Below are 288,358 nucleotides of genomic sequence, written 5' to 3' on the forward strand. Positions count from 1 at the left end.
GATGTACATCTTGGCTAGGTATAGCTGTGTGTATGCCTCAAGCTATCAGAATCATGCAGGAAAACAAAAAACAAAAAACCCCAGCAACACTAAAATTCATCCATCCTTGGTAGAATAAGACAAGACCTCAAAATAGTCTGAATCAACGGAGAGTCAGGGTCAGCTATGGGGATAGATAAGATCATGGAACGGGTAGGGAAGGCTGGGAAGACTGCAAACCAAGCCCCAGGACAAGTTTGAATGCTTTATTTTTAGTGCTTTTTGAGCAAGTACTCTGCCTGGAATTTGGTCAGGCTTTAGCAGACTATATCAGTTTTAAACACTCTTGCAGAATAATTTCAAAGCATAGATATGTTTATATCAGTGTGTGTGTGTGTGTGTGTGTGTGTGTGTGTGTGTGTGTGTGCACGTGCATACGGGCCATGTACAGAGAAAAAGAGAAAACACAGAAAGACAAATTCTTTCACCTCTCTCCAAAATCAAAGAGAACTTTGTTGTTGATTGTATTCATTTTTATTGCTACTGTAGAATTGCCACAAACAGTGGCATAAACAATATAAATTTGTCATCTTGTAATTCAGTAGATGAGAAGTCCAACATGGGTCTCACTGAGCTAAAATCAAAGTGCCAGGAAGGCTGTGTTCTTTGTGGGGGCTCTGGAGAAGATTTCATTTCCCTCTGTTTTTCAGCTTCTCAAGACCATCTACACTCCACTTCTCCCTTCATCTTTAAAGCCAGATACATTGTATCACTCTGATCATTCTTTTGTAGTCATCTCTCTGACTGATTTCAACAAGAAACTTATAAATGAATTGAACTCATCAAGTTCACCCATTAGATGATGTAGTTAGGTAGTCTCAACAAAATCATGGCTAGTCTTAACAAACTGTGGCCCATGGCCAAAATCCCGCCTGCCACCTGTTTTTGTAAGTGAAGTTTTATTGGAACAGAGCCACATCCATTCATTTATGTTACATCCTGTCAATGGCTGTTTTCACTACAATGACAGAGTTGAGGAGTTGCAACCAAAACTATATGCCCCCACCAAAGCCTATGATATTCACTACCTGGCCCATTACTGAAAATGTTTACTGACTTCTGGCCTAAATCAAATCAAGAAATTTGGAGGTAGAAAGAGAAATAAATTTAGGTATAATATCATGAAAGAGAATTCCATCTTAACATTTGTAACAATAGTTCCTTTTCTTGCTATTTTACTGTTTTGCCAGTTTATTAAGATATAAAGTTTTTCAGTACAGAAATATAGATGTATAGATACAGTTATGGTGTGTATGTGTGTGTGTGTGTGTGTGTGTGTAGATTAGGGATGATTCACAAGGTTGCAATATTGAATTTTGTGTCTAAGGTCTATGAAATTGCCAGATAGGATATCCTTTATTTTTCCGCCAGCAAATCAATGAACTTCCTACATTTTTGTTTTATTCATCTTATTTTTATTTTCTGCTGTTCCCATTTAAGCATCCTTCCTGCTGTCAAGGCCCCATCTCTGTAAGCTTGATATCCCAACCCTTCTGAACTCCTGGGGGCAGGGGGGGGCTTTCCTTTACTGCTTTTCCTCCTTTCTTGCGTCTTCAACTCTTCCCACTCTACAGGACCCTTGACACTTTAGCATTTACACATGCTCACTTTTTTTTTTAGATTTTTTATTATTATTATTATTAGAGAGAGTACAAGCAGGGGGAGCAGCAGGCAGAAGAAGAAGGAGAAGCAGGCTCCCTGCTGAGCAGGGACCTTGATGCAGGACTCAATCCTAGGACCCTGGGATCATGACCTGAGCCTAAGGCAGATGCTTAACCATCTGAGCCACCCAGGCACCCTACACATGCTCACCTTAAAAACAAAATCGCTCTCCTCTGACATCACATTTCCCCCCAGCTTTTGCCCTATTTATTGTCTCCAGTCAAGCTTTTTAACAGAACTCTTTAAAAATATGTGATGAGTACTGGGTCTTATACACAACTGATGAATCATTGAACACTACATCTGAAACAAATGATGTATTATGTTGGCTAACTGAATTAAAAAAAAGAAATATAAATAATATTAAAAATAAAAATAAAAATAAAAATGTATGGTCTCTATGTCTTTGCCTCCTACTTACCATTCACCCCAGTCCAATCTATCTTCCGTTCCCACCTCTCCACTGAAACCCTTCTGACTGAGATCACCAATGGTCTGTAAATTGTCAAATCTGATGACATTATGGTACTCATTCTACTTGATCATTCATTGATCTCTTTTTAAACTTTTCCCTTGTGGTTTCTGGAATAGAACTCACTGTGGTTTTCCTTCTTCCTCTCTGGCTTTTCCTTCTCAGCATCTCTTATTGCTCAGTTCTTCTATCTGTACATACTGGAAGTTTCTTGGGCTTCTCTGACAAACAGATCAAGGCAGTAGCTTACATGCAGGAGATGTGTTAGGAAGTACTTGCAGGACTCACACTGCTGAGAGAGTAACAGAAGCAGGGTATAGAAGTAAGAGAAAATGGAATCCAATGGAAGCCTCACCAGCCCTACAAGTTCTGCTGCTAGAATGGATATGAATAGTATATATATAGAAATTTATATTATTATATAAAAATAATATGTATTAGAATGGATGTATGATGTATATAAATTTATTATAAGGAATTCACTTATACAATAATGGATACTTATGAAATAAATTCTGAAATAAATTTGAAGTCCTTAGGGCAAGCAACTCAGAAGAGAGGATAACAAGCAAACTAGAATCCCAAGAACATGAGCTGTAATGTCTTCACAGGTAGCGGTCTCTTTACTGAGGAAAGGCCAAACCCTGTTGAAAGGGCTTCCAACTGACTGAGTCAGGCCCACTCAGAATAATCTCCCTTTTGATTAACTTAAAATCAACTGAGTGGGGCCTTTGATGATACCTACAAATTCGCAGGTGCTGCCTGGATTAGTGCTTGACCAAATAACTGAAGATGTGTGTATGGGACAAAATGCTTCTTCCAACTCTATGAGAGAATGTTCCTTGTGGTTCTATTTAGAAACATAGTAGAAATCCTGGTACAGGAGTTCAGTATAGCCAAGCTGACACAGCAAAACCTCTCACACATGGTGAGGAGACCAGATGCTCCTGAATCTGAGCCATTCTCTCACCGCAGCTTCAAATGGACAAGCTGGCTGCTTTTGGGTGGTGAGATAGGTGATGGACTCTTTGGATCTGATGGTTATGTGCTCCCTGCCACATCTGCTTTGCTGTACAGTGTTAGTATCCTAGGATCCCCACTGGAATCAGTGCTAAAGCTACATCTCCTACTCTTAGTTCTGACTTAACACAGACACCAGTGAGCTTCTCAAAAATACCAGTGCCCTTCTTAGGAATTCTTAATTACTTTGGTAAATGGAGGTCTTTGAAGACTTACCATGAGACAGTCAGCAGGTGGTTTTCCCAGTCTTATCCACTCTATCCATCCTGGTCTGCCCTTTGTTCCTTCCTCCACCATCAGCCATGGAGTTCTGACATTTCACTTTCATTAATGGGGGCCATCTTTTTCTCAAATATCCAAAAGTGATCCTCGCATCATGTTAGCACTGTCTTCTGGGATTTTTTCAAGGATATTAAATTCTGTATCATGGGAGATGCTCCCCTTTTGGTAAATTTTTCCTATCTTGACCAGTTTCCTCAGTGTTCAGACTCATATATATTCTCCCAGACCTTCCTAGGTATGTATCAGCTAAATCTGTAACTTCTTGTTGTGTATACTTTTTCTTCTTTTAACTGACCTAGTATGTCCTCAAGCAGTTTCATATCGTCACTTGACCCTTAATTATTCATCTGATGTCCATGAGGAGAGTTAGATGTAGGTACTGGAAGAGGTGTGTGTTGTTTGCAAAACAAAGTTGGTATCATTTTCAAGCAAGAGAAGAGGACTAGCCTTTAAGACAGATGAGTAGGCCACTTTTGCAACCTAGAGGGTTAAGGGGAAGCTGAGGGTTCAAGATTTCTAAGTTCATTGGAGTGCCTAGGTGGCACAGTTGGTTGAACATCTGACTCTTGGTTTCAGCTCAGGTCATGATCTCAGGGTCATGAGATGGAGCCCCATATCTGGCTCCTCCCTCATGGCAGAGCCTGCTTGAGATTCTCCCCATCTCCCTCTACCCCTCCTGCTCATGCTCTCTCTAAAAATAAATTAATTAATTAAAAAAAAGATTTCTAAGTGCATTAACACAAATGTCTCCATCTTGACTCAGGATTCCTCTCAGTTCCAACCAGAGTCCTGATCTTTATGTATCAGAATTGATAAGGTTAAAAATTCAAACTCAGTAGAAACACAGTTCCCCCTATTATTAAGTCCTAGACTGATCATCTGGTGTTTCTGTCCTCTGGTGACAGGGGCTGAAATCCTCTTTAGATTCTGCCGAGGAGGCTCTCTGGCTTTCACCTATCAGCTTAAATTGTAGGTTCACCGGCTTTCACAATCCACCTTAAAATAATTACTCCCAGTCTTTCATTGTCTCTTTTTCAACGTATCAATAGCACTTAACAAGAGCCATTTGCCTTGAACTTCTCAAACCGCTAAATTATGCTTGAGTTACAGGTGTATTCCATTCTACTATTAGCCTATTCTGGGTGAAGTTTGAAACAACTGATCACTACAACAAGCTAGGAGTTATCCACTCTCCAAAGATGACTAGTGATAGAATCTTGATTGCCAATTAACTGGTAGGTTTTCCCACAGCAAGATCCTATTTCAGAGCCTGCTTCTTAAGACGACTTCTGACACCAGATGTCTTCATGTGCTTTCCCTGATGTCTCAGCTGATCCTAGAGCTATTTGAAGCTGACATAAGTCCTTTAGAACTGTTCCACATCAAAGCAACGATCTTTAACTTTTGTTTTTCCACCTTGTCTACTCGTTGTATATGAGCTGTCCCGGGGAGGAGGTGGAAATTTGAGCAAGAGATTCCCTTCCAGTTCTTGGCGAGGGACTCAGCTCTGCACAATCTGTAGCCAACACTGCCAGTAGCTGGGGAAATGAGTGTCTCAGTCCTGAAGGAGCAATCGGTTCAGTACAACACAGCATCCCTAAGATCCTCTTATTTTCCCATTCTACTTTCTTTGTGAATTTTCCCAAATTTCCACAACTATTGATAATTCTTAAACTTATATCTCTAGTCCAAGTTTCTTTTCAGATTTCTGGATGGATACATCCAACCGCTTATTTTTTTTTAAAGATTTTATTTATTTATTTGAGAGAGAGAGAGAGAATGAGAGCCAGAGAGCACGAGAGGGAAGAGCGTCAGAGGGAGAAGCAGACTCCCTGCTGAGCAGGGAGCCCGATGCGGGACTCGATTCCGGGACTCCAGGATCATGACCTGAGCCGAAAGCAGTTGCTTAACCAACTGAGCCACCCAGGCGCCCCCAACCGCTTATTTTTTAAATTTACTTAAATATCCTTCAGGAATTAAAACTTACATTTAAAAATGAACTCTTGGGGCCCTTCAGCTCAGGTCATGATCTCAGGGTCTTGGGATCGAGCCCCACATTGGGCTTCCTGCTCAGTGGGGAGTCTGCTTCTCCCCCTACCCCCTGCTCATGCTCTCTCTCCCTCCTTCTCTATCAAATAAATAAAATCTTTAAAAAATAAATAAAATAAATAAAAATGAACTCTTAATACCTTTCTAAAAATTAGTTCCTCCCCCAAACTGCCACACATGAATAAATGGCACCTATACCCTAGCCACTGAAGTCCTTTCTAATATCTCATCCCCCTTTACCCTTCATCTTGGTTCTACTTTCAACATACTGTGCATGTAGAAGGTATCCCTTTGTCCTCACCTGCCCTCTGTGGAAGAGTAGACTCTCTACCTCAGGTCTGGCCAAAGCCATCATCATCTGTTGCTCAAACTATTCTGATAACCTCTTGGCTGGATTCTACCTTCTTCACTTGCCCTTTTCTAATCCCCATAACAGTTGAAGTGACTGTTTTTAACCGTGCTTCTAACACTTTGGAAGGTAAATATTCCTCTCTGGTTAAATCTCAGGTCTTCTCAACAAAGGTTTCCTTGTGGGGGGACTGCCTGTCTCTCCAGGCCTATCTCATTCCATTCTGCTTCTTAGAGGCACAGTGCTCCCACCACAGGGTGCTTTGTTTGCTTTTGCTTGGTTTTTACCTCATTAAATGTGTGATTCTTTCTGCCATCATAGCACCCCAGATATCACTCCCCTCTTGCCCCCAATTTCTACTCATACTTTAGATCTCAAATGCCACTTTCACAAAACAGATCTTCCTCTCATAACTGCTCATCACGTATTTTATTTTTCTTTCATAGTATTTACCACAGCTTTTCACTGCATAACTATTTGTGTACATACAGTTTAGTTTATTTTCTTCCCCTAAAGCAATAGCTCAACGAAGACAAGGCTGGCATTATTTCCATATTCTCAATGCCTGACCTCTTGTAAGCAGGTGATGAATATTACACGGAAGAACAAAAATGAAATCAACAAAAGCTAGATCTCAGCAAACAGAGAAAACTAAAAACAGAATAAACACAATGTGTACATAGAAAATCATGGCAGTCCCCACTTGAGCATATTAAGGACTTGCAAACACTTAGGGCTGTTGATAGTTCTGTAAAAGGTCAAACTTTCATGAAACTAGGTAATACTCCTAATAAAGGAATATGGAGAAGCTGGTGAAAAGAGTGAACCTGAAAAGAGAAAAGTGCTCATGGAAAGATCCTCAGCAGGAATTGAAAGCACAATGGCATGATAAATCTGCTAATGGCTCTAGAAGACAGTGTTCTTAGATGCAGATGGTAAGCATCCCCATTAGAGCTTCCATAGCATGATAAATCACAATGAAAAGGCCGTTAATGATAGACAATACTGGAATAATTTATAAAAATAGTTCAGTTCAGAACGATTCTTTGTAGGAAACAATCGATAAAATCATGGGCTAGAATTAAGCATACTCGGGCTTGGATCTGTGGACACACAGAAGAGAATAGACAGAATTGCTGCCCTTACAATGTTTGCAGTCCAGGAAGATATGTAAGAGATACTGACATGAACAAACAATAAAGATAGAGCAGATGTGGCTTGGGGTCATTGGAGAAGAATTATAGAAGTTGAAAGACTTGGTGGACTTAATATTTACAGAGGACTTTATCATAGTCATGTAAAGATCTGGGCATATTATGTATTTGATCTCATTCCATTGTCACTAAAATTCTGTGAGTTTAGTATTATCCTCATTGACAGAAAAGGAAGCTAGACTATCAAAAGACTAAGTGGCATGCCCAAGGTCATACTACTAATGTGGAGCTGGGATTCAAAACTACATCTGATTCCAAAGTTCATGGATTTTCAAATATATATTGGTATAGCTTATTGGCACATGTATGGGATTGTGTGTCATGTGTGCGTTTGTGTGTGCATCTGTTGGGAGCATCAAGAAAAGTTCAAGGAAGTAATGACACTTAAGCTAATCTTTCTGGTTATTCAGATGACTGGTATGTCTTGAATTAAGGTTTGAATGCAAGACAGAAAAGAGTATGTAAGAGTTTTCAGTTTGTTTCCTTTGATAATAATGGAGCTTTTCTAGCAAAGCAAAAGAAAACCCTGTTCTCCTGCTCCCTGGATGACTAGAGGTCACTGGGGTGAGCATTCTCTGAAACTTTTCACTGAGATGCATCCTTAGCTGATGCCTCAAAGAATTTTGACTGTAGATATTGATATTAAATATAAAAGAAGGCCAAGAGCTATGGATATTGGATATCATTTCATGAAAAATGTTCCCAAATATACATGGAAAAATCATTTCTATTATGTAATGTGAATAGTCTCTAATGCTCCTCTACATTTTGGTCAATGAATTAATGAACTGGTATTGAAGTTGTATCAACAGGTGGGATGGTAGCCATGGGAAAAGAGAAAGACAGATGCAAGAAACTTCAAAAATAAAAGAATTAAGAGGATTTGGTTTCATAAGTAACAGAGAGGAAAAATAAAAATTAATATTCAAGTTTTGAAGTCTGATTCTACCTTTTCCCGAATTAGTCAAATAATTAATGTGTAAGTGCTAAAAAAGTCTTTGATCATATAAATGATTAACTGATTCTTGTTGGTTTTTCTTTATAATATTTTTTCTTTCTTGAGGACTATTTTAAGATTATTTCTATGCATAGAAGTACCTCTGGCAATATCCAATATTTCCTATTTGTATGCTCCTCATTTATAACAACACAATGAGAACTAGATTGAACTTAGCAAGAAGCTACTGAGAACCTACTGAGAATCAGATATTTTGCTAGGAACCAGAATATAAAGATGATTAAGGTCCTAAAACTATGAACTTCATTAAAGGAATGAACAATTACTGGAGGTGTCAGGCAAGCAGACAAATAACTATGAAATTGTAATGGAAATATTATCACCTCAGAGCAGTATCTTAAAACACATTTTCATAAATAAGATCATTATACAGAAAAAGTAACTAATTAACCATAGTCTACTCCCAATTTCTTCAGGCTGGCCTAAATTTCTTCCGTAACACTTATAATAGTTACTTATTTGTCTATTATATGCTAGACATAATTCTAAGCACTATTATTATATAATTGCTACTTTTCATATAAACCCTGAAAGTGGATATATTATCTTAATTTTAATAAGGTAGAAAGCCAAGGAACAGAGACCTGCCCAAAAGTCGCAGAACTAGACTTTTGATTCATACCTGTCTGCTCCACCATCCTGCTTCCAGACTTCCATATTCATCTTTCTCTATGTAATAAAATTATCATTGTTATTAACAGCATTGTGCACTTACTCTGTGTCCCTAAATACTTCGCATCTATTCATTCATGGAACTCTCATTCTATAGATAAGAAAACTAAAGCTGAGAAAAGTTAATGAAAAGAAAATTGCCCAAGATAACAGAGCTAACCTAAGGCAGGATTTTAACTTAAGCAGTATGACTCTAAAATTTAGGGAATTGTCTCAAAAGGAATTACAATCATTGCGATGTATGGTCAATTCTGGAATTCTATACGTCCAGAAAGACACCAATCTGTAAAGTCAATTGAAACAAGCTATCAGCCTCCATCCTGACAAAGTATAACTCTAAAAATGTGACACCTGATAAGCAATCAAATTGGCCTCACTGTGTCATGTGTTGACCTGACAAATGCTATCTTGGGTGCGGTGATTCTTCTGTATGAAATAAACAAAAGCATGGTGGGAAAACTGGTCTTTGGTACTTTTTCAAAAGTGTAATAAAAATGGCTGATGGAATCAAGGCCGATTTTCTGGGGAATACAGGCTGTTCTGTAAGTTATGGGTGTTATTATGAGATTTGATAAAAAGAGGTTGGAGAATGTAGGTAAGAGAACAAAGAGAAAAAGACATGTCTTAGACAACTAATCCTCACAGCACAACCCACTAAGGACAAGATGGGAACAGACAGGTTGGAGAAGAGGATGGATAGAAAATAGAAAGAGATGAGGACTGTCCCCAGCATTGTGGGTGGTATCTTCATGATTTTTAACAAAAGTGATCAAAGAATGTTTGACTACTGCTCTGCCAACTACTTCTGTTTTGTGTCATGCACTCTTACTTTGTGTGTATCAGGGATTGTATATGAGGTCAACAAGATGCAAAGAAGAGAAAACGTGGCATTAGTAACTGAGCCAGTGTCTAGCCCCAATATGGGGCTCTTTGATAAAGTGAGGCTGATACGGAGGATGTAAGCAATAGCTTCAAATGGAGCCCTCAGCTGTTAGTAAATGATGACTCCAGATCCAGGGCATTTACGGCCATTAGTCTGTCGGATGGAGAAAAGAAAGTGAAGGGAGAAAAGACACCCAACAAAGAAGACAGCAACTTTCAGATAGGCTGCTTTCAGAGTCAGCCACATGCATGGAATAAAGGAGATGAAGGAGAAAGCTGAGAGTGTGGGATAAGGTCCTGCATCCACTGGCCTCCCCGGCACACAGAAGAATAGTGAGAGACAAGGTACTGAGAGGCACGCAGGTTATGTCAGGATGCCAAAATGACACGGGTTTGGGGACTCTCTAGGAAGACTCCTAGGACTCGGCCTACAGTTGTACTCACAGCTAAGATTTATTACAGCAAAAGGACCCAAGGCAAGATCAGTAAATGCAAAAGGTGTGTGGGGTTATGTCCAGAAGGAACAAGGCACAAGCTTCCAGGAGTCCCTCCTAGTGGAGTCAACACAACATACACAGGATCCTTCCAGCAACAAGCGGCGACGACTTTGTGAAGTGTTGTCTACAAGGAAACTCGTTGGAGACTCAAAAAAAATTTTTTTAAAAAGATTTTATTTATTTATTTGACAGAGAGTGACACAGCGAGAGAGGGAACACAAGCAGAGGGAGTGGGAGAGGGAGAAGCAGGCTTCCCGCTGAGCAGGGAGCCTGATGTGGGGCTCAAACCCAGGACACTGGGATCATGACCTGAGCCAAAGGCAGTCGCTTCACGACTGAGCCACCCAGGTGCCCCAAGACTCAAAATTTTTGTTGGGGGTTGATTGCATGGACACCCTGTGCCTAGCACTTATCAAAATTCCTGACTCCCAGCAGAAAAGCAGGTTTTCAGTGTAAACCGTGCTGTTTACACAAAAGTTTAGTCAGATTGAGCCCCTCTTATCAATTAGGGTGGTAAGAACACTACTAAAATCCAAGTTCCCAGATACCGGGAAATGGCCAACCTTGAGAGCAGGCCTTTCTTTCTTTCTTTTTATTTAACTTTTAATTGTTATGTTAATCACCATATATTACATCATTAGTTTTTGATGTAGTGTTCCATGATTCATTGTTTGTGCATAACACCCAGTGCTCCACGCAGAATGTGCCCTCTTTAATACCCAGCACCAGGCTAACCCATCCCCCACCCCCCTCCCCTCTAGAACCCTCAGTTTGTTTTTCAGAGTCCATCATCTCTCCTGGTTCGTCTCCCCCTCTGATTTACTCCCCTTCATTCTTCCCCTCCTGCTATCTTCTTCCTTTTCTTTTTTCTTAACATATGTTGCATTATTTGTTTCAGAGGTACAGATCTGTGATTCAACAGTCTTGCACAATTCACAGCGCTCACCATAGCACATACCCTACCCAATGTCCATCACCCAGCCACCCCATCCCTCCCACCCCCACCACTCCAGCAACCCTCAGTTTGTTTCCTGAGATTAAGAATTCCTCGTATCAGTGAGGTCATATGATACATGTCTTTCTCTGATTGACTTATTTCACTCAGCATAACACCCTCCAGTTCCATCCACGTCGTTGCAAATGGCAAGATCTCATTCCTTTTGATGGCTGCATGATATTCCATTGTGTATATATACCACATCTTCTTTATCCATTCATCTGTCGATGGACATCTTGGGAGAGCAGGCCTTTCTTTCTTTTTTTTTTTTAATTACTTTGTTGCCTTTTTATTAACAAATTACATAGCTTTTTTTAAATTTTTTTATTGTTATGTTAATCACCATATATTACATAATTTGTTTTGGTGTAGTGTTCCATGATTCATTGTTTGTTCATAACACCCAGTGCTCCATGCAGAATGTGCCCTCCTCAATACCCATCACCAGGCTAACCCATCCCCCTACCCTCCTCGCCTCTAGAACCCTCAGTTTGTTTTTCAGAGTCCCTCATCTCTCCTGGTTCGTCTCCCCCTCTGACTTACTCCCCTTCATTCTTCCTCTCCTGCTATCTTCTTCTTTTTCTTTTTTCTTAAAATATGTTGCGTTATTTGTTTCAGAAGTACAAATCTGTGATTCAACAGTCTTACACAATTCACAGCGCTCACCGTAGCACATATCTTCCCCAATGTCCATCACCCAGCCACCCCATCCCTCCCACCCCCGACCACTCCAGCAACCCTCAGTTTGTTCCTGAGATTAAGAATTCCTCAAATCAGTGAGGTCATATGATACATGTCTTTCTCTGATTGACTTATTTCACTCAGCATAACACCCTCCAGTTCCATCCACGTCGTTGCAAATGGCAAGATCTCATTCCTTTTGATGGCTGCATAATATTCCATTGTGTATATATACCACCTCTTCTTTATCCATTCATCTGTCGATGGACATCTTGGCTCTTTCCACACTTTGGCTATTGTGGACATTGCTCCTATAAACATTGGGGTGCACGTACCCCTTCGGGTCCCTACATTTGTATCTTTGGGGTAAATACCCAATAGTGCAATTGCTGGATCGAATGGTAGCTCTAATTTCAACTGTTTGAGGAACCTCCATACTGTTTTCCAGAGGGGTTGCACCAGCTTGCATTCCCACCAACAGTGTAGGAGGGTTCCCCTTTCTCCACATCCCCGCCAACATCTGTCGTTCCCTGACTTGTTAATTTTAGCCATTCTGACGGGTGTGAGGTGGTATCTCATTGAGGTTTTGATTTGGATTTCCCTGATGCCGAGCGATGTTGAGCACTTTTTCATGTGCCTGTTGGCCATTTGGATGTCTTCTTTGGAAAAATGTCTGTTCATGTCTTCTGCCCATTTCTTGATTGGATTATTTGTTCTTTGGGTGTTGAGTTGGATAAGTTCTTTATAGATTTTGGATACTAGCCCTTTATCTGATATGTCATTTGCAAATATTTTCTCCCATTCTGTCGGTTGTCTTTTGGTTTTGTGGACTGTTTCTTATGCTGTGCAAAAGCTTTTTATCTTGATGAAATCCCAATAGTTCATTTTTGCCCTGGCTTCCTGTGCCTTTGGTGATGCTTCTAGGAAGAAGTTGCTGCGGCTGAGGTTGACGAGGTGAGAGCAGGCCTTTCTAAGAAGGGTAGCAGTCACAGGTCTGGATGTTAACTTTTTTCTGAACACAAGTATATGCACAATCTTTTACACACAATAACCATGCCTACTGATGAATGTGAGCCAATAAAAATTCCACACTGTGTCCAATCAAATTAGTATTCTCTATTTTTGAGGCGGAAGAAGGAAAAGAATTAGAAGAGAAGCAGGTCAAGATGGAGAAGTAGTTTTCTCACCTATAGAAAATACACTCCAAGTTAGTTCAAAATCAGTAATAAGTGGGAAGCATAAAGATGAAACGACAAAAAAGGCACAGAATCTTCCTTCTCAGTTGCCATATCTAGGAAAAGTAGACATGGATCATTAATAGCCTTGTTATTCATGGATTCTTTATGTGCCAGTCACCTACTTGCTAAGTTTTTTTGGAACCCCCAAATCGAGACTTGCTGTATTTTCCTGGTCATTTGCAGACCTGCACAGGACAATGAAAAATTGGAATCACTTGAGGCCCATGTTCTCAGCTGATGTAAAACATGGCATCTCTCTGCCTTCTTGATTCAGTTCCCATACTGTTGTCCTTTCCTTGGTTCATTTAGTGCCACATTTTTTGCATATTTATGCTTTTCCTTGGTGATTTTGCTGTTTAAAATGGCCCCAAAACATAATGAAGTCCTGTCTAATGTTCCTAAGTGCAACGCAGCTGCAATGTGCCTTATAGAAAACATACTGTGTTAGACATGCTTCATTCAGGCATGAGTTACAAGTGCTGTTGGCCAAGAGTTCAATGTTAATGAATCAACAACATGTATTAAATAAGAAACACACATAAGGTTATGTATTGATTGGTTGATAAAAGTATTGTGATCAGAGGCTCACAAGAACCTAAATGAGAGCAATGGTTTAGGATTCACTAATTTGGTGTGTGTGTGGCATCTATACAGAACAAAACTACCAGAAAAAACAAGACTTAGCTGTTACTAGAGCATCACTTCACATAGGAATAAACTCTACCTCTCAGTTTACCATAATGTTACCTGGTTCTATAATATACTGTGTGTGAATGGCAGCGGCAGTGACCATGGGCACAGTGACCGTGACCATGAATCATGCCTGCGTGATACACCTAAGCCCTGAGACAAAGGAAACTCAGAACCAAGGACAGTAGGTTAATTCAGGGGTTGAATGGAAAAGAGACAGAAGCAGAGCCTAGGTTAATCCAAAGACCTAAACAAATAGGCGATAGGACCCAGGAGGTTCTGAGACCTATAGCTGGGCTAGGATAAATAATTAAAAATACATGCTTGAGAGTCCCGATAAAGGTTCCAGGTCAAAGCTGGTTTCAAGGAAACAGGTAAAGAATGGAGTCTATATTAAACGACGGAAAATAGAAGCTGTGGACATAGGACAGTTTCTGTTCCCAGCTGTGCCTCCCAGGGCTGTCTGTCCGCTGATGGACTTTGGAGCACCCTTCTGGTTACGGACAGAAGGAGGTTAAAGAGTAGGGCCAACAGCTCCAAAAGGCAAGCTTCACAACTCTCACACAGTTGTAACACATTACTAGACATATTGTTTCCATCTGCTTTGAAAGACCAAATGATTTTTCCCCATGCAAGTATCCCATCAGGGATTTAAAAATAAATAATTAACTACTTCTCACCACCACCATAAAGGAAACCTAAGGCAAACAGACAGCTATTTTAAAAACATGAAGCCTGCGTTTGTTTAGTAATCAAAACCTCCCACCAAAGTCTTTTGTCAGAACAAACTGGAAATTTAATTTCAGAACTCACCTTGTCAAAATGCGAGCAAGGTGATTTTGAAATCTGTCACAATTAACAGTCACTCTAATTCAAAGAAATATTTTTTACACAATACCTTGGGTCTATATCTGAAATGCAAAACCACATTTTAGAAGTTTGCTTACATCTCCCAGTTGATGACACATTTCTCAGCAAGCTGCAAACAGGGCCTCTGTAACAGAAGCCACTTAAACAGATTTCTTATAGATTTAATTGCCTAATCAAAAGTCTGATGAGGAACTTTTACTGTCACACATTTTCATATTTCTGAGCTCTGGCAAACACATTCCTGACAGCAAGGTAATCAATATGAATAAAGGAAGGCATTTTAGAGGAACTTTTAATCTTTAGGATCGAGATTTACATCAAAGTCTCCTTGATTTGTGGATCCCCAAAACATTTTTTCCCAATTATCTTTTGTGGTTTTCCCTCACTGGCTGCTGCTGATGAGTAATTTTACAACACTAATGCTATTAAAGCATGCACTCATGACCCCATTGTGACACAAAGCAAATAATGCACATAGGGAATGCAAGCACATAACTGCTAATCTTGCCTTTAAAGGCATTTGAACTTGACCTATTGAAATGCCCATTACAGAATGCATGACAGCCTGGCAAAATACAGGAGGCAAGACACCATCTGAGGACAGCAGATTCTTTGAAAATAAATCACTTGAAGGATTGAAATGTGGTAGGAATTGAGAACAATGCAGTACCACATAGTGAAGTAACCTGCTTTTAACCTGTCCCTACAAACAAGGCACCACTCTAGCATCTGATTTGACCCACGAATGACTTTGAGATTAGAGAAAACAATGAATAATCATTTAATGTAAAGAACATACATTTATAAACATGGATGGTGTAACAGCTTTTACTCTAAAGCAAATATCTTTTCACTCTGCTGGTGCAAAAAGGCTTTCCAACTTTGTGTACCTGGCAAGGCATACCTTAGAACCTAAAAGTGACCACAATTATATATACTGAAGCGTTTTCATTCATCCTGTCTACTATCAAATTATAGGTTCACAGCCAATGCAGAAATACAACATGGAATTAATCTTAGAGAAGATTCTAGTCTGCATTATTCTGATGGGGGAAAATCACACAACTAGTTTTCAGATGGTCCTGGAACACAGGTGTGTCTCTGAGAGCTTATAACAAGCTGCTCATATCCCACCTATGTAAATAAATGTCAGGCAAACCTGTGAGTGATTCTATTAATATTCTTTATTTTGTGTAATTCACAGATTTCTAGAAAGGGAGATGGTGATATGTTGGGAAAAATATCCTTTGTCCATGGGGGAGACATTTCAAGACCCTCGGTGGATGCCTGAAACCACAGATAGTACTGAACACTAGATATACTATATTTTTTCCTATATGTATACCTAGCTATGATAAAATTTCATTTATAAGTTAGGCACAGTATAAAAACAATAACTGATAATGAAATAGAACAATTATAACAATATTCTATAATAAAAGTTATGTGAGTGGTGCCTGGGTGGCTCAGCTGGTTAAGCGTCCGCCTTTGGCTCAGGTCGTGATCCCAGGGTCCCGGGATCGAGCCCTGCATTGGGCTCCCTGCTCGGCAGGAGGCCTGCTTCTCCCTCTCCCACTCCCCCTGCTTGTGTTCCCTCTCTCACTGTGTCTCTCTCTATCAAATAAATACATAAAATCTTTAAAAAAAGTTATGTGAATGTGGTCTTTCTCTCTCGCTCTCAAAATATCTTATTGTACTGTACTCACCCCTCTTCTCATGATGATGTGAGATGGTAAAATGCTGAGGTTAGGAGACAAAGTAAGGTGAATAACCCAGGCATCTTAAGGTAGCGTTCTGCTGCTACTATGTATTGACCTTCTGACCACACGTCAGAAGGAGGGTCATCTGCTTCCGGAGCAGAGTTGACTGCGTGTAACTGAAGCCAAAAGCACAGAAAGCAAAACCACAGATAAAGGGGAATACTGCAAAGAAAATCCTCTCAGTCAGAGTGACTGTATGGGTGTAAATATTTACGGCAAACTCAGGTTTAGATAAAGCTGAAATCCTCAGTGATAAAGTATAAAAACTCAACATTTAGACTTCATAATGAACATATTATATTTTATTAATTTTCTATGCAGAAAAATATATATAATTTTGACATCTTAAAATCATAAATATTTCAAAGGGCACGATTATGAGATGTAGGAATAATACCCCCCAGCCCCCCAAAACACAAAAATAAAACCAAAATCCCAAACCCAGCATATTAAATTTAGCAATTATACATTGGATGAAATGAATGTTAAGAGAGTTGAGAAGTTTGGAATTAGACCATTTTCAATGCTTCAAAGGAACATTTCTTAAATATTGCTTGTTTAATATCTTCACAGGTAAGACTAGTGTGATCATCAGTTCTTTCATTAGGATGAAAATAACACTAGCCTGTTCTAAAAATCCAGGAGACAATTCTTGATTATTACAGCCAAAGGTGCACGAGTAGTCTATGATGAGAGATATTTTAAGTATATTTGTCCAACCTTTATTTGTTTAGATTTTAAACACTATGCCATGTTCTAAAACAATAAAGGTTTTCTACAAACATACCATGTCTTTACAATAATAAAGTTACATTAAAAAATAACTATATATATATATTTTTCCAAGTCTCTGCAAGTACTGACTCTGGGTTAGTGCTTCCTCTCTAACAAGGTATAAACTCAGACCTCCATTTAGTCGGACAAGAATCAAATGCCACACTTGGATTGCTGAGCATCTCATATTTTGATAGAACTCCAGCTGCAAACCTGCCACCACTGAATGCTTATTATGAAAGCTGGAAAGTGTCATTACACATTATTGCAGAATGTCATTTTCATTCAGGCAATTTACTTTATCTCTCTCTCTCAAACACACACACACATACGCACACAATTTAAATACAAATATCTACAAAAGAACACAAGCTTCAAAGAAGATACATAGTGTGAAGTATCTTTGGTAAGAGTTATAAAAAAGATAAATTAATTTTATTTCATCTAGGAAAAAATAACTACAGCAAAGTGCTTTTCTTTTTCCTTCTGTAGAATTATTTCTAGTTTTAAGATATAGGCCTTGGTTTTAATTCAGTGGGATGTCTCATAAACACTTGCTTTTTCCTCCATCAAACCTTAAGTAGGATAACATATCACCCTCCAGCAATTCCTAGCTTGACTGTCATAGATCAATACAGTTATCTCTAGCCACTTTGGGCCTGATCAAAATTACTTAAGAGGAATCAGAAGGCAGCTATATTGGACATAACAGGCAACTTTGTTTATGGGAATCTCAGAAAAACAAAGATAGATAATGGTGCTTATTTGCTTTCAGGTATTTCTCTACTTGCCTAGAAAACATAATTAAATACTAAGCCTTTCAGGTACAATGGACAGGTGACTCATAAAAGCCTGTGTTTTTACTTTCTCAGAGCACTGTTTTGTTTTTACTGTGTTAGCAAAGAACTTACTAAGGAAGATTTACCCAGGAATTTCTCTTACCTCAGCATTTTTTTTCCTCTTCTTCCCCACATGTTGCTCCACTACATCCCAGTAAAAGGGATGTAGGCAGAGGTAGAAATTACACACGTTTTTATATACAGAGTCTAATACTCTTCAGGAATAAAGGCTACGAGTCTTTGGATTTCTAACCTAGGGCCTGTTTAACATTGGAGGTGGCTGGATAAAATGATGACACTGGCACTCTCAGGGTAAACAGAACTTCAGTCAATCATTCCTACTTTTGAAAGCAATTTCTACTTTTCCCCACTCTGAATCTGAATCAAATTTTAATGAGGAGAGAAAAAATGAAAGAAAGGTCCCTGTCAATGCCATTTGGTCAGCAGATGGTAGCCATCTTTAAAGGATATAATTGTACCTGGTGGGCACCTAGCTAGGTGGTTAAAGAAGCTACACTTAACTGAAGAGCTAGAATTTTCCTAAACTAGACAGTCCCTGGGAATCAAGAATAAACTGTGCAGTGCACTGAATCACAGAACACGGAGTACAACTCAGGTCACATTCCAACATATGTGTGGTAAGGTAGTTTACATTCTTTTAAGACTCAGTTGGAGAGGAAAACCTAGAAGATTGAACTGCTTTCTCCCTGGCCAATGGGTTGGCTGCCATATATATTTTTAGCAGACAAGCAAGGCCCCATTTTGTACACTGTGGAGATCTCTCACCACCAAAATGAACTACATAGTCATCCTAATTGAGAACCAGTTTCAAATGAATAGGCAGATATAGGTGAACAGATACACTGTTACAATGCAGGAGAGAACTTCTGTTTCTCAGTGTCTGCATTTGTGAAGAAGGTTTCATTCTCTGGGTGGAAGGATGAGAGCTGAGAAATATGACCTTGCAGTGACAGAATTTTAATGTGCAGTGTATGCAGCTGAAGAAAGGCATGGCAGACTCCCCTTCTTTATTGCTACATATATTAGAGCATTTACATAGTGCTGGTTCCCATCTAAATGGTGGGGTTGTCTCCAGGTCAACCAGCAGCTCATGAAAACTAATTCTCCTAGAAGCCAGATGTAATTCTGATCAAAGGTAAAGCTTCTGCTAAAATTCTAGTTCTGCTAAAGCTTCTGCTAAAATTCTAGTTTCATTAAAATGTGAAAGGACCCCTAGAAACAAACCAAATATTGCATTCTTTTACATTTTCCCAAACCACAGTAATAGCCAGTTCTGCCAAACACTTGAACATCTATCGAGTTCTGAAAAGAAAAGCATAATCACGTCCTGATGTGTTCAGTAATTTTTCTTTCTTTGACTCCTTTTTTTTCTTCCTAGTTTTGCTCTTCTAAGGCATTTCTTGCCCTTACCAATTCTTAAATTGTAGCCTAACACTGCAGGAAGATTACTGGTAATTTTGCTACAATGTTTAAAATAAGAAATCCACTTTTAGATTTTCAACAAGAATATAACAATTTTGTATAAGAGAAACTAAACATTCTGCATATTCACTTCAAAGAAAATTTATGGTCTCTGTTCTAAAGCAACATTGCTTAACTCTTTGCTAATTTTAAGTGACTGGCATGGCCATTTTTCTCTTTCTCTCTTTCTCTCTTAATGGACCTTCCTTCACTAAGTATTAGAAGTCTTCTGCTACTTCCCTTTGGAAAACTTCATCTAGCTAGCTTTTGCAACTTTGTCCTTTGAGAATACCACAGTATGGGATAAAAAAGCTGGGGTAATGGAGTGGAGATTTAGACAGAAGGAGAGAGTTCTCATTGTTCTGTGCTGGTTGAAGTAAATGCTCATTATGCTTGATTTCATTTATTTCCTGTCTCACTAGTTAACAAAAAGCTGATTGTTTTCTCCTGAACATAATGGTCATGTGAGTAGAGAACAATAATCATCTGTTTTAATATCAACATTTTCCTGGATGATTAGAAAGCTGGGAAGTTATGACTTCTGTTTATGAATCTAAATTTTAAAATTAAATATTAGTTTTTCCTAGAAACCATACTATTCCATATTTCTTCAAAGTTCTGGAGAACATAATCCCTTCAGCACAATCGCCATATTTTATCTTATTTTATTTTATTTTTTGACTTTGTAATTATTTTTATTGTTATGTTAATCACCATACATTACATCATTAGTTTTATTTATTTATTTTTTTAATTTTAATTTTTTATTGTTATGTTAATCACCATATATTACATCATTTGTTTTGGTGTAGTGTTCCGTGATTCATTGTTTGCAGAATTGCCATATTTTAAAACTGATTTCTGGAAATAGGTTCTAATTGGCAAAACATAAAAGACTAACATATTTAGAATCAGAAGATACATAGGGAAGAAGAGTGTGATTTTCTACATTTGAATCTGGAATTAACACATAGTACCTTATTTTCCACCTTGCACTAAATAGAGTTTACAGTGAACTAATGGGACCAGATGTGTCTTATTAGATGTGGATGTCATGGGGAGGTGGAAAGGGCCCTTGAGCAGCAGAGAGGAGGAAGGCTGAACTCCAGTTTCAGTTCCACGACAAACTCAGTGGATGACTTTTCTCCCCACCACAATAAGTGCAGTCACCACCTGTTACCATAACATTACTGCGATATGACTACATATACACTGTGCCGTACATCTCAGCCAGTGGATGACTGAGCAAGCTACCACTTCCCTTTATAACTCGGTGTTCTCGACCACAAAATAAGAGTACTCCTAACTTCAGCCTTTTATGTTTCTGTAACATTACTGGATATGAAAATGTCCTGGACTGCACACAAAATGGAAATGTTTATCATAAGTAGCATTTAAAAATGTGTCTCATCAGTTTGTTTAAAAACAACAACACCGTTCAAGCTGGGTTAACCTTAAGGAAAAAATTTTTTTTCTTAAATTTTTTTTTCTCTTTAATATCATAAACATTCTTAGGCACTAGCATTATCTGTTGATGACAATGGCCATTTGCCTCTGACCAGCCTCTTTAGCAATGCCTTAGGATTTCAGTGTTACCTGCTGTGAATGCTCCAAGTAAACAATGATTTGGGGAGTTGTAAGTTACTCGGATATAGAGATTAAATCAATTCAGCCTATGCTTTGTCTATATTGCTTTTATTTTTTGTTTTAAGTGCTTCTGTTATAACAATCACCCAGCTGGCATTTTCAGTTGCTAAATGAAAAAAACCCCAAAAACAAAAAAAACATCATTTCATTTTTAACCTGATTTAAAAAAAGAAAAGAAAAAAAAGTAAGCCATGAATACATGTGTGATATGTATGCATGCATGCATGCATGTATGTATATGAATCTGTCTTTTATTATTATGGATATGTAAAATCACAGCCTTCCCTTGCATAAAGCAGGAGATCTAAAATTAAAAACTGAGGGAATGTTCTGTTGGATTCTCTGTTTGAGGGCATATAAAGAGAATTTCCTTTCCTTTGTCCACAGAGTTAATTTCCTACTATAATCTTACAAAAATGGATAGTTTCTTGCAAAAAAAATCACAAAAAATGTATACATAGTGGGCACCTGGGTGGCTCAGTTGGTTAAGCGACTGCCTTCAGCTCAGGTCATGATCCAGGAGTCCCAGGATCAAGTCCCGCATCGGGCTCCCTGCTCAGCAGGGAGTCTGCTTCTCCCTCTGACCCTCCCCCCTCTCATGGGCTCTCTCTCTCTTAAATAAATAAATAAAATCTTTAAAAAAATGTATATGTAGAAAGGTCTAGAGTGATGGATTATTTTGTTCAGAGGTTCTTAAATTGGGGTCCTTGCTTTGGGTTCTTGAATTGGGGAGATTGTGGGCTCCCCAAAATTGTATGTAATATTTTGCATTACTGTCATTATATTCACTTTTAATCAGGTTCTCAAAAAGATACATTACCCAGAAAAGATTAATAACTACTAATCTAGTCCAAACAAAAAATCTTAATCCCAAAGTGGGAGCAATTTGCCACAGTTACACCATGGGCCAGTGACATCCACAGCTGTAGAACTCAAACCCCTAAGGCTCTCATGCTAGTGTAGATGCAAATAGATGATGTTTCTTCAACTTGCCTCATCTTGTGAAAAAACACTGCCTGCTTTATTTGTTGCAAAGGTAAAGCATGCTTATAGAGATCTCATGATACCCTTTCGATTTTAACATTTATTGCCACTGACATGACTGTTTTAAGACCTGTAGGGCAAGACATAGCCCCAGAGGAAAAAAAAATCCCTCAAAACAAAACAAACCTCTATTCTACATGCATGATGAAAACCTAATTTTATTACTACCCATAGAAGCAAAGATGACCTGTATTTAACATTTCATGTTTGAACATCAACTAGAATTTCAGAGACAGGGCTGTTCATCTAGAATAGCAGACCTACCAAGAAAGATGTTTCCTTTTCTGAAAAAGTCTTCCACCTCTTCTACTGAAATTAGGGGTATTAGTATAATCACATCAATAAACTATGATCAGCAAAGAGTCAGTATTGCACATCAAGCCTGTACTAACTCAAATTTCTTTTTACTTGTTCTTTCTGTTATGTGTTTTTATGAAAATTCTTTTTAGTTTAGAAAATGTTGCCAAGATGTACTGGTTATCAAATATGCCTTCAGAGCTAAATCTGTAGGAACATTGCACATTTCCCATATCTTTTTCTGACTCGCCTTCCTTCCACAGAAGGAAGAAGAAAGAATTCCAAGGGAAGGAAGAAATATCTATAAGTAATATGTTCATGGGCATTCAATGCTAGATGGTTTATCATGCTTGATTGCTATTGGTGAATCAGAGCAAAAAATGACAGTAGCATCTATCATGTTCTGTGAAACCACGCAAAATTTCAACAAAGACAAGATAAGTCATTCTGCTTATTTCAGCAATGTGCTCTCTTTGATAGCAATTGATAGATGTCTACAAAACAAAATCACTAAACTGCAAAAAATGACTTAATTCTTAAAGTAGGGAAGTGGAGTTTTCCTCTGAACCAAGAATATAATGGCCAGTGAGCATAGGGTTATGCAGTATCGTCCCAATGAGTTACTTTAAACTCGATAATTTCCCATCAAGACCCAGAATACCAGATGGTGCAACAAATAATATGCCTGATTCTGAACTTAAATTCAAATAATTAATGAAGTATTTCCTCTTGTAGTTCAGGAATGTGACTGCACTTTCAATGTCTCCAGTATAAACCAATATGTGGCAAAAGAGAGATATCTTATATCTCAGTGATCACTGAGAAACACAGTGCTCTTCGGTCTAAAAGTGCAAATTATACAAAGTATCTTCAGAGGTGAAAAATAAGACAATCTATGCTGGGGAAAAAAGTAAATAAAAATAACAGAGGCCAAAATGCTGAGCAATGGTAAAAGTTATTAGTCTATATATTCCTTTATGATTTACAGTAATGATATTTTCCTCATTACTATGCAACAGTAATAGATTAAATAAATTGCAGATGAAAAGAACCTATTAAATCATTGTGTCTAATGCATGCAAAGGAGGGCAGATTTCCATAGACAAAGGAAAAAAGAAGAAAGAAAAATATAAAAATAGATACTCTATCAACATCTACCAAAGTTCATTCAGCATTAAGGCCACAGACATCAAATAGAGGTATTAGTGTCAGTAGTGAGGAAGAGGAGACACAAAGTACCCGTATTAATACACAGTTCTGTGCTGTATTTTCAAACATCTACTACATTTGTCTGGAGCTTTCCTAAATCAAAACTACTCTGTTTATACTCACGTAGAAAATGTAATCTGAGTTTCAATGCATTTTTAATTTCATTCAATCTTGCATTTGTTCAACCAAAAACAATTCAAAGAGGACCAAGGCTATCAGCCTCACAGTGAGCAAGTGAGGCACCTCACTAGGGAGTTCTTGAATCTGCCATAAAAATCAACAGTGTGCATCTAATAGTTTTGTTTTCATTTGAGCACTGAAAAGTGAATCATCACAGCAACTATTCTTCAGGGCCTCTTTGGTTTCCAGATTAAACATGTAATGTGACCTGTCATCTTGCCACATCCTCTGCATTTCCATTTTAAATAATCATAAATAAGAAAACCTTGCTACTCTTTGGCATGACACAGCTACTTGATTCAGCTGAACTTCAAAGTCTTAGAAATTGCACTCATTCCTTGTTCAGAATCCTGGTTCCTCTCAAAGGCTTTCAGCTGAAAGATTCTTTATTGTATTCAAATCTTGTCCCATATGGGTTGTTTTGGTTACTCAGTTTATGAAGAGTCTTAGAAATTGAATTGGGTCCACAGCAGAAAACACCAACAGTTTTCCTAGTGAGAGAGAGGAAGAAAATGGAAAATCAGGTGGAAAATTAAGCAGAACATAACAAGAAGGATGTATCGGAAGCATGTTTAAAGTATTAACAAAGTTCATTTCTTGCTGCTTTGCATACTGAATTAATTTCCCAATTATTTCAAAATGTAAATGATCACCATGACGATATTTTATGTATTGCATGCTTTCCCTGCTAGAATTCAGAATAATTCAAAGAATGTAAGTATGAGCACAGATTTGCTTATTATCAGACAGAAAGTGAGCAGTCTGCCCTTAGCCTTTCCATTATATGCAGAAACGAAATCAAGAGCAGCTGTGGATAGATGTCCATCCACACTGGGTCATGTCAATCTTCTCTTATTAGATGTTTTATATGCATTTTTCTAAAGATCCCATGAATTGTCATGGGCAGTGATGAGTAAAAGAAGAAAAGCTATTACCAATTTGAAAGGATAATTCTAAGTAACTAATTTATATCCCCATTGAAACAAAAGCATATTAATCTGTATACATTTTCTTTTTTATTTATGCACTGTAATAACTGCACCAAATGCCAAGCAGTTTTTATTGTTTGCTAACATAAAATTTTAGTAGATAAATTATACATATCCCTAACAAATTGACTAAATAAATCCCAGGAAATGACTGGTATTTCACATCGATCTTCCTCCGAAGTTTTTTATTTGCATTGAATTCTTCCTATGATACCAAAGTGATTAACAATTCATATCATATCTTGGATAAATATAGTATGTCCTCATTATCTTATCTGAGAATAAATGGTGCTGAAAAAACCCAGTAAATCCATTTAAATGGGTACCAAGATTTTATAATACTTAAAAAAATGGCTTTACTGAAATTTTGCACCTTGAAAAGTGAAACAAAGAACTACAAAAATAGAACTTTTACTTGCAGCCATGAAGGAGTAGCAGGGACTAGATTTACCCTCATGCATCGAAAAACTAGGGGAAAAACCCAATACATGGAATAAATATATTCAGGTACTGGACAGTAGGTAAAAGAGAAAAAAACAAGGTGAGAAAACCAGTTGCTGGCAACTGTCTCTGCTTATGGCCTGGAAGCAATTTACAGGCTGCAGCACTGAGAAACTCAAGCCAAGACTGAGGGTCTCACTGAGTTGACGAGACAAAGAATGGAATTCATGGAGGACAAAGTTGCTAGAATTTGTGGAAGGGAAGAGAGATTCACAGCAGGAAGCTCTATCCTCAAGTCTTTGGCTGAGTACTGATGTGCTCGTGTGTGAGGGAAACTACATGAATCTGGATAAAGAACGAGCAGGGAGCAGTAAGGCAAACAATTCCGAGTTGACACAAGGTTGTGAATAATTCATATTCCCACAAGCCAGAACGGAAAGATCTACATATCATATGTGGGCAATGGGTAGTGTTCTAGAAAGTTATCACCTTACTTGCAAGAGGCAGGGTGGATGTTGGTAAAATTAGCCTTAGACTGAAGGTGCTCTGGATCTATACCCAGAAGGATCAAACCAAACCCAAGTCACAAAACTGCATGCCAGAAACAAGTTCAACAGTATTGAAAAGATCAAAATATGGCTTTTAACATCTAAACTTCACACTGTACAGTACTCAATAAGAAATCACCAATAATTTTACAAACCAAAACTAGGAGTGTTATGGGCTGAATTACGTCCCCTCAAAATTCGTTATGTGGAAAAAATCAAACCCCCGGTACTTCAGAATATAGCTGTATTTGGAGATAAAAGCTTTAAAGATGTGATTAAGTTAAAATAAGGCTTTAGAGTGGATCCTACTCCAATCTCACTAATGTCTTCGTAAGAGAAAATTGGATACACAAAGAGACATGAGGGAATGCACATGCTCAGAGAAAAAGACCCTATGAAAAGGCAATAAGAAGGTGGTAATCTGCAAGGCAAGGAGCGAGGTCTCAGAGGAAATAAACCCTGCTGGCATCTTGATATTAGTCTTCCAGTCTCTAGGGCTTTGAAAAAATAATCCACTCAGTCTGTGGGATTTTGTTATGGAAGCAAGTCCTAGCCAACTAATAAAGATCAGTCAACAGAAACAGGCCCAGAATGGCAAAAATGATGGACTTATCAGACATTTCATTGAAACAGAGATGAGAACCATGTTTCATTATATTCAAAGGTAAGCATCACCATGACGAGAAGAGAAATAGAAGATTTCTTAAAGGCCTAAGTGGAAATTCTAGTGTTTAATGGAATATTTAAAATCATAAATATTCTGATGGGTTAACAGAAAAATAGGCACTGCAAAAGAAAAAATAATTAACCTTAAAGACCTGGCACTACAATCTACCCAAATGGACGACACAGAAAATAAAAATTAGGAAAAAAGATGAACACAGCTCAGTGACCTGTGGCACAATATCAACTAGTCTAATAGAAATGTAATTGTAGTCCCAACATGAGAGAAGACAAAGGGAAAAAGAAAAAAAAATTAAGAAATAGTTGCCAATTCTTTTTTCCAAATCTGATGAAAACAAATACATAGATCCAAGGATCTAATGAACCCCAAGGAGAATACACACAAAGAAAACCACGTAAGTCAACTTATAATAAAACTGAAAACCAGTGACAAAGAGAAAAACATAAAAACAGCCAGAGGGGGCAAAAAGACACATTATAAATAATAAACAGAAGATGAAAGATGGAGTTCTTGTCAAAAACTATGCATGTCAGGAGGCAATGAAGTGACATCTTCAAAGTGCTGAAAGACAAGAGAAAATCCAACTATTCCATACCAAGCAAATTCTACACTAAACACAAATAACTTTCAAAACTAGGATGGACTATAAGCTTTTCAAATGAAAGAGGAGAGAATTCATCACTAGCAAACCGGCACTATCAAGTATATTAAAGGAAAGTCTTCAGGAAGGAGGATGAAATCAGATGGAAAGTTGAATCTACCCAGAGGAATGAAAAGCACAAAAATGGTAAATGTGTGAATAAATGTAGTGTGTATTTTGCCTAATTTTTAATCTCTTTGGAATATAATTGATGCTAAAAGAAATTTAAAAACACTGCATCATGGACTTTATAGTATATGGAAGAGAAAGATGAGTAAGAACAACAGCCAAAGAGATGCACAGGGAATGGAAGTACAGAAGGTGGTATAATATTATTTGGAGTACACTGTGATAAGCTAATGATGTACACTCTAAACCGAGAACAATGTTCCTCTGATTTTAGCTTCATCAGAATTACTTGAGGGACTTCACAGACCATACACCAGTTGGCCCACAGACCTAGAGCTTCTGATAACAGAGATCTTGGATAGGGCTCAAGAATTTGCTTTTCTAACAAGTTCCAGGTGATGCTGGTCCAAGGAATGCAGTTTGGGAACCAATGCCTTAAAGAAATCACCAAAAGCAAACAGACAAACAGAGAATTATGGCTAATATGACAATATAGGAGGAAAAAATGGAATCATAAATGTACTCAAACCAAAAGAAGGTAGATGAAGAAAGAAAAAGAACAAATGAGATAAATAGAAAGCAAAAGTAAACTGCTAGATTTAAACCCAATCAAAGGGAGCCAAGAATACACAATGAGAAAAAGACCATCTCTTCAATAAATGGTGCTGGGAAAACTGGATATTTACATGCATAAGAATGAAAATGGACCCCTATTTTACACCACTCACAAAAATTAACTTGGAAAGAATTAAAGACTTAAATGTAAGTTCTTAAACCATCAAACTCCTAAAAGAAATCAGAGGGGAAAAAACCTCCTTGACATGTCTTGGGGTTAATTTCATGGATATGACACCAGAAGTACAAGCAATAAAGCAGAGATAAATGTGGAACTGTATCAAATTAAAAAGCTTCTGTACAGCACAAGAAATCAACATCAACAAAATGAAAAGACAGCCTATGGAATGGGAAAAAATATTTGCAAACTACATATCTGATAAGAGGCTAGTATCCAAAATATATAAGAAATACATACAACAAAATTGCAAAAGAAGACAAGAAAAAAGAAGAAAAGAAATAATAAAATAATAATAATTGAATTAAAAAATAGGCAAACCCTGAATAGAAGTTCAGGCTACTTTCAAAATAGCCAAAAGGCACATGACAAGGTGCTCAGCATCACTAATCTTCAGGGAAATGCAAACCAAAACCACAATGGGATATCATCTCACACCTGCTAGGAAGGCTATTATTAAAAAGACAATGTCCACAATAGCCAAACTATGGAAAGAGTCAAGATGTCCATCGACAGATGAATGGATAAAGAAGATGTGGTATATATACACAATGGAATATTATGCAGCCATCAAAAGGAATGAGATCTTGCCATTTGCAACGACGTGGATGGAACTGGAGGGTGTTATGCTGAGTGAAATAAGTCAATCAGAGAAAGAGTTGTATCATATGACCTCACTGATATGAGGAATTCTTAATCTCAGGAGACAAACTGAGTGTTGCTGGAGTGGTGGGGGTGGGAGGGATGGGGTGTCTGGGTGATAGACATTGGGTAGGGTATGTGCTATGGTGAGTGCTGTGAATTGTACAAGACTGTTGAATCACAGATCTGTACTTCTGAAACAAATAATGCAATATATGTTCAGAAAAAAAAAGAAGAAGATCGCAGGAGTGGAAGAATGAAGGGGAGTAAGTCGGAGGAGGAGACAAACCATGAGAGACTATGGACTTGAAAAACAACCTGAGGGTTCTAGAGGGGATGGCGGTGGTGGGATGTGTTAGCCTGGTGATGGGTATTAAGGAGGGCACGTTCTGCGTGGAGCACTGGGTGTTACGCACAAACAATGAAGCATGGAACACTACATCAAGAACTAATGATGTAATGTATGGTGATTAACATAACAATAAAAAATTAAAAAAAAGACAAAGAGGCAAATGTTGGCAAGGATGTGGAGAAAGGGGAACCCTTGTGCACTACCGTGGAAATGTAAACTGGTGCAGCCACTATGGATAACAGTACGGAGGTTTCTCAAAAAATTATAAATAGAAGTACCATATGATCCAGCAGTCCTTGTTCTAGGTATATATCCAAAGGAAATGAAATCATTATCTCAAAAAATATCTGTATCTCCATGTTAATTGCAGCTTTATTTCCAATAGCCAAGACATAGAAACAACTTCAGTGTCCATCAATGGATAAATGGTTAAAGAAATCATGATGTGATATACAGATCTATTTATATGTTAATTATTTATATCACACACAAACAGCAGTATTATTCAGCCATAAAAAAGAAGGAACTCCTGCCATTTAGAACAACATGATTGGAACTCGAGGGCACCGTGCTGATACAAATCAAAGAAAGACAAATAGTCTATGATCTTGCCTATATATAGACTCTAAAAAAAACCCCAAAACCCAAACTCATTGAAACAGAGAGCAGACTGGTGGTTACCAGGGCCAGATGGGAGAGGTAGGGAATGGGTGAAGGTTGACAAAGAATTATAAATTCTATAAGAAGAATAAGTTCTGGGATGCAATGTACAGCATGGTGACTATTGTTAACAATACTGTGTTGTATATTTGAAAGGTGCTAAGAGAGTAGATCTTAAAAGTTTTCTTCATGTACACACACACACACAAATTGTAATTATGTGATGTGATGGCTGTGTTGATTAATCTTCTTGTGGTAGTCATTCTGCGATATATATATATATATATATATCAAATCATTACATTGTACATATTAGATTTACACAGTATTATGTGTTAATTATATCTTAGTAAAGCTGGAAAAAATCCAACAATATTTTTGCTCCATAAAATAATAAAATGTAATATATTTTATAATGAATAAATATAATAAAATGCAATAATAATATGTAATGGAATAGTTTAAACACTACAACTAAATCCTCCAAACTACAAAACTCCACTATACATGAAAGAAAAACTAATAGGACTGTAAAGATATATAAATCTAGAATTACAGTTGATTATTTCAACACTCTTCTCTCTGTAATTGACAGAACAAAGAGAAAATCAGTAAGCGTATTGAAGACCTGAATACCACTCTCAAGCAATTGGAACAAATTGGTATTTATAGTGTGCTCTATCCCCAAACAATGGAATACAAATTCTTTTCAAGTGCGTGTGGAACATTCATCAAGACAGACCACATTCTGGGCAGTAAAATGATCTCAAATAAATTTTAAAGGATTGAAATCACAAAGAGTATATTTTCTCAACAGAACCCAAGTGAACTAGAAATCAAAACCAAAAATATATATGTAGAATCCCCACGTTTGAAAATTAAACAAAAGAGAAGAAATCACATGGAAAATTTAAAAATATCTTGAAGTGCATAAAAATAAAAACGTACCAACATTTGTGTGATGTAGCTAAAGTGTTGAGAGAGGAATTTATAGATTGAACACTTTTATTAGAAAAGAACAAGGGTCTGAATCAATGATATAAGGTTCTACCTTAAGAGACTAGGAAAAGAAAACTTAATTAGAAGAAAATAAAAAAGAAGTGTGAAAATAAATTATACTTAATAAAATTTAGATTACTATTAAAACCAGATCTAGACACGCTAGGTTACTTAAATTGAATAAAACTGAACCATTCAGTTTATATCACCAAAACCCAAAGACAAACAAAAAACATAATGTGGTTTTCATGAAAATGAGAAAGCAGTGAGTCATGTTGTCTGTATTCATTCTCTGTCAACACTACATTACAATAAGATACCATTACTTTCTTCACAGGGCAATTATAAAGTTAGCTTTTCAATTTTTACAGACTTCCCAAAGGCTTCTCTTAAATATGCCACAACAAAATTATTATTTTTAAAGCACCCATATATCATATATATATATTTACATTTTGTATTACATTTGTTAACTAATTTAACAAATTAGATTTCTGTGTAATTTGAGGAGTTCCCCAATGTTACTTTCACTAACAATGAGATCCTCTAACTTTTTCAAGATCTATACTTAGTCTCTGCAATCCATTTGTACTAAATTTGCATTAGGTTGCTGCAGTCCAACAATCATCCAGAGATTTTCTACAAAAACTTTGCTGATATGGGTAGAGATAGATGCTAAAGCAGAGAATGTTGTTTGGAGTCAGATGTTGGGAACTAGTTCCATAAATGTTCAATATATTTGTGTATATTTTCCTATTATACCAATCTTTGTTTTTCCATGCAGATTTTTAAGTGTGGGATCTCATAATAATAACAGCTTATTCATTCCTTGTAATACAGACCCAGAAGGTTTGAGTGACTTGACCCAGGGACACAGATCAAATGTTAGACAGCAAATCTAGGTATTCTTAATCTGTATTGTTTTTAAAACACCATGAGGCAGGAGAATGTAGATATGGTCTCAGACATTTCACTCCAATCCCAGAGTAATAGTTCTCTACTCCAAAGGCGACATAAAATTATTCCTTTATTTCTCTCTTGAATAATGCATAAATTCGACTAATTTATGATATGATATATATTTTTATTACAAATATAGGAAAATGGACTGTGGTTCTGATAATAAAAAAAGATTTCCTATCATCTTATTAAATACTGAATGGCTTATTTAGCTATTCAGTATTTAGCAAATACTGAATTAGCTATTCAGTATTTAGCAAATACTGAATGGCTAATATCTAAATATTAATATTTAGAATATCTTTTATGTTTTTGAAAAATTAGTTGTTGACACTTTTAGTATATTAGAGTTAACATTCTGTTGCAATATGTATAGTGAACATGATGGTTTCTTGCAACATCTCACTGTCCCCAAGAGGGGCATGGTAACATCAAATTGCTACTCTTTCTACTTGTGACCATGCTTTGTAGTAAATAAAGTACATTGAACTTTACAGTCAGAAGATAGGATTCATGTCTGAATTCTGACTCATTAACCATAGCTTGAGATAAATCATTATCTTTTCAGGTCCTAGCTTCTTCACTTGTAAAATAATGACGAAAGCAGGTGACTTCAAAAGCTCCTTCACCTTCCTTGATCATGCCATTACATAATTCATTTTCTGAATTTAAAAAAGGCACATAAGGAAGGAACCACCTCATACATATGTGTAAAGTAAATTGAGGATAAATTGATTCACCCTTTTGGTTTTGATAGGACAGTATCTAAATGTGCATACTCTCTGAGCCAGCAATTCCATTTCAAGGATCCTAACCTACTGCAATATTCCCACAAGAGCATGAGAAAGTATGTGCAAAGAGAATTACCATAGCATTATTTGTAACAGTAAAGGACTGGAGGTAACCTAAATATCCATAAGTAGGGTAGCAATGATCATGTTATCCATATTCTAGAATACTGTGAGGTAGAATTACATGGAAATTATCCATGAACAATATATGAGTGTATCTGAAAAAGATTACATTGAAGAATTCTATATTATAAATTCGTTTAACTTCATTTAAAAATTAAGGTTCATAATTTTAGTGTATAGATTTTAAATGTATATATGCATACATATACATGCACATATATATGAATATATACTTTTATAAGTATGTATGTGTGTCTCTATATATTCTTTCAGTAATTTATGTACTTGAGGTTAACCAGAATCTTATATCTAAAATAAGGACTTCTGTCTAAATAGCACCTTTTTTTCTAGTTAGTGAACCCTTAAGATGTTGATCCATTCTTTTCCTAAATATGCCACGTGAAAATTTTTTAAAAATAATGCATTTTAAGTGCCTGTCCAGAGCAAATACACAAAGTGAAAGTGTTGTACAAAATGTCAACAGTAGATGGTGCACACTTGTTCTTTTTAAACCAGCTTTGCTGTTTGAAGAAAATGAACGACCAACCAAATTAACGTACAGTCTATCTAAGTCATGAACAGTTTAACAAATGAGAATTCTTAAGAAGTAACCAAAGAAATCAATAATCCCAATCTAATTTCTTATAAGTGATCCTCTACTGATGTAGAGATTGGTTTCAGAATTGAGCAAAGACAATAGCAACAACAACAGAATTCCAAAGTTTTCATTAGTACACTATAAAAATTAATGGAAGAATGCTTGTCAGAAGTCAGCTGAATGTCATTAAAGAGAAAGGAGTCTATGGTACATTGAGAGACCCAGGTGAGTATGACAAGATTATCATGTCTAAGGTAGAGGATACTGGAGAAAGATGGGAGAATATAACCAAAATTGGGGTGACTTTAATTCTATAGTTCACCTTTAACTATGGCCCTAGTTATTACAAAGGACCTCTGCTTCCAAAATAATGCTTTCCTTTTCAACCCAAAACTACTTCATTGAGAGAAGGGAAATGCAGAAGTGGTTTCAAACATAACTACAACCTGACTTTCATGGGTAGCTATATTCCTTTTTAAAATTTGCTCCTGGGGCTCCATGCAATAATTCCTAAAACAAAATTTCTGAAGATGGAGTCAAGGACCATGATGAATCAGTGGGTCTTTCAATAAATCATAGTCATCCATGAATTCATGAATTGAAGCTTTTTTAAAACTCTTCAATGAGCTGCCTCATTCATTTATAAATATCCTTCTTATAATTATAAAAATGTAGTTTTTAAATTATGAATTGACCAACCATATACTAATAATTATCATGATAAATCAACCTAGAAGAGCCACAGGGCCAAAGGAAATTTTAAAAACTTAAATATTCAATTTATCTACATTCTTACTGCAGAAGTATGTTTACTTAAGCAACAAAAATATGATTAGTTCAAATGTGAAAAAACACATTGAATTTTGATAAATTCTACAGGTTGAAAAGGACAGAAATACAGTTCAAGTAGAAAAATAATGTAAAATTTCCAACTGCTAATGAAAGCTTGTTTGTATATCTTTCCAATATATGAGATTGGTATCAAAAACTGGTATTTCAATTCCAGTAGACATGTTTAAAGAGTTACACTAATTTTAAAATGTCAACATATGCAATATGTTAGAAATTAGAGCTTTGCAACTATTTAAACTTTTGATGAAACTATTTCAATGCCAAATTTAAAATGCCTGAGTGGGTATATGGTTTTCAAATTGCTTTTAGAATTCTTGTAGACCATTGCCCTGAACTACAAGTTTACAGGAGACAAAGGGGTTGGCTAGTCTGTGCCCTAAGGCAAATGCTCTCCTTCCACAGTCATCTCTTCAGAGCACAGACACATATTCCCTAATGCTAAGATTCTTCAGAGAATTATAGCTCCAAGAAAAAATAAATTATGTTTGGAAATAATCCTGTTTTAGAGACAGCATATAATAACTAAGGGTTTTTAAAAATTTATTCATTTTCATGAGAAGTTCAAAAATCTGATTTTTAAGTGCATTCATTGTTAGAACTGCTGGTAGAGCTCCCTTATTTGCCAATGAATTTTGAAGTTTTTCCAATGATCACCTGATACATGATATCAGAATGAATACCCATTTTTACATGGGTCTACACAAATTTGAAAGTAGGTAGGAGGGTTTCATTCATAAATACTTTAATAGACTATTTCTAAGCCAAATTCTATTTATTTGGCATTTCAGATATGTGAGGTGGTCCCTGCCTTGACTCCTCCTATGCTAGTGATAATTGAGTGTTCAAGCAACTTTGTAATTTGTAAACCCATTACCTAATTCACCTTTAAAAACTACATGTAATGACTTGAGAATATTTTAATTTGATCATTAGCCACATGGCAAATTTCCTGAGCAATAATACTTACCCTCTGTTACATTTTGCTATTTCATCAAACAGAAGTTTCCACCGAGGCCGTCCAATAAAAAGTCTTGAATTCAGTGCTTGATATTTTTCTCCAATTATCTTCTGCCAAAAAGAAAGCACTATATTTCATATGACACAGAGTTGGATGAACAACCTATTTTTCTAACATCATTTCTACTGGTGCTGTGGCTTCCTACCAAATTGCTGTGGTATCAAGAATACAAGTATCAAATGGCAAGCTATTAAGTACAGTCATTTCGAAGCATCATTTCCTTCCTCTTTTCCTTTAAAATCCATTATTTTCTTGAATGCCATTGTTATAAATGGCTGATTTTCCTTCAGTTGGTTGCTTTGTTTTTAACAACTGCAATATTAAAGCATGCATTTTAATTGCCTACTCTCAAAACGGCGGCAGCACATAAATTTATTGAAGTGTTTTGGCACTGCAAATACTGTCTTCATATTTGGCTCATTATATGAGTAAAATACTACAAATTGTCATCATAAATTTGGGGAAGTGATCCTAGACAAGACAGCCCGAGCCAGAAGAGCTCCAGATCTTGGGTCTGTCAACAAATAACTTCTAATGGGCTGGTGTTTGCAATGAACAGAAGATGAGATCTGGATCGTCAATGAAGGGCCCGAGTGAGGTGAGAGGAGAGGGGAAAGTGTCTGAGTCACAGGCGGAAAAACTGAGAACCAATGCCACATATGCTCCACACCTTCATCACATCCATACCATGAGGAATAATGATACTGACTTGCTTCGTGCGAATAGTAAAATGAAATATTTTTTTTTACATATCAAGTGGAGCAGAAATCTGATAGAAAAAGTAGGGTTAGGTTAGTTTTGAAGTAACTGACAAGCATTCGTATTTTGTATCCAAAGTGTTATAAAAAATGTATAATGGAAAATACTAAAATAAAACTCATGAAAGCATCCATGCCTGGATTTACACACCCACGTAGCCTTCAGTGTCATCGGTAAACATCAGTTTCTTCATCTATAACATGGGAATAGCACTATCATCTACCTGTTGGATCTGTTAGAATTACACAATATAATATGAAGTGCTTAACACAGTGTCTAGCGCAGCAAATAAATAATGTGTGATGGCTATTACTACATTTTTAGTTTCCTGTGGAGAGAAGAAATAAGCTTAACTACGTATGATCTTATCTTGTCTCTCCACATAAGAACTCCCCTCGACGAACACAATCATGAGACTGTTCGCTTCTGGTCCGATCTCTAGAGGTAAAGAATTTGAGACAACAGTGAAAAGGAGAGAGATGAACTCAAAGGTCTGTACCAGCTTCCTGTGAGGAGGACAAATGAAAGGCATAACACAGTTGGCTTCCAGGACAAGCCATGGGTTTTCTGGACACACTCTAAAAGAGGCCTTCCTCTGGGAAACTTCTCTTCAAACCACCTGCAGAAATTTTCCTCCAGCACAGCCCCGATAGAAAATCTTCTATTATCAAGAGGCTTGTTTAATTTATAAAAACATCCAACCACATACCTGTATCCCATCTGTTTGACTGAGGTACAGCTGGATGTTGACATAGTCAGGTCTGTTTTCTTGCCAAAACTGAGAGGACATAAAAGTAAACAGACGTGAGCATTCTCTCTGTAGACTGAGACTTTCTCCTCTTCTAACATATGTGATTCCACAATTTAAGATGTATCTGGTCTAATCACAGTCAACATTTACAAGCAATACACATGCCAGATTCTAGCATTAAGAATCCGTCCTCCTTGTACAATTAGTGTAAGCAGCAGCAGTAGTAGTAATAAGGAAATAGTAGATGTGTGGTAGTAGTAAGAGAATAATTCTGTTATTTTTACAGATACAGAATCAAGCATGCTAAATACTACACTGATATTCCCCTAAATCCTTCCATTTATCTCTTATTTTATTCCCTGAGTCCCTAAATTATAGCCAAGAGTTCACTCATAAAGAACATGATTTTCTTAAAAAACAGTAACACACAAATAGTGATATATAATATGCATGCTAGGAATCAACGAAATGAAAACAAACAAGACAAAAACAAAAGGCTCTGTTCCTGTTCCTTGCCTTCCTCCTACTCAGCACTGGTTTTCCTTGTACAAAACTGTGTGAGGCAGGAAGTATACCTGCCAAAGAAAAAATAGTCTGGAAAAGATCTCAAACATTTCAATACCTTGAAAAGAAAAATATCATCTGAAGGAAAATAAACCCAACAAAGAGGGTAAAAGTGTTGTTGTCCTTGTATGCTTCCTTTTGCCTTCTTCATTTTCATTCAAAAATGAACCTACTAATAATTGACCTGACTCTGACTGAGTCCAGAAATCTATTCTTTTAAAAATATTTTTGCACCTGAAACTAATGTTACACTGTAAGTTAACTAACTGGAATTTAAATAAAAACTTAAATGAAAAAAATATTTAAAAAATTAAAAAATATTTTAAAAACATAGAAATACGATTTGAAATATTTAAAAATTTTTAAATAATTATTAAAATAATTTTTTATTCTTAAAAGTATTCTTCTTAGGGCCGACTTTCACCACCCTGAAATAAGAAGCTGAAAGATAAGGACCAGGCACCAAAAGCGGAAGAAGAAAAGGAGAGTAATACAAGAGCATGGTGGGCTCCTTGGAGGACAGGTGTGGATATGAGTGTCTGAGGTGACAGAACTGGCACTTCTTCAAAAGCCACACCATTTCTTTTTTTTTTTTTAAAGATTTTATTTATTTATTTGACAGAGAGACAGAGAGAGAGAGAGAGCACAAGCAGGGAGAGCAGCAGGCAGAGGAAGAAGCAGGCTCCCTGCTGAACAAGGAGCCCAATGCAGGGCTCAATCCCAGGACCCTGGGATCATGACCTGAGCCAAAGGCAGATGCTTCACTGACTGAGCCACCCAGGTGTCCCAGTCAAACCATTTCTTGAGCGTAAATCGGCATAGTGGGTTTGCTTGAGATGGTAAGGTTTTGCTGGACTTTATTGCAGCAAGAGGATCAACTGATTTAAAGTACTGTTTCTATATAGTATAATGATGTTTACAGCAGCATTATCTAAAATAGCCAAATTACATAAACAGCCCAAGTGTCCATTGACTGATGAATAAAGATGTGAGATACACACACACACACACACACACACACAATGAATATCACTCAGCCATCAGAAAGAATGAAAGCTTGCCATTTGCAGTGACATGGATGGAGCTAGAGAGTATAATGCCAAGTGAAATAAGTCAGAGAAAGACAAATACCATATGATTTCACTCATATGTGGAATTTAAGAAACAAAACAAATGAGCAAAGGGGAAAAAAGAGAGAGAGAAAGACCAACTAAGACTCTTAGCTTCAGGGAATATGCTAATGGATACCAGAGGGGAGGTGGGCACTGGGATGGGTGAAATAGGGGATGGGGATGAAGGAATGCACTTGTGATGAGCACTGGGTGATGTATGGAAGTATTGAGTCACTAAATTGTACACCAGAAACTAATATTACATTGTATGTTAACTAACTGGAATTTAAATAAAAACTGAAAAATAAAGTAAAATAAAATAAAAACTTAAAAATGACATATTGGGACTCAAAGTAGAAGTTTCAGGAATGCAAATAAAGTCACATTGCAAATGGGGGGCCGTGATTAAGGAGGGTTTCATCAGCCCTCTGAGATGCCTTACAATGAACGGTAAGAGCACCTGGCAGGTAACTGACTTGTTTCTATTGCCAACACTATCTGGCCCTGAGACTTCTAAGGAATTACTGACTCATCTAGGCCTGTTTTTTCATCAGGACAGTGACAGATAGAGTTGAATGTCATCATCCCTCAGGTCTCTTTTCAGATCTAAAATGATACATTTTCTGACAGGTGGAAACTCTGAATATAAAATCCCAATAAAAACATATTTTACTTTAAGAGTGATGTGATGATTCTCAGCTCCATAATATTCTTAAAATATAATCATTAATTATATCCCATTAAATAGCTGCCTCAAGTTATATCCAAATGCTAAATTCATTTTTAGGCCCTTTCTGAATTGAATCAGGGTTTATAAATTTTAATTGTGAAGAAATAGAAACTTCTGGATGCCACTAAAGCACCTCACAAAACACAAGGCTTGTGTTGAGTCTTGTCTTAAATGTCTACCAGGATGCTGTTCTGAGATCAGTCCTATGACTCCTGCATCGATAACTGTGTTTGGTGCCCACGGCCCCAAGTAAGAACTATGCAAATTTGGATAATGTTTTTAATGATTTTGATGTCTCCACTTTAACTTACCCGTCACTGAAGACAATAATATCTAATAAAGGCACAGTATTCTCCAAATAAAGGAACAGTGAAAAAATAGACATGTGGATCAACACAATCTTGCAAATAGATTACGATTGTAGGATCATGCACAAATATCATGTTTTTCACTTTTATGTCTCCTGCCTGTATTCGTCCTTATTTTTCTCACAAATAAAAAATAACAGGATGTGAGTCTTGGAAGGAATTTTACAGATCACTAATAGGAATCATAGCAATCATTTATTAAATGCCTTCAAAATGATAGATACTTTAGGTATGTTAAAGCTAAGTCTCACATCAGGTTTCAAGTGCTGTTAGCCTCCTTTACAAATTGAAAGCATAAATTGGGTTTATGGAGGTTAAGTGATTTACCCAAGGACTTGCGGTTCATATGAGGTAGAATCACTGTTCCACCGTAAATGACAGACCCCAAATGCCTGATGGAGCCCTGATCCTCCATTTTGATTTTACTAATATGACTTATAGAGGTGAAGTGACTTGAGGCAAGTCATGTCATTAGATATTGGCAGAGCTGGTACCAGATCACCTGACACCTGGCCCTGCACTCTTCCATCACCAGATTGGGCAATCTGGCCAAGAAAATCCACCTAAGATCCATTTTTATCATCACTGAAGATAGTCTGACACCAAGACAAGTGACTAGGGCAACTAAGATAGGTTTGTCCTAGGCATTCTAGAATGATGTGAAAGAACTCACAGTTGGAACAAGATTGAAAGACTGCATTTTCATCTGGTTTTCAAAAACACTTTCAGCTACTCTTACACAGACTCTATGTAAATACCCTATGCTCTATTGCTATTGATTTCTCTCTCTCTCTCTCTTTCTTGCTCTCTCTCTCTCTCACACACACACACACACACACACACACACACACACACCAAACTTGGTAACACAGTTGCGAACACATCATCCTCAGAGACACAACTGAAGGACCTGTGTTCATCCCTCTGTTGCGAAAAATCAAAACATAGATGCAGAGGTGTGTGTAGAAGATAATCATCACTGTATTGTTTACACTAGTTTTAAGCTTTTATGTTATTTACTCCATGGAATCCTAAGGGTAAAGCAGATCCATCAAAAAAACTTGAAATGGAAAGAAAACATAAAACTTAAGATTCAACTCCTTTGAGGGTCCAGTAATTTAACATTCTTTTCTTTCCTTTATTCCTTTCCTTCCCCCACTCCTTGCCTTATAAAGCATCTGTTATTCAAATGTGCCTGTCCATATCTTGGATCATTTTACTTAAAAAAAATGTACAGGTTCTATATATCAGTTCAAGAAAGATTAAAAATTAGAAAAATAAAGGTAGAATTAGGAAATCCCAAAAGCAATACAACTGGTCACCAATCACAAAAGAGAGATTCAATCTCACTAGCATTTAGGAGAAAAGAGAATGAGATCTCACTGTTTAAGACATTGGTAGAAATTTAAAAGATTGATAATATAACATTTTAGAATAAATGTCTCTCATACTTTTTGGTGGAAATGTAAATTGTTTTTTTAAAAGATTTTATTTATTTATTGAGAGACAGAGAGAGAGAGCACAAACAGGGGGAGCAGCAGGCAGAGAGAGAGGGAGAAGCAGGCTCCCCACTGAACAAAGAGCCCGATGCAGGGCTCAATCCCAGTACCCTGGAATCATAACCTGAGCTGAAGGCAGACGCTTAACCAACTGAGCCACGCAGGCACCCCTATCTTCCCCACTTAGGATGTAAATCACATGAGATCAAGAAATTGCTTTTAATTTTGTTCTCCAATGTAGCTCCAGGTCCTAGAATAGTTTGTGATTCATAGTAGGCAATGAGTGATTATTTGATGAGTGACAGAATGACAGACTGAATAAATGGATCTGAATAAAAAGACATGTATGATATTCATTGCAGTGTTCTTTTAAGATTTTATTTATTTATTTATTTAGAGTGCATGAGCAGGGGGAGGGGCAGAGGGAGACGGGGAGAGAGAATCTCCAGGAGACTCCACACTCAGCATGGAGTCTCATGTGGGGCTCGATCCCAGGGCCCTGAGATCATGACCTGAGCTGAAATCAAGAGTTGGGTGCTTAACTGACTGAGCCACCCAGGGGCCCCATCATTATAGTGTTCTTTGTAATAAAAAGTAAATATCCATTATTAAGGGATGGCTAAATAGAGTACTAAGTACATCCATATGACAAAATATCTATAGCACTAAAAAGAATGAGGCAACTCTATATATACTATTATTAAAAATGTTCAAGACATAGTGTTAAGTTTAAAATAAGTAATTCCTGAGGCGGAGCAAGATTGCAGAGGAGTAGGAGACCTGGATTTCGTCTGGTCTCAGGAATTCAGCTGAATGGGGATCAAACCATTCTGAACACCTACGAACTCAACAGGAGATCGAAGAAGAGAGTAGCAACAACTCTCTGAACAGAGAAGCGACCACTTACTGGAAGGTAGGACATGCGGAGAAGTGAATCCAAGGCGATATTCAAGAGGATAGATGGTGGGGGAGGGGGCCTCCACCGCTTCTGGCAAGTGATAGAGCCACGGAGCACAAAATCGGAACTTTTAGAAGTTGGCTCCGCTGAGGGACTTCGCTCCAGTGGCTAAGCGGGAGGTGGAACCCTTGCAGGACAGTGTGGTCTCAGGACCCTCGGGGTCACAGAAAGACCGGGGGTGCCTGAGGACGGCAGAGCTCCCGGGTATTGGAGCAGGGAAGCCGGCTGCAGAGACGGAGCTGAGGCACGGGCTCTCAGCTCGGCGTGGCCATAAACTGTGATCCGTGGGCCACTCGGACCACCGCTCCTCCAGCAGGGACCCAACAAGCAGCAGAGCTGGGGAGACTCCCCTTCCTCCCCTGGGAGGAGCGGTGCAGGAGTGCACCGCAGGGATCTGCTGGGTTTGGAGACTCCACACAGGGTCGGGTGCCAGAGATAGAAACGCTCGGTCACAGGCCAAGTGAGCACGGAGTGCGGATGGAGACCCGAGAGACGGGAGGGATTGATTGCTTTTCTCTGGGGGCGCACTGAGGAGCGGGGCCCTGAGTTCTCGGCTCCTCCGGGCACAGATTGGGAGGCCACCATTTTCACTCTCATCCTCCAAAGCTGTACCAAGAGCTTGCAGGGAACAAAAGCTCCCAAGCGCAAACCCGAGCAGATTGCTTAGCCCAGACTCACAAGGACAGGGCAATTCCGCCTCCAGCAAAGATATTTGGGAACCAAATCAACAGGCCCCTCCCCTAGAAGATCAGCACGAACAGCCAGCAAGCCAAGACCAAGTTTACCGATCAAGGAGAACGGGAGAACTCAGGCGGTAGGGGAATACTGCACATAGAATTCATGGCTTTTTTACCATGATTCATTAGTTTTTTAAAGTTAATTTTTTAACTGTTTTTTTTTAATTTTTCTTTTTCCCTTTTCAACCAACATCTTATCATTCCCTTTTTTTAAAAAAAAAATTATTTTCCATTTTTAGAGTCATATTCTATTCCTTCATAATAGTTACCCTTATTTTTGGCATATATATATATAAGTTGTTCTCTCTTTAAAATTTTGAGATACAGTTTCCTCTAACAGATCAAAATATACCCTAAATCTCTAGTGGATGGCTTTGTTCTAGTCTCCTGCCTGATCACAATCTCTCCCCCCCATTTTTTTAAATCTTCTTCTTTCTTTTTTTTAAACAACTTCTTATCAATTCCTTTTATAAAATCTTTTATAATTTTCATCTTTACAGTCATCTTCCATCCCTTCATTGTATCAACCCTTATTTTGTACATATATAAGTCTTCCTTTCTTTACAATTTTAGGAGGCATTATCTTCTAACAGACCAAATACACCAAGAATCTAGTGTGTGGCACTGATCTATGCACTAGCCTGATCATATTTGATCATATTCTGTTTTTTTTGTTTTGTTTTGTTCTGTTTTTGTTTGTTTTTATCTTTATCTTTTTCTTTTTCTTTTTTTTTCCTCTTTCTTTTTTCTTTCTTTCCCTTTCTTTTCCCCTGGCTTCAGGCCTTTTCTGATTTGTTTAGAGTATATTTTCTAGGGACGTTGTTAACCTGCTAGCATTTTGTTCTCTCATTCATGTATTCACCTCTGGACAAAATGACAAGAGGAAAAAAATCACCTCAGCAAAAAGAAAAAGAGGCAGTAGCGTCTGACAGAGACCTACTCAATACGGACATTAGTATGATGTCGGACCTAGAGTTCAGAATAATGATTTTAAAGATACTAGCTGGGCTTGATAAAAGCATGTAAGTTATTAGAGACACCCTTCCTGGAGAAATAAAAGAACTAAAATCTAACCAAATCGAAATCAAAAAGGCTATTAATGAGGTGCAATCAAAAATGGGGGCACTAACTACTAGGATAAATGAGGCAGAAGAGAGAATTAGCAATATAGAAGACTGAATGATGGAAAATAAAGAAGCTGAGAAAGAGATAAACAACTACTGGATCAAGAGGGCAGAATTCGAGAGATAAGCGATATCATAAGAAGAAACAACATTAGAATAAATGGGATCCAAGAAGAAGAAAGAGAGAGGGGCAGAAGGTATACTGGAGCAAATAATAGCAGAGAACTTCCCTAATGTGGGGAAGGAAAGAGGCATCAAAATCCAGGAGGCACAGAGAACCCCTCTCAAAATCAATAAAAATAGGTCAACACCCTGACATCTAATAGTAAAATTTACGAGTCTCAGAGACAAAGAGAAAATCTTGAAAGCTGCTCGGGAGAAGAGATATGTAACCTATAAAGGTAGAAATATTAGATTGGCAACAGACCTATCCACAGAGACCTGGCAGGACAGAAAGGACTGGCATGATATTTTCAGAGCACTAAACGAGAAAAATATGCAGCCAAGAATACTATACCCAGCTAGGCTCTCAGTGAAAATTGAAGGAGAGATAAAAAGGTTCCAGGACAAACAAAAACTAAAGGAATTTGCAAACATGAAACCAGCCCTACAAGAAATATTGAAAGGGGTCCTCTAAGCAAAGAGAGAACTTAAAGCAGCATAGCCCAGAAAGAAACACAGACAATATACAGTAACAGTCACCTTCCAGGCAATACAATGGCACTAAATTCATATCTTTCAATACTTACCCTGAATGTAAATGGGCTAAATGCCCCAATCAAAAGACACAGGCTATCAGATTGGATTAAAAAACAAGACCCATCGATATGCTGTCTGCAAGAAACTCATTTTAGACCCAAAGACACCCCCAGACTGAAAGTGAGGGTGTGGAAAACAATTTACCATGCTAATGGACACCAAAAGAAAGCTGGGGTGGCAATCCTTATATCAGACAAATTAGATTTTAAACAAAGACGGTAAGAAGAGATGAGAAAGGACACTATATCGTACTTAAAGGGTCTATCCACCAAGAAGATCTAACAATTGTAAATATCTATGCCCCTAACATGGGAGCAGCCCATTATATAAGGCAATTAACAAAAGCAAAGAAACACATTGACAACAATACAATAATATGGGGGACGTTAACACCCCCCTGAGTGAAATGGAAAGATGATCTAAGCAAATGATCAACAAGGAAATAAAGACTTTAAATGACAGCCTGGACCAAATGGACTTCACAGACATATTCAAAACATTCCATCCCAAAGCAACGGAATACACATTCTTCTCGAGCGCCCATGGAACATTCTCCAGAATTGATCACATCCTAGGTCACAAATCAGGTCTCAACCTGTATCAAAAGACTAGGATTATTCCCTGCATGTTTTCACACCACAATGCTTTGAAACTAGAACTCAATCACAAGAGGAAAGTTGGAAAGAACTCAAATATATGGAGGCCAAAGAGCATCTTACTAAAGAATGAATGGATCAACAGGGAAATTAAAGAAGAACTAAAAACATTCACGGGAACCAATGAAAATGAAAACACAACAGTTCAAAATCTTTGGGAAACAGCAAAGGCAGTCCTAAGAGGAAAGTATATAGCAATACAAGCCTTTCTCAAGAAACAAGAAAGGTCTCAAATACACAACCTAACCCTACACCTAAAGGAGCTAGAGAAAAAACAGCAAATAGAGCATAAACCCAGCCGGAGAAGAGAAATAATAAAGATCAGAGCAGAAATCAATGAAATAGAAGCCGAAAGAACAGTAGAACAGATCAACAAAACTAGGAACCGGTTCTTTGAAAGAATTAACAAGATTGATAAAGCCCTGGCCAGACTTATCAAAAAGAGAAAAAGAAATGACCCAAATCAAAAACATCATGAAAGAAAGAGGAGAGATCACAACCAACACCAAAGAAATACAAAAATTATAAGAACATATTATAAGCAACTGTACGCCAGCAAATTAGATAACCTGGAAGAAATGGATGCATTCCTAGAGATGTATCAATTACCAAAATTGAACAAGGAAGAAATAGAAAACCTGAATAGACCTATAACCACTAAGGAAATGGAAGCAGTCATCAAAAATCTCCCAAGAAACAAAAGCCCAGGGCCAGATGGTTTCCCAGGGGAATTCTACCAAACATTGAAAGAAGAATTAATACCTATTCTCCTGAAACTGTTCCAAAAAATAAAAATGGAAGGAAAACTTCTAAACTCATTTTATGAGGCCAGCATTACCTTGATCCCCAAACCAGACAAAGACCCCATCAAAAGAGAATTACAGACCAATATCCTTGATGAATATGGATGCAAAAATTCTCACCAAAATACTAGCCAATATGGTCCAACAGTACCTTAAAAGGATTATTCACCATGACCAAATGGGATTTATCCCTGGGCTGCAAGGTTGGTTCAACATCCACAAATCAATCAACGTGATACAATACATTAACAAAAGAAAGAACAAGAATCACATGATCCTCTCAATAGATGCAGAAAAAGCATTTGCCAGGTACAGCATCCTTTCTTGATCAAAACTCCTCAGAGAATAGGGATAGAGGGTACATACCTCAATATCATAAAAGCCATCTATGAAAAACCTACAGCGAATATCATTCTCAATGGGGAAAAGCTGAGAGCTTTTCCCCTAAGGTCAGGAATGCGGCAGGGATGTCCACTCTCACCACTGCTATTCAACATAGTATTAGAAGTCCTAGCCACAGCAATCAGACAACAAAAAGAAATCAAAGGCATCCAAATCGGCAAAGAGGAAGTCAAACTCTCACTCTTTGCAGATGATATGATACTTTATGTGGAAAACCCAAAAGACTCCACCCCAAAACTGCTAGAACTCATACAGGAATTCAGTCAAGTAGCAGGCTATAAAATCAATGCACAGAAATCAGTGGCATTCCTATACACCAACAACAAGACAGAAGAGAGACCAATTAAGGAGTCGATCCCATTCACAATTGCACCCAAAAGCATAAGATACCTAGGAATAAATTTAACCAAAGAGGCAAAGGATCTGTACTCAGAAAACTATAAAATACTCACGAAATAAATTGAAGAAGACACAAAGAAATGGAAAAAGGTTCCATGCTCATGGATTGGAAGAACAAAGATTGTGAAGATGTCAATGCTACCTAGAGCCATCTACACATTCAATGCCATCCCCATCAAAATACCAACCACTTTTTTTAAAGAAATGAAACAAATAATCCTAAAATTTGTATGGAACCAGAAGAGACCCCTAATAGCCAGAGGAATGTTGAAAAAGAAAAGCAAAGCTGGAGGCATCACAATTCCGGACTTCCATGTCTATTACAAAGCTGTCATCATTAAGACAGTATGGTACTGGCACAAAAACAGACACAAAGATCAATGGAACAGTATAGAGAGCCCAGAAATGGACCCTCAACTCTATGGTCAACTCATCTTTGACAAAGCAGGAAAGAATGTCCAATGGAAAAAAGACAGCCTCTTCAACAAATGGTGTTGGGAAAATTGGACACCCACATGCGGAAGAATGAAACTGGACCATTTCCTTACACCACACACAAAAATAGACTCCAAATCGTTGAAAGACCTAAACGGGAGACAGGAGTCCATCAAAATCCTAAAGGAGAACACAGGCAGCAACCTCTTCGACCTCAGCTGCAGCAACTTCTTCCTAGGAACATCGCCAAAGGCAAGGGAAGCGAGAGCAAAAATGAACTCCTGGGACCTCATCAATATAAAAAGCTTTTGCATAGCAAAAGAAACAGTCCACAAAACCAAAAGACAACCGACAGAATGGGAGAAAATATTTGCAAATGACATATCAGATAAAGGGCTAGTATCCAAAATCTATAAAGAACTTATCAAACTCAACACCCAAAGAACAAATAATCCAATCAGGAAATGGACAGAAGACATGAACAGACATTTTTCCAAAGAAGATATCTAAATGGCCATCAGACACACGAAAAAGTGCTCAACATCGCTCGGCATCAGGGAAATCCAAATCATAACCTCAATGAGATACCACCTCACACCAGTCAGAATGGCTAAAATTAACAAGTCAGGAAACGACAGATGTTGGCGGGGACGCAGAGAAAGGGGAACCCACGTACACTGCTGGTGGGAATGCCAGCTCGTGCAAGCACTCTGGAAAACAGCATGGAGGTTCCTCAAACAGTTGAAAATAGAGCTACCATATGATCCAGCAATTGCACTACTGGGTACTTACCACAAAGATACAAAGGTAGGGATCTGAAGGTGTACATGCACCCCGATGTTTATAGCAACAATGTCCACAATAACCAAACTGTGGAAAGAACCAAGATGTCCATTGACAGATGAATGGATAAAGAAGATGTGGTGTATATACACAATGGAATATTATGCAGCCATCAAAAGAATGAGATCTTGCCATTTGCGATGACGTGGATAGAACTGGAGGGTGTTATGCTGAGTGAAATAAGTCAATCAGAGAAAGACATGTATCATATGACCTCACTGATATGAGGAATTCTTAATCTCAGGAAACAAACTGAGGGTTCCTGGAGTGGTGGGGGTGTGGGAGGGATGGGGTGGCTGGGAGATAGAAATTGGGTAGGGTATGTGCTATGGTGAGTGCTGTGAATTGTGCAAGACTGCTGAATCACAGATCTGTACCTCTGAAACAAATAATGCATATATGTTAAGAAAAAAAAATTACAAGAAGATAGCAGGAAGGGAAGAATGAAGGGGAGTAAATCAGAGGGGGAGATGAACCATGAGAGACGATGGACTCTGAAAAACAAACTGAGGGTTCTAGAGGGGATAGGGGTGGGGGGATGTGTTAGCCTGGTGATGGGTATTAAAGAGGGTACGTTCTGCGTGGAGCCTTGGGTGTTATGCACAAACAATGAATCATGGAACACTACATCAAAAACTAATGATGTAATGTATGGTGATTAACATAACAATAATAAATTAAAAATAAATAAATAAAATAAGTAATTGCTAGAACAATACAAATAGTATGGTAGAATTTATTGAATGCTCATGAGTTGCCTCTGGTTACACAGATTAGGTGAGGAAAGTGGTAAGGGAGTATTTGGTTTATTTAAGTTATTTGACAGTTTGCCAAAGAAGGCATACAGATGGCCAAGGGACACATGAAAACCTGTTTAATTTCACTAATCATTGTGGAAATGCAAATCAAAATCACAATGAGATATCACTTCACATCTGTCAAAATGGCTAGTAGCAAAAAGAAATAGTAAAGTGTTGGTGAGGATGTGGAGAAAAGAGAATCCTCATGTACTGCTTGTGGAAATGCAAGCACTGTGGAAAATAGTATAGAGGTGCCTCAAAAAATTAAAAATGGAAATACCATATGATTCAGTAATTACACTACTGGATATTGACTCAAAGAAAATGAAAACACTAATTTGAAAAGACATGTGCACCCCTATGTTTATTGCAGCATCATCTACAATAGTCAAGATAAAGAAGCAACTTAAGAGTTTACTGACATGGGGCGCCTGGGTGGCTCAGTTGGTTAAGCAGCTGCCTTCGGCTCAGGTCATGATCTCAGGGTCCTGGGATCGAGTCCCGCATCGGTTTCCCTGCTCGGCAGAGAGCCTGTTTCTCCCTCTCCTTCTGTTTGCCAGTCTGATTACTTATGCTCTCTCTCTATCTCTGTTAAATAAATAAATAAAAATCTTAAAAAAAAGAGTTTACTGACATATGAATGGATAAGGAATATATATATATATGTGTATATATATATATATATATATATATACACACATACACACACACACACAAAAGAAATAGATCTTGTCATTTGCAACAATATGGATTGACCTAGAGGGTATTATGCTAAGTGAAATAAACCAGAGAAAGACAAATACCATATGATTTCACTTATATGTGGAGTCCAAAAAACAAAACAAATATACAGAAACAGGCTCATAAATACAGAGAACAAATTATGGTAGCCAAAAGGAAGAGGGGGTGGAGGAATAGGTCAAAAAGGTGAAAGGGACTGAGAGGTACAAACTTCCAGTTATAAAATAAATAAGTCACAAGGATGAAAATTACAGCATAGGGGATATACTCAATAATATTATAAAAAATTTATAGGTGACAGATTATCACTACACATATTGTATTGTGGTGAGCAGTTTGCAATGTGTAATTGTTGATTCACTATGTTGTACACTTGAAACTAACATACTACTGTATATTAACTATACTACAATTAAAAAGAAAAGGGAGGGGCGCCTGGGTGGCTCAGTCAGTTAAGCGTTTGCCTTCAGCTCTGGTCGTGATCCCAGTGTCCTGGGATCAAGTCCTGGTTGGGCTCCCTGCTCAGCGGGGATCTACTTCTCCCTCACACCGCACCCCCATCTCTCATAAATAAATAAATAAAATCTTTAAAAAAAGGAAAAGGAAAAAATTGCTGCAAATTCATGTGTATCACTTATATAATTTGAAAAAATAAAGATACACATATTAATATATAGATAAAAGGTTATGTGTAGGATAGATGAAGAAGGTCTGTTTTTTTTTTTAATCTCTATAGGAAATAAAACTTAGAATTTTGGATTTTGAAATTCTGCCTAGTGTGCCAAAAGTCTGGTGATTGTCCATTTGGAATATTAAAGGTGGAAATAAGAGGTCAGATCTAACAGAACAAAGGATGGAAAGTGTAGTAGCTATCATCAGCTGATGTTACCCTGTCTTCCCTCACCACCCCATATGCATACACCATCGGCCATATGCCTACATCCCTATGTTAAAACACAAATAGTAGCATTTTTATGTTAAGACATATCATAGATATAAACACATACTATCAGTTATCAACACCTGAAAATATGTGTACTAAATTATTAATATGCTACTTCTGTTATTTGAAGTTTAAGAATTTTTTTCCTTCTTTCAAGTTATCTGCATTATTTTCTGGTTTATTCTACAGTGAGCATTTACTGCTTTTGTAATTTGAAAAAAAATAAGTTTTTTTATTTAAAAACCTTGCACAAGTAAAAACAAACCTAATTTTACCTTGTTATGTAACACACAGAGTAAGTCTGCAAACCAACGGAAGGATTGGATGTTTCTGCACACCCAAATAAAATATAATCTTCTAAGCTTGTATGGTTTCCAGTCATCCCTTTAAAATTAAAGAACACAATAGTGACTAGGATGGCAAAAAATAAAATAAAATAAAATAAGAATTCCTGTATCTTTGAAAATTTGCTTTACATTTACTAATGAAAAACCAGTCACTTACATGTATCAATTTATCATTTTTTATCATTTGTCATTGCACTTACCATAACTCCCAAATAAATTTAAAATGTAATATACGGGCTCAGAGGCATAATATATTCCACGAGTTTAAGTGTTTATGCCTGTGAATATTATATGTCTATCACCCATTTTCAGTTGAAGGCAATAAACTAAACTCCTGAATGAGAATATGAGCCCTGTGTCTCAGAAAAAAAGTTCTCTATTTTCAGTGAATTTTATTACTCAGCAGGGCTCCAGTGGTCATTAGCCATGCCCTGACCTCCAGGCAGAATGAGCCAAAGCCATTCCAGAAAGCTGGTTGTTTATCCGCTTTTAAAAATCATTAAAGAAGATGTAACAGTCACCTACTATGTAATGCATTCCAGGGCCTCGTAATTCCAAGTCTGGATTCCTATTTATAATTAAGAAGTCGGCTTGAGGCTAAGAAAATATTTTCTCCTTTTCTTAACTTTAAGTTTCCAAATAACTTGCAGTATGTTTTCAGAAACAAATGATTTCTGGCTTGGAATATGGTTATTTTTCTAAGAACCTCCAAAAAGTCCCAAATTTGTAACAAGTATTTAAAATTGAAATAAAATATCATTTAAACACATCATTTAAACTTTATTATTTCCTTCTCTAGTACTCTATAAAAGATTCTTAAAGCAAATTGTGTCTACTTGAAAAATGAACGGAGTAGATTGGAGAATAATTTCCTATTGTTATTTTGTTTGTGTTTTCATAATATTAATCCATTAATTTTTGCTTATCATCCTAGAAAAAAAAACTGAAAAAGTCTTTCCTACGTGAGCAATCTTTTGAAATTTCTATTCTTCAGTCTGTTATAGATTTGCTGAGTAAGAGACCAAGGAATCATGGGCTCATTTGTCATCTCACTAGTAAAGCTTTTCCTGACCATACGTCTACAATGACCCCAGCCCTTTATTTCCATATCCCATTAATCTCTCTTCTTTTTATCAGAGTTCTAATATTTTATGAAATAATGTTAATTATGAATTTCTCACTGGTTTCTATTTTACCTGTTCCATTTGAATATAAGCTTTTAAAGGGCAGAGACTCTGTTTCATTCATTGCTGTATTTACTAGTTCCTATAGGACAGATTGGCACACAGGTACTCAAAGATACTTGCTGATAGAATGGATGAGGGTTGTCACTTACCATTTAGGAGGAAGTACAGAAATGAAGGCTGGTGGAATGGCTTTAAAAGGACAGAGGATAACACCCAGTGCTCCATGCAGTACGTTATATGCAAACAATGAATCATGGAACACTACATCAAAAACTAATGATGTAATGTATGGTGATTAACATAACATAATAAAAATAAATTTTAAAAAATTTAAAAAAAAAGGACAGAGGAATGCCTGATGGTAATACTTTACAGGACAGCGTGCTGAAAGCCATGGACCACATACTGAGAATCACTGAATTATTACCTTCATCAATCAGTAAATGGAGTTCTATGAACAAGTACAGTAGTCCCTCCTTATCTGTGGTTTCACTTTCTGTGGTTTTTAGTTATCCGTGGTCATCCATGGAGGCAGATGATTCTCCATCTGACATATTGTTGGGAGGTCAATAGCAGCATCCCCCTCACTTCATCTCATCACATAGGCATTTTACCATCTTACCTCATCACAAGAAGGGTGAGTATAATACAGTAAGATATTTTGAGGGAGAGAAAGAGACACCACACTCACATAACTTTCATCACAGTATACTGTGGTAATTGTTCGATTTTAATATTAGTTATTATTGTTAATCTCTTCCTGTGCCTAACTTATTAGTTAAACTTTATAACAGGCACGTATTTATTGGAAAAAACATAATGTATGTAGGGTTCAGTACTATCTGCAATTTCAGGCATTCACTGGGCATCTTGGAACGTATTCCCTCTACATAAGAGGGGGTGTTACTGTAGACAAATTCTATGAGGGATTACCTCATACTAAGAGAGAAATGTTTGAAACACTGATAGTTCTCTATTTGAACTAATAAAATGGATCAAAATAACATACAGCAGGGTGTTGAGTATTGATGCAAATGGAGTTACTCCAATGCCTCCAGCCACACAGAGGCTAACCTCGTAGTTCAGCGATTCCTCAAATGGACTTCCAAATGGACCATCAATGTATAGCCTGTGGAGAAGGCAGACAAAGTTGGGGAAAATTAAAGTAAGTTAAATTAATTCTCTGTAATAGGTAGCAAACATGCTGAATCCAGTTTCCAGGCTTTGTATGGCTCAGGCCTTCTTTCATTATTCTCATACTAATAAACCTAAAGGAACAAGAAATGCTGTATATGAAGTCTCAATATTAAAACAGGTACATCTGTTTCTAAGCCTTCCCTTTATGAGGCAAACGTTAATTAAAAGTATAGAGGGGTATATAGGACTATGATGGCTAAGGACAAGTTAAAGCTCTGATCATATATTACTATATTTGACTAAATTAAAATATCAATTGCTTTACTGCATCTAAATTCAATAAATAAGGTTCTATTTAATGGCAAAGTCAGTAGCAGAAATATTTACTGAAACATTTACTCTGTGAACAGAAAAGTAATAGAAAAAGGAAAAGAAACTGTTTCCCTCTTGCTCTAGTGAGGTTAATTAGTACAGAAACAACAGGAGAACAATCTCAAAGGAATCTCTACTTACTTGGGATTGTATATGCTAGTGTGTGTGTGTGTGTGTGTGTGTGTGTGTGTGTGTGTGTGTGTGTGTGTGTGTGTGTGAGAGAGAGAGAGAGAGAGAGAGAGAGAGAGAGAGAGAGAGAGAGATCCTTCTTAACTACAACAGAACTTGCTAATTGTTCACTCGATATTTTCCCTCCATTCTTTCTTAATAACAAAACATTAATTTATTCAGGGAAGCAAAGTGCCCAGCCAAAACACCACATCACCCAAACTCCACTGTATTTATTTTGACTGTGTGATTCTGTTCTGGTTAATGTCATGTAAGTGACAGTGCAGTTGGAAAAACTGGAAGGCTTCCTGTAGAAAGCTGCCTCAGCTGAAAATTGTACCTCTATCCCTCCTTTTGTTTCCTTCTTCCAGGTACCTAAAATGTTGACCTGATGGACTTCATACTTACCTTTGATGGCTGTAGAATTAAGATAGCCTCTCTAGATGACCTAGTTCCAGGTTTCTTAATGTGAAAGATATCTTAAAGGCATTGCCATCTTAATGCTCTTTTTTCTATTATTAAAAAAAATAACTTTGCTAAAATATAGCAACTGTCCCCAAAAGTACATTTATGTTGTCAGCCTTACAATATACATGTCTTTCACTGTGAGGAGCAATTGCAACTAGATCACTTACTATTAGGCATCTGTGATCTTACTGGTTAAACGTTAAATGAATGAATGGACAGTCTTTTGACCTCTGAGCTCCATGGCATGGGGTCTAAGTTGTAATCCCATTAGTCATTGCCAATATTTGGTTTCCTTTCCTTCTGGCACTTAGACAACACTTCTTGGCATTTTTGTGATTATATTGAGCCATATGTCTAATTCTGACCACTGGGCTGTGAGTAGAGGCAATACTTGCTACTTCTGGAATAAGGCAGGGAAAAGCTTTGTCCCTTCCATGAAAACTAAAAGCCATGAATTGAACCAGAAGACAAAAGCCAACCAAATCCCTGACTTAATCACTTGAAGGGAGCTGTTCTGGATCCACTGGACCCTCAGAAGTCACTTCATGAGTAAGAAAGAAATCTGTTTTGAGCCTTATCACATTTTCAGGATATTTCAAGGTTCACTAGTTAACTGCAGCAGACCTCAGACCAGCACAACTACCACATGTACAATTTATATTTAAATTCCTCAAAGAAATTTGCAAGAGTACTGATTTTAAAAAATACTACAGCTTATAGAAAAGCTACTTACTGTACCTCAAGGAACAATAACCAAAGTTTGAATGCTTAAGGTAGCATTCTAAGCACAGCAGAAATTCAGAAAACACTGATAGATCATATACACACAATATGCCTAATTCTTATTACATCCATCTCCTTCACATTTTACAAATTATTCACTCAACAAACATGCACTGGGTACCAATGATTTCTGTGATACTATTTTGGACTCAAAGATAAAATTGACACCAGGACATCAAAAATGACCTTCCTGGAGTTTTTGCATCTTCACATGAAAATCACATTACTTGGGTTGGAGGATGAAAGAAGGACTACAATACTTTGATCTTTTGAAAGATCAGATAAATCTTCTTTAAAAAATCAGCGATAAAATTGGCAGATGATTTTAACATGTATTTAAAGAGCAGATTTAGGATACAATTCTTTATACTTGTCTGACGTCCAATGCTTTCATAAAGATATTTTCACAGAACAGAAAAACAACAACCTGAAAACAAAGCCACCAGAAGATATTTGAAAATTAATGATCAGTACATTAGATTGTTGATAGAAATCTCAAAATAGCAGTGGCTCAAAAACAACATGTGCGAATTGATTCTACGACTTCTCGCCATGTAAGCAAATCTAGAATATAAACATTAAATAAGAAAGTTGGGCTTAAAAATAAATACTGCCAACTTCAAAAACAGATCATTGCAAATCTCTACAACTATTTTAGAACCCACTACACCCAGTGCAATCTTCTCTTAGTCATTCACTCATTGAACAAATGCTTTTGTGCACCTGCAATGTGCTAGACAGTGTGCAAAGCGTCAGGGAAACAGAAATGAACCAGATAGAAAAAGTCCCTGGCCTCTTGGTTCTTTGATTCTAGTGGAAGAGGAGCTAGCCCATAAAGAAAGATATAAAAAGATATATAATGATATATAGTGATGAGTGCTTTTAAAAACAGGTAAAACATAGTCATTGTTGGAGCTAGGTGACTGGGTAAATAAAAATTCATTTTACTATTCTGTTTACTTTTATATATGCTTGTAAATTTGCATCAGCAGTTTAAATGGAGAGTCAGAGAAGGACTCTCTGTGCATATGGCAATGGAACAGAGACCTAAATGAAGTGAAGAGGCAAGATAGAAAAACATCTGGAAGAAGAATTTTTCCAGCAGGAATAGCGGGAAGTATAAATAAGCAAAGCATTTTGGCTTAAGGATATATTCACACCAGCTAAGCCCTTCCTGGGAATTTTCAGCACAGTTTCTTCATTCAATCTCCTGCTAATTGTATTCATGAATTTTTCTTTGTCAGGACTGATGCTTTGTTTGGACCAATCGCTGTCATTTGTTCATTAACAAAATCTTTAGCACCTGTCCTATAAAAGGCACTTTTCAGGTGCTCTGGAGATGATGGAAGTGAACAGGAGACAAGCCTCCCTGTCCTCGGAGAGGGCTTCTCTCTCTCGTGTGCAAAGTCCTAGAGATTGAAAAGTACATCTCCTGTCCACAGTAATTATGGTACTGCCCCCTTCTTTATTCGTGTCTGCTTCCTATAGGAAAAAACAGACACAAGGACATTTTATTCGATCAGCAAAGGAGAAGAGCAGTTAAGAAACACACCTCTTTCCTACTTGTCTGCTTTACAACCAACAGGCCCTAATGCACACCCTCCCTACAGGTTTGGTGTTCCAGAATAACGTCTGGCAAAAAAACAAGAATTGAGGGTTCTAGACATTTACTGGGGTTGAGAGCACAGTGTGAGATGAGAAGTAGATGGGAATGTGGTGCGAAGGACCTTAGAGAAGCAGCTGTTTTTTGTGGGTTTTTTTCATTTATTTTTTTTTAAGTTTTTAAATTTTAATTCCAGTATAGCTGATACACAGTTATATCAGGTTCAAGTGTAAAATATAATGATTCAACAATTCTATATATTATTCAGTGCTCATCATGATAAGTGTACTCTTAAGTAGTCTTAATCCCCATCACCTATTTCACCCATCCCACCACTCACCTCCCGCCTGGTGACCATCAGTTTATTCTCTATTAGAGTCTGGGTTTGGTTTGTCTCTCTCGTTTTCTCTTTGTTCATTTGTTTTGTTTCTTAAATTCCACATATAAGTGAAATCATATGGTATCTGTCTTTCTCTGAATGACTTATTTTGCTTAACATTCTATTCCCTAGCTCCATCCATGTCTTTGCAAATGGCAGGATTTCATTCTTTTTTATGGCTGAATATTCCATTGTATATGCATATCACTTATTTTCCATTCATCTATTGATAGACACTTGGGCTGCTACTATAGTTTGGCTATTGTAAATAATGCTGCAATAAACATAGGGGTGCATGTACCCCTTTGAATTAATGTTCTGTTTTCTTGGATAAATACCAGTAATGCAATTACTGGATTACAGGGTATTTCTATTTTTAACTTTTTGAGGAACTTCCATACTGTTTTCCAGAAGGGCTGCACCATTCCCACCAACAGTGCATGAGGGTTCCTTTTTCTTCACATCATAGCCAACATTTGTTTCTTGTGTTTTTGATTATAGCCATTCTGACAGTTATGAGTTGATATCTCATTGTACTTTTAATTTACATTTCCCCGATGATGAGTGATGTTGAGCATCTTTTCAGGTGTCTGTTGGCTTTCTGTATGTCATCTTTGGAAAAATGTCTATTTAGGTGCTCTGCCCATTTTTTAATTGGATTATTTGATTTGGGGTGCTGAGTTGTATCAGTTCTTTGTGTATTTTGGATACTAACCCTTTATTGGATATGTCATATACAAATATCTTCTCCCATTCCGTAGGTTGTCTTTTAGTGTTGTTAGTTGTTTCCTTCACTGTCCAAAAGCTTTTAATTTTGATGTAGTCCCCATACTTTATTTTGCTTTAGTTTCCTTTGCCTCAGGAGACAAACCTAGAAAAATGTGTTATAGCTGATGTCAGAGAAATTACTGCCTGTGCTCTCTTTTAGGATATTTATGGTCTCATATTTAGGTCTTTAATCCATTTTGAGTTTATTTTTGTGTTTGGTGTAAGAAAGTGGTCCAGTTTCATTCCTCCACATGTTGCTTCCAGTTTTCCCAACACCATTTGTTGAAGAGACTGTCTTTTCTCATTGCATCTTCTTTCCTGCTATGTCAAAGGTTAATTGACCATATAATCATGGGTTTATTTCTTGGTTTTCTATTCTGTTCTATTGATCGATGTGTCTATCTTATGCCAGTACCATACTGTTTTGATTACTACAGTTTGTAATATAACTTAAAATCTGGAATTGTGATATCTCCAATTTTGTTTTTCTTTTTCAAGATTGGGGTCTTTGTGGTTCCATACAAATTTTAGGATTGCTTGTTCTAGTTCTGTGGAAAAATGCTGTTGGTTTGCATTTATTAGAGTGCATTGCATTAGTATCAGGGATTGCATTAAATGTGTAGGTCACTTTGGGTAATATAGACATTTTAAAAATATTTGCTCTTCCAACCCTTGAGCATGGAATCTCTTCCCATTTCTTTGTGTTGTCTTGAATTTCTTTCATCAATATTTTACAGTTTTCAGATTTTATTCCTATATATTTTTTGGTGCGACTGTAAATGGGATTGTTTTCTTAATGTCACTTTGTGCTACTTCATTATTAGTGTATGACAATGCAAAAGATTTCTGTACATTGATTTTGTATCTTGTGACTTTACTGAATCTATTTATCAGTTTTGGTATTTTTTTGGTGGAGTCTTTAGGGTTTTTCTATTTATAGGATCATGTCATCTGCAAATAGTGAAAGTTTTACTTCTTTTTTACCACTCTGAATGCCTTTATTTCTTTTTTGTTGTCTGATTGCTATGGCTAAGATTTCCAGTACTATGTTGAACAAAAGTGATGAGAGTGGACATTCTTGTCTTGTTCTTGACCTTAGGGGAAAAGCTCTCCATTCCCCCATTGAGTATGATGTTTGCTGTGGGTTTTTCATATAAGGCCTTTATTATGTTGAGGTATGTTTCCTCTAGATCTACTTTGTTGAGGGTTTTTATCATGAATGGATGTTGTACTTTGTCAAAAATGCTTTTTCTGCATCTATTCAAATGATCATATGGTTTTTATCCTTTCTCTTATTGATGTGATGTATCACGTTGATTGATTTACAAATATTGAACCACCCCTGCATCCCAGAAATAAATCCCGCCTGATCATGGTGAATGGTGCTGGTGAGGTTTGTGCACGTTTTCTTAGAGGAGGGGGCCCACAGTTCCAGGAGTAAGGCAAGTGTGACCGGGAAGGGCACATCTGCTGAGGCACGGGGGCGCAGAGCTTGGTACAATCAAGTTAGGTAGCAGGGCTGTGTGGTTCATACAGGTGGCTGCTGTTTATGTCGGAGGGCAGAAGAGTGGCACCTGCCAGCTCCTTTGTTCCTGGAGGCATCTTCCTGTGATCCCTGATCTTCGGGCCACACCCTGAGATGAGTAAATCACTCTCCTTCCTTCAGCACTTCAAACTGCTTCTTCTACGCTGTATCTCTGCCGACTGTGGTGCTTTCTCTTTAAGGGTAGGGACTCAGCTTCCTAAAGTTTTCCAGGCTCTCCCAGAGCTGAGCCCACTGATTTTTAAAATCCCAGGCTTTAAGTCCCACTGGTTATAAGAATGCATGAGATTCAGCCCCTCTCACTTCTAAAGCCAAATGTTATGGGGATTCATCCTCTCTGTTCATGAGCTCCCCGGTGTGAAAGTTTGTTTTTCACCCTTCTCCACATCACCGGCTTCCTCCCCACTGTGGACAGTCCCAGGGCCTATATCTAGACTTCTTGGATGTCCATGGGAAGTTGCAGTCCCTCCTGCTGGGAGGGAAAAAGCCACCTGTGCTTTGGGAAGTTGAGTTTGGAAGAAATAAGGAAAGGAGACTGTTGGTCACAGCTGGTTCATTGTTCAGGAAACCTAGAGTGATCTCCGGGGCTCATCTGCAGATTATTCTGTTTCACCACTGGCACTGGTCAGTAGTATCAGGGCCATTTTGCTCCCAAACCACACCTTCACTATTCCTACCTTCTGTGATGTGTCCTCTTCTTTACCTTGAGTTGTGGAGTTTACTCTGCCCATCTTCGGATTGTTTTCTGGGTTATTTATGCTGAAGTGAATGAGTGTTATCTAGTTGTACCCACGGGACAAGGCAAGTTTAGGGTCCTCTTACTCTGCCATCTTCCCAGCCTGTATCTTCTCTGTTCTTTTGTTTGAAATACTTTTTGCACACGGAGAAACAAAATTTTGCTGCTTTGGGAGGAAAGATGAAGAATGAAATTGTTGGTAATTTGGTGACACCTGGGCTATTGAGGGAGGCAGAAAGAGGAACGATGTAAGTCATTTTTCATGTTTTTAATGTGATTAATGTGTAAAATCCATTGCCTTTAATTTATGAGCAGTGATTTTCTCCCATCTTAGTACCTGCTCTTTAAAGGAATACAATATTCCTACTATCATTATATATGTGAGAAGATTACAGAAACTAAAGGCAACTCTCCAAAGTCTTGCAATAACATAATGGAGGTGAGAGCCACCTGATACATTTTTAAACTTTGGTTGATGACTAATAAAAAGTTTCATTATGAAGGAGTGTGAATATAAGAGAATTCTAAGAAAAGGAGGGATGCTCTTTCCTGGACCTTTCAAAAATATATTAACTTTTTTTTTTTAATTTAGTAAGTTTTTCCCTTGAAAGTAAAATACATTAACATGTTTAAAATTGATTAAAGGGTGCCTGGGTGGCTCAGTCGGTTAAGCGTCTGACTTTGGCTCATGTCATGATCCCAGGGTTCTGGGATGGAGCCCCACATCGGGCTCCCTGCTTAGCAGGAAGCCTGCTTCTTCTTCTCTCTCTACCCCTCCCCCTGCTCATTCTCTCACTCTCTCTCAAATAAATAAAATATTTCTTAAAAAATCTTAAAAAAATAAAGTTGATTTAATTTTTCAATATGTAATATCAATCAGCTGATAGACCAGTTATATCAGATCTCTTCCTCTCAACAGAAAAATCCATGGACTGCAAATTAATTCAACTATATTAAAAAATAAAAAGTATAACCAACAGTTCTCAAAATCTTGTTCCCCAAAACTTCCTATCACTTTCCCCAAAACACACTGACATCATAATAAATTAAAATAGAGTTTATTTAAATAATCTGATAATTTGTAAAATTATTTTAAGAAATATTAGTTTATTAATTTAAGAAAATATATACTAATTATACCAGTATTTCAAAGAACAATAATTTAAGAAGGAAAAAAGTATTTTGTAGTCAAATTAATTTGGGAAATGTGTTAAGAAAGTTTTTTACCTGTTTATTTAAAAATTTCTTTTTAGGGGAGGCGGGCAGAAGGAGAGAATCTTAATCAGGTTCCACACCCAGTGTAGAGCCCAGCATGGAGCTGGATCTCATAACCCTGAGATCATGACCTGAGCCCAAATCAGAAGTTAGATGCTTAACTAACTGAGCCACCCAGATGCCCCTAAAATTTTCTTTAAAAAATAAAAAAAGAAATTTAAAAAATTTCTTTAATTCAAAACTTCTCTAGGCCTTTTTACATGCCAAAAGTACCTTATGAATCTCCAAGCAGGGGATTCACAATACTTTGTAAACACATTTCACCATAAATTCTTTCTCCATAAATATCTGCCAAGATTTTAGAGAGTCGGGAACAAGTTAGGAAATAGAGAATCAAAAAAAAGAAACAGTGGGCACCTGGGTGGCTCAGTTGGTTAAGCAACTGCCTTTGGCTCAGGTCATGATACTGGAGATCCAGGATTGAGTCCCTCATTTGGCTCCCTGTTCAGCAGGGAGTCTGCTTCTCCCTCTGACCCTGCCCCCTCTCATGTGCACTCTCTCTCTCCCTCATTCTCTCTCTCTCTCTCTAATAAATAAATAAAATCCTAAAAAGAAAAAAGAAAAAGTATTCCTCTTTATCAGACCACTTCCCTTACTAGGTTTCACAAAGGATAACTAGCTACAATAGACACTGCAACAATTATTTTAAAGATTAAGTGGGTGGGGAATTAATGTGCTTTTATTTAACATATAAGAATGAAAGGCTTAATATAAATAAAGCCCACTACTATCTGCTGCAGAAAAAAAAAAAAAAGCAGAGAGATAATTATTTGCAATGTCTGCCCACAAGGAGGTTACAAAGCAGGAAGTGGCTGGGACAACGCATATGGTACAATTTGAGAAGTTACTTACATGTGCTGTATATCCATGTTACATATACACAATGCTTTGTACTTTTCACGTATTATCTGTCATAATCTTAACACTGTATGAGGTGGTTACAGTATAACTCTCCCCATTTAACAAATGAAGACCCTGAGGCCACAAGAGGTGCCACAACAGGTCTGAAGTTCCACATGTCCAAACGGAGGAGGGAGAGGATGAGGGAGAAGAAAAGGTGAGGAGAGAAAGACCAGGGTTCGGTCTATAAAGAGAACTTCCTAGGTTGTGCATCTCAGGCACAGATCTAAAAATATCTTTCCACTCAGAAAGAAGTAAGTCATGCTTTCATGATAGCCCTTGGTTGAATGTGAGAATAATCTGGAACTAATGCTATCTGAAAGAAAGCAAGCACACGATTGTTCCACAGCTCTCTGAGCAACCATGTGATCCATCCTACAGATGATAAAAGTGGAAAGAACGGATATAGACACTTTGCCAATGGTAGTCTTTGCAGTGAGAAGAAGAGGAAGCCATTGCCCTCAGCAAAAGTGAGATGGGCTGAAATGTTGGAACTGTTCAGTGGTACTTACGCTGTATAGCCATGCATGCACAACTTTTTAAAAAACTTTCATTATGGAGATTCCAGCAAGGGTCGAGGGTGAAGGTAGGGAGAATGAACAGCTTTGAGGTTACAATTTTGTAATTCTCCATCCCTGACTTCTCTGTCACCATTAAACTACCGTTTAATTACATTTTGATACATGTAAGTTTCTTAGGAATTAAAAATGCCACATTATAAAAGAATAGACTTTACTCAATAAATATATTTTTAAAGAATAAACAAAGGACGTGATGTGCTAGCCTAAGACATAAAAGATCTTGGGATTATTAGCTCTAGCCACTGAAAGAGGAGGCCAGTATACAAAGATAAAATGAAGTAAATATATTTTTCTTAATAGTCATTAGGTGGATAACAACCCTGAACAATTTTATGGTGTTTTAAAGATGAAAAAACACATCTATATAAAATTCTGATTTCATCTCAGAGCAATCCTATGTCAGCAAAATATGGCAAAAATGGACATTCCTCCACATCTTCTATCTGGGTTGATATCAAAGATGTTACTTTTAATGAAGTTTCAGAGGATAACAAGCCTTGGGGGCAGTGAGGTTTCTACAAGGAATAGCTATCTTTGAATTAAACTAGAAAGCCCAAGGATTATTTTTCTGGCCAAAATAAATTCATAGGCCTAATCTTTTCGTTTGTGGAAAGACACTACAGTGTACAAGTATTAGCCTTTTCCTTGCCTATCTGGATAACAATAGAGCTATGTGGTTTGCACAGTGGTAAATGCTTTAGACGAATTATTTATCATTATTAAATCAGAGTTAGATGATATTATTTGACTTCATTGATTAGGAAAGTGAGGTTCTGGAAGTTTAAATATTTCTTGAAGCCAAACATCTAATAAGTGGCTTATGTCTACCACCAGAAAGAATTCCATTTGTTTAGAAAACAATCTAAAACCTCCCAAACAGTAGTTTGTTTTAATTTTTCCAATCAGAGAAACAATCAAATGAACCTTTTATAAATGATTAGTAACTCCCTTTATGCCTAGAAATATTTTTACCTTAAAGTCTATTTTATCTGAAATAATTTTGCTTTGGTTAGAATTTCTTTTATCTTTTTGTTTTTGAGTCAATCTCTTGAAAACTGCCTATTGCTCTGTTTTATTTTCTTATTCCAGGCCAACAGCCTTTTCCTTTGAACTGGAGAACTGAGTTCAGTTATGGTGAATGACTTACCACAACGTCATCTTGTCCTGTTTCTTTCTCTTTGTTTCTTCCCCTCCCTTTTCTTTCCTTGACTGCTTTTTTATTGTTAGTCTCTGCTTCTAGTTTTCTGTAAGTAAATTATGATGTCTCGCACCATGAATTTATTTTTGTTACATTGCTTGGGATTTATTGGTATCTCTGAATTTGAGGTATTTTTCTTCAAATATGATTTAGCTTATACTCTTTCTCTCTTTCCCTTCCTTATGGAAGGCTAATGTAAAGAAATGCAGGAACTTCTCCTTCTATCCACTGTATTTCTTCAAACTTTCTTATTTTCCATTTCTTTGTCTCTCTATGCCACATACTGGATAATTATTTCCGTTCAATTTGACAGTTCATTATGCTCTTTATGGGCTGTGCTAACCTGAGAAGTTTAATGTTTCTTTTATTTGGAGAAGATCTATGGGCCCCTTTTCCAAAGTGCCTTGAGAAATTTGGTTGTCTTTTGTCTCTTTTTTTAAAAAATATTTTTATTTATTTATTTGACAGAGACACAGGGAGAGAGGGAACACAAGCAGGAGGAGTGGGAGAGGGAGAAGCGGACTTCCCGTCGAGCAGGGAGCCCGATGCGGGGCTCGATCCCAGGATCCCGAGATCGTGACCTGAGCCGAAGGCAGACGCTCAACGCCTGAGCCACCCAGGTGCCCCTCTTTTGTCTCTTAATCATTATTCTAATGCTCTGTTTTATTCCTTTAGATATACAAAACACTTGTTTTATACTTTTTGGATGTATGATTTCTACTAACACGTACTCAAGGTGTTTTGTTTCCTCATTTGTTTAAATATGAGCTCATATTCTTTGATGCCTTATAGAGAGGAATCCTTTGGGGATTAAAATGTGTCCCCCAAGAGAGGATTTTCATTTTCCTCTTCCAAACAACAGGATGCCATGAATCTGGAATCGCTCTAAACTAAATTTTTGTCTCTGGGTTTACTGGGCTACATACATATTAGGATTTCACTGTTTCAATCCAAGTGGTCACTAGATATCAGGGGAGAATTTTTGTTTTAATTCTTCTCAAAGCCGAGGACAAAATAAGGCAATTGTCCCTACTATCTCCTCCTGCATAGCAGGGTACTTAATCTCTACCTGATCCACTGAGGATGGAGCACATGAGTAGTTTAGGCTATTTGCAGGGGTCTCTGATCCACTTTCCTACCCTCCTTGGGTTCCAGGCCTTATCTCTAGTCCACCATACATACAGCCTATTGAAATAAGTCTAAACTTTGGGGAGAGATAGATACATTGGTAAGAGCAAGTATGAGCTCGAGTACTCCCTTCACTTGCTAGTTTGTATAGAAACTTCTTATGGTTTATGACCCAAAGCAATGTCATCCATTCATTTTCTACCATCTCAAACATGCATTAAAAACTGTCAGTGTGTGTGTGTGTGTGTGTGTGTGTGTGTGTGTGTGTGTGTGTGTTAGGGAACATTTTTAGAATTTTTTGTATCATAGTAACACTATTATCTAGTAGGTTGTATTATCCAGTATGTTTAGTATTTACATATATTTTTCACTCTTAGGTACGCAGACACACACAAACATAAATGAATCCTCACCATTAAACTTGGTTCCTATAAAAAATTAAGGAGAAATTTTTTCTTGCCTTTTTATTTTGTTTTATATATTGACTAATGTCGGCTTGACCTGCCAATATGCAACTTGAAACTTTTATTCAGATGCAAAAAACAGTTAAAATAATATCAAAGGAAACCTACCAAACTGTTCAACTGTTCAAACACCAGTACTTAAGTGGAAGCATGAATTATAAGCTGACCAACCCCTACTGGATTTTCAAGTGCAACATCTAGCCAAATTTCACACCCCACTCCAGCATATATTTAAACACAGCTGTAGCCCCTACTAAAATAAAATTACCTCTGAAAGCTTTTAGAGGGAATAGAGTCAGTTAAAATAAACACCCTTTAAGATTGAGTTTAGATCTTTAGTTGAGATTTTTTACTGCAATCAGCCTTTTTTTTTTAAGATTTTATTGATTTGACAGAGAGAGAGAGAGAGAGAGAGAACACAAGCAGGAGAGCGACAGAGGGAGAGAGAGAGAGAGAGAAGCAGACTCCCCACTGAGCAGGGAGCCCGATGTGGGGCTCGATCCCAGGAATCTAAGATCATGACCTGAGCCGAAGGCAGACACTTAACCAACTGAGCCACCCAGGCACCCCTACAATCAGACTTTCCAACAAAGAGTGCTATTTTATAAGTTGTATTTAATCTAAACTGTTGTTTATTTGGACGGTAATGAATCTCTTTATTTCCTGTCCACTTATGCCTTCAGGCTCAAATATTTAATTTTTTTTCCTCAAACAAGTCATTCCATCCTTTTCCTATCTCTCCTTTTTCTACATGGCTACTGACCTTCCTGCTGAAAGCTAAGTGGAGAGCAGGCTTTTATCTTAATTGCTGGCTAATTTTAGCTTCTTTAAACTTTCATACCTCCAATTCTTTTGCACTATATTTTGGTTTTGCTACTTCTTTTCCATTAGTTTAGAGAGCTCAATTCAATTAAGAAATAGACTGTGGCTTCTACCATATTATGTATCTTCCTGTCTTCACAGCAATAAAAAAAAAAGGTGGTGGTAGGAGAACAAAACAGAAAAAGTGGGACAAATAAACAAAATAATGTTGTAGAATGTAATTCAGTGTAAATGGACCAAAATCTTTGGTTTCAAAGGAAAAGATTGTTTGGCTGGAATCAGAAAATAGAGTAATAGGTCTTTTCAAGAGATTCAAGATTCTGTCTTATAGCAGGGTACAAAGAAGTCAAGGAGCAAAGATATAGGAGGGAAATTCTAGCAAAAGCAAAATAGCTGCAGTTACACTGATTTTGCATAAAACAGACTTTAAGGAAAAACATTACTATAGATATACTGTTGCTAATTACTTATAACCCAGCTGGCTGCACTTTCAGATTTTCCTTTGTAATCAAAGACAGACGTCTATGAGGAGGGAGACTCTATTCTACTCTCTTCTCTCCTGCTTAGCATGCTGAGCACGTCTCTCTTCTCTGAACACATGTGGCAAAATGTGACTCTGAAGGGAATGAAAAGCCCTTCATTAGGCTGTGACTAAGATGATGTGGTTCGTTTCTATTTAAAGTGTGGTTCTCAGACCAATCACATTAATTTCACCTGAGAACTTGTCAGACAGAGTCTTAGGCCCAACTCCAGATTTATTGAATCAGAATCTGTGTTTTACTAAGATTTCCAGGTGATTCCTATGCCTGTTAAAGTCTGAAAAGCACTGCTCTAGTGCATCTTTCCAGAGAACTCCACAATGTCAATAGTGGAGTGGGATTTTCCTTTGTTTTCCTCTTGTACTCTGTGACATTATCTTCTTTGGGACTTTTTGAAAGTGATGGCTTAGTGCTTTCAAGATCTGGAGGATAATGTCTATTATTTGAATATGAATATTCCCCAAAATTGTATGATCAACAAAGAATACAAATAAAAGCACACATAATCCATGCCTTCAGCATTTCTAGGAGGCAGGGAGTATCTGTTGCTGGAAAAAAAATCACTAAATACCAACTGATAAAAGAATGGTTGAAATGGAAGACAGGCAACTAATGTCCAAATTATATGCAACTGTAGTCTCTAAAAACAAAACAAAACCACTACAATGGCACAGAACTAAAAAACAGAATCCAAGAAAGTAAGAATTCAGGAATACCATCACCAAAATCACAACCTATTATGTTACATAGGCTTTGGGAATCAAATGTCATATTAGTATATTTTGTGAGTATATGGATTTCAATATTCTGCCTCACCTTCCCCTGTCATCCTCTTTTCCTTCCCTAGGTGAACCCCAAAATGTTTATTTCAGTTGTGACAACATTAACCAACTGTTAATTAAAATTTTTCAGATAGAATGAAATAATCACTCTGTTTCTGTCATTCTACCTTCTGTGATTACTAATCAATTGATTAGAGGTTCTCAATAAACAAGAAGAAAATTATATAATTAATAAGTAAAACTGACAGAAGAAATGGATATAACGGACCAAATACCACACATGGAAGTGCTTTGGAAACAATAAAACCCTAGAAGAATAAAAATAATTTTATAAGTACAGCTGGCCCCACTGATTAGGCATTGCCAGATTTCCTCCTTGGGCTTTATTACTAACTCAAAAACCTAAAAAAACCAGGACGCTGTGTTAAAATCGTTTAGCCCCTTATTGTCTCCAGTTACTGGCACTGAATAGGCACAAACCAAATATTTGTTGAAAGAAGTACTGAAAAAATAAAATATGCTCAACATGTTCACTTGCCTTTAACTTTAAGACTACTATGGTGGAGGGCGCCTGGGTGGCTCAGATGGTTAAGCGTCTGCCTTCGGCTCAGGTCATGATCCCAGGGTCCTGGGATCGAGTCCCGCATCGGGCTCCCTGCTCCTTGGGAGCCTGCTTCTCCCTCTGCCTCTCTCTCTCTCTCTCTCTCTCTCTCTCTCTCTCTGTCTCTCATGAATAAATAAATAAAATCTTAAAAAAAAAAAAAAAGACTACTATGGTGGAGCCCTTCATTCCCTATGGGGGAGAATGCTCCTAGTAGGGTAAAATTTTGTTCTCAAATCTTCCACAGCAATTCCTTTCAGTACAGAAATTTTAACAGCAAATATCTGCCTTTTAAACTCCCAGTAGGAGAAAAAATACAACTTCAAAGAGATAAGGAAAATTTAAGGAAGATAGGTAGGTTTTTACTGTATAATAATATAGTAAATTAGAATGTAGGCTCTCAGAACTAGTTTAAATCATGGCTTTGCCAGAGGGTACTACATGACCTGGAGCAAGTTACTGACTACCCTGTGCCTCAACTGCATCCTTTGTAAATAGAAGGTGATCTAAATAATACATATCTCACTGGTTATTGTAAAGATTAAATGAGGTAATTTGGGCAAGGCAAAGACCCCTGGTTGCCTACTCTTTATCTCGTTTCCCTTTTTCATTCCAATTTTGGGGTGGTGTGATAGTAATGTTTAGGAAAACTAGGCATAGGATGTGTTGGGTTGAGATTCTGAGAAGTTCCTTGAAAGGGAGGCTGACTTGGCTGGCATGTAACTTTCATGGGTGGATGAGGATGGGATGGCTAGGGTTGGCTGGGGATGGCTGGGGATGGGATGAGGATGTGGTGGCTACAGCTGAAGTAGTCATCTTGCAACCCTGAGAGGGAAAGGGAGGAGACCCCTCAGATGTGATACGCTGGCAACAAATTCCCGCCATCAAGTATCTTGGTATTTCTGGTTACGTGAGAAAAATAAGCGTCCATCATTTTTAGCTATGTTTCTATTTTATGTAGCTGAATGTTAATATACATGATAAGCTTTTCACATTGTACCTGGACACACTAAGCATTTGATAAATCTTAGGTATTAAGTTTTAAGATATTAAGTTGTAAGATAGTTGTAATTCACATCCATTTAATGCTAATGTAAAGTTGCTATTTTTGGAAAATTATTTGCCTTTCTTATCTTTATTTGATTAGCTTTTACTTTAAAAATTCTTCTAATTAAAAAAAAAAAAAATCAAAAACTATCTCAGACCCTTACCTCCAAATCTTAAAATGAGATGTAGTAACAGATACTCTTCACTGAACATTTAGTTTAATACAGGGTCTATACTTGTTCTGTGTACCCCTTCCCTCCTAATCCACACAACAGCTTTCACAGGAGGTAAAATCTCCCCCTTACTGCATTGGGAGCTAGATCCCAAAAATGCTATGTAAGTTTTCTCAAGGCCACACTTCTATTAAAGGGAAAGACTCATCCAATTCCTTATAAAGTCTGACTCCAAAGTTCATTTTCTTAGTGATCACATACTAACCCTACAGTCAGTTGTAAATTATTTTGGTTAGGGGTAATACAGAAAGGCAAATTAATTTTGAAAAGGGCACATTGTGCCAAGGAACTCCTGGAAAATCCTCCTTTGCAGGCTAGAATGTTTTGGGGCCATCCTTCATATAACAATTCTTCCTTTATCTGGGAAAAAGATGGATGTCATGAATTGTTTCTCTGGAGATGATGGTGTTGAAGTTTTAAACCATTCCACTCCCAGGAGATAATCACATCAGTAAAAACAGCAAGAAGTGGGAGGGAGTTAAAAAGCCTGAGATGGTCTTCAAAATCTTTCTATCTTGCTCTAATGGTCCTCAAATGTTAGTGTGCATCAGAATTTTCTGGAAGGTTTGTTAAACACAGAGTGCTCGGCCCCACCCCCAGATTTTCTGTCAGTAAGTATGGTCTGAAGTCCTAGAATCTGTATTTCTAACAATATTCCATGTTGCATTTATGTTGCTGGTAAAGCAGATAAGAAGGATGGGAGGTGAGCCAGTACAGGTGGTGAGTTTGAATATGTTGATCAGGGTAAGCCCTTAACATTTGAGTTAAGACTTGGTGAGAGTAGTAAGTAGGTGGTGGTCCACAATGTTTGGACTTCTTTTTTTTAAGAATATTTAAAAGATTTATTTATTTATTTGAGAGAGAAAGAGAGAGCAAGCACGAGCACGAGCACAGGGGAGGGGCAGAGGGAGAGGGAGAAGCAGACTCCCCCACTACGCAGGGAGCCCAATGACATGGGGTTAGATTCCAGGACCCCAAGATCATGACCTGAGCCAAAGGCAGACGCTTAACCCACTGAACCACCCAGGTGCCCCTTGTCTGGATTTTAGGAGCAACTTAAGGAAAGAAACTTTACCAGCAAAGGGCTAAGAAATCTCTGTAATTAATGTGTGATTATTACTTAATGCAATCTCATGCATAAATAAAAGCAACACTGTTTAAAAAACCACTTTGATGTTTGTTTCTTGAAATTCTGAATTATTCAATCAGTCTTAATTAATTAATTAATTTAGGGTCTGCAAAGAAAAAAACTCTTTGACAAGGAATTCCAATAAACAGACATATTGTTAAAATTTATGACTTGATAAATTTAATATAAGACTGTTTTAAAATTCACCTCAGTTATAGAGGGCATAAACTGTTTCTGAAATCATGGTTTCACTCTGATGACACCTCACTCTTGTAGAGCTGGGAACATTGTTGACGAGCTAGAAATCACCTATGCAAAAAGGAGGTAGTTCTAGTCCAAGGAAGTTAAGGTGGGATTTTAAGATTTGTAACAAAGGAAGAACTTCAGGTCACTTTCTCTCTCACCTGACAGACAATCTCTGTGTCAAACCAAACAAATAAACAACAACCCCAAAACTTAAAACAAATGCTATTGGAGAAGATATGTGATGGTGGGGAATGGAGGATGGGTCAGAACAAAGAAAGTAGACAGCTCTCAAAGGCACTAGATAGAGAATCACATGTGCTTACCTTACCCCCTAGAAAGTGTTTACTTTCTCAGCTTGTTTTGAGATTTCAGCTGCCTGGCCCCCAGCGACAAGCTCCTCTTGGCCCTACCCTTGAACCAGTTCTTACTTGAGTCCAAGATCAGCTATCCTCTCACTCAGTACCGAGGCATCCTTATTGCTTGCCCACTAGCCTTGCACTAACAGAGTTTCTGGACTTATTACATGTCTGAGCCAGTCTTTACGAGTTCAGGACTACCTCAGTTTTTGTAGGACTGTTTACGGGTTTTGGTGGTCCCCTTGGCTTTTGCAGTCCTGATGGCAGGGTTTCTACATGTGAATGTCAGCCCAGAGGTTGGGACCTACTACCTATTGAGAGACCAGCTTAATTCTGAGATCTTGCTTGCCTACGTTCACAAATATCAAAAGAATTGGGAATCCTCATTACTGCATTCCATACTCTCGTCAGAACATCAGTTTGTTAGCTCTCTTGCCAGACAGGTACTGGTATATCACCTACTATATGAAAGAAAACCTAAGTTTAGGGATGAGAAGAGGAGAAACAGTAATCCTTTAATGAACGGCAATACTAAAACATTAGGTATATTGGGAAGAACATGATGCACTGCTGTAATTGTAGAAACTGTACAGAGCTACCTTTGTCAGGCAGAACAGTGTGTCCCTTCTGGCAGGATCTAGACTAGACTGAAGACAGTAAGGCAGACCATGTGGTAGAAACTTTCCCCTGCCCTGATGTAAGGCATAGCTTTGAGAAAAGGCAGAAGAGAGCCAAGAATGAGGATGATGGTGAGAATTCACATTTGCAAGATGTGAATTTACATTTACATCATTTTATTTATTGAATGATCACAAAGTTTTACAAGGGCGAATTATGCTAGGCACTGTGCATTCCTCAAAGCAACATTAGAAGGAAGCTACTTGTGAAGTAGTAAAAAATATTTATATTGGTCTCTGCCCCTGGTTCCTGACACAGAGCTCCTAAGATCTTTGTAATTTTCTGAGTAGTAGACTCATCTGACACAAAGTTCCTAAATCTCTTAGAATTTCCTGGGTGATGGGAACCCATTTTGTTCTAATGAGGTGACTCTTGGTAGGCTCATCAATGGGGATTGCTCACCAGAAACACCAAGACAGGGGCACCTGGGTGGCTCAATTAGTTAAGCACCTGACTCTTGATTTCAGCTCAGGTCATGATCTCAGGGTAGTGGGATTGAGTCCCATCATGTTCTGCGGGGTGCCTGCTTAAGATTCTCTGCCCCTCCCCCCCTGTGTGTGCACTCTCTCTCTCTCTCCAAAATAAATAAATAAATCTTTAAAAAGAAAGGAGGAAAGAAAGAAAGAAAAGAAAGAAAGAAGAAAAAGAAAGAAAGAAAGAAAAGAAAGAAAGAAGAAAGAAAAAGAAAGAAAGAAAGAGAAAGAAAGGAAGGAAGGAAGGAAGAAGAAAGAAAGAAAGAAAGAAAGAAGAAAGAAAGAAAGAAAGAAAGAAAGAAAGAAAGAAAGAAAGAAAGAAAGAAAGAAAGAAAGAAAGAAAAAGAAAAAAAGAAAGAAAGAGATACACACCAGGCCATGACTAAAAGTTTGGAATGTTTAGCCCTACCCTCTGGTTTCTGGAGAGGGAAGAGGAGCTGGAAATGAATTTAATAATCAATCATGCCTCTGTGATGAAACTTCCATAAAAACCCCAATGGTTGACTTACTTCACTCAGCATAACGCCCTCCTTTACATGGACATTATTTACATGCCCAGAGTTTTTGTTCCTATGCTCTTCCTTGGACCAATTTAACACTCCTTAGGCACAGCATAAAAGGAATTCTATTATCCTTTCTCTGTTCTATCAGCACATCTAAAACTCTACTCCCAAACTAGACATTACATGGGCAATGGGAGGATGCAAATGCTTAATATTCTATAACCTAAATAAGCCAATTGTATTTAATCCAGAATTTTTATATAAATATTATTCAGACCCAGAAAACTTTAATTGGCATATTTTCATTGGATGGTTCAGAAAACTGAAACTCATAATATTAAGTGATCACCAAAGCAGTGACTCACATCAGCGTCTAGTGATAATCTAGAAATATTAAATAAATAGTTCTTCCCCAAATATTATTAAGGGCAGAGTGATAAAGGTATCCTGATATAAGAATTATCCTCCTCCAAGATTAATGAACAATCTATTTCCCTAATGAGTTTGGAAACATGCAAATCTAGTTAATGCTATATGCAATTTTAAATGAATAATAACATTTGCAGCTAGATATGAAGTATTGCTATGTGTCAAGCTCAGTTCTAAATATTTTTTGTTTATTAATTTATTTAATCTTCATAACACCCCTGAGTGGTAGGTCTTATTATCTCTCCCCTTTTACAGAGGTGGAAACTGAGGCACAGAGGGTTAGATGACCTAAGTCACAAGGCACAGCTGGTGAGGCAGTCTGCACTCTTACTCACCCCAACACAGTGTATGTGGCATCAATGGATGACTTTTATTCTTTTAGTCCACAGATGTCCCCCAAAAAACAAAACAAAGAAACAAAAATCTACCCTAAGGATTAGACACTGACAAAGGATTGTCACATGGTATCTCTGTTAAATATCAGAATGATATCATAACATCACTATGGGAAAAGTAACCTAAGAGCAAGAAGGATATGTGTAAGAACATACAGCTGAGGAAACCTAGAGAAATAGCGGGAAACAGATTACCAATAAGTAATCTGAGAAGCAACTGTGATTCCCCTCTTCAAGCAAAGGTATCAGGTGGATAGAAAGCCTAAGAGGTAGAACAGGCATCACTGGCCTCTGCAAACAGCAGCTGGGAGCAAAAGTACTGACAGACATGTGTCAATCCCTTCAGGCTCCTCCATGCTCCCGGTCATGAAAAGTAATGTATGCATGGAATGATGTCCAGGCCTTGTATGTCCCTCAGGAGGGTCCCCATGAGTGGACTAGAAGATTATTGCCAGAGAGTAAATCTGGATTAATATCAAAGACAATAAACAGATAATTCGGATTCTGTATTATTGTTATCAGAGGTAAGTCAATATTATCAAAGCTAAGTATTAGGGAAAAATTATTCTAGAAAGTGAAGTTCAGTGGATACTTGAATAAATTGCCAAGTCAATCAAAGAATGAGTCAATTAGCATAGTGATTGGTTTTGATGAAATGTGTATAAGCCAAGCTCTAATTCTTTAAGTTGGTGACCTTCCTTTTCTCTATCAGATACCAGTTTGTTCCTTCTTCAGCTTGTTGTAGACTTAGAGTAAGACATTCATGAAGTAGAGGGTACTCCAAGCTTCTACAGGAGGGATTGAGATATAGGCATTCATCAGCTTTTCGGGAAAAGGATGCCTAATATAAAACATCCTACTTCCTTATTCTCTGGGAAGATGAAGGCATATTCCTTCAACCAATAAGTACACTTGTGGCATCTAAAAGAAGAGAAGGTCTGCCCTGTATAAGAAAGGGTCAGATTTCACTTCCCATAATTATCAAGATAGTAAAGAATACACAGAAATTACTAAAATTATATCTAACAGGTGGTTATCTGAAAACCACTTATTACAATATGAATGAATCCTTGCATTCAAAGGATAGAAACCAGGAAACCAGATGAGGGATCACCCACAAAATACCGCTGTTGATAAAGAATCAAGCAAAAAGAGGCCAACCAGACACCGATGCAGGTAATTTACCGTTTGCACTCTACAAATATTCCTACTCAGAGCTGGGCTCTACTGCAGGCAAGGCTTTTTTCTCTGACCCAGCTGTGAGGACACTGAGACATTATAGTGCAGGAGATGCCCTCATTAAGTAGGTTAGGGTATTCTAGCTTTTTCAGAAATCCTTAGAAAGGAAACATTTTGTTTTTGTCCCCGCCAACCTCCCCCATCACTACACCCATCCCCTTCCCAATATCCAGTGAACTCCTAGTGCTTACTTGGGATACTTTCTAGATTGAATGAAGGGCAGAATCTCGGAGTCTTGATTAGATGATGGAAGTAGTAAATCTCGAAACCGTTCTGTCAAAAAAAAACATCAAGTTGTAAAAAGATAAAAGTCATGAAAATAATTTCAAAATGCAATTATTACCTATTGTTTTAATTTGTCCATTATTTTGGCTGCACATCCTTTATTAGAAATGTGCCCACCATTTTGTATAGTACTGACATATGTCAATTTCACTTTAATGACTATATCTTTTTATGATTAAGATATTCCCACAACTGCCAATACAAAAATAAATAGTATTCATTAATATAGACTAGTAAAATCTTATAATTGAAAGATTAGAGGAAACACTCATGACCAATAAATATACCTAAGAAATATGCAATCTCATTAGTAACCTGGAAAGTGCTAATCAAAGCCACATCCCATTAGATAGCATTCATATATTATGTGGCATTTGATTGACAGAAATAAATCTCACAAGACCAAGTGTTAGAGAAGATGTGGATCAACATAAGCTCTCATATAGTTCTGGTGAGAATGCAAGTTGGTACAATAGCTTTGGAAAACAATTTGCGATTATCTTCTAAGTTTAACCTCTGTGTACCCTATGAGCCAATATTTCCATTCCCAGGTATATACTCCACAGAAACTTTCACATAATGTCTTAGGCAGCAAGTAAAAGAAAATTCATAGCAGCACTGTTCATTACAACATAAAGAGAAACCACTCAATTGTCCAAAAACAGGAGAATGGACAATTTGCAGCACATATACACATGGAATATTAATTGAAGTGAAACTGAATGAAATCAGTTACAAATAAAAACATAGTAAAATGGTGAGTGAGTGGAAAAAAATACTAGTAGGTTACATACAGAAAAATATCATTTGTTGAGTTAAAAAACAACTAAGCAAAGTATTGTTTAGAAATGTTATGTATAAAACAAAGCAATCCAGTGAAAAAAAGAATAATATCCATAATCCAGGATAATGGTTATCTTTTAGAAGGGGTAAGAAGATGAAATAGGAGAAAAGCAAAAGGTAGGTCATCATTGTTAATACTTTACATCTTTATGAAATATATGAAATTTAGATACATATATAAATATATCTATAGCATCATAAAGGAGTAAATGAATGAATGTGGGTCAGGGATTGTCCAATGATGACATTAGCCCATGAACCAAAACTTTGACTAATAAAATTCTGTGCTTATTAAGCTCACAATGAAGGAAGGAGGGAGAGGAAGAGAAAGAGAAGGAGGAGAAAAGAAGTTAGGGAAGGGGAGAGGGGTGAGAGAAAGGAAATGGGGGGGAGGAAAAAGAAGAATGTGGAGGAAGGAAGAATCCTCAGTTCTACTTTAGAAATAGTTGTACTGAATAATTATCTGCATTGCATAGAGTAGTCTATCATTCTGAGGCTGATCCCATGTTTCCAGAACTAGGTACTCATTACTTCTAGTCATCCCTATTGAGAAGGCTTCCTTGATCCCTCCTCTTTCTTTTCTTCTTCCTCCAAAATCTGGAATAGATGGCCCTACTGTTTGTACTCCTAGTATACTCCATGCTTACACTCTCACAGAATGTTTCAGACTACATTTTTATTGTTAGATACAATTGTCTATCCACCTCTCCTTCTCCTTCTAGTAGATGGGTATTGCATTACCTGGATATAGAACATTATCTGATACCCATTAAGATGTTAGATAAATATTAGTTGAAACAATATTTCTATTTTTTTCTGCATAAAGAAAGTCGCCAAGGTTAATCATAATGCCTTTCAGAAAAGCCCAACTGGTCATCTATCAACCATGAAAAGCAAGGGTACCGGAGCTCCAGCCTTGACAGAGTCATAGGGTCAGGCTGAGAGAGAGTGCAAAGCCGAAGCTCCAAGCTGCTGTAAATCCATCACTAACCGAAGGTGCACAATTTCCACAAAATACTGAAAATTTGGAGTTGATGACAATCGTCACTTCCCGGTTACTGAATAGCCGGATGTTAAACACTGGTGAACACAGTGGTTAGAAAGCATGCTGAGAAGCAGGATGGGGATTTATCTCCATATTTATTACAACACATTGAATTGGATGTTTAACTGACCTCTAGTCTGTTGCTTCTTATCAGCACTCTGACGTTCTTACTGTATACTTGGGGAGAAACTGAGAAGATCCTAAGAGAGGTGGTTGTACTGTAGAGTCCACAGATCTAAGAAAACACAATTTCTTTTTCTCCTTCAAGTACACATTTTTAGTTCATATTTTAAAAATTAAATTATATCGACTGCTACTTTTAATGAGCAGAATTAATGTTTATTTCAATGAAATGACTAGTAAATTCTTCCGATGGGACCCTTGTCTTTCAGTACACATCCCAGTTTATGTAGCATTTCATTAAATGAGTCATTTGCAGTGTTTCTCCTTTTCCCCTTTCCCCTTCCATTTATCCCTTTCCTAAACAAATCTTGAAAAACAGAGCCAAAACCCAACCACAAACATGAACTTCACATCAAGTAAAGAAAGAACTGTTCAAACAGCTACATTGAATATGATATATCCTTGGGTGCTAACAATATAAATTGAAGTTTTACTGAATGATTCTCAAACTGATTGCAAGGAAAAGAAAAATCAGAATCCTTAATGCAAACAACCATAACATAATACAGCTGGAGGCTTTTCCCTGTTTCTATAATCACAAAAAACATTTGACTATAAATTTGAAAGACAATCTCTAGAGATAACATTATATTGATAGGATTTAAAACACATACACACACACACACACACACACACACACACACACACACACAGAGCAAAATTAGCATATAAGAAATTACTTGCAAATCCACCCAAACTATAAAATCTATAATGAATATTCTTACATTTGAAGCATCCTTTAATCTGATATCATAAATGCAAGCAACACCAAGCAAACATGAAGATCCTTCAGTAGCTACCATGAATGTAAAAAAAAAGTTCATACATATACAAAAAAAATAGCTGCTTAAAATTATATCCTTTTAAAATGTTTATTTTTATTATATTCATAAATTCCTAAATATGAACAATTAACTTTATCCCATACAGGTATAATGATTGTTTACTTTTTATGAGAATAAAAATAAATGATAAAAAGTATCCTTAGAAAAATCCAAGTAAATGAAAAATTGTTTAGTCTCCCAGATTTCTGCTTATCAACTAATTAATTAGCATCCCATTGTTTATCTGATGCTGGGAAAAAAAGACCAAAATAAACTGGTGTTTCCTCTGTTCAATAGCAGAATTTTTAAAATAATACTTCTCTTGCTGCAAATGTCACACCAGATGATCTGCTTTCTCAGGAGGCCCAAAGTCTATTTCTTAGGAAAATGGCAGTTATCCAAACACTAGATCTCAACCCTTTCACTGGGCTCCTAGAATAATTTCATTAAAGCCACTGAAAAGAACCAGAGGATTTTCTGAAAGGTTGTATCTTGATGAGTTGACTAATGATGAGATAATGTCTGAACATGATTGTCTACCAGTCGGGGATATATCTTAATTAAAATAAGCTTTTGTAGACTTTCACCTACTCTTCTGTTCTCCCATTCAATCAATGAAAAGATTGTGAGGCTCTCAGACCTGGATGGCATACTACACATGATTACACTATTTTGGGCTCTCTGGACAATCAATTGTGAGACAATACACTTAATTATTCAAAATCAAAGATGAGAAAAATAAAATAATCTTTCCAATTCGAATTCAAACTTTTTTGTATATTTATTGTGACTCAATTCTTTATCTTCCCCTTTGTGAAAAGTGGCCACGTTGTAATCCTCCTTCAAATGCAGAATGTAACAAATGCAATACAAATTTGCATAACAACAAAAGACCAATATGCAAATATGTTTCTGAGATGAGAAGACAATAAAATCTTCCTACCACTATAAAAAAAAAGAAAGAAGTTAAATAAGGGCAGAAAAGAAAATAAAAAGATGATGCCCTCCTTCTGTAGTCCAAAAGTCCTTTGTATCTGAAGATGTGATCATAGCCACCTAATGTGTGTCTCAAGTAAGAACCTGAGAAACAGCTGTTGTTTGCTGGAGGAACTCTGTGGAGATTTTGCCAATTCTAAATCACTGTTTCTTTCCAAGTAATCCCCTTTCCTTACCTTTGCTTCTCCATAGTCTCCACTATGGAAATGAATGTTTTAACTACTTTAAGTATTACATCATCATGGTCAAGGAAAGAAAACCAAATAAAACATCTCTAAAGAGTGATAATATTGCTCTAAAAAACCTGGTAAGAAGTTATTGGGATTTTTATTATTAGATACAAATTTTCTCCTCTTTTTTTAATGCTCATATTACACTTGATTTGCCTGTTTTAATTTCTTTCCTCAGAAAGCATTAAGACAAAATCCTTAAGGGGTATTAAACAGATTCATTAGAGACTTAAACTTAGTTTTAAAAATAACTAGCATCATGTAACAAAGTATTAGAAGTTATAAATGTTGTAAGGAAATAGACATCATCCCCATGCTCTTAGTCTTCAAGCAAAATCCGTAAATGATTACACTATAATATTTCTATTATTTTACAGGAAAAACTGAAGATTATCTCATAATACAGGCAGGGTTATAAGTGAGTATGCATGATACAGGGCATAGCAAGAATGAATCTCTCTTTACTATATAGTTTGCAGTACTTAGAGCAACAGGGTATAATAGAAAAGATACCAAACTGGTTGTCAGAAAGTCTGAGGTTCTCCACCTACTTCTTCCTCTGTTCTTAATTCCTTTGTTCAATTGACAAATGAGTTCAGTGATCTTTAAGCCAACTTTCAACTTTGAAACCCTTATATGCTTAAGGACAGGATAGGGATCTTGCCAAAGCCACTGAAGGGGAGGGTGGCTATATGTCTTGGTTTGCCTGGGACGGTGTTGGTTCATGCTTGCTAGCATTCTGCTCGATTTAGTATTCATCTCCAAATCTTATTTCTAAATTAAATGTTACTAATGAAATATGCTAGGGGGCTGTGGTTTATACAGAGAAGTCTCCTCCCCCCCAATATTCTGCTTCAGTGAAGTGCTTGTGGTCCAGTTGTGGAGTAGGGTCAGCAGGTACCTCCAGCGGTCACTTACATCAGGGTCCACCTCAGATGCAAGGGAAAGAAATGACTTTCCCAGAACAGCTCATAGCCAGCGGCTGAAAAAGGCAGGGGTATTTCAGCTTTACAGAGGCCACACTGATGGGCAATATTTGCTCCAGAGCTTTCCGCCAGTTTGCTAAGGCTTGTAGAGTCTGCATGGTGGTTCAATTGTTGAGGAAGCTCAACCCAATCCCACATCCTTCCTTTTCCCTTCAGGGGTATTGGTCCCTAAGTAACACTTTAAATTCATAAGTTACTTCTCACACTCAGTTTCTGGCAAACCCAACCTGCAACACATGGGCTTGCTAGATCCCCACTTTCCACTTACAGCTTCTGCCATATTCTCCGCAACTACAGGGTAAGATGCATGTATGTGCGGTTAAGTGTGAATAAATAAATTTCATTTCCAGCCCTTTCCAGAAGTACTTATAACACCTTTGTTATAAGTACGGATGCCCATTGTTAAAATGAAGTGCTCTCAGACACACATACACCTTGGGACAAGTAACACCGTTCACTCTGGGCTGATGGTGGAAGAAATAAATAAATACCCTGCAGGCCCTGTGGTATACTAGCCAGTTGCCCTAGGCCCTGTGCTATAGTCCAAGAGATGCACACAGCCATCCAGCCTTCAGGGGATAGTGTCAGTGGGAAATGTAGGAAATTATAATTTAGACTACATGAAAACTATATAGGAACGAGAATTAAATACTCCACCCTAAAGTGTACACAGCAGGCTGAACACTCTTAATTTGTCCTTTTTTATGAAATACAATAAGTCATTTCAACAGTAATAATCTAAAACACATAATGATTAATAAAAAAGTAAATACTAAATTTATTTTACTTTTTCAAAAAAGTTGAACATGTACCTTGAACAAAATGTTTGTCAAGATTTGCCATCCACCCTGAGGCCATAATGATTTCCCTGAACACATGAAAATGTTCAAATCCATTGATAATGAATCAGCATCTACTTCACAAGTTACTCATTATTATGAAAACTATGCACAATGATGATAATTTAACACATAAATAGATAGAAGGTCCAGTAGGTGATCAATGTCATGAAAAAAACATGAGTTTGACAGTAACTGGGATCCATCCAGGTAGCCCAGTCTGTGCATAATGTCAAGTTACAGATTGGCCATTCATCAAAAGATAATAATAAAGCAATTCTAATTTCATATTACTGCTCAAAAACCAATCATTAATACATGGGAAGGTGGGGAAGAGGGAAGAGAGAGTATGTTATAGGTGCCTACAGACATCTTACACTCTCTCTTATGCTCCTTCCATTGATGCATACCTCAACGTTCTCTACCACAAGGCAGCTTTTATATCCCACAGGTCTCTGGCCTGTATGCTCAAGTTAGGAAATATTGGCATGTGTTTCATTTCTCTTTTTCTTTCCTATTTTTCCTCTCTGTATTCAATTTCCCGTTCTTTCACTTTTTTGTGAAAATCACTCATTCCAAAGAAAATTACTTTTTCTCACCTCTCTATTTAGTCATTCTCTACCCACCCCCCTTGACTCTACCTGTTGTCTATGATATATCAATAATCACTAAGGGCACAGAATTTAAAATTGGGAGTAAGGCTAATATTTTGAGTAGAAGGAATTTTTATCAATTAAAGCATACATTATTCATTTACTCACTCAGCAAACTTTTATTAAGTACCTATTATTTTTTTTAATTTTTTGTTATGTTAATCACCATATATTACATAATTTGTTTTGGTGTACTGTTCCATGATTCATTGTTTGTTCATAACACCCAGTGCTCCATGCAGAATGTGCCCTCCTCAATACCCATCACCAGGCTAACCCATCTCCCCAGGCCCTCCCCTCTAGAACCCTCAGTTTGTTTTTCAGAGTCCATCATCTCTCCTGGTTCGTCTCCCCCTCTGACTTACTCCCCTTCATTCTTCCTCTCCTGCTATCTTCTTCTTTTTCTTTTTCTTAAAATATGTTGCATTATTTGTTTCAGAAGTACAGATCTGTGATTCAACAGTCTTACACAATTCACAGCGCTCACCGTAGCACATATCTTCCCCAATGTCCATCACCCAGCCACCCCATCCCTCCCACCCCCGACCACTCCAGCAACCCTCAGTTTGTTCCTGAGATTAAGAATTCCTCAAATCAGTGAGGTCATATGATACATGTCTTTCTCTGATTGACTTATTTCACTCAGCATAACACCCTCCAGTTCCATCCACATCGTTGCAAATGGCAAGATCTCATTCCTTTTGATGGCTGCATAATATTCCATTGTGTATATATACCACCTCTTCTTTATCCATTCATCTGTCGATGGACATCTTGGCTCTTTCCACACTTTGGCTATTGTGGACATTGCTCCTATAAACATTGGGGTGCACGTACCCCTTCGGGTCCCTACATTTGTATCTTTGGGGTAAATACCCAGTAGTGCAATTGCTGGATCGAATGGTAGCTCTAATTTCAACTGTTTGAGGAACCTCCATACTGTTTTCCAGAGTGGTTGCACCAGCTTGCATTCCCACCAACAGTGTAGGAGGGTTCCCCTTTCTCCACATCCCCGCCAACATCTGTCGTTCCCTGACTTGTTAATTTTAGCCATTCTGACGGGTGTGAGGTGGTATCTCATTGAGGTTTTGATTTGGATTTCCCTGATGCTGAGAGATGTTGAGCACTTTTTCATGTGCCTGTTGGCCATTTGGATGTCTTCTTTGGAAAAATGTCTGTTCATGTCTTCTGCCCATTTCTTGATTGGATTATTTGTTCTTTGGGTGTTGAGTTGGATAAGTTCTTTATAGATTTTGGATACTAGCCCTTTATCTGATATGTCATTTGCAAATAGTTTCTCCCATTCTGTTGGTTGTCTTTTGGTTTTGTGGACTGTTTCTTATGCTGTGCAAAAGCTTTTTGTCTTGATGAAATCCCAATAGTTCATATTTGCCCTGGCTTCCTGTGCCTTTGGTGATGTTTCTAGGAAGAGGTTGCTGCGGCTGAGGTCGAAGAGGTTGCTACCTGTGTTCTCCTTTAGGATTTGGATGGACTCCTGTCTCCCGTTTAGGTGTTTCAACCATTTGGAGTCTATTTTTGTGTGTGGTGTAAGGAAATGGTCCAGTTTCATTCTTCTGCATGTGGCTGTCCAATTTTCCCAACACCATTTGTTGAAGAGGCTGTCTTTTTTCCACTGGACATTCTTTCCTGCTTTGTCAAAGATAAGTTGACCATAGAGTTGAGGATCCATTTCTGGGCTCTCGATTCTGTTCCATTGATCTATGTGTCTGTTTTTGTGCCAGTACCATACTGTCTTGATGATGACAGCTTTGTAATAGAGCTGGAAGTCCGGAATTGTGATGCCGCCAGCTTTGCTTTTCTTTTTCAATATTCCTCTGGCTATTCGGGGTCTCTTCTGGTTCCATACAAATTTTAGGATTGTTTGTTCCATTTCTTTGAAAAAAGTGGTTGGTATTTTGATGGGGATTGCATTGAATGTGTAGATTGCTCTAGGTAGCATTGACATCTTCACAATGTTGGTTCTTCCAATCCCTGAGCATGGAACGTTTTTCCATTTCTTTGTGTCTTCTTCAATTTCTTTCCTGAGTATTTTATAGTTTTCTGAGTACAAATCCTTTGCCTCTTTGGTTAAATTTATTCCTAGGTATCTTATGCTTTTGGGTGCAATTGTGAATGGGATCGACTCCTTGATTTGTCTCTCTTCTGTCTTGTTGTTGGTGTATAGGAATGCCACTGATTTCTGTGCATTGATTTTATAGCCTGCTACTTGACTGAATTCCTGTATGAGTTCTAGCAGTTTTGGGGTGGAGTCTTTTGGGTTTTCCACATAAAGTATCATATCATCTGCAAAGAGTGAGAGTTTGACTTCCTCTTTGCCGATTTGGATGCCTTTGATTTCTTTTTGTTGTCTGATTGCTGTGGCTAGGACTTCTAATAATATGTTGAATAGCAGTGGTGAGAGTGGACATCCCTGCCGCGTTCCTGACCTTAGGGGAAAAGCTCTCAGCTTTTCCCCATTGAGAATGATATTCGCTGTAGGTTTTTCGTAGATAGCTTTTATGATATTGAGGTATGTACCCTCTCTCCCAATACTCTGAAGAGTTTTGATCAAGAAAGGATGCTGTACTTTGTCAAATGCTTTTTCTGCATCTATTGAGAGGATCATATGATTCTTGTTCTTTCTTTTGTTAATGTATTGTATCACGTTGATTGATTTGCGGATGTTGAACCAGCCTTGCAGCCCAGGGATAAATCCCACTTGGTCGTGGTGAATAATCCTTTTAATGTACTGTTGGATCCTATTGGCTAGTATTTTGGTGAGAATTTTTACATCCATGTTCATCAAGGATATTGGTCTGTAATTCTCCTTTTTGATGGGATCTTTGTCTGGTTTTGGGATCAAGGTAATGGTGGCCTCATAAAATGAATTTGGAAGTTTTCCTTCCATTTCTATTTTTTGGAACAGTTTCAGGAGAATAGGTATTAATTCTTCTTTAAATGTCTGATAGAATTCCCCTGGGAAGCCATCTGGCCCTGGGCTTTTGTTTCTTGGGAGATTTTTGATGACTGCTTCCATTTCTTTAGTGGTTATAGGTCTGTTCAGGTTTTCTCTTTCTGCCTGGTTCAGTTTTGGTAGTTGATACATCTCTAGGAATGCACCCATTTCTTCCAGGTTATCTAATTTGCTGGCATAGAGTTGCTCATAATATGTTCTTATAATTGTTTGTATTTCTTTGGTGTTGGTTGTGATCTCTCCTCTTTCATTCATGATTTTGTTGATTTGGGTCATTTCTCTTTTCTTTTTGATCAGTCTGCCCAGGGGTTTATCAATCTTGTTAATTCTTTCAAAGAACCAGCTCCTAGTTTCGTTGATCTGTTCTACTGTTCTTTTGGTTTCTATTTCATTGATTTCTGCTCTGATCTTTATTATTTCTCTTCTCCTGCTGGGTTTAGGCTTTATTTGCTGTTCTTTCTCCAGCTCCTTTAGGTGTAGGGTTAGGTTGTGTATTTGAGACCTTTCTTGTTTCTTGAGAAAGGCTTGTATTGCTATATACTTTCCTCTCAGGACTGCCTTTGCTGTATCCCAAAGATTTTGGACAGTTGTGTTTTCATTTTCATTGGTTTCCATGAATTTTTTTAATTCTTCTTTAATTTCCTGGTGTACCCATTTATTCTTTAATAGGATGCTCTTTAGCCTCCATATATTTGAGTTCTTTCCGACTTTCCTCTTGTGATTGAGTTCTAGTTTCAAAGCATTGTCGTCTGAAAATATGCAGGGAATGATACCAATCTTTTGGTACCGGTTGAGACCTGATTTGTGACCTAGGATGTGATCAATTCTGGAGAATGTTCCATGGGCACTAGAGAAGAATGTGTATTCCGTTGCTTTGGGATGGAATGTTCTCAATATGTCTGTGAAGTCCATTTGGTCCAGTGTGTCATTTAAAGTCTTTATTTCCTTGTTGATCTTTTGCTTAGATGATCTGTCCATTTCAGTCAGGGGGGTCTTAAAGTCCCCCACTATTATTGTATTGTTGTCAATGTGTTTCTTTGCTTTTGTTATTAATTGCCTTATATAATTGGCTGCTCCCATGTTCGGGGCATAGATATTTACAATTGTTAGATCTTCTTGTTGGATAGACCCTTTAAGTAGGATATAGTGTCCTTCCTCATCTCTTATTACAGTCTTTGTTTTAAAATCTAGTTTGTCTGATATAAGGATTGCCACCCCAGCTTTCTTTTCGTGTCCATTAGCCTGGTAAATGGTTTTCCACCCCCTCACTTTCAATCTGGGGGTGTCTTTGGGTCTAAAATGAGTCTCTTGCAGACAGCATATGGATGGGTCTTGTTTTTTAATCCAATCTGATAGCCTGTGTCTTTTGATTGGGGCATTGAGCCCATTTACATTCAGGGTAACTATTGAAAGGTATGAATTTAGTGCCATTGTATTGCCTGTAAGGTGACTGTTACTGTATGTTGTCTGTGTTCCTTTCTGATCTTTGCTGCTTTTAGGCTCTCTCTTTGCTTAGAGGACCCCTTTCAATATTTCCTGGAGGGCTGGTTTCATGTTTGCAAATTCCTTTAGTTTTTGTTTGTTCTGGAAGCTTTTTATCTCTCCTATTTTCAATGACAGCTTAGCTGGATATAGTATTCTTGGCTGCATATTTTTCTCGTTTAGTGCTCTGAAGATATCTTGCCAGTCCTTTCTGGCCTTGCCATGTCTCTGTGGATAGGTCTGTTGCCAATCTAATATTTTTACCATTGTAGGTTACATATCTCTTCTCCCGAGCTGCTTTCAGGATTTTCTCTTTGTCTCTGAGACTCATAAGTTTTACTATTAGATGTCGGGGTGTTTACCTATTTTTATTGATTTTGAGAGGGGTTCTCTGTGCCTCCTGGATTTTGATGCCTGTTTCCTTCCTCACATTAGGGAAGTTCTCTGCTATTATTTGCTCCAATATACCTTCTGCCCCTCTCTCTCTTTCTTCTTCTTCTGGGATCCCAATTATTCTAATGTTGTTTCGTCTTATCGAATCACTTATCTCTTGAATTCTGCCCTCGTGATCCTATAGTTGTTTCTCCCTCTTTTTCTCAGCCTCTTTACTTTCCATCATTTGGTCTTCTATATCGCTGATTCTCTCTTCTGCCTCATTTATCCTAGCAGTTAGTGCCCCCATTTTTGATTGCACCTCATCAATAGCCTTTTTGATTTCGACTTGGTTAGATTTTAGTTCTTTTATTTCTCCAGAAAGGGTTTCTCTAATAACTTCCACGCTTTTTTCAAGCCCAGCTCGTATCTTTAAAGTCATGATTCTGAACTCTAGGTCCGACATCGTACTAATGTCCGTATTGAGTAGGTCCCTGGCTGACGGTACTACCTCTTGTTCTTTTTGCTGAGGTGATTTTTTTCGTCTTGTCATTTTGTCCAGAGGAGAATAGATGAATGAGAGAACAAAATGCTAACAGGTTTACAACGTCCCCAGCAAATATACTGTATACAAATCAGAAAAGACCTGAAACCAGGGGAAAAGAAAGGGAAAGAAAGAAAAAAGAAAGAGAAAAAAAAAAAAAAGAAAAAATAAAGATAAAAACAAAAACAGAACAATACAAAAAAAGCAGAATGTGATCAAATATGATCAGGCTAGTGCATAGATCAGTGCCACACACTAGATTTTGGGCGTATTTTGGTCTGTTAGAAAAAAGTGGCTCCTAAAATTTTAAAGGAAGAAAGACATATATGTACAAAATAAGGGTTGATACAATGAAGGGATAGAAGATGACTGTAAAGATGAAAATTATAAAAGATTTTATAAAAGGACTTGTTAAGATAAGAAGTTGTTTGAAAAAAGAAAGAAGATTAAAAAAAAAAAGAAAAGGAGAGAATGTGATCAGGCAGGAGACTAGAACAGAACCATACACTAGTGATTTAGGGTATATTTTTATCTGTTAGAAGAAACTGTATCTCAAAATTTTAAAGAGAGAACAACCTATATACATATATGCCAAAAATAAGGGTAACTACTATGAAGGGATAAAATATGACTCTAAAAATGAAAAATAAAAAATGTTTTTTTTTTTTAAAAAAGAGATTGATAAGATGTTGGTTGAAAAAGGGAAAAAGAAAAAGAAAAAAAAAACAGTTAACAAAAATTAGCTTTGATGAACTAATGAATCATGGTAAAAAAAAGCCATGAATTCTATGTGCAGTATTCCCCTAGCGCTGGAGTTCTCCCGTTCTCCTTGATCAGTAAACTTGGTCTTGGCTTGCTGGCTGTTCGTCCTGATCTTCTGGGGGAGGGGCCTGTTGCTGTGGTTTCCAAATGTCTTTGCCGGAGGCTGAATTGCCCCGCCCTTGTCGGTCCGGGCTAAGCAAGCTGCTCGGGTTTGATCTCAGGAGCTTTTGTTCCCTGCAAGCTCTCGGTACAGCCTTGGAGGACCAGGGCCAAAATGGTGGCCTCCCAATCTCCACCCGGAGGAGCTGAGAACTCGGGGCCCCGCTCCTCAGTTGCCCCCAGAGAAAAGCAGTCACTCCCTTGTCCCTGGTCTCCGGCCGCACTCCGTGCTCACCCGGCCTGTGACCGAGCGTTTGTATCTCTGGCACCCGACCCCGTGTGGAGTCTCCAAACCCAGCAGATCCCTGCGGTGCGTTCCTGCGCCGCTCCTCCCCGGGAAGGAAGGGGAGTCTCCCCGGATCTGCCGCCTGTTGGGTCCCTGCTGCAGGAGCAGTGGCCCGACTGGGCCGCGGATCACAGTTTATGGCAACCCCAAGCTGAGAGCCCGCGCCTCAGCTCCGTCTCTGCAGCTGGCTTCCCCGCTCCGATACCTGGGAGCTCCGGCGCACTCAGGCTCCCCTGGTCTTTCTGTGACCGCAAGGGTCCTGAGACCCCACTGTCCCGCGAGGGTTCCACCCCCGCTTAGCCACTGGAGTGACGTCCCTCAGCGGAGCCGACTTCTAAAAGGTCCGATTTTGTGCTCCACGGCTCTATCACTTGCCAGAAGCGGCCGGCGGAGGCCCCTCCCCCGCCGTCTATCCTCCCGAATATCGCCTCGGATTCACTTCTCCGCACGTCCTACCTTCCAGTAAGTGGTCGCTTCTCTGTTCAGAGAGTTGTTGCTACTCTCTTCTTCGGTGTCCTGTTGAGTTCGTAGGTGTTCAGAATGGTTTGATCCCTATTCAGCTGAATTCCTGAGACCAGACGAAATCTAGGTCTCCTACTCCTCCGCCATCTTTAAGTACCTATTATTTGTCACACACTATGAATAAAAAAGATTCTTATTCTCAAGGGCAGCCCTGTTTATCACAAGGAAATGCCAGGACAAAAGAATTGCAATTCCATTAGAGCTACTTGAAAAAAGATTTAGAATGTAATTACAAAATTACTTAAGAAGGGAAAGAAGAGCTGTTCTCTTAGGGATTTAAAGAAATTAATGGTTTGTGAAAATTCAATGTTTTATTTTCCTCAAAAAAATATATGCACACTAATCTTAGAAAAACAAATTACTTCAAAAACTGGGAATGAAAGGGCAGACTTAGAGTGCTATATTCAAACCAACTAGAAAGATAGAGAGTATATATTTTCCTTTTCTGAAAAGTTTATATCAAATGAATGCCCTTTATTACCATGGTAACTCAGTATTGAATATCAATAGTTGCTATTTAAAATATTGCTTTCAAAGCAACATCAAAGACATTCATATTAATACTATTTTAGGTAAATCAGGAAATCTAGTTGCAGAGCAAGAGTATTTTGCTCCTAAAGGTATAGAAATATCTTCTGTTGATAAAATTCAAACGGAAATTCTGCAATTCTAGAAGAAAAAGCAATCAGCTACATGCTCTGGTTATTTAAACTACCTTTTCCACAAATACTAAGGCCAATGTCAAAGGAATATAAAAAACAATATCTTATACTTGTCTTACACAAGGAAAACAATTAAAAAAATTAAAAAAGCCCACACTTGTAAGTCAGAAGATGAGGACGTAGAACACAATGTATACACAACCAGAGCTATTAAATGAAGAAGATCCTTAATAAATGATAGAAAAAAAAGAAACATAAAAATCCTGTACTTGGCATATATCCTTCCACAATATTCCCTTGAGATTTTTCAACTATACCAAAATTAATCTATTATTATTCCTACTTTACGTGGCATTAAATTATCCACATTCTAGAACTTATTTCTCTGAAAAGAATTATACAGCTTTACATAAGCGATGAGCTGAAAAATGAGAAAACTCCCACAATGCAGCATATTGTAGGTGAAGAAACTAAAAACCAGGTGGACTGACCAGCCCAAGGTCACATGACTAGCAAGAGACAAAGAGGTTTAAAAACAAGGCAACCCCCCGCCCCAAATCCATGGTCCAGTATTCTTTCCACTGCCTCACTGTTCTTTCTCTCCCTCACTCTTGGGAGAGAAAATGCTGTACTCCCTCCCTTACTTTCTTCTTGCCTAAGAATTACAAAATGAGGGGAAAAAAGGCAGCAGGTTCATACACAGTCTATATACCTGGACACCTGGTAATTTTAACACTATAAGGTCTGAACGTAGGCAAGGCAGTATTATACAATGGAAATTTATTTAATGGATCCTTTTATTTCCAGAGGAAGCACAGTGATAAAAGTCTGTTTCTTTAATACTCATTATTCTGGGTCCTACTTGTTAAACATACTATTAAAAAAATCAAAAGCAGCTTTTGAAAGAACTGTAGACAGACTTCTTGGCTATATATATCAATGAAGCAATGTCTATCACTAGCTTTCTTATAAAATATAAATTCTCTTCCATTGCCACAGAGGCTAAACTACAACAAAACTGACAGGGGGAGGGGTGCCTGGGTGGCTCAGTTGTTAAGCGTCTGCCTTCGACTCAGGTCATGATCCCAGAGTCCTGGGATCGAGTCCCACATCGGGCTCCCTGCTCCGTGGGAAGCCTGCTTCTCCCTCTCCCACTCCCCCTGCTTGTGTTCCCTCTCTCGCTGTGTCTCTCTCTATCAAATAAATAAATAAAATCTTTAAGAAAAAAAACTGACAGGGGGAAAATAAAAGAACAGAGGTTCAAGGAAAGTGAAAGCAAGTAAGAGAGGCACTTTTGGATAAACACGTTATTGCTACTAAGCAATTCACCTTTTAAGGAAAATGTTATATTTTCATTTGTCACAGCAAATGCACTTTTTTAACAATGTTGGCATTTCAACAAAAGAAACACCTCAAAGTGATCAAGGCTCAGCTTGATACTGTAATTCAGTTTCTGCTTTCTGCACAAACTCTGAATACCTGCTGGGTGCATATTCTATAAGGAACAGGCAATTTTATCCAAGATCCAAAGAAACTGGGCATTTTCTTTTATGTTTTTATGAAGTTCTAACTGAAAACCCTGGGCTAACAAAATTAATGGCATGCAATATATGGTCCTTTCAAGCTTATAAAAACCAGCCACATATGAGAGTCTTCTCTTAAATACAGGACCTCCTGGTCAAAGAACAAGCTTATAAAATGGATTAGGGAAGAGCAACTAGCAAATATATGAATCTGCTTCCTTTGTTAGGTTTTCATTGGACAAATTTGGGTTTTCCTTGATCCCTCTGGTTTTCTTTTTTGCATATGCATTTCCAATGTCAGTATTTTGCATCCTCACTAGCAATAAATATTATCAACAAAAAATATTTGTTAACTAATAGGCAAAATAGAGTATTCTAGTTATTCTAATTAATATTTATTTGAATAGTATTACAATTTTCTCTGTTCCTGTAATTCACCCATTTCCTTTTTCAGCTTCTTATTGAATTGAAGGGACTCTTTATGTATTGAAGGTATTAGTGAGTCACTGCTTTAAATGTTTCTCTGTTCAACTGTTTCCTTTTTTGATGGGATTTTTATATTTTTACATAGCTAAATCTACTGAGTTTTCTCTATGTATTCTAGAATAGATGGCCTTTTGTATCCAGAGATTGCTGTTAATTTCTCTTTTCTTCTGATTCCTTGATAGAATAACTTTTTTATGTTAAAATATTTAACCTATTTGGAATTAATTTTTGGTCATCTGAAGTAAAGATTTAATTTTTTTTAAATAGTTAAGTGACAATTGTTTTAACTATTTACAAACTAATACTTCATATTGATTTATGGACCTTTCTTTATCATATGATATGCATTTTTGTGTAGTAAAGGGTCTATTTCTAGGATATCTATTTTTCTTTGTTAATAGATTTCCTGTCATTTTTGTTCTAGTAACATAGTGCTTAAACTATTTCAACATATAGGAGGAAGCAAGTAAATTAGCACATGGTTTAGCGTACAATGAGCCTGAGTTCAAATCTCAACTGATCCACTTAATAACTTCATGTTCCTAAGTACATCTTTTATCCTTATAAAATTCTTAGTTTGTAAAGTTTATTTCATTTTATAACATGTTTTAATAGGGCTAATCTTGTCATTCAAGATTTTCTAGACTTTTTGTTATTTATTTTTAGTTATTTTCTTCTGTTTTTTCAAATAAGCATTGATAATTATTTTTTACTTTGAATTTTGATTTCAATTGAAATTATATTAAGCCTATAATTTATCTTGGGGAGAATTAACAGTTTTAAATACTCAGACTTTATATCTAGAAACATCGTGTGTCCCTCTACACTGTTCTGTCCTTTAAAGAATCCTTCATTTTCTTGATATTGCTTGATTTTCAATTCTCACTGAAGTTAAATCAGCTTTTTTTCCTCTGTGAATTCTTTTTAATATGGTAAAAATAATAAACACCAAATGAATGTTTTCAATAGGCCTAGGGAGTTTTTTGTTAAAGGCTTACTTAAAAGGCTAACTCCTCCAGCTAAATAAATAAGCAAACAAATATAATACATAATCAGTACAACTAAAAACCTCTTTTTGAAAGATAATTTGGAAAATGCTGCCTTTTGTTCCTACTCTGTAGAAAAAGTGAGAATAAGAATATTTATTCATGTAAATTCTTTCCCTAACCTAAAAAAAAAAAAAAAAAAAAAAGGAAAAGGAAAAAAGAAAAAGAAAAAGAAAGAAGAGAAAAGAAAAGGAAAAAAAAATAATGTCCCATTGGTATTGGTTTGGATCTTGGCCCTGGTTGTCTTCTCTGCTATGTTTGCTGCCAGGCTTGAAAGTCTGTATGGTTGAGTACACTACCTCAACCAGAGAAGAGACAATATTCAAATGGCCACGGAAGAGTCTGCCATTCCAGCAGCAATAAAAGATTTTCAGTTATTGTGAAAGTGGAAACTCAGAGGACTGTGTCATAAATGAGAAGGAGCTGGGGTAACAAAGGACAAATCACTTGACTATTCCATGAAGGACATCTAACTCTTAAAATACATTTTATTTGTTCTAATTAGAGGCATAGCTTTCTAGTAGGTATTGTCACTGAAAACACTGGGATATGCAAAGTTTTTTATATAGATCTCTTCTTTCCTTTCCTCTTTAATTACGTTGATAGTGGCACCCAAGACATTTTACTAGTTTCTCAAACAGTGCCAATAAAAAAATGAGATTACCTCCTACTTTTAAGCTCTTCATCACACTATAGCAGACAATTTTAACTCTACTTACTCAGCTATCTATTGCACTATTCAGTTTGGCACATTTCTTGGGGTTCTCTAGCGTTTCATGGCCATTATTTGTCACCTCCAAATTTACTAAAAATCTCATTTCATGCAAGAGTTTAGTTTTACCTTCTATTTACATCTGTTTATTACATCCCAACTCTCTTCCTTTGTTAAAGTTGAAAAATCATAAGTGGCAGCATTTTCATTGGATGCTATTCCAAAAACTCCCTGACTCAGTTGGCTCTGAATCCACAGGAGATAAGCACCTTCCTTCGGTATTAACACACTTAAAAGTCTTAGGTGTGTTCATTTGGATGACATTTACGAACCTATCTGCATCATAATCCATCAAGTTATAATTTTACTTTAAAAACTACAATACATTTAGAGAACAGGAACTATATCCATTTAGCTTCCCTCATAAAGTGCTTAGCAAGTGCAACAAACAAATGCATACTTACAAATGTTCCTCATGATCATGATAATGGCACACAATCATTGACTTTTTGGTTTCTTAGAAATTATTTAGTTCATTGACACTAGACTAACTTGGCAAAATGACATACACGTTCTTGGCTACCCAGTACATTACTGTCACATTTTTGACATTCCTAAGAAATCATATTATCAAGAAAATTCCTCACTGTTATTTTCTTTATAGAGTAAAATCAAGCAGAAAGAAACATTAGATAACCCAGAGTCCAAACTTCTCTTAGGGACAAAACAATTCATAATAAAAACAGAAAAATCCATGCAAACAAACCACTTTGCTATAATAACTCTACGCCCAGGCCCCAAAAATGTAGGATTTGCTTATTTCCAAGATTTAAAAGTCACAATTCTTATTGGCTAGAAAACAAAAAGTGCACATTTTCCCCCCATCTTTGGGCTCATAAAATGGCTGAACTAGAAAAAAACTTAATGAGTATTGAATTCCAATCTTTTACTGAGCTGTCTCTACAGACGCTGTGGCATTATAAGTGAGCTGTCATCTACGAAACAATGACAGCACAGATTTCATGTTCATCAATTGAGAAACCAAGGGGAAAATAAATCACTCTCTCTCCTGAGAGCAGATAGGCATTTAAATTATAATATAAATTACTCATTTCCCTGATAGAAAAATTTCCTTGATTTCTGGGGTTAAGAAATACGAAATTTAACCCCAGCTCATATTTATTGAATGATTTATTATATTACAATAACAAATGAGTTATGTTGAATTCCATCAAATTAACTAATTAATTGTCCTCCATGATTTCCACATAGACTCACATGAGACCAGAATTACAGTGTTCCATTATAAAAGTAATATATAACATTAAGACATAAAACGTTAATCCTCAACCTGACCGAGACCCACCTAAATGTACATACAGGTAATTGCATATGGATTTGCTACTCATCTCCCACTGCTAACCATAGTCCAGACCACACTATAAATTTGGTTACTCTCAGAGTTCAGGGGAAATTTAAAAATAGGAAGAATTTAGAATTTAACCCATTTATTTGCTATGGGCTTCTTTTGTACACTAACTCTGTCAATTTACCAGTCTCTAAAATACTCAATAATTCACAGCAGCCCATACCATCCCCAAGCCTCTCCCCTGCATTTTCCCACTGAGATAATTTTTATAAGGTTAGCAGTAACCCCAGTTATCGTTCTCCCATAGTTATTGTTTGGCTCTATTACATTGGACACTATACACCATTCATTCCACACAACTTTTTATCTCTTCAGCTTCCTTGGACAAATCTTTAATTTGGTGTCTTTGCTTCTAACCTGGTCTTTGTCCTTGCCAATCTGTGTAATACCAGCAAGGTGACTCATATAAAGTGCAAATTCTACTTCATGTCCTGTTTAAAGCCCTTCAATTTTTCAGCAACATCTTTAGGCAAAAAGACCAAACTTCTTAGCAATTCCAAGCTCCTCCATGACATGACCTCTGGATACCACCCCCGCTTGGCCTCCCAACACCATGATATTTTCCTCACATTCCATGATAGTTCACACCTCTGAGCCATTATTCATGCTATTTCTTTCCCTGGAATAATCTCCCATTCTGGACATGTCCTGTTTACCCTGACACAGTTTGCCCTAGAAAGCCTCCTAACTCTCCCTCCCAGAAGCATCTGCATCCTCCATTTTAGAGAGCACAGCATCACATTTTGTTCATATACTCGACTCCTGCCCCCGCTAGCTTGTTGGTGAAGCAGAGGATATGCCTCTGGAGCTGCCTGCTTGCTTTCCACCTTCCTTCTTCTGTCCATCCCTTTCTCCCTCCCTCCCTTCCTTCCTTCTCTTAACAAATAATTACATTTACTAAGAATAACCATTTTTTTTAAGATTTTTTTTTTATTTATTTATTTGAGAGAGAGAATGAGAGATAGAGAGCACAAGAAGGAAGAGGGTCGGAGGGAGAAGCAGACTCCCTGCTGAGCAGGGAGCCCGATGTGGGACTCGATCCCGGGACTCCAGGATCATAACCTGAGCCGAAGGCAGTCGCTTAACCAACTGAGCCACCCAGGCGCCCTAAGAATAACCATTTTAATAGGACTTCAATACAGTGGTGAGCAAAAAGATTATTACCATAATTATGCTGAGTCTATTGGAGGAAACTTGCTACAGCAATGATAACACTTTGAATATATAGTTACTAATGGAGATAAGTGCCCTTAAGAACAGAAATATAGCAGCATATAAGAAACAAAACCTAAAATTGTCTAGGTGGCTTATTATAGAAGAAATGACTCCTGGGCTGTGATCTAAAGATCCCAGGTACATGTGTGGGTAGGGGTGAGCACGGTGGTGGAGAGTACTGTTAACATATGGATCAGGATAGAGATAAAGTGGAAGGAAGCAAGCAAAACAAAAATGAACCAAAAGGCAGTGTTGTTGTAGTGCAGAGAAGAAGAAACAGTTGAATCAAGATGAGAGGTAGGTCAGGACCAGAGCAGAGAGGCCATTCTAGGCCATCATGAGGATTTTCTATCTTTATCCTAGGAGCAATGGGAAGCTATTAAAGTAATTGAAGCAAGAGAAATGATTTAATTTGATTCAGGCTTTGAAGCTTTAGTGGCTACAGTGCAGAGAATGGATTGGAGGTGACAGCTATGAATTCAATCAGGAGTAGACCAATGCTGGTAAAATCCAACAACACCAACACCATCCCTACCTGCACAATAGCTAATCTGAAGAGCTGGACATGCCTGGAAAAAATTCACAATTATTCTGAGCTGTCTCTCTTAAATTTTGGACCACATACCTTAGTAGGCCTCTTGGCACATCTCAGAAGGGCTACTGTGCTTCATTCATCAACTTACTATTTCAAATGATACATGATACCTTCCTCCATCTCCTCAAAATTCAGCATACCTTCCTCCATCCTCAGTCTCAGTGATAACCTTTCTATTTTTTTCACCAAGGAAACAGAAGGAACCAGAAGAGAAATCCCATTCCTTCTACTCCAAACTCCCCAATCCATCTGTAGCCATGCTCTGCAACCATCTTCTCTATGTCCCCTCCTGTTAGGAAGCATGAACTGCTCAGCTGCCTTCTCTGCGGTCAACTCCTCCACTTGCACAGTGAATCCAGTTCTCCTGGAGTACATGAAGAGGCACATGTAGACCTTCTGTGATTATACCCTCTATCACTCCAGCAATATCAACTCTTTCCTCTCTACTTCATTCTCATTGTTCGCAGAAGTATGTAAACATATTATAGTTGCTCAAATTAAATATATGTGTATGTGTATATATTTTATATTTCTACATATGTATTTGTTACATGTCCTCTTAACTTATATCTCCCTTGTCCCTATATCCTCCTTCCTTCAGCTACTGACTTACTGCTTTATTCCATTTTATATCGAAACTCCTTAGAATTTGCCCAGTGGTGTTTTGGCAAATATTTAACAGCCAGGTCTTTAAAAACACTTTTTAAATCCTTTTTTTGTGATATCTGTCAATTTCTGTGGAATAAATACACTGTGATGATTTAAAGCTATTAAGCTTAACCTCAGTGAACAAAGAGTTGGAAGAGAAGCACTCAATGATCCAATGAGCTCACAGGAGCTGGCCCCAACATATCACTGGGTTTGTCTATATGGACCACCTCTGCTTCTCTTACTATCTCTTGGACCTACTTCAGACAGGCTTCTGTTCCCAATACTCCATTAAAAACACAGCTCTCAATGTCATTAATTCAGTCCTCAATTTACTCCACTTCTCAGAAGCAGCATTTGTTTCAATTGATCAATGCCTTTTTTTGAAACAATGTCTTATTCTGTCCAGGATTCAAACTCTCCTGATTCCCCTCTTATCTCCATGGCCACTCCATCTTTTTCACCTTTGCTGGACTCTATGTGTTGAAAGTCTCAGGACCCTGTTATACTTCTTCTCTATCTATACATATTTCTTAAAGTAGCTACTCTTGATAGGACAGTGATACTTTGGAGGAGCAGCTTTCAGAACTTGGGGAGGCAATTTGATTCTCACAATGATGATCAGCAGTTACTAAAGTTTGGAGGGTAGGGGTTGGAGACATTAGATATCCTGTAACATTGTGGAGGATGGGATGCTACGTAACAAGGAATTATCCCATTTCCTGCTTGTTTTTCGAATGACTTGCTGGACATTCATGTAAATGAAAAACTCATTTATCAAAAATGCTAAGTTTTTACATGACCTAAATAGGCACTAAAAAATCCCAAGATTGCAATCACCCTGCAAACTGCAGTTATATTGTAAACTATTGTGTCTAGAACTTAACCAAAAGAAGTTCCCTATTTTGGAGAATCACACCATAAAGAAAATAGTGCTCATAGTATTTCAATTGTATTGGGATCCTGTATTTAGAACCCTTATTCATGATCATTCTGTATGTGGGTTAAGTCACATATTTCATTATGACTTCTAGTATAGCCATGCTTGAAAATTTAAATATGAAATGTAAATCATTTACTATAAATTATTTTATTTTAATAGCTTCTTTATACTAAGGTTAGGACGAATATAACCAATATAACCAATATATTGGTTTTTAAAAATCATTTGTGTACATAATATCTGTAAAGTGCATATTAAGAATGTAAAGTGGGTATATAAAATGCTATAAAATGAATATAAATTGCTATAAAATGTACATTAATGTAATGACATACAGGGCAAATACATACAATGTGAATATATAACATATACTATGTAAGATGTATATAAACGTATATTAAAATATTTATAAATCTTACATAGATGAGAATTACTATTCTAGCTGATCCATGAATATAATAATTCCCAGGTTTGGATCTCTACCCTGACTTCCAGGGTGACACATGCAATGGCCTATTCAACCTTACTTTTTGAAAGTCTAAGAGGTATCTCAAATTTAAACTGTTCAAAATGGAATCTGAATGCCCGCTCTTGTGCTCCCTGATATGCCACAAAGTTCTTTAACTCAATACACAGCAGCACTGTCCATCCACTTACTTACTTACTCTAAATACTTTATCTCTGATTCTTAACTCTTCTTTTTTTTAAATTTTTAAATTTTTTTAAAGAGTTTATTTATTTGAGAGAGAGAGCAGGGGGAGGGGCAGAAGAAGAGGAAGAGAGAATCTCAAGCAGACTCCACCTTAAGCGTGGAGTCCAATGTGGGGCTCGATCCCACGACCCTGAGATCATGACCTGAGCCGAAATCAAGAGTTGGCCGCTTAACCAGCTGAGCCACCCAGGCACCCCATGATTCCTAACTCTTCTTACATCCCGCCTCCAATCTGTCAACAATAGCTGTCAGATATACCTTCATAACCCATCCACTTTTCATGACCCTGTCACTGTCGCCCTATGTCTAACTAGCACTTTCTCTTGTCTAGACAGCAGCAAGGGCTTCTCTCTAAACTCATCACCTAATTCCCACTCTAGCTTACCCCCATCATATTCTCTATACAAAAGCCAGAGTTACCATTTTACAATGTTAGCCAGACCCTAATCAAAATCCTCCAATGATTCTCTATAAGATTTTAAATAAAACTGAAGTCTGTAAATGCTTACCATGTCTGGTCCAAGGGTATTCTCAGATTTTATTTCCTACATTTCCACTTACTCAGTTCCAGCAACAATTCACTTTTAACTGGTCCTTGACCACAAATATTTGCCTGCTTCAGGGTTTTTACGCTTTCTCTCATCTCCCCCATTATTACTCCTCCGGATTCAGAGCTCTGTTCAGAGGCTTTGCAGACCTCCTGTAATGGTCCAAATCCTACCAAAACCAGGAATGACTACATAATTTAAGTGGAAGGAATTTAATACAGGGAACTAGTGACTTAGGTGAGGGAAGAACTGAAGTTAAAAGACCGTGAGGAAATACAGAGAATAGAAAGAAGCTACTACCATCATAGGGGCTTGATGGGGCACCAGGCTACCAGACCCCATAAACCAGGGCCATATGGCAGGAGATAAAACCACTACTGAAGCATCATTAAAATGATGATACATTCCCCACCCCAACAAAATGTTTGACCTGTTTTCTGCCACTCTCTGAATTCCGACCTTTTCCCCCTTCTCCATAAATGAAATCATTTAAAATAAATAAATAACCTCAGCCTGACAACCACTAGGTAGTATGTATTAAAACAAAATGGATATCATTCAGATGTAGATTTCTAAACCATGTCTTTTTTCTCAATCACATAAAAATGCAAGTCCTCCTATAGCCCGTAGTGTCCAATGCCCTGCTTACCTCTCCGATCTATTTCCTACTGTTCTCCCCCTCTCCAACTCTATTCCAGCCCCACTGACCTCCTTGTTGTTCCTTGAGTATCCAAACTTATCCCCACCTCAGGGACTTTGCACTTACTCTTTCCTTAGTCTAAATACACTTCTTCCTGAAATCCACCTGACATCCCCTCATCTCCTTGTATGTAACTAAACACCCAGTCTAAAACAGCACTCCCACCCTTCATCATTCTTACTCCCTTACCTTTATTTTTCTTCATAGCATTTATCACTATCTAACATATTACACCTTGTTTTTTGTTGTTGTTGTTGTTGTTGTTGTTTACTGGAGATCTCTACTGACTAGAATACAGTCTCTAGGAGAGCAGAGACCTTGTCTGTTTTGGCCGATTCTGTATCTCCAGACACAGTGCAGTGTCTGGTATACAGTAGGTATTTAATAAATATTTAATTATTAGCCTAAATAACAAAGAGATTAAATGTTATCTTCCACAAATGTCTAACCATGATAATTTGCTAGTCAAAGCAATAATAACAACAAAGAGTATCTCTAGTCACTCCTTTGTAGATGTAGCAATTGAAAACTCATATTTATTATGGGCTTAAGCTAAACCTTACACTATGTGAACATGCATTATGTAAAACCCAGATATTTCATATATACAAGTATGATTTGTGCTGTTCAAAAAAGCCAGTTTGCTCAAACTTACTTTGGATCTGCTTTTTGGGCATGTCCTCCAAAATAGGGTTGGTATTCAAGAAGAGTACTTTTAATTCTTTGCTTTTTTTTACAGCCACCAAAAGCCATTCACAGATACATATGGTATAAGGTAGATGCCACAATTGTTCTAAAACACGTTCTCAGAAAATAATAACATTATTATAATTTGTGTGGTCATAATCTGACCTGTAAAGAGTTCCCCAAACGAAAAAAAATACCTTAAATGCATTACACATATTCTGTTTTAAACTTTTCATAAACAATCAGCTAGATGAAGTATAATATATACCTGGCCAATTTGGTGACAGAAATAAATAGAGAATTATCAACTCTTTTTTTGGTCTAGTCTTCAACTAAAATCCTATCTAAGGTTACTTGTAGTATGAGTATCAATGTATTATGTATTGAGGCAAATTCATGATGTTATATGGCCCTGTTTTCCCACTTTTGATCCTCAAAGTGAATTATATCTTCTGACTGTAGCAATATTTTCCAATAGACAATAAATCGATAGAAATTGATACCACTGATTCAAGAAAAAGTTGTTATATGATATATACAATAAGCCTTCTGTTTCATATTTATCCAGTTGTCAATCCATTAATTATTGAATGGAAAAGAGACAAAATTTTTAGAATAATTTCAATACAGGTATTATACATAGAACGCTTTTGTAGTAAAACTTAACCTCTCTAGAGTAAGCTGCTATTTAGACTACTAAAAAAACCAACAGTATATAACATTATCTCAGACATTATTCAATAGTAATGATATCTAATGCACAAAATAACAAAATATTTTGGATAGTTAGAATGATAATCAAACCAGTAGGCAATCTGTGACCATGTATTGAAATTGGAAAGCATGACTGATTCTAGAAAAGCAACAAAATATTAATATGATGATAAATCCCCTTGAGTAATTCACTCTACCCACTCTACCACCATCATTTCAAGGAAAAACCTAAATCGTTTTTGAGGTTTGAAGGGTCTTCCAAACTTAATAAGCCTTTCACATACTTAAGGGGTGCAACAAGAGTCCTGGTTAAAATAAAAAGCTAGACAATAATTCTGAAACTTTGAGGCCTCCTTGTCCTGGGATATGCAGCTGCTTAAATTGCTTCTTGGTCACTTTGCTGCTGGGTATCATTGATTAGTCTTGGAAAGATCATCCATGGGGCAGTCTTTCGACCTGCCCAAGGCAGAACATATTTCAGGGAAGAAAAAGATAAATGTAAAATATCTGTCAGTTTAGAAAGGCAAACCACTGATATTCAAATTTTAAGCACCCCTTTGATATTCCCTACCCCTGTTGCTCTTAATACTAAGTTTTAATCAATTCTTTTAGAACAAAATCCAATGATCTTAGGAGTAATGTTCCCAGTTTTCCTTCCATAATTATAATTCTATTGTTTTAAGACAGCTAAACCTTTTTTTGAACTAAAGTGCCAGACATTATTTAGTGCAGAGTCATTTAGGGGTTTTATGCATGAACGCTTGACATTTTTTTCCAAGTCAACAAATATTTAAAGTCAACAACCACGAAGGTTTATTAATTGAAATGCATCTGACTGGAACTGAACTCTGAATAGAATGATCTTGTTTCTCCCTCAATGGCACAGTACATAAAAAAGGAGGATAAAATTAAAACTAGTAGGTGTTCTTAAAAGGAAAGATTGAAATAAATGATGAGGTAATCATTTATTTTAGTGAGCTACTGACAACGGAAAATAATTTTATGAAGAAACTCAGTAACAATAGCTAGTAACAATCCATCATGAAGTTTCTCCTTACCATGATGCAGGGGCGCCTGGGTGGCTCAGTTGGTTAAGCAACTGCTTTCGGCTCAGGTCATGATCCCAGAGTCCCGGGATTGAGTCCCACATCGGGCTCCTGGCTCAGCGGGAGTTCTGCTTCTCCCTCTGATCCTACCCCCTCTCGGGCTCTCTCTCTCTCCTTACCATGATGAATTAAATTATATCTTCACTATGCTGCTTCCCTTCAGATATAGAATTTTATCAATTACCATTCATTACTGAAGTTAATTCTTATTTCATTGGGATTCTTAGCAAAGAAGACCTTTACTTGTTCTTTATTTGTCAAATACTGCAAAACAACTATGATTATATCAACTAGTTCTGGGCTTATCATGAGAATTACTATTTTCATATTACACCACTGTTTTTCTAACAAAGGGCTACCGTGATCTCTTTTGAGTGCAAGGATAAACTATCCTATTGAAGCCTGATTTTTCCTAATTCTGAATAGGTCATAATGCTCAAAGATCTTTTGACTAATCTCATCATTTTCCCATTAAATAATATGTTGTTTATTTTCTCCATTTTCATCAAGTCTCCAATTACAAGCTGGCTGTCCTTTCTATAGATAAAGAATTTACACACTGTAATCTTTAACTCTATGATATAGGCTCCTCCAATGTCCTTCTTTGTAAAATACCCCCTTCTCATCACACAATATCTTGTCCTTTCCTGATTTTTACAGAAATTAAGTTCCCCCCTTTCCAGTGCTAACTTCTTAAACCTGTGCTTGCAAATCCATTCCTTCTAGTCCTCTTTCCATTCCCACCCCTCCACTGACTCTCCTCCTCTGCCTTCCAGTACCAGTAAGTCTTTCCTTGATTCTAATTCATCCAACTAGCAAATTATTAATACTATTTTTGTTATGATGCCCCAAATCTTTCAAAAGTTCTCTAGCATCTCTAAGTTATTTTAGTATCTTGTCAAGGCATTCAAGATCTGCACTGAGCTGACTCTCAATGTCTTTTCCATAGTACTCCCAAGAATAAAATCTTTGCTTCTGCTAGGCTGATTGACTCACCTTTCTCAGATATGGTTTATGCATTACCCTCCCTGATTTTTCACAATGCTGTGAATTCTACTGAAATGACCTTCTTCATTTGCCTGATTTTCAAGGTTCAGCTCAAAGTCCCTCTTCTCTGTGAAGCTCCTCTTATAACCCTAGACTACTAATCTACCTTTTTCCAATTTCCTGCTCCTAGCTTAGCACTCAATTAGAAAATATTCTTATTTATACTTGCATTCATGTCCAAATCTGCATTCTTTCTTTTGAGCAACCAAACTAAACAACTAGCCAACAAACTAACATTTGATGAGCACTCACTTTTCAGTCACTGTATTGGACCAGGAGAATAGAAGAATGAATAATATTTCATTTATTTATTCAGAACTCTTAATATATCTCTCAGATAATACAAAAGTTTTTATTGAATAAACGAGTAACACATCACTAATATATTTGCTATTAAAAATGACCATTATTCCAAAGATGCTGTGGAGTTGATATATACACATAGGTAATACCACAGAAAAGTCATGCAAGAACTGGAAGATTTAAATCTCAATATAAATCCCAATCCCAGGTGTTGATTATTTTGAGAGTAAAACCAACAACCAATTTTAAAATCATATTTTCTAAAAAACACATTTCATTCTTCCCGCTATTGCCAGTGCACCTGACAAGTAGACAGAAACCAATGATTTGCAAACACAGCAAACAATACATTATTGACAATTATTGATATCCAAGGTATTTGAATTCCAAAAATGCATCCTACAAGAAAATATGACTATCAAAACTATATATGCAATGAAAGAAAACAAAACAACAGCTTGAGAACATATACACATTAAGTCCTACTACTTAAACACATGCAAACTATTGTATGACCCATTATTCTCAAAGTAGGTACCTTAAAGCTCTATGTTCCACATACCTGTCCAGTCTCCTACTATTTTAAGGTGGACCCCAAATGTTGCTTTGGTTTCAGTAGGACACTAAAAAACAAAAACAAAAACCTCTGGAATCAATTCTTAGTAATAGTTACGTATTACTAAACTATGATTTAATTACAATTTTCATTCTCATAGCAAGTCCCCCAAATCAATAGAAAATAGAAAGGAATGAACTAAAAATTGATATAGATCCTCATTAGTGGAAGTAAAAAGCACTGTTGACCCATCGATAAGTCAGTATACATTTCTCTAAAAACCCTATATAAAAAAATCTATATCTATATAAAAAATTACACATAGTCTAAAATTGTCAGTATATCACATTTAACAACAAATATTGCCAAAACACCTTTCGAGTTAAAATATTTAAGAGGACGGAGCTTTTAACCACAAAGGAAGAAATGGAGACTAATGATTTTAATGTCTTTTGCTCTCCAGATATTATTATACACTTCACATCTTAACAAATTCCAGGAATAAAGAAAAAAACATTTCCCAACGTGACCTGAGTTTTCCATGCCCAACAAGGAAACTCCTACTTAAAGAGTTCTATTTCCTTCCCTCCCTTAATTCTCAGAAGAAATAGTCTGGAGTGAACTGGCAAGGGTAGCTGGGAAGAAGAATGAGTGTGGCTATGGAAGTAAGAAAAATATCTGTGGCTCCACGTTTACAAAATGTAGAAAACACCCACATCACTAAAATGAGAGAATAATTTTTGGCTCACAATAAGGAAATGCAGAATCTCCTTTTATTTTTCAGAACTTCAATCCCTCATCTGTAATCCCCAGATTCAAACACTATGAAAAGTAAGTTTTTTCATAACTTATTTGGTGGCATTTATCTGACTTGAATTTATGGGAGGGTAATGATAGGAGGCTAATACCTCTGTATAAAAATTTATACAGAAGTGTTTTCCTACAGAATTATCCATTTGTTGGGGTGCCTGGGTGGCTCAGTCAGTTAAGAGTAGGCCTTCGGCTCACGTAATGATCCCGGGGTCCTGGGATTGAGTACTGCATCGGGCTCCCTCCTCAGTGGGGAGTCTGCTTCTCCCTCTCCTCCCTGTTCATGTTGTCTCTCTCTCCCTATCTCTCTGTCTCTCAAATAAGTAAATAAAATCTTAAAAAAAAGTATCCATTTGTTTAAGAATGTTACTGCATATCGTGCTAGAGATCTTATGTAATACACAAAACATACATACCTTTTAAAATCCACAAAATTCTGAATTCTGAAAACACATCTAATCTACGGGTTATGGATAAGAACTTTATACACACTATTATGTTTAACTGTATGATAAAAGTTCTTTCAACTGTCCTACTTCCCTTCCTTATCACACAATATCTTGTCCTTTCCCGATTTTTACAGAAATTAGTCCCCTCTTTCCATTGCTAACTTCTCAAACCTGTAACTACCAAGCTTTCATTGAGTATCATGTGCCAAGGGCAGTGCCAAGTTCCTTATTTCCAAAATCTCACAATAACCCCTGTCTTTCATAGTTAGGGAAACTGAATAATTGATACTTAAAAATATGAACTTGCCCAAGATCATACGACTAGTAAGAAGATGAGACCGAGTCTGGATCCAAGTCTATCTGACTACGTAGTTCTTAACTATGGCAAGTCACTGTCTCCACTAAGGCAAACGTGGAAAATGGGTAAGGGTCACATGAGAAATCAAATGGAGTAGGAGGAAGAAAAGTTATTTGTTGAAGATTACTAGAATCAACGTACAGCAATGAGAATTAAGGGGAAATATGAGCTGAAGTCATATGTGGTCCTGGGGGCCCTGTGATGGAGAATGGGTACATTAAGCAAGTCAAGATCCTCAAGCTCACTGTGTCAGCCAACTAATGTAGGTCACATTGGAATGCTATAAGAAGAGGAAATAAAGGGAGATGAAGACACCGTGGAGAAATGTAAAGAACACACAGTCAAAAAAGAATGGAAGCTTGGAAACCAGTGAGAATACTAAAATAAAAATATAGGTATTGCTCACTTGTTCACCACAAATCAGAAATGTACTAAAAAGTACACGACGTAATAAATGGTCAGGGTTGGGAATTGATGTGACATGGAATTTCCAAACTACTCTTCTGCAATCAGTGTTTCTAACAGAATCATTACTGTATGATAAAAATATTAAAGGAAGTAAAAAATACTATAAAAATGATATTATTTAGGGATGCCTGGGTGGCTCAGTCAGTTAGGTGACTGCCTTCGGCTCAGGTCATGATCCCAAGGTCCTGGGATCAAGTCCCACATCAGGCTCCTTGCTCAGCGGGGAGCCTGCTTCTCCCTCTGCCTTCTGATCCCCCTGCTTGTGCTCTCTCTCTCTCTCTCTTTGACAAATAAATAAAATCTTTAAAAAAAGATATTATTTAAATGTTATTTGTACTATTAAAATGCTATTTCATTTATAATTGTGACTCTAATATTTATCTCATTTGCATTCTGGTTTTTAATAACTCTGAGATCATTAAGTTTTGTTCACTAGTATATCTTAATAATTATACCATTAGTAAGATGGTGTGATCTGTAAAACCACCCATCATTTTTACTTCATACTATTTAACACTGGCCAGAGCCTCTATGCAGTAAAATTTGTAGCTCGCAGAAAGCAAGAACCCCAACAGAGTCCCAAGCTACTAATCTGTTTGTCCATGAGTCACTTGATGTCTTTCTCATTGTGAACTAACCCTTAGATTATAAAAAGAAGATCTAAGCCAAGAAGGTATCAGAAGAGAGAGCAAAAAAGTTAGTCTTGGGGTGCCTGAGTGTGCATCCGACTTGATATAATCTCATATTCTAAAGGAAAACATATCTTCTCAAATATTCATATCTCTAAAGCCCATTTTTTCAGTGCAAACATTGTAAAAGAGACTCACATGTGATAACATCCCCTCCAGTCCTGTAGAAGCCTACAAACCTCCCTCTTGTGAGGCTGGCCAAATGTATCAGTACAGTTTTTAAGGCTGATCTGATTTTGAATAGATAAAACATAATACTGTTTCTCTCGAACTCTGGGTATAATACCTTTATAAGTTACTGATACTTTTTCAAACTAACTAGGAAGAAGAACACAGAATTTAACATAGTCTTTGCCTAATCATATTGCCTCAAATTTGAAGGGGGCCTGCCGGATAAACACACAGAATGGTTTCAGCACGTGTGGTTTGAAACAATGACTGGAGATCTTAGAATCAGCTTTGCACAAAAAATGTTCAGATTCACTAATGTTGCTTAAACATAGTGTAGTGATTCTTTAATGCTTCCTATCTTAATTTTTTTAATTTTTAAAAAGTTTTATTCAAATTCCAGTTAGTTAACATACAGTGTGATATTAGTTTTAGTTTTAGGTGTACAATACCACTAGTGACTCAACACTTCCATACATCACCAGGTGCTCATCACAAGTGCCCTCCTTAACTCCCAACACCTGTTTCCCCATTCCCCCTCCCCTCCTCCCCTCTGGTAACCATCAGTTTGTTCTCTATAGTTAGGAGTCTGTTTCCAGGTTTCTCTCTCTCTCTTTTTTTCCCTTCACTTGTTTGTTTTGTGAAATCGTATGATACTTGTCTTTCTGTGACAGACTTATTTTGCTTAGCATAATACTCTTTAGCTCCACCTATGTCATTGCAAATGGCAAGATTTCATTCTTTTTTATGGCTGAATAATATTTCTGTGTGTGTGTACACCAAACTGGACAGCAAGATGCAAAAGAATGAAACAAGACCAAGACCACTTTCTTACACCATGCACAAAACTAGATTCAAAATGGATGAAAGACCTAAATGTGAGACAGGAGACCATCAAAATCCTAGAGGAGAACACAGACCTTTTTGACATCGGCCATAGCAACTTCTTTCTAGATATGTCTCCTCACTATCTTTTTAATAGTGCTTAAAAAACTTCTCAAAGAAAAGAAATAGTAAAGTACAGATATCTATGGCTATCTACCTCCCCTAGAACATTAATAAGGAAATATGCTTATGACAAGTTTTCAGTTTAAAAAGTTTCAGGATAATATGTGTACTTAAGCTTATATTATTAAAATAAAAACAGATATGAATGTTTCTTCCTATACAGAGAAATAAGTTGAAAAGAATACATAATATTGCATTAGGAATATTAACTTCTGGGAAGCAAAACTGAAGACAGAAAATGAGAAATCATTTTGTATACCTCTCCTTTTTAAATTTATTATTAGCCTTTGTAATGTTTATAATTTTAAATATTTTAAAAACCTAATTTAAAATGTAAACAATAAGACATTGCTGAGTCTCAATTTAGTCTCACTTAAGTTTCCTAGATGAAGAGAAAGAGTATGGCTCATGTTGACCATAATATATGTACCAAAATATACATCACCCAGTTTAAGGATAAGAAAATAAAGTGACCAAATTTGTACGAAAGAACGGATCTGGAGGAATTTCTATTTTGATATCCTTGAGTAGAAATGTTTTCCTTCAAATTATTTGTTCAATATGGCATTGAGTTTTTTAAAGTGCTCAAATGACCAATGATTTTATAACAGTCCCACAAAAATATAAACAGATATTACATAATCATCTTACATTTGAGAACGACATGTAAAAATGATATTACTGCACAATGATTTATTCAACATGGAAAAGAAATTTAAAAGCCACAGTGTGTTTGTTTTTAAATCAAGAACCTTGCAATAATAAAAAAATGATTCTAAAGTAGATGTTACTATATTAAACACTCTATTTTCAATATAACAAATTTCTTAAGCCAGAGAAAATGATCACAGAATATGAGTCTTTAATCATTATTGTCAAGTTTTATTTCTAACCCCTTCTTCCAAAGCTCTAGTTTCTATGCCTGCTAGATTTTTTCACCTGAAATTTACTCTATATTTAAAATTATCTCATTATCTTACTTTTCAAATTGTCTTCTCTTTCTGATTCTCTTACTCTGGACATAGAACCTATGCCCTTATCAGAGCAGGAGCTCAAATCGCAGAGGAATATCATATATATCTCTCCCTGCCAGCATTCAATCAATTTTCAAGTCCTCTAAAATAACCTTACCAAAGAAAATGTCTGATTACAGCAGTCTCCTATCAAGTAACCTTTTGTGTCCTCCTAAGGAAAAACATCCACCTTCTTTCCTACAGTCTATAACTAACCACACATGTTCCAAATTCTTTCCAACTTTATATTCCATATTCCTCCTTGACCACTCTAATCCAGCTAAGCCAAAATGGATCAGCTAATACATTTCCCTGGCCTCTCACTTTCCCACTTTCTAGTCTACTCATGTAGAATGATTCCATTCCCATTTCTCATCCTGTACTCTAGCAAATCCTTAAGACTCGTCTCAAATGCCACCACTTTCATGAAGAAATCCTGATTTTCCCTGCCATGAAAATTCCTCACTTTCTTGACCCTCTAAATTATTTTACTTTTATGCCCTTTATTACGGTTCACCTCTTTAATTCTATGTAATTTCTCTCTGTATTAAAATATATTTACAATGTCTTGAGATCAAGAAATATTTCTAAGTCAGTACTGTATATCCCATAGCACCTTACTCATAGTGGGTATGCATTAAAATATCATCAGTTCAGGAAAATATTGGAGAATTAACCTGAGAATGAATAAGGACTTCAACGACGGACAATTCTTCTATAATTTATTCATACATTCAAACATGAATCCAAAGTGTTCCAGAGACTATACTAGGAGCTCATGCAATTTCACAAATGAGGATTGTTCTAGAAGTAAGAGAGGAGATAATGAGCCAGGAGCACAGAACCCATCACAATTAATGCAACATCATGACTCTAAACATTTTGACAAATACAATATTTTAATGTCTACTTGTTTACTTGAAGAAAAAAAGATTAGTGTTTACTTGTATATTTGCATGAAAAAATAGACTCCATCTTAAACAGAAAGATCCTGGAAGAGTATGTAAATGAAATGTTTATGAACTGTGAAAGAATGTGTGTATTTATCTCAACTCCCTCAAAAAAACAAAACACTAAAATGATGGTTTAGGAATACAAAAACACAAATTAAAACAGCAAAGATAACATGGGGTATGATATCAACAATGGAGAGGTGTCAACAAAATCTGGCATGGTGAAATGTGGATGAGATGGTGGTTGGGAAACTGATGGAAGAAACATATGAAGCTTAAATCCCACTACCTTCATAAAGGGGATCACCTTGAGAAGCAAGCCCATCTTTCCCTCACAACAGACCTCAGAGGCAATAGAAGGAAGCCAGGGTTCAACTTATGATTTAAAAAAAAGAGAAAGAGGAATTGTGTTCACATCTGTATATGGGATAATCTGACCCCCAGAATCATCTGACCCCAAACACAAGCCAGGCAACTCTTCCTCCACAAACCCAAAGACAAGTAGAGGTGGGCCAGAAGGGGCTCTAGATGTAGGAATAATCTGTACAGTGGAAAGGAGAGCTGAGATTGCTGAGATCAGTGACTTTGCTGACTATCCCAGCAAATATTTAATGAAAACACACTAAATACCATCTCAAATTTACTTTCCAAAACTGAGCTCTACAGACACTCATCAGGACCTGCTCTCCCCATGACCTTCCCTAGCTCAATGAAGCCCCAGTTGCTCAGACCAAACACACGGGAGATAACCTTGACTCTTCTATTGCACATTCCATACTCTGGCTATCAAGAAATCCTGTTAGCGCTCACTTAAAATATATTCCAAATCTGACCCCTTCTCACCAGCTCCACTGTCACCTCCCTCGTCCAAGCCATCCCAATACCTCAACTGGATGCCCACAACAGCCTCCTAACTGGTCTTCCTACTTCTGCTCATTTCCCTTCATCTAATCTTAACACAGCAGCAAGAGTAACCCCTATTAGGGGCACCTGGGTGGCTCAGTCATTAAGCGTCTGTGTTTGGCTCAGGTCATGATCCCAGGGTCCTGGGATCGAGCCCTGCATCGGGCTCCCTGCTCAGCGGGAAGCCTGCTTCTCCTTCTCCCACTCCCTCTGCTTGTGTTCCTTCTCTCACTATCTCTCTCTCTCTGTCAAATAAATAAATAAAATCTTAAAAAAAAAAAGAGTAACCCCTATTAAAAAGTAAGTCAGATCATGCCATTCCTCTACTCAGAAGCCTCCAGTGGCCCCTCCTGACGCAAAGTAAAACCCAGAGTCTCCGAAATGTTCTATAAACTCCATAAAATCTGACCCCTCATGACTTCTCTGACATTATGTCCATCTTCCCTTTTTCTTAGTGTATTCCAGCCATGCTGACCTTCCCTCTTCCATTCACACACATAGACATACACATATTTATACAGATGCAAGTCAATAAGCATCAGGTATAACTCAGGGTGAAAACTGGACAATTTTGAACAGAGAAATGACATGATCTGATTTTCATTTTAAAATAATCACTCTGGCTGCTTGTTAAGATTAAATGGTAGGTGAACAAGGGCAGACAGAGGGAAACCAGTGAGCAGGCTATCCAGATGGTAGTGGACTGGACCAGGGGCCACTGTGGAAATGGTGGACATGTTTTGAAGGCAGAGACAAGAAAATATGTAGACAGATTATTGACTATATTTAAAAAATGACAAAAATCAAGAATAATATCCAGGTTTCCAGCCTGAGCAACCTGAATAATGGAGTTGGCATTAACTGAGGTGAGGAAGACTGTGGATGAAATAGATTTGAGAAGCTGAAGGTTAGGAGTTCAGTTTTAGACATGCTAAGATGTCCTTTAGACATCCGAGTGGAAGTTTCTGGCAGACAACTGGATACATGAGCTTGAATTTTAGAGTTGGAGGTGGGGCTGGAAATATACATTTGGGAGATGATAGCACCCAGATGCATCAGTAAGACTGCATGAGATCATCAGAGAAATGAGTTTAGCTAGAGAGGAAAGGGGGTTCAAGGAATGGACAGTCAAGTGTTCTGATATTTAGAGGTTGTGGAAATGACAAGAAACAGCAAAAGGAGACTGAATAAAAGCCAGAAAACGAGAAGAAAAACCAGGTGAGTTGGATGTCCTGGAAGCAAAATGAAAAAAATGTTTCAATAAAGCAAGTGATTGTCTGTGCTAAATGCTGGTGAGAGGTCAAGTCCATCAAGGACTGGGAAATGACCACTAGACGCAGCAATCACATGGTCATTGCTGAACTTGGAAATGTTTTTGTAGGGTGCTGTGGGCAAAAAGTTGGTGGATTTAAGAGAAAATGAGAGAAACAGAACTGAAGAACCAAGAAATGGGGCAGTAGCTGGAAGATGTGACTCAAGAAGGGAGCTTTTATTCATCATATTCTCTTTTGTACCTATGTAAAAGGAGGCATCTAAAAATACCAATAGGATAAATTAAGTTTTATATTAAACAGCTGGTTTTCCCTGAATACACTGACCTATTTAGGTTCATATTTATCACGTAGGCCCTCATTAGACACTGAAGGAATATTTTCTTTTCCCCTGGAAAAGAGCCAAACTAGAGTAGTTAGATGATGTTTAATGTTCAGAGACTTCAGATATCCTGTTATGTTTCATGAACATTAGTGACCTTTTTGGGGCAATTTCCACCACTGTGTCTGGTCTATGGTTAAGACATAGCGTTGCCTTGCTAGTCTATCATCTATCCCAGCTGAGTTTCTAAGGTTCCCAAGCAAAAGATTTGTGAAGCCCTAGAGAAAAACAATTTTTTCTTTAAGAAATTACACAAATGAAAGCAAGACCCAAGATCAAAACAGCTGATGCAGACTTCCTGGGTTGTATTTAAACCCATGAAATGAAATAAATAATCCTAACAAAAACTTCACCGATCTTTAAGGAATCCATGACCATTCTTGTCTGGTTTTCATTGAAAACTGGAAAGACTATTCCCAAAGCAACTGGTTAAGAGATTAAAAATACAAAGCAGCAAAATGATGGCAAGTGCAGGCTTGCTATGAAAAAGCACAGACAATAACAAACTAACAGCTAGACTTGCCTCTGACTCATGGAAAAATATGTGAAATCAGGTTATCCTGGCTTAAAAATAATGAATCACACAACTTTGAATACAGATGTCAGGAAAGCACATGTGTATTTCTGAATACAAATAATAATGAAAGGATATAGAGGTATTCATGCAAACTGCAATCAATTACGTCCACAAAAAAGCAGAGTCTATGTTATTTCTTTAATCAAGAATCCATGAAGAATATCAATGAACAGAATTAACGTCCATCTCAGGTAATTATTAAGAGATGCTATATCTCATAGGAAGCAGTAATTTTCATGCTTTCTTAAGTTTGGGCTTTTTAAAAGCCATCTCTGATTTGCATATTTAAATTAGGTGAAAGCATACCCTAATAGAAAATTTGTTTTGGTAGAAAATCCAAACTTTGGTAATTATAGAGTATGGCTGAAAAGCACCGTTAAAGATCCATTACATAGCTAAAGAACAAAATGTAAAACTCTATCCAGATCTGAAGCCCATAAAGGTCTAAAAAGGGAGAAGAATCTGAAAACATGAATTCTGGATCTATCTTTTTCATCAATTGTATTACTTTGGTTACTTTGATCCCTTATAAGAATCTGTGCTTTAGATATACCCTCTCCCGAACAATAAGCAAAAAAAAAAAAAAAAAAGTTGGTGTTTGGACTACAAGTTGTTTTATAAATGATGTATAGTTGATGTATAATATTATATGGGTTTCAGGTATGCAACATGGTTCTTCAACAATTATATATATTATAAAATGCTCACCACGATAAGTGTAATCACCATGTGCCACCATACAAAGTTATTACAATCTTATTGACAATATTCCCTAAGCTATACTTTTCATCTCTGTGACTTACTTATTTTATAGCTGGGAGTTTGTGCCTCTTAATCCCCTTGGACTACACATTTCTAAAGTTCAATGAATTTAGATAAGCTAGGATATTTTTATGTGTCTCATATTTAAACTCAAGTTTTAAAAAAGAAGAATTTTCTCACAAAAGATATATTTACCACACTTTTTAATATATGTATAAATATATAAACAAATATAAATATATAAGTTAAAGACATACATTTAAATGTCATCTGTAGTGGAAACTGGTGCACTGCTCAAATCTTCCTCCCCCCACCCCCAATTTTCAGGATCAAAACACTAATTCCTCAATCTCCCAGCTGTTCCAAGTGTTTCCTGCAGAGCTCATTACTGAGACCCTCCCCAGGAACTGCTAGCCACAGAAGCGAAGCTTCCATGCCTCTGTCTAAGTGCCTCTCCCTGGAGCTATCTGACCTCCAACGACTGGTCAGTGGAGTGTACAAAGGTTTGACCCCTTGACCTCAACATAGGACAACTCTGAACTTTCATTTTAGGCAGAGCTCTTGTCAGACCTGAGGAGGCCTCTGTTGAGACTTCATCACGGTTCAAATTCTGTGGTGTGTTCTCAGTCCCTCACTCCTTATCAATGTTGTCCTGAGCACACTCCCCACAAACTTCCTCATGAAAATCTTTACCTTTCAGTCTGTTTCCCAGGAAACCGAACCTAAGACATTCATCCTACAGGCTAGTCAACCACAGGAGGCAAATCTTCAGTTCCCTCAAATGACTGAATGACTGTTTCTCAACCAATCTGTGGCCAGAATTTAGTTACTGCATGGTGCAGAATGAAGCAAACAAAACAAAACAATTCAGTTTAATCCTGTCTTGGTTCTCCAGCCATTCTCTAAAATAAGAACCATAATAGTTGTAAACTTACTGAGAACTTATTATATGCCAAGCACCATGCTTAGCACTTGATTATATCTAAAAGATGCAGAATAACTGCATAGAGAAGTTACTATAATTAACCACATTTTAAATTTTTTTTAAATATTTTATTTATTTACTTGAGAGAGAGAATGAAAGAGAGAGAGAGAGAGCATGGGGGGCGGGGTCAGAGGGAGATGCGGGACTCAATCCTGGGACTCCTGGATCATGACCTGAGTTGAAGGCAGTCGCTTAATCAACTGAGCCACCCCAGTGCCACTATTAACCACATTTAATAAAGAAGTGAACCAAAGTTAAAGATGTCAATAGTCATAGCACTAAGTGCAGGATCTAGGCCTCCAATCCAGGTTGTAGGATTCCAAAATCCACAGTCTAACACTACACAATGGCCTCTGATCCCCATCAGTCCTGTCAGCGAACATATGCCTGGTGGTTCTGCTTGAGAGAATCCAGGTGCATTAGCAGAAAACAGTCACAGCTTCCTGGGAAAACCCACCAGATTAGCATGTCTTCCTTGTGTAGGAAAGTCAATGTCAAGTGTAAGAAACACTGAAGCACTTAAAGCAATTAACACTCCCAACCTCTGGATTCCTAATTAAATCAGTACTCAAAACTTAGTTGTACTTTGACTAAAATTGTGAGACCTACTACAGTGCTTCTGTACCTTATCTTTTGTACTTATTTTTGTATTTTTAGTCTTAAAAGCTTTATCTCCATTTTTAAAAATGAAAGTGAAACTACTGAATTTATAATTGTATATTTTATAGATTTGATTTTTCTGTACATTGGCACAGTATGTGAAAATAAGGATTAGATTTTTTTCTAGCAGGGGAATTTGACCTTTAACGCTCCACAATAGAGAAGGGCTCAGTAGTATGGACAATCCAGAACTTTCAATTGCATTTTTCTCTAACATTTTTAGAGTTTCAGTAAATGTCTCTCCTAAATGGCAATTTTTTTTTGTTGCTTGACTCCAACAACAAGGATTTCCAAAAGCAAGAGGAGTTTCAGAAATAGGAATGCCCTTGGGGCACCTGGCAGCGCAATTGGTAAAGTGTCTGACTCTTGATTTCAGCTCTGGTCATGATCTCAGGGTCCTGGGATTGAGCCCTGCATCAGACCCAGTATGGAGACTGCTTGAGATTGTCTCTCTCCCTCTCCCTCTGCCCCTCCTCTGCTTGTGTGTGCACACGTGCACACACTCTCTCTCTCTCAATAAATAAAATCTTTAAAAAATATATATATATATGAATGCCCTGAACATCGATGGATGGTGAGTCAGGTGAGAGGACAGAACAGCTAGCTAGCAACGTGCCTTTCTGCCAGGCAGGTCCGTTTTTATATCTCACCTGTGCCACTAACCAGCTGTGTGACTTTGGACATGTTATTTAATCTCAGGCACATTATTTTCTGCATCATACAGGATGAACAATACATGTCTCATAGGAATACAATAAAAATTAAAGCTACAATATTGTCAAAGTTTATGAAAGAACTTCTTGGACACTTAATTAGTAGGGACTATTATCCTTAACAAAGATAAAGCGTTTACACACTTCTTAGAGGGAATCAGGAAATGGGAAATTGCTTTGTGTTGCTTTATTTCACAGGAACCCTTAAGGGAAATACCCAGTAAAAATATTTGAGAAGCATACATTTTACATGTAAGTGCCAAGTCGAAGTAATTAGACAAAAAGAAAGAAATGGCAGGAAAAGACAATGCATTCACATAACAGCACAATGTAAAATTTAGCTTAGAACTGTTTGCTTTACTCAAATTCGTTCCTGGGCAGCAGCGAGATTTGCCTCTTTTCCCTCTTATGAAAATAGAAACTCCCTTGGGGGGTAGTAGGAGTGAGCCAGCCAGTAACTCCCCAAAATCTGGGAAGGCTACAAACCATTTCCTAAGCCTACACAAGTACACAGATGGCCTGATGAAAAGAACTTCCTTTGCCTTAACATTTTTTTTTTTTTTGGAAGCCAACTATTGTTACAAATTAAACTATGAGATACAGATACCAAAAAAAAAAAAAAATATTTAAAATAAGAACAAATGTGAATACACAACCTAAACTTAAAAACGAAGACCTATTTCCTAAGAAATATTCATAGCATTTGTCAGATAAGCACAGAAATTAGGAACAAGGGATTTTCCACTGTTAGCCCAGGGAATGGGGGATGGAAGGTGAAAAAGGACCTACTGTTTTTGACCAGACAAAACTCATGGATTGTTTCCTTTTGCCTTTAGTGTTTCTCCCCCAGCCACTTTTGCCATAAGTACATCCCCTCTCCTCTTCTGAGCTAAAGAACGTAGCCACCATGACCTTACAGATTAGACTCAAAACAGAGCTGGCAATCTAGTCTTTAACTGAAAACCACGTCAGCCATAAGAATTTCTCCTTTTTCTTTAATCCCTATAACTTCCTCTTCTCTAGCTTCACCTTCCAAGTAAGAGTATGCCAAAACAAAACAACAACAACCAAAAAAGATGAGGAAAAGAGAATCTATCTATAGACTACAAATATGGAAAATAATTATGAATTTGAAAATGAATCAAATTCTCTTCCAAAGGTCTCTACCACATGACAGTATTCAGGAACTCAGAGTAGCCAAAATAAATTTTATGGAATTCCAAAAAGGATTCTAGTTGAGTAGGCAAAAAAAAAAAATCTATATCTAGATATAGATTTTTATTTTTAGGTGATGATATCCATGAGTACTTAAGCAGAACCCTCATATGCAGGCTAGTTAAAAGAGAGGTGTTCCCACTGACGTGAGATCAGGGTCCCCAGAACACAAGTTAGGCACTATAACCCTTCACCTTCGCTAGAGCCTCCTAAATTCTCCCTTCTCATCAAGAGCATTGTGGACCATGTAAGCACTATCCTAAGGGCACTGTAAGCTGTGTTGGGTAACTACTGATCTAGCATAATGGTTGTTAACTGCTGGCAATTCTGCCCTTCAAGGGTTATTTGGCAACGTCTGGAGACATTTCTCATTGTCATAAGTCAGGGGTACTGTTGGCAGCTAGTGGGTAGTGGCTACCAGTGTTGATAAACATCTTATAATGCCCAGGACAACATGCCACATCAAAGAATTATCTGACCCAAAATGTCAATAATGCCAAAGCAGGGAAGTCCTGATCTAGCAGAAATCTCCTTCTAAACATTCCAGGGAGATGGCTTTCTAAGTTTCTGGACTGGTCTCATTGTTAGAAATGTCTTTATCATATTGAATCAAAATATATTTCTCTAAAACTTTTTACTATTAGTCTTATTTCTACACCTTGGGATCCCAAAGGAAAAATATCTAATCCTTCACCTACATGACAGATTTTCAAAAGCTGAGACTACTGTGATATCCCCCAAATTTTTCATTTTTGGGTTGAAAAAACATGTTGATATGCTATCCCTGCTTCTCATAAAACAAAACAAAACAAAACAAAACAAAACAAAAACATAATTGCAGAAGTGAAGGCAAAAATCCAAATTAAAAGGAAACATTCTGAGATTATTAAAAATAACAATAGTGTAGTTACCAAATACTGACCACCACCAGCAATACCCTCCCAGGCACAGAACCCATGAGTGACAGAGTGGGGCTGAATTCTCAAGTTCATGTTCTTTGTGTGAATTTTACATCGCATATAACTGTTCTCCTTTTCCTAACTCTGGCTCCTACTTCTGGTTACTCTTCCATTTGATCTGTCCCCTTTCCCTACTTCTCTCTCCCTCCCAATTGGGCCTGCAGCCAGCCACAGGCCTATCACAGCACTTGCCCCAATCACTTGCTTGGGAATCAGGTCAGGCCACCAGGAGCCCTTATGTCCTACACACTGCTCTTTTCTGAATTTCTCCTTTGCCCTGTGAAAGGATCCTAGGACAACCGAAAGAGAGTAGATCTAAAAGCCTCTTCTTGGCACGTACCATAAGAGAAAAATTCTTGGATTTTCTGTTTTGAGGAGCATAAACATTTTCAGTGAACAATGTATACTAAAGAGTAACTATCTTCTCTGTTTTTACTGAAGCTAGGGGGTGATGAGAACATGGCGGTCCATTATACCATTCTCTCTACTTTTGTGTATGTTGGGAAATATTTTTGTAAAAAAAAAAAACCTCTCTTCTCTATATTTATCATTCAGCAACCACCTTCCTTTCTTATCCCATATTCTCTGTTTAATGCTATGGTGAAGAAACTTTTCAAAATAAAGTCTCAAGTATCACACCTTAAATATATACAATTTTTTCATTTTTCAATTACACCTCACTAAAGCTGGAAAAAAAAACAAAGTCGCACACAAAGAAAGATTAACTTCAGAAGTAAATTTGATATGACCCCAAGAGTAGACCAAACTCTTTAAACTACTTAAATAAAGACAAACGTACTTGCACACTTTCTCCCTATTCCATTCTTCCCCTCTTTTTAATGTTACCAACTTCATGTTTATGGGATATATGCAATCAGAGAAATGGAAACGTGTCTTAAACTACCAGAACCAAACACGGTGCTTCGGACTGTAGTGGATACAATTGTGTGAGAATGTCTTCATGATTCAGCTGAAGCGTCATACAGGAAGGTTTGTTTGTCACATTTACTCACCAAGGATCCTAAGGTCTCCTGGAACTAGGGCAATATTGGCATGCATATCCTAGAGCAGTGAAGGGCATGACATGCCTACTTGGCTCTGGTGAGGGCTAGGTGCTGGACTCTGAGGTCCCGGCTTTCAATCCCACGAGGGCAACTAGGTTTTTACTATTCCTCATAACAATACATTTCCCCTCTCATGCTAGCCAGCCACCCACATGGCACCAGAAGAAAGGGTGTCTGGACTGTACCCCTCTATTATCAGGTCAAAGAAACAACGGTAAATTAATTTCTTCCCCAAAGAGACCAGTGTTGCCATTTTTCTTGATAAAATGGAATGCTGTCAATCATTTCACTAGATGCCAAACTACCTTTCTTTAATCATTAATAAATAAGTTTGCTACCTACAAACGGAATGCAAAATTTGAAGGAACTAAAGCAAAAATATATTTTTCCTTTAAAGAAATGCTGTTGAACAAATCGTGTCTGTTTTTTCTCTAACCCCCTGACACTTCCTTTTTGTTTCTTTTATCCCTTAAATATAGATTTTTTGGCCTGTCTTCACGAGTACATGTTCTCAAGGGGCAAACTCACAATGAAAATAAAAATCATAATAATTGCTAGCATATATTTACATGTACCTCGCACCTTCCATGTTCCAGGCTTTGTTCTATATGCTTTACTTGTGGGAGTTCACTTAAACACACAACATACCTAGGAGTAGATACTGTTTTATCACAATATTACTCTGAGGAAAGAAATGCACAGAAAGATAAAGTAACGAGGCCAAGGGTTCCAAGTTTTCAACCTAACACATCAAATCTGAAAATGGTTGCTATTTTTGGGGCACCTGGGTGGTGCCATCAGTTAACCGTCCAACTCTTAGTTTCAACTCCGGTTGTGATCTCAGGGTCGTGAGCTCGAGCCCCGCACTAGGCTCCATGCTCATCGCAGAGTCTGCCCCTCCCCGGCCTCTCTCAAATAAATAAATAAATCTCGAAAAAAAAAAAAAAGTTGTTGCCATTCCCAGTATAGCCCCACCCCTACATCTCAGCACTTAAGCACCCAGTGATTTTTCTGTCCCCTCATCTGCTTGATTTTATTTGCATATCTTAAGCATATATTTAAACATGTGGGTCCTGATCTTACTTTTGCTAGAAATTGGAAAAAAAACCTCAAGTCTCCATCATCAATGGGAAATATTAAATAAATTACAGTATTATCCTACTGTGAAATATTAGGCTGTCATTAAAAAAGAATGAGGCATATGCAAATAGAGTAACATGGAAAGCTGTCAATGACATATTGATGAGTAAAAAGAGCAAATTATAAAACAAATGATCCAGCAAATGAATGTCAAACATCTATATATGCCTAAGTATAGAGGAAAATGTCTGGAAGAATATATGCCAAATACTGGAGAAGAAAAAGGATTGAAAAGTGGGGGAAATGAGGAAAAGTGAATTGTTTACTTTTTGATAATACGCTCATGCTATACTTATAATGCAAAAAAGAATGTTAAACAATGTCTGATAGGCTAAAAATATTTGGTGAAACCATTACTTAGCCAGATCTTACCCCCACCCAATATTTATTCCATTTTATTTTTTCAACTTTATTTTCCTTTCCCTCCCTCACACACAGTCTGGGCACCAATTACAATGGACTTTTTCTTTTCTAAACACTGCCTGGATTTTCTTATGCTTCCACCTGAACTCAAAGTACCCTCTTTGTCATTAAATTCAATCTCTCTAAAAAAACCATACATATTATATTTTGGTACATATTTCATAAAAGGAAAAATGTAAATATCCAGGAAATTTTCCATATTTTGAATCATCAATCTTTAATACATTTTAAATATATTGCTTCCTGAATTGTAAAGGGTCCAAAAATAATAAAGAGTTACAAAGTGTCTGAACAGATACTTCTTTGTATAAAAAATGGCTTTCTTTAACATTTAGGACATTGTGATTGCCTTGAATGATTTTTAGAATGAGGTAGAATACACACACACAAAAGAAAAAGATGCATGTCACTCTAAAAAATTTTAAAAATCAAAAACAAGTTTCTTACCATTGTAAGGGTAAATGGATGGTTTTCTAATGCAGACACACTGGGACAATGTAGAATAATATACTAAAAGACAACAAACATAATTTTTAAATGACCAAGAAAGAAGTGTAAGTATTCTAATGATGGCACAAATACTAATTTTTAAAAATTACATAAAGATAAAGGAAATTTGGGGCACCTAGGTGGCTCAGTCAGTGAAGCATCTGACTCTTGATTTCAGCTTAGGTCATGATCTCAGGCTTGTGAGATCAAGCTCTGTGTCCAGCTCTGCGCTGAGCATGGAACCTGCTTAAGTCTCTCTCTCCCTCCCCCTCTGCCCCTCCCCTCCCTTAAAAAATTAAAATAAATAAATACATACATAAATAAAAGTTGCTAAATACTGACTCACCTGGCCAGGTCTTGCTTTAAAATTTTCTTTGATCATTCGGATTTCCATGACATCTGAGGGATGACTTATGACTGAGATGATGGTTACTGGTTTATTGCTCCGGATACACCTGTAAAGTCTTTCAGCACAATACAGGCACAAAGGTCCAGAAATCCAAAGCCAAGTCTAATGGAGAATTTTTAAAATATACTTTAAGAAATACTTGTGTTGAAGGAGTCTTTATATCCTGCTCAATTTTTTATTATACATTACAGTAATGGTATTGTAATCTGTATTTTAAATAATAAAATGTAAAGAAAAATCTGTAAAAAATAAGGTGCTCACTGTGACTTATTCAAACAAGACTAAATATAAAACAAAAGAAGTAATGTACCACATTAACAGGTATGCATACTTTTTTTCATATTTCCTTCTGTGCATACAGAATAAATACATAATGTATGTATATACAATAACTTCATCTAAAAAGAGAAGAAAGGAAGTTAAATGCTCAATAAATCTGAAGACAACTTTAGAAAAAAATGCACCAGTCCAATGTTTGTTAAAAAAAAAGAAAGAAAATCCTGGATATATGTAGGAATACTTTTTTTTTATTTTAAGGTATTAAAATGTTTTAATTTTTCAGGAGTAATTGGAATTCTTCAAAATGTTAGGTAAGGTTTTTTTTTTTTACGTTTATTTATTTATTTATTTATTTATTTACTTCAGTGTAGTTGACACACAATGTTATATTAGTTTCAGGTGTAAAACTTAGTGATTTGACAAGTTAACACATTATCCTATGTTCACTGTAAGTATGGCTACCATCTGTCCCATTACATCAGTATTACAATATCATTGTTTTTCTTATGCTATGCCTTTTACTCAACCCTGGGTATTTTTAATGCACATAATATATGCATAATGTACACATACATAATGTATATACAATATAAAATGTGTATATGAACGTATTTTAAAATATAGAGTATACTAAGCATGTTGCTTACAACTTACTTTTACATAATAAAAGTAATATGAACAGAAAGTATTTATAGAATTTGGAAAGTGTAACGATTTTGCATGTGTGCTGGATGGATAGCTCTGATCCCAGGATAACCCACTGCATAAGCTCAGAAATACAGAAGCCTGTCCTGCCTGTGTGGCCAACCCTTTTCCTAGAACTGCAGGCCATATTTCCCCCAACACTGGGAGGCCGCCGACCCAAACTTATTTTAATGGTTACTTTTTTAAACCTTATTTACATAGCTATTTCAGACCTTCTTCCTTCCATGCAGACAGATCATGCCCCTTCCTGATATTTAGTTGCATGCTGTGTGAGCAGTAGGCGAGCCCTGCAATGCAGCAGGCTTGCAACTTTGAGACAGTCACTTATCCTTTGAGCATCAAGTTCCACATAATTAAAACGGGACTCACAATACCTTCCCTGCCTAACAGCTAACATTGTGGGAAGCCAAGAAAACTCTGCAAATGGCAGTCTATGAGAAACCTAGAGGATTATTATTAAAAATAAACACAAGACTAACATACTCATTCCGAAGTCATCTACAAATTCACTCTACTTTTTGACTCTTCTTTCTTCTCTTCTGAAAAGAGACATTTGGCCTCACTGTCCCATAGGCAAAGAGTGTTAATTCCCACATGGACAGCTCCCATACCCACATGGGAAGATTAGGGCTCTTATGGAACTACTTGCTGGGTATTTGGGTAAGAACTTTTCCAAGAGCAAGTATTTTAGTCAAAGACCTGGTTTTGGACTCTACTTCTGCCTGTATTAGGTTGTAGAGTTTGCTCAAGGTCTTTTATGTATTTAAGTCACAATTTCTTCATCAGAAAATCAAGGAAGATAGTAATTGCTTCAAAGGGCTATTGTGAATATTAAAAGAAATTATGCATACAGTACATTTTAGCACAGTACCTAGCAGATGATACCAAGCATTCAATAAATTGATTTTACAATTTATCATTTATGCATACATAATATCATACCACAATAATATGCTATACCATAATAATAATTACAATTAGTAATAGTTCTTTCACTATTGCTTTTATTATTCAACCTACTTTTCTCAGTGGATAGGGAAAATGTCTTTGTCACTTCTCTTTAGGCAAGCACCAGTGCCACAGTATGCAAAGATTACATGGCCAGTTGAGCAGAATTTTCCATATTCTATAATATCATAGGTCTTTCTCTTTGACCTGACAGCTGCCTCTAATGGAAAAATAGGTGCTATCTTGCTGCTGAAACATCCTGAAATGTTCTACAATTGCTTTATAAACCTCCAAAAACATGTTTAAATGCAATGCTGGTCAATAATTATGGAGATACGGACTTGAGGAGACCATCAAAGATATAAAATTAATCTGACCTGTGGAAAATTAGCTTGAAACCTAGGCTCTTCCATACAAATGTTCACGGATCTGTTTTGGGTAAGTTCATCTGGTTTTGAAGGTCCTCCAGGGAAAGATTCATGAAAATGTTCCGAGCCATGGTCTGGTAAGTAAACATGCTGGTAGTGGGTTCCATTAGGATTGATGCAGCCAGGAGGGTGGGTATCTAAATTAGCTTGATACTTCAGCAGCCCTCTGAAATTAAAGTAAGGGAAAAAAAGGAAGATGAAAATGAAACTGAAATCAGAGGACATGGTGTAAGAAAACAGCCTCTTTTTCTTATTAACTTTCCATGGCATTTATCTGAAAAGTGCTTTTCATATATCTCACTTAGGAGCAATTGAGAAATCCTAAAACTTTTAATGAATTCTTTACTATGGGACTAAACCAAGAGCATTAGCCCTAAACAAATGCTACAAATAAATGGTAGGGAAGAACACATCAATCTTTCCAATTATTCTTGCATTTCACAGCCTTTATTTCAACTCTATTAGGCATGCATATAATCATATACCAGTTTTCACTTCAATAAATACTATAATAATGAGTACTTTTGCTATATCTTCAAACATAAATGGGAAAGTATAGGGATCATATTTGATTTGGCTAAGACTGGATAAAATAGGCCTTGCTGATTTACAGAGATATTTTTAACAAACATAGTAACAGGAACTGGAAGCTTGCAACTCCTTTGGTCTGAAAATAATTAATATACAGCAATTAGACCCTACACATGTTTAGTTTTCAATTTCTCCATAACCAAGACTGCATAAAAGACTCTAAGATAATTGATCAGACAGGAAAGCCTACAACCCTAAAATACCATTCTGATTGTTTCATATTTTGTGATCTTCTAAGATCACCATTCAACTTTCTGTGTTTTGTGTTGTTATTAATAAAAAGTTAAGTAAGATCTACTTCATTGGGATAGTGCATCAAGTGACAGATTGTGCAGAACATCAAAAAAGATCCACACTGCATAAGCAAATCTTGAAGAAAATATTAAGATTTTGAAAAGCATTGGAAATTTGACAGTGTGTTTTTTTATTTTAAAGATATTAAAATTTTGGCACCCAAAATTATTTTTCCTAGTTAGCTAAGAATGTATTTTTATTTTATTTTATTTTATTTTTTAAAGATTTTATTTATTTATTTGACAGAGAGAGACAGTGAGAAAGGGAACACAAGCAGGGGGAGTGGGAGAGGGAGAAGCAGGCTCCCTGCTGAGCAGGGAGCCCGATTGGGGGCTCGATCCCAGGACCCTGGGATCATGACCTGAGCCGAAGGCAGACGCTTAACGACAGCCACCCAGGTGCCCCAAGAATGTACTTTAAATGACTCTTCAAGTTACCAAATAATTAACCTTAGTGTGTTACAAAAATGTATATTTTAAGTACATCACACCTAAGATGATTTTATAAATGATTTTACAAATCTGGTATTTTGCAACAACAAAACTTATAACATGAATAATAAGACTAAAGAGGCCCAATATATGAAAATTAGAAAAGCAGTGGCCAAGGCAGGCTTTGCTGGAATTTACCATCTACTCAACCTGATCATTCTCCTTTTGGTTATGTTCATTCCTTTTCTCCCCTTTTTAAAAATATTTTATTTAGTTATTTGAGAGAGCACACAAGCAGGGTGGAAGGGCAGATGACGAGGGAGAAGCAGACTCCCCACTGAGCAGGGAGCCCAACGAGGGGCTCGACCCCAGAATCCCAGGATCATGACCCAAGCCAAAAGCAGATGCTTAACCAACTGAGCCACCCAGGTGCCCCTCTCTCTTCTTTCTATATTACTTTCTTCCTTATAACTAATCATAATGAGATTATATAGTATAACATTACTATGTGCTCATTAGAGAGACATTAGAGAGCACACAGTATATGTTATAGTATACTGTATACACTAAGTAGCAGGCTGTATTATATAACATCAATGGCAACCCACACACCCATTTTTTAAAGCAATGCAGTAGATATGGCCTAGGTACAGAATAAATTAGTGGTTATTATAGAAATGTGAGCCAAGTACAGAACCCTTCATAGAATTCTAGTCATATAATACAATCACTGTGGTATTATACTTGGAAAACTTATGAATTTGATTCACCTCCCATTATAAGTAAAGATTTACCCAAATCTGTTGCTCCTACTGACCATCCCAAGACTGACAGGTGGGTAGGCCAAAAATCTCAGGCATTTATTCTACTGGCCTGAAATTGAACAAGATTTGGCATAATGCACTTGGCACTATTCTAGGTGATTCTACAAAGTACGATAAGGAGTCAAATCTGGTCCCTGAACTTCAAATACTTAAAATCTAGTTGAGAAGACATCTTCAGAGAAGCTGAATGGAAGTCAGACCACAGATAATTGGGCTATAGTATTTTAATAAGACCTTAGCAATGTGTGGTAGACATCAGGCCCCAAACAGAGCAATTTATATACATTTCATGTTATATGCACAACAACTGATTGAAATAGGAATTATTGATCCCATTTTACAAATTAAGAAACAATTTTAATAAATTAAATAGCACCCCAGGGTCACACAGCTGATAAGTGGCAGAGCCAAGATTTGAACCCAGTTCTGACTCAAATTCTATGCTCTTCACCTGTCACTATACCTCGTGTTAGTTCACTGGATGCTTACAACATACCTATGAAAAAGGTAAGGAGAGGAAAATTAATATTTAAGAAAGGATGTCAGGAATTTTTAAACATCTATTTCTCACTTAAACTTGAAAACAAAATAATCATACAGGGTAAGTGTTTTGACTCCCATTACACAGATGAGAGACTTAAGGCTTTGTTTAGGTAAGAGAGTAACTAAATTGTTGTCTAAGCACGGGATTCAGAAACCTCATCTTCCTCATTCCAAAAACATATATCATATAAAGCAAATCAGTTGATTAAAGAAGTTAACATCAAGGAAAGAGGTTTAAAATAACAAAAGCCTGTAAATAAAGTCAGATAATGCGCGCGCGTGTGTGTGTGTTGGAAGGGGGTTGCTTAACATCAGGCAAAGGAATGTTATTTACTCCTCCTAAGTCTTAAGTGTACAGGTGGGCAGGACCGCATGTGCTAATGATCCTTAGAATGACAAACAAACGATGTTACTATGCAGTACAAATCTTCAGGCCAGCTCAAACAAAGCACTGCTGTTCTTGGTATTTCAAGGGGTATGTAATATTCTAAAATCCCTTTTAGGGGTGCCTAGTATATCTCAGTGATGTGGGCAACAAGGAAGATCAGCATTGTCCGGCATATAAACACAGAGCTGCATGTTCCTGAAAGCTCTGTTGCATTTGGAAAGAGTGTATTAAACTCTTAAGAAACACATGTATATTATGTCTGCTGAAATAAATTAGATACTAGGGATTTAAAACAATCATAAAACAATAAAAATCATACATAAGATATAACTTAATTTTAACAAATGTGCTCACAGTAAATGGAATAAAGAGATGATATCTGATATTTACCTATCAATCCAAATATATCCATAATACCTAGGGTACATTTCTATTAAAAATTCTTCAGAATGAAATTATTTTAATGGGCACCAAATATAATGTTTAAAGAAATACTATATTCTAAGAATGCATATTCTAAAAGTTCCAAGAAATTCTGTACTAGTACGAAAGGAATGAGAACTATTTTTTATAGTATAGTGAAAACGTAAGTTATTGCATTTAACTGGACTTGAAAAATATCGTAAAATTATTGATTTGGTTAGAAGTATACTTCCTCCTTTTCTAAATCTATAACCAGATAGAGCTGTACATTTTTGTTCAATGCATACTTTGGTCTTTAATTTCAGGATATTGTCCATAGGAAGAACAGAGTGGTAGGGGAAGGCCTAGTACGGGGGAAGGTCTCTGTACTTTGGTCTCTGACCTGGCCACTGGCTGACAGTGTGGTCTTGGGCAGATAACAGCTTTGAATGTTCTCACTCATTCTAAGATGGGGCCACTGATCTTTACCACACAAATTTGTTATAAAGTTTATAGAAACAGGCAGTGAGGCATGAAGCACCTTACTGGTGTGCCCAATACTTATCCTTTCAACACAGAGTTCAAAATCTGCCAGCGTCCTTCCATGTGAACCCATCAGTGTCTTTGCCACCTTAAATAGCCAAATCTAACTGAGATTCTGTGCTTGTTTTTGTTTTTCTTTAATGAGTGATATTTTTTATTTGTTATCATTGTCTGTCTATAGATCTTTTCTCTCTCATCCAAGTTTCTTTGATGGCAACAATTACAAAATGAGACCAAAAAAAGAACATTTTAATGGAGTTTTAAGACAGGCAACCTATGCCATTTAGCTTGAGAGTAGCTTAAAATAACATACAGCTCTCAAATTAAAAGGTATTTTTCTTTTCAAGATTTATTTGGGGGGGAGGGGCAGGGAAGATGCAGAGAATCTCAAGCAGACACCTGGCTGAGCGCAAACATGTCTCATGCATTTATATAACCCCCCATATATCAATACTCACTGCCAAACCCTGTCAGCCTTCTAGCAAGTTTCTGGCACATGGTAGACCTTTAGGGCATTTCTGGTGAATTGATTTTCAAAGCAAATAATCACATATTTTTTTTGCATATAGCAAGGGCATAGAAGTTAAAATAAAGAAAACATTCTTGTACCTACTGTTGTATCTTTCATAAATAAATGATAAATAATTGGAAAGGAAAATGATGTCCATGAATGGTAAACAAAGTCTTGCCAAGTTAAGACAGTGATATAACAGGGGTAGGGGAAGAAAGCACACAGACAATGTAGGAATGGGTTTGCTTATTACTCATTTTTTTAGTTGTATTATGTTCCAAAAGAGAGATTTTGAAATATCTTTGGAATGTTTAGTGTTCTTCTATCATGAGAAATCAAGGATTTTATGGTGTATCAAAATAAATGGTTGTGGATGCTATTGTTTTGGTACTCATAAGGATTTCAAGATGTGCTTTCAAAACTCAACAGAGTCTCAAAAAATAGGTTTCTTTCTTTTTTTCCTTTTTTCTTCAAGAGACATTATAGTTATACAACCATTTTTTAATGACAAAGTTATAGAAAATAATATAGTACACAGGATAAATCCCACTAGGTTACAACACAGAAATAATAAAAATATTTTATGGCAAAAATTAAATATTACAGAATGCCATGCCTGCAGGTAGGAGAATCACAAAATCATTCTTACTTTAATTGAATGTTAAAAAGTATCTAACAAATGCAGTGTCACTTATGTAACCTTTATGTTTGTGATTTTAATCCTTTTTTAAAGTAGAGAAAAAAAATCCTTGTCCCATGAGGAACCTACTTTTTTCCTAGTATTCTATAACACAAAATGTTTCTTTACAGAAAAAAATAGAACAACCTGTTTCTGACTGTTCTTTTTACTTTGCTTCAATACAAAAAAAGAGCTTAAGAAAGCACACCCAAATTCATTATTTCAAAACCCACTGGAATTCACTGACTTCTGTGGAATCCACTAGAATGCACACTACTTAAGGTCAAGGATTCGTCCTGTTCCTCAGCTATATTGCTGGTGCCTAGAACAGGGCCTATAATCTATAGCAGGCATTCAATATATATTCATTGAATGACTTCATGAATGACTGGAAGTATACCTACAACTTTTTGTTTGGGTTGCTGTTGAAACACATGATTGAGGAGTCATCTGGCTTTAACAAACACAGAAGGGGGTTTGAACTCATAATCCAACCTCAAAAAAGATGTCTAGATGTTAGGAAATGGTATTTAGTAAAGTAAACCATGTATGCACATTCACCTTTGTAAGAAATACAATTAAATCAGTCTGCAACTTACATTCCTTCTTCACCCTTGAGTATTTCTAAGTTCATTCTGAGATCTCAGCTCTGCCCTGACCCTCACCCAATTCTAATCTAAGCAGACAAGTTATCAAGCAAGTCATGTTATCCACCTATTTGTTAGCAGCATGTTGGAAGTGGCATGCTTTCCTAAGCTAAGGATCCAGTATACATCAAGGAAACTCTAAGCATCTGAGCACATGTCAGATCAAAGCTTTCACTCCCACCCCCACTTTGTCTGGTCTAGACAGGTCCTTGCCTCTTCATTCTTTCCTGGGCGCTTGCTACTGATACCTGAATGAACTCACATCCCTCAGCTTGACTGGGGCACATATTGTGTCTAGCTCTTAAGATGGTGTTGTCCAACGTTCAAGACTGGGCAACACAGACTGGGCCAACATCATGAGTCTGTGAGCTTTGCAGTATCATGAAACCATGCTCTTAGGAAGGCCCTATGATTGGTCCAACACTTGGTTGTCACCATCTTGAAATGCTTAATAATTTTTTATCAAAGGGCCTCATATTTTCATTTTGCAGTGAGCCCTGCAAATTAAGTAGCCAGCCACAGAAACTATGTAGCTGGCAAAACTAAACCTTGGAGCCTAAGAACACAGGATCAAGACCGGAACATTCCTTAAGTGTGTAAAGTTAAATAGGTCATTTTATGAACTTTCCTCAGCTGGATAAGTGAGATAGTCCATGTGCCTCCCTACTCCACAAGTATATAAAGCAAAGGACTTTGATCTCTTAGGAAGAAAAAAAATGTGTAAGCATCCGATATTTCTTAGTATATCCTATGCTTTCAGATCTCACTAAAATGGTAGTAGAAATAAAAGAATGATTTCACATTTCAGAAAAACACTAATGTACTAAAAATACTTCCTAAATGGTGTCCTTGTTCCTTCTCTTTCCTCCCAACTTTGTTACCTTCACCTCCAGCCAGGACCACTTGCTACTATGAATAAGATCCAAGAGGAAAAGTGAGATTAAAATTATGTGAGAAAGTATTTGGTCTGAAACTCACTATTCCTATCCTCAGAGTGGGGAAAAAATAAACTCACAATTTAGATTAAAAAATTGGGAACAAAAGTAGCTTCCAACACAAGTGAATTTATGTACATGAAAATGCTCTGTATATACTATATCAATCTACCCATACATATGGAATCCTTAAGGGAGAAGATGCCACATGACCTCAATACCTACCCCCACCTGCTTACAGGATAAAATAGCAGCAAAAGTAAATAAATCATAAGACCTTAGTCCAGAATTGTTATACAGAAAAATCATTTTACACAAAAAATGAAAATCAATCCTATGAATAGGAAATTAGGAGTGGGGGAAAAACACATCTTAAAGACCATAGCTGTATAGAACATTATGTTATTAACATATGGGAAATATGTAAATAGTATGTGACAGAGATTTGAATTCCAGATAAGAAAGACTTAATTCTTCAGGAACTGTATTCACTCTATATATGAGGATAAAAAATTCAAAAGCCAAAAAGTGAAAGAAAACAAAGAAATGAAATTATTTTCTTCTGTAACCTAAAGAGTTTTAACCACAGAATTACACAAAAATCTCCAACAAAAAATGTGCCAATCTACAAGACAACCAAAATAGTCAAGACTTAAAAGCTAATTCCTCTGGCACAGGAATTGATATACTAGTTACCATAAGAACTTATTATCCAGAGAACACTGAACATAAGCGACAGTCCCAAAATGGGAATCCAATTACATTCAAACAAAAACACAGATTATTTTTATTGTTATCTGCAATGCTTTGATAATTGGGGAAATATGGAAGGGCCTAGAAGGACAACAAATTCCTGGCTAAAAGCCAATTAATACAATTCCACTTAATCCAGCACACACTCATTGGTGACTTGTGACAGGGATTCCATTGATAAAGATAGGGAAGAAACATTCTTACCCTCAAAAACACTATAATTTACCTAGGATATATTACTGCTGTATTGCCTTTTGTCTTTCATACTGGAACTCATGGGAATTTATGGGAATTTCTATCTTCTCCCTGGATATTTTCAAGGAGTATACATGTAGGTTATTTTTTTCTGTGCAATTCGCATTCTCCTTAATCTATGTTGTTAGCAATGACAGGCACCACTCCGAGGCTTGGTAACAGATTTTAGAAGATGTGGACCACCTGTCCACTGAATGAGGAGCTACAAAGACACAGTGGACCACCTGTCCACTGAATGAGGAGCTACAAAGACAGTGTAATAAGAATACTGGTAAGACTATCTCTTCCACTGTATTTTTATTAGCTCTAGTCTAGAATCTAGCTTTTCTCATTGTTATTTGCAAGCTACCTGGAAGAATTTTGGACATTAAAGTAACACATAGATATAATTTTATTATCAGAATTATTATACAGTTATATTTATTATGTGCCATAACAAGGTTGAACGTTGTAAGAAATATTTATAAAGGAATACAAAAAAATTTTCATTTTCTTACTGTCTTCTCGGAGAACTAAATTTCATCTTCAAAACCTTGAAATCTATGTAACTTGTAACAAAATTGAATTTCTTACTCAAAACATAAAAAATACACACATATCCACTCACCGACTTTTATAGATAAATTGGACAGTTATCCCAGATTTTTACATGACATGGATATATTTCATTCATAAGCCAGGTACCTTCCAAACCATGAAAAAAATTATTCATTAATTCAAGAAAAGATTAGAAATTAAATGCATAGATTCTGGAGTCAGACTGTGGGTCAATCCCCAGTCCTATCAGGCCCTAACTAGGTGGCTTTAAATAGTCATTTAATTTAACCTTCTGTGCCTCATTTTCCCATTTGTAAAATGGGGATAATAATAGTACTTACTTCATAGTGCTATGAGATTAAAAACAAAACAAAACTGTGTGCATGTGGGGGGGTATATATGTATATATATATATATGTGTGCATAAATTAGTGCTAAAAACAGTACCTGTCACACACTGAATTATTACATAAACCTTGGAAATTATTATGATGAGTATCATTATTATCCTCTAAAATGATAATGTGAGTGACAGGCCCAAAACCATATTTATTAGGTAAGTTCTCCTTACAGAACCTTCATGTGAGAGGAAAATTGTCCCAGTGTTTCATATTTTCCCCACAATATTGTTTTGAACTCTGGATAAAACTGAAGTGGAGATATAAAATGTATAAATGTAATATTATGGCTCTCTAGTAAAACTCTAGCTTTAAGAGGCTTCATTTAGCTCAGTTATTTTTAACTTCCTTTGGGCGATATTCAGCCTTGGGAATCTAATGAAAGCTAGGGTGTGTGTATGTGTGTGTGAGTGTGTAATGTATTAAATATAAATATATACGTGTATATATATTTGCACACACACACACATTGTGCATGGGGGGGGTTGTATTCAGGAATTCATGAATCCCCTGCAACCATTCAATGATTCATAGAGATTATGAGTCCAAGTAGAGAATTCCTACTCTATTGAGAGAGAAGTAGGATTTTGAGGTAGAAACAAAGGGCATCAAACTTAGAATAATTATGCAAACCAATCAGAAATTAATCATCTAGAAACTGTTCAGAACAGGTTACCTGTAAAGAGTGATGAGTAGTATCAAAAGATTTAGCCATGAACATAACATAAAAAAAAAGATTTAGCCATGACAATGAACATGCAAATCCTCAACCTTCTACCTAACATGGTAGAGGACATTCAATTATGATCTGTAAAGTAGGACAAAGTTACACAAATCTACTGTGTTTATTATTTGAATGTTCTAGGCTCCCAAATACCCGTGTAGAGGCCCTATTTGAGGTAAGGTTTCCTTTTGTGATTCAGTCTCCCTAGAACTTTCCCCTAACGCTTAGGAATAGGTAGAATTAGAATCACCATATGTCCTGGTTCACCCACAAGTCACTGCTTAACTATTAACAGCATCCCATTTCATTCTCAGAAGTGTCTGGTTTGAACAATACATTATATAGCCAGTTCAAATCTAGAGGCAAGGAAAGGAACATGGAAAAGAAGGTGTAGGGAAAAAAACTGTTCTTCCCCAGTGCTAGAATAGAATTGGCTTAACCTCACACCTCTGGGCCTTCCTTTCCCTGGGCTTTACCAAGTTCCCACTGACATTTTAGGCGCAAATGCCTCTGACTAGTGGGAAGATCACACAGGCCAGGGTGGGTGAAAGAAGCCCTCAGTGCAAGTGGCTTCTAAAAGGGAAGATATTTGGGAATTGGTGACTTTCTTTTTTTCTTTTTTTTTTTCAAAGATTTTATTTATTTGACAGAGAGAGACACAGTGAGAAAGGGAACACAAAGCAGGGGGAGTGGGAGAGGGAAAAACAGGCTTTCTGCTGAGCAGGGAGCCCGATGTGGGGCTCAATCCCAGGACCCTGGAATCATGACCTGAGCCGAAGGCAGACACTTAACAACTGAGCCACCCAGGTGCCGCATGGGAATTGGTGACTTTCAGCACTTATTCAAATTGCATAGATACCTCTATCCCCCAATAGAATGTTCTTAAATTTCCTCCTCCTAAGGGCATAGCAGAGGGAGGATAAGCCAGTACAGTAAGCCTAATTTCATACATATTTGTCTAACCCTGGTTAACTTCTTGAGCCCAAACTGCTATGAAGCCGACAGTGCCTCTGGTTCACTAATGTCATTGTTGACAAAGGCTGCCCACTGTGTTCCCCCTGTTGAAAGAAATAATTATTTTAGAGACATGCACATAGAAACACATTCCTTTTAAATCCCCCTACAAAAAAGGATTCAAACAGAATATAAATCATGCTCTACAATGAACTCTTGCCAGCAAGTATTCCCAAATGGCAAAGAGCTCTGTTTGAAAGAATAATGTACCATGTAATATATAAATAATATATATTAGTTTATATAATAAAATAAGATCTGAGAAGTCCAGCAGAGCTAGCACAACAATATTATTTACACAATTAATTGGCTCTCCTTGCCATACATGCGTTTGAGGAAGCCCTTCCCCCTTCTCTTTTTCAGAATTGTCCTCTCTTATGTAAATAAAAAAGTAAAATACAATCATTACCCCCCTAACACTCCAGGCTAGAGCCAGTGGGTGTTGACTATGGTAAGCCTAAGAGGCCAGGGTGCCAAATCTCATTGACAATGCATTCCCTCCACATGCCTGTCAGAGGAGCAGGGTTAGTCTCTCAGCTGAGGCTCTTTGACATTCATAATTGCTTTTCCCTCCAATATCCTTTTTATCAGTAAGTGAGAATGGCAGTATATATATCCTCCTGATGAGTTTTTCAAATGAAAATAAAGAAATGTCCAGTTACATTCATGTCTGAAAAGAGGAAACAGTTTTGGCTTTTCTTTTCCCTCAAATGTCTTCTGAATTGAAATATCTTTAATATAGCAGGCAAATAGCAAACTCCTAGAAAGGTGTATTAAAAATTAAAAGAAAAAAAAATCCCTCGGGAGGAGGCTTGTCTTGTAAGTCCCAAAGTAAACCTTTACTGTTAAAATCAATTGAATTTTTGAGACCTAACAATGTTATAAAAATTGTTGCCCTTTCAAGGAATATTCTTTTGATCTGCTAAGTAGTTTTCATTATACTTTCATCAAATTACTTTGTAGATGGGAAAATCTGGGCTCTTCAAAAGTGCTGTGTCTTTATTAAAAAAAAAAAAGATTCTTCAAACAGTTCAATGCAGTTTCTTCCTAATACAACTATTAGGTACTGGCACAAGTATAATTTTTTTCCTGCTAACACTTGAATATGCCTATATTATGTCTACATTGCTGTATTCATTTATTTAAATATGAGACAAACCTATGATGTAAGTGATTTTATTAATCTCATCTAATAGTTAAGAAAAAGAAAGGACAAATTATCTGGCAAGGTCATACATACAGCTATTAATGATGTACCTCTTAATTGCTGTGCTTTTTTGACCTCTTGGAAAGGAAAATTAGCATATTTTAAAGATACACCTGACCACTGAAAAGAAACATCTGAATTGAGTGTATATGAAATGTGTTTTTTAGGGTGTCATGCAATAGATTTGCTTATAAATAATTTTAAAAATCTAAAACACGGTTAACAAGTATGAAAATTAGGTTAAGCTAAGGGCACGGTTAATCGTGAAACAAGACAACCAGGTCCTAAATAATGGCTGCAATATTCGGAGCAAAAAAGATGAACTTTCCATGTTGCCAACATCATATCACATACCCAGAGCACTGCAGTTAGTGTGGTTTCCAGCTTTAAAAGGGATACAAGGGAAGCATACCAAACAGCAGCCGGCCTGTTAGTGGTGTGGAATGTGAGCTCAGGAATCTGATCCCTGGGTTCAAACCCAAACTCTTCTACTAACTACCCATGACTTTTAACAAGTTACTTCACCTGCCACTGCCATTGCTCTGTCACCTGGACAATGAGAATAATAATAATAATAACAACAACAACAGCAGCAGCAGATTTTACCAGGGTTGTTGGGAGGATTTAATGTGATCAAACATTAGTAAGGTACAAGATAAGTACTCAATGAATATTAACTATTAATATAAATATTTTTAAAGTTTAGAATAATGATGAGACTTGAAATAATCATAGATCAAGGAACAGATGAGCAGAATTTGAAGGAGAGGGGCTCAATTTCCATGGCCTACAGAGTCACAGACATTGAAGTCACTGGATTAAATTAAAGTAAAATACATTCTGGTTCAAAAGGGAAAGAACTTTGTGAAAATTAGAGCTTCCCAAAGGCAGAATTATCTTTTCAGAATTAGATATTTAGTTGGTATGGGAGACTCAAGGCATCTTACTTGAGATATCCTTTAAGGTTCTTTCAAAATTTGAGATTCCATGAAAACAAAATTGACCTTCGAAAATCATTGGAAGCAACTGCTCCTCCTATTGCAAAAGTCGGCTTTTGGCAGAGAAACCAGTCAACAATCTCTAATCATTTCATCCTTGAAGCCTAAAATTTTCAAAAAATTTCTAGCCTACATTGATTCTTCAATTCTGAACTACCAGAATTCCTGAAAATAAAATATGTTTATACCTGGAAAATATGCAGTCTAAAATTCTCTCTAGCTCTTTCAATTGACATTTTAATTCCAAACTAATTACCAATGCTGGAAGACTAAAGACCATATATTATATTGTTCTACTATACCTCATTATAGTATTTAGCATACTGATGGAAAGAGTAAATGCCCAGAAAACACTGATTTCCTGTCCCTACCTAAAGCACACTCTTTAATAGAAATCTCAGTATAAATCCAAGAAACCTGTTTTTAATAACTGCACTTTATTTACTCAAATAACCAAAAGCTAAAGAATAAAATTACCAATATATTTCATAAAGCAAAGAATGTCTAAGTTCTCAACATTGGCACATATGATAATAATTTCACTAGATTTACTTAGATCCTTTAACAATAAAAAAATTTTTTTGAGAAATGTTCCATTTTGAAAAGCTGTAAGATTTACCACCAGTTAAGTTTTCCCACACCAGAAGCATAATCTATATGGCTTCATTCAAAATTTAACTTCACAGGGTTACAAACATTTAGTTATAAGATGGAAAAGTTCTGAGGATCTAACGTACAGCATGATGACTATAGTTAATAATACCATAGTTGAGATTTCCTAAGAGAGTAGACCTTAAGTGTTCCCACCAGGAAAAAAAGGCAATTGTAAAGTGTTGGATGTGTAATTCACTTGGTTGGGATAATCATTTCACAACACATATGTATATCATCACAGTGTATACTTAAAATATATTACTTTGCAATATACAATATATATAATTTTATCAAATATACTTCAATAAAAATTTAATTTTATAAAAATGTGTACTATAGAATGCTTATTGAATTATATATTTGTTGTATGACACTGATTTCAGTATTAGAATAGTTGTTTTTTACTAATAGTTTGTAACAATTAACTTAGTATAAGAAATTGATTACATATAATTCACTCTGAAGATGCTTTTTCTTATTTCTTTGCGTAAATTAAAGTCCCTTTCTGTTTATGACCCTTGTTTTACTAAAGTAAAATCAAACTTTAAATATAACTTCTTTTATGTCCAAAAAATGAAGAACTCTCATTATAAGCCTCTTTAAACTTAAGAAATCTGTTTAAACTCCTGAACATTTTTTAAAAAACTGACTCTATTTTGAATTACAAAGAAACAGATATTTTTAGTTTTAACTTAGTACAACATAAAGGCAAAAGAATGCATAATTAATTATACTAACAAATGATTGCATTTTTCTCTCATCTGTTTACAGATAGATGAGAGAGACCATAATCCTAGATAAAACAAAATATTAACCTTTAAAAAATATCTTTTTTTTTTTTAAGATTTTCTTTATTTGACAGAGAGAGGCACAGCGAGAGAGGGAACACAAGCAGGGGGAGTGGGAGAGGGAGAGGGAGAAGCAGGCTTTCGCAGAGCAGGGAGCCCAATGCAGGGCTTGAACCCAGGACCCGGCGATCATGACCTGAGCTGAAGGCAGACACTTAACGACTGAGCCACCCAGGTGCCCCTAAAAAAATATTTTTTTTAATTTTATTTTATTTTATTATGTTATGTTAATCACCATACATTATTAGTTGTTTTTTTTATTATGTTATTTTAATCACAATACATTACATTATTAGTTTTTGATGTAGTGATCCACAATTCATTGTTTTCATATAACACCCAGTGTTCCATGCAGTACGTGCCCTCCTTAATACCCATCACCGGGCTAACCTATTCCCCAACCTCCCTCCCCTCTAAAGCCCTCAGTTTCTCAGAGTCCATAGTCTCTCATGGTTCATCTCCCCCTCTGATTTCCCCCCTTCATTTTCCCCTTCCTTCTCCTAATGTCCTCCATGCTATTCCTTATGTTCCACAAATACGTGAAACCATATGATAATTGACTTTCTCTGCTTGGCTTATTTCACTTAGCAAAATTTCCTCCAGTCCCATCCATGTTGATGTAAAAGTTGGGTATCCATCCTTTCTGATGGCTGAGTAATATTCCATTGTATATATGGACCAGACCTTCTTTATCCATTCATCTGTTGAAGGGCATCTCGGCTCTTTCCACAGTTTGGCTATTGCGGACATTGCTGCTATGAACATTGGGGTGCATATGGCCCTTCTTTTCACTACATCTGTGTCTTTGGGGTAAATACCCAGTAGTGCAATTGTTGGGTCATAGGGTAGCTCTATTTTTATTTTTTTGAGGAACCTCCACACTGTTTTCCAAAGTGGCTGTACCAACTTGTATTCCCACCAACAGTGTAAGAGGGTTCCCCTTTCTCCACAACCTCTCCAACATTTGTTGTTTCTTGCCCTGTTCATATTTGCCATTCTAACTGGTGTAAGGTGGTATCTCAGTGTGGTTTTGATTTGAATTTCCCTGATGGCTAATGATGATGAATATTTTTTCAAGCGTCTGTTAGCCATTTGTATGTCTCCTTCAGAGAAGTATCTGTTCATGTCTTCTGCCCATTTTTTGATTTGATTATTTGTTTTTTGGGTGTTGAGTTTGAGAAGTTCTTTATAGATCTTGGATACCAGCGTTTTATCTATAGTGTCATTTGCAAATATCTTCTCCCATTCTGTGGGTTGCTTCTTTATTTTGTTGACTGTTTCCTTTGCTGTGCAGAAGCTTTTTATCTTGATGAAGTCCCAAAAGTTCATTTTTATTTTTGTTTCACTAGCCTTTGGAGATGTGTCTTGAAAGAAGTTGCTGTGGCCTCTGTCAAAGAGGTTACTGCCTATGTTCTTCTCTAGAATTTTGATGGATTCCTGTGTCACACTGAGGTCTTTCATACATTTTCAGTTTATGTTTGTGTATGGTGTTAGAGAATGGTAAAGTTTCATTCTTCTGTATATAGCTGTCCAATTTTCCCAGCACCATTTATTGAAGAGACTGTCTTTTTTCCATTGCATATTTTATCCTGCTTTGTCGAAGATTATTTGACCATAGAGTTGAGGGTCCATATCCGGGCTCTGTATTTTGTTCCATTGGTCTATATGTCTGTTTTGTGCCAGTACCATGCTGTCTTCGTGATCACTGCCTTGTAATATAGCTTGAAATCGGGCAACGGGATGACCCCAGCTTTGTTTTTCTTTTTCAACATTTCCTTGGAGATTCGGGGTCTTTTCTGATTCCATACAAATTTTAGGATTGTTTGTTCCAGCACTTTGAAAAATGTCATTGGAACTTTGATCGGGATGTCATTGAAGGTATAGATTACTCTGGGTCGCATAGACATTTTAACAATGTTTATTCTTCCAATCCATGGGCATGGAATATTTTTCCATCCTTTTGTGTCTTCTTCAATTTCTTTCATGAGTGTTCTGTAGTTCCTAGAGTATAGATCTTTTACCTCTTTGGTTAGGTTTATTCCAAGGTATCTTATGGTTTTTGGTGCTATTGTAAATGAGTCGTTTCTCTAATTTCTCTTTCTACAGTTGCATTGTTAGTGTATAAGAAAGCAACTGATTTCTGTGCATTGATTTTGAATCCTACCACATTACTAAATTGCCGTATGAGTTCTAGTAATTGGGCGGGGGGAATCTTTTGGGTTTCCACATAAAGTATCATGTCATCTGCGAAGAGAGAGAGTTTGACTTCTTCTTTGCTAATTTGAATACTTTTTATTTATTTTTGTTGTCTGATTGCTCTTGCTAGGACTTCTAGTACTATGTTGAACAATAGTGGCAAGAGCGGGCATCCTTGAAGCGTTCCTGATCTTAAGGGAAAGGCTCTCAGTTTTTCCCCATGGAGGATGATATTCACTGTGGGTTTTTCATAGATGGGTTTTATGAACTTGAGGAATGTTCCCTCTATCCTTGCACTCTGAAGAGTATTAATCAGGAAGGATGCTGTATTTTGTCAAATGCTTTTTCTGCATCAGTTGAGAGGACCATAGGTTCTTCTCTCTCCTCTTATTAATGTGTTCTATCACAATGATTGATTTGCAAATGTTGAACCACCCTTGCATCTCGGGGATAAATCCCACTTGGTCGTGGTGGATGATCCTCTAATATATTGTTGGATCCTATTAGTTAGGATTTTTTTTTTTTTTTGAGAATTTTGGAATCCATATTCATCAGGGATATCGGTCTGAAATTGTCCTTTTTGATGGAGTTTTTGCCTGGTTTGGGGATTGAGGTAATGCTAGCCTCATAGAATGACTCTGGAAACTTTACTTCTGTTTCTATTTTTTGAAATAGTTCAGGAGAAGAGGTATTATTTCTTCTTTGAATGTTTGGTAGAATTCCCCAGGGAATCCATCAGGCCCTGGACTCTTGTTTTTTGATCACTGCTTCAAACTCTTTACTGTTTATTGGCTTATTCAGGTTGTCAATTTCTTCCTGTTTCAGTCTTGGCAGTTTATAGGTTTCCCGGAAGGCATCCATTTCGTCCAGGTTGCTTAATTTATTGGCATATAGTTGTTGATAATAATTTCTTTTTTTTTAAAGATTTTATTTATTTATTCATGAGAGAGAGAGAGAGGCACAGGGAGAAGCAGGCTCCCGAGGAGCAGGGAGCCCGATGCGGGACTCGATCCCAGGACCCTGGGATCATGACCTGAGCCGAAGGCAGACGCTTAACCATCTGAGCCACCCAGGCGCCCTGTTGATAATAATTTCTAATAATTGTTTCTATTTCCTTGGTGTTAGTCATGATTTCTCCCCTTTCATTCATATGGATTTTGGTCCTTTCTCTTTTCTTTTGGATAAGTCTGGCCAGTGGTTTATCGATCTAATTAATTCTTTCAAAGAACCACCTTCTAGTTTCATTGATCTGATCTACTGTGTTTCTGGTTTCTAATTCATTGATCTCTGCTCTAATCTTAATTATTTCTCTTCTAATGCATGGCTTAGGCATCGTTGGTTGTTTTTCCTCTAGTTCTTTAAGGTGTAAAGTTAGTTGGTGAATTCGGCATTTTTCTATTTTTTTGAGTGAGGCTTGGATGGCTATGTATTTCCCCCTTAGGACCACCCTTGCAGTATCCCATATATTTTGAACTGATGTATTTTCCTTCTCATTGGTTTCCATGAATTGTTTAAGTTCTTTGATTTCTTGGTTGACCCAAACATTATTGAGCAGAGTGGTCCTTAGCTTCCAAGTGTTTGAATTTCTTCCAATTTTTTTCTTGTGATTGAGGTCCAGTTTTAAAGCATTATGGTCTGAGAATATGCAGTGAATAATCTCAATCTTTTGGTATCGGTTGAGACCTCACTTGTGACCCAGTATGTGGTCTATTCTGGAGAAAGTTCCATGTGCACTTGAGAAGAATAAGTATTCTGTTGTTTTAGGGTGGAATGTTCTGTATGTATCTATGAGGTCCATCTGGTCCAATGTGTCATTCAAAGTTCTTGTTTCTTTGTTGATTTTCTGCTTAGATGATCTGTCTATTGCTGAGAGTGGAGTATTGAGGTCTCCTACAATTAACGTATTGTTATCAATATGACTATTTTGGTTAACAGTTGGCTTATGTAGATGGCTGCTCCCATGTTGGGGGTGTAGATATTTACAATTGTTAGATATTCTTGTTGGATATACCCTTTAAGAATGATATAGTGTCCTTCTGTGTCTCTAACTAGTCTTTAGCTTAAAATCTAATTTGTCTGATATAAGCATTGCTACCCCGGCTTTCTTTTGAGGTCCGTTGGCATGGAAAATGGATCTCCATCCCTTCACTTTCAGTCTGGATGTATCTTTAGGTTCAAAATGAGTCTCTTGTAGACAGCATATGGATGGGTCCTATCTTTTTATCCAATCTATAACCCTGTGCTGTTTTATGGGAGCATTTAGGCTGTTCACATTGAGAGTGATTATTGAAAGATAAGAATTTATTGTCATCATGTTGCCTGTGAAGTCCTTGTTTCTATAGATTGTAAATTTCTGTTCTATATCGCTCTTGGGGTCTTTCCCCTTTTATAGAACCCCCCCTTAATATTTTTTGCAGGGCCAGCTTAGTGGTCACATATTCTTTCAGTTTCTTTCAGTCTTGGAAGCTCTGCATCTCTCCATTCATTCTAAATGACAGCCTTGCTGGATAAAGTATTCTTGGTGTATGTTCTTCTCGTTTAGTACCCTGAATATGTCTCGCCAGGCCTTTTTGGCTTGCCAGGTCTCTGGGGATAGATCTGATGTTATTCTGATGTTCCTCCCTCTGTACGTAAGGAATCTCTTCCCCCTAACTGCCCTTAAGATGGTTTCCGTGGTTCTAAGATTTGCAAGTTTTACTATTACATGCCGTGGTGTTGGCCTGTTTTCCTTGATCTTGGGAGAGGTCCTCTCTGCCTCTAGAACATGAATGTTTGTTTTATTCCCCAGATTAGGGAAATTCTCAGCTACGATTTGCTCAAATATATCTTCTAGTCCTCTCTCTCTCTCTCCACCCCCTCAGGGATCCCAATAAGTCTGACATTAGAACATTTCATGGTGTCACTTATTTTTCTGATTCTATTTTCATGGATTTTGAATTGTTTTTCCCTGGCCTCCTCTTTTTCCTTCTCTTCTATCAATTGGTCTTCTAGATCACTAATTCGTTCTTCTGCCTCACTTACCCTAGCTGTTAGATTATCTAGATTAGATTTGATCTCACTGATAGCATTTTTAAGTTCTGCCAGTTCAGCTTTCATTCTGCCCTCTATGTTGCCATTAATCGATTTCTCCATTTTAGCTATTGTCTTCATAACTGCTACCCCGAATTCCAATTCTGACATCTTGGTTATATCAGTATCCATTTGTAAATCTGTGGCAGAAGTCACAGTCTCTGAGTCTTTCCTATTTTGCAGGTTCCTCCTCGTACTCATTTTGTTGAGAGGTGGTTGAAGGAATGTACAGAGTTCAAATTATTGACCACAACCCAAGCAAGATGCACCTGTTTTATAGGGACCTTAGGGTTATTGGCCTCTTGTTCTCCCAGCCTGTCTTCTGGGGGAGGGGCCTGCCGCACTGTTACTCAGGCAACCCTGTTTAGGCAGAGTTGTCCTGCCCCCTGTCGGGGGGAATGGGTTCAGTGAAAAACGATTTTGGGGGGCTTTTGCTCTCTGGCAGCTTTTTCCAGTGGCTTTCCGTGTCTCTTCCGAGAGTCAGAGCAGAAGATATAGTTTCCAACCCTCTGCCTCAGAGCAGTGAGATTGCAGTCTGTTCATCAAGGAGATCTCCAGGCCGCACTATCTCCATTTCTTTCTATGCTGCTATAAATTGCAGCATGCTGGGTTGTGCACCCCTCAGCAGGGTTCCCAGTCCTCGCCTCCAGGTCAGGGCACATCTCTGCCCTTTGTGCTTCTGTTATCCCCAACCGCCCCCAGTTCACATGTGCGGCCCTGCTGCTCCAGGTTTCAGTCCAGGGGCTGCCCTAAAGTCCTTTCCCTGTGGCTACCAGTCTGCAAGTCTGTGCCCTGTCCCAGCACAGGAGGCTTTTGCGCTCCTGTGTTATTTCACCTTTCCGGCGCCAGCACTTATGGCCGCTCCCTCCCCCTTCTGTTTATCTTCTGATATGTGCAGAATCACGGCTCCCCTCTTCATACCTCGAAACCAACCACTTGCGATATTTTGTTTGTAGAGATCCAGATCTATCTTCTTACATCTCAGGCTGATTCCATGGGTGTTCAGAGTGGTCTGGTAGATATCCAGCTCAATTCTGGGGACGGGTTGTAATAGGGTCCCCTACTCCTCTGCCATCTTTTCCAGGGCTCATAGCCTGGGAATATTCTTGAAGCATAATTTCCAAACCTTAAGCTTCTCAGTTTGATGAAATTGCTGCTGAATATCTGTGAACAACCTCAGGGCAGATCACCTTCTCCTAACATATTACTTTCTTTAGGAGAAATCTATCTGGTAATATACCCTAGCCCCTCACAATGATGGAGTTTTGGATATAGATGGAGTTCGTTGGGGTGAGATCTGGAGCCCACCCCCAAGAAGGAACTCTGGAGATGTCTTTGGTGCAAACGGGTGGTTTATTAAAGCCCGGGGACAGGACCCATGGGCAGAAAGAGCTGCTGCCCTAAAAAATAAATCTTAACACTAAGTTCTCAGTATAGAGCTCTCCAAAAAACAAAAACCTAGTAGTAAAAAAATATGAGTTTTTGAGTCATAATGGCTGAATTTGAATCCAGGATCCATCAGTTAGGTAAACTTTAGTAAGTTACTTACTCTCCCTAAACTTCAGTTTTCTGACCTGTAAAGGGGGTTTAACAATACTATTTTATCCTTGTAAAACTGTGATCCCTGAAGACATAAAGCATCTAAATCATTTTGAATTTATTCTTGGCATATAGTAAGCATTATGTAATTATTTTAAATTACAGTTAACATTAGTAGCATCTGCTTACTCATAGTTCATTTTATGATAATAACCCTGACAGGCAAACAAGCCATTTAAATAACAGAGTGTAAACCAAATTTGTACTGAGAGCTTTCTTGGTGTCCTAATATTCCACAGAACATATTATCCTCACAAAGGGAAAAGAATAGAACCCAGAGCTTCCTCAGACCATGGCTCTCTTCTTTGTGTGACAGGAATGACTAATCAAAAGTCAGGATAATAATGTGAGGCCATGTTTCTGCTGCTCTACAACTGTAGGTTCTGGAACCCAGTAAAGAACAAACTGAGCCAGGACTTATAAGAGAGACCCATATAATACTGCTATCTAAACCAGTGGTCTCCAAAATCAGAGAAGAAAAAAACCATTTTGAACATGTACCCTGAAATAAATACATAATTTATGTATATGACCTACTGTACTGACAAAGTACATTAGAAAACATTCTGAGGAAAAGATTAACAGCAGATCTGAACTTTTCTCTAAACACTGTCTCCTTGGAAACATTTTGGGCTATGATAAATGGGGAAAGCCAGCTGTGTTTCCAGGCAACATTGTTTATTATTGGTGGAATGCATCTGGACCAGGAGGGTTATGAGTGCACTACAATATCATTCAAGACGCACAGACCTCAGTTTCCTGTGTGCCGTGTGTTCTCACAACTGAGGGCATCCTTTGAGGAGATTGGGGCTGCTACCAAGATCCTGGTTCCTGTGGAGCATGAGCCTTATGCAAGGCAAGGTAGTCCATGCCTACCCATATGGTTTACTCATCTTGAAACTGAATTACTACATGGGGGGGCAAGGGAGAGGAGGTGGGAAATGATTCCTAACCAACCAGAGGGATCCCCACAGAAGGACCTGATATTAACCTATTGACCTGTCCTCTATGATTCTGCTCAGTCAAGTGAACCTGTTGCCAGATGATGGCCTCTTGTATCATATTAGTGTGAGTCTCAAGACAAAACCACAGTCCACTTTGGTTATCATGGAGATATATGCACACACGTGTATATTATTTCCTTCCTCTAAGCTAATGGATTATTTTAAGCACTACACCTTTGAGTAAACTGCTTGGGTTAACACACTTTTCAGAATTTTGGGGGTATATTCTTTGTAACAAGTTTAGGATACTCACTTTTTTTCCTTTGTGATCTTCTGATGTTTTTGACAGATCCTTGTCTTTGGTCATTGTAAACCTTTGGCTTTCTCTGCAACTAATATTGCAGGCAGGCATTTTTATTTTTATTTATTTATTTTTATTAAGTTTTGTATTTTAATTCCAGTATAGTTAACATACAGTGTTATATTAATTTCAGGTGTATGATATAGTGATTCAATAATTCTATACATTAGTCAGTGTTCCATGAACCCCAATGTTTATAGCAGCATTATCAACAATAGCCAAACTATGGAAAAAGCCCAACTGTCCATTAACTGATGAATGGATGAAGATGTGGGGTGTGTGTGTGTGTGTGTGTGTGTGTGTGTGTGTGTGTGTATAATATTATACATGAAACAGAACATGAACACAGGGGAAGGTAAAAAAAAAAAAGAGAGTGGGGAGCGCGAAGCAAACCAAAAGAGACTCTTGACTACAGAGAACAAACTAAGGGTTGATGGAAGGAGTGGGTGGGGAATGGGCTAGATGGGTGATGGGTATTGAGGGCACTTGTGAAGAGCACTGGGTGTTATATGTAAGTGATGAATCACAAATTCTATACCTGAAATCAATTTTACCATATATGTTAACTAGAATTTAAATAGAAACTTGAAATTAAAAAAAAAATAGTCAGTGCTCAACATGATAAGTATACTCTTTAATCCCCATCATCTATTTCACCTATCCCTCTACCCATTTCCCCTCTGGTAACCATCAGTTTGTTCTCTATAGTTAAAAGTCTGTTTCTTGGTTTGTTCCTCTCTATTTTTCCTTTGCTTGTTTGTTTTGTTTCTTAAATTCTACATATGTGTGAGATCATATGGTATTTGTCTTTCTTTGACAGACTTATTTCACTTAGCATTATACTCTCATCCATCCATACTTTGCAAATGGCAAGATTTCATTCCTTTTTATGGCTGAATAATATTTCATTGTATATATATACTATATCTTCTTTATCCATTCATCAACTGATGGCCACTTGAGCTGCTTCCATAGTTGGGCTACTGTAAATAATGCTGCTATTAACATAGGGGTGCATGTATCTTTGACTCAGTGTTTTTGTATTCTTAGGTAAATACCCACTGCCAGATCATAGGGTAGTTCTATTTTTAACTTTTTGAGGAAACTCCATACTGTTTTCCACAGTGGCTGCACCAGTTTGCATTCCCACCAACAGTGCAAGGGGGGGTTTCTATATAATCACATCTCTGCCAACACTTGTTGTTGCTTGTGTTTTTGATTTTAGCCATTCTGACAGGTGTGAGGTGATATCTCATTGTAGTTTTGGTTTGCACTTCCCTAATGATGAGTGATGTGCATCTTTTCATGTGTCTGTTGGCCATCTGGATGTCTTCTTTAGAGAAATGTCCATTGATGTCTTCTCCCGATTTTTTAAAGATTTATTTATTTTTTAGAGAGAGACAGTGTGCACATGAGTGGGGGAGGGGCAGAGGGAGAGAGAGAAATTCAAGCAGACTCCCCACTGAACGTGGAGCCTGATGCAGGGCTTGATTTCACGACCCTGCCATCATGACCTGAGCCAAAATCAAGAATCGGACATTTAAGTGACTGAGACACCAGGCACCTGTTCATGTCTTCTGCCCATTTTTTAATTGGATTATTTGGTTTTGGGGTATTGAGTTGTATCAGTTCTTTATATATTTTGGGTACTAAACCTTTATCAGGTATATCATTTGCAAGTATCTTCTCCCATTCAGTAGTTTGCCTTTATTTTTATTAATTGTTTCCTTCACTGTGCAGAAGCCTTCTATTTTGATGCCATACCAATAGTTTATTTTGCTTTTATTTCCCTTCCTTCAGGAAGCATATCTGGAAAAATGTTGCTATGGGCTGTGAGGCCTTTTTAAACTAAAAACTGGTAACTCCATTCTTACAAATCCTGTAGCAGCAAGACATAAGGAATTCCTAAAAATACAAAAACTAAAATACCAGTAAGAAATCTTCACTTCTTATTAACTTTCTCTTAGAGAGTATCAGGATATAACTATAGAGGGGTGCCTGGGTGGCTCCGTCAGTTTAGCATCCAACTCTTGATTTCAGCTCAGGTCATGATCTCAGGGTTGTGAGATCATGTTCAACATCGGTCTCCATGCTGGGCATGGAGCCTGTTTAAGATTCTCTCTCTCTCCCCCTCTCCCTCTGCCACTCCCCTCCATCTCCTTCTCTCTTAAAAAGAAATCAGATGGGAGATGAACCATGAGAGACTATGGACTCTGAGAAACAAACTGAGGGTTCTAGAGGGGAGGGAGGTGGGGGGATGGGTTATCCTGGTGATGGGTATTAAAGAGGGCACGTACTGAATGGAGCACTGGGTGTTATACACAAAACAATGAATCATGGAACACTACATCAAAAACTAATGATGTACTGTATGGTGACTAACATAACATACTTTTTTAAAAAAGGATATAACTATAGAGGACTTTAAAAATTGCAATATTGTGGGGGCACCTGGGTGGCTCAGTCGGTTAACTATCTGACTTTAACTATCTGGTTCAGGTCATGGTCTCAGGGTCCTGGGATCAAGCCCCACAGTGGTCTCCACACTCAGCAGGGAGTCTGCTTCTCTCTCTTTCTCCCTCTCTCTGTGCCCCTCCACCTGCTCACTCTCTCTCAAATAAATAAATACATCTTTAAAAAAACCTGCAACACTGTGGGAGAAGCAACTCAGTTTTATTTTTTTTTAAAGATTTTACTTATTTATTTGAGAGGGAGAGAGAGCACAAGCAGAAAGAATGGGAGAGGGAAAAGCAGGCTCCCCACAGAGCAGGTAGCCAGATGTGGGGCCTGACCCCAGGACCCTAGAATCATGACCCAAGCTGAAGGCAGACACCTAACCAACTAAGCCACCCAGGTGACCCAACTCTTTCAGTTTTAATACACCTTTATACTACTTTCATTAAAATATGCTATGCTAAAAGTAGAACTATATCTTCATTCTTGAGACTACCCTCAATTCCAAGTAACCAAATAATTTTACCACTTCCTATGAAAATTCCTATAGATTTATCTTTAATTACCCCATTTTTAGGTATACATGTTTTTAAAAATATTTAAAAATATTTTTTAAACTTACCCTGAAACATGCAACATCAGCAGCATGTAGAAGATAAAGAAGAGATTATGAGTATACCAGAAGATGTCATAGTTGGAAACTCTGAAAAAACAAATAACTTCATTTCAATTCTACTTTACATTCCATCATTTCAGACACATGTCACAATTGAAGAAAGTTAAAATAGGAGTTATCTCAGATTTATCTATTAGTATCAAAGTATTAACACACCATGCAGAGAAAACTGACAAAATTGTAACTAACACTTTATAATTTTGAAGGTTCTTTGTATTTCAAATAAAGATACATGGAAAGAATTAAAAGAAAATGTTTATTTTAAAGTTATGATGATATAAGATTGAGGAGTAGGTTACAGGCTGCTAATATGTACTTTTACTGTCCTTTTGATCAATATTCTCAATTTCCAAATGCTATCTAAAACAAATAATGCTCCTATCCCAATACATATTGTAAGAGTAGTCCAAAGGGAAGTCAAATTGAGAGAAATTAAAGAAATGCTCATTAAAGTTTTCTATTGTTTTCCTGAACAGCATATATGTTAAAAATTAACACCTTGGTGTTACTTACTGCCCTAGGGGAGAAACAAGAGTCTGAAAAGGAAGGGGTATGATAAGCACAATCTATGAAATTTTTGAGAAAAGTAAAAATACTAACAGTTACTTTATTTCATATGCCTGGGTGGATATTCATATTAGAATCTTGGAGGTGGAGGGCAGAAATTGGTGAAAGCTTCTTAGAGGATTCTGTTACAACCCCTAGAACCTTTTAGAACCCCTGATTTAGGCAGTATCTGATTGATTGACATTTACTTCATCCACAGCTTTTGCTATCATAAACAAGATCATTAACATCTTCACAACATATGACTTTTTGCACATATCTGATTCTTTTTGAACCTAAATTCCTAGAAATGGAATTGCTACATCAAGGACACACATTTTGTTTTTGATACGCATTGCCCATTGCTCTCTGAAACCATTTATCAATTACAAACCCCACTGTAGAGGAGGAGAGCCTGTTACTCCAAACCCAGACTCCACTTGATATATTTTCATTATTTTGTATTAAGTGGAATTGGTTATTATTTCCTTCCTGTGTTATTTGCTTTTAATTCTTCTGTGATTTATCTCTTCATTATCCATTTCTATAGTGTATTTTTCTTAATTGTTGTGTGTAAACTATTTAAATTTTAAGCATGTACTAGTTCCATATAATTACAATAATTTATTATTGGGCAAAATTCCTCCTAAATTTTTAATGACATCAATTTTTTTACAGTTACCTCTAATTTATCTAGAATTTCATTCACATAAGCCTTATTTTCCTCATAACTTTGTAATGGCATCTTTATTATTCAGCAGCCTCATATATATAGCAAAGTGTCTTCCAGGGCTTTCTATCAACTCTGTCATTAGGTCCAATTCCTTGGTCATTTTTTTTTCTTTTTTAGAGTTTTATTGAAGAGTAACTAATTCACAAAAAGAAACCACTCATATTTAATGTATACAATTTGAGGAATTTGGATACATGCATGCCCCCACAATATCATCACTACAATCAATATAATAAACATAGCCATCACCTCCAGTTTCCCTTGTGTCCCTTTGCTTTTTTGTTTTTGTTTTTGTATAAGACCATTTAAGATCTACCCTCTTAACAAATTTTTGAGTGCACATCATAGACACCATGTTGCACAGCAGATCTCTGAACTTATTCATCTTTTTTTATTATGTTAATCACCATACATTACATCATTAATTTTTGATGTAATGTTCCATGATAATTGTTGACGTATAACACCCAGTGCTCCATGCAGAATGTGCCCTCTTTAATACCAAAGAGGGTCAATTCCTTGGTCATTTTTGCAGTTAAGTCCTCTTCTGTTTTAAGTTACTGAAGTTTAATCATGTTAATGTTTAGTAAGCAACCGTCCCGCTTTTACTCCTCTCTGGAACATGTACTTGGATGTTCCCTCAGATGAACTTTAGAACTGTTTTGCTGAGTTCAAAAACAAATTTTAGAACTGTTTTGCTAAGTTCAAAAACAATTTTGATTGGAATTGCAACAACCTATAATATGATTGAGGAAGAACTCCATCTTTATGGAGTTATGGAATAAAGACAGTCTTTATTCAAAAATCTCTACTTATTTCTCTCAGTGAAGATCTGTTTTTTTATATAGCTTTCAATAGTTTCTTATTAAGTTTATTTCTAGATATTCTATGTTTTTGTTGCAGTTGTGAGTGGTACTTTTTTATTTTATTCAATTTCCAAACTGATAATAGCTGTTATATAAAAGCCACTTTTAATATTTTTTTATGTTCATTTACCTATTCTGATTCTTTAATTTGGTATAATACTATTTTTTCCCATAGTTCTCTTGGATTTTCTGGCTAGACAATTACATGTACCTTTCTGGAAATAATGATAACTTGTTGTTGCATTCTTTTTAATAATTCTATTTCTAATAATTATAAATGTTTAATTTCTTATCATATATAAATAATGGCAGAATTAAAAATATCACTGGTTTTTTTCATAATTTTCTTAGGAATGTATCTTATATTTCTTTGGTAAGTGTGATCTCAGCTCTAGTTTTCATATTTTTTAATTCTATAAAGGAAATTAATTCCTAGTTTATTCGACTTATTCTAATTCAAACTAGAGCTCAGACTTAATTACCACCTTTTAAAAATCTATTGAGATGAAAATATGTTTGTATTCCTGTCACCTACTATTAAAATATATTACTTATTTTCATAGATTGACCACAAATGGACCATTGGTGAATTACTAGACTATATTCAACTACTCAAACTATGAAGCCATTTATTCACTTCATTTCTCTAATGCTTTATTTCCTCACTGGTAAAGAGAAAAGGTAAAAGATTATCTCCATTATCCATGGAATCCATGGGGATTCCATGATTCCCCCAGGGGTGCATGGGTGGCTCAGTCATTTAAAGCATTGACTCTTGATTTCAGCTCAGGTCATGATCTCAGGGTTGTGAGATCAAGCCCCATGTCAGGCTCCGCACCAGCAGGCAATCTGTTTGAGGATTCTCTCTCTCCCTCTCCCTCAACTCCTCCCTCCCTGCCTCCCCCACCGCCATCTCTATCGCTCTAAAATAAATCTTTAGGAAAAAAAAAAAAAAAGAATTCCATGGTTCCCCCAATAAAGGTTGGAGAAAAGTAGAGTTGGTTTTATAATATCTTTTAAGAAATGAAAAACAGGGCACCTGACTGGCACAGTCAGTTAAGTGACCAACTCTTGATTTCAGCTCAGGTCATTATCTATCTCAGCGTTCTGCAAATGAACCCCAAGTTGGGCTCTGTACTCAGCGTGAAATCTGCTTGGGATTCTCTCTCTCCCTCTCTCTCTCTGCCCCTCCCCCCACTCACACGAGTGCATTCTCTCTCTAAAATAAATAAATCTTTAACAAAAAGAAAGAAATGAAAAACTGAAGATTAATAAACATTCACTGAATTATTATGAGCACAAATGTAATGACTCAGTTGAAAATAGAAGCTGATCTTTATATTCCATTTTATAAAACTATATCTCAATTAAAGACTTTTTTTCTAGATGTAGAACACTCATATATCTTCAATCTTTCAAATAAATATCAGATGCCCTAATTTTCCTTCAAGAATACCTAAAACTGAAAAATGAAAGTTTTTTAATGAAGAAAAGTCTTAAAAATGTGCTTACTCTGAAAAACAAACTGAGGGTTCTGGAGGAGAGGTGGGTGGGGGGATGGGTTAGCCTGGTGATGGGTATTGAGGAGGGCACGTTCTGCATGGAGCACTGGGTGTTATGAACAAACAATGAATCATGGAACACTGCACCAAAAACTAATGATGTAATATATGGTGATTAACATAACAATAAAAAAATTAAAAAAAAATGTGCTTACAGTTTGACCCAGTCATTGTACATCTAGATTTTTTTCTTAAGACATAACTGAAAAAGTATGTGTTCAGAAGTGCAAGGATAGACTCATTTTAATACTCTGTTGGGTAGGGGCGTCTGGGTGGCTCAGTCAGTTAAGAATCAGACTCTTGATTTCAGCTCAGGTAATGATCTCAGAATCATGGGATTGAGCCCCATGTTCGGCTCTGCGCTCAGTGCAGAGTCTGTTTGAGATTCTCTCTCTTCCTCTCCTTCTGCTCCCCCCACCCCAGCCAGCTTGCTTGCATGCATGCTCTCTCTCTGTCTCTCTAAATATATAAAATCTTTAAAAAAAATACTTTACTGGGGCAATTATTTTCAAAGCATGTATGTGTGTGTGCATGTGTGTGCATTTCCATTAAATTTCACATCTCAACAAGTAGAATGATTTGGGATTCTTGAATATTATGTATTATCTCTTCTTTTTGCTTTCTTAACCAAAAAGTTTGACCAGAAACATAATATGCTGTAAAATATTATGAAATAAGAATGTATCCACCAGAAAGAACATGTGAGAGTGCTCATGAAAATGTATACCTGCAGTTGCTCAAAGTCTTGTAACTAGATGAATAAATATGCATGCAGATATTTCTGATTATTTTAACAGATGTCAACTAACCATATTTCCAAAGCTTCATTTAGACTACTACATTAAATTGCTGCAAAACAAACTCACACCAGGAAATGAGTATGAAAGTGAAGATAATCAGAGGAAAATCTAAACATTCTGGCCAGTAAACATTGAAATAATGGTTCTGACACTCACCGTATTGCATACGTAGAAGCTGTAATCATCAGGAAGAGCACCAACACCATGCCCACCCCTGTGAGGCCAGGAACTATAAAAAAAATGTATATAAGTACATTTTAACTTAAAACATACTGTGAAAAAAAGTACAAAAAATTATTACCTTAAAATCCAAAGTACTATGCTGCTCTGTGGGAAGCCCAATTCAAATCGCCTATCTCCTTGTATGTTCCCTCTCAAAAAAAGGCCTTTCCAAAATTAGCAGTTTCAAGGTACTTAGGACAAAGCAGTCTTTCTACCTTTAATATAAGAGTCCGCCTTAGTATTTTCAAGTATCCCACTCAGAACGGTGAATGTGTACATACTTCTATAGGGACGTGCTCTACCTAACGTACAAAGATCAAATATCAGTAATGAAGACAAGAAACAGAAATTAAATATATGTTTAATGGGGAGGCAGGGAGGGGCAGCAGGGAAAAACTTCCAAAGGCATGAAAAAATTTTAAAGACTTAGTGTTAAGATGGGTTCATTATATTGATAGTGTTTGTTTTATATATATATATTGATGGTTTCATGGATATATGCAAGAGTCAAAACTTATGAGAGTACGTATTAAATAGATGCAATTTATTATATCTTAATTATACATTAATAAAATTGTTTTAAAGGAGGAAAAAATATACAACAGGGCTGGGTTCACATGGAGCACCCCTTATTGTTTTGTTTTTCTCCCCCACAGTATTAACACTCCCTTACTCTCTCAGCCCCCCTTTTATGGAACTAGTAGCTGCTTCAGTTTCAATTCAAATAATTTCTTTTGGGCTTCACTACATAGAATAATTTTAATGAAAAAATAAACAAAATCTAAAGCTTTCTAAAAACTACAACTTTAAGCATAGAACAAAACAATAGATTTCAAGAAAAAAAATTATAGTGCTGATGTTTTAAGAACACTTGCAGGCATATTTCCTTAGTATGGAAAATATGCTGTAATCAGGGCTTCTGATATGATATAACATCATTTTTTAACAAAGAAAAAACTGCAAACGTGTTGGTTTTCAAACTTAATACTGATGTGATAGATGGCTAAAAATCCAATGTTAGCCCATATAGCATATCCAAAATGAGTAGCTGATACGCTATATCAACAAGAACTAAAATCACAATAGTCTCATTTCTTATTATCTTATTCCTACCAAATAAAATATCCTGTCTATAAGTTACCATTATTTACTCTTACAATCATATCAGCAACAGTAAGTCCAAACGCCCCAGCTGAGAGATTCCACCTTAAATCTATATGGAAAGCTACTGAAACAACTGGATCTCCAAAAGCATACACATCCCCCAACTTCTCTCCTTGCCAAAGAACCACCTAGGAAACAGAAGGGCCATCATGAACTATAAGCCACTAGCAGAAGCAGACAAGCTGGGAACGAGAGAAGAGCAACACGGGTATGCATCATTAGAATCCCAACAGTTTAGAAACAGTGGAAAATAACATTAGAAATCTCAGTGGAGTGGAAAGAAGTTTCTACTTGTAAAGAATCATATGAGAAATTAGGAGTTAGTCTTTGTATACTTAAACTTGGATACTCTTTCTTCCTCAGTCTTCCCAATGTACCAGATTTGGAAGCCTAACAAGACTTCCACTTCCCGATGTGCTTAATCCAAATCATCTCTTCTCTACCCTTCTTTCCCAGGGCACTCCCTTCTCCTCATCTTTCTCATTGCCCCAGGTGAGTACTAACTGCCTAGGGGTAAGAGAAGAACAAGATGACTATACTAAGTTAAAGGACTAATAGTACAGAAAAATGTTACTTACAAGGAACAACATGTCTATAAAATGACCCAGCCTTTCCACTCCCAAGTATTTCCCCAAAAGAAACATAAACATATATCTACATAAAGATTTGTTCAAAAATATTCATAGCCACTTTATTTTTAACAGTTAAGGCCTGTAGACAACTCAAATTTCCATCAACAAATGAATGGATAGACGATTGTAATATCTGTACCTGAAAAATTAATCAGCAGTTTAAAAAAAATGAACTATACGCAATGACATACATGAATCACAAAATTATTTGACCAAGTGAAAAAAGCCAGACATTCTCCCCCCTCAAAAAATCCCAAGAGCATAAACTCTGTGATTCCTTTTAACTGTGATTCCTTTTATATAGTATTCTAGAATATCCAAACCAATCTCCAGTGATAGAAAGCAGATCAGTTGCTAAGAGGAATAAAGGGCAGGATGCATTATAAAGGCACAAAAAACTTTTTGGAATGATAGATATATTTGTCATCTTGATTTTGTTCTTGATTTCACAAGTGTATACACACATCAAAACCAATTGAGTAACATAATTTACATATGTATAATTTAGTGTACTTCAATTATAACTCAATACAATTGAGGAAAAAAAAAGGGGGAGGTCTTTCTCTCTGGCTTCAAGTAATTAAAAAAAAAAACCTTATTTGACCAAATGAATAAATAAATGATAGAATCCCAGATGGCTCCATGATGTGAAATGTGTGGCTGGAGAGGCCTTTCCAATTATTTTCTTGGGGCTTCATTAAGGTATACTGTGTTTGCACACAAGGTTTCCCACGTGGTTCTAAATATGCCAAGGTTAGTTATGGAATGTCTACAAATCACTTCATCAGGACACCTGAAAAAACTGAGTATGTTTAGAGTGTAGAGGCATAATTTTCAAAGTATATTATTTGAGCATTAATTTCTTGAGATATTAACTTCTATTACTCAGAAGTGTAATAACTATTCCTTGAAGAGTCACAGGACACATTAGTATATTAGTCTCTGGGAAGTACTAGTACCAAGAAGCCAGTTTAAATTTGAACAGATCTTTCCTCAGACATTTAACTAGAGAACTCCTTTTAAGAACAAAACATGGAAAATGAATTGGAAAGATTTTGGGAGGGTGGGTAGTAAAATAGTTGATGTCAGTCATTTGAAGGTGAAGTAGACAGCTTGGCTGATGGGATGCACATTCTGGGATTAATGGTCCTGTTACTGTCCCTTCGAACAAACCCCAATCTCACTGGATCTCATCTGTAAACTTAGGAGAATCAATTCAATGCTTTTTTAATATTCTTTCAGATTTATGAAGTTATATTTTTTATCTAAAGGATTCAGGTTTCCTTTCTAGTTCCCAGAAGTATAAAAAGACCAGAGTTTGTAATTTATAAATAGACCAGATCAATGAAGAATAAGTTACTTATAATTAACAATGAAAATAAAAAATTAGGGGCACCTGGGTGGCTCAGGTGGTTAAGTGTCCAACTCTTGATTTCAACTCAGGTCATGGTCTCAGGGTCGTGAGATCGAGCCCTGTGACAGGCTCCACACTCAGCGGGGAGTCTGCTTCTCTCTCTCTCTCTCTACCCCTCCCCCTGCTCATGTGCTCTCTCTCTACCTCGAGTAAATACATAAAATCTTTAAAAACAAATTACTACAGGGGCTCCTGGGTGGCTCAGTTGGTATGCGTCTGCCTTCGACTCAGGTCATGATCCCAGGGTCCTGGGATAGAGCCCCACATCGGGCTCCCTGCTCAGCTGGAGGACTGCTTCTCCCTCTCCCACTCCCCCTTCTTGTGTTCCCTCTCTCACTGTGTCTCTCTCTGTCAAATAAATAAATTTAAAAAATTATTACAATTACAATGGTCAATAAAAGGGAGTACCTTAAGAAGCTATGCTTTTGTGTCACTGGAATTAAACAGAGGCTGGCTAACTGATTATCTGGATGCTATAAAGGAGGTCTATGTACCAAGTAGAAGAGTTAAACAATTGGCTTTATCTTCAGTAAATATTCTCTGGGCATCTATAGTGTACTGTTAAGTGAGAAAAAAATGAATCCTGCTCTAAGAGAAATCCCATTCCAATGTGGGAGACAGGATAAGGAGAAATGCAACCTAGGGCACTAAATGCTAAAAGAGAGCTAAGTTTGAATGTTTTCCGGGTACATCAAAGGGCACCCTAACCTAGCTTTCAAGGACAGCTCAGCTAAGACCCAACATATTAGCCTCTATTAGTACATACATTCCAGGAGTCAGGAAACACAGGTTGGAAATGACTGAACTAGTCAAAGCTTACTGGACAAAGTTACTTGCCAAAGTGAAGTACACTGTCTCTTTGAATCCTTCAAGTTATGAAGCAAAATCTAAACTTGTAGGAAAGACATGCTTGTATGTTTATTCTTATTACTTTTTATCTATGCATATTAGATTTGTTAATTAGCTGCCTTTAAAATGAACGACTGCAGTGTACTGCCATTTCTAGATGAAACTGAGGGATCATCTTCATCCATACCCAGATGTGGTCAGAAATATACCATCTTGTACTCATTATCCTGTTGTTTCTAACATAACTGGAAACACAATTCTATTTGTTTATGAGGATTTTTCTAATTGAAATTGGATACTGTGCATTTTATTCTCATCATATAAGGTATTACCAAATTTGGAAATAATGTAGCAAATGTTTTGAAATGCATGTTTGAATAAACCAATCTTTTAAACTTGTTTTACTTTATAAATTCTTTTTCTATATAAGTTCTTAATTGGACTATTTTTAACATTTCTTAATGAGTGATCTAACTACCATATTTTATATCACTTGAACTGCCACTGGCTTTAGTTTCTATGAAACAATAAAGGTTATTTCTCAGTTGTAGGTTACATTGAAAAATATTTAAGGACAGAGAGAGAGAGAAGACTCTATGTAATATTAAACAAACTAAAATCCAAGAAATATATTAATTAATAAAAAATAGTCTTTATCACTAGAACATCGAAAAACATGCATGCATTCCTCCATCAGAAACGGGATTTTTCCTAGGCACTGTACCTAACAACATTCAAAGATAGCTATGAAAAAGTTTTCGTCATAGACGTATTAGTAATATAAAACTAGGTTAAGTCCATTTGTAGAAGATGGTCTCTTCTCCCTTGCCATCCTTTGATTCTGTTTTGTTCTCTCACCTACTACATGGTAGGGCCAATCAGATGCCCTTGAAGCTCTGGACTCATACTTTGGGGTTTGAGGCTGGGTTCCAAGCTGGGAACTAAATGACTCCTTCTGGCCAGCACACTACTTCTTTCATGAAATGATGTAGACTGGGACACTAAAATGAGGCTGACATGCTGATTTGGGGTGATTCCCATTGTTTGTTTTGACAGAAACTCCACAAGGGGCGCCTGGGTGGCTCAGTCATTAAGCATTTGCCTGCAGCTCAGGTCATGATCCCAAGGTCCTGGGACTGAGCCCCGCATTGGGCTCCCTGCTCAGCAGGAAGCCTGCTTCTCCCTCTCCCACTCCCCCTGCTTGTGTTCCCTCTCTCGCTGTGTCTCTCTCTGTCAAATAAATAAATAAAAATCTTAAAAAAAAAAAATATGTACCTAGAGTGCTGCATGCCCTAGGGGGAGCCCTACCTCAAACCTGAGAAGCTCACCTTCCAGTGGAAAAGATTATACATGTAAGAATATAAATTATTCTACAATATAGCACTTTACTATGTATCTTTAGGAACCCAGGCCAACAAAAAAGACCAGCTCTGCCTATCGGAATCAGGGATGAATGTGTGCATGATGGGGCATGTCAGCTGAGACTCAAAGGATGAGCAGAAGTGGACTGGGTTAAAAAGAGAGAAAGAGAATCGGGTAAGAGTAGACAAAATTTAGGTGTTGTGAGAAGGGAATTACAAGAGTATGATGAGATGCATAGTAAGGGTGAAACGGAGGCTTCTGAGGTACATGGGAAGGTTAATGAAACATACTGTCGGGTCACACAACAGAGACTCTCTGGGATGGAGCCAGGAAATTTATGTTTTTAAATATTATTTCTAGTTAGTCCAACACCATTTATGGGAACTTCTGGGAAACAACATAGAATGGTGGGGTTTCATACTATATGAAGAGATCACCTGCTTCTACGCAAGTATTCATTATACTAAGGTTCATATCTTGGTTATACAAGAAATCTTTTTATATGTTTGAAAACTAAACTTTTTCAAACATTTTGCATGTCCCAATGTTTCACCTATACTTGGTACTGTAGAAAAAAATATTAAAACAATGAATTTATGAACCAAAACATACATTGATTCATACATAAGGATTTTTCTGTTTTTTCTCCTTCCTATTCCTCATCCAATTCTTAAGGCTTAAATAAAAAATATGCTTTCAATGAGCAAAGTTGTAAGCAAAACTAAAATTGTGTTCCTAAAGAGAAAACTATGAAATATTTTGTAAGTGGCAAACATCATGCATACATAAACAGGAAAAAAAAAACATATTTTATAAATCTAAATATATACTTGTGACAGGGAAGGGGAAAACACCAGAATTATTGCTATTTTCATCATAAAACTGATTGAAAAGAAAAACAATGCATTTGACAGAGCCATGACTCAGTCTTATATGCCATCTTGATCCTTAATAGGGTGTTTATGATAGCCAAGCCTTTATGACAGACCATCTCAGTGACCTAATCATCCTTATCCTGAAATAATGTGCTAAAAATCCTCCAAATGCAGTTTTCTGCTTTCATCCTTATAACTGTATGGTTGAGAAAGAGAAGAATTTTAGTAAGAATTATACTAACATCAGGACAAAATTTTGAGATGTTTACATGTGCTTTAACAAATGAATAGTCTAGACTGAGATTTCATGGCCAATATGCTTAAGAAGGAAAAGTAAATTACAGATGAAAAAGGAAACACATTTCAAGAAAAAATAACTGATTTTAATGACTGTTCATTCCTCCTCTTTTTATATAGGCTTTAAAATCATCAAATGTCCTACTAAATTACTGAGTTATAAGAACTACATCGATAATCAGAGTGCTTGGTGTTTCTTTCCAACACCTTGAGGGTAGAAGACTATTCCACTTGTATTATCTCCAATACTACTTGCCACAGCCAGGGGCACAAAGCAGGTCCTCAATAACCACATGGCATCACACTGTTGTTATTAGAACATATGGAAGGCAAATGCATTTAGTTACTTTAACTCTTCATTCATTCCAACCCCACTGTTTACCTTGCCTCTCTGTTTTTATTGGAATTTATGTTTGGTAACATTTGTTCTGGTTGCAAATTTTCCATGTTCTACTTTAACATACATTTAATTGCTGTGTAGTTTGATGATGCTTATTCTCAAATATTTCCCTGAATTTTCAGAAAGAGCAATGAATAACAACTTACCAGTTGTGAAGAGAAGTTTTCTAGGATCCTGAGAAAAAGGGGAAAAAAAATTGACTGAAAAACAAAACACTGATAATGTAAAATTCTACAAGGAATCTGCTGGCTATGATCCATTAGGCATTTACGATACTATTCTCTCAGTGGAAATGAGAAATTCAATCAAGATTCATAAAGCTTTCATGCAACACAGGTTCTGGAATAAGGATATTTGGGCTGGAGTCCTGCCTCTGTCACTCACTAGCAAGTTTCAGACCTTCCCTAATTCAGTTTCTCAGCTGAAAAATTAAAAATATCTATCCAGGGGTGTCTGGGTGGCTCAGTTGGTTAAGCATCTGCCTTCAGCTTAGGTCATGATCTCAGGGTCCTGGTATCGAGCCCCCCCACATCCAGTTCCTCATTGGGTTCCACGCTCAGTGGGGAGTCTGCTTCTCCTTCTCCCTCTGTCCTCCCCCCTACTTATGCACATACACACTCTCTCTTTCTAATAAAAAATTAAATCTTTAAAAAATATCTAACACAAAGAAGACTGTCCTTCTGAGAAAGAAAGAGCACTGGATACAGAGTCAGAAAATGTAGACTTTCATCCTAATGGCTAATTACAAGCCAGCAGTAGTGGCCTGAAGCCCACTCTTTGACCAACTGAGACTCAATATCTTTGACTATAATGTGGAAATATTAATATATACTTTGTCCACCATAATTGCCAAACTGCACCTACAAGATGTGGAGACAGACTCAAAAGTGATAAAATATGTAGGGAGGGTTGTTGCTGTAAATCCAATGCAAAGAATACTAATTGAATACTTATAATGTTTCAAATACCATGCAAAATAGTGATGATACTCAAATAAAAAGGACAGGTTCTTATTACTCAGAATTGTAAAAAGTAATATTGTTAGTGTAATCTGTCCTTTACACTACATCTCTCATGGTGAAATGGACCTTAGGCAACTCCCTCTCTATCTTCTGGAAAACTGAGGTCAATCCCCAGGAGATTTTTGGATTTGTTTTTCATCTTAATGGTGCTTAGTATTGCACAACTTTGGAAATTCTTTCTTAGGCCTCCATTGACTTTGGAGTCAGGCCACCCTATATCCAAAGTGGGAAGCCATTCATATGAAATAATTTCAGAAGCCTTGAATAAGGGCCACTTGCCCAGCAATAGCTCCTCATCCCATTGGGGCCAGATGACTTCTACCTCTGCCATTAGGAACGCAGCTCAAGGATGACCTAGAGGAACCTAGTATATAAACAACTAGTGAAAATACAAGACCAGCTGAACAAAGTGGTAATACCAGAAATATGAACAAATAGCTGTGGGAACTCAGAAGATGGAACAATTCCTACTGCCAGGGAATGGAGATGGAATGTGAGGGTAAGAGATAGTTTTGCAGATGACAGGATGAGGCAGATTCAGCTAGGTCATCAAGAACGTGCCACCCAGGAGCTGGAAGGTGGGTCACCCTAAATCTAGAGAAGACAGAGAGTACAAAACACAGGACAACAGGGTGCATGGCACAAATCGGTCTTTCTCAAAGACAACTCATGGAAGATTATGTGTTTATGCATACAATGTGTGTGTGTTTTCATCCTCCTCTAGCACACTGCCTGATGCCTATGAGGGGCTCAAAATATTTATTAAAATAAAGAAGAGAGGGAGGAAAAAAGAAAGAAGGAGGGAAGGAAACAAAGAAAGGGGAAATACAAATTAAAACAATGAGTTACCATTTTTCATCTGTCAGATAGGCAAAAATTAAAGAAAAACAAAAACAACTGAGGGGCAGATATAAGCATTCTGACAAACTTGGTAGAAGTGGGTCAACCAGTGAAGCCTTTTTGGAAGGCAACTTGGCAACGTCCATCAAAACTAAAAACGTACATACCTTTGAAACTAAATTCTACTTCTAGGAATCTGCCTAGTGGAAGCATATAAAAAATTAATTCATTGGAGTGTGGTTCATAACAGAAACTGAAAACAATCTAAACATTTGTGAATAAGGAAAGGGCTAAAAATAAACTACTGCACATTAATATTAAGAGAATGATAGATCTATACTTTCTGATACAGCAAGCTACAGTCCATGTAATTATGGAAATAAGAAAATTGCTGAGGAACAGGTTTCATAAAATGCCTCTCAAAATATAAGAGAACAGAAAGTTATTAACTGTGGGTACTTTTGGAGGAGAAGGTTTCACTTTTAAACTTTTGAGGTTTTAAAATATTTTATTTGGGGCACACATCCTTCATAAAATGAAAGAAAATAACTAAAAACCTAAAATGATTAAAATTTTGGAATATTTTACAATATTCCAAGTATACAACATTAAAATGAGAGAACCATTTTAGTTCTTAAAGACCCAAGATGACAAAAACAAAAGAGAGATGCAAAGAAGGAAAGAAAAAGAGGAACGTGTGTAGCAGATGTAGGAAGCAAGGAAGCCCATGTGCTGCGGGCTGAGGGGGAGAGAAGAATGGGGGGAGGCAGCGGGAGAAAGACATGGAGACAGACCCAGTTCTGGGTTCTGGAGTCACTACATATGAAGAGCTTCTGGTGGCATGTGAAGGAGCTGGCTTTGTCAGTGGACCTTAATGCTGGGTGCTCACCCCAATTAGCTGGTGAATTTTCAAGAAATATCAATACCTGACCCGAACCCAGACCAGTTAAATCATATCAGCGTTTTTAAGAATACTAGCATCTCGTCAAAGGATTTATCAAAGACTGCTTGCTATTTTGGCTTTGTGATTTGTTTCTGTGTTCGTTGTCAGTTTTCCCTTTGCTTTGTTCTGGGAAGGAGATCAAGCACACAATCATAGCAGTATTAATCTCAATAACTCCGGTGATAACGTGGAAGAGAAGATGGAGTTGGGGACGATGGGGGAACAATCTTACGAAGTCACTGCCAGACTTAGCAGAACAGGGCGGGGTGATCCAATTCCACACCTAGCAGTTTGATTTTGATGCAGTCTTGGAGTGAAGGAAAGGCAGACTGAGGACAGGATGAAGTCCTGAGCAACAGAGAGCTAATCAGGGCTGTATACGTGTTCATCGGGCTCTCGCCCAGCACCCTGCACATATAATTTCATCTCATGGGTGGCTTCCCATGGAGAAAAGCAGCCCCAAGTCAGACACTGTCTGCTACAAAACTGAACTCAAGGTCACCTATTTCAAGGATTAAAACAAAGCAGAGTAACCATTAAAACACATAATATTTTTTAAGTCAAATAAACAGATGATCCAGGATCCTCAAAGAATCAACCTGTTTTTCTGCCCTTCCCCCCGGCCAAGTGCAGTATCTGACTTATTAAAAAAAAAGAAAACTTGTGCCCTGTAAAAACACTGGATAGTCTCCACTGGATGGGAACCAGGCAACACTGCTGGGAGGCAGAAGGCCGGCCTGAGTGGCAGCCATCCTAATGCTGCAGAATATAAAAAGTTGACACTCTCGAACTCCCATTTGCAGCAGGAGAGACTGTGAAACAGTAATTACCTATACTTTCTATTGAAAAGGAACAAAACTCAACCTGACAATTTCATCTTAAAAGCACTCAAAAGGAGCAGCAAGGTACAAATTTTCCATGAAAATCACAGACCTTCATTAGTTAGCTCATGACAAGTGAAAGAATGAGAAGACAAAGACCACCCACCTCATCTCGGTATCTTGCTGCATTTAGTTCCGCGAAATCCTCACTGTAGTTCACTGAGAAGTTGAGGGCATTCACCAGATGGGCAGCCACGTGCACACCTGCAGAATCACACGGGGCACAAATCAGTGGGATTTCCATATACACTCCGTGAAGAGGACTCCTTTCCTCTCCCTAAGCTAACACAGGGTCAAACTTTGACAGCTATCTGAGCACTAAAATATTAAATTGCAAAGGGAAATTTTAAAGACATAACAAGTCTTGATTATAGAGAGCTGAGTATAAGGAATCACGTAAAGAAACTGACTTTTCAAAGGCTAGAATAAAATACCCCTAGCAAGTCAGGGTTAGGAAACAAAACATGTGAGTGTGTGACAATATGCCCATGTATTTATTTATTTAAGCAGCTCCTAGATATTTGAGTTTTTCTACATTTTTCACCTCTCCTCTATCTCCAAATCTGTTATAGGCCTTGTATCTTTCACTGCCACTCAACCTAAAATATAGGCTCACTGAAAGACTTTTAGCCAGTTAAAATTTCTCACAATCCATAAATTCAAGAAGGAATTTCCTAAATTTCCTAAACCCCATAGCAAAAGTCTTGGTAATCACTTCATTGGGATTAAAAATTCAGGAAAATAATAATTACCATTTAATAATCTACCCACACTGGCACAGTAAACAGAGAGCTCAACCAAAGCGGAGCTCACATAGAAGGTGGAGGCATTAGGAAATTAATAGAGTTGAAGACAAATTCATTTTGGCACAGCTAGGAAAAAGGAAAATTATCTTGAGGAGGCTGGACAAGGAAGGAGCAAATGAACTTGTACATTGGACGAGAATGTCTTCTCATAGGTGAAATAAGGTTCAGATTAACAGTACATTACAATGTACTAGAAAGGATGACAGATAATTAATTGGAAATCTGGTTTTCTTGGCCACACTGCATGATTACCAACACCCCAGATTAGCTCTTTGTAAAATGACAATGACAGAAAAAGGAGACTTAATGAGATTAGTGACCTGAAACTGGTTAGTGAACCATTACAGTCTATACCAATAGAGGGTGTGTAGTTATTCAACAGAAAACTAGTGTAGAAACTGGAAAACCTCATGGTTCTCTCCAACCTAGCACATGAGCTGTAGATACACAAAGAGTTCTGAAGGACTCACAAACACAAATAGAAGCAAGAGAAGGACTAGAATGCTAACTAACTTCAAGTTTGTTTAAAGGATTGATAAGCTCCTGCCAGAATCAAATTAGAGGAAGGAAAAACGTCTAATAAAATGTGGACAGAAGAAAGTAGCTCGGGAAAAGATATCTGTAACCTACAATGGTAGAAATATTAGATTGGCAACAGACCTATTCATAGAAACCTGGCAGGCCAGAAAGGACTGGCATGATATATTCAGAGCACAAAATGAGAAAAATATGCAGCCAAGAATATTATATCCAGCTAGGCTGTCATTGAAAATAGAAGGCGAGATAAAACGCTGCCAGGACAAACAAAAACTAAAAGAATTTGCAAACACAAAACCAGCCCTACAAGAAATATTGAAAGGGGTCCTCTAAGCAAAAAGAGAGCCTAAAAGTAACTTAGACCAGAAAGGAACACAGACAATATACAGTAACAGTCACCTTACAGGCAATACGATGGCACTAAATTCATATCTTTCGATAGTTACCCTGAATGTAAATGGGCTAAATGCCCCAATCAAAAGACACAGGCTAACAGATTGGATAAAAAAAACAAGACCTATCGATATGCTGTCTACAAGAGACTCATTTTAGACCCAAAGACACCCCCAGACTGAAAGTGAGGGGGTGGAAAACAATTTACCATACAAATGGACACCAAAAGAAAGCTAGGGTGGCAATCCTTATATCAGACAAATTAGATTTTAAAACAAAGACTGTAATAAGAGATGAGGAAGGACACTATAACCTACTTAAAGGGTCCATCCAACAAGAAGATCTAACAACAGTAAATATCTATGCCGCTAACATCAGAACAGCCAATAATAGAAGCCAATTAATAACAAAAACAAAGAAACACATCAACAAAAATACAATAATAGTGAGGGATTTTAACACCCCCTCATTGAAATGGACAGATCATCTAAGCAAAAGATCAACAAGGAAATAAAGACTTTAAATGACACACTGCACCAAATGGACTTCACAGATAGATTCAGAACATTCCATCCCAAAGCAACAGAATACACATTCTTCTCTAGTGCCCATGGAACACTCTCCAGAATAGATCACATCCTAGGTCACAAATCAGGTCTCAACTGGTACCAAAAGACTAGGATTATTCCTTGCATATTTTCGGAACACAGTGCTTTGAAACTAGAACTCAAGAGGAAAGTCGGAAAGAACTCAAATACATAGAGGCTAAAGAGCATCCTACTAAAGAATGAATGGGTCAACAAGGAAATTAAAGAAGCATTAAAAAAATTCATGGAAACCAATGAAAATGAAACCACAACTCTTCAAAATCTTTAGGATACAGCAAAGGCAGTCCTGAGAGGAAAGTATATAGCAATACAAGCCTTTCTCAAGAAACAAGAAAGGTCTCAAATACACAACCTAACCCTACACCTAAAGGAGCTGGAGAAAGAACAGCAAATAAAGCCTAAACCCAGCAGGAGAAGAGAAATAATAAAGATCAGAGCAGAAATCAATGAAATAGAAACCAAAAGAATAGTAGAACAGATCAACGAAACTAGGAGCTGGTTCTTTGAAAGATTTAACAAGAGTGATAAACCCCTGGCCAGACTTATCGAAAAGAAAAGATAAATGACCCAAATAAATAAAATCATGAATGAAAGAGGAGAGATCACAAACAACACCAAAGAAATACAAACAATTATAAGAACATCTTATGAGCAACTCTATGCCAGCAAATTAGACAATCTGGAAAAAATGGATGCATTCCTAGAGATGTATCAACTACCAAAACTGAACCAGGAAGAAAGAGAAAACCTCAACAGACCTATAACCACTAAGGAAACTGAAGCAGTCATCAAAAATCTCCCAACAAACAAAAGCCCAGGGCCAGATGGCTTCCCAGGGGAATTCTACCAAACATTTAAAGAAGAATTAATACCTATTCTTCTGAAAACTGTTCCAAAAAAATAGAAATGGAAAGAAAAATTCCAAACTCATTTTAAGAGGCCACCATTACCTTGATCCCAAAACCAGACAAAGACCCCATCAAAAAGGAGAATTACAGACCAATATCCTTGATGAACATGGATGCAAAAATTCTCACCAAAATACTAGCCAATAGGATCCAACAGTACATTAAAAGGATTCTTCACCACGACCAAGTGGGATTTTTCCCTGGGCTGCAAGGTTGGTTCAACATCCGCAAATCAATCAATGTGATACAATACATTAGTAAAAGAAAGAACAAGAAGCATATGATCTTTTCAATAGATGCAGAAAAAGCATTTGACAAAGTACAGCATCCTTTCTTGATCAAAACTCTTCAGAGTATAGGCATAGAGGGTACATACCTCAATATCATAAAAGCCATCTATGAAAAACTCACAGCGAATATCATTCTCAATGGGGAAAAACTGAGAGCTTCCCCCCTAAGGTCAGGAACATGGCAGGGATATCCACTATCACCACTGCTCTTCAACATAGTATTAGAAGTCCTAACCATAGCCATCAGACAATAAAAAATAAAAGGCATCCAAATCAGCAAAGAAGAAGACAAACTCTCACTGTTTGCAGATGATATGATACTGTATGTAGAAAACCCAAAAGACTCCACCCCAAAACTGCTAGAACTTATACAGGAATTCAGTAAAGTGGCAGGATATAAAATAAATGCACAGAAATCAGTGGCATTCCTATACACCAACAACAAGACAGAAGAAAGAGAAATTAAGGAGTCGACTCCATTTACAATTGCACCTGAAACCATAAGATACCTAGGAATAAATCTAACCAAAAGGCAAAGAATCTATCCTCAGAAAACTATAAAATACACATGAAAGAAATTGAGGAAGACACAAAGAAAGGGAAAAACGTTCCATGCTCATGGATTGGAAGAACAAATATAGAGAAGATGTCAATGCTACCTAGAGCAACCTACACATTCAATGCAATCCCCATCAAAATACCATCCACTTTTTTCAAAGAAATGGAACAAATAATCCTACAATTTGTATGGAACCAGCAAAGACCCCAAATAGCCAGAGGAATATTGAAAAAGAAAAGCAAAGCTGGCGGCATCACAATTACGGACTTCCAGCTCTATTACAAAGCTGTCATCATCAAGACAGTATGGTACTGGCCCAAAAACAGACACATAGATCAATGGAACAGAATAGAGAGCCCAGAAATGGACCCTCAACTCTATGGTCAATTCATCTTCAACAAAGCAGAAAAGAATATACAATGGAAAACAGACATTCTCTTCAACAAATGGTGTTGGGAAAATTGGACAGCCACACGCAGAAGAATGAAACAGGACCATTTCCTTACACCACACACAAAAATAGACTCATAATGGTTCAAAGACCTAAAGGTGAGGCAGGATTCCATCAAAATCCTAAAGGAGAATATAGGCAGCAACCTCTTCGATCTCAGCCACAGCAAGTTCTTCCTGGAGATATCACCAAGGGCAAGGGAAGCAAGGGCAAAAATGAACTATTGGGACTTCATCAAGATAAACAGCTTTTGGGCACCTGGGTGGCTCAGTTGGTTAAGCGACTGCCTTCAGCTCAGGTCATGATCCTGGAGTCCCAGGATCAAGTCCTGCATCGGGCTCCCTGCTCAGTGGGGAGTCTGCTTCTCCCTCTGACCCTCTTCCCTCTCGTGCTCTCTCTCATTCTCTCTCTCTCAAATAAATAAAAAAAATCTTTAAAAAAATGCAAAATCTATAAAGAACTTATCAAACTCAACACCCAAAGAACAAATGATCCAATCAAGAAATGGGCAGAAGACATGAACAGACATTTTTCCAAAGAAGACATCCAAATGGCCAACAGACACATGAAAAGGTGCTCAACATCACTCAGCATCAGGGAAATCCAAATCAAAACCTCAATGAGATACCCTCTCACACCAGTCAGAATGGCTAAGATTAACAAGTCAGGAATTGACAGATGTTGGCAGGGATGCGGAGAAAGGGGAACCCTCCTACACTGTTGGTGGGAATGCAAGCTGGTGCAGCCACTCTGGAAAACAGTATGGAGGTTCCTCAAAAGGTTGAAAATAGAGCTGCCCTATGACCCAGCAATTGCACTACTGGGTATTTACCACAAAGATACAAATGGGGGGATCCGAAGGGGTATATGCACCCCGATGTTTATAGCAGCAATGTCCACAATAGCCAAACTATAGAAAGAGCCAAACTTTCCATCGACAGATGAATGGATAAAGAAGAGGTGGTATACACACACACACACACACACACACACACACACACACACACACACACACAATGGAATATTATGCAGCCATCAAAAGGAATGAAATCTTGCCATTTGCAAAGACATGGATGGAACTGGAGGGTATTATGCTGTGCGAAATTAGTCAATCAGAGAAAGACATGTATCATATGATCTCACTGATATGAAGAATTCTTAATCTCAGGAAACAAACTGAGGGTTGCTGGAATGGTGGGGGGTGGGAAGGATGGGGTGGCTGGGTGATAGACATTGGGGAGGGTATGTGCTATGGTGAGTGCTGTGAATTGCCTAAGACTGTTGAATCACAGACCTGTACCTCTGAAACAAATAATACATTATATGTTAAGATAAAAGAAAATAGTAGGAAGGGAAAAATGAAAGGGGGGGAAATCGGAGGGGGAGACCAACCATGAGAGACTATGGACTCTGAGAAACAAACTGAGGGTTCTAGAGGGGAGGGGGGGTTCGGGGATGGGTTAGCCTGGTGTTGAGTATTAAAGAGGGCATGTACTGAATGGAGCACTGGGTGTTATACACAAACAATGAATCATGGAACACTACATCAAAAGCTAATGATGTAATGTATGGTGATTAACATAACATAATAAAATTTTTAAAAAGTGTAAAAAATAAATAAATAAAAAAGTGGACAGGAATTTAGAAGTTGGTTAACTAACAAGCAAGGACAGAGTTCTAAGGAAATTTTTAAGAGGCTGTCCAGGTGAGACTTGACTATGGCATAGGCATAAAACATTATTTAAGCAAAACTGTCTGTGTCCTCTAGCTTTATCATGTTTGAAATGTGTAAGTTTAAAAAAATCCTTTCATTTTAAATTAAGGTTTGTATGTTAACTACATGCTTTGTGGCTCCTTCTTTCTTAATTCTCCTGAAAAAAAGCTCTAGGTATCAGTTGTCTGAGATACACCCTTAAGGGATACATTCACCTTCTTTAAATGACCTTTCAGGTCAAAAGAAATTGGGGCTTCTAATTTTGGGCAGCAGGGAGAAAGCCAGGCCAGTTATTTTGAATAGATATTCTGATTTAATTCTCTCAACAAAACATTAAAGTGGGTAGAAACATCCCTATTTCACAGAGAAGAAAACAAAAGTTAGAAGAGGTCACCCAACTAAGGTTAGACAACTAGTGAGTGGCAGAATGCAAACAGTCTGGAATGCGTGTTCATTCATGGCAAGACTCTACAAGATCTCAGTCTCTTCGCTGTTCTCCAACTAAACCAGAATATTTGGATACAACTGCAGTTTAGAACAAACCAAGTTACAAATGTGTCCACATTCCCGGGCCCTCCTGCTTTCCTGACCTTTCACTTCCTCTGTTGTAACCCAGCCCTGACCCCAGCCACACCCTTGGTCCTCATCTCATCCTGGACTCTTACTCCATCCCCAGCCTCTTGAGTGGTATGGAGTCCTAATCCTACCCGAGCCTCTCCCCATCTCTCGCCTGCAGATGTGGGACCCACCAATAAGCTGTCCAGGGACAAAACAGTGCAGATGCCTGTTTCGACAGTACTTAGCAACTTTTTAAAAGCAGAGAGCTTAATGACCTCTTAATAGTAGCTGCACCAAAACATGTCTGATTCAAAATAGTCATACATACATATCCAGACCAATGTCCCTGGTGTCAAAACAGGTCGGAAATGTCAGGTGCTATGCCACTGAGATAATTAACACCTGAGACTGTAAATTATAACTAATTTCACCCTAAAAACTTCCTATGGGCGATCTCATTTCAGTCTTCAAACCATGAGGCAGGTGCTACTGTCAATCACTTTATCATTAAAATAACAACAAATCAAAGACCAGAGAACTTATGTCACATAGTTAGGTAGGAGGGCAGTTGGGGATAGATCCTACACAACCCTGCCTCCAAAGTCCAAGTATTTAATTAATATGTTTATAACTTTCTGTTCCAAAATTTGAAAAATATCACATAAATGTTCAGGATAAAAACTTATTTTAAAATGACTCTTTTAAAAACCAAAAGATTCTCACTTGATATTTGTTTTTCTTTTTTTTCTCTCTTTTTTTTATTATGTTATGTTAATCACCATACATTACATCATTAGTTTTTGATGTAGCTTCCATGATTCATTGTTTGCGTATAACACCCAGTGCTCCATGCAGTACGTGCCCTCTTTAATACCCATCACCAGGCTAACCCATCCCCCCACCCCCCTCCCCTCTAGAACCCTTAGTCACTTGATATTTTAACCTGGAACTGAACAGGATAAATTTCCACAAACATTTGATATTTAACACCAAGTATTAATATCAAAGAAACATTTATCAAATATACTTTTAAATGAAATCACATTCTATGAATGTACATTTCACATTGTAATTTGTAAGCATTTAAAGTCCTATCATATCTTTATTTTTAAACCTTAAAAATTTTTATTATATTTCTTTTAGTCTTTCTAAATGAAAGTATTTACTTGTAGGAAACAATTATTAACAGCTTCAGGGCCAACTCTCATACATTATAATGTGAAAACTATATACACGTGTAAGACATGCTCATTTTCTATAGCACGATTAGGCAACTCTCTTTAAACACATGGAAGAGAAAATTAAGGTATGTGATGAGAAAAATCACAAGTAGGTGACAGCAAATAATTTACAGAACAACAAAAATATCATTTATAAAATGTGTTCTAACATAATATTTTCATATCTTTTGGTTTTCTCACCTGAAAAAATACATATAGTCACACCACAGGTTATATGGAATGTTCTGCTTTTATCCAACAATCTTCTGGTTCTCCTGCTTGGAACCTAAATAAAATTCAGTATGGTGAAAATGAAGCAGGAAATAAGATATGTGTACAAAGTTTTTCACTATAGCATTGTTCATGATATCAAAGTTTTAGAAATATGGCAGAGGCCTAGGAATTAAAAGTTGGTGAGATGAATTATGATATATCTAGTCAGTGGAACACCTAAACCATTACAGAGAATGTGAGAAGACTTATTATTGATATGGAAAGATGTGTCAGATACACGGCTAGGTAAAAGAGTGATAACACATAAACTATACTATAGTCCTATGGTGTTTAAAATTAATGGCATTCTATGCAAATCTGAAGGCATTTACCCCAAACTGTAATCTGTGGTTGTTCCAGCACAGTAATATTAGGAGAAACTTTCACTGATTACTTTACATATTTCTGGAATGTTTGAGCTGTACAATATATATGATTTCCTTTTGTAGTCAAAAAATAAGATGATTTTTAAATGAAGCAATTCCATCTATGGTTTTAAATGCCTTCTTGATCTTATAAAAAAATAAAATGTCAAGCATCTTTGAATACCTATGTTTCACATCAGGGGACCATTCTTTAAGACTTATTTAAATACTGAGAGACTTAGGTGGGCACTTTTCATTTCCTGCCGTTTATCTTCTCTTTTTTCACACCAAGCCAATAGCCAGTCGTAGGCATCAAAACCTAGCATTTTACAATGGTAGGCAACCTAGAGAAAGAGTTATTTCCACAAATTACTGCATTAAAAGCAAAGAGTTTCTAAATATAATTACATGAAAAGGTTGAGAAGTTTTACTGCAGTAAATCTGCTCATATGAACCACACAGAACATCAAAGTGACCTCATATTAACAACTTCCTTTAAAGTATCAGTATTGATCCAAGAATGCCTTACTATTTCAACAAGAAAAGAAACACAAACACACCAGGATAACTGAAGACAAAAAATAATTTGTTGAGTTTTAATTTCCAAAGTGCTTTACTGTTTCCTTACAACCTTCATTTTACAACATCACACATGACATCACATCTTAAGACATCTCCAAGACTATTACATAGCTTAAAACATGCATGTATTTGAAAAGGAGATAAATCGCCACCAACACCAGTAGTCACTGTATATTTTGCTGAAAGTCCACAGGGCTCTAGTTTCTAGTTTGCTCACCTGGACTTAACAAAATGAAAACACAGGCTCTCAATGAGGCATAGTAGTATAGTGGAAAATCTCAGAACTGGGACTGATCTTAGCTCTGCCATTTTGCTAGTCTCATGACATTGGTCAAGTTACTTAACCTCTCTGTGCCTCAGTTCTTCATCTATAAGACCTACAGAATCATTGTGAGGATTCACACTTACATCCATGGAGTGCGTAGCCCAGCACCTGATATCACTATTAATAGCCATTTCTATTATCCACTGCCTCTATCTAGCATTGCAGAATAGCTCACTGATCATCTTGACAGGTGACATGGTCTTTACTATCATCTGGTAGCTGACAGCAGATGATAGAAATCAGTCTATTAGAAGATCAGACCATGAAAACTCAGTAGTACTAACATGCCACTGTTCCACTTGATTTTTTATCCTGGAATCTGTGACTAGGATTTTTTGTTCTTACCTTCTGGGATCCTCGTAGGTAAGCCAGGAGCGTCCGGCACACGGGTAAAAGGATAAGGCTGCAGTTGAGGTTAAGAACAGATGCGGAGGCTCTGCTTAGACACAATCCTAGCTGAACAAATAAGGCAAGAGTCAAAACACAGTCAAGGCAAAAACAGACTACAAACTTGCTGCAGACTTCACCCTGCTTCTCCTTGAAGGATCATGACAAAATGCCAACTTCTTCGAGACTCTTGAACAACTGTCTACTTTCCTCTCACCAAAAACCCCTAAAAGAAACTAACTGGTCTTTGTCTGCTCTGCACTGCCATATAACTTAGTCTCCCCTCATTTCCACTAGTGTTATAAACAGCTGAGTACATTTTTCTGGTGTGAAGTTAATTTCTTGTTGTGCCCCCACTATACTGTTATGGGTATGAAGGGGCCCTCCAGAGCCTTGGTGTATTATAAGGCACCTCCACACTGGTGTAGTTGAATCCTCTTTTCACCGATAAGGTGCCAAAAATTTCAAATAAAGCTTTTTCATTTGTGTTCTCTCTAGAACCCTCTGACCATACAACCCCCTTCCAAAGCATTGTCTGCCTGACTTTCAGCTCTTTACCTTACTGACTCTATCCATCTTTCAGGTTTTACCTTAAACATTGTGCCTCCAGAGTTCTTCTGTGACCCAAAACTAGGAAGGATCCCGATCAGCTGTGCCCCGCACAAAGATAATCATAACCACATTGTGCAATGCTTTTTTCAAAGAATCAGAACCCTCAGTGTTGAGGCCATACTTTCTGGCAACCAATTGCAAATCAAACTCCTGCTAGACTGTCATCTGCTATTGTCTGGTACTACCTACATTCTTCATATAAATAGTGTATCACATGAAAATAAGAGATGGGGTCATATCTGTACTCTTGTCCTAAAATAAACATAAAAGGACTTTATTTTAAGGATATCAACTAAGAAATATGTATAAATCAGATGCTTTTCTTATCTTAAAATTATTTATGCTCCTGAGATTTCCAACTTAACTCCTGGCAAAATAGCAACTCTGTTACAAAATGTTTGTTCTCAGCACATGAAGTATTGTTCCTGAAGGGGAGACAGGGTAATAAGTCATGTCAGGAAAGCAATAATTTTCATTGACGTATATAAAAAGTAATTAATATTTCCAGTTAGGCTATTTATACACCATGAGTTAGAAAACCTTAGGGATATATTACAATGAATATACTAGTAATTAGACAAATAGAAATAAGCCCCTCTAGACTATCTAAAAAAATGTTAAATATAATATTCTCACCTCACTCAGCAAAGTTATTATCATTTCAGAGTGATGGGTTTTTGTTATTTAGGCCTCCAGAGAAATAGAGTAATTGTTATCTCTTTGATCTGGCATGTGCACATGATAAGAAAATTTTAGCTCAAGGGATTTTAGATGATAATTTTATCTGCAATTTTAATGTACCAGGACAATAATTCACTTAAAATTTATCAGCTAAAATCTATCATATAAGTGTAGGACTTAAGAGATACAAATAAATTATCCAATTTTCTTTTGTAGTTCAATGATTTAAAGAAAATTCTTATATTCTTCATTTTCTAACAATATATCTAACAATATATCGTGTCTGGAAGTGTTTTATTGTTGTGCTTACATTAAATCACATAGTGATTCAACTCAAAAGTGGCTTTAAGTCTCCCCTTAGGATAGATGGAGTTTATCTTGGCATACCACTTTTTCCTTAACAATGCTGTAAAATCTACCCCGAAATTTTACCAAGGACTCATTCCCTCATGTAGGTTTGTTCCTGAATTTTTTAGTTTTAGTTTTTTCAACTAAGATGAAAACTTCTCTTTACTAGGTTATCAGAGTACAAAACTCCCTCATTCTGAAGCAATGGAGAGAGTGAGAACATGGAAACAGATTGCAGTCAAGTGGCGCAAGCATAGGAAACCACGTGATCTACTTACTACATGGGTAACATCCTACAGCGTAGAGCATTTGTTTTATTTAGTCCCTCTTAATGCATGACCATTGTAAGAATCAGCTTCCTTAAATGTTTACTGAAAACAAAGAACCGCCCCAAGTTATGTGGCCAGGTCCACTCCGTGACTCTGACTCGTGTTACCATTCCTAGAGCGCTTAACCGCTACTCTACTTTTCCAACTTCGTTCGAGTTTGTTGTCACTAGATGGCAGTGTTACTTTCACGTTTAGAATCCTACCTGTCAAGGTCTCTAAAACATAATTGAGAATTCCATATGTAATTTTAAAACTATAAATATATTTTAGATGAGTATATACAAATAAAACATAGCTTACTCCTTTTTATGGACTGAATGTCTGTTCCCCCCAAATTCATATGATGAAATCTAATGTCAAGAAAGAAAAGGAAAGAAAGGGAGAAAGAAAGAAAGAAAAAAGAAAAGGAAAGGAAAGAAAAGAAAAAAAGAAAAGAAAGAAAAAGGAAGGAAGGAAGGAAGGAAGGAAGGAAGGAAGGAAGGAAGGAAGGAAGGAAGGAAGGAAGGAAGGAAGAAGAAAGGGATGTCTGGGTGGCTCAGTAGGTTAAACATCTGCCTTCAGCTCAGGTCATGATCCCAGGGTCCTGGCATCGAGTACCGCATCGGGCTCCTTGCTCGGTGGGGAGCCTGCTTCTCCCTCTGCCTGCCACTCCCACTGCTTGTTCTCTCTCTCTCCCTCTCTCTCTCTGACAAATAAATAAAATCTTAAAAAGAAAACAAGAAGAAGGAAGGAAGGGAGAAATCTAATGTCATAGTATTTGAGAGCTTTGGGGAGGTAACTGTGTTTAGATAAGATCATGAGAGTAGGGCCCCCATTGTGGGATTAGTGCTCTTATAAGAAGAGGAAGAGACCACAGCTCTCCATAGACTCCATGTCAGGATACAGCAAGAAAATGGCCCTGCAAACCAGGAAAAGGGCTCTCATCAGACATCAAATCTGCTGGCACCTTGATCTGAGACTTCCCAGCCTCCAAAACGGAAATAAATGTTCTTTTAGCCACCTGGTCTACGGTATTCTGTTAGAGCAGACTGAACTAATGCAATCCTAAAGAACATCATAAGAGCATATGCCATTTGAAGCAAGTTATAAAAGAATATAACATCTGCATATAACAAGTACATGGTAATTTTCCTAAAATCTCAAACACATGGTTTCTTATCTTAATTCTGCTACTTAATAAATATTGATCTTGAGCTAGTTAACTGTCCTTTTCTGTAAAATTAAGAGGGATAAATGTTCTTATCTGTAAAATCAATATAATATGCTATGATACAATAATCTTAGTTCTTAGAACTTTTGTGAAAAGTAAAACCAGTCTAAAATACGCAAGCACTATATAAAATTAATTTATTGCCTTGAGGTCACTGTATCACATCTTTTCTCTGAATGTTCTCCTCTGTACTTCTGCAGTAAGTCCCACTTACGTTATTCATTCAATACATATTTATTGTGATATGCACATATCCCAAAGCACTGGGAGTTCAATGACGAATAAAAACAGAGAATGTCTATTCCTTAGTATGTTTATGTTCCAGTAGGGGAAACAGATACTAATCAAATAGCTACATAATCAAATGTAAATTCTAACAATGATCAATGCTGTGAATGAGAAATACAGAGCACAAGCATGTGTAACAGGAAATGAAAGCTAAATAAGGTCAGGAAGGCTTCCTTGATTAAGTGAAAAGTGAACTGAGATTTTGAGGGTGAGAGTACAGGTCATTCAAAAATGAGAAAGACATCCATACAGAAAAAAAACAGCATGAGAACTTATGCGACAAATGGGAGTATGGTGTATATATGAGAATTTAATAGCAGGTCAGTGTGGTTGGATTGGAAATGGAGGGTGATTACAACAGAAGACTGGAGAAGGGGTAGACCTGCTGGATTGTGTAGGTCACATTAAAAATGCAGGTCTTTATTAAAGACCTTAAAACACATTTTTTAAGCAGAGAGGTGGTATAAAGAGATTAGTATTTGCTAATGATCACTCTGAATCAAGTATGGAGAACAAATTGGAAGAGAGTAATTTGGGCAATTACATTACTTTGTGTAGTTAATCATCACAAAAATGTCATTTGAGACAAGGATTGCATTTTATGGTAATTATGACTGAGTCTTACATACAGAAAGGATCCAGTTTTGACTAAATATTGTACTTATCAGTAAGTTTATTTTGCCAAGTAATTTACCAATACATGTACCTCTGAACTTGGAGAACTTAAAAGGGCCTCTCCACAACCCACCATCCACTCAGAGTCTAACCCCTTCTATGACTGCCCTAACCAAAGGTAATCCACCCTCTGTTGATTTTTTCCAGAGATAGCAGCCTCTTCCACCATCAAAAACTTGTTTTGCTTTCTTACATTAGCATGAAGTCTGAGTCTCTGTAACTTCCACCCACCAGGCAGCTCTAGATAATAATATTCCCAAACTGAAAATAAAAAAAAACAATGATTTGCTAATCCAATCTTGTTTTCTTCATGCAAAACACAATCAGTTGCCTCTGAAATTCTTGAAATAATCGTTAGACTCCCTCTCATCTCTATGACCTTTCCCAATTCTGCCAGAATTCAGCACATTCTCAAGATATTAGTAAACATAGATTAATAGTAGCAGGCAGTACTGAAGAGCATCATCTCCCTCACAAAGCCATGATCTCCCCTAATTCTAAAACTGTGCTAATTTATAGGGCAAGTCTGTTACATAATGGCTCATCTTAAGTTTGCAACATAGAGATTTTCTCACATGAGTTGCTACCGAGCAATGATCCCTATCCTACAGTGGAAAAAAAACAATGACGGTGAGAGATAGCAGGTACAATGCAAGAATGGATTGGCTTTAGCCTAGTCGATCATATTGGGTGTGAACCCTAGATTCTAATTTTTTCCTTCTTAATTTTGCTTTATTTAAAAATTTTACATTCATGTTTTCCACATCTTCATCTAAGTTTTTGACAAAGTGTAACAAAATCCTATTGAAATTGTTGACCTGCAAACTACCTTTTCCAGTAAATTAACTTTCAAATGAACATTTTGCTCTCAAATAGGAATTTTCTCAAAAATTTTGAGGAAATACGACATTCTACATGTAAATATCTATGCAACACTATTGCTCAAAGGGATTTGTAAAGCTGGAGAAGTATTAAAAGTAAGTTTCAATAACTGTGGTCATTTTTCTGTTGCTACCTCTCAGTGAGTCAACAATTAGTCAACTATTTGCAGGAAAAAAATAAAAATTATAGAGGTTTATAACAAATTATTTTATATTCTGGTTTGGTATTTTGTGTTTTGTCTAAAACTATGTAAATTTGTACTCATTAAGGTCAATTTTGTTGACTCTTTTCAATCAAACCAAATGAAGCCTACACAACCCTTAATTCTTACATGTTGTATAGCCACAGAACTGTAGCTCTAATGGCTTTACACATCATCCAGTTCAACGTTCTTTTTGCCACTATTCACAATGCTGCTTTGGAAAGAAACAGGGACTAGAACCCAGGCCCGCCTCCAGGTTATCTGACATTTCCTAAGAACATGTCACTCCCCAGAACAGAGACGTGAATCCAGACATCTTGCCTAGCGCACTTTTCAAACCATAATACTTCCTTACTCTTTCAATTGCTTATCTGTTATCCAACCAGTATATTTCCCTGTCATTTTGTGTAACTCTTTGCAGAAAATTTTCCTACTCTGACTGCACACTGAAATCACTTGATGGACTACTTAAAAATAAACACATCTCCGTTGTGCTTCCTGAAATTTTGATTCCTTAGATCTGGAGAGGGGGCCCCAGGAGGTACACCCAGGCTTGGCAATCGCTGTTTTAGAATGAACTTCAAACTCAAACAAACCTGAGTTTAAAATACCTTTAGTGCTGTGTGGCCTGATGTATTTTCTTACCGTGTCTCATTTTCCTCATCTATAAAATAAAAACAATACATCAACCTCAACGGGTTATTGTGAGTATTGAGTATAGTACCTAGCGCAGTGCCCAGCATTTAGTAAAAAGTCAGCAGAAGCTATTATCATAATCCTGGTCCCTGGCCATCCACAAACCTGCTCTAGTTTCAGAATGTAAATGTTCTTAAGGCACGCCTTTCTGCAAATAACTTTTTCCTAGAATGTGTTTCCATCCTCAGCTCTGAAGAATTAAGATTCTAGCTGCAGCTATGGGAGCTGAGCTTTATTGCACTTGTCCGTATCTAAAGATCTCAAGGAAAGTTCTAAGAAATTAGTGGGTGTTCAAAAAACATAGGGCAGATGAATGAATGAATGAGCCTATGAGATGATCCTTCAGTGTCCTCATTTTGGAAAATTCAGAAAAAAATAATCAAGACCAAAAGTGATCACCCAAGAAATCTAGTTTACATATAGGGTTAGACTCAGACCTGCTCTTTCTGTCAAATCATATTGCCCAAGAATAGCAACTCTGCCTCCATTTCCCCAACTGCCACCATTCTGGAGACTAGGATTTACTCTAGGGAACTACACACCACCCAATTCGAAGAAAATCCTCAGGGCCACTGTAGCTCTTTGATGAGATTGTATAAGTCATCTAATCCAACCCTCTTTTTATACCAACTTATATTAAAAGTCTGTAAATGAGCCAAATTAATGATGCCATAGGGCCAATTGGCTATCCTTTTATATTTAATGTAGCTCCTGGATGCATTACCAAGATTAATCAGCTCTTCTAAGTTTTTACCACATATTCCTTATCCCTAGCTCATGTCATTCCTTCTATTTGTGATGCCATTTTACCTCTTTTAACCTCCATATTTCCTTTATAGTACTTTACATATTATATTGTAATATTTTACCTATTTATTGTTTTCCCCCCAAAAGCTAGCAAGTGGCAGCACTGCTAAGGGGCAATGCGCAAAATGCCTCTTATTGTTGGGGACCTCAAAAGTGCACGCTCATTAATAGTGAAAATTATTTTGAAAAACAAAACTCCTTGGGGAAAATATGCTTTTAGCAATGAGAGCCAAAGAAAAGTAGAAGTGAGACAGATACATGAGCAAACAGAGACAACCCTGTAAAGTAGTCCAAACAATTTTCCAAAGCAATAGTAAGCACTTTTTATTGTCTTTATAATCACCAAAAGGGTCCCTGGCAGGAAATCAGAACAGTTTAGTTTTCCTATCCCTATAAATCAAACTTGTGGTCCTAACTTAAATTTCAGTGTGTACCATTAATATATAATAGGGATATGAATTTAGAATATGATAGATATTTCATACAGGCAAGATTGTACTTAATGAGTCTTAAAAACAATATTTCAATGAAAAGGTACTTCAAAAAGTTGATTACCTAACTACTTTGACATGGTTTCATATGAAAACAATAATGAATAACATGCCATGAACTATCAGAAAGCAGTTAATAATAATTGGAGTAATTATTTCTTTAAAAAATTCCAAAATAAACTGCCAATTCAGTGGTCTTGGGGTATATCCAAAAGCTCATGAATGTCCCTTCATTCCATTATGAACTGTAATTCATGCCAAATGATCCTAGCTGGTTTCTGTCAACTAACTGCCCTGGAGACTTTTAACTATGATGTAATTTTTGACTCAAGTTGGCCTCTCTTCCAATGAATAAACCTCTTTTTTTTTTTTTTAACACTGTCTCTAAAGAAGCTACCAGTTCTAAAGAAAGAAGCTGGGGGTGGGGAGCGGATTTTGTTTCCACGTAATTAAAGAGACCACCAAAAGAATAGAATCCATCTTGACTTCATATGCAGATTTCCTTATGCTTAACTCAGATCTTTCCTTTTATATCTCATCATCCATCATTCCACCCTTTCTAGAAGTAAACTTTCTTCCATTTTCAGTAGGAATGTAGTCTTCCCTTAGAAGTCTATTACCAAACTGTGGAAGGAGCCAAGATGCCCTTCAACAGATGAATGGATAAAGAAGATGTGGTCCATATATACAATGGAATAATACTCAGCCATCAGAAAAGATGAATACCCACCATTTGCATCGCTATGGATGGAATTGGAGGGGATTATGCTCAGTGAAATAAGTCAAGCAGAGAAAGTCATATGGTTTCACTCATATGTGGAATATAAGGAATAGTACAGCGGACCACAGGGGAAGGGAGGGAAAACTGAAGGGGGAGAAATCAGAGAGGGAAACAAACCATGAGACACTGTGGACTCTGGGAAACAAACTGAGGCTTTCAGAGGGGAGGGCAGTAGGGGGGATGGGGTAGCCGGGTGATGGGTATTAAGGAGGGCACGTGTGGTGATGAGCACTGGGTGTTATATGCAACTAATGAATCATTGAACATTACATCAAAAACTAATGATATACTATACAGTGGCTAACTGAACATAATAATAAAAAAAAAAGTCTATTACAAGTCAGAAAGAAATATAGCTCTTAGAGAAGAAGAAAGCAAGATTATTACAATTGTTATTGTTATTATTATGGTATTTCTGTCCAGATTTTGTCTACCTTGTTTTTCCTGTGCCAGAAGCCCAGAGAGCAGAAGAGATTCACTTCTAGACTCTGTATCTGTCTACAAAAGTTAAAGTTCAACCTAAGGGGGATCCAGAATTGCATTGAACACATTCATGGGTTTCAGTGGGCAATGCTGTCTACTGAACAGGTCATCACATTAATAAGCATGACATTTTTTATCACACTTAATACCTGTGACCTCTACCAAGGTCATTGTCTCCAAAACCGAGAATTGGAAAACTTAACAAAACAATAGTAAAAACTTGCTCCATTTTCTCTTGAAGAACTGTTCTAAAAGGTAAAAACACATCAAATGAAAATGCTTCTCTTTAGCTGACAAAATGGATTTTTTTAATCACCTATTGCATTCCTGCAGATATTCATGCTCATCTCTTACCATCTACTCCTATCTATAGCACAAGAACAAGGGTCTTGAGAATTACAGTGCATTTGCTTGTATGTCATTGTTACACTTCCTCCTCCTACAGAAGTTAGCCATGCACAGGGAAAGGCACCAAGGAATGGCATGCATTTTGCAGAGCACAGTTGGCTAGAAACCTGAAGCAGGCCCTGTTTCTCTTTCATCGCAGGTTCAGCACATCTGATCACAATTACTGGATATTTATTTAGTAACATCTCAGCTACTCTTCATCAGGAACCATCATTCCAAAACCTTGCATCATTCTTCCTCATCCTTAAACCATTTTTAATTTCTCAACATTCCTCCTAAAAGTTAGAAGCCAAAAGAGAGATACTAGTGGCCCGAACACATGGAATAATTTTTTTAAAGGAAACAACAGTCATAGCAATGGTACAGCCTCACATGGTTAGAATTGTAATTAGACTATCCACAATGACATATATTAAAACGCATAGACTGCAGGCACCTGGGTGGCTCAGTCAGGTAAGCATCTGCCTTGGGCTCAGGTCATGATTCCAGGGTCCTGGGATCGAGCCCCGTATCAGGCTTCCTGCTCAGTGAGGAGCCTGCAAGAGCGAGAACCCTCTCCCTCTGCTGTTCCCCCTGCCTGTGCTCTCTCAAGCTCTCACTGTCAAATAAATAAAAATCTTAAAAATAAATAAATAAATAAATAAATAAATAAATAAATAAACTCATTCAGTGAGTATAGAATATTCAATATTAAGATTTTTCTCTCATGACTGTCAAGCATACCTTACTTAAACATATCTATTTTACTCTTCCTGAACTCAATCCTATTTCTTAAAAACTCTTCTTAACTGAATCTATAAAACTGTCTTTACGTTCTATCTTGGTCCTCAAAATATTAGCAATCTTAGCTAACTCAGTGTGTCTTTTAACCATAACTTTCAACTGTGAATCCAGTAAAATTTCTTCTAGTCTTTCTTTGGAAAAAAAAAAATACTGTCTCCAAGAAGATATTAATTCTAAGAAAACAAACTCTGGGTGCATCAAGATGGCCAAAATGGGTAAGAGAGTAGATACTCAGTAAAATGGACTGAATGAATGGATTGTTTGGTACAGACTATTGACCTAAACTTCTTGATGCATACATATTTAAGCACTAGACTCTTTCAACAAATTCTTCAGAGTTTAATTGGTCAACACACAGTGGCCCACACTAGTTCATCTCCTGGTAGAACAATACATTAAATCAAATGTAAGATGATAAATGGGTGTAAGAGAGGAAATATAAATCAAAAATAATCTTTTTTCCCTAAAAAACTAACATTTAATGGTTCAAAATATCTCACTTTGGAATTTCTTAAAAAAATAAAGTGACATACAGAAATACTTGTCCAAGTGTATATATAAATTTCTACAAGGATATTCACTGCAGTATGGTATGTGATATAAAAACAAAAAGAATAGAACCAAAATGGTTAACAGTAGAAAAATGAAAAAAAGTTATCTATACATTATGGGACAGTATTTAGCCACTGAAAATAAGTTAAACTGGCATAATGGAAATGAATTAATAATATACAGGTGCAAAATGAGTATCTGCACATAACATAGATTATGTAGAAATAAAGGGGAGTTTCTAATTTTTTTTCTATGGTAACATCAGTATTCAGTGTACAGAAGCATGTGTTTCTTTTGAAATGTAATGTATTTTAACAATTAAGTACCAAGAACTAAATGGATAGATCACAATAAAAACTCACACTAATTAAAATTAAATGGGTTAATATACTACAAACTTCTAATAACACATCCAAAGGACATAATTATAAAAACAGAGGAGGTATTCTACACAATGATGTTGTTCACAGCATTTTCTGGGTTAATAGAGGCCATATGGATGTCCAAAATTTGGGGAGTGTTTGTGACAGGTATGTTTGTACTTATTCAGTGAAATATTAAAAATAAAAAATGTATGTTTAACAATTTGTGATAATATAATAGAAATAAACCTAATATAATATTTAATGCTGCATGTTAAAAGAATACAAAACTGTTTATTCTGAGTATATTATTTAAAAAAAAAGAAAAAACTTGTATTTAAGAAATACGCCAAAATGTTAACAGTGGTTATGTGTGGATCCTGAGATATGAATGATTTTTTTGCATTTCCTCCCATTTTCTATAATAAATATGAAAAAGATTTAATAAATTTGAAAGTCACAAGAAAGATTATTTTCTAAAGAAAATGGAGTGGGAAAAAGTCAGTTTGAGGAGAAATATTATCTTTAGTGAAAATGCGAAAGGAAATTTTCCTTTTATTTCAACTTTTGTGCATTTCCCATTTTTTCTCTGAATTGTATGTATTATTTTCACACTGAAAAAACATGACAAAATTTTATAAATTATCTTGCAAATATTTCCATGGCTTAAGGTGATAACTTCCAGAAGAAGGACATCAAGCTACCCTTTTTACCCAGCCTTTGACAAATAAGAAGATATTTACTTAAATTTCAGGATCAGATAGGACAGGAGAAGACAGAATAGGGCAGGAACAGGAAAGAGGGGAAATGATAATGAGTGACATTACAGCTGGCCAGGGAAAGGGGGTTCCAGGTAATGAACAGAAGAACTACCAGGATAATGGGAGGCCGTGACAGTTACCGATTCTTGGACACGACTGCAACTTAAACGGGGCCCAGATGTTAAATATCCAAACCACGGCTCCCTTGTGACAGATAGCATAACACGTTTCTTACAGCTCGGTTAGCTTATGTGCTCTTAAGGTATTTACCAAACCGTTTCTGAGAAAAAATAAAGTATTTCTACATGTATTAAAATATTAATAAAGAAAGCCCTCATATGATAGCATGTACAAAAATAAAAAATAAAACAAAACAAAGAACAAAAATAACCCTCCAGTCACACTCCATCCCACAACCTTTGAAACCTTGCTTGGTCTCTGGGCCCATACACCTATCTATTATATTATACTTTGCAGCTCAGAAAGTTAGGGTGAATCGTTGCTGTGATGCTTCTTTGTTTATCTTTTTTATAATCCATTCTGCTCTATTCACCTATCCTTTTCATGTTCTCTCCTATATTTATTCCATTTCCTATATTTCTTTAAGATTTATTTATTTATTAGAGAGAGAGAGAGAGAGCACAGTGGGGAGGGACAGAGGGAGGAGAGAGAAACTTCAGCAGACTCTGCACTGAGCAAGGAACCCAACACAGGGCTTGATCTCAGGACCCTGAGATCACAACCTGAGCAGAAACCAAGAGTTGGAGGCTTAACCAACTATGCTGCACAGGCGCCCCCACCCCATTTCTTATATTTCTAAGTCTGCTGTTATATGTGTTATTATTATTGCTTTTACTATAACTGTTTATATGGCTGTGATTTTTGTTTAAATGGTTAACATTATGTGCAATACATAAGAAAAAAGCCACAGGAATATAGAAATCATATAATACTTAAAATACTAGCTGCATTCTTCCCTTTAGTTATCCAATAACTTTTAGATTTCTCACTGAAAACCAGTTACTACAACTGAATGTCAATTTTTAGAATTGTTCTATGTGTGATATCACCGCCAATGTCATCTTAATCTCACTAAAAACCATTATAACAAGTATATAGAAATATCCTAACAAAATATGTAATTTTGTTACAATATGAACAGATTAGTTGTCCTCCAGTGATTGGGCAAATCTCTAAGGTATAAAACCAGGAAACTACTGTACAATATTTATACCCTAAGAATATGCTTTACGTTCATCATGATGTTATATTAAGTGGTAGGAAATTAGAGGAAATCAAAGGGTCCATTTCTGGGAGAATGGGCAAGTAAACTGTGGCAGATGCAAAACACGGCATACTGTATAGCAATTAGAAACAAAACCCCAAAGAACATCATCACATGATAGACTTTGAAAACATCATACCAGATGGAAAAAAGCTAGAAAAAGAATTAGTCTATGCATAATACCATTTCGGTGAATTCACAGAAACATGCAAATAAAATAGCAATAGAAGGATACATGTCAGCAACATCAAAAAGGTTGCACCTGTCAAGAGGAAAAAGGAACTGGAGAACTGGAGAATGAGGAGTGATTAAACAGTGAACTAATAAATGAATGAATGATGAAGCAAAATACCCATGAAGACAGTGTGCTATGAACTAAGGTACATGTTTAAATACTCCGTACCTGAAATCCAAAACATAGCTTTTTTAAATCCTGTTTTTTACAGAGAAGATTCACTAATGTCCTTTAAAATTAGTTCTCTTCATGTGTACCTCAATCTTTAGTTGATTTGACAGAAAGCTTTAAAAAGGCCAAAAAACTGAGATAAAATTTGAAAACCATTACCAGCTAAAAAGCAATTAATTGTGAGCTTCAATAGTTTTGAAATTATAATTAACAAAAACAGACTGCCGCTTGCAAAACAGCTCTTTAAATCATTCAGAATGTATACACTATATGAAATTAGGAGTTAATCTCTTAGTTGCTGGAAATTTTGTCATTAGCAGCCATTTAGAAATAGATTTCAACATCAAAACATTCTTAACTTCAAAAACGTCACTTGAAGGAAATGACTCTAACATTGTCTACTCCAACTTGCCATTAGCAAGAAGGAAGTCATACTTTCTGAAGGCCTCACACGCATTTCTTCCTCATCCTACTCAATCCTCTCCTCAAAACAAAACAAAACCCTGTAAGAGATACTAGGTTAAACTATGCAAAACTGCCACTTTTTTAAGTCAGAATATTTCAATACTGGAATTTTTAGGTAGTTTGATTTCATAATATAATTCTCCATTTAAACTTGAGGAAACTTCAGGCTTTGAAGATTTCAATAAATTACTTAAAGATACATTTCTTAAAAGGTAAAGTCCCAATTTCCACATTAGTCAATTTGTCCATAAAATCCACGTTCTCATATTACATTGTTCATTACATTATACTGTTTCCATTAAACTTTGGAATTTTCACAGGTATTAATATATTTGAAATTTAAACTAATAGTCATTCCATGCTTAGGAAAAGGTTGTAACAGACACTTAGTTTGAACAAAAAATTTACGCATGTCACATAAGACTCGGACAAATTTTATATACCTAAAATCTGTGGGTTGAACAAAATATATTTTCTTCTTTAAGAATAACATGTCCTGGGGTGCCTGGTGGCTCAGTTATTAAGCATCTGCCTTCGGCTCAGGTCATGATCCCAGGGTCCTGGGATTGAGCCCCACATCAGGCTCCCAGCTCAGCAGGAGGCCTGCTTCTCCCTCTCCCATTCCCCCTGCTTCTGTTCCCTCTCTCACTCTGTCTCTCTCTGTCAAATAAATAAATAAAATCTTTAAAAAAAAAAAAAAAGAATAACATATCCAAGCTTTAAAATCAGTACAAGTAAAAGACTAGTTTCCTTCAGGCAAACCAAAATTAAGTAAACTTTACAGATCCATTGTGATTATAAACTCTTCTAAGATGTTCCTTTGACTCATTCTTCCCCTATGTTTTACAAAATGTACAAGATCAAAATAAAGAGTTCAGTGATGGGTTCTACATAGTCCAAGCCAAGCTCCAACCCCATAGAAAACTTCCACAGGAGGTAACAAATGTAATACAGACAATGCCCAAAAGCAAATGCCATTTCTTGAGTGGAAGAACATTCATATTGAAGTTCTGCATTCTTGTGGCTTAATATGAGTCATTTTTTTCCAACTGGAACCCATTAATATAGACCACTGATGATATTTGCTTAGTTTTCCCTTTAGATATTCTGAGCTGCTGGAGTGGGGGAGGGGGGGACATATTCTTTACCTTTGTTTGCATGACCTAAAGCACTTTACAAATGAGCTTTTGGGTCCATGCTTTTCAAACTGAGAGAATTCACAAAGCTCAAAGGCCCAAAGTAACTTCTCAAAAGCAATTTGGCCAAGGGAAATCAGTGAGAGGTGAAAGCACTCTTATCACCCTATTTCAGCATATTCACAAGAGGTGGTTCTTTTCTTGTACCCTAACTCTCTTGGGACACCCTCACCAGCATGGAAATCAATGTTCTCATTCGAGGTAGGGTGACAGCGAGTTATGCAGATAATTAGAAGGCCCATAAGAGAGAGAGAATTGGGGGTGGGGAGGAATTAGCAGACAATCAAAAGTATAGCATGGGGAAAGAAGAAATTTGTTTGGATCACTACCCCTTTGTATCCTTCCAATGCACCTGAGCTTTCTAAGATCACATGAAACAAAATTACTGGCACTTTGAAATCAGCTGTTTGATAATCTTATCACAGGAGAAAGGAATGTAGTCAGAAAGGCATTCACCATAAATCATTTCTTAGATTTATCTTATTATTGAAGTGCCCACTTTTGTGAAAGAAATTCAGATGTATAAAATGCTTTTACTTTGTGAGCATCACTCATCTCTTCTTGCCTTAAACTATTTAAGACCTCTGATATCCTTGGGATGTGTCTGAAGACCTTTAACAATTTCCAAATTCATGAAAACCATTAAATCATGCAATTTAAACCAAGTTCCCCATAGAACTTGTATTTGATTCATTTATAAAATGAAGTCATTGTCAAATTCAAGTTTTCAATTTCTAAATATGTAAACATTCTATTGATCATACAAAGTCCATCTTCTCCTAAATCTACTTTTTCTTTAGTCCCACTGCCAAAGCACTAAAGAAACTAATTTTCACATGACTTTTTACCACACTGTTTGATTACTATCACATCACAAAGTTGCATTAAAATGTGGATACTAAGAAGTGAGACCCACTCCCCACCCTAAGTCATCTGCTTTTATACTAAGGTCTGTCTTAGTTCATGCCTTAGCACAATTATTAATTACAACATGTCACAGACCTTCAAGATCCCATTTCAAGAGTCAATACTGTAAATGTAATGCCTACTGGATATTAAAGGGCATCTGCCACTTTTCCCTCATTCCTTTCCCTGTGACTCCTCCCTGGAGGAGCTCTGTCATGGAGCCCATGGCTGGAGCCTTAAAAGCTGGGAGGAATGACAGGACGCAGCAACAGTAAATGGTAACCATTTTTCACATCCATGATGTTTTTCAATTCTTCAAAGTACTTTCCTATCCTTTACATCATCTAATCCTCAACACAACACTATGAGATAAGTAGAACAGTTTCGTCATGTTTCAGTTAGGTGAATTGTCATCTGTGGCTATGAAGGAGAGAAGAGGGAAGGAAAGAGGAAATTTGGCTTTTGGGGGAACACCTGTTATATAATGGGCTTTATTCTCAGTATTTTATTCCAGGAGCAATTTATTTATAATTTCTGTTACTTTCCCCTTGTGTAATAAAACCTACCTTGTGGACTAGTTAAGACTCTGACACAGAATGTATAAAGAACATAACTCAAGACGCCTGGGTGGCTCAGTCAGTTAAGTGTCTGCCTTCGGCTCAAAGTCACGATCCCAGGGTCCTGGGCTCCTTGCTCAGCAGGGAGCCTGCTTCTCCCTCTCTCTCTGCCCCTCCCCCCTGCTTGTGTGTGTGTACTCGCTCTCTCTCTTGCACACAGCCTCTCTCTCTCTCTCTCTCTCAAATAAAATCTTAAAAAAAAAAAGAACGTAATACAATGTCTGCCCATGAGAACATTTCAATGAATGTTGGCTCTTGCTATTATTATTTCTTTTAATTTTCTTTTTCTTATTTTATTATGTTATGTTAATCACCATACATTACATCATTAGGTTTTGATGTAGTGTTCCATGATTCATTGTTTGCATATAACACCCAGTGCTCCATTCAATACGTGCCCTTTTTAAATTTTCTTTTAAGGTTCACAATACCCAGGTGAGATAGGTATTATTTCCCTTGTTTACCTGTTGAAGACTCCAAGTTTTAATGAAAATTAACTTTTTGAATGAAATAAATTCTACTTCAAGCTGAAATTCCACACAGCCATCTAACCAAGGTGCTACAAATTTTGTGTCAATTACAAATAGCAACAGATATTTGCTTTGTCCAGAAGGATCAAAGAGGGAGCCGGAGGTCAACCAAAGGAAAGGATAGGTCTCCCTGTCCTAATGCCATCTGCTAAATGCTCGGCAAGTTCCCTTCATCTTTACATAGTTCTGAATTCCTTTTATTATTTTTATTGATAAACATAAATAATTTATAATATTACTATCAGTGTTATTAATGCTATTAATGCTAAATAATACTATTTAATTACAGTAATAACTATCATTTACTGAGGACCTACACACCAAGTGCTAAGCATTTCACCCACATGTTCTCATGTAATCTTCACAACTAAACGAAGGGAAAGACTTCAACCCAACTTCACAGATGAGTTAAACTTATACTCAGAGAAAAAATTTACCACAATCATAAAGGGAGATAAATGCCTGAGCTAGGATTCAAACTCATATCCATATAGCTCCAAGGTCCATGATCTTCGTTTGATTGTTGTTTGATTGTTTATTTGATTTTCTTCCCCAGAATGACCTAGGCACTTTTAAAATCAATTTTAGGGGGCGCCTGGGTGCTCAGTTGGTTAAGCGACTGCCTTCAGCTCAGGTTATGATCCTGGAGTCCTGGGATCAAGTCCCACATCGGGCTCCCTGCTCAGCAGGGGGTCTGCTTCTCCCTCTGACCCTCTTCCCTCTCATGCTCTCTGTCTCTCATTCTCTCTCTCAAATAAATAAATAAAATCTTTAAAAAAAATGTTTAGGATCACCACATTGCTTAGCATGATGAACTAGAAAACTTGACTAGGATTTAAAAACTGAGTTGATAAAGAAGACATTTAACTCCACTAAGTTCATCTATCAAATGAGCTAAATGAACTAGATCAACCTGTAAGGTCCCTATAACATTCAGCAATTCTACAGGCTCCTCTCCCTCAGGCTGGGTGTTCCCCAGAGAAAGCAGAAAGCATATGACCTCCAGCATTGTGAGGAAACACATTTCTGTTGGTTAGACCGCCTAGTCTGTGGTACTTTGTTATGGAAGCCTGAGCAAACTAATGCAGGAGGCGCCAGTTAGGATGAGGTGTTCATATCTGCCTCAGGTCTAAGAATAAGCCATAAACAATATTCTTACCTTCATTTCTGATCAAGTACTTTTCGATAAAAAAACATACAAACATGCATATAGACAGTCTGATGCAGAGCCAGTGGGAGGACACACAAGAACCACAGGCAAGTGTAGAAAATTCCAGCTTCTAACCCCATCTGTCTCAGAACCTCCCTGGTAGAGCACAGTGATTGAGAACATGGTCTTCAGTATGAGACAAATGTGGGTTCAAATAGGGCTTCTCCAGGTGTTAGCTGTGTGACTTGGGGAAAGTTACCTAACCACTGAGAATCTCAGTTTCTCAATCCCCTAAAAAGTGATACTTGCTATTTTCCAGGCTTGTTACTTACAGGGATAATTTAAGTATAAGGAGTAAGTGAGATTATAAAAACAAAGAGCAAAGAACTAATTATATCTGGCACATAGTATGTGATTAGTAAATGGTAAGTTGTTATCAGATTGAACTATATGAAATGGCTGATACTTGATTATTTTTATCAAAATGGCAATTCCATGTAGTTTGGCCTAATATAATGGAACACAGAGGCAGAAGAGCATAATGGTCAATAATACAAGTTCTAGAACCAGGATATTTGGGCTGGAGTCCTGCCTCTGTCACTCACTAACAAGTTACAAATATCCCTAATTCAAATGACATATCAGATAAAGGGCTAGTATCCAAAATCTATAAAGAACTTATCAAACTCAACACCCAAAGAACAAATAATCCAATCAGGAAATGGGCAGAAGACGTGAACAGACATTTTTGCAAAGAAGATGTCCAAATGGCCAACAGACACATGAAAAAGTGCTCAACATCGCTCGGCATCAGGGAAATCCAAATCAAAACCTCAATGAGATACCACCTCACACCCATCAGAATGGCTAAAATTAACAAGTCAGGAAATGACAGATGTTGGCAGGGATGTGGAGAAAGGGAAACCCTCCTACACTGTTGGTGGGAATGCAAGCTGGTGCAACCACTCTGGAAAACAGTATGGAGGTTCCTCAAACAGTTGAAAATAGAGCTAACATATGATCCAGCAATTGCACTACTGGGTATTTACCCCAAAGATACAAATGTAGGGACCCGAAGGCATATATGCACCCCAATGTTTATAGCAGCAATGTCCACAATAGCCAAACTGTGGAAAGAGCCAAGATGTCCATCGACACATGAATGGATAAAGAACAGGTGGTATATATACACAATGGAATATAATGCAGCCATCAAAAGGAATGAAATTTTGCCATTTGCAACAACCTGGATGGAACTGGAGGGTGTTATGCTGAGTGAAATAAGTCAATCAGAAAGACATGTATCATATGACCTCACTGTTATGAGGAATTCTTAATCTCAGGAAACAAACTGAGGGTTGCTGGAGTCGTGGGGGGTGGGAGGGATGGGGTGGCTGGGTGATAGACATTGGGGAGGGTATGTGCAATGGTGAGCGCTGTGAATTGTGCAAGACTGTTGAATCACAGATCTGTACCTCTAAAACAAATAATGCAGTATATGTTAAGAAGAAAAAAAGGAGATAGCAGGAGGGGAAGAATGAAGGGGGGAAATCGGAGGGGAGGACGAACCATGAAAGATGATGGACTCTGAAAAACAAACTGAGGGTTCTAAAGGGGAGGGGGTGGGGGGATGGGTTCGCCTGGTGATGGGTATTAAAGAGGGCACGTTCTGCGTGGAGCACTGGGTGTTATGCCCAAACAATGAATCATGGAACACTACATCACAAACTAATGATGTAATATATGGTGATTAACATAACAATAAAAAATTAAAAAAAAAAAAGAACATCCCTAATTCAGTTGCTCGGCTGACAAATTAAAAATATCTACTCCAGCAGCACCTGGGTGGCTCAGTCTGTTAAGCATCTGCCTTCGGCTCGGGTCATGATCTCAGGGTCCTGGGATTGAGCCCCAAGTCAAGTTGGGCTCCCTGCTCCGCAGGGAGTCTGCTTCTCCCTCTGCCCCCTCCCCCCCATTGCTCATGTTCTCTCTCTCAAATAAATAAATAAAAATCTTTAAAAAAAATCTACTCCACAGGATGGATGGAAAGGTTAAATAAATTAATCCACACAAAGCTCTTAGACTAACACCTGCTACCTAGACAGTCCTCAATGAATGTAACCTACTATTGATGTTATTAATATGATTAATAACAAAATGAAGGAAGTAGATTTGAAATTCTCTGAAATTAATTCCACCTTCTAATTCTATTCTGGTCTGGCTGGCATTGATAAAAGAGAAGTATACAGTGGGCTTTCAGCTGTACACCATAAGGAGGTTAAACACTGAGTGCTATAAGTCCAACAAATATTAAGGAATCAGAAATAATTTAAATAAAACTAAGTCTCATAATTCTTTAATAATTTGAGACAAATCTAAAACAACTATAATGCTGAAAATTTTGTTATCTTAGGGGTAAATCAATAATGTTTCTTAACTTCTTAAATTGCTAAACATCTTTAAATATCATTTCACATAAGATGGAAAGCTAGTGGTCTCTACAGTGTGGGGTTTAATTTGTTTATGCATAAGTGCATAGAGTTGTTCATCATAACAGACTGACTGTTGGACTGAGGATCAATGGACCAGAATAGTAATTAAGCCACTCATTCAGTGGGTGATGGTGAGCAAATCACTTCAACTTCATTTTTCTATTTAGGAAAATGAGGAAGAAGTCTAAGTAAAGATGCCAAAGCTTACTTCCAAGTCTAAAATTCTGAGTCTCTATCTACTGTAAATGGATTAAGAATATAACGATTGCATCAAAGTAATGTAAGTCATTTCACCTGGCAATAAACAGGAAGTATTTTCAAATAGCAGAATGTTAAGAATAAAACAACAACAACAACAAAAAACTCCCATTCAGTTAAAAATATCCCCTGAATTGAAACCACAACACATGCCTGGGCAAATCTAAGGGGTAATTTTTACATTTTATGCAATAAATGAAAAGAATTAATGATCAAGCCTTTTCTGAAACCAACAGATGGTATATATTCCTTCTCAGCAGAAGTAAAGCTGCCTGGGCCAGCTATGAAACCAATAGGGACTTAAAATTCTAGGTTCATTTGTACAGACACTCTAATCTCTGACCTTAACAAATTCACATGACATCAGATTTCTGTCTCTGAAAATTGTTAATTATGATATAACTTCTAGGACTTTTGAGAGGGTAAATTAGTTAATGTTTCTTAATCACTTAAAGGATAATGATTAACCAAAAAAAGATCATCACTATGAGACTAGAAAAAATCTCCACGCTCACAGCTTTCTTCCAATTAACATAGGTATCTCAATAAAAGTTTTTACAAAGAAAAAAAAGATCTTTGTGACCATGCAGTAGATCTAAAATAATAATTGTGAGGGGGCGTCTGGCTGGCTCAGTCGGTAAAACATGAGACTCTTGATCTTAGGTTTGTAAATTTGAGGCCCATGTTGGGTGTAGAGATTACTTAAAAATAAAACCTTTCAAAAAATAAAATAATAATTGTGAGACAAAACAAAAAAATTTAAATTTCTCATCACAACACCATGAGAATATCTAGGTTGAAACTGAACGGTCCATATACAAATGTTAGTTTCAGGGGGAAAAGATAATAAAACCAAGACATATTGAACCTGGTACCATAAAACACATTCTCTACTCAAAGTAAGATATTCTTATCAATTAAATTATATCTGTTAATTACTAAAATGTCAGAAATACAATTCAAAAATAGATGAACTTCAATATGAGGGCTTCTATGGATAATATTTTGAGTTAAATTGCTCCAACATTCCAAAAAATCTAAGAAACTAAGTTTCTCAGGGTCAGTGACAACACATTGGGACTTTCTAGTAAAGTGCAAGCAACTACATTTTCCATTCCTTGAAAACAAATAAATCAAAAAAAGATTTTACCTTAAAAAATCAAAGTACTGTTTTATTTAAAAGCTTGTTATGGGAAGGTGGAGGAGGTTATTGCTTATTGGTTGCTTATTGGTTAGTTTATGTGTGCGTGTGTTTGTTTTGGCTTCCCTCAAAAGACTTTTTTTTTTCTTTTTAGCTTAATTTTAAGATTCCAAAACTCACAGCATGTCATAATTAAACATCTCCTAGGAAGTGCACAGTCTGATTAGCACATTAACTCAGGCATAAACCAGCCGTGACCAGGCTGCCTCCAGGTCTGGGTCAGACCAGTCTGGGAAAGAACAGTCCTGATGAAAACTCCTACCAAGACACGTTAACCTCAAAATTATTTTATCTTCCATCAGTTAAGATCTTCTTTTCTCTGTTAATTCTTATGCAGTTTTTTTAATAGTTAATTCTGGCCTGAGAACAATCAACTAGCATCCTATAAATATAAATAAATATAGATAAAAAATGGATCCACTAGTTCTGAGAATGAAATAATTTTACCTTCATTCTCAATGGTTCCCACCACCAAAAAGCTCAGATGATTAGGGAGACGTCAGAGATATTTTTATGATTACACACCAATAGCTAGAGCCCGTAACTTCCCAAACGATATCAACTGTTTTGGAAAGGGAGAGCAAGAGGACTACCCATATCCTGATGTCTTTTTATCGGGCAGGTTGGTGGCCAGCTGCTTGCTGTAAAAACAAAATGATAAGTGCAAGTCACCATGGAAGTAGGAATATCTTCCCCCACAGTCTACACTTACACTGTCCAAAACAGTAGCCACTAATTGCACACAGCTATTAAGCATTTGAAATGTGCCTAGGCCCACCAACAAACTCAATTTTTAGGTTTATTAATTTTTTTAAACTTAAACTTAAAGCTGATAGTCCTTTGTGTTGTTAGAAAAATTTTAAATATGTTTGGAACAGCTTGGGTATGTGAATTCACTTTTTTATTTGTAAAAATTTTATGAAATCTAAACACAAGTCAAGTATTTCTGATGAAAATTCTGATGTGCACAAGTATAAAATGCATACCATATATTTCAAAGAATAGGCAACAGCCTAGAATACATCATTGATATTTTCTAAAATATTGACTACATGTTGAATACTTCAATCCAATACAATACTTTAGATAGACTATTTTAAATAAAATATATTATTACATTTAATGCCACTAGCGTTTCACTTTTTTAATGTGCTACAAAAATTTTGAATTGCATGCCTCATATTACATTTCTGTTGGGCAGCACTGATGATGAGTAATAGTAACCAGTGGCCTTAACTATCAGTGATAGGCCAGTGAAGTGTTCTGAAAATCTGTGTAGCATGAGGAAAGGCAAAAAGGCCAGACAGAACTGTAATCACATCCTAGCTCTGATGCTGAACAAGTCATCTGCTTCCTCCGCCCACCTTTTCCCATGTATAAAATGGGAAGAATGGTTTCCTAGCTTAAACCAAATATTTGTAGTGTCTGGTATATGGCAGGAATAAACAGCTGAACACCTAGTTGGTTTTCAGTAGAAAACATATTTCAAACTACTAAGAATTAACTGCTTGTCAATATCTATGCCTTCTTGTAAATGGACTATATTCTGTAGACCCTTCCTTCCCCTCATACTCCTGCAACTTTGTTACTACCTTACTTTTAAAAGATGAATAACAGCAACCTTTATACTCCATGTTATTATCAAAATAATCAACTGGAGGGACTCCTTCCATTTGTGTTTTAAAGCGGTAGTAAATTCATTTCCAGGAATACCACCATTTTTATGAATCTAAAATTCACCTTCAAAAGAGACTTATGGGAGCACCTGCGTGGCACAGTCAGTTAAGCATCTGACTCTTGATTTTGGCTCAGGTTGTGATCACAGGGTCATGAGATCCAGCCCTGCCTGGGGCTCTGGGCTGAACGCAGAGTGCTCTCCCTGTCCTACCCCTCCCTTTCATGCTCTCTCTCCCTCTCTCTAAAATAAATAAATCTTTAAAAAGAGAGAGACTTGTAATATCAGAATATTTATTATGTCCTTTTCAGGCTTTCTAAAATTCATCACAGTGGGACCTTGTTCTTGTGAGTGTTTGGTAGGCTCTAAGATGCTCTAAGGCATTAATAATAATGAAATATCAGTATTAAACATGTAAAAGATGGGAGCCAGCAATATTTATTTTAAAATTAATTATATCCCATTGTTATACTCTATTTTCTTTGCGACTTGAAAAATGTCTGCAAATTCTTACACTATGAGGTAATACCATAATCATCAAAAGATTAGGAACGATAAGCCTAGGACAAATAAAATTAAGTCCTCCTTCATAAAGCAAATAGTAAAACCACAGAGTTCTTGTTTCACTAAAAAGTAGAGTCAGATAGACTGAAAATATTCCAAAATGGTTTAGATAAATTAATGCCTAGAAAATCACCATATAGGTAACTACTGAAAAGTAAGAAGTTTGGAAGTCATCCTTCATTTCTCAGCAGGATGCCAAGGAGAAAAACCATTCCTCCCCACAGTGACTTTTCATACAGTGTTGACTTCTGACAGGATGGCCTAAGGGTCAACTCACTATGGTCATTCTTAGGTTTCTATAAAAACTAATTTACGATGACCTCTCTCTTCTTCTATCTGTTTCTTGCTCTTTTCACTCATAGTTTTCCATTTAGCCCTTTTGTCATTTTTTTTCCTTCATTCATCTGATGAATATTTATTGAGCCTATGTGCCAGCTGGTCTGCCGGCCTCATCATTGAACCTCACCAGCCTGTCATATTATTCAAACAAAAGCACTAGAGTGAGATGGCGAAAGGCAAAACATACTTAATTTGTTTTAATTAGTTGGGTAATATGTGTGTATATGTATACTCTTCATCATCTCTGACTTGTCACCAAAATAAATTTGAAGTTGTCACACAGCATCCAAGCTCATAAAAATTAACTTGCTGGTTTCCAACATAATTAATTTTTAAGTAAGTTATCATTTTAGCTTATACTATACCATAGAGCTGAAATCCAAAGTTCATTTGTGGCTTCAAGTTACCTATTATTAGATCATATATTAATACAAATATCTCTTTATCAAAATTTGCCATTTTTGACAGCAAAACTTGCCATCATAACTCTTTTGAATTTTCTCCAAGTTATTCATATAGTTACATAATAGGTCAGATATTTCCTACTGAAAAATCTCGTGTTCATAATTCACACCTAAGGGGGACTTTCTAGGGGAAAAAAATTAAAAAGATAGGTCAGAGACCTTCATATGTTTATTAGAGAAAATTTTTCTTAACTTGTTTATTCAATTATAAGTATATACTTTTCGATTTTCCACAAGATTGTAAGAAACCTGAGGGCAGGCTCAAGGGCTTACTTTCTATGTGCCCATTTGAAAAAAAGTATGGGTTTCATGACAGTTTGATAGATAGTTAAATGGAAAGTTGGTTAGATGAAAAAGAAAAAGAAATGTTCAGATTTAAGAGTTACCAATAAAATGAGGAGCACTTGGGTGGCTCAGTCGGTTGAGCACCCAACTCCTGATTTTGGCTCAGGTCATGATCACAGCATTTGTGGGATTGAGCTGGACATCAGGCTTGCACTCAGTGCAGAGTCTGCTTGAGATTCTCTCCCTCCCACTCTGCCTCTGTGCCTCCCCAGTGTGTTCTCTCTCTCTCTCTCTAAAATAATAAATAAATTATTTATTTATTTTAATTAGAAGTTAGCAATAAAATGAGTTTCATCTTTGAGACTATTTTTCTTAACCCATTAGTTAAAAATACAGGTGTTGGGTGATGATGATGTGTCAATGTAGGTTCATCAATCATAACTTATGTATCATACTGGTAGGGGATGTTGATAATGGGGGAGACTATGCATGTGTGGGGGTAGGGAAGCATGGGGGAAATCTCTACACCTTACTCTCAATTTTACTGTGAAACTTAAATAGCTCTAAAAAAATAAGTTCTTTAAAAAATAGGTGTTAAACTTTAAAAATATCAATTGTGTGACCAATAGATAATGAAAAATAGTACTTTATTGTATAAAATAAAACAGTTAATTAATTCAATCACAATTTATTGCAGTCTTAGCATGTGCCAAGCACTACTCTCCTCGGAGCTGAGGTTTAAAGATAAATAAGATCTGTAAATGTAAAGTAATAAATGGAAAGTTGGTTCCACAAAATTCATGTGAACTAATCACAATTTTAAATAATTATTAAACCATGCAAAAGAAAACAATGCATCTACTTAGGATGTGTTCACTTCCCCAATGAAAAGAAATGACAAAATCTTTTTCAGATGCCCTAAAATTTTTCAATACACTTTATACTTTTTGCTGGTTGCTCAGAAAATGCTACCTCCTAATACAAAGTAAGATGTCTTCAGTGCCTCTCTCTTTTGTTAAGGAGTCAAGTAGGAAGAGAATGGAAAGAATGAGATCAGAAATGTCATGGAATAGAGAAAAGGAAAAATATCAACATGAGATAAATCGGAGCAAAGTTCTGCACAATATCATTCTCGTATTAGGCCAGAACACTGGAACCATAATCAACCTAGGGTAAGAAGCTAAGAAATGTCTAGAAATGAATAACTGCCTTAGACACATACTTTGTGAGAACTGGTAGTAAAAGGAAACAGTGCAGAAATCCCCTGGATAAGCTTAGGGGCAGGCTGAAGTCTTGATTAGTGAAAACTAAAAGCCTGTCATTGGTTGGTCCTGCTGGTGAAGCAGATCCTTCAAGGCACTTGGCAGCAGACAAGAGGTAGCAACTTCTCTCAGGCACTACTAGCCTGGTCTGGCAGCTTCATTCCTTTCACTTTAGCACATAGTATCTTTGGTTCTTAAAAGAGTCAGTCATTTTAACCTACATGAGTGTAAATGATACATCAAGGAAACTTGACCACCTTAGAAAATGACAAATCTTTCTGAAGTGAACCACCAGGGTTTAATAAATGGAAGAACTGACCAAGCCTGGTAGCAATGCCTGCCTACCTTAAACCCATTCTACCAGGTTACCCAAGTCCCACTTACCCCTAACATCTGGTGGAGGTAGTGATACTCTGGCCCTTGGTTATACAGCAGGAAGGCTTTCCAGAAAAGCAAAACATTCAGGGAGAGCCAGATAAACTAAATCATACAGAGAGAGAAAACAAAAATTAAAAATAAACATTACCTGATGAATGGAAACCTCAAGTACATTCATGGGCACAATACTTTCTGTGGAAGCTGGATTAGTAATTGCAGAAAGCATTTTCAATTAACCAGCAAGCTGAAAACCACTCAGAGCAAAACAAGTCTGACCTCACTCAGTTCCTGCACCTGAGATTAAGCATTTGGTTTGCAAAGACGTCTCCTAAATGATCGGCAGACATCCCCTGCAGTACAAAATGAGCCTAAGAAATTAGTGACATCACCACGTCCCGAGTATTGCATGTTGTTAAAATGCAACACCAAACAAAAGCAATCTGGGAAAAGAGCAAAGGGGGGAAGATGTTTAAAAGGTTAAGAAAAAGTTGTGTTCACTACAAGTGATCTCTTCTCCCTCCCTCCATATCCGCTCTCCCATCAGTGTGCAGCAAAGTTCCCATGCATTTGGAGCGGGGGTGGGATGGGGGAATCGTTATTATCTCCAGGCATGAACAGCGGAAAGTTTTGTTAGTTGAGAATGTTTGAATTAGAGGCAAAACGTCTCCAGCTCCCCACCCGCGCACGCTCAGAGAATGAATCAAAGTCGCTGCACGAGAGACAAAACGCAGGGAGAGCCTTGCCCGCCATCCTACCAGGCAGAGGTGTTTAACCCCTTCGTTGGCCAGCCAGTTCCTCCAGGACACAGCCATGCCGCCGGCCCTGCCGCGCTGCGCTCTCCGCCGGCCGGCTCGAGAAGGAGCGGCGGCGACCGGGGCAGCGGTTACAGTTGTGCGGCCTGCGAGGGGGAAGGGGGGGCGGGTGGGGACGGAGGGTCAAAGACTGAGTGGAAGCCCGGACGCCGGCGCCGAGCCAGCCCGGGCGGGGTCTGCGTCCCCGAGCCGGGTCTTCCGGGCGCCGCGGCTGCGGCCCACGCTGGGTCTGCTGCGCCTTCGGCGGCCCCGGCCTGGCGCTCGGAGGGCGCGCTCCCCGACCCCGTCGCCCGGTTGCGTGAGTCTGCCCCGCCGCGCCCGCCCCTTTGTCTGCGGGCGAGCCTGTTGTTGCGGCTGCTGTCGTTCAGGATGTCCCGGCTGGGAACCGGGAGGCGTTCCCCGCAGCCTCAGCCCGGCCGGCGCGGCTCGCAGAGACCGACAAAGATGTGGAGAATGATACCCATGTCCTAGTGGGGAACCCCGCCGCACCCTCGTACACTCGCACACACCTAGTTCTTTGGCACGGGTCGTTTTCCCCCAAAAAAGTTCAACTCAAAGAGCCTCCGTAAGGAAATTTGAGCCGGAAATAGCCTTTTGTGTACGAGCGTCCGCCTTCTCCCGCCCATCCTCAGCAACTCATCCCACCCCCAACAAGCGCCTCCTCACACCCCCTTACCTAAAGCTTCCCTCTACCTCCCTCTTCTCAGTCCCTCACCCCTACGCCAACCCACATTCATGCAAAGCTTTGAAGAAAATTCTGAATAAAAAGAGGCCAGCGGTATAATGGTTAAAGCTGACGTAATTCTCAGGGGGTTTTAGGGAAGCTCAGATTCACTGTTCCGAAAAGTGCGTTTTATTACCGAGTATCAGAATCTGTTTAGTAATAGGAATCCCCTCAAACTTGTACTAGAGGCCTGGCGAAGGGTGAGAAGAATATGGGACTGACACAGTCTACCTATCCCACACCGCAAATTATCAGTATTAGGAAAGAGGGGGGGAAATCATTCATATAGAAGAATGTCTGATGCAAAGTAAGTGTTCAACAAAAGTTTATGAAATCAGGAATTTTCAAAACTTTAAACAACGAACAAGTGGCAGAAAAGGTAAACCACTAGTAGCCTAATCTCATGGCTTTCAAGCTTTTTTTTTAAACAAAATCCACTTTACAACACATGTCATAATATGTAATTAAAACTAAAATATAAGATCTTCTCTTACTACAGCAATTAATTTCATGGACTGATTAATGACAGCAATCTTACATTCGAAACGAATTAATCCATATCAAGTGTGGGTTTCATTTCATGCAGTTCACTTTCTAGTAGTCTGTCATTTCTCTGTGATAAAGGACTTTCCTGTTTCATGCATGATCAAATCCTGAAAACTGCTCTAAATCTTTCTGGGGTTAGGAAGCATATTATTTATAAATAACACTCTGTTCTTCATAATTCCCATGTGATACCTAGAGGACCCAAAAAAATACCACACAGGGAACCCAAGAAGTCACCACTGGGGAAGGTCAAATTCTGGGACACCCTGGTACTCCTCACATTACACCTCTAAGTAACCATCTGAGAGCCATAAGTTCAATAGATGGGAGGTAAAAAGGGTCCAGCAAAATGGTTTGGTTCTAGTCAAAATTTGAGAGGAATGAAGCAATGGAAAAATAGTAAAACAAAAGACATTTTTTCTTGACTTAATTGATCTAGTTTTTCTTCCAGTTTTATTAAGAAATTATTGGCACGCATCACAGTATAAGTTTAAGGCATACAATATGATGGTTTGATTTATATGTATTGTGAAATGATTACCACAATAGGATCGGCTAACATTCATCTTCCCATATAGATATAATAAAAAGGAAAAAAATTTCTTGGGATGAGAACTCTTAGGATTTACTCTTTTAACTCCTGCATATCATACAGCAATGGTAGCTATGGTCATTATGTTGTACTATATCTCTAGTATTTATCTTATCACTGGAAGTTTGTACCTTTGACCATCTTCCTTCAATACCCCTTCCTCCCATCCTCTATCTCTGGTAACCACAAGTCGGAGCTCTTTTTCTATGAGTTGTTTTTTTTGTTTGTTTTTTGTTTTTGTGGGAGTTTTGTATTCCACTGATAAGTGAGATCATACAGTATTTGTCTTTCTCTGTCTGACTTATTTCATGTAGCATAATGCCCTCAAGTTCCATCCATGTTGTCACAAGTGGTAGTATTTCTTCGTTTCTTTATGGCTGAATAATATCCCATCAGGGCACATGTAGGTTCTTTCCATGTCTTGGCTAGTGTAAATAATGTTGCTATTAACATGAGGGTGCAGATATTGTTTCCAGTTAGTGTTTTCATTTTCTTTGGATATATTTCCAAAAGTGGAATTGCTGGATCATATAGTAGTCCTATCTTTAATTTTTTTGAGGATCCTCTATACTTCTTCCATAATTGCTACACCAATTTACAATCCCACCAACAGTGTACAAAGATTCCCTTTTCTTCACATCCTTGCCTTGTCTTGTCTTTTGTTGATGGCCATTCTAATAGGTATGGGATGATATTCATTGTGATTTTAATTTGCATTTCCCTAATGACGAGTGATGTTGAGCATCTTTTCATATACATGTTGGTCTTTCATGTATCTTCTTTGGAGAAAGGTCTATTCAGGCCCTTTGCCCATTTTTTAATTGCTTGGGTTTTTTGTTTGTTTTGGTTTTGTTTTTATTTTTTGCTATTGAGTTGTATGAGTGCTTTGTATATTTTTCAGATGGATGGTTTGCAAATATTTTTCCTACTCCATAGGTTGTCTTTTCACCTTATTGATGGTCAAAGATAATTTTTTTTTTAAAGTTCGGCAACTTCTAGGGAAAAAAAAGACAAAAATAATGGATCTAGCTTTTACCATGTACCTACTACTTGTCAGCCACTGTCCTTGGTACTTCATACTTAAAATCTCACTTAATTCATTTGATAGCTCTCCCAGTGGAAGTCAGTGCCCCTACTTTAGAGATAAAGAAACTGAAACTGAAAGAGATTAAACTCACCTGAGAAGGTTGGGGAAATGGGCAGATGTTGGTTAAAGGGTACAAACTTCCACTTATATGATGAATAAGTTCTGGAGATGAAATATACAGCACAATGATTATAAATAACGATATCGTAATACATACTATTTGTAAGTGTTTAAGAGAGTAGATCTTAAATTTTCTCACCACAGAAAAGAAAGGATAGCTATATGAGGTGATGGAGGTGTTAGCTAAGCTACAATGGTAATCATGCCACAATAGATAAGTATCAAATCAACATATTCAACAGCAAATCAACATAATCAATACTTTAAGCTTACACAGTGTTATATGTCAATTAGATCTCAATAAAGCTGGAAAATGTTAACATTACAATAAAGACTAAAAAAATAAAAAAAGAAGAGAAACTTGCTTGGGATGGCAAAACAGGATTTGCTTTCAGTTCTAACAACCCATAATCAGATACTTTTGTGAAATCCTTTTGTAGAATGATAGAATGCTATACACATGTTGATTATTGCATTGATACCTATTATCTTGTAGGAGTTCTGTAGAAGGGGCCCAGGATCTGACTCTGTACTTTGCCTTACAACGAAACGATCCTGCAAGCTATTGCCCTGTTATGCAGGAACTCTCATTAATGAGGTTCTTTTCAATATCATTTTCTCTAGGCCAGATGGGTTAGTGCAAGGAGCTACTGTCTTTACCAAGATAGGAAAGCCTGTCCTTGAAAGAAATGAGGAGAGAGTTCTGGTGTTGTATCAGCATTTCAAAAATTATAATGAAAGAAACAAATTACATTTTTGCCAGGAAAAGACTTCACAGGGAAAAAAATCAATAACAACAAATACCTTTGCTGTTGGCTTAAATAATAGGAAAAGAGTAGTGACCACCCTATGCTGATTATAACCTGTTTGGCAGTTAGAGATGTTTTTGATCTGTTATTTGTTACTTAATAAACACTGTCTAAGGTAGACAGTTTCTTTCAGAGTATAAAATCCATGGGGGAAAAAATGATCAAAGTTTACCCCTTTGGCCTGCTTTATTACTCCCTCCTTTATGTGTCAGTTCAGAGGCATGCCTTTGCCAGGAAACTTTTTCTAGCTCCCTTCTCCTGCGTCCTCATGCAGATGCATCCCGTAGTCTGTGCACTTTTCAGTGTGTTCCTAATACTCCGTGCACATGATCATTACTGCATTTTCCACATATTTTTAATTTCATTGTATGTGTGTATGTCTAACTCCCCCATATCAACCTCCTCAAGGATAAGGATCCTGTCTTATTCAGGACTTATTTTTATTCCAGGACTTAGGACAAAGATGAAAACATACCAAGAATGAGATGCCTGGGTGGCTCAGTCAGTTAAGCATCTACCTTCAGCTCAGGTCATGATTCCAGAGTCCTGGGATGGAGCTGATGTTGGGCTCCCTGCTCAACAGGGAGCCTGCTTCTCCTTCTCCCTGCTCCTGCTCTCTCTCACCATCTTTCTCAAATAAATAAATAAAATCTTAAAAAAAATACCAGAAACTTACAGAGTGAATACTAGTTAAGTATATTATCCTTGTTTCTGTGTTCCCTCAAACTCCAGTTTCTCAAGTATAACTTTCTGGTAATGTAAGAAAAGTTTCTGCTCAGCTTGGTAATTAATTGCCAGTAAGGAGAGAGGTCAAGGACCCTTTGATCTAGGCATCACCTACACCACAGATCATAAGATAGGCAGTTGAGACAAGTGGGCACCTAAATTAATTTCCTGGGGCTGCAGAAATAACAGGTTGTTGCAAATTTGGTGGCTTAAAACAATAGAAATTCCTTTTCCCACAGTTCTGGGAACCAGAAGTCTGAAATCAGACCATTAAAAATCAAGGTGTCGACAGGGCCGCACTCCCTACTGAGATTCTCAGGGAGAACGTGTTCCTTGCCTCTTCCCCATCCTGGTGGCTCCTGCCCACCCTGCCTTGTGGCTGCCTCACCTCCACTCTACCTCCCCGGTCACTTCTCCTCTTCTGCCTGTGCATATGTCCACTCACTCTATGCCTCTCTAAGTAACACCTGTGATGGTATTTAGAGTCTGCCCCCCCATGTCAAGATCCTTAACTTTTTTTTTTTTTTAAGATTTTACTTACTCATTTGAGACAAAGCGATACAGAGAGAGAGAGAGCATGAGCAGGGGAGAGGCAGAGGGAGAGGGAGAAGCAGGCTCCCCGCCGAGCCAGGAGCCAGACGTGGAGCTCGATCCCAGGACCCTGGGATCATGACCTGAGCCGAAGGCAGATGCTTAACCATCTGAGCCACCCAGGCGCCCCGTCAAGATCCTTAACTTAATCACATCTGTAAAACTCTTTTCCCCCCACCCTTCTAAATAAAGTAACATTTATAAGTTCCTGAGATTAGGACCTGATATATTTGGGTGGTCAGTTTTTACCCTGCTACCCTACCAAAATTAACTTATTTGGTATTAATTTTATTTCTCTGGTTGGATATGCCAGCCTCGGAATAGGATTTTTGAGGAAATTCATCTTAAGAAATAAAAGCTGAAACTCCTGGTTAGCAAGAAATCAAGAAGTCAGGAACCATGCAACTTTGTGACTTGATTGGATTTACTATTTTTCTTTTTCCCTTATCTGATTATCAGGAATGATAAGTGTTAAACTCAAGATGAAAAAGGCCTGTGTGTTTTTCTTATGAACAGAAAAGAGGAAAGTAGGAAAACTGTCCTAGGATGGGGTGTTACTGGCTGAGTGGACAGAGAATCCTAGAGGTGTGAGTAACTGACATTAAAGAGAAAGCAAACCACATTATAAGCTTTGTTTTCCAAAAAAAGTATCTGTGAGGGCATAAGAACCTCTCCATCTTCTTCAGTATTTCCCAAAGAACTGACCTAGCTGTGTGAGTGCAGAGTGGACGTTCCAAATTAACCAAATCAGATGATGGTCTACACTTGTTTTTGTGTAGAAATGACAATGAGTCACTGTCTGGAACTTGTCCCCAGACTTGTGAATTTCTCACTGGTTTCCTGAGGGGTTCTTCCTTGCCAAGGGTCTCAGGGACATGCTTTCATTGAATAAAACTGAATGATAATAAATTTTTGTTTGGAATTACCCTACATACAACACTTTACCAAACTTCTGGATTTCACAGATCAACAAAATTTCAAACAGAAAAAAAAAAAAATGAAACCAACACAGACTATCTAAATTTTGCTACAAAGAAGGACAACCTCTAAAATGAAAAATAAATGAACAAAAATACCATATACTGCCATTTCATTAAAAAAATCCTTTTCTACCAAAAAGAAGTAATAATTGTAAGAAATTTTGAATACCTTCAGCTTCCACAGAAACTCATTATATTCTTTCTCTCCCCCTTCCTCTCCTCATTATTTTTCATTATTTGAGCCTCAAATCTCATCTATAAGATGGGTGGAGACATTCTTATCTTCACCCTCATTTTATACATGAGTGAATCAAGGCACATGAACAGTAACAAACTTGCCCAAGGTCACTTTTTCACGTTTCTGGAACCAATTCCAATGTGTGTGGAGAGTGGGAAGGAGGGGAGTTTCCCCACACCAACAAAAAATTCTCCAAACACCAGATGCGTGTCCTGCAATTCAACTTGATTCTGACACTATCTAGAGAGCATCAGATTCCACAGGTTAAGGACTCATTCCTACAAGACTGCCCCACTCTGTCCCCTACTTCAGATGGCAGTCTCACCCCCAGGTTGTTACCTGTACTTTGGACTGACTGGCTATAATTTACAGGTTTCCACCACCGCCTCCTCAGGTTCAATTAATTAGCTAGAGTAGCTCACAGAATTCAGAGAAACATTTTACTTAATAGATCACCAGTTTATTATAAAATGATATAACTCAGGAACAGCCAGATGGAAGAGATGCATAAGGCAAGGTGTGGGGGAAGGGTGCAGAGCTCCTGTGCCATCTCCAGGCACACCACTTTCCTAGCATCCCCACATGTTCACCAATCCAAAAACTCTGAACTCTGTCCTTTTGAGTTTTTATGCAGGCCCCATTACATATGCATGATTGATTAACCCAATCACCATGATTGGCCACTGGTGATCCATTCAACTTCTAGCCCATCTCCCCTACTCCTGGGGGGGCAGGAGGGTTTGGGACAGAAAGTTCCAACCTTCCAATCATATGTTTGGTTCCTCAGGCAACCAGGCTTCATCCTTAGGTACTTTCCAAAAGTTACCTCATTAATATAACAAAAGACACATATATATCTTTCATCCCTCCCTTAGGAAATACCAAGGGTTTTAGAAGCTCTGTGCAAGAAATGAGAACAAAGACCAAATATACATTTCTTATCATAAATCATAACATCACAATCATCAAGGCAGAAAGTAGTAGATTCACAGAAGCCAATACACATGTTTCTTCCTCCACACTAAGTTGACATTTCAAGGGCTTCCATGAGTTCTGATCTAATACTTCAGACTCCAAATGAAGCCATGGTTGGCGACTCCCCAGTCATCTGAGGTGTATACGGATTTATCAGGGGGCTTTTGTACTCCCAAGATGGTACACTTTGTCAAAAGACTGCCTAGGCTACTGCTTATGATATTATTTGTCTTTTAATTGTACGGCATTTCCTAAATACAGCCATTAACAGAATAATTCCTGGATGTTTGTGTTATTTGATTGTTCTCAAAGTTTTAAATAGAAGTGTCCCAGGGGGTCAAAAGATATCCTTAACACCTGCTTCCATACTTCTGGTTACATCCTCAGACAGCTTTGAAATGTTGAGGAAATAAGATTGGAGTTCTTTCCTAGACTCACATCACTTTCTAAACATACCATAAAAATCTTAAGTCATAACTATTAGAATCTATGTTAAATGATATGCATGTCAGAGTCAAAAAACATCAGAATAAGAAAAGCTTTGGAGAGATGGGCAGAGCAAGATGGCAGAGGAGTAGGAGACCTGGATTTCATCTGGTCTCAGGAATTCAGCTGGATAGGGATCAAACCATTTCTGAACACCTACGAAATCAACAGGAGATCGAAGAAAAGAATAGCAACAACTCTCGGAACAGAGAAGTGACCACTTTCTGGAAGGTAGGACGTGCGGAGAAGTGAATCCGAGGCGATATTCAGGAGGATAGATGGCGGGGGAGGGGGACTCTGTCGGCCACTTCTGGCAAGTGATAGAGCCACGGAGCACAAAATCAGAACATTTAGAAGTCGGCTCCGCTGAGGGACGTCGCTCCAGTGGCTAAGCGGGGGGTGGAACCCTCGCAGGACAGTGTGGTCTGAGGACCCTCGGGGTCACAGAAAGACCGGGAGTGCCTGAGTGCAGCAGAGCTCCCAGGTATTGGAGCGGGGAAGCCGGCTGCAGAGACGGAGCCGAGAAGCAAGCTCTCAGCTCAGGGTTGCCATAAACTGTGATCGGTGACAGTTGGGCCACTGCTCCTCCAGCAGGGACCCAAAAAGCCGCAGATCCAGGGAGAATCCCCTTCCTCCCCCGGGAGGAGCTCCGCGGGAGTGCACCGCAGGGATCTGCTGGGTTTGGAGACTCCACACGGGGTCGGGTGCCAGAGATAGAAACGCTCAGTCACAGGCCAGGTGAGCACAGAGTGCGGTCGGAGACCGGGGAGTTGGGAGTGACTGACTGCTTTTCTCTGAGGGTGCACTGAGGAGCAGGGCCCCGAGTCCTCGGCTCCTCCCAGGGGGATTGGGAGGCTGCCATTTTCTCTTGTCCTCCACCACTGTACGGAAAGCTTGCAGGGAACAAAAGCTCCTGAGAGCAAATCGACCTGATTACCTAGCCCGGACAGGCAAGGACGGGGCAATTCCGCCTCCTGCAAAGACATTTGGGAACCATGGCAACAGGCCCCTCCCCCAGAAGATCAGCACAGCCAGCCAAGACCAAGTTTACCAATCAATGAGAACGTGAAAACTCCAGCGCTAGGGGAATACTGAACATAGAATTCATGGTGTTTTTACTATGATTCATTAGTCTTTCAAAGTTAATTTTTTAACTGTTTATTTCTTTTTTTTGAATTTTTCTTTTTCCCTTTTCCAACCAACACCTTATCAATCCCTTTTTTTAAAAAAACATTTTTATTTTTCATTTTTAGAGTCATATTCTACCCCTTCATAGTAGTTACCTTTATTTTTGGCATATATATATATATATATATATATATATATATATATATGTTGCACTTTCTTTAAAATTGTGAGATAGACTTTCTTCTAACATATCAAAATATACCCTAAATCTCTAGTGTATGGCTTTTTTCCAGTCTCCTGCCTGATCATATTCTCTTCCCTTTTTTTTAATCCTCTTCTTTATTTTTTCAAACATCTTCTGATCAATTCATTTTTTAAAAGTTTTTATAATTTTCATTTTACAGTCATATTCCATCCCTTCATCATATCAACCCTTATTTTGTATATATATAAGTCTTTCCTTCTTTAAAATTTTAAGAGGCACTTTCTTCTAACAAACCAAAATACACCCAAATCTAGTGTGTGGCACTGATCTATGCACCAGCTTGATCATATTTGATCATATTCTGGTTTTTTTTTTGTTTTGTTCGGTTTTTGTTTGTTTTTATCATTTTCCTTTTATTTTTCTCTTTCTTTTTTCTTTCTTTCCCTTTCTTTTCCCGAAGTTTCAGGTCTCTTCTGATTTATTTAGAGTATATTTTCTGGGGACGTAGTTAACCTGTTAGCATTTTGTTCTCTCAATTCATCTATTCTCCTCTGGACAAAATGACAAGACGAAAAAAATCACGTCAAGAAAAAGAACAAGAGGTAGTACCGTCTGCCAGGGACCTACTCAATATGGACAATACGGCACTGTCGGACCAAGAGTTCAGAATCATAATTTTAAAGATACTAGCTGGGCTTGAAAAAAGCATGGAAGTTATTAGAGAAACCCTTTCTGGAGAAATAAAAGAACTAAAATCTAACCAAGTCAAAATCAAAAAGGCTATTAAAGCAGTGCAATCAAAAATGGGGGCACTAACTGCGAGGATAAATGAGGCAGCAGAGAGAATCAGTGATATAAAAGACCAAATGATGAAAAATAAAGAAGCTGAGCAAAAGAGAAATAAACAACTACTGGATCATGAGGGCCGAATTCGAGAGATAAGCGATATGATAAGACAAAACAACATTAGAATAATTGGGATCCCAGAAGAAGAAGAAAGAGAGAGGGGCAGAAGGTATATTGGAGCATATTATACCAGAGAACTTCCCTAATGTGGGGAAGGAAACAGGCATCAAAATCCAGGAGGCACAGAGAACCCCTCTCAAAATCAATAAAAATAGGTCAACATCCCGACATCTAAGAGTAAAACTTATGAGTTTCAGTGACAAAGAGAAAATCTTGAAAGCAGCTCAGGAGAAGTGATATGTAACCTATAATGGTAGAAACATTAGATTGGCAACAGACCTATCCACAGAGACCTGGCAGGCCAGAAAGGACTGGCATGGTATCTTCAGAGCACTAAACGAGAAATATATGCAGCCAAGAATACTATATCCAGCTAGGCTGCCATCGAAAATAGAAGGAGAGATCAAAAGCTTCCATGACAAACAAAAATTAAGGAATTTGCAACTACGAAACCAGCCCTACAAGAAATATTGAAAGAGGTCCTCTAAGCAAAGAGAGAACCTAAGAGCAGCATAGACCAAAAAGGAACAGACAATATACAGAAACAGTCAACTTACAGGCAATACAATGGCACTAAATTCTTATCTTTCACTAGTTACCCTGAATGTAAATGGGCTAAATGCCCAATCAAAAGACACAGGCTACCAGATTGGATTAAAAAACAAGACCCATCGATATGCTGTCTGCATGAGACTCATTTTAGACCCAAAGACACCCCCAGATTGAAAGGGGGTGGAAAACAATTTACCAAGCTAATGGACACCAAAAGAAAGCTAGGGTGGCAATCCTTATATCAGACAAATTAGATATTAAAACAAAGACTATAATAAAAGATGAGGAAGAACACTACATCCTACTTAAAGGGTCTATCCAACAAGAAGATCTAACAATTATAAATATCTATGCCCCTAACATGGGAGCAGACCATTATATAAGGCAATTAATAACAAAAGCAAAGAAACATATTGACAACAATACAATAATAGCGGGGGACTTTAACACCCCCTGACTGAAATGGACAGATCATCTAAGCAAAAGATCAACAAGGATATAAAGACTTTAAATGACACCCTGGACCAAATGGACTTTACAGACATATTCAGAACATTCCATCCCAAAGCAACAGAATACACATTCTTCTCTAGTGCCCATGGAACATTCTCCAGAATTGATCACATCCTAGGTCACAAATCAGGTCTCTAGCAGTACCAAAAATTGGGATCATTCCCTGCATATTTTCAGACCACAATGCTTTGAAACTAGAACTCAATCACAAAAGGAAACTCAGAAAGTACTCAAATACATGGAGGCTAAAGAGCATCCTACTAAAGAATAAATGGGTCAACCAGGAAATTAAGGAACAATTCAAAAAATTCATGGAAACCAATGAAAATGAAAACACAACTGTTCAAATTCTTTGGGATACAGCAAAGGCAGTCCTAAGAAGAAAGTATATAGCAATACAAGGCTTTCTCAAGAAACAAGAAAGGTCTCAAATACACAACCTAACCCTACACCTAAAGGAGCTAGAGAAAAAACAGCAAAAAAAGCCTAAACCCAGCAGGAGAAGAGAAATAATAAAGATCAGAGCAGAAATCAATGAAATAGAACCAAAAGAAGAGTAGAACAGATCAATGAAACTAGGAGCTAATTCTTTGAAAGAATTAACAAGATTGATAAACCCCTGGCCAGACTCATCAAAAAGAAAAGAGAAATGACCCAAATCAACAAAATCATGAAAGAAAGAGGAGAGATCACAACCAACACCCAAGAAATACAAACAATTATAAGAACATCTTATGAGCAACTCTATGCCAGCAAATTAGATAATCTGGAAGAAATGGATGCATTCCTAGAGATATATCAACTACCAAAATTGAACCAGGAAGAAATAGAAAACCTGAGCAGACCTATAACCAGTAAGGAAATTGAAGCAGTCATCAAAAATCTCCCAACAAACAAAAGCCCAGGGCCAGATGGCTTCCCAGTGGAATTCTACCAAACATTTAAAGAAGAATTAATACCTATTCTTCTGAAACTGTTCCAAAAAATAGAAATGGAAGGAAAACTTCCAAACTCGTTTTATGAGACCACCATTACCTTGATCCCAATACCAGGCAAAGACCCCATCAAAAAGGAGAATTACAGACCGATATCCTTGATGAATATGGATGCAAAAATTCTCACCAAAATACTAGCCAATAGGATCCAACGGTACATTAAAGGATTCTTCACCATGACCAGGTGGGATTTATCCCTGCCTGGGCTGCAAGGTTGGTTCAACATCCACAAATCAATCAATGTGAAACAATACATTAAGAAAAGGAAGAACAAGAATCATATGATCCTCTGAATAGATGCAGAAAAAGCATTTGACTAAGTACAGCATCCTTTCTTGATCAAAACTCTTCAGAGTATAGGGATAGAGAGTACATACCTCAATATCATAAAAGCCATCTATGAAAAACCTACAGCGAATATCATTCTCAATGGGGAAAAATCTGAGAGCTTTCCCCCTAAGGTCAGGAATGTGGCAGGGATGTCCACTATCACCACTGCTCTTCAACATAGTATTAGAAGTCCTAGCCACAGCAATCAGACAACAACAACAAAAAAATTCAAAGGCATCCAAATCGGCAAAGAGGAAGTCAAACTCTCACTCTTTGCAGACGATATGATATTTTATGTGGAAAACCCAAAAGACTCCACCCCAAAACTCCTAGAACTCATACAGGAATTCAGTAAACTGGCAGGATATAAAATCAATGCACAGAAATTGGTGGCATTCCTATACACCAACAAGACAGAAGAGAGACAAATCAAGGAGTCGATCCCATTTACAATTGCACCCAAAACCATAAGATACCTAGGAATAAATTTAACCAAAGAGGCAAAGGATCTGTACTCAGAAAACTATAAAATACTCATGAAAGATATTGAGGAAGACACAAAGAAATGGAAAAACGTTCCATGCTCATGGATTGGAAGAACCAACATTGTGAAGATGTCAATGCTACTACCCAGAGCAATCTACACATTCAATGCAATCCCCATCAAAGTACCAACCACTTTTTTCAAAGAAATGGAACAAATAATCCTACAATTTGTATGGAACCAGAAGAGAACCCGAATAGCCAGAGGAATGTTGAAAAAGAAAAGCAAAGTTGGGGGCATCACAATTCCGGACTTCCAGCTCTATTAGAAAGCTGTCATCATCGAGACAGTATGGTACTGGCACAAAAACAGACACATAGATCAATGGAACAGAATAGCCCAGAAATGGACCCTCAACTCTATGGTCAACTCACCTTCGACAAAGCAGGAAAGAATATCCAAGGAAAAAAGACCATCTCTTCAACAAATGGTGTTGGGAAAATTGGACAGCCACATGCAGAAGAATGAAACTGGACCATGTCCTTACACCACACACAAAAAAAGCCTCCAAATGGTTGAAAGACCTAAATGTGAGACAGGAGTCCATCAAAATCCTAAAGGAGAACATAGGCAACAACCTCTTCGACCACAGCCGCAGCAACTTCTTCCTAGAAACATCGCCAAAGGCAAGGAAAGCAAGGACAAAAATGAACTCTTGGGACTTCATCAAGATAAAAAGCTTTTGCACAGCAAAAGAAACAGTCCACAAAACCAAAAGACAACTGACAGAATGGGAGAAAATATTTGCAAATGACATATCAGATAAAGGGCTAGTATCCAAAATCTATAAAGAACTTATCAAATGCAACACCCAAACAAAAATAATCCAATCAAGCAATGGGCAGAAATCATGAACAGACATTTTTCTAAAGAAGACATCCAAATGGTCAACAGACACATGAAAAAGTGCTCAACATCTCTTGGAATCAGGGAAATCCAAATCAAAACCTCAATGAGACAACACCTCACACCAGTCGGAATGGCTAAAATTAACAAGTCAGGAAACGACAGATGTTGGCAGGGATGTGGAGAAAGGGGAACCCTCTTACACTGTTGGTGGGAATGGAAGCTGGTGCAACCACTCTGGAAAACAGTATGGAGGTTCCTCAAACAGTTGAAAATAGAGCTACCATATGATCCAGCAATTGCACTACTGGGTATTTACCCCAAAGGTACAAATGTAGGGATCCAAAGGGGTATGTGCACCCCAATATTTATAGCAGCAATATCTACATTAGCCAAACTGTGGAAAGAGTCAAGATGTCCATCGACAGATGAATGGATAAAGAACAGGTGGTATATATACACAATGGAATATTATGCAGCCATCAAAAGGAATGAGATCTTGCCATTATGGAACTGGAGGGTGTTATGCTGAGTGAAATAAGTCAATCAGAGAAACACATGTATCATATGACCTCACTGATACGAGAAATTCTTAATTTCAGGAAACAAACTGAGGTTTGCTGGAGTGGGGGTGGGGTGGGAGGGATGGGGTGGCTGGGTGATAGACAATGGGGAGGGTATGTGCTATGGTGAGTGCTGTGAATTGTGCAAGACTGTTGAATCACAGTTCTGTACCTCTGAAACAAATAATGCATTATATGTTAAGAAAAAATAATAATAAGAAGAAGATAGCAGGAGGGAAAGAATGAAGGGTATAAATCGGAGGTGGGATGGACTCTGAAAAAGAAACTGAGGGTTCTAGAAGGGAGGGCGTGGGGGGATGGGTTCGCCTGGTGATGGGTATTAAAGAGGGCACGTTTTGCGTGGAGCACTGGGTGTTATGCACAATGAATCATGGAACACTACATCAAAAACAAATGGTGTAATGTATGGTGATTAACATAACAATAAAAAATTAAAAAAAAAAGAAAAGCTTTGGAGAGAATCATTACTTCCACTTATCGAGAGGAAGCTGAAACCCTTCTCTCAGTCCTTTAAGTTCACCAACACCCTTCTAAACCACTGAGCCTTTGCACAACCTGAAATCCTGTATTTATATATTCATTCATGAGCTTGCTTGATTCATAATCTGTCATAAAATGTGAACTCCCCAAATGTAAGTACATGTCTTTTTTTGTATATTCTTATTTCCCAGAGCCAAGTATAGGACTTAGAATATAAGTGTTCCGTAATTATTTTGAGTTAAAGAAATGAGTGCCAGGAGAATGGATTTCCCAGTTTCTTTTACAATAATATTTACACACTGATTTTTCCTTTTCTACACTTACATGGTATTCTGTACTTCCTTAGTTATTTTTCCTCCCCAAATATATCCTGTTTTCTCCCATCTTCATTCATGTGTGCACGTTATTCTTGCTTCTGGGCACACCCTACCTAGTGGTACTCAGTCTCCAAACTCACGACAAGTGTTCTTTCCTCTTGGGGCCCAAATGGATTCTTCCCAGCTGGATCAGAAACCTCTTCTATGTGGATCCATGTCCACCATGTGCAGACCTTTCTCTGAGCACTTCGCAAGTTGCATATGATGATGCATTTTCTAGGTTGTTCCTTCAACTAGACTGTGAGCATTTTGAGAACAGAAAAGTTTTCTTCATTACCTAAAGCCTGGCACACAGTAATTGCTCAAAAAATATTGAATGAATGAATGAATGAATTAAAGCCTAGCATGCAATAACAGTTAAGGTTATTTTCAAAATGAAAAATCAGCACCCACCAATCTTATTCTAATTTCTCAGAGTGTAACAAAGGTTTAAGGTTAGAATTGATGGAAAATAAGTTCAGGAACATAAAAGAAAGGGAAAGAAATTTACTTTTCCTTTTTCCTCCTCCACATTTTTTTCATGGAATTTAACCTTCAGGCAAATTTCTTTTCCTACTCTCCCAAAACTTGAGACTGGAAATTCCAAAGTATTGTTTTTATTGTCATTCTCACATATTAACTCACTTACACCAACATAGCAACTTAAATGTCTATATGTACATATGCGATTATGTATAGCCTAACTGACCTTGAAAAAATATTGTGTGGGATCAAATGCTTTGAAAAAAACAGAACGATCTTACAACTTAGAGTTCCAGCTTCATGTTCTACAGTCAAAACTTTTGGTGAAGAGGAAAGTTTTGAATTCTTAACTTCATCTTTCCCTTTTCTTCAAGTTCCATCAATTTTTTATTTGGAGCCCCTTTTGAATCAGATTCCCACCAAAGGCATCACCATGCCTCCTCCAATCTTCCAAATTCCTTAGTTCAAATTTACATATGCTAAGCCATTATACTGTGATGTAATTATTTGTTACCCAATTGTTTCCATATCAGTGGGATTTCACTGGAGTGGCAGAGTCTGCGATTCTTCCACTATTACCCTTTTCTTCACGTTAGTAATAAGTGACCCTGAGTTTCAGCTGAATCACAGCTGAATTTATTTATTGAATTATTGAATTTACTGAATTATTTATTACATGCCCTAGCCTCTCTTGCAGTCTGGAGTAGGCATTGACTATGTTTCTATAAATGCCATGTGAGCAGAAGGGATGTGTACATCCCTATTACAAAGGAAATCGCTTGCATTCCACTTTCTTTTTCACCCTTTCACACAGGCTGGAAATATGCTTGGAACATGATGGTAAAGACAATGAATGGTAATGAAGCAATAAGATATTAAGAATCTGGATACCCTGTGGGTAAGTTATAGCTACCTCCTCATTGAGCTCACTTTTTGATTGTTACAAAAGAAAGAAAGAAAAATTCTGCTTGATTTCAGGTTCTATATTTTAGGTTATATCTGCTTAGCTTATACTCTATTATTATAGAAACTGACTCCTGGAAATGGAATACCATCATCATAAAAATCAAAATATGTGACATTCGTTTAGCAAATTGTATAGCAGGTAGAGAGGACAAATCTCAGGCTAAACAGAGGTGCCCCTAGTTATGCTGCTTGGAAATATATGCTAACTTAGAAACAGACCACCATGCTACCAAGCTTGTAGCTTTGGGGAATCAGGTAGAAAACAATGTCATATTTTTGGTGTATGTTGTCTGCTACTTGAAATTTTTAGCAAAGTGCTATAAGAGACATGAGATAATGATCCCTTGGAGCAAAATCCCTGCTAGCCAAGACTGAACAAATTCCTACATGAGAGAAAAACTTACCATCTTGATGAATTCACTGGTTCTTTGGAGTTTTTAATCTTACAGTAGCTTAATTTATACCCTATGTATTATAATTAGATTATAAAAATATAGATTGATCACTGAGGAATATTTCTGATATTTAGAAACACAAGCATATTAACATTCTAAATGTTTTCACTACATCTTAAATGATTGATAAGTAAGGGACTCTATCTTAATCTTCATATTCCTAGCATTTATCCTATTGTCTGACATGGTAATCAATGTATATTTCTTTCATTAATTAATCAAATAATTCACACGATGACACTAGCAAAGTAAGAATGGCTGTGTGATTCAAAGAACCTTTTAAATGAACATTAATCTGCCTCCTTTATCTATTAATTGTAGTTGTTTCCCTAATGTCTAGCCTGTGACTTCTCATCAAGGTTTGACTGAATTATTACTCATCATATCTGTCCTATCTGAACGAAAAATGCACTTGATCCCCATTTATTTGTCCTAGAAAATTCTAACATTTAACAGCAAATTTAGAACAACAGAAGATGGAGTATTTAGTAAGTGCGGAGATGTGCTTGTTAGAAGATTTAAAACTTAGTTTTCATATTTTTATAGTCCCACAGCCAAATTTTCTGTGGCAAATTCCGTACTACAGTATTCCAAAATATTACGAGGTCACACAGAACTAAGTCCTCAGATAACCTCTTCCACACAAATTTAATTTAAATAAGAAAAACATCCAGTTCTAATTGTGATAATTATCTGAGTGGCAATACTCATTAATATGGTCTCTAACAGAATAAATAAAGAATATGTGTGGAGAGCACAGGGATAATATAACTGGGCCACACTATTCAACACAATGGAAGGAAAAACTGCTACTCATTTTCCTGTTGAGTATCAAATTTCATTTCCTCCTTCAAGCTCATTAGTACTGGATATGGTATTGTTTTCCTCATAAGCGAAAAGTCAGATTGTGAAATTGAAAATTGCTATGTTAGGGAGGCATTCTGATATACTGGACAGAGCAATGAATTTGGAGTTAGAAGTTCTGACTGCCACTGAATCTTGGCTCTGCAATTAAATTTTTTTTTTCATTTACTTTGGACAAGGGATCCAACCTTTCTAAGTTTCAAATTCTCAACTTGTGAGAATAGTATGATGGGCTAGATGATGACTAAGGTATTTTCTGGTTGTAGAGTTTTATGATTCTATAAATTTCCCAATCCACCCCATAACATTAAAAACTCATCTAACATATATTAGTTGAGCAATGTACTTTGTGTTAGGCACCATGTTAGATCAATGTTGAAGATAAATGACCAAAATAGACATGATCTCTCTCCCTCTGGAGTTTATAGTCAACTGGAAAGACAGAGAACATAATAATAATTATAACACTAAATAATTAACTGCATTTATGAGAAGTGCCACCAAGAAAGGTAGATAATGATAAAAGATATAAAACAAACAAAGCTATTCAAGTCTAGGGTACTGGGGAATCTCCTCTGATTAAGAAATATTTAAGCCAAGACCTAAAGCAGTGGGGATGTCCAGAGAGGGGAAATAGTATGAGCAAGTTCCCTGTAGTGGAAAAGAGTTCTTGGCCCATTTAAGTTGCTGAAACCAAGCTAGTGTTGCTGGAGAGCACAGAGTGAGGGAGAAAGTGGTACAAAATGAGACAAAACAGGTAGGCAAGGTCAGGTCTTTTGGAGCCTTAAACACAAACATTTTGGGCTCTGTACAAAGATATATGGGAAGAGATAGGAGGGTTTTAAGTAAGGATGCAATGTGATTTTGCCTTTAAAACATCACTCTCTCCCTGAGAAATACTGTAGGTAGCGATTGTAGATACGAGGAAACCAGATCAGAGGCTATTGTAGCAGATAGATGAGAGATGATAGGGATTTTAACAGAGTTCTTATAGTTAAAATGGAAATAAGTGGATAGATTTTTGATATATTAGAAGCTAGGATCTACCAAAATTGTGATTAATTTGGATCTTAGTGTTGAAAAATTATGAGATTTCAAAGGTCATTTCATACTCTCAGGCTTCAGCTACTAGTATATGCGGATAACATATATCAAGCTGTGTTACATCCCCCTTTGGAGAAGGGGGAATAAAGATTTCCACTTGAAATAATGAGTTGTGTTGCCCATGAAATACCCAAGGAAAATCTTGAGTAGGATTTGGATACACAGGTCTAAATTTTCATAGAGCTATTTGGGATATATAATGTATATTATTTTATATATATTATTAGGACAGGAGCTGTAACATGCATATGGTATTTTATGCATATGGAGGGGAGAAGGAGAAGGGGGGAGGAGGGGGGAGAAGAAGGAGGTGGAAGAGGAGGAGTGGAGGAGGAGGAGAAAATAATGATAATAGTAATAATGGGACTAGTTGGTTGGAAATGTTCCCAAAAAGGTAGAAAAGAATGAGATCCATAACACAGGCAGACTTTAGTTGGAGGAGGGACATATCCTTTAACAGAAAGGAAGGAGAAAAAAAATAATAAAGATACAGGAAGATTTATAAATTTGGAAACAAGAAGTTGAAGTGGTTTCCCTATGATGGCTTCCATTTTTTTTTCTGTAAAATAGAAGTTTTATCTACTGAAATTGCTGGAAGTGAGGGAAAAGATCAGAAATTTGAAGAGAATGGAGAAGGTTTAAAATGGGAGTTTTAGAAAGTAGGAAAGATAGCTAACTAGAGAAACACAGTAATACTGCCAGCCCCTGTTGAGGCCGTTAAAACAGGCAGCCATGAATCATAGCTTCATTGTGCCATTGTATTAAAGTGAATTTCATGAACATGGAGCCAGAACCGAGAGAGAAGGCTGTATGTATTCAACTGTGGATACTTGGCTGGACAAAAGGGCAAGGAAAGAGTTTCGAAAGTCTGTAGCCATAGACTACAGAACATATGGTAGATGTACAAGAAATGAAGAAGAGTAGGCTAATGAGTAAAGAGAAAAGAGATGGGACAATTAACTGGATGCCATAGAATTCTAAATGGCAGAAGAGGTTTAATATAAAAAATTTGGAAGCAGATCTCCAAAACGAAGGAGGTTGTGGTCTGAGGATTACAAAATTAGAGATTTTTAAGTGAAGCAATTCTGAGTAGTGTAAATGCCTGGGATGGGGCCCAAGTAAGGGCTGGTGGCAGTGAAGGTGACAAGAATGTCTCTGGATGTGAAAAGAGTCTTCTGTCTCTACCCTTGCCTGGGTCTCTCCTGTATTTAAATAAAAGTTCAACAAAATTTAAGAGCTTATTTTGACGTGATGCCAAAACATGCCCAGAATGACCATTTGTCTAGGGTCAGCCCTGACTGAGGTGGAGGGAACAGCAAATTATCTGCTAGGAGGGAACAGTAAGCCATCTGCTAGGAGTACTGACAGTTGTTCAGGGAATACTTTCTGAAGGAGGTGACACCTGAGCTAAGTCTTACACGGTAAGTACTGGTTAGCAAGGTAAAAGAGATGTGTAAGGAAAAGTTCCAGACAAAAAAAGCAAGCATGTGAAAGATACTTATATTTTTTATTTTTTTAAAAAAGATTTTATTTATTTATTTGAGAGAGAGCATAAGAGATGGGGAGAGGCAGAGGGAGAGGAAGAAGCAGGCTCCCTGCTGAGCAGGGAACATGATGTGGGACTCTATCCCAGGACCCTGAGATCATGACCTAAGCCGAAGGCAGATGCCTAGCTGACTGAGCCACCCAGGTGCCCCATGTGAGAGACATTTAAATCAATTCATTCATAAATTGTTTGTTTCATTCAAGGAAAGCTCTGCACTATTCACCTTGAAAACACAAAAATATTTCAGAAAAGTTCTCAAATGAGGAATATTGAATGTAAAGCCTCACTGTTATATCTGGAATGACTTGTTAGATTTCAAGCTTAAGGATAGGAACCAGGGCTATCTTGAATACCTCTATTCACTTAGTACCTACAATAATAATTTGGTATATAGTAGGTATTCATTACATAATTGTTGAAAAATGAATGAATAAATTCAAAGGCTAGTCTAAGTTCCAGTATTCATTATATTTCAGAAAACCTGTGAATAAAATATGACATTTTGAACTAATGCAGAAATATACAAATTTATTCCTTTAAGCAATAGTCATACAGTCTTTGAGCACCTCCAGTTTCAGAGAATTTGCTGCATTTTAAAGATAATTGGTTTTTGGACAGTTTCAGATGTTAGAAGCATCTTCCTGATACCATGTCAAATTTTCCTGACTTTAATTACCACCCTAATTCTCCTGTCTCACCTCCGAGATTATGATTAATTCCTCTTTGACAAGGCACAGTTCAAACAAGTCAAGGTAGCATACCACTTATCACCTTTCCTTCTACCCTTACCTAGCTTCCACACCAAACTTCTTTTCCCCAGGCTAAGTATAGGAATTTCTTCTTTCTTTACCCATCACTCTTTGTTAGCTGTTACTCACTTGGTAGGTCTCAGATTAACTACTACTTTAGTCTCAGAAAAGCCTAACACAGGAAGATTAGTTCTCCTCATTATAAATTCCTGTATTACCTTAATTTTTTTTTTCTCATGGCACTTTTTGAATGTCTGTCTTACCTGCAAAACACAAAGTACATTAAGAGAATTGGGCCCACAAGGGGGAACACACACAAAATCACTATAGAGATTAAATTTGAATGAGATAGATAATTGTTAAATTAGTAAACAATAGAAAATTATAAATGGCATAAATCTTTAAAAAAGCACTAGATAGAGAATAATGTGGGAATAATGGAAAAGCCAAGGTCAGGAAAGGCCTTTCTGAGAAGCTGATATTTAAGGTGAAACTCAGAGGAGTAGAATTTAGTTAGGTGAAAATTTGGGTTAAGGTATTCCAGAAAGAATATCAGTGTGGGAGAGGTCTCTGAGGCTTAGCATTCTAACGCAGGTAGAGTAGACCTAGTGAGAAAATAAATGGGGATGGGAGGGATTCACTGAACAGAGTGAGCATGCTATGTTATTTGATGGAAGTGTAATGTTAGAGAAACACAAAGATCTTGAAACTTTACTGGTGCAACAAAACTTGACTGATTTCATGTCTACAAAATAGGGATACTGTTTATAATCAATATAAAAATATTAAAATACAATTAATTAGATTTTTACTTCCAGCCAAAATGGTGAAACAGGGAGTAGAGTTAGTCTTCCTTCTGAATCAAATAAAAAGCCAGACAAAATATATGAAACCATGGCTTTCAAGACATTGGACATGAGATGACGAAGCATAATGAACTCTAGAAATGGGAAACGAAATCAGTTGAGTCCTACAATTGTCACAGATTAGTCTCTTCTGAGAGTTTCTGGGTTGAGGTATGAGGAATGGGGACACAGATAGAGCCCAGTGGCCTTCCTGAATTGGCAGCATGGAGCTGAGAGACTGGGAGACCAAGGGGTTTCACATAGAAGAGAAAATACACAAAAAGAGCATTACAGAGATCTTCAGAGGTCTCCCTTGAGTATTTATCAGTATATGCATGTGAAGAAACTACCTGAAAATGAAGAAAGAACTATCCAAAGGTTAAGAGGGAACAACACAAAATAGGCAAACAAGGCCAGGAATAGTGCCTCTTCTCACCATTCAGCCTGGTAAATATGCAATTAACAGGATATTAGGAAGTGTACTCAGGAGGATCTTACATCAGTTGTGGAGAAAAATTAGCCTTAGAGTCAAGCTGTCTTGGTCCACAACACAAAATGTAAAATCAATATGCAAAGGAATCACTGTTTTTATGTAACTTAACTGTGACCCAGAAGAAATCATCAAGAATACTTACAGAAATACAGAACTATCCAACACCAAATAAGGTAAAATACAATATCTAATATCTAATATAAAATACCCAGGCTTGTAAGCTGATACCATATAAATACATTTTTCATAAATAAAGATGAAATAAATATTTTCTCATATACACAAAAGCTGGAAGGATTTATCACTAGCAGACACGAACTACAATAAATGTTAAAGGACTTCTGCAGGCAGAAGAAAAATGATACCATATGGAAATATAAATCTAGGCAAAAAAATAACAATCATTGCAAATAAGGACTAAGATGGGTAAGTATATAAGATTTTTTTCATATTATTTAAATCTTAAAAGATAAATAGACAATTAGGACAAAAATATAAAAAATGCAATGTGGAATTTATAACATATGTAGAAGTGAAATATATGACAACAGTAGCTGAAGGTTGGAGATGGGGAGAAAATAACTATCCATTGTAGGATTCTTACACAATATGTTAGTGGTATAAAATCTCTTGAATGCAGATTGTATAAAATTACTCTAGGTAACCACTAAAATAAAAAAACAAGGAGTTGTTAGCTAACAGACTAACAAAGGAGATAAAATTAAGTCATTAAAAATGCTCCATGTATCCAAAGTAATGCACAAAGGGGGTAAAAACTGGACAAAGAACAGATGAGACAGATACAAAACAAGATTAATCACATTAAATTAAGATGATCTAACTATACCAATTAATAATCTGAAATTGTCTGACTGCATAAAACAATCCTCCCCAAAAAAGCAACAACCAACCATACAAACCACTTAAAAACACATATGCTTTATTCATTCATTCATTCATTCATTCATTCATTTATTTTGATCTTAAGATTTTATTTATTTATTTTTAGAGAGAGAGCATGAGAGCAAGTAGGGGGAGAAACAGAGGGGGAGGGGGAGGGAGGGGAAAGAATCTCAAGCAGACTCTGCTCTGAGGGTGGAGCTCGATGTGGGGCTAGATCTCACGATCCTAAGATCATGACCCTGAGATCATGACCTGAGCCAAAATCAAGAGTTGGACTCTTAACTGACTGAGCCACCCAGGCACCCCTTTCATGTCTTTTAATGTTCCATTATGAGGAGTAAAATGTGTAGGATTTTTATGTCCTCTTGTTGAAGTAATCTTTTTATCATTATTAAATGATCTCTTTTACCCATGTAATACAAAGTTTGTTAACTTTTAAAAATAAATATTAATATATTGACCATTGATTAAAAAAAAACTAGAACAGAAAAAATATAATCTCAGTAACAAGTATTAATCAATCAATATTGATAATATCAAATGCAGAAAAAGCATTTAACAAAATCATACTTATATATCTGATAAAAACTCTAAGAAAACTAGGAATTGAAAGTAACTCCCTCAACTGGATAAAGAACATCTACAAAAAGCTTACAGGAAACCTCATACTTGATGGTGAAAGCCTGCTTTCAACTCAAGATCAGGAATAAGAAATTGACATCCTCTCTTACCATTTCAACTCAATATTACAGTGGTTCAGGAGGCTCTAGCCAGTATAATAAGGAGAAAAAGAATGTGACCAGATTGGAAAGGAAGAAACAAAATAATCTTAATTCACAGAGGACATGTTCACCCTGAGTTGGAAATCCAGTGGAATCTATGCAGAGAAAACTTCTACAATTAGTAAGGAAGTTAGGCAAAGTTGGAGAAAGAAAGATCAGGAAAAAAAAAATCAATTGTACTATTATGTGTTAGCAATGGACAATCAGAAATTGAAATTAGAATCTATAATAACATAAAAAAATAAAATGCTTAATGATAAATCTGTCTAAATGTGTTCATTGAAAACTACAAAACATACATACTCTTTCTCTTTCTCTGGCAAATAAATAAAATCTTAAAAAAGGTGAGGGCACCTGGGTGGCTCAGTTAGTTAAGTGTTTGCCTTCAGCTCAGGTTATGATCCCAGGGTCCTGGGATCAAGCCCCATGTTGGGCTCCTTGCTTAGCAGGGAGCCTGCTTCTCCCTCTCCCTCTGCCTGCCACTCCCCGTGCTTATGCTCTCTCTTTCTCTGTCAAATAAATAAATAAAATCTTAAAAGAAAAAAAAACTACAAAACATATTTAAGGAAAAGTATAAACCTGATTAAAGAAATCCAATATCTAAATAAATGGAAAGATATTGCAACTTCACAGATAGGAAGACTCAATACTGTCAAAAAGCCAGTTCTTCCCAACTTGATCTATAGATTCAATGCAATCCCAATCCCAGCAGGTTATTTTGTGGATATATACAAACTGCTCCTAAAGTTTATAGAGAGAGACAGAAGATCCAAAATAGCTGACACAATACTGAAGGACAAGAACAAAGCTGGAGGACTAATACTCCCTGACTTGAAGACTTACAATAAAGCTACAGTAATCAGAACAGTGTAGTATTGGTGAAAGAATAGACATCGAGATCAATGAAACAAAATGGAGAACCCAGAAATGGACCCGTGTATTACAGTCAACTGATCTTTGACAAAGGAGCAAAGGCAATAACATAGAACAAAGATAGTCTTTTCAAAAAAACGGTGCTGGAACAATGGTACTCCACATGCAAACAAGTGAATCTAGACACAGATCTTACACCCTTCATAAATTAATTCAAAATGGATCACAGGACTTAAAGGTAAAACACAAACTATAAAAATCTTCGAAGAAAACCTAGATGATCTTGAGTATTATAAATACAACACCAAAGGCATAATCGATGAAAGAAATAACTGACGGTTGAGGTTCATTAAAATTTAAAATTGCTGATCTGCAAAAAACAGTAACAAGAGGTTGGGAAGACAAATCTTTCACAGGGAGAAAATATTTGTAAAAGACGCATCTGATAAAGGATTATTACCCAAAATACACAAAGAACTCTCAAAACTCAATGATAAGAAAACAACTTAAACAAAACATGAGCCAAAAACCTTTAACTGACATCTCACCAAAGAAGACATATAAATGATAAATAAGCATATGAACAAATGCTTCACATCATACGTCATTAAGGAAAAGCAAATTAGAATGAGATATCACTTCATACCTATCAGAATGGCCACATGCAGAACACTGACAACACCAAATGCTGGTGAGGATGAGGAGCAACAGAAACTCACTCATTGCTAGTAAGAATGCAAAATGGTACAGTCACTTTGGAAGACAGGTGATTTCTTATAAAACTAAACATACTCTTACCATACAATCCATCAATTAGGAAGGAAGGAAGGGAGGGAGGGAGGGAGGAAGGAGAAAGGAAGGAAGGGAGAAAGGAAAGATGAGGAAGGGAGATTTCCATCTATATTTTCCACCATTATGCAAATATTAATTCAAAATATATTAGAGACCTAAATGTAAAATCTACAATTACAAAACAGCTGGAAGTAAATATAGGAAAAATATTGTATGACCTTGGGCTAGACAAAAATTTTTGTAAATATGACACCAGAAGCATGACCTGTAAAAGGAAAAAGTGATAAATTAGACTCCATCAAAATAGAAATAAATCTGCTCTTCAAAAGACACTGTTAAGAGAATGAAATAAGCCGGAGAGTCGTGCGCGCGCCGGGGCGCTGCGGGAGAGCCCTCGGAGCCTGGTTGTGGCTGCTAGTCCCGGACTGCCGCAGCATGGCGGAGGAAGAGCTGGAGGCTCTGAGGAAACAGAGGCTGGCCGAACTGCTGGCAAGCATGGGGATCCTGGCGATGCAGCACAACAGGAAGCAAAACACAGGGAAGCAGAAATGAGAAACAGTATCTTAGCCCAAGTCCTGGATCAGTCAGCCCAGGCCCGTTTAAGTAACTTAGCACTTGTAAAGCCCGAAAAAACTAAAGCAGTAGAGAATTACCTAAAACAGATGGCAAGATATGGACAACTAAGTGGGAAGGTATCAGAACAAGGTTTAATAGAAATCCTTGAAAAAGTAAGCCAACAAACAGAAAAGAAAGCCACAGTTAAATTCAACAGAAGAAAAGTCATGGACTCTGATGAAGAGGACGATTATTGAAATTTAAGATGTTTAGAGACTGGAACTTAATGGAACAGTTCTAGGACAGATAATACTGGGTAGAAGTGAAGATCTGATTGTTTACTTTGTTTATTGTCTATATGCCTTTAGAAAAATAAACTTGTTAAGCAAAATAAAAAAAAAGAGAGAATGAAATAAGCCACAGACTTGGAGAAAATTTATCTGAAAAGGACTTGTATCTGGAATATATAAAAGATGTTCAAAACTTAATGACAAAGAAAAAAATATTTCGATGGAAAATACAGAGATGCTTAACCAAAGAATTTATATGGTTAGCAAATAAGCATAGGAAAAAATACTAAACACCATTAGTCATTAAGAAAAAGTAAATTAAAACTATAATGAAATACTACCATATGCCTATCAGGATGTCTAAGAATAAGAAAATGTATCAGTGATACCAAGAAATCAGTAAATACTTTTGGGAAAACTGAAATAGCCATACAATGCAATACTATTCACCAATAAAAAGGAATGAACTCTTGATACGTGCTACAACATGTATGAATCTCAAAATAATTATTCTGAGTGAAAGTCAGACATAAAAGAGCATGCACTGCATTATTTGATTTTTGCAAACATCTGGAAAATACAAACTATATTATATATTGATAAAAAGCAGGAGGAATTATAAGGGATTGCATCTAGAAGGGAAGATATTAAAGGATCCTCTGGCAGTGATGGATGTATTCATTACCCTAATTGTGGTGATGGTTTTATGGAGGTATTCATATATCAAATTTATCAAATTGTACCCTTTATTTATTTTTAAGATTTTATTCATTTATTTGAGAGAGAGAAAGAGCACAAGCGGGGTGAGGGGCAGAGGGACAAGCAGACTCCCCGCTGAGCAGAGAGCCTGATGTGGGGCTCTATTCCAGGACCCTGGGATCATGACCTGAGCAAAAGATGCTTAACCGACTGAGCCACACAGGCGTCCCTTTAAATAACTGCATTTTGTGTAGTTTAATTTATGTTGGCTATACTTCAATAAAGTGCTATGCATCTGTGCACATGTATGTATACACAGGTATCCCCCACTTTTCAAAATTTCATGTTATGCCACTTCACTTTTACAGAAGACATATGTTAGTACCTGGTTCTGCTAACTGGCAGTATTCTGAAGAGGACTTTTACTTTTATGAAAAAAGGGGAATAGTAAAAATAGCATTGAGCATTTGTTTTGCAGTGAGACATTACAGAGGCAGTGCATGACCCAAGCAGTGAGAATGGCACATCCGGGCTCCTTCCCAGCGAGATATGATCAGCATCTCAGCATCAAGCTGTGTCTGTGAGCATCTGTGTTTTATCTCAATTTAGTCTGTGCAGCCAAGATGTGTCCTAAGGTCTCAGAAAAGCCTAAGAGAGGTTATTTTTGGGTCTAGGAATGCTCAAAAAATTTTCCATATACATGAATGCTAATTGCTTTTTTGTTATACAACATTTTGGTTTATAAAAGGTTTCATAGAAACGTTCTACTTTTGGATAGCAGGGGAAACCTATATATAATACGTATGAAATAGATAATAATACGAAATAATATGTATAATATATAATAATAAAAGGATGCATATATACGTATATGATATACATATATCAAGAAGATTACGTGTGTGTGTGTGTGTGTGTGTGTGTGTGTGTGTGTGTGTGTGTAGGCATATAGGTAACTTCCTGTTGAAAGTCATGCTCAAATCTATCCCTTGCTGCAATTTGGTATCCTAAATGTTTGGTATTACCTCATTTTAGGAAGTTACTTGTGTAATATTCTGCTTTAATGTACTTACTTTCATTTACTCTTCTCTGGTTTTCAGCAGTGCCCACCTTAGCACTTTCCAGATGACAAATACTAGCTAATTCATGGTTGAGTTCAGTAGAAGTAAGCTTCCAGAGGGAATTATTTTCCCCCTAGGATATCCGTGATGGAACTTTACAAAGAAAGGATTTCTTTTTTTTTATTTTTTTATTGTTATGTTAATCACCATATATTACATCATTAGTTTTTGGTGCAGTGTTCCATGATTCATTGTTTGTGCATAACACCCAGTGCTCCACGCAGAATGTGCCCTCTTTAACCCATCACTAGGCTAACCCATCCCCCCACCCCCTCCCCTCTAGAACACTCAGTTTGTTTTTCAGAGTCTATCGTGTCTCATGGTTCATCTCCCCCTCTGACTTACTCCACTTCATTCTTCCCCTACTGTTATCTCCTTCTGTTTCTTTTTTCTTAACATATGTTGCATTATTTGTTTCAGAAGTACAGATCTGTGATTCAACAGTCCTGCACAATTCACAGTGCTCACCATAGCACATACCCTGCCCAATGTCTATCACCCCGCCACCTCATCCCTCCCACCCCCCACCACTCCAGCAACACTCGGTTTGTTTCCTGAGATTAAGAATTCCTCATATGAGTGAGGTCATTTGATACATGTCTTTCTCTGATTGACTTATTTCACTCAGCATAACACCCTCCAGTTCCATCCACGTCGTTGCAAATGGCAAGATCTCATTCCTTTTGATGGCTGCATAATACTCCATTGTGTATATATACCACCTCTTCTTTATCCATTCATCTGTCGATGGACATCTTGGTTCTTTCCACAGTTTGGCTATTGTGGATATTGCCGCTATAAACATTGGGGTGCACATACCCCTTCGGATCCCTACATTTATATCTTTGCGGTAAATACCAAGTAGTGCAGTTGCTGGATCGTATGGTAGCTCTATTTTCAACTGTTTGAGGAACCTCCATACTGTTTTCCAGAGTGGTTGCACAAGCTTGCATTCCCACCAAAAGTGTAGGAGGGTTGCCCTTTCTCCGCATCCCCACCAGCATCTGTCGTTTCCTGACTTGTTAATTCTAGCCATTCTGACTGGTGTGAGGTGTTGTCTCATTGAGGTTTTGATTTGTATTTCCCTGATGCTGAGCGATGTTGAGCACTTTTTCATGTGTCTGTTGGCCATTTGGATGTCTTCTTTGGAAAAATGTCTGTTCATGTCTTCTGCCCATTTCTTGATTGGATTATTTTTGTTTGGGTGTTAAGTTTGATGAGTTCTTTATAGATTTTAGATACTTGCCCTTTATCTGATATGTCATTTGCAAATATTTTCTCCCATTCTCTCGGTTGTCTTTTGGTTTTATGGACTGTTTCTTTGGCTGGGCACAAGTTTTTATCTTGATGAAATCTCAAGAGTTCATTTTTGCCCTTGCTTCCCGTGCCTTTGGCAATGTTTCTAGGAAGAAGTTGCTGCGGCTGAGGTCAAAGAGATTGTTGCCTGTGTTCTCCTTTAGGATTTTGATCGACTCCTATCTCACGTTTAGGTCTTTCAACCATATGGAGTCTATTTTTGTGTGTGGTGTAAGAAAATGGTCTAGTTTCATTCTTCTGCATGTGGCTGTCCAATTTTCCCAGCACCATTTGTTGAAGAGACTGTATTTTTTCCATTGAACATTCTTTCCTCCTTTGTCGAAGGTGAGTTGACCATAGAGTTGAGGGTCCATTTCTGGGCTCTCTATACTGTTCCATTGATCTATGTGTCTGTTTTTGTGCCAGTACCATACTGTCTTGATGATGACAGCTTTGTAATAGAGCTGGAAGTCTGGAATTGTGATGCTGCCAGCTTTGCTTTTCTTTTTCAACATTCCTCTGGCTATTCGGGGTCTCTTCTGGTTCCATACAAATTTTAGGATTGTTTGTTGCATTTCTTTGAAAAAAGTGGTTGGTACTTTGATGGGGATTGCATTGAATGTGTAGATTGCTCTGGGTAGTAGCATTGACATCTTCACAATGTTTGTTCTTCCAATCCATGAGCATGGAAAGTTTTTCCATTTCTTTGTGTCTTCCTCAATATCTTTCATGAGTATTTTATAGTTTTCTGAGTACAGATCCTTTGCCTCTTTGGTTAAATTTATTCCTAGGTATCTTATGGTTTTGGGTGCAATTGTAAATGGGATCGACTCCTTGATTTGTCTCTCTTCTGTCTTGTTGTTGGTGTATAGGAATGCCACTGATTTCTGAGCATTGGTTTTATATCCTGCTACTTTACTGAATTCCTGTATGAGTGTTAGCAGTTTTGGAGTGGAGTCTTTTGGATTTTCCACATACAGTATCATATCATCTGCAAAGAGTGAGTGTTTGACTTCCTCTTTGCCGATATGGATGCCTTTGATTTTTTTTGTTGTCTGATTGTTGTGGCTAGGACTTCTAAAAATATGTTGAATAGCAGAGAAGAGAGTGGACATCCCTGCCACATTCCTGACCTTAGGGAAAAAGCTCTCAGCTTTTCCCCATTGAGAATGGTATTCGCTGTAAGTTTTTCATAGATGGCTTTTATGATATTGAGGTATGTACCCTCTATCCTTATACTCTGAAGAGTTTTGATCAAGAAAGGATGCTGTACTTTGTCAAATGCTTTTACTGCATCTATTGAGAGGATCATATGATTCTTGTTCTTTCCTTTGTTAATGTATTGTATCACGTTGATTGATTGTGGATGTTGAACCAACCTTGCAGCCCAGGGATAAATCCCACTTGGTCATGGTGAAGAATCCTTTTAATGTACTGTTGGATCCTATTGGCTAGTATTTTGGTGAGAATTTTTCCACCCATGTTCATCAAGGATATTGGTCTGTAATTCTCATTTTTGATGGGTCTTTGGTTATGGTGGCCTCATAAAATGAGTTTGGAAGTTTTCCTTCCATTTCTATTTTTTGGAACAGTTTCAGGAGAATAGGTATTAATTCTTCTTTCAATGTCTGATAGAATTCCCCTGGGAAGCCATCTGGCCCTGGGCTTTTGTTTCTTGGGAGACTTTTGATGACTGCTTCAATTTCCTTATTGGTTATAGGTCTGTTCAGGTTTTCTATTTCTTCCTGGTTCAATTTTGGTAGTTGATACATCTCTAGGAATGTAGCTATTTCTTCCAGGTTATCTAATTTGCTGGCATAGAGTTGCTCATAATATGTTCTTAGAATTGTTTGTATTTCTTTGTTGTTGGTTGTGATCTCTCCTCTTTCATTCATGATTTTGTTGATTTGGGTCCTTTCTCTTTTCTTTTTGATAAGTCTGGCCAGGTGTTTATCAATCTTGTTAATTCTTTCAAAGAACCAGCTCCTAGTTTCGTTGATCTGTTCTACTGTTCTTTTGGTTTCTATTTCATTGATTTCTGCTCTGATCTTTATTATTTCTCTTCTCCTGCTGGGTTTAGGCTTTATTTGCTGTTCTTTCTCCATCTCCTTTAGGTGTAGGGTTAGGTTGTGTATTTGAGACCTTTCTTGTTTCTTGAGAAAGGCTTGTATTGCTATATACTTTCCTCTCAGGACTGCCTTTGCTGTTTCCCAAAGATTTTGAAGAGTTGTATTTTCATTTTCATTGGTTTCTATGAATTTTTTTTATTCTTCTTTAATTTCCTTGTTGACCCATTCATTCTTTAGTAGGATCCTCTTTAGCCTCTATGTATTTGAGTTCTTTCCGACTTTCCTCTTGTGATTGAGTTCTAGTTTCAAAGCATTGTGGTCTGAGAATATGCAGGGAATAATCCTAGTCTTTTGGTACCATTTGAGACCTGATTTGTGACCTAGGATGTGATCAATTCTGGAGAATGTTCCATGGGCACTAGAGAAGAAAGTGTATTCCGTTGCTTTGGGATGGAATGTTCTGAATATGTCTGTGAAGTCCATTTGGTGCAGTGTGTCATTTAAAGTCTTTATTTCCTTGTTGATCTTTTGCTTAGATCATCTGTCCATTTCACTCAGGGGGGTGTTAAAGTCCCCCACTATTATTGTATTGTTGTCAATGTGTTTCTTTGCTTTTGTTATTAATTGCCTTATATAATGGGCTGCTCCCATGTTCGGGGCATAGATATTTACAATTGTTAGACCTTCTTGTTGGATAAACCCTTTAAGTAGGATATAGTTTCCTTCCTCATCTCTTATTACAGTCTTTGTTTTAAAATCTAATTTGTCTGATATAAGGATTGCCACACCAGCTTTCTTTTGGTGTCCATTAGCTTGGTAAATTGTTTTCCACCGCTCACTTTCAATCTGGGGGTGTCTTTGGGTCTAAAATGAGTCTCTTGCAGACAGCATATGGATGGGTCTTGTTTCTTAATCCAATCTGATAGCCTGTGTCTTTTGATTGGGCATTTAGCCCATTTACATTCAGGGTAACTATTGAATGGCATGAAATCAGTGCCATTGTATTGCCTGTAAGGTGACTGTTACTGTATATTATCTGTGTTCCTTTCTGGTCTATGCTGCTTTTAGGCTCTCTCTTTGCTTAGAGGACCCCTTTCAATATTTCTTGTAGGGCTGGTTTCGTGTTTGCAAATTCATTTAGTTTTTATTTGTCCTTGAAGCTTTTGATCTCTCCTTCTATTTTCTTTTTTTTTTTAATTTTTTATTGTTATGTTAATCACCATATATTACATCATTAGTTTTTGGTGCAGTGTTCCATGATTCATTGTTTGTTCATAACACCCAGTGCTCCATGCAGAACGTGCCCTCCTCAATACCCATCACCAGGCTAACCCATCCCCCTACCCCCCTCCCCTCTAGAACCCTCAGTTTGTTTTTCAGAGTCCATCATCTCTCATGGTTCCTCTCCCCCTCTGACATACTCCCCTTTTCTTCCTCTCCTGTTATCTTCTTCTTTTTCTTTTTTCTTAAAATATGTTGCGTTATTTGTTTCAGAAGTACAGATCAGTGATTCAACAGTCTTGCACAATTCACAGCGCTCACCGTAGCACATACCCTCCCCAATGTCTATCACCCAGCCACCCCATCCCTCCCACCCCAAACCACTCCAGTAACACTCAGTTTGTGTCCTGAGATTAAGAATTCCTCATATCAGTGAGGTCATGTGATACATGTCTTTCTCTGATTGACTTATTTCACTCAGCATAACACCCTCCAGTTCCATCCACGTCATTGCAAATGGCAAGATCTCATTCCTTTTGATGGCTGCATAATATTCCATTGTGTATATATACCACCTCTTCTTTATCCATTCATCTGTCGATGGGCATCTTGGCTCTTTCCACAGTTTGGCTATGGTGGACATTGCTTCTATAAACATTGGGGTACACGTACCCCTTCGGGTCCCTACATTTGTATCTTTGGGGTAAATACCCAGTAGTGCAATTGCTGGATCGAACGGTAGCTCTAATTTCAACTGTTTGAGGAACCTCCATACTGTTTTCCAGAGGGGCTGCACCAGCTTGCATTCCCACCAACAGTGTAGGAGGGTTCCCCTTTCTCCACACCCCTGCCAACATCTGTCATTCCCTGACTTGTTAATTTTAGCCATTCTGACGGGTGTGAGGTGGTATCTCATTGAGGTTTTGATTTGGATTTCCCTGATGCCGAGCGATGTTGAGCACTTTTTCATGTGCCTGTTGGCCATTTGGATGTCTTCTTTGGAGAAATGTCTGTTCATGTCTTCTGCCCATTTCTTGATTGGATTATTTGTTCTTTGGGTGTTGAGTTAGATAAGTTCTTTATAGATTTTGGATACTAGCCCTTTATCTGATAGGTCATTTGCAAATATCTTCTGCCATTCTGTCGGTTGTCTTTTGGTTTTGTGGACTGTTTCTTTTGCTGTGCAAAAGCTTTTTATCTTGATGAAATCCCAATAGTTCATTTTTACCCTTGCTTCCCTTGCCTTTGGTGATGTTTCTAGGAAGAAGTTGCTGCGGCTAAGGTCGAAAAGGTTGCTACCTGTGTTCTCCTTTAGGATTTGGATGGACTCCTGTCTCCCGTTTAGGTCTTTCAACCATTTGGAGTCTATTTTTGTGTGTGGTGTAAGGAAATGGTCCAGTTTCATTCTTCTGCATTTGGCTGTCCAATTTTCCCAACACCATTTGTTGAAGAGACTCTCTTTTTGCCATTGGACATTCTTTCCTGCTTTGTCAAAGATAAGTTGACCATAGAGTTGAGGGTCCATTTCTGGGCTCTCGATTCTGTTCCATTGATCTATGGGTCTGTTTTTGTGCCAGTATCATACTGTCTTGATGATGACAGCTTTGTAATAGAGCTGGAAGTCCGGATTTGTGATGCCGCCAGCTTTGCTTTTCTTTTTCAGTATTCCTCTGGCTATTCTGGGTCTCTTCTGGTTCCATACAAATTTTAGGATTATTTGTTCCATTTCTTTGAAAAAGGTGGATGGTGTTTTGATGGGGATTGCATTGAATGTGTAGATTGCTCTAGGTAGCATTGACATCTTCACAATGTTGATTCTCCCAATCCATGAGCATGGAACGTTTTTCCATTTCTTTGTGTCTTCCTCAATTTCTTTCATGAGTATTTTATAGTTTTCTGAGTACAGATCCTTTGCCTCTTTGGTTAGATTTATTCCTAGGTATCTAATGGTTTTGGGTGCAATTGTAAATGGGATCGACTCCTTGATTTGTCTCTCTTCTGTCTTGTTGTTGGTGTATAGGAATGCCACTGATTTCTGTGCATTGATTTTATATCCTGCTACTTGACTGAATTCCTGTATGAGTTCTAGCAGTTTTGGGGTGGAGTCTTTTGGGTTTTCCACATACAGTATCATATCATCTGCAAAGAGTGAGAGTTTGACTTCCTCTTTGCCGATTTGGATGCCTTTGATTTCTTTTTGTTGTCTGATTGCTGTGGCTAGGACTTCCAATACTATGTTGAATAGCAGTGGTGAGAGTGGACATCCCTGCCGCGTTCCTGACCTTAGGGGAAAAGCTCTCAGCCTTTCCCCATTGAGAATGATATTGGCTGTAGGTTTTTCATAGATGGCTTTTATGATATTGAGGTATGTACCCTCTATACCTATACTCTGAAGAGTTTTGATCAAGAAAGGATGTTGTACTTTGTCAAATGCTTTTTCTGCATCTATTGAGAGGATCATATGATTCTTGCTCATTCTTTTGTTAATGTATTGTATCACGTTGATTGATTTGCGGATGTTGGACCAGCCTTGCAGCCCAGGAATAAATCCCACTTGGTCGTGGTGAATAATCCTTTTAATGTACTGTTGGATCCTATTGGCTAGTATTTTGGTGAGAATTTTTGCATCCATGTTCATCAAGGATATTGGTCTGTAATTCTCTTTTTTGATGGGGTCTTTGTCTGGTTTTGGGATCAAGGTAATGCTGGCCTCATAAAATGAATTTGGAAGTTTCCCTTCCATTTCTATTTTTTGGAACAGTTTCAGGAGAATAGGTATTAATTCTTCTTTCAATGTCTGATAGAATTCCCCTGGGAAGCCATCTGGCCCTGGGCTTTTGTTTCTTGGGAGATTTTTGATGACTCAATTTCTTTAGTGGTTATAGGTCTGTTCAGGTTTTCTATTTCTTCCTGGTTCAATTTTGGTAGTTGATACATCTCTAGGAATGCACCCAGTTCTTCCAGGTTATCTAATTTGCTGGCATAGAGTTGCTCATAATATGTTCTTATAATTGTTTGTATTTCTTTGGTGTTGGTTGTGATCTCTCCTCTTTCATTCATGATTTTGTTGATTTGGGTCATTTCTCTTTTCTTTTTGATAAGTCTGGCCAGGGGTTTATCAATCTTGTTAATTCTTCCAAAAACCAGCTCCTAGTTTCGTTGATCTGTTCTACTGTTCTTTTGTTTTCTAGTTCATTGATTTCTGCTCTGATCTTTATGATTTCTCTTCTCCTGCTGGGTTTAGGCTTTATTTGCTGTTCTTTCTCCAGCTCCTTTAGGTGTAGGGTTAGGTTGTGTATTTGAGACCTTTCTTGTTTCTTGAGAAAGGCTTGTATTGCTATATACTTTCCTCTCAGGACTGCCTTTGCTGTATCCCAAAGATTTTGAACAGTTGTGTTTTCATTTTCATTGGTTTCCATGAATTTTTTTAATTCTTCTTTAATTTCTTGGTTGACCCATTCATTCTTTAGTAGGATGCTCTTTAGCCTCCATGTATTTGAGTTCTTTCCGACTTTCCTCTTGTGGTTGAGTTCTAGTTTCAAAGCATTGTGGTCTGAAAATATGCAGGGAATGATCCCAATCTTTTGGTACCGATTGAGACCTGATTTGTGACCTAGGATGTGATCAATTCTGGAGAATGTTCCATGGGCACTAGAGAAGAATGTGTATTCCTTTGCTTTGGGATGGAATATTCTGAATATGTCTGTGAAGTCCATTTGGTCCAGTGTGTCATTTAAAGTCTTTATTTCCTTGTTGATCTTTTGCTTAGATGATCTGTCCATTTCAGTCAGGGGGGTCTTAAAGTCCCCCACTATTATTGTATTGTTGTCAATGTGTTTCTTTGCTTTTGTTATTAATTGCCTTATATAATTGGCTGCTCCCATGTTCGGGGCATAGATATTTACAATTGTTAGATCTTCTTGTTGGATAGACCCTTTAAGTAGGATATAGTGTCCTTCCTCATCTCTTATTACAGTCTTTGTTTTAAAATCTAGTTTGTCTGATATAAGGATTGCCACCCCAGCTTTCTTTTGGTGTCCATTAGCATGGTAAATGGTTTTCCATCCCCTCACTTTCAATCTGGGGGTGTCTTTGGGTCTAAAATGAGTCTCTTGCAGACAGCATATGGATGGGTCTTGTTTTTTAATCCAATCTGATAGCCTGCGTCTTTTGATTGGGGCATTTAGCCCATTTACATTCAGGGTAACTATTGAAAGGTATGAATTTAGTGCCATTGTATTACCTGTAAGGTGACTGTTAACTGTCTGTTGTCTGCGTTCGTTTCTGCTCTTTGCTGCTTTTAGGTTCTCTCTTTGCTTAGAGGACCCCTCTCAATATTTCTTGGAGGGCTGGTTTCGTGTTTGCAAATTCCTTTAGTTTTTGTTTGTTCTGGAAGCTTTTTATCTCTCCTTCTATTTTCAATGATAGCCTAGCTGGATATAGTATTCTTGGCTGCATATTTTTCTCATTTAGTGCTCTGAAGATATCTTGCCAGTCCTTTATGGCCTGCCAGGTCTCTGTGGATAGGTCTGTTGCCAATCTAATATTTCTACCATTGTAGGTTACATATCTCTTCTCCCGAGCTGCTTTCAGGATTTTCTCTTTGTCTCTGAGACTCGTAAGTTTTACTATTAGATGTCGGGGTGTTGATCTATTAGTATTGATTTTGAGAGGGGTTCTCTGTGCCTCCTGGATTTTAATGCCTGTTTCCTTCCTCACATTAGGGAAGTTCTCTGCTATAATTTGCTCCAATATACCTTCTGCCCCTCTCTCTCTCTCTTCTTCTTCTGGGATCCCAATTATTCTAATGTTGTTTCGTCTTATCATATCACTTATCTCTCGAATTCTGCCCTCGTGATCCTGTGGTTGTTTCTCTCTCTTTTTCTCAGCCTCTTTATTTTCCATCATTTGGTCTTCTATATCGCTGATTCTCTCTTCTGCCTCATTTATCCTAGCATTTAGTGCCCCCATTTTTGATTGCACCTCATCAATAGCCTTTTTGATTTCGACTTGGTTAGATTTTAGTTCTTTTATTTCTCCAGAAAGGGTTTCTCTAATAACTTCCACACTTTTTTCAAGCCCAGCCAGTATCTTTAAAGTCATGATTCTGAACTCTAGGTCCGACATCGTACTAATGTCCGTATTGAGTAGGTCCCTGGCTGACGGTACTACCTCTTGTTCTTTTTGCTGAGGTGATTTCTTTCGTCTTGTCATTTTGTCCAGAGGAGAATAGATGAATGAGAGAACAAAATGCTAACAGGTTTACAATGTCCCCAGCAAATACACTGTATACAAATCAGAAAAGACCTGAAACCAGGGGAAAAGAAAGGGAAAGAAAGAAAAAAGAAAGAGAAAAAGAAGAAAAAAGAAAAAAAGATAAAAACAAAAACAAAACAATACAAGAAAGGCAGAATATGATCAAATATGATCAGGCTAGTGCATAGATCAGTGCCACACACTAGATTTTGGGCGTATTTTGGTCTGTTAGAAAAAAGTGCCTCCTAAAATTTTAAAGGAAGAAAGACATATATGTACAAAATAAGGGTTGATACAATGAGGGGATGGAAGATGACTGTAAAGATGAAAATTATAAAAGATCTTATAAAAGGACTTGGTAAAATAAGTTGTTTGAAAAATGAAAGAAGATTTAAGAAAAAAAAAAAAGGAAAAAGGGAGAGAATGTGATCAGGCAGGAGACTAGAACAAAGCCATACACTAGTGATTTAGGGTATATTTTGATCTGTTAGAAGAAACTGTACCTCAAAATTTTAAAGAGAGAACAACATATATATATGCCAAAAATAAGGGTCACTACTATGAAGGGATAAAATATGACTCTAAAAATGAAAAATAAAAAATGTTTTGTTTTTTTTTTTAAAAAGGGATTTATAAGATGTTGGTTGAAAAAGGGAAAAATAAAAATAAAAAAAAGTCAACAAAAATTAACTTTGATGAAATAATGAATCATGGTAAAAAAAAAAAAAAAAAAAAAACATGAATCTATGTGCAGTATTCCCCTAGCGCTGGAGTTCTCCTATTCTCCTAGATCGATCAACTTGGTCTTGGCTTGCTGGCTGTTTGTGCTGATCTTCTGGGGGAGGGGCCTGTTGCTTTGGTTTCCAAATGTCTTTGCCGGAGGCAGAATTGCCCCGCCCTTGTCGGTCCGGGCCAAGGAAGCTGCTCCGGTTTGCTCTCAGGAGCTTCTGCTCCCTGCAAGCTCTCGGTACAACTTTGGAGGACCAGGGCAGAAATGGTGGCCTCCCAATCTCCACTCAGAGGAGCTGAGAACTCGGGGCCCCGCTCCTCAGTGTGCCCCCAGAGAAAAGCAGTCACTTCCGTGTCCCCGGTCTCCGGCCGCACTCCGTGCTCACCCGGCCTGTGATCGAGCATTGCTATCTCTGGCACCCGACCCCGCGCGGAGTCTCCAAACCCAGCAGATCCCTGCAGTGCGTTCCCACACCGCTCCTCCCCGGGAAGGAAGGGGAGTCTCCCCGGATCTGCTGCTTGTTGGGTCCCTGCTTGGGGAGCCGTGCCCCGACTGGGCCGCAGATCACAGTTTATGGCAATCCCGAGCTGAGAGCCCGCGCCTCTGCTCCGTATCTGCAGCCGGCTTCCCTGCTCCGATACCTGGGAGCTCTGCAGCACTCAGGCATCCCCGGTCTCTCTGTGACCCCAAGGGTCCTGAGACCACACTGTCCCGGGAGGATTCCACCCCCCGCTTAGCCACTGCAGCGACGTCCCTCCACCGAGCCAACTTCTAAAAGGTCCGATTTTGTGCTCCGCGGCTCTATCACTTGCCAGAAGCGGCCGGCGGAGGCCCCTCCCCCGCCGTCTATCCTCCCAAATATCGCCTCGGATTCACTTCTCCGCACGCCCTACCTTCCAGTAAGTGGTCGCTTCTCTGTTCAGAGAGTTGTTGCTACTCTCCTGTTCGATCTCCTGTTGAGTTTGTAGGTGTTCAGAATGGTTTGATCCCTATTCAGCTGGATTCCTGAGACCAGACGAAATCTAGGTCTCCTACTCCTCCGCCATCTTGCTCCGCCTCTCTCCTTCTATTTTCAATGACAGCCTAGCTGGATATAGTATTCTTGGCTGCATATTTTTCTCATTTAATGCTCTGAAGATATAATGCCAGTCCTTTCGGGCCTGCGAGGTCTCTGTGGATAGGTCTGTTGCCAATCAAATATTTCTACGATTGTAGGTTACAAATCTCTTCTCCTGAACTGCTTTCAGGATTTTCTCTTTGTCTCTGAGACTCATAAGTTTTACTATTAGATGTCGGGGTGTTGACCTATTTTTATTGATTTCGAGAGGGGTTCTCTGTGCCTCCTGGATTTTGATGCCTGTTTCCTTCCTCACATTAGGGAAGTTCTCTGCTATTATTTGCTCCAATATGCCTTCTGCCCCTCTCTCTCTTTCTTCTTCTTCTGGGATCCCAATTATTCTACTGTTGTTTCATCTTATCATATTGCTTATCTCTCGAATTCTGCCCTCGTGATCCTGTATTTGTTTCTCTTTTTCTCGGCCTCTTTATTTTCCATCATTTGGTCTTCTATATCACTGATTCTCTCTTCTGCCTCATTTATCCTAGCAGTTAGTGCCCCCATTTTTTTTTTAAGATTTTATTTATTTATTCGAGAGAGAGAATGAGAGGAGAGAGCACATGAAAGGAGGGAGGGTCAGAGGGAGAAGCAGACTCCCTGTTGAGCAGGGAACCCAATGCGGGACTTGATCCTGGAACTCTAGGATCATGACCTGAGCTGAAGGCAGCTGCTTAACCAACTGAGCCACCGAGGCACCCTCAGTGCCCCCATTTTTGATTGCACCTCATTAATAGCCTTTTTGATTTCGACTTGCTTAGATTTTAGTTCTTTTATTTCTCCAGAAAGCGTTTCTCTAATAACTTCCACGCTTTTTTCAAGCCCAGCTAGCATCTTTAAAGTCATGATTCTGAACTCTAGGTCTGACATCGTACTAATGTCTATATTGAGAAGGTCCCTGGCAGACGGTACTACCTCTTGTTCTTTTTGCTGAGGTGATTTTTTTTCGTCTTGTCATTTTGTCCAGAGGAGAATAGATGAATGAGAGAACAAAATGCTAACAGGTTAACAACGTCCCCAGAAAATATACTCTATACAAATTGGAAAAGACCTGAAACCAGGGGAAAAGAAAGAGAAAGAAAGAAAAAAGAAAGAGAAGAAGAAAAAACAAAAAGAAAAAGATAAAAACAAAAACAGAACAATACAAAAGAAGAGAATATGATCAAATATGATCAGGCTAGTGCATAGATAAGTGCCACACATTAGATTATGGTCGTATTTTGCTCTGTTAGAAAAAAGTGTCTCCTAAAATTTTAAAGGAAGAAAGACTTATATATGTACAAAATAACAGTTGATACAATGAAGGGATGGAAGATGACTGTAAAGATGAAAAGTATAAAAGATTTTATAAAAGGAATTGATAAGATGAGAAGTTGTTTGAAAAAATAAAGTAGAAGATTTAAAAAAAAGAAAAAAAAGGGAGAGAATGTGATCAGGCAGGAGACTAGAACAAAGCCATACACTAGTGATTTAGTGTATATTTTGATCTGTTAGAAGAAACTGTATCTCAAAATTTTAAAGAGAGAACAACTTATATATATATATGCCAAAAATAAGGGTCACTACTATGAAGGGATAAAATATGACTCTAAAAATGAAAAATAAAAATTTCTTTTAAAAAGGCATTGATAAGATTTTGGTTGAAAAAGGGAAAAAGAAAAATAAAAAAAAGTTAAAAAAATTAACTTTGAAAAACTAATGAATTCTATGTGCAGTATTCCCCTAGCGCTGGAATTCTCCCGTTCTCCTTGATCGGTAAACTTGGTTTTGGCTTGCTGGCTGTTCATGCTGATCTTCTGGGGGAGGGGCCTGTTGCCGTGGTTCCCAAATGTCTTTGCCGGAGGCGAAATTGCCCCGCCCTTGTCGGTCTAGGCTAAGCAAGCTGCTCGGGTTTGCTCTCAGGAGCTTTTGTTCCTTGCAAGCTCTTAGTACAGCTTTGGAGGACCAGGGTGAAAATGGTGGCCTCCCAATCTCCGCCCGGAGGAGCTGAGAACTCGCGGCCCCGCTCCTCAGTGCGCCTCCAGAGAAAGGCAGTCATTCTCGTCTCCCCGGTCTCTGGCCGTACTCCGTGCTCACCCGGCCTGTGACCGAGCGTTTCTATCTCTGGCACCCAACCCCGTGTGGAGTCTCCAAACCCAGCAGATCCCTGCGGTGCGTTCCCACGTCACTCCTCCCAGGGGAGGAAGGGGAGTATCCCCAGCTCTGCCACTTGTTGGGTCCCTGCTGGAGAATTAGTGGCCTGACTGGGCTGCGGATCACAGTTTATGACAACCCCGAGCAGAAAGCCCGCACCTCGGCTCTGTCTCTGCAGCCGGCTTCCCCGCTCCAATACCTGGGAGCTCTGCTGCACTCAGGCACCCCCGGTCTTTCTGTGACCCCGAGGGTCCTGAGACCACACTGTCCCACGAGGGTTCCACCCGCCGCTTAGCCACTGGAGCGACGTCCCTCAGCGGAGCCGACTTCTAAAATTTCCGATTTTGTCCTCCGCGGCTCCATCACTTGCCAGAAGTGGCTGATGGAGGCCCCCTCCCCCGCCGTATCTCCTCCCGAATATCGCCTCGGATTCACTTCTCCGCAAATCCTACCTTCCAGTAAGTGTTCGCTTCTCTGTTCAGAGAGTTGTTGCTACTCTCTTCTTCAATCTCCTGTTGAGTTCGTAGGTGTTCAGAATGGTTTGATCCCTATTCAGCTGAATTCCTGAGACCAGACGAAATCCAGGTCTCCTACTCCTCCACCATCTTGCTCCGCCCCCCACAAGGAAAGGATTTCTTATAAAAATCACAGTTTAATTAAAAAGTCAAAGAATCTAAACAATTTGGAAAATAAAACCCAAATAGTTAAGCATTCTCTCTCACTTAAACCAATTCAAACCTTGCATCTGCCTTCACAGTTTATACTGAAGGAAATTTATTTTTATACTAAGCACGCATTCATTTAGAATATATACAACCAGGAAGATCAAATAAACATTCTTTTTAAAATGGCAGAATGCAATAATATTTGTATACTATTTAACCTTCTTCTAACCCCCAGGATCGTTTAGACATAAAAATCTTAATACCACACAGTGATAGGGGCCACCAATCCAAACAATTACTCAGAACAAAGTGAGGCTCCAAAGCAGCTTACCCAAAGTTCCACTGTTAGTAGGTCTGTATGGATGTGATGTGTCCTATAAATGAGTGCTAGCCCTCTAAAAATTGCTGCTCTCTGGCTGGCCTGTGGGCAGACAGCCCAGATCACAAATGTTCTCGTTGTTTAGAGCTTGCCAGTACACCTGAAGGTAATGCAATCATCATCACCTCTGAACCATTTTTAGTTTAGTCTAAGATGACCCATGTTGAGAAAACAGAGGCAGTTAAAGTTTGAAAAGACAAACCTATCTCAGCATGTTTATAATATGTCCAGGACTGTGCCAGCTTCTAATCACGGAAATAAGACACAATCATTTGACAAATGACACAGATTCCCATACTCTCAGAATTGACCGAGATTGCCCATGTAGAGACATTTCTTTGGGAAGACTGATGAGGGCAAAGTCACAGAGATAGTTCCAGAAACTAGTATCAACAGTATACCAGGCACTATACCAGGCCTATTAAAGATGTTGTATTATATAATCCCTGCAATATTTTGTAAGGCAGCGATTACAAAACCCATTTTATAGACTGAAAAACTGAGGCTATTCCCTGTTAAGCTACTTGCCAAATTCACAAAGCAACAAGGTAACAGAGTTACTATTGAAACCCGGGGTTGAAGGATTGCCTAGGATTTCTGCTGTACTACATAGCCTCCCAGACAGAAAGATCCAGCAAAGGGGAAATACTAAGTGTTTTCATTTTATTCAGGAAGTGTATTTCATATCCAAATTCAGGTCATGTCATTGAGGACTTTTCTGAAAATATGTCTTATACTGCTTTTAATTTTTCAAAATCGTGAGTGCCATGATTCTGTTCCTCAGAAAAAGAAATAATAGAATCAGAAACAATAAGTAGAATAGATTTGTAAGAAATAAATCACTCTGAGCAAACCTAATTACTTTCTTTCTTCCCACAGAATTACATGGCCAAAAGATAATGGAAATACAAAAGACACAATGTATCTTTATTACTAATATAACAGATAGTGTCTCTTAGACATTAACTCGCACAATTAATTGAAAATCGTCTCAATCTGGAATAAAAATTGACTTCATAGAAACAAAAGGGCAATGTCATAGACTGTCAGTGACCATTCTGCGCTGCCTGCCTTGCCCTGCCCCAATGGCCATTCATCATGGTACTTGTGGGGCAGCAATTGTCTGGAATTACGGAGCAGACAAATGCTTCTGTCTAGTGCTGGCTCTGCCTAGCTAGGAGACCCAACTTGCATTAGAAGGAAATAAAAGTGGGGAGCCATGGAGAAGTACACACCAGGCAAATGAATAGCAACCACAAAACAAATACATGATTGAAGAAAAGAAGTGTGCAAAACCACCAGAAGGAGCCATCAGGACTTCCAGAATTTTGTCGCTGAATTTAAACTGAGAAAACAATGCATCGGTCAGAGTCAGCCTTGAAAACATACAGAATGGAGCCACAGGGACAGGAAGTGAACCATGTTGGACTTAGCAAAGTTCAATAACCTGCCCAAGGGCACACCTGTCATTGAGGAGTTGGAGGGAGAACTAAAGCATTAGTGTGGCCCATGTCTCCTGATTTTAACCACCTGAACTCCAAGGACACTCCGTGTAAAGATGGACACCATCAACTCACACTTCTCTACCTCCTTGAAGCCGGGTACTCGAGGCTTCACAAGTCAATGAGATGACCTGGGGTGGTTAGTAGTAGAAAGAGGCACAACCTACTGTAATGAAGATAATTGGAACCCACAGACTGATAAATAAAGAGACAGATCCCTGCTTTCCTCCTAGGAACCTGTGGATTCTTTTGAAGAAATGAGATCTTGGTTTAATCAGAAGGCATGGAAAGGGTGCTGTGCAATGCACCTGTTGGGCCTCTAGCCAGGACAGAGATGGCCAGGTTTGCCAAAGTGATCACACCTTCAGGCTTTGCCCAGGAGGTATCACCATTCAGATTTTACATAGAGTGACAATTTGGACTACTTGTTAGGATGAAAGCAAATTCCTCATGAATCATACAGAGCAAAGAAGTCTATGTTTGCTATACTTTTTAAAGATTTTATTTATTCATTTGAGAGAGAGAGAGAGAGACAGAGCACAAGCAGGAGGAGAGGCAGAGGAAGAGGGAGAAGCAGGCTCCCCATTGAGCTGGGAGCCGATGTGGGGCTCGATCCCAGGACCTGGAGACCATGACCTGAGCCCAAGGCAGACCTAACCATCTGAGCCACCCAGGCGCCCCTATGTTTGCTATTTAGAGATACAAACTGTCCCAGGGCATAGCTTCTGTTTGTCTGAGCTAAAGATAGGCAAACTCTAGGCAAAAAGAGGAAGCCCTCAAAATGTTTTTCCATATTCTGGAGATTACATTTTGCCTCACTGAGTGTGATAGAGTGAGACTACTACAGCTCCAGACCAAAGCTTTTCAAAATTATGCCAATGGGAAAGTGCCCCAAAGTGACAATACTTCTTATGCAAGAACTTGAAAGATTATTTTAGCAATTACTAGCAAGCCATGTACTTTTGTACTAATCAGATGTCATTTTATACTTGAGTATAGTGTTGATGCATAACAGCAGACATCAGTGGTTTAAGAAAAATTCAGAAGTCTGGGGTCTGCTTTCGTGGGGGTGCCGTGGCAGGATGGGCTGGAAAGATGCCAGTGGAGGTGATGGCAGAAAGTGCCTTTAGTTTCAAAAAGTTGCTCCCTCTCTCGCTGTCTCTCTCTCTCTGTCAAATAAATAAATAAAATCTTTAAAAAAAAAAAAAAAGAACAAGGATGGCAAGCGGACTCCACCACAAGAATGGTTATGCCCAAAAAGCCAGTTGCAGGGGCCCTGGATGTGTCCTTTAACTGGTTTATTCCCTTATCAGAGCCTACCCCAGTGCCCCAGATCCCCAATGAACAGCCATTAGCCAGACTGACAGATTATGTGGCTTTCCTCGAAAACTGATGTATTGTTCTGAATTCAAGATCCACTACTGACAGAGAAATGTAAAATTTTTATTTTCAATTTATTGGATGGATGAAGCACCTCAGCATTCCTTACTGAGGATGTGATAAAATACATATATAAAAGTGTATTATATATATTTTGTCCTTAAACATTATGCTACATAGTTGTTGAAACAATTCTCATTTTGTAATATTTGACAATTTGGATGGAGCCCGTTAGTATTATGCAGTTTATATTTCCTACTGACTTCTAAATACAGCTCTCCTGCTTCGTGGAGGTCACGGGTTGTCAGCTCTTTGTCCCCACCCCAGTGCACAGCACACTCCCATCTGCACCAGTTGTTGCTACCTAGAGCGATTCATTTGGGGTTTGAAGAGGACCATCCCCATAGGCAGTATCTGAGCTGCTGGGGCTTCTGATGCACCCTCTTCAGATAATATGCTCTCCTTTCTCCTCACCTCCTTAACATCACTTCTACAGAATGCTGAAATGTAGTTGAAGAATCAAAGACCATTTCCTCAGTAAACCAATTTGTGAACTTCAGATTTTTTCCTGATAGCGTGAGTATATCCATTGCTGGCAGTGGAGGGCTTGCGATGAAAATGCAACTATTTAAGAACCTTCAGGAGAAATATTAGATGTAATGTTCCTTTCAGAAGAAGGGAAACTTAGGGGGGAATGCATTCTATCAGCAAAGAAGCTATTAAGATAAGTGTTCTACTTTGTACAATTATCCTGCAACCTACTGGTTGCTTATATTTATCCTTTCGTTCAAGATCTGCCTTTTGGAGAAATACTGAACAAGTCTTTCAGGTTTTGTGTGATGCCCTGTAAATACTTGGAGGTGTTTATTGTATCTTCAGGTTAAAAGCCCCCCTGGTTCATTTATTCTGCATTTGTTTAATAAATATTTAATTGCAAAAAATAGAAAAATTCAGAGAAAATGAAAAAAACAAGAACTTTCTGTAAACTTAAAATATTTGATTTTTTTTTTCTGAAAAGGCATCATTTTTCCATCTTAGCAGTAAGATGCATCTAGTTTACATTCTCCATATGCATATTACTTGAGAAACACTGTCTTGGATCCAGGAAATGCTTAATTTGTGAAAATTCGACTCCAGGATTTAAACTTTGTTCGTGCCCTAAACATAATCTAAAAGTGAGCACCTCCCTTTGTGTTTGTAGCCCACTTTCTTTAATATCTAAGATGAAGTCTCTCCTAATTTTAACACAATCCTGCTACTGCTACTTCAATGGTCCCAGATAAACATTTTTGGACTATTTAACATTTTTTTCTAGAAATAATTATTTGTGTTATGTTAGTATGCAGTGATGTTACCATTGTCCTTTTGGAGTTCCTATAGCTTTTTTTAAAGCAGAATATTGAGGAAGATTTTTCTGGTATAAATTTCACAAGTTAAGATGAGTCCTTTTTGGGCTATCTAGTTGCAAACAGATACTCTGATGACAAAGATAGGATCCTGTTTACAAACACCTGTGTTATCAGAAGGCAGCCTAAGTCTTCTTTCAAATAATACTGAATTTTGCCAACTTCTGAAACTGGAGTAGAACCTTCTGGAAGATTCTTTGGAGCCCAGTTAAGGATTTAGAACAACTTGGACTATTTTCCAGGATACATGTTCTCCAAGGCTTGCATTTATCTGGGCAAAGTAAAGGTTTCTAAAGGGAAGAACCACTCCAGATTTTCCTTGGGGTCCATTATACCCCGGACTTGTTTTCAAACAGACCCTACTCCTCTTAAGATAATCACAGTTTACTGAACTTACAAACATATTAAAGGAACACCTTCTAGCCAGGATCACCAGTCTTCTCTGTCTGGAGATTATAAATATAATTAGTAGGCGTTTGTACTGCTAAGCTTGATCCTGAGCTCAATCCTGAGCACTTTTTAAGAAATGTTTATCTTGATATAAGAGTTGCCTTAAATATTTCATTGTTTCTTCTTGTTTAAACCAGTATGTTCATCTTCATCTCAGGTTAAACACCCCGTGATCCTTCCCTAACCTGCCATGTGCTTCTAAATTATCCCAGATTCCTTCCCATTCATCACACTTGAGTTACCCATCTGCATTTAAACACCATTCACCAGCACAGTTGATGGTATGCAAATATTATCAGAATATGGTTCTGTCCTTACTGCAGAACCAAAATCTAGCAGAATGCTTGGAACATACTTGGAATTGAAAATATGTTGAATAAATGAATTATTTAATTGAAATCTTTGGAGGAATATTTGTGAAACTCTTTAAAACTCTTTGTTCTAATACTACTACACTCATAGAAAGAATTCCAACAGAGCTGTGTCTTAACTCACTGGGTCCCATGAAAACCCTGACTTTAAATCTCATTGAAAAGCAAACACAAAACAAAAATTCAAAACAATGAGAAACTCTCTAGCCAGCGACCTTTTGTAATGACATGCCACAGATATTAAGGGATCTGTTTATAATACAATTTTTCAAACATTAGCAAAATAATTTTTCAATGCAGTCAGCCTAATGAAAAAAAGTTAGCCTGCAAAAAAATGCAGATATATTTTTTTAGACATTAAAAACCTCTGTTTAGGGAAAATTTCCTCCTGATGATCTGTAAACTTACAGGTTTAAGCACAAATGAGAAGAATTTAAAAAAATTCTCAATAATAATAAATAAATTCTGCTCTAAATGAATTTAGGTCTCCCAACTTGGACAAATTTTTGTTAGAGAAAACAGAGGCAACCAGCAGATGAATTTGTTAAGTAAGTGTCAATTGTCCTTAAGGAATCTTGGAGAAGGAAAGATATGCCAAAAGATTAGAGAAGGGAAAAAATATGATCTTCATATACGTAAAGAGTGTATTCTGTGAATTATCAATCTATGCATTTAGTAGAGATCCAAGACAAAATTCTAGGGGATATTACTAAATAATTGTTTTAAGTACTTGGAAAATAAAGAATGGGCAAAAAAAAGTCTGCTTAGGTTTCAAATTATTACATATTAATGTGCCAATAGATTTAAGAATAAGGAGTAGAAATTTTGTCCAAATAAGGGCTATCTTTGGAGAAAATGATGCTCAAATTGCTTTATAAGAGGATTTTTTTAACCTGGCAGGGCATGTATTAGCTTCACAAAGTTCATAAACCTCCTGAAATTGTGAGCAAATATTTCAAGTATGTCTAAGTACCTTTTATTAGGGAGAGAGCTCATAGCTTCCTTATCTCAGCTTCTAACTCGGAAAAGTAAAGAACTGCTTCAGTAAAGTCTAAGAATCTTAAAGGCAAGTAATATTACTTAGGTGATATTGATTATTCACAGGTCATGTGGATCTCAGAAACTATGAAGTTCAGAGGGTTAGTTCAAGAGAACCCAAAGAACTTACAGTATTCCCTGCAGTGCATACAAATGACTGCACAATATAGGCTGGCATTTTGGTGATATATAAGGTATAGGTGGTACCACATATTTATCATTGGTAAAGATACCAGACAGGGCATCTCTCATTATCCAAAAAGCTAAAGGCTTTATAAATCCCTCAACATAAAGATTCATATTACTGCTATTCAAACTTGGCTGTAAAGTTTCAGTATGATTGTTTTCATTAAGAAATTCATTAGTCAGGGTGCCTGGGTAGCCAGTCAGTTGAGCACCTCTTAATTTTGGCTCAGATCATTATCTCAGGGTCTTGAGATTGAGCCTCCCATTAGTCTCTGTGCTCAGTGGGGAGTCTGCTTCTCTCTCTCTCTCCCTCTCCCTCTGCCCTTCCCTCCATGTGCCTATGCACTCTCTCTCTCCTAAAATAAATAAATAAATCTTGAAAAAAAAAAAAAAAAAGGAGGGGCACCTGGGTGACTCAGTCTGCCTTCAGCTGGCAGGGTCCCAGGTCAGGCTTCCTGCTCCGTGGGAGGCCTGTTTCTCCCTCTCCCGCTCCCCCTGCTTGTGTTCCCTCTCTTGCTGTGTCTCTCTCTGTCAAATAAATAAATAAAATCTTAAAAAAAAAAGGGAAATTCATTACTCACAGCATATAGGGAAATCGACTTCTTGGTAAGAATATCACTGTGAGGGGCACCTGGGTGGCTTAGTTGGTTAAGTGTTTGCCTTTGGCTCAGGTCATGATCCCAGGGTCCTAAGATTGAGCCCCATGTCGGGCTTCCTGCTCAGCTGACAATCTGCTTCTCCCTTTCCCTCTGCCCCTTTTCCCACTCCCTGCTTGTGCTTTCTCTCTCTCGCAAATGAATAAATAAAATTAAAAAAAAAAGAGTATAGGGGCGCCTGGGTGGCTCAGTCGTTAAGGGTCTGCCTTCGGCTCAGGTCCTAAGGATCGAACCCCACATCGGGCTCCCTGCTCCACGGGAAGCCTGCTTCTCCCTCTCCCACTCCCCCTGCTAGTGTTTCCTCTCTTGCTGTGTCTCTCTCTGTAAATAAATAAATAAAATCTTTAAAAAAAAGAGTATCAAAAAAAATAAAAAATAAAAAAAAGAGTATCACTATGAAATTATGCTGAAGACTTCAATAACTCAATTACATATTTTCTGAAGAATACAAGGTTTATGATGGTAGGCAGGGAAATTCCGTATTTTCAGTCATTAAAGAAATTCATTATAAGTTAAACCTCTGATTTTTTTACTGAGATATAGTTGACATATAACATTATATTAGCTTCAGATGTACAGGTAAGGATTCAATATTTGTGTATATTGTGAAATGGTCATTACAATAAGTCTAACATCCATCACTGTACATAAAATGTCTGAGTAAAGATTTAATTTTTGCAATTACTTGGACACTGGTTAAAAATAAATTGTCCTCTTTACCAGAGGGGAGGTGGGTGTGAGGATGGATTAAATAGGTGATGAGCATTAAGGAGTGTACTTGTTGTGATGAACACTGGGTGTTGTATGGAAGTGTTAATCACTAAATTGTACACCTGAGTCTAATATTACATTGTATGTTAAATAGCTGGAATTTAAATAAATTCAAACAAACTAAAAAACAAAACAAAAACCAAAGAATCGTATTAAATAAATAAATAAATAAATAAATAAATAAATAACGTCATCCTAAAATAAAAAATTACATTTTTAGGGTGAAAAATACAATATATAAGTCCCTCCTATTTGACATAAATAAGGTTCTTTTGAAATTCTATTTTATTTAATCATCAAAACAAATCCGTGATGGATATGTTACAGAACCTGGACTGGATCGTCTGACAGAAGAAAGAACCAAGCAGCACCCGGAGATCTTGGAGGATAATAGGTATATTTAGTGCCGGCGGGCTCAGAGGAGAATGGTCTCCAATGGTCTGAGCCCAGAGCACAAACAAAGGGGGCAATTTATACACTTCTACTTCTGCATACTTGGCACTCTTGGCGCCTGCGCGAAATGGGGCAGGGAAAAGAACCGGGATTGTTGAGCCAAGGAAGCAGAACTGTGAGAAGAACCCGGAAGAGCCCTGGGGCAAGGACTGGGACTCTCTTGCTGGCTTGGTCGGCCATCATAAGACACAGATTTTCCTTATCAGATATACTGTTACTCCCATTTTACAGAGGAGAAAACAAGCCTAGTGCAGGTAAGTAAACCACCCAAGAACACTAAATAAATATACCGTGATAGATATCCACCTCCCTGTCAACTATTCAACATTTTTCCTGCTACTCATGACTTTTTAAATACTAAATGTATTGGGATATAATTTACATTCAATAAACTGCATCCGTTCTAATAATACGGTTTAGTGAGTTCCGATAAATGTATACAACCCTGGAACAACCACCACAATTAAGACTCCAAGGTAATAGTTGAAGGATATTTATTGTACCCTTGTAAGTTTCCTCCCATCTCTTTGTAGTCAGTCCTCGCTCAACTCTAGGAAAAGGTTTTTTTCCCCCTTTTCAAATTCTACACCTTTATTGACTATAATTCACACACTATAAAATTCAGCTCTTAAAAGTGTTCAATGTCTTTAGCATGTTCATAGAGTTGTGCCACTTTTACCATATTCTAATTTTAGGACATTGTCTTCACTTCAAAAAGAAACCCCTTACACATTAGGAGTTACTGCCGATCTCCATCCACCCTTCCCCCTGGTATTCCCATTCCCAGCCCTCAATAAACACTAGTTTACTTTTTGCCTAGTCTGCACATTTCAGCTAAGTGGAATCATATGGTACATGTTTTGGGGTCAGATAGGCTTCTTTCAGTTGGCATACATGACAATTCGTCCATGCTATAGCACGTATCAGTACTGCACTTCTGATTGCCAGACATTCCACCCTGCAGATGTATCACATCTTATAGCTCTGTTCATTATTTGTTGGACATCGGAGTTGTTTCCACTTTTTGACTCTAATGGATAATAATGCTGCTACAAACATTCGTGTATACATTTTCGCGTAGACATGGTTTTGTTTCTCTTAGGATATATATCTGGAGTGGGACCTCTAGTTTCCTGTCCGGCACCTAAGGAGTTTGGAAGCCATCCCTTCCATCCACACAACAAGGAAAAAGCTGAACAAAATGAAAATCAACATCTCTTCTCGGCTGCATCGTAGCACTGACGTCTCAGGGCAGAACACACGTCGCAGGGCAGAACACGGCCTCCACAATTGGAGAGACAGGCAGATAAAGAGAATCACAATTAGTGAAGCAGGAACCCGCGAACTGAAATCTCTGGGAACTGGTACCAGGGTGGGTAAACCCAAACTGTTGGAGCCTCAGGGTGGACAAGTTTGAAAGTTTAAAACTCCAGGAGGGCCTAGTCTTAAAGGAAGGCCCCCGAACTTTCGTAAATTTTACCTCCAGAATCCTGCCAGGTTGTCGCAGTGAAGACCATGGAAAACCACTTTCCTACTTCCAGCAGGGGAAGGGGCAAAGCAGGCTTTTCTAAATATTCCGGAGAATTCTGTTCTTTATGAGACCTGTTCTCAAAAGAAACTATTTTACCAGAGCCAAACGAACCTAGGAGGGGTAGGAAAGGGAAATACCCCACCGCAGCCTGCTCCACCCTTCCTCATGAGGAAGGCAAATATCCAGCTCTAGCCTTCTAGTCTCCACTAAGCATGAGGGGGACCGAGAAGCGCTTGTGAAAGTCATAGCCCCGGGGCACAAGCTCACTGAAAGACCAAATCGCAGGCTGTGGAATGCTTACCCTCCCCCTGCACTTTACCACAATATCAGTAGGGCTGCAGTGTTAACTAGAACTGAGGGATACAGTGGAAAGAAGTGCAGGCCTCAGCTTGTATTTAGGAAGTCGCTAGGGAAACCCAAAGATAATAAGGGGACGACAATACACTGAAAATTTTAGCCTCCGACATACACAGCTAGAGCAAATAGTAAACAGTCTAATCCTTAGCTGGGATTAGACATGTGTAAACCCTCATACTAAAGGTTATCTTGCTCCGTTCCTTTTCCCCAGCATAGCATGTCTGGCTTTCAACAAAAACCTACAAATCATACTAACAGACAAAAAACACAGCGTGAAATGACAGAGCAAGCATCAGAAGTGGACTCAGATAAGGCCTGGAGGGATACTGGAATTACCAGATTGGGAATTTAAAACAACTGTGGTTAAATGCTGAGCGCTGTAATGGACAGACAGCATGCAAGAATAGATGGGCAGCATAAGGAGAGAAATGAAAAAAAAATCTAAGGATCAAGGGGAAATGCTAGAAATAAAAAACACTAATAAAAATCAAGAATGCCTTTGGTGAACTGAGTAATACACCGGACATGGTCAAAGAGAGAATCAGTGAGCTTGAAGAAATGTTGATAGAGACTTCTAAAACTGAAATGCAAAGAGGAAAAAAAAAAAAAAAAGGAAATAGAACAGCATATCCATGACCTGTGGGACAATTACAAATGTATTAACAAACATGTAATGGGAATACCAGAAGGAGAAAAAAGTAAAGAACATAAAAAATATTTGAAGCATTCATGGCTGTTAATTTCCCAAAACATCGCAAATATCTATAGCAGATTTGCTGGGTCTTATATTAACTGCATGTTTAACATTTGAGTGACTGTTAAACTATTTTCCAAAGTGACTACACCACTTTGCATTTCCACCTAGTAAAGTATGAAGGCTACAATTTCTCTACATCCTTGCCAACACATTGTTATCTTTTTTTATTAATGTCATCCAACTGAATGTGAAGTCAGACCTCGTTTGTTTTTCTCTAATGCATAATAATGTATAGTGTCTCCGCATGTGATTCTTGGTCATTTGTATATCTTCTTTGGAAAAATATCTAATCATTTTCTTTGCCCACTTTTAGCTGGGTTAGTTTTCTTCTTATTATTGAGTTATAAAATGTCTTTATGTTTTCTGGGTATCAGTCCCTTATCAGATATATGATATCAGATATATGACTTACTAATATTTTCTGTAGACTGTCTTTTCATGTTCTTGATGAAATTATTTTTAGCACACTTAAAAAAATTTATTGTCCAATTTATGTATATATGTATGTTTATATATATATATGTACTTACGCCACTTGTGTTTGGTGTCATGCCAATGAAACCGTTGTCTAATTCAAGGTCAAAGAGATTTACTCATGTTTTCTAAGAGTTCTATAACCTTAATTATTAGAATTATGTCTGTGATCCATTCAAATTAAATTTTGTATATGGTGTAAGCAAGAGGACCAACTTCATTTTTTTGCAAGTGAATATTCAGTTGACTTCACATTTGTCAAAAAGAATATTCTCTTCCTATTAATTTTTCTTGACACTTTTCTTGAAAATCAGTTGCCCATAAATTTATTTCTGGACTATCAGTTCTAGTCCATTTATCTGTGTGTCTATCCTTATGACAGCCCACACCATCTTGATTTGAATTCAGGAAATGTGAGTACCCCAGTTTTGTTATTTTACAAAATTTTCTGGGCTACTCTGTATCTCTTAAATTGCTATATGAATTTTCCAATCAGCTTGTCATTTTTGCAAAAAAAAAAAAAAAAACCCAAACAAACAAACAAAACAGAAACAGCTGGGATTTTGATAGAGATCACATTAAATTTGTAAATTAATTGGGGAGTACTGTCATCTTGATAATATTGTCTTTTGATGCATGAACATGGAATGTCTTTCCATTTGTTTAAATTTAATTTTGTTTAACAAAGTTTTATAATTTCCAGTGAATACAAGTGTTACATTTCCTTGTAAAACTTATTTCTAAGTATTTTATTTTTATAATGCTATTTTATTTTTATTTTTTTTAATTTTATTTTATTATGTTATGTTAGTCACCATACAATACATCATTAGTTTTTGATGTGGTGATCCATGATCCATTGTTTTCATATAACACCCAGTGCTCCATGCAGTACGTGCCCTCCTTAATACCCATCACCGGGCTAACCCATCCCCCTTCCCCCCTCCTCTCTAAAACCCTGTTTGTTTCTCAGAGTCCACAGTGTCTCATGGTTCATCTCTCCCTACAATTTCCCCCCCTTCATTTTTTCCTTCCTTCACCTAATGTCCTCCCTGCTATTCCTTATGTTCCACAAATAAGTGAAACCATATGATAATTGACTTTCTCTGCTTGACTTATTTCACTTAGCATAATCTCCTCCAGTCCCATCCATGCTGATGTAAATTTGGGTATTCATCCTTTCTGATGGCTGAGTAATATTCCATTGTATATATGGACCACATCTTCTTTATCCATTCATCTGTTGAAGGGCATCTCGGCTCTTTCCACAGTTTGGCTATTGCGGACATTGCTGCTATGAACATTGGGGTGCATATGGCCCTTCTTTTCACCTCATCTGTGTCTTTGGGGTAAATACCCAGGAATGCAATTGCTGGATCATAGGGTAGCTCTATTTTTAATTTTTTGAGGAACCTCCACACTGTTTTCCAAAGTGGCTGTACCAATTTGCATTCCCACCAACAGGGTAAGAAGGTTCCCCTTTCTCCACAACCTCTCCAACATTTGTTGTTTCTTGCCCTGTCCATTTTCACCATTCTAACTGGTGTAAGGTGGTATCTCAATGTGGTTTTGATTTGAATTTCCCTGATGGCTGATGATGATGAACATTTTTTTCATGTGTCTGTTAGCCATTTGTATGTCTTCTTCAGAGAAGTGTCTTTTCATGTCTTCTGCCCACTTTTTGACTTGATTATTTGTTTTTTTGAGTGTTGAGTTTGAGAAGTTCTTTATAGATCTTGGATACCAGCCCTTTATCTGTAGTGTCATTTGCAAATATCTTCTCCCATTCTTTGGGTTGCCTCTTTGTTTTGTTGACTGTTTCCTTTGCTATGCAGAAGCTTTTTATCTTGATGAAGTCCCAAAAGTTCATTTTCCCTTTTGTTTCACTTGCCTTTGGAGATATATCTTGAAAGAATTTGCTGTGACCGATGTCGAAGAGATTACTGCCTATGTTCTCCTCTAGAATTTTGATGGATTCCTGTCTCACATTGAGGTCTTTCATCCATTTTGAGTTTATCTTTGTGTATGGTGTTAGAGAATGGTTGAGTTTCATTCTTATGCATGTGGCTGTCCAATTTTCCCAGCACCATTTATTGAAGAGACTTTCTTTTTTCCATTGCCTATTTTTTCCTGCCTTGTTGAAGATTATTTGACCATAGAGTTAAGGGTCCATATCTGGGCTCTCTATTCTGTTCCATTGATCTATATGTCTGTTTTTGTGCCAGTACCATGCTGTCTTGGTGATCACAGCTTTGTAATATAGCTTGAAATCAGGCAACGTGATGCCCCCAGCTTTGTTTTTCTTTTTTAACATTTCCTTGGTGATATGATGCTATTTTAAATAAAATTTTTTCTGGGCACCTGGGTGGCTCAGTTGGTTAAGTGACTGCCTTCGGCTCAGGTCATGATACTGGAGTCCCAGGATCAAGTCCCGCATCGGGCTCCCTGCTGAGCAGGGAGTCTGCTTCTCCCTCTGACCCTCTTCCCTCTCGTGCTCTCTGTCTCTCATTCTCTCTTTCTCAAATAAATAAATAAAATCTTTAAAATAAATAAATAAATAAAATTTTTTCTTCATTTAATTTTCAGATTGTTCATTATTAGCAATGGGATTTTAGTTGATATTTGTATAGTGATATTTTGTCCTGCAAATTTCCTGAACTCATTTATTTGCTCTAACAGTTTTTAGGTGGATTCCTTAGGATTTTCTATATACTTGATCATGTATCTGCAAAAAGTGATAATTTCCTTTTTCCTTTATAGTTTGAATGACTTTTATTTCATTTTCTTGATTATTTTCCCTGCCTAGAAACTCTAACATAATATTTATTAAAAGTGGATGACAGGGGTGTCTGGGTGGCTCATTGGCTGAGCGACTGACTCTTGACATTGGCTCAGGTTGTGATCTCAGGGTCCTGAGCTTGAGCCCCACTTTGGGCTCTGCACTGGGCATGGGGCCTACTTGGGATTTTCTCTATCTCTCTCCCTCTGCCCTTCCCCTGCCTTCTCTCTCTTAAAAAAAAAAAAGAAAAGAAAAGAAAAGAAAAAAGTGGCAGGTCAGACGACTTTGTCATGGTTCTGTTCTTAGGAAGAGAACATTTTGTCTTTCATATAATGTTAGTTGTGGGTTTGTTTAGATGCCCTTAACCGGGTTAATATAGTTCCCTTTATTCCAAAATTGTTGATGGATTGTTTTGATTTCTTTTGAGCTGTTTTATCATGATGAAGTACTAGGTTTTGTCAAGTGCTTTTTGTGTCTATTGTGATGTGTCAGGTGCTTTTGATTTTTATCTTATTAATATGATGTATCACATTGACTGATTTTTACATGATAAACCGTATTTTCATTTCTTGGATAAATCTATGTTTGTTTGTCTGTTTTAGGGTTTCATATACATTTAATCATTTAGTATGTTTTTTTTTTGTTGTTGTTCCTGTTCTTCGGACCAAGATAGTATTCTTGAGATTCATCAATGCTCTGTCATGTATCAGTAGTTCATTTGTTTTTATTGCTAGTAGTATTCTGTGGTATGGGTACAATATGACATTTTTCATCCATAACATATTAATGGACATTTGGTTTGCTTTTAAGTTTTGGCTAGAATGAATAAAACTGCTGTAAATATTTGTGTACAAGTCTCTGTGTAAATATTCATCTTCATTTACCTTGGGTAAATATCTAGGAGTGCAATTTCTGGGTCATATGGTATATGGAAGTTTATCTCAAGACGAAACTGATACATTTTATTCCAGTGTAGTCATGCCATTTTAAATCTTCACCAGCCGTGTATGAAGTTCAGTTGTTCTAAACTTTGCCAACACTTTTATTGTCAGTCTTTTTTTTAGCAGTCCTAATGGACATAGACATGCTGAAACCTTTCCATGTGCTTATTATCCGTGTCACTCACATAGCTTCTTTTCTAAAGTGTTCAAGTTGTGTTTCTTCTTTTGTTTTATTCTTTGGATTAAAACATTTTTCACATATATGCACAATAAATATTTTTTCTCATTCTGCTCCTTCTGCAGATTAATTTTCCTAGTGGTGTCTTTATAAACCAAATGCTTTAATTTTTATAAGTTCAATGAATTAGTATACTTAATACTTAAAGGTTATTATTTTTATAGCTCTGTTTAAAACACTTTTCCCTAGGGGTGCCTGGGTGGCTCAGTTGGTAAAGCGTCTAACTCTTGATTTTGGCTCAGGTCATGATCTCAGGGTTCTAGGATTGAGCCCTGTGTTTGGCTCCCTGCTCAACAGGGAGTCTGTTTCTCCCTCTCCCTCTGCCTGCTGCTCCCCCTGCTTGAGCTCGCCTATTCTCTCTCTCTCTCTCTTTCTCTCTGTCAAATAAATAAATAAAATCTTTAAAAAAAGGAAAGAAAAGAAAAACTTTTCCCTATTCTAGGCCTTCAAATTTTTTCTTCTGTGTTTTGCTTTGGAAATTTTATACTTTTAGCATTTACATTTAGGTCTAATATTTATGCCCAATTAATTTTGTGTATGGCAGGAGATGATGGTAGAAGTTAATTTTCTTACATATGGAATCTGTTGTTCTAGCATCACTTGCTTAAAAGACATTATTTGTTGCAAATCAATTGACCATGTATACATAGGGCATTTCCTAGATACTATTCTATTGAAGAAAAATTAACTGAAAATATCCTAAATATCTTGAAAAAACATTTTTTACACTGATTATATATTCTGCTATCTCTATTTCACTGTTGAGCTCACATAGTAAACTTATGATTTCATCTCAAGAATTTACATTAGCTTTTTTGTTTGTTTTGTTTTCATTCTTCTAATGATATCTTCTTTCTGTTTACTATATATTTACTTCATATTTAGCATCTCTGATGCTCTTTATTAATTTCTCTAGATCTGAGTTGCTATATGTTGTCATTTCTCTTCAGCCTGAAAAAGAATATCAGGACCTTTTAACAGTACATTTCCACTCACTCCCTCATCCTGGTACTGTGTTGTTTTATGTATTACATCTATATACATTATAAACTTCAGAATACAATGTTATTGTTTGAGCTTTAAATAACCATAGTGTTTTAAAGAATTGAGAGAGGGAAAAAATCAGCAAAATTGAATATAGATCATTAGGAATTGCAGATATAAGACGCTCAGCAAACTAAACAGGGTGAACACAGAGAAAATGCTCCTGGCTATACCGTAGTCAAACTGTAGTTTCCTTGCTTTTAGATTCCTCTCTAATTTTCAGCTGCTCTGCCAGCCTTAGGCTTTCCCTGTAATACCTCAAAAAAGATAAAACTCCAGGTTTCTGATCTATACAGAGTTAAGAATGCACTCTAGCTTAAAAAGCAGCATACACAGGTCTTACCTGATCTTTAGCCAAATCTTTTAAGTGTAGATTATTCTCGGATCTCTGGCTGCATTTTAGCCAGTGCCCCTAGGACCTCCCTCATAGGTGACATCTAGCTATCAACCAGGTATTTGGGCAATTTATAGTCAAAATTTGGGGATTTAGTCCTGAAATTCTCTCACTATCAGATTATCTCCACCTGTTATCCTAGTTATTAGCACTATTGTCTGGTACCTTGAGCTAGTAAGCCTGCAATTTTCTGCTGCCCTTGTCTGCACCTATCACAGGTGTTGGGGAGTGCCTCCTGCCAGAAAATTGCAACTCTTGCCCTTTCAGCTACAGTTTTTTTTAAAAGTAAACTCTACTTGGGCGCCTGTGTGGCTCAGTTGGTTAAGCAACTGCCTTCGGCTCAGGTCATGATCCTGGAGTCCCAGGGTCGAGTCCCGCATCAGGCTCCCTGCTCAGAGGGGAGTTTGCTTCTCCCTCTGACCCTCCCCTCTCTCATGCTCTCTCTCTCTCTCTCTCATTCTCTCTCTCAAATAAATAAATAAAATCTTAAAAAAAAGTTTTTAAAAAAACTAAACTCTACTGGCTTCTGTTTTTGTAATGTTTTCTGGGAATTTAAACAATCATCTTTAATATTTGGTCCAGTTTGTAAACTCCATATATGTTTATATAAGTTGCTAAGTATAACTCGAGGTATTCATCAAGCTTTCATGTTATGTGGTTGAACATTATCAATATACTGATGTCTGGTTAAACATTACTTGCTCAAGTAATCTTTCCATGGCTTCTTTTATGTGCTTTAAAAGCAACTGTGCCCTTCTTTAATGCTTATCTCCTTTAATATTCCTTCAATATATATTGTTTTCCTGAGGATATAAACACCAAAGAAGAAGCATTATGTTTGTTTTGTGCAGCACTGTATGTATGGCCAGAACCCAGCACAGTGCTTGGAATATAATGTCTGCTTAATCAGGTTGACTGAGTGAATAAAACAAAATCTCTGGTGAACTATATGTAAAACCCAAAGTTAAAATGAGCTCTAGTCTCAATGAAACAATTCCAACAAAATTCAGTGGTATAAAAACTTCTGACTTTAAATCACATTGGAAAGTAAACACACAAACAAAATCCCAAAAGCATAAAGATTAAATGAATCGGCTAAATACAGTCAGGATTTTTTTTTGAACTTTGAAAAAAAAATCAATAGAGGAGTTGAGACATACTTAGGAATTTGCAGTTAGGAATAAGTAAGGAATGAAAATAAGATAAAACAAAACTAAACTTTTTAGGAAGAGACAACATTTAATAACAAACTTCTCATGCTTTAACAGGAACAGACCATAATTTGAACTAGGACAATTTGGAAATGTTTTCTGGACAGCTATAGAAAATGATCACAAGAATTCAGTTATCAATGTTCTTGTAATGACTACAGAAAATTGGTGGGATAGGCATGGAGGGCAAAAATGCTACTTGCTGGGGCGCCTGGGTGACTCAGTCAGTTAGGCAGCTGCCTTCGGCTCAGGTCATGATGCTAGGGTCCTGGGATTGAGCCCTGCGTTGGGCTCCCTGCTCAGTGGAGAGCCTGCTTCTCCCTCCCCCTGCCTGTCTCTCTGCCTACTTGTGCTCTCTCTCTATCTCTCTGTCAAATAAATAAAAAATAAAATCTTAAAAAAAGATTTTTTATTTTTTTATCACAAGCTACTTGCTTATATTTTTTATTTTATTTATTTTTTATTTTTATCACAAGCTACTTGCTTATGATAAAAACAGTAAAATCATAATCAGAACTAGTAGCTACCCAAACTAAAATGAAATGGTTATTTTGAGATTCTATCTTATCTTAGGATAAAATTCTATCTTATTTGTTTGTAGCAGCAATCTTGGTGTTTCTTACAGAGTATCTCAAAGTCATTTTTGTGTGGGTTAACTCTATCCCTTTGACACTCTGGTAAGAGACATAAGTCCACAGCAGCCTCCCACCCTTTACAGAGAAAAAAAAAATCTGAAATCGCTGTTCTGTACTTTTGCCAAATTGGATAATCCAATACTAAATGAAAAGCTGTATGGTATAATAGAAGGAGCAATGAGAAAGGAAATGAGAAAGGAAATGAGAAGATCTGTCCTTAATGAACTGTGTGACGTGGAGTATTTCACTCAACTGCAAGGCATCAGTGCTCTCATTAGCTAAGCAAGAAGACTCAACAAGGTGGCATCTAAGATATATTCTATTTTTTATAATTTCCTAATTTGTCATTCAAATGATTTTCCACCTCAAGATCCACCTGTCGTTATGACCTAAAACTTTACAAAAAAATAAGTATTGGTATTAATTTTACAAATTATCAGATGGTAAATAGTATCTTGCAGTCCTTATGTAGGATTACATTGCATTGCATTTATTCATTAATCCAAAAAATACTTACTAAATGTTATGTTCCTTGCTACTATGTTAGGCTCTGGATATAAAATGGTAATTAACACATTTCAAATCCTCAATTAAATCATAAAGAAATAAGGGAGACAGGCCAACAGAAAAATGTGCTATGACTTGAATAAATGCAAAGTGTTCTGAAAGCACAAAAGAAAATTACTTCACCTCGATTTTAGGAAGTTAGGGAAAGTGTTTCAAGGTAGATGATAAATACGAAATTGTGCTATGTACTCTAGAGAAATTTACAGATGCCACCAAACAACCCTTAGTTTCAAAGTTATTGTGGTCTTGAACGGAAGACAAAATGTAGGTAAACGAGGTATTGGATGAAAAGTAACAAGTGACGTAAGAAGTTGCCTATACAAATTTTCATCATTTTAAAAGTGGAAATTTCCTCCAACTAAAGAAATCAAGGATATCAGTTGGTATTAAAAAGACAAGGGGAAGCATTCTAGAAAGAAGAGATTTATTAAGCCAAAATTTCCAGAGCTAAGGAGTGGCCAACAATGTCACTTATCAAATCCTAGGGAAGTAGGGAATAGAACTACCAAGGCTTACATATATGGGGGGTTGGAGTATGCCCTTTAAATAACAGATGCATCCATATTCAGAGACAAATGATATCACCAAGGCTCACTCACTCTATCCCTTGACACTCATGATCTCTGATCTTCTATGAATGGTGACCAGATTCTTTTTTTGCTATAAGCATCCCTAAGCTAACATCTTTAAACCTTAGCAATGCAGATACGAAATCATTTCTTTGTCTTTTAACATTCATATGTAAAATGTACTGAAGGATTCTAACATTTCTTTGTTCATTACTTAGATGAATCACCAGGAAGTATAAAATGGGTTACAATGCTTGGCCAGGCCTGTCTGTAACCTTGTGGTCAGAGAGCAGACAGTTGGCTGTGACTGATGGTTCCTTTAGGACTGGGAAGGACTGAGGAAAAGTAGCTCTCTAACAGGACAGGGATTCTGGGTAGACAAAAAGACTTCCACACTACTGTTCCTGCCTTGAGGAGCTGAGAAAAAAAAAATTATAAAAAGCCTTATTTTCCCTCTTGCTATATGTGAAAGCACATACTTCCATGTTGGTGCTTGATAAATATTTACTGGTTTTAAAAGAAACATACTAATGGTTCCCCTAAGTGTCCAGCATTCAGTAACATTTCCCAGTATGCAACCCCACCAAAACAAAATATTTAGGAATTATATTCCAAAACATATAGCCCTCACCCCATCAGCAAATACAAACACACATTCCAGAGTAAAAGAATGGTTTAGATTCCGTAAAGAAAAGGGGAGATGATGTTGAAAATTATTAAAGCTTTTGAATGAGAACCATTAAAAATACTGAAGAACTCGATTCAAGGATTTTTAAAAGGCTTTTCCCAAAGTAAAACTAAACTCTTAATTTTCTTGAATCCAGAAACGGTATCTACTAAGGTAAGTAGAATCAATCCGCAGTAGTTTATCACAGGATATTTGTCAGCAAACGCAGTTATCCGGGAAAGAGAAAGAAAACAAAGTCCTTCAAGAAATTAAAGAGGTATCCCCAGAGCTCATGCTTTTAGGTAACAGGAAGTCCTAACTCAGTTTCACATACTTAGATCAGCGTCCCTTACCACAAGCTTAACTGGGTCAGCTGTATGGATTCCTTCGAATAATAGATTAGGTCCAATAGATGAGAAAGCAGAGAACTCCCAGGTGGCGGTGCGTAATGATAACCCCGAGGAAGGACAAAAGAAAACCCAACAATGAGTGAAGAGACACAGGAGAATTGAAAAAAAGCAAAGTGGTCTGAGGGCGGGGGGATGGCACCCAAATAGAGGGTTAAGAGATGCTCTCTCAGTCACAATATTTGTCTGTGTGGAAGAGACAGAGCAGGCTCAGTTACTTAATTATAAATTTTTTAACCTTCTCCGTTGGCTCCCTCCATAGAGCTCAGAATCTAGGAGCTTCTCATCAGATATTCCACTCCTATTTATTTAATGGAGAGAAAGGAAAACACCTGTCCACACCAAAGACTGGCATGTGAATGTTCTTGTAGCTTTATTTACAATAGCTCCAAATTAGGAACAACCCCAGGATCCATCGAGGAGTGAAGTGATAACAAAAATATGATACACCGATACGAGAGGAAACTACTCATCAATTCAAAGGAACAGATCACCGGTAGATCCAAAAACTTGGATAAATCTCAAAATCATTGTATCGGGCAAAAGAAATTTGACACAAATGAATATACACAGTGTGATACATTAACATAAAAATTCAGATGCAAATTAAGTTGATCCAGGGTGATAAAAACCAGACCAGTAGCTGTCTGGGAACAGAGATGGTGGGAACATGAACTGCAAAGGGTCCAATGAAGCTTTCAGGGATGACGCAAATATCCTGTATTTGATGTCAGTGGTGGTTTAGACATATATACATCTGCCAAAAGTTTATCTAATTGTATGCTTTAAATAGATACTGGTTATTCTTCGTAAATTCTCCCTCAATAAAATCACTAAAAAACAATATTTTTGAAAAAAATTTGTGAAAAGTTTAAAAACGTTTACAGCAGAGCCCTGTTTGATGCCTAGTTACTAGACATGTTAAGTAGCTGGTTTGTTTGTTTGTTTTTCTGAACAGTATTTGAGAAGATTCTTTTAATTTAAGACTTTGTAAAGGCCAAAAAGGTAATAATTTTTAAAAACCTAAAGGGAAAAAAAATGGACAAGTATTGACTGATCACTTATTAGGTATAAACATTTTACTTATGCAGCATCATTTATTTCAATGTAATAGATGGCATTTAATCCATATTGTAAGCGAAAAAAACCAAGGCTCAGAAAGTTCATTGAATTTCCTCTAGCTTTCACATCATTTCAGACCAGTGCCTCATATTCCTATGTAAGATTTGCTTACTTAACATAGTGAGAAAGACATTACATTCAGTAAAATGTACCCATTTTAAGTGCACATTCCAGTAAGAGTTAATCAGTGTATCTAGTCATGCAATCACTATCACAAGCAACATACAAAATATTTTCATCACACCAACCATTTCTTTTGTGCCATTCCCAGTTAATTGTTGCAGTCCTTGGTCCTAGTCAATCACTAACCTGCCTTTCTCATGATAGAATAGTTTGCAATTTCTTATATGCAAACTTTTATATTTCTATATTGAATATAAGCTTTTTTATTCAAAAAGAATGAGTAGAATCATATTCTTTTGTGTCTGACTTCTAAAATTCAGTGTAATAGTTTCATGATTATTACATATTACTATATATAAGCAACTTGTCCTTTTAAATTATTTAAGAGTAATCCATCATATAGATATACTGCATTTTTAATCTAGTCACCTGTTGGTTGATATTTAGATTGGTTCTAATTCCCAGTTTAGGACTATTACAAATAAAGCTGTTATGAACATTTGAGTATAAATCCCTATATGTACATGTTTTTTTATTCTCTTGGTATGTTTAACTTTAAAAGAAATTGCCAAATGGTTTTCCAAAGTGGTTGTATTATTTTACATTTGCACCAGCAGTAAAGAAGAGCTTCAGTTGTTCTCTATCCTGCAAACATTTGGTATTGTCATTAAAACAAAAACAAAATGTAGTCATTCTAATGAATGTCCCATTTTGGTCCTGGTTTGCATTTCCCTGGAGTTGAGCACTCCTTATGTGCTTATTGGCCATTGGTTTATCTTCTTTTTGCCCATTATTTTACTGACTTGTTTTTCCACTTATTGTGTTGTAAGAGTTCCTCATGCATTGTGGATAAAAGCCCTTTACCAGATATATGTTTTGTAATATTTTCTCACAATGTATACTTGCCTTTTCATTTTCTTGATGTCTTTTAAAGAACAGAAGTTTTAAGTTTTGCTAAAGTTTGATTTATCAATTTTAAGGAATTATAATTTTTGTGTATTAAATAAGAAATATTTGCCTACTCTTAGTTTTCAAGGATTTCTCTTATATTTTCTTCTATAAATTTTATGTTTTAGATTTTACATTCATGTTTATCATCCATTTCAATTTCATCTTTTCTGCATGGTATGCGGTGAAGATTCATGTTCATTTTTTACCCACATGTTCAGTAATTCTAGCGCCATTATTTATTTATTTGTAAGGATTTATTTATTTATTTATTTGAGAGAGAGTGAGCGAGAGAACACAAGCAGAAGGAGGGGAAGAAAAAGAGGGAGAAGCAGAATCCCTGCCTAGTGGGGAGCCCGATGCAAGGTTCCATCCCAGGACCCTGGATTCATGACCTGAGCCCAAGGCAGACTTTTAACTGACTGAGCTACTCAGGTGCCCCTCTAGCACCATTTATATATTTTTTTAATTTTTAAAAATTTTTTTATTGTTATGTTAATCACCATATACTACATAATTTGTTTTGGTGTAGTGTTCCATGATTCATTGTTTGTTCATAACACCCAGTGCTCCATGCAGAGTGTGCCCTCTTTAATGCCCATCACCAGGCTAACACATCCCCCTACCCTCCTCCCCTCTAGAAACCTCAGTTTGTTTTTCAGAGTCCATCATCTCTCCTGGTTCGTCTCCCCCTCTGACTTACTCCCCTTCATTCTTCCTCTCCTGCTATCTTCTTCTTTTTCTTTTTTCTTAAAATATGTTGCGTTATTTGTTTCAGATCTGTGATTCAACAGTCTTACACAATTCACAGCGCTCACTGTAGCACATTAACTTCCCCAATGTCTATCACCCAGCCACCCCATCCCTCCCACCCCCGACCACTCCAGCAACCCTCAGTTTGTTCCTGAGATTAAGAATTCCTCATATCAGTGAGGTCATATGATACATGTCTTTCTCTGATTGACTTATTTCACTCAGCATAACACCCTCCAGTTCCATCCACGTCGTCGCAAATGGCAAGATCTCATTCCTTTTGATGGCTGCATAATATTCCATTGTGTATATATACAACATCTTCTCTATCCATTCATCTGTCAATGGATATCTTGGCTCTTTCCACAGTTTGGCTATTGTGGACATTGCTGCTATTAAATATTGGGGTGCACGTACCCCTTCGGGTCCCTACATTTGTATCTTTGGGGTAAAACCCAGTAGTGCAATTGCTGGATTGAATGGTAGCTCTAATTTCAACTGTTTGAGGAACCTCCATACTGTTTTCCAGAGGGGTTGCAACAGTTTGCATTCCCACCAACAGTGTAGGAGGGTTCCCCTTTCTCCACATCCCCGCCAACATCTGTCGTTCCCTGACTTGTTAATTTTAGCCATTCTGACTGATGTGAGGTGGTATCTCATTGAGGTTTTGATTTGGATTTCCCTGATGCCGAGCGATGTTGAGCACTTTCTCATGTGCCTGTTGGCCATTTGGATGTCTTCTTTGGAAAAATGTCTGTTCAGGTCTTCTGCCCATTTCTTGATTGGATTATTTGTTCTTTGGGTGTTGAGTTGGATAAGTTCTTTATAGATTTTGGATACTAGCCCTTTATCTGATATGTCATTTGCAAATATTTTCTCCCATTCTGTCGATTGTCTTTTGGTTTTATGGACTGTTTCTTTTGCTGTGCAAAAGCTTTTTATTTTGATGAAATCCCAATAGTTCATTTTTGCCCTGGCTTCCCATGCCTTTGGCGATGTTTCTAGGAAGAAGTTGCTGCGGCTGAGGTCGAAGAGGTTGCTACCTGTGTTCTCCTTTAGGATTTGGATGGACTCCTGTCTCCCGTTTAGGTCTTTCAACCATTTGGAGTCTATTTTTGTGTGTGGTGTAAGGAAATGGTCCAGTTTCATTCTTCTGCATGTGGCTGTCCAATTTTCCCAACACCATTTGTTGAAGAGACTGTCTTTTTTCCATTGGACATTCTTTCCTGCTTTGTCAAAGATAAGTTGACCATAGAGTTGAGGGTCCATTTCTGAGCTCTCGATTCTGTTCCATTGATCTATGTGTCTGTTTTTGTGCCAGTACCATACTGTCTTGATGATGACAGCTTTGTAATAGAGCTGGAAGTCCGGAATTGTGATGCCGCCAGCTTTGCTTTTCTTTTTCAATATTCCTCTGGCTATTCGGGGTCTCTTCTGGCTCCATACAAATTTTAGGATTATTTGTTCCATTTCTTTGAAAAAAGTGGATGGTATTTTGATGGGGATTGCATTGAATGTGTAGATTACTCTAGGTAGCATTGACATATTCACAATGTTGGTTCTTCCAATCCATGAGCATGGAATGTTTTTCCATTTCTTTGTGTCTTCTTCAATGTCTTTCCTGAGTATTTTATAGTTTTCTGAGTACAGATCCTTTGCCTCTTTGGTTAAATTTATTCCTAGGTATCTTATGGTTTTGGGTGCAATTGTGAATGGGATCGACTCCTTGATTTGTCTCTCTTCTGTCTTGTTGTTGGTGTATAGGAATGCCACTGATTTCTGTGCATTGATTTTATAGCCTGCTACTTGACTGAATTCCTGTATGAGTTCTAGCAGTTTTGGGGTGGAGTCTTTTGGGTTTTCCACATACAGTATCATATCATCTGCAAAGAGCAAGAGTTTGACTTCCTCTTTGCCGATTTGGATGCCTTTGATTTCTTTTTGTTGTCTGATTACTGTGGCTAGGACTTCTAATACTATGTTGAATAGCAGTGGTGAGAGTGGACATCCCTGCCGCGTTCCTGACCTTAGGGGAAAAGCTCTCAGCTTTTCCCCATTGAGAATGATATTCCCTGTAGGTTTTTTATAGATGGCTTTTATGATATTGAGGTATGTACCCTCTATCCCTATACTCTGAAGAGTTTTGATCAAGAAAGGATGCTGTACTTTGTCAAATGCTTTTTCTGCATCTATTGAGAGGATCATATGATTCTTGTTCTTTCTTTTGTTAATGTATTGTATCACATTGATTGATTTGCAGATGTTGAACCAGCTTTGCAGCCCAGGGATAAATCCCACTTGGTCGTGGTGAATAATCCTTTTAATGTACTGTTGGATCCTATTGGCTAGTATTTTGGTGAGAATTTTTGCATCCATGTTCATCAAGGATATTGGTCTGTAATTCTCCTTTTTGATGGGATCTTTGTCTGGTTTTGGGATCAAGGTAATGGTGGCCTCATAAAATGAATTTGGAAGTTTTCCTTCCATTTCTATTTTTTGGAACAGTTTCAGGAGAATAGGTATTAATTCTTCTTTAAATGTCTGATAGAATTCCCCTGGGAAGCCATCTGGCCCTGGGCTTTTGTTTCTTGGGAGATTTTTGATGACTGCTTCAATTTCCTTAGTGGTTATAGGTCTGTTCAGGTTTTCTATTTCTTCCTGGTTCAGTTTGGGTAGTTGATACATCTCTAGGAATGCACCCATTTCTTCCAGGTTATCTAATTTGCTGGCATAGAGTTGCTCATAATATGTTCTTATAATTGTTTGTATTTCTTTGGTGTTGGTTGTGATCTCTCCTCTTTCATTCATGATTTTGTTGATTTGGGTCATTTCTCTATTCCTTTTGATCAGTCTGGCCAGGGGTTTATCAATCTTGTTAATTCTTTCAAAGAACCAGCTCCTAGTTTCGTTGATCTGTTCTACTGTTCTTTTGTTTTCTATTTCATTGATTTCTGCTCAGATCTTTATTATTTCTCTTCTCCTGCTGGGTTTAGGCTTTATTTGCTGTTCTTTCTCCAGCTCCTTTAGGTGTAGGGTTAGGTTTTGTATTTGAGACCTTTCTTGTTTCTTGAGAAAGGTTTGTATTGCTATATACTTTCCTCTCAGGACTGCCTTTGCTGGATCCCAAAGATTTTGGACAGTTGTGTTTTCATTTTCACTGGTTTCCATGAATTTTTTTAATTCTTCTTTAATTTCCTGGTTGACCCATTCATTCTTTAGTAGGATGCTCTGTAGCCTCCATGTATCTGAGTTCCTTCCAACTTTCCTCTTGTGATTGAGTTCTAGTTTCAAGGCATTGTGGTCTGAAAATATGCAGGGAATGATCCCAATCTTTTGGTACCGGTTGAGACCTGATTTGTGACCTAGGATGTGATCAATTCTGGAGAATGTTCCATGGGCACTAGAGAAGAATGTGTATTCCGTTGCTTTGGGATGGAATGTTCTCAATATGTCTGTGAAGTCCATTTGGTCCAGTGTGTCATTTAAAGTCTTTATTTCCTTGTTGATCTTTTGCTTAGATGATCTGTCCATTTCAGTCAGGGGGGTGTTAAAGTCCCCCACTATTATTGTATTGTTGTCAATGTGTTTCTTTGCTTTTGTTATTAATTGCCTTATATAATTGGCTGCTCCCATGTTCGGGGCATAGATATTTACAATTGTTAGATCTTCTTGTTGGATAGACCCTTTAAGTAGGATATAGTGTCCTTCCTCATCTCTTATTACAGTCTTTGTTTTAAAATCTAGTTTGTCTGATATAAGGATTGCCACCCCAGCTTTCTTTTCGTGTCCATTAGCCTGGTAAATGGTTTTCCACCCCCTCACTTTCAATCTGGGGGTGTCTTTGGGTCTAAAATGAGTCTCCTGCAGACAGTATATGGATGGGTCTTGTTTTTTAATCCAATCTGATAGCCTGTGTCTTTTGATTGGGGCATTTAGCCCATTTACATTCAGGGTAACTATTGAAAGGTATGAATTTAGTGCCATTGTATTGCCTGTAAGGTGACTGTTACTGTATGTTGTCTGTGTTCCTTTCTGATCTTTGCGCTTTTAGGCTCTCTCTTTGCTTAGAGGACCCCTTTCAATATTTCTTGTAGGGCTGGTTTCGTGTTTGCAAATTCCTTTAGTTTTTGTTTGTCCTGGAAGCTTTTTATCTCTCCTTCTATTTTCAATGACAGCCTAGCTGGACATCGTATTCTTGGCTGCATATTTTTCTCGTTTAGTGCTCTGAAGATATCTTGCCAGTCCTTTCTGGCCTTGCCATGTCTCTGTGGATAGGTCTGTTGCCAATCTAATATTTTTACCATCGTAGGTTACATATCTCTTCTCCCGAGCTGCTTTCAGGATTTTCTCTTTGTCTCTGAGACTCGTAAGTTTTACTATTAGATGTCGGGGTGTTGACCTATTTTTATTGATTTTGACAGGGGTTCTCTGTGCCTCCTGGATTTTGATGCCTGTTTCCTTCCTCATATTAGGGAAGTTCTCTGCTATTATTTGCTCCAATATACCTTCCACCCCTCTCTCTCTTTCTTCTTCTTCTGGGATCCCAATTATTCTAATGTTGTTTCGTCTTATCGAATCACTTATCTCTCGAATTTGGCCCTCGTGATCCTGTAGTTGTTTCTCCCTCTTTTTCTCAGCCTCTTTACTTTCCATCATTTGGTCTTCTATATCACTGATTCTCTCTTCTGTCTCATTTTTCCTAGCAGTTAGTGCCCCCATTTTTGATTGCACTTCATCAATAGCCTTTTTGATTTCGAGTTGGTTAGATTTTAGTACTTTTATTTCTCCAGAAAGGGTTTCTCTAATAACTTCCACGCTTTTTTCAAGCCCAGCTAGTATCTTTAAAGTCATGATTCTGAACTCTAGGTCCGACATCGTACTAATGTCCGTATTGAGTAGGTCCCTGGCTGAGGGTACTACCTCTTGTTCTTTTTGCTGAGTTGATTTTTTTCGTCTTGTCATTTTGTCCAGAGGAGAATAGATGAATGAGAGAACAAAATGCTACAACGTCCCCAGCAAATATACTGTATACAAATCAGAAAAGACCTGAAACCAGGGGAAAAGAAAGGGAAAGAAAGAAAAAAGAAAGAGAAAAGAAAGAGAAAAGAAAAAAAAAATAAAAAAGATAAAAACAAAAACAGAACAATACAAAAAAAAGCAGAATGTGATCAAATATGATCAGGCTAATGCATAGATCAGTGCCACACACTATATTTTGGGCCTATTTTGGTCTCTTAGAAAAAAGTGCCTCCTAAAATTTTAAAGGAAGAAAGACATATATGTACAAAATAAGGGTTGATACAATGAAGGGATAAAAGATGACTGTAAAGATGAAAATTATAAAAGATTTTATAAAGGACTTGATAAGATAAGAAGTTGTTTGAAAAAAGAAAGAAGATTTAAAAAAAGAAAAAAAAAGAAAAAAAAGGGAGAGAATGTGATCAGGCAGGAGACTAGAACAGAAGCATACACTAGTGATTTAGGGTATATTTTTATCTGTTAGAAGAAACTGTATCTCAAAATTTTAAAGAGAGAACAACTTATATATATATATGCCAAAAATAAGGGTAACTACTATGAAGGGATAAAATATGACTCTAAAAATGAAAAATAAAAAATGTTTTTTTTTTTTAAAAGAGATTGATAAGATGTTGGTTGAAAAAGGGAAAAAGAAAAAGAAAAAAAAAACAGTTAACAAAAATTAACTTTGATGAACTAATGAATCATGGTAAAAAAAAAAAAGGCATGAATTCTATGTGCAGTATTCCCCTAGCGCTGGAGTTCTCCCGTTCTCCTTGATCGGTAAACTTGGTCTTGGCTTGCTGGCTGTTCATGCTGATCTTCTGGGGGAGGGGCCTGTTGCTGTGGTTTCCAAATGTCTTTGCCGGAGGCTGAATTGCCCCGCCCTTGTCGGTCCGGGCTAAGGAAGCTGCTTGGGTTTGATCTCAGGAGCTTTTGTTCCCAGCAAGCTGTCCGTACAGCCTTGGAGGACCTGGGCAAAAATGGTGGCCTCCCAATCTCCACCCGGAGGAGCTGAGAAATCGGGGCCCCCCTCCTCAGTGCGCCCCCAGAGAAAAGTAGTCACTCCCTTGTCCCTGGTCTCCGGCCGCACTCCGTGCTCACCCGGCCTGTGACCGAGCGTTTGTATCTCTGGCACCCGACCCCGTGTGGAGTCTCCAAACCCAGCAGATCCCTGCGGTGCGTTCCCGCGCCGCTCCTCCCCGGGAAGGAAGTGGAGTCTCCCCGGATCTGCCACCTGTTGGGTCCCTGCTGCAGGAGCAGTGGCCCGACTGGGCCGCGGATCACAGTTTATGGCAACCCCAAGCTGAGAGCCCGCGCCTCAGCTCCGTCTCTGCAGCCGGCTTTCCCCCTCCAATACCTGGGAGCTCTGGCGCACTCAGGCTCCCCCGGCCTTTCTGTGACCCCGAGGGTCCTGAGACCCCACTGTCCCGCGAGGGTTCCTCCCCCGCTTAGCCACTGGAGCGACGTCCCTCAGCGGAGCCGACTTCTAAAAGGTCCGATTTTGTGCTCCGCGGCTCTAGCACTTGCCAGAAGCCGCCGGCGGAGGCCCCTCCCCCGCCGTCTATCCTCCCGAATATCGCCTCGGATTCACTTCTCCGCACGTCCTACCTTCCAGTAAGTGGTCGCTTCTCTGTTCAGATAGTTGTTGCTACTCTCCTCTTCAATCTCCTGTTGAGTTCGTAGGTGTTCAGAATGGTTTGATCCCTATTCAGCTGAATTCCTGAGACCAGACGAAATCTAGGTCTCCTACTCCTCCACCATCTTGCTCCCTCTAGCACCATTTTTAAAAAATACATTCCCATTCAATTATATTGGCATCTTTGTCCAAAATTTACCATATATACATGAGTCTATGTTGGATACCCTCTATTATTTTTCACTGATCTTTGTACCAATATCATGTGTCTTGACTAGTAGAGCTTTATAATAAGTTTTTAAATCAAGTTATATAGGTTTTTTTTTTTCTTTTTAAAAATTGCTTTGACTAAGTGTTGGGTCATTTGAATTTCCATATAGATTTTAGAATCTGCTTGTCAATTTCACTACAAAATAAGCTTGTTACAATTTTGATTGTGATCTAATTGAACCATTAGATTGATTTGGGGAAAATTCATATTTCCACAAGTCTTCAGCCTTCCGATTAGCAAATGTGCCCTATCTTTCCATTTTCTCAGGTCTTATTAAATTTCTTTCAGCAATGTTTTATAGTTCTCATTGCAAAGGTCTTGCACACTTCAAATTTATCCGTAAGATTTCATGTTTTTGATGCTCTTAAAAACAAACTGTATATTTTCTTTTGTGCTCCAATTTTCTTTACTTTATAGAAATTCTATTGATTTTTATATATTGACCTTATATCCTGACTTTACTAAATTCACTTACTAGTTTTAGCTGCTTTTCTGCATATGCCTCAGAAATTTCTACATAGATGAACATGCCATCTGCAAATTAAAGTTTTGTTTCTTGTCCATTTGGTATGCCTTTTTGGTTTTGTTTTTGCCTTTTTCCATTGGATACTTTTTATATATTGTTTGATTCCATTTGATAATATTTTTAAGGATTCATATGTTTTAAAAAACATGCAACATTAAGTTATATACACACTCACTTGAGACAACTTATTACATTCTTCCTTGTGATATCTATGTGGCATCAGATGTTTTTAGATGTGACTAAGGCAACAATTTGTTGAGGATTCAGTTGGTTTGAGTTTAATGGCAAATACTTTTGTAGTTCACTTTCATTTATAGTTATTTTATTGTAAGCTCTCCTGATGCAGGGATATCCCTCTGTCCACTGTACCAATAAACTCAAATTTGTGACCTGGCTGAAGTGTCTATTATGATGTGATCTTATTCTAACTTTGGTAGAAATGTGCATAAGGGAGGAAAAAATCTGAAATGCATGGAGCCAGAAACTTGTATGTAAAAAAATCTTTCCCAATAGAAATATTTAGCACACAATATGTTGCTACTTCCTAATTATGTGACATTGAACATGCTCCCATGAACTTTGATCTCCTTCTTTATAAAATGGAGATAAAATACCACTTTCAATTTTATATATGTTCTATATAAATAAGTTATATATATAAAATACATATTATATATAAATGTGAGAGATTGATATTTTTATCTCCATGCTATTGATATGCTATTGAAAAAAATATATATATATATGGCATTTATCACTGTGCTTTGAGTTATGCTGGCTATTGTTATGTGACAGGACAAATATATTAAACTATAATTAACACAATCCCCTACTGCCTCATTTTCTATAAAGTGTGGTTTCTGATAAAGATAACTTTATGTTTTGTGAGCTGGTAGAAGAGGATACAGATTGAGGAAGCCAAATCCCAGAAAGTGCAGACTCAGAGAAAGAGTAAAAAAAAGAAGAAATGTGTGCACCTGTAAGCAGCCTGACATTTGAGGGATAATGATAAAGGACAAGTAGGATTCTGGGCGCCTGGGTGGCTCAGTTGGTTAAGCGACTGCCTTCAGCTCAGGTCATGATCCTGGAGTCCCGGGATCGAGTCCCGCATCAGGCTCCCTGCTCGGCAGGGAGTCTGCTTCTCCCTCTGACCCTCCCCCATCTCATGTGCTCTCTCTCTCATTCTTTCTCTCAAATAAATAAATAAAATCTTATAAAAAAAAAAGGACAAGTAGGATTCTTAGAAAGTTCTGTGTTTTATGTACCATCTAATCCCTTTCTGGATGTCCTCAAAAGACCCTCGATAAAGATGTACACTCCTCTTGAAGGTTTTTGGGGGTCGAATTCTGTTTATTTTTAGTGTGACTTTGTGATGAGGCTGGCCTTAAGGCAGGAACTGGAAAGTACAAATGTATTCAATTTGCAGCCATAATCAATTTTACTAAAACAGAAGTGTTGGTGCAATGCCAAAGGAAAGAAAGCATTGGAGAAATCAGGGAAAAGTGGCCAGGACACACAGACCTTCAATAAATCAAATAAACAATAATAGAAAATACTTACGCAGGTAGAACCCTGGAAACAGATCCTAGACAATCCTAAAGCCAAGAGTGATTTGTTAAAAAGCTACAAATACGATGTTTGGAGACTTTATTTCCTTTTCATTCCAGAGTATCTCCTGAGATGTTTAGAAACTCAAGATTCTTGAAGAAGCTATCAAAAGAACAGAAGACAAAAATACTAGCCACCAATCACTTGGAAAAAGATAAACTTGTGACCAGAGGGAATTTACAAACTCCAAAGTCCTGTCTCCAGATAGTTCCATGCTTAAACTTTTTCAGTGACACACTGGAAAGCTTTCACTGGTAAATCTATCCAAGACTGGAAATTAAATCTCAGTTGTTTACCAAATTAGACACAATGTGCAAAGATTGGATGTGATGAAGAAACCTGTGTGGATAATAATCATAGCACAACTTGTTCCCATTTCACTGGATTTTGAAGTTCTTATAAAACCTATATGTTTGGGACGCCTGGGTGGTTCAGTCAGTTAAGAGTCTGCCTTTGGCTCAGGTCATGATCCCAGGGTCCTGAGCAGGGAGCTTGCTTCACCCTCTGCCTGCCACTCCTCCTGCTTGTGCTCTCTCTTTGTCAAATGAATAAATAAAATCTTAAAAAAAACCCAAAAACCTATATGTTGTTTGGAGGATGACACTTACTTTCATATGGATAGCACATACAAAAGAAATGAAAATGCAAGAATAATTAATAATGGCAAACATCAACTTTTAGCACCGACTGTGGATGATTTATTTTACATACTCTATTGTCAAGCATCATACTAATGATGAGGACTAAGAATTATAATGTCAATATTACATATAAAAAGAAATCTGAGTTTATTAGAAATAGAGCTAAAATTATCTATGCAAGTTTATATGCGTTGATGAGACACTATTCAAATCCAGATCTGCTTGGCTCCAAATCCCATGTTCTTCTCAGCTATCAGCTGTAGGGATGGGCAATGTACTGGACTCCTTTGAAAGAGTCTGTCTAACTCACAACAACCCATAACTGCCTTCCCCTTGCAACACATACATTCTTATTTGGTCCATATTTGTTCTTCTAGAAGTCTGTTTTATTTTGGACTATGATTCATTTTACTACATCATGCTCACTGCTGGCTCTCCTTCTGGCCAGGGTCTATTGGTTCACAGGTAGGCACCTGATAAAAACTGACCTAATTATAGCCTTTCTCTGGCTTTCTAAAATTAATGACAAATAAGTAGAATTAAGAGCAACATGTATGGCTTTGTAAGCTGGGGAGCAGAGGACATCAGACTGTAGAGAAAGAGAAGAAATATGTACAGAGAAAAATCGAGGTGAGAGAGAGAGAGATTTCTGCCTGGGTTCTTAATAGTTTTATTCCCAGAATTCAATTCCAATTCTTCCTGTGGTCCAGCCACATTCTTTCTTTTGAGTACCATGATGTTCCCTTGTTCCATTATGATTTGTTGTCCTGTTTTGCTTCATTTAGCTCCAGCTGGCTTTCTTTACTTGCAATCCAAGAGTTCTAACACCACATACGCAGAGTTGATTTTCATCAGAAGGATAAACAGATAAAATTTCACTGGCCTCAAAGATCAAGTAGACCCAAGGGCTATGTCTTTCTTACAAAGATCTGGGTAGATCTCTAACTCTGTCGTTCTCTCCCTGAGACTTCTGAGACCACATATTTGGCTTCACCCTCATGCTGAACACCAAATCTCTTTCTAGGCAACAGGGATTTTAAAACACCTACACCAGTCATGCAAATGAGTTATCATTAAGACCCACTCAAACTTTGGATCAAACAGACCTGAACATAAATTCCAGGTGCAGTTTCCTGGGTGATCTTGGGGAAAAAAAATCACTTAAGCTCACTAAATCTTAAAGATTTTAGGATGGAGCTAATACTGTGTATCTCAAACTGTGGTTGTATGTCTCAAAAACAAACTATATAAAATGCCTAACACAATGCCTGGCATATAGTAGGCACTCAATAAATGTTATTTTTAGATTGCCACAATTCTGACCTTGTTATCCTATTGGTGATAAGTAACTTTGCCATGTATGTGAATTCCCTACACTGGTTTTCTTTATGATCTTCCTTTATAACAGAGTCATCCCTCCTTTCTTTCCTTTCTTTTTCTTTCTTCCTTCCTTTTTTCTGCCTCAAACATTTTTGACCACCTGAAGCACAAACTAAAGATAGAATGGCTGCCTCCAAGGGTTGACTTAGCTAGACTTAGCTGAAGAAAGTTCACAGCCATACAACAGCCCAAGCTGGTTGTAGTGATAACAGGGAAACCCCCGTGCTAAGGTCACACAACATTGGAACATCTAACTCAGACTGGAAGTTCAGAAGAAATTATCTGGTGCCCCAGTTTCCCGAGTCACTGTTTAGAAAAAAAATCTTCCCAAAAGAGCTGTTAGATCTTCTTCCAGCCCTGCTGTGAGTGAGAAATGAAATGCTGTTCCATGAAGTGGTTAAGATTTAGGAGTTCTTTGTTCTAACTAATGTGAATTATATCGACAAACCTAGTTCCCAAGAACCAGAACCCCATCTCTGAACATAAACCCCCAGGTTATGGATACTTGTATGTAGACTCAGGAACCACCTTCCTGCACAGATTTCTATTGTTTGCTGCAAAGCTTGTTGATTCCACACAGCTTGTCTTAACTCCTTCCTTTTGATCCATCCATTCCTTTTAATCAACACTGACCATACCCTCCCCCCAACACAAGTCCCTATGGTGACCTCTGAAGGCGTCATCTGGCTCACCTCATGGTGTCCGTCCGTCTTATCTCCAGCTGCCCAATGATGCTGGGAGGACAATTAGAACAAAGTCCTTATTGCATAAAGGGCAGCTTTAACTCCACATTCCCACATTCTCCAGGTCTCAATTTCTATCTTTAACCTTTTCCTAAATCTGCAAGAATGCTTACTCAATGACACTGCTTTGTGACTCGATTGAATAGGAAGAATGGCTTTTGTTTTGAGCAAGCACAGACCTTATTTTTTTGATTTAGGGTTTCCTAATTCCTCTCAACCTGAATTGGCACCATCTCCAGTCTTGATCCTTTCTCTACTCTCCCCATCTTCCCTCTTCACTTTCCCTCCTCTCCAACACACACAGACCATCTCCACACCACACACACCATAGTCCATGGGGTTCAGGCTCATCATAGAACCTTGTTGTGTCCCATAACCCATCCCATAGGACTTGGTTCAGGTTTCTCCATAAGCTTTTTCCAGAGCCTTCTCCCTGGGGCTGGATCCAATTCTATGAATTAGTTAGAGACCTGTCAGGAAAGGGAATCAGCTTAGAACGGCCTCAGAGTTCTCCCAGATTCTGTTCCTCTGGATATTTGTGTTTGTTTGAAATAGGCTCCATGCCCAACGTGTGGCTTGAACTCACGACCCTGAGATGAAGAGATGCATACTCTTTCAACTGAGCCAACCAGGCACCCTGTTTGTCTGACCATTTTTACCCATTTGCTTGAGTGCCCAGGAGTCCACCCTGAAAACCGACTTGAACTAGATGAATATTTGGGACAAGGTGCTTTGGCAAGGTTGGCTGTCCTTACTGGATTTTTCTTTCTACTATGCTTCTATCCTTTTTGGTTTTCCCATCTAGTCTCAATATATTCTGCACATATGGCTGTTTACATTATGACATTGTGCACAGGACTGGATGATAACTATCAATTCTGACAGAGAAGCCAAGCAAGTTCTTCAATTTTAACTCCTTCCTAACTTGAATGCTTTGAATTTGGAGTCCAATTTTATAAAACTGAAAAGTGTTTTAAAACAGAGCCTCTTTACAAGGGTTTGATCTCTCTTTGCAGTCCTAGAAATTTATTTTTCTTTTGCTACATTTTTTCTTTATCAAAGTAATATAAACACACTTCAGGTAAGAAGCAAATGAAAAAGTACTCAGCAAGAAATATTAGTATTTTTCTACTGTTTTCTTTCTCTAGTCTTTTTAATGAATATGGATGTTACAAACAGAATACGATCATAGTATTTTTCTTTAATTTTATTGTAACTAATTATTCTACCCCACTTGCAGTTTTAGTTATTTGACTTGATTGATTTGAATTCAAGCTCCTCAACTGCCTTTTGCTTAAATGCTTGAGTCAAGAGATACATAAGTGACTTTTCCTACTCATTTCAGTGGCAATCAAGACCAAGTAATTGTCCAATAAACACCATCAATTTATCACTAAAGATGTGAGAGGTAATATTTCTTTCTCTCTCAAAAAGAACCTAAATAACAATGAACTGCCAGATACTATTGCACGAACCTTCATCAGATGCTTAATGGAACTTATTAACATGATCACCATTTCCTTCTTTCCTTTCTTCTCTTTTTTTTCTCTCATCTTCCAGCAGTTGGTACTGTGCCAATAATATCTGAGGATACAGAGATGAATAAGATAGAACTTAAAGTTTTAACGAAACAGTATATTTAAAGAGAATCTAATAATTTTTAATGAAAATTTTTGAGAAACTAGGTGACAACCATAAAAATTTAATTATAGCAATACTACATCATAATATATTACAAATGAATTTTTCCAAAGACACCACTGAAAAACCAATATAAGAAGGATTGTATTTATTCCAGCTATGGAGGAAGACAAAAATTTCCAAAGATAGAAAACCTAAGTGAGAAGGAACAGCCCACGGTCTCTCAGTTTAGACCTGAACTTCCTCTTCTGGAAAACTTTACCAAACCCTGCCTTCAAGCTGCTCCTGGGGTTCTTTCTAGGTATCTTAAGTCTCCTATTTGTATCTGTCACTTCATTGACTAATGTTCCTCAGCAGTTTTTCTTGATCTGGTCCTTCTCTACTTGGGCCATTTCATAATAATATGTAATCTCTCTCTCTTGCCTCTTTTGTCCACTCTCACTCAGATCTAAAGATCTAGGGTTGTAAGGATGCTGCAAGGATTTAATCGATTTAGACATTCTATTACTTCAAATATTAGCTGGTACATCAAAAGCAATTCAGTAAATGTTACTGTAAACACTATTCACGTGACTTCTAGTTTCTATTAGCACTATTACTCCTATTACCACTCCTTCCACAACTGCCTCTGCTCTTCTGCCTCCTCAGTATTATGATTATGACCAATTACAGTTATGACTATGATTTGCTAGATCCTATGGCTAACATAGGAGGAGTTTTACCATCACTATTTTTCACTCAAGGAAATGAGACTAGGAAAGCTTAAGTTAATTGCCTAAGATTTAAAAGTTATAAAGCCAGACCATCCACTTTTTTCAAAGAAATTGAACAAATAATCCTAAAATTTGTATGGAAACCAGAAGAGACCCCGAATAGCCAGAGGAATATTGAAAAAGAAAAGCAAAGCTGGCAGCATCACAATTCCGGACTTCCAGCTCTATTACAAAGCTGTCATCATCAAGACAGTGTGGTACTGGCACAAAAACAGACACATAGATCAATGGAACAGAATCGAAAGCCCAGAAATGGACCCTCAACTCTATGGTCAACTTATCTTTGACAAAGCAGGAAAGAATGTCCAATGGAAAAAAGACAGTCTCTTCAACAAATGGTGTTGGGAAAATTGGACAACCACATGCAGAAGAATGAAACTGGACCATTTCCTTACACCACACACAAAAATAGACTCCAAATGGTTGAAAGACCTAAATGGGAGACAGGAGTCCATCCAAATCCTAAAGGAGAACACAGGTAGCAACCTCTTCGACCTCAGCCGCAGCAACTTCTTCCTAGAAACATCGCCAAAGGCATGGGAAACCAGGGCAAAAATGAACTATTGGGATTTCATCAAGATAAAAACCTTTTGCACAGCAAAAGAAACAGTCCACAAAACCAAAAGACAACTGACAGAATGGGAGAAAATATTTGCAAATGACATATCAGATAAAGGGCTAGTATCCAAAATCTATAAAGAACTTATCCAACTCAACACCCAAAGAACAAATAATCCAATCAAGAAATGGGCAGAAGACCTGAACAGACATTTTTCCAAAGAAGACATCCAAATGGCCAACAGGCACATGAGAAAGTGCTCAACATCGCTCGGCATCAGGGAAATCCAAATCAAAACCTCAATGAGATACCATCTCACACCCGTCCGAATGGCTAAAATCAACAAGTCAGGAAACGACAGATGTTGGCGGGGATGTGGAGAAAGGGGAACCCTCCTACACTGTTGGTGGGAATGCAAGCTGGTGCAACCACTCTGGAAAACAGTATGGAGGTTCCTCAAACAGTTGAAATTAGAGCTACCATTCAATCCAGCAATTGCACTACTGGGTATTTATCACAAAGATACAAATCTAGGGACCCGAAGGGGTACGTGCACCCCAATGTTTATAGCAGCAATGTCCACAATAGCCAAACTGTGGAAAGAACCAAGATGTCCATCAACAGATGAATGGATAAAGAAGAGGTGGTATATATACACAATGGAATATTATGCAGCCATCAAAAGGAATAAGATCTTGCCATTTGCAATGACGTGGATGGAACTGGAGGGTCTTATGCGTAGTGAAATAAGTCAATCAGAGAAAGACATGTATCATATGACCTCACTGATATGAGGAATTCTTAATCTCAGGAAACAAACTGAGTGTTACTGGAGTGGTTGGGGGTGGGAGGGATGGGGTGGCTGGGTGATAGACATTGGGGAGGGTATGTGCTACGGTGAGCGCTGTGAATTGTGCAAGACTGTTGAATCACAGATCTGTACTTCTGAAACAAATAACACAACATATTTTAAGAAAAAAGAAAAAGAAGAAGATAACAGGAGAGGAAGAATGAAGGGGAGTAAGTCAGAGGGGAAGACGAACCATGAGAGATGATGGACTCTGAAAAACAAACTGAGGGTTCTAGAGGGGAGGGGGGTGGGGGATGGGTTAGCCTGGTGATGGGTATTAAAGACTGCACATTCCGCATGGAGCACTGGATGTTATGAACAAACAATGAATCATGGAACACTACATCAAAAAAAAAAAAGATATAAATAAAAAAAAAATCTAAAAGTTATAAAGCCAGAACTCAAATCTAGACTGCCTGACTTAAAACCTTGCTTCTTCTTTCATACCACAATCATTTCCAATTAGAAGAAGATTGTGTTATGTGAATCTTCATTTTGAAAATAATGACAAGATTCTTGGAGAACTTAGAGAAGTACATCTGAACTACATAAGTGGGATTATACCCATTTCTGAAATTAATAATCAAAAAGTCAGCTGAACTAGTGTCAAATATTTGACTGAAACTCAAAAAAGCAAGGCATATCCAGAGCCAAAAAGAGCAGGTTGGCTTTTCCTATTCTGAATTTTTGCCACTGTTTAAAAATATAAAAACAGAATGTAACATGTTAGAAGTAAAATGTCAGCCAATGTCCTTAGTCAAAACTGGGAATTGTTTTATTTTCAAAATGTTCTAAAGATGTTATGCAAACATTATGACCTACTGAATATATTATTTGTTTTTTTCATATGGGGCATTAAAATGTATAATAAGATGTTTTAATTTAAAAAGCATACTCATATTTGCAGGGAAAAAATATCCCCTGAATTATTATTATACAATGCTTATAAACACCCTTACATATATTCTATATAAGGAATTGTACTAGAAACATGTATATTTCCTTTCTCCTCTTCTGGTTTATCATAAGCGAATTTAACTTTTAATTGTAAGCATAGAGTCCCCTTGAGACCAAACTGCCCATTTTTAGATGCAATAATGTTACTTACAGATGTCTACATATACTATCAAAATTGAAAAAAAAAAACTGTCATGCATAATGATTCTTCCATTCTAAGATCAGTGTTTATCCTGGAAGTTGAGTTTGTATCCCAACACATAGGACATAGAAGAGGCCAGTTGCATGTATTTTTCATCTCTAGCTCTGATCCAAATCTCTATTCAGTCTTCATCCTGTGGTGGCTTCCTTGGACCAACTACTTTACAAATATTTTAACACTCCCCCCAAACGGAAAAGCAATACGTATTTCTTTTTTTTTTTTAAAGATTATATTTATTTATTCATGAGAGACAGAGAGAAAGAGGCAGAGGAAGAAGCAGGCTCCCAAGGAGCAGGGAGCCCGATGCGGGACTCCATCCCAGGACCCTGGGATCATGACCTGAGCCAAAGGCAGATGCTTAACCATCTGAGCCACCCAGGCGCCCAGCAATATGTATTTCTGACAGAAGTTTTGAGAAGGGAGGGAGAGCAAAAAAATGACAGAATTATAAACATGCTAATATCTTCATCTTATGCAATAGGAAGTTGAGAAATACTGTCTAAAATTGATAGGAAAAGAAAGATAAGATTTATTTATTTACTTATTTTTTTAAAGATTTTATTTATTTATTTGACAGAGAGAGACACAGCGAGAGAGGGAACACAAGCAGGGGGAGTGGGAGAGGGAGAAGCAGGCTTCCCAATGAGCAGGGAGCCTGATGCGGTGCTTGATCCCAGGACCCTGGGATCATGACCTGAGTTGAAGGCAGACACTTAACGACTGAGCCACCCAGGCACCCCAAGAAAG

At 37.5% G+C, this 288,358-nt stretch overlaps 1 protein-coding gene and 1 pseudogene across 2 annotated transcripts; one reads left to right on the plus strand and one right to left on the minus strand.

The window, feature by feature from the left end:
- Positions 1-24,234: 24,234 nt before the first annotated feature.
- On the minus strand, positions 24,235-203,316 carry NOX4 (NADPH oxidase 4). 2 transcript variants are annotated; one of them, XM_028091715.2, is made up of 18 exons: positions 203,260-203,316; positions 202,511-202,606; positions 175,639-175,749; positions 173,950-174,034; positions 165,811-165,908; positions 162,165-162,192; positions 154,960-155,032; positions 150,243-150,323; positions 124,771-124,987; positions 122,399-122,563; positions 122,011-122,073; positions 104,600-104,660; positions 75,168-75,249; positions 53,011-53,130; positions 50,743-50,851; positions 36,553-36,621; positions 35,034-35,134; positions 24,235-24,355 (listed from the first exon to the last, which is right to left on the minus strand). In XM_028091715.2, exons 1-18 carry the CDS (start codon positions 203,314-203,316, stop codon positions 24,235-24,237), a joined length of 1,737 nt encoding a protein of 578 aa, XP_027947516.2. The 2 variants fall into 2 exon arrangements, with proteins under 2 accessions (XP_027947516.2, XP_027947517.2); XM_028091716.2 differs by lacking the exon at positions 53,011-53,130.
- Positions 203,317-229,979: 26,663 nt separating this feature from the next.
- On the plus strand, positions 229,980-230,428 carry LOC114199720 (programmed cell death protein 5 pseudogene; annotated as a pseudogene).
- The last annotated feature ends 57,930 nt before the right edge of the window (positions 230,429-288,358 follow it).

Source organism: Eumetopias jubatus, unplaced genomic scaffold, assembly GCF_037043125.1.
Source record: "Eumetopias jubatus isolate StellerSeaLion01/CBP00866 unplaced genomic scaffold, mEumJub1_p1.0 scaffold_13, whole genome shotgun sequence".
In the NCBI taxonomy this organism is placed as follows: Eukaryota; Metazoa; Chordata; class Mammalia; order Carnivora; family Otariidae; genus Eumetopias; species Eumetopias jubatus.

Coding starts and splice junctions, on each gene's coding strand:
- NOX4 (XM_028091715.2), bottom strand. CDS start 203,316: ATGGCTGTGTCCTGGAGGAACTGGCTGGCCAACGAAGGGGTTAAACAC. Junction 165,909..173,949: donor GACTATATGTATTTTTTCAG/GTGAGAAAACCA, acceptor GTGATTCTGCAG/GTGTGCACGTGGCTGCCCAT. Junction 35,135..36,552: donor GTCAAACAGATGGGATACAG/GTATGTGGTTGG, acceptor TCTTTTTGGCAG/AAGATAATTGGAGAAAAATA.